This window comes from Lepidochelys kempii, chromosome 2 (assembly GCF_965140285.1).
Source record: "Lepidochelys kempii isolate rLepKem1 chromosome 2, rLepKem1.hap1, whole genome shotgun sequence".
NCBI classification, from domain to species: domain Eukaryota; kingdom Metazoa; phylum Chordata; order Testudines; family Cheloniidae; genus Lepidochelys; species Lepidochelys kempii.
Window position 1 is genome coordinate 123,757,505 of NC_136381.1, and position 255,850 is coordinate 124,013,354.

General features: G+C 41.1%; 2 protein-coding genes and 1 long non-coding RNA gene across 9 annotated transcripts; 1 reads left to right on the forward strand and 2 right to left on the reverse strand.

The window, feature by feature from the left end:
* Positions 1 to 81,024: 81,024 nt before the first annotated feature.
* Positions 81,025 to 97,939, reverse strand: LOC140905966 (uncharacterized). The gene is made up of 5 exons (XR_012157006.2): positions 97,854 to 97,939; positions 97,678 to 97,768; positions 97,546 to 97,587; positions 83,073 to 83,700; positions 81,025 to 81,382 (listed from the first exon to the last, which is right to left on the reverse strand). It is a non-coding gene; the product is annotated as an uncharacterized LOC140905966 (long non-coding RNA).
* A 17,211-nt stretch (positions 97,940 to 115,150) lies between these two features.
* On the reverse strand, positions 115,151 to 143,533 carry C2H5orf22 (chromosome 2 C5orf22 homolog). 2 transcript variants are annotated; one of them, XM_073332267.2, is made up of 10 exons: positions 142,960 to 143,037; positions 138,072 to 138,129; positions 134,794 to 134,939; positions 133,318 to 133,467; positions 128,137 to 128,587; positions 125,517 to 125,579; positions 121,568 to 121,689; positions 118,179 to 118,245; positions 117,401 to 117,540; positions 115,151 to 116,771 (listed from the first exon to the last, which is right to left on the reverse strand). In XM_073332267.2, the coding sequence occupies exons 3-10, from the start codon at positions 134,832 to 134,834 to the stop codon at positions 116,642 to 116,644; spliced, it is 1,164 nt and encodes a 387-aa protein (XP_073188368.1). In that variant the 5' UTR covers positions 134,835 to 134,939; positions 138,072 to 138,129; positions 142,960 to 143,037; the 3' UTR covers positions 115,151 to 116,641. The 2 variants fall into 2 exon arrangements, with proteins under 2 accessions (XP_073188368.1, XP_073188366.1); XM_073332265.2 differs by lacking the exon at positions 138,072 to 138,129 and having other exon boundaries at positions 142,960 to 143,533.
* DROSHA (drosha ribonuclease III) lies at positions 143,159 to 242,353 on the forward strand. Of its 6 annotated transcripts, XM_073332259.2 has the most exons (32): positions 143,162 to 143,434; positions 149,084 to 149,929; positions 152,991 to 153,083; positions 154,097 to 154,328; positions 156,099 to 156,240; positions 159,617 to 159,771; positions 162,756 to 162,836; positions 166,276 to 166,362; positions 166,477 to 166,563; positions 171,991 to 172,062; positions 173,817 to 173,898; positions 175,222 to 175,293; positions 179,324 to 179,493; positions 185,221 to 185,345; positions 187,199 to 187,298; positions 190,573 to 190,680; positions 194,920 to 195,027; positions 197,384 to 197,522; positions 198,678 to 198,738; positions 202,039 to 202,098; positions 206,184 to 206,283; positions 211,639 to 211,741; positions 216,800 to 216,870; positions 218,569 to 218,613; positions 221,310 to 221,467; positions 222,442 to 222,547; positions 226,846 to 226,987; positions 235,808 to 235,890; positions 235,981 to 236,084; positions 238,040 to 238,132; positions 238,990 to 239,036; positions 241,929 to 242,353. In XM_073332259.2, exons 2-32 carry the CDS (start codon positions 149,091 to 149,093, stop codon positions 242,057 to 242,059), a joined length of 3,996 nt encoding a protein of 1,331 aa, XP_073188360.1. In that variant the 5' UTR covers positions 143,162 to 143,434; positions 149,084 to 149,090; the 3' UTR covers positions 242,060 to 242,353. The 6 variants fall into 6 exon arrangements, with proteins under 6 accessions (XP_073188363.1, XP_073188365.1, XP_073188360.1 ...); XM_073332260.2 differs by lacking the exon at positions 202,039 to 202,098; XM_073332261.2 differs by lacking the exon at positions 175,222 to 175,293.
* The last annotated feature ends 13,497 nt before the right edge of the window (positions 242,354 to 255,850 follow it).

The following is a 255,850-nucleotide window of genomic DNA, read 5'->3' on the forward strand; positions in this document are numbered from 1 at the left end:
GGGACACAAGGTCTCATCCTCTCACATGAGCCCAGGGCCCATCACCAAAATCCCAGGTCTTTTATCTCTGTTGGAATGGAGCCGAAAGAGGTTCCACATGGCCCTTGCATTGAGCTAAATCCTGGGAGTTGGGGAATTCTGGTCAATGAGCACTCCTCTCCCCCAGCTGGCCAATGGGAGCCAGAAACTCCCAGGGAGAGGAGCTACCTATTGCCCCTTAGACAAAGTCTCCCTCCCTTGCTACTGGGACTGGCCCCCTTTTACCACCAGCCCCATCAATTTCCCCCCACCTGTTGATGTGGGTGGCATTTCCCCCAAGTATGTGCTAAGATGCTGTTATGTCACTCTGAAGAAGCACTTGCAGACTATTTTCATTATGAGAATTATATTCATGCATGAGCAAATCACTATTTATCACAGCACTGTAATAAAGTGATGCCAATTCTCCATTTTGTGACATTGGTGTTATACCAGTGTAACTCCATTGGCATCAAGGAGGTGAGATATAGGGCCTTTATTTTTAAGCTTGACCTTTAGGTCTTCATCTGTAATAGATAATCCTCAATTTCAGTCATACAGCTGGCAAAGGAGCAGTTTCATACATACACCTAGTTAAAAAAATATTGCAAACAATTTTTCATGTTGTTTGAAGTTTTCCCCTTGAAATGACAAACTTTAATTTTGAATCAATTGACAAGAAATTGAAAAGAAACATTGGCATTTTTTGTTTGCTTCTCCAAGCTTTCTCTCTTGTTTTCTTCTCTTTTTAAGGGGGTGGGGGAGGAATCTGAATGATTTTTTTTCTTTTCATTAAAAAAAAATCAGCAATATTTTGAATGAAACTCTTTTTTCCCTTTTGTCTGAATTTTTTTATAGAAAAGAATTCCCATTTTTCAGATTAGTCCCCATATGAGCAACTGATTAGCATTGATAATTTACTTATCGTTCATCACAGAGCAAAAACTAATGATCTGCTAATCAAGTCCCTCAATTCTATATTTTCTAAGGCTAATTCTGCCTAGTTTATTAAACTCCTTGATTTAACTCAAAATATGCATAAGTTATTATATAGTAGTATGATCACTTAATTCTATGGAACGCTTCATGCAAGCCAGGGGTAGGTAAAACTTTATAATTTATAAAATGTCACAGTTCAACTCCTCCGCACCCTATCCACCCCACACATACCACCTATTTTTGCTCAGCATTGTGCAGCATTTTTTAAAAAAACTCTAATTTATCAGAAAATCTTATGATGAAATCAGATATTCGCAAAAGATGAAAACAAATAACCAGGCTTCTCTAATATAAAGGTAAGAGCTGCAAACATTTTTAAATAGATATGAATTTTAAAGATGATCCCTTCTTTCTGTAAAGTTCACTTTATGATAGATGAAGCAAGAAGATAAATAACTAATTGATTCTGGAAGGGTAGATTTTCTGATGTTGTGTGTTGCTGGATGACATTAGTATTTTCAAGTAGATTATTCCCAATCCAGTTTTATACTCAAGAGCTGCTAAAAGGTAATAGTATCAAAGAAGTGTTTCAGAGTAACAGCCGTGTTAGTCTGTATTCGCAAAAAGAAAAGGAGTACTTGTGGCACCTTAGAGACTAACCAATTTATTTGAGCATAAGCTCCGATGAAGTGAGCTGTAGCTCACGAAAGCTTATGCTCAAATAAATTGGTTAGTCTCTAAAGTATCAAAGAAGTGTGGCAAGGTTTTGTTTCATCTCATCTTCCCCTTAAAATGCAGTTCTACTTTGAAAAGCGACTATGTAAAAATGCCCCCTTCTTATTAGACAGACCTTTCCCTTGTCTAAAAGGTAAAGAGCAAATTATGCTCCCATTTCCCTTGTACATCATCAAGATAAAAAAAATCTAAATCTCAAATCCCCTGTTGAGATTGTAGAAATGTCAGCAGGAATGAAAGGAGGAAAAACGCAGTAGTATGTATAAATGGAACATTTCTAAACTGAAAGGTAAACATGACAGTCCACAGTGCCATTCTTCTGAAGTTGCTTTTCAGAGCAGTACAGTACATGAAGCTGCAATATTCAGATTTTCCCCTTTTACACTGGCTGTCTAATGCAGCCTTGTGAATGACAACTGAGCCTTGTCAGGTTTGTATTTTAAGCTCTGCCACTGACCTGCTTTGTGACCTTGTGTGATGCTTCCCCGGGGGGAGCCAGGGCTGTGAGCCCTGGGCAACACAGGCACTACTCCCCGCCCACTCCCCAGGCCTTGCGCACCGTGCTATTACTGTGCAGGTTAACAGTAGGCACACTCCAGCCCCTGAGCTCTCCAAGCATCTCCTTGGAGCATCTAGCCTGGTCCACTGGAAACTTGTAGTATTAACCAATTTGCTGCTTCCAAAGAAACAATATACACCACAGTTTACCAGAGCGTCGCTCTGCCTAACACACAGCACTTAGATTTCTTCACAGTAAAATCAAATATAAATCTAACAAGGCATAGAGAATCAATAGCAAGTGGGGAACAAATGATTACATCAAATCAAATCATAAAATGCAATCCAAAGCCTAGACCTAGTTACATATCTTGTGGAGATTTGCTCACTCAAGAATCTTGCAGTGCTTTACAGCTAGGCTGGATGTGATTTTCTTTTCATGAGACAGACACAATGCCAATTTGCCTCCTAGGTGAATGATTTTGCGCGTATCTCTTCGCACTCCAAGATATACCAAAACAATCTTTTGTTTTTATTTATAGGCAGGACTCTCCCTGTTTGTTTCTTTCTGTAAATTTCATAATCGCACAGTGAAATTACAAAGAACCTTCCATTCAGGTTAGTAGTGGAGTTTTAGCACAATGCTTACCAAGAGCCCACTTCAGCACAAACTGTATGTGTAACTTTATGGTGGCTTAAGGGGAAAACAGCAATGAAGGATTTGTTTCAAAAAAAAATAACAGCACTTACTCTATTTCTTGTGATCCACTTCGTCTGACAATTTATTGTGGCCTAATCAAAACTGCAAGATATGGATCAGAAGAATCTGTTTAAGCATTCTCATTATTTAAGCATTCTCAAAAGTGCATAATTAAACAGATATTAGAAGGTGGATAGAAAAACAAGAACTTTTTAATCCCCTTTTTTTATATTGTCCTTGGAAATAATCACAGAATTGCACTAAGAGACTATTATCAGAAGGGTAGCCGTGTTAGCCTGGATCTGTAAAAGCGGCAAAGAGTCCTGTGGCACCTTATAGACTAACAGACGTATTGGAGCATAAGCTTTTGTGGGTGAATACCCCCTTCATTGGATGCATGTAGTGGAAATTTCCAGAGGCAGGTATAAATATGCAAGCAAGAATCAGGCTTGGGATAACGAGGTTAGTTCAATCAGGGGCTGTGAGGCCCTCTTCTAGCAGTTGAAGTATGAATACCAAGGGAGGAGAAACTTCTTTTGTAGTTCACTAGCCATTCACAGTCTTTGTTTAATCCTGAGCTGATGGTGTCAAATTTGCAAATGAACTGAAACTCAGCAGTTTCTCTTTGAAGTCTGGTCCTGAAGTTTTTTTGCTGCAGGATGGCTACCTTTAAATCTGCTATTGTGTGTCCAGGGAGGTTGAAGTGTTCTCCTACAGGTTTTTGTATATTACCATTCCTAATATCTGATTTGTGTCCATTTATCCTTTTACGTAGGGACGGTGCAATTTGGCCGATGTACACAGCCGAGGGGCATTGCTGGCACATGATGGCATAGATTACATTGATGGATGTGCAGGTGAATGAACCGGTGATGGTGTGGCTGATCTGGTTAGGTCCTGTGATGGTGTCCCTGGTGTAGATATGTGGGCAGAGTTGGCATCGAGGTTTGTTGCATGGATTGGTTCCTGAGTTAGAGTTACTATGGTACGGTGCGTAGTTGCTGGTGAGAATATGTTTCAGGTTGGTGGGCTGTCTGTGGGCGAGGACTGGCCTGCCTCCCAAGGCCTGTGAAAGTAAGGGATTGTTGTCCAGGATAGGTTGTAGATCACTGATGATGCGTTGGAGAGGTTTTAGCTGAGGACTGTATGTGATGGCCAATGGAGTTCTGTTGGTTTCTTTCTTGGGCATGTCTTGCAGCAGGAGGCTTCTGGCTCTGTTGATCTGTTTCCTTATTTCCTTGTGTGAGTATCGTAGTTTTGAGAATGCTTGGTGAAGATCTTGTAGGTGTTGGTCTCTGTCTAAGAGACTATGTTTCAGTTTGGGTGCAATTCACAGCCCACTGAAATCAACAGAACAATTCCCATTGACTTCAGTGGTTTTAGATCAAGGCCCATATAAGTTAAACATGTGTAGTACCGTGTTTAATATCATACCAGATGGAACATCTGACAAACAGTTCAGATGGCATTATTCCTGTTAAATAGGCTTGGGGCTCTTTTTTCCCCCTTTTTTCTTTTTTTAAAGACAATGCTACTGTGTTCAGCAGGAGAGTTCTTTAAAAAGCTGACTTTCGAAAGCTCTATTTTATTTTAAAATCACAGTCTTGATCCTTTAAGCACTTGTTCACAAGTAAATTAGGGACATTAATACCTATTATTGTTTTCTTAACAGTGACACACTGGTTTTGAAAATGGGACTTAGGTTTCTAAGTCCTTTAGGTCTAGATCCTCAATAGTATTTAGATGTCTATCTCCCAACACATAAATTGCTTTGAGGATCTGGGCCTTAGGGATGTTTGAAAATGTCACCCGTGGTTGGTACAAACCTGAAGATGTCTCTGATTAAGCCTCTAAATCCAGAAGCACCCAAATTAGCATCTACTTTTGAAAATTCAGATGACTCCTTAAGCCTGCAAGGTGGTGATCAACTCCCAGTTGGCCTAACCTGGATCCCCTTGAAATCAACAGCGACACTCCAGTAGACAGCAGCAACCAATTGATTTCAATAGGCATTGAGGATCCTCATGAGGAAAATTTTTGTCAAAATCTTACAGCTCTATTACCTAGTTTAAAAAAAAAAAGGAAAATTTTTCATCAAAATCTTTTTTTCATCAAAAGTTATCAGAATAACTTACTGAAGGGATTGATGGGGAGGGCAAAACATATGAGGGAAGGCTACCACATCCTAATTTCTACAATGTACTTTGAACACAACATAAGCAATGTGACCTGGAACAAAGGGAGTGGAGACTACGGCAAAATCAGAACAAAGGAATTTGAGGAAGATCAGTGCTTTGGTCTCCATGCACTGATTTCTCAGTTCCTCTGAGGAAAATCATGTCTTACTTGTTGTTCTAATTCTTCCAAATGATTTATGAAACTTGCCAAACAATTTCTGCCCATATAATGTATTCTCAGCTTGCAGTGAATGGAGAAAGAGAAAGCCATGCTTCCCAATACTGATTTTAATCCACAGTCATCCCTTTCAGAACCCCCTGGGTTACAAACCCATATTGATTTAACGGGGTCAAGATTTCACCGCTGGTAATGATTGACATAATGCTTACAGTAAATTATATAGGTAAATACAGGACAGCAAATATAGACAATTTAAGATTTCTGAAAAAACAGATGCACCATTTTACTCTGACTGCTTACCTGTATGGTACTCTTAAGATTTGACATCTTTGTGGTACTTCCACTGAATAGAGATAAGTTAGCTAAATGACCAGAAATGTTACTGTATGTTCCCTGTCTCTTTAAAGCATATCAGAAAACTGGCATTTTAAATTGCAGTTGATGTCAAGGACAGGTTTAAACTGAATAGTAGGTTCACACAGGATGTCAGAAGGCTGTTGTGATTAAACAAAACTATGCAGTACATCTGATTTTCAAAAAATAAATGACTGGTGGGTGTAATGCACCAGAATCAGGTTTACATTTAGAAATAAAGCATCAGCTGGCTAACTTTCCACCACCCATGCCATCTATAATTTATTTTAAATGGTTAAAGAGGTAAAGGTTATACTTCTACTGAGTTAATCTGTGGTAGAATAATATTAATAGCTAAAAATCTGACTGCAACCCTGAGAAAACAGAAAAGAGAATGAAACTGAGGAAGAAATTGTGTTGGTGGTTATGTAAAGAGAAGGCTTTCATGCTTTGCCAATGACAATGAAGACAGTGGAGGAAGAATGGACGAAGATCACAGAATATTTAATCAAGGCAGTAAAGGCAATCTGTGGCAGAACGCATGTGTGACACTGTCTACTTAAAATATAATCATGCAAACCATTGCTACCACTGCTATATAATTGCAGCAAATCTTATACAAAATAAAAAGAAAAGGAGCCACAAGTCCTCCTTTTCTTTTTGCGGATACAGACTAACATGGCTGCTACTCTGAAACCTGCCCCTATACAAAATATAACTCATGGCCAGAAAGGGTTAAACGGCTTGCAGGCTGAATGACCCAAAGCCCAACTTTAAAGTCATGTTAGAAAGGTATGCAAATGATAAATAGGCTAGAACTTTGAAATGCAAATCTATATTGTTAGAAGTAATACTAGTTGTGTATATCTTACATGCTACCCCTAAACAGACTGTTCCTGTCTGTCACTATAACTATTAATTCTGAGATCAAAAGGGTACATTAACATTTAGATGAATCTTGGGTGAAATTATGTCAGTGTCTATATGTCTCTCGGATAGACTGCCTAATGGATAAATTGCCCTATGTTAATTTGTGTAACTAATTACTGGTGGTGTTTAGGAAGTAGAAGGTTACATCAAAGGCTTATTATTTACCAAGGACTGTGTGGTAAAGTGAATGCTAGAACACTGTATAAAAATACCTTTGGGTCTTGATTCTGTCATCTCAGATCTGCCTGAGGGTTTGTGCAGGGGAAGCCTAAGCCACAAGGACTGAGATCCCAGCTTTGACTGGATCACCCTGAAATGTAAACATTGGACTATAACCTATGGACTATTTCTGAAACAAACTCTTTGCAACTACAAAGCTCACCATCTCTGCTATGAATCTGAATCTTAAGAATTGAACTCATGTCTGTATGTATATTGATCTTTTATCCATACTCTCTCTCCTTCTTTTTTAATAAATTTTAGTTTAGTTAATAAGAATTGGCTGTAGTGTGTATTTGGGTAAGATCTGAAACATTCATTATCCTGGGAGGTAATGTGTCCGATCCTTTGGGATTGGTAGAACCTTTTCTTTTATATGATGAAATAAGATATTCAGAAATCATCATCTGTGACTTAGGTACCTGGATGGAGGCCTGAGGCTGGATCACTTTGAGGGAACTGTGTTGTTTGGACTTCTGAGTAACCAGTAAGGTTATAAAGAAGCTGTTTTATGCTGGCTTGGTAAATCTAAGTATTGGAATATCCACCAGCTTTTGTGGGATTGTCTGCCCCATTCTTTGCAGTTCCCCCTAACTGAGTGACCACAGCTGGCCCCACTGGGACCCCGGTCACAGCATGGTAAGAGAATAAGCTGGTGGTGGCAGTCTGATGCAGAAGAGAAGTTAAAAATGAATGAATTATTCAAAGAGTTTGAGGAAGCAGGTTGTGATAATGAAAATCAAAAACGCATACAAGCAGGCAAAAACGAAGGCTAAAAAGGCAGTTGCTAGGGCAAGAATGGAAGCTGTAAAGGAATTATACAGAAAGCTGAAGGAAAACGTCAGAAAGTTGGTTTTTAGTCTGGCAGAAAAGAGAAATGAAATGAAACATAAAATATGAAAAAATCTGTGTGTGAAGGACGGGCACTGCTGGGTGACTAAGGAGGTGGCAGAGGTTTGGGGAACAAAATTCCAGATGCTGTTAAGTGAGAAAACAGAGTTGCAAACGCAAGCACCACTGACAGTTCTGGAGAAGCCTCAGAAGGTATCTGTACAGGAAGTAGAAGCAGTGCATACGATGAAGCTTCTGAAAAAGATGAGATCATAGTTGCTATGATCAAGTCAGTTGGAAATACTAAAGCAAATGGCTTCATAGATTACTATTAGGTTTCAGAGTAGAAGCGGTGTTAGTCTGTATCCGCAAAAAGAAAAGGAGGACTTCTGGCACCTTAGAGACTAACACATTTATTTGAGCTGTAGCTCACGAAAGCTTATGCTCAAATAAATTTGTTAGTCTCTAAGGTGCCACAAGTCCTCCTTTTCTTTTTATAGATTACTATGTGCTTGCAGGGATCAAGCTAGGATACCGGATGATTGAAGAATGGGTTGATTGTGCCTTTTTGAAGGGGTAACAGTGATGCAAACAATCCAAACACCTATTGGTGCATCACCCTGTTAAGTCAGCCTCTCAAAATCCTTGAGAGAGTTTTGGAGGCAAGGCTGAGATGCCAGATGGAAGAAAATATAGGAAAAGAGCAAACGTGGTTTTAGGAAGGGAAGGAGTACTATAAACATAATATTTGCAATGGTACAGAAGTTTGAAAGAATGATAAATTGAGGGTATAACCGCTATGTGACATTCACTGATCTTGAGAAAGCATACAACTTGGTTCTATGAGAGCTGGTGTTTGAAATACTGAAATGGATTGGGGGGGGGGGGGGTGGGGGGGGGCTGAAGTGAAGACAACAGAGGAACTGTATCAAGGGTCAAGAGCTCAACAGTACATGGAATTTCAAAGAGTTTTCAGGTGATGACCTCCTTGTCTACTGCATGTTACATGGGGGTTGGCATATTTGTTACAAACATACAATCTAACTTACCATTGCAGATAAGAGTTTGAAACCAAAACTACAAAACTAAAAACCAATAAATACACCAAACCAATTCCCATCATCTCCAGCAGAGAGAGATGTTCAGATTAAATTAAACTATAGGTCTTTCAAAGAAAGCTGAATCTTTAAAGCTATAGGTATGTTTTCTCAAGCAATTTGAAATTTACTACCTCCCTCCCCCCCACCCAATGCACAGCAGAGATGAATATTTTAAAAGAAAAATGTCCCTTCCAATCAATGAAAAAAGCAAGTGATGAGAAAAAACAATAGATTACAAAGGAAGGTAAAATAATTTCCACAGCAGGTAGATGAAAGTTAAATCATAGAAGGAAAAACTGGATGAGATAATAGGCCTTATTCTAAAAGGATGACTGACATTTGGAGATTATGTGGCATTTACAAAACCAACAACAGGTCAAACAGAAGATTTCACAAAGCATGAAACGTTGCCTTAATTACCCAACTGTGTGTGTTGAAATGTGTCATCATTACTCAAAGATGATTAGAAGCATCATTTTGCTTTGTAACATGCATACCTTTTCATATTCTACAATAAGCTTCTATCTATTGTGTTCTTACAATCACATTTAATTAGGCATAGACTTTTGAAAGCTTCATTGCACACGTTTAATAGTCAGTGTATGAATTATTCCATTTTAATGTATAACTGCCTATTCAATATAAGTAATGAATCTCTCAGCAATGAACTCACTGATTAAACTACAGGGAAAAACTTCTTAGTGTGTGTATGTGTTTTTTTGAAATGTGAATCATCAATTATTTATACCAATATAGCTTCAGAACATAGTCTCTGGGGTTTATTTTATGTAACCTTAATTGACATAATTAAGCACAAAAGAATATCTGATAGTTTAATGAGTTGAAAATGTGGGAATACATAGTACTAATAATTGTTTTGAATTCTAATGGGTTTGAACCATCTTGGGACCTGCAACTTCAGGGTTTGATTCAAAGTCTGTGAAAGTCAAAAGTTTGGGATCATGCCCAGCGACTGTAGTCTATTAAGCTAGCTCATGCTGGTGTTAGGTTTTTGGCTTTGCAGTGATGTAGCAGAATGCTAGAGAGCCAAGTTTAGACCATTATATCAGCCTCATGTTTCTGAGGCTGGCTTGAAGAACTGGTGTGCTCAGCCTACAGCCTGATATAAGTACTGTAGGCAGTTCTTAGGGAATTCTGAAAGCAGCTCCAAGCATGCTTATTAGTTTGTGATAATACTCCTGGAGGGAAATGGTGGAAGCCCCATCAAATAAATCAGTTAAAAATTGGCAGGACAAAATACCCAGGAATGAACTCAGGAATTTATAGGAAACAACACTGAACTAATAGTGGTATGCACACGACAACTAAATTGTTTCACATCTCCATAGAAAATCTGTAATTAGCTCAAGGGTCTCTTCTAGCCATACTAAGATGCTAATTTCAGTTTAACTGGTGCACAATAAGTCTGCATAAATGCAGGTATGTAAGGGTAAGTCTACACTGTCGTTAAAAACCCATGGTTGACCCATGCCCACTGACTTGGACTCATAGGGCTCAGGATAAGGAACTGCTTAATTGCAGTGTAGACATTTTGGCTTGGGCCGGAGCCTGGGCTTCTAGGACTCTGCAAGGTGGGAGACTGAGCCCAAACGTCTACATTGCAATTAAACAGCCCTTTGTCTTCGCCCAAGCACCTTAGCCCAAGTCAGCTGGCATGGGCCAGCCGTGGGTGTCCAATTACAGTGTAGACATAGCCTAAAGCAGTGGCTCTCAACCTTTACAAACTACTGTAATCCTTTCAGGAGTCTGATTTGTCTTGCATGCCCTTAGTTTCACCTCACTTTAAAAATACTTGCTTACAAAATCAGACATAAAAATGCAAAATTGTCACAAGCACATTATTACTGAAAAATTGCTTCCTTTCTCATTTTTACCATACAATTATAAAATAACTCAACTGGAATATGAATATCGTCTCCACTTACGTCACATACTTACATTTCAGTGTATAGTATATAGAGATGTATAAACAAGTCATTCTCTGTATGAAATTTTAGTTTGTACTGACTTCGCTAGTGCTTTTATGTAGCCTGTTGTAAAACTAGGCAAATATCTAGGTGAGTTGATGTACCCAGTGGAAGATCTCTACATACCCCCAATAAGAACCACTGCCCTAAAGGATAAGAAGAAGATTTGGGACAAGTGGATAACCCGTATGTTGTCAAATGTTCATCCGTAATACTAAGGGACTCTACTGATTATATTCAGCACCATTACCAACGGCGGTACATCCTTCAGTCTTGTGTGCAGTTATCCTCTTCCCTAATGCTCTTGGCTATTCTTGTCCTATTATTTGTCTGCTTGCTTCTTAAACATCAGAGCAGGTGTTTGTTTTAATTTTTAATTTTTGTTTTTGTTTTTAATAGTGTAGTGTAGATAACCAGGATGTGAAAATCATTTGAATTGTTAAACAAATGTGGTTGGGTAGTGTCTGTGTCCAATTTATATTCACTTTCTTCTTCCATATTTGTGGAATTGAGTGTTGGAAGCATGAATGCAAACTCACAGAAAGCAAAGTTTAAATGGATTTCCCATGAATATTTGCAGCAGAAACCTCATTGTAAGAGTTACATTTATCCAATTGGGAAACAGAACCATGTGGCCTGTGATCACAGATGGAGTGATTTCAAATAGTAAGATGCAGAATATAAGTAAAATTTATCCTGTATGGCAAATCCTGTAGTCAAGTATTACTGACAGGAAGGTGGAAAAAATAACCTAATAGCAAAGATTGGAGAGGAAGTGTTCATGATTTTGCCACTAGACTGGGTCTCAGTTCAGTGGGTTCAGTTTCTAGCTATGATAAGCTTCATCTGTGACCTTAGACAAGTCATTTACTCTCTCCATGCCTTAGTTTCCCTTTCCTAAATTAGGAGATTAATATGTTCTTTTCCTACCTTTAGTCTGTTTAGATTATAAATGTTCTGGGGCAGAAACTCTCTCTTAATAGATGTATGTACAGTGCCTGTAACAATGAGACCCCAATCTCAGTTAGAATGACATATGCTACAGTAATACAAATAATTAATAACACTGACAATGTGTCCTTTGTGCTGAAAGTTGAGGTAATTCCACATGCAGGGAACTAAGCCTTTAGGTGTCTTTGCTGGAATGTTCCTGTACACCATTTCAGAGACTGCTCTAGTGGTCCAGCTTCCAGTAACATTAACAGGAATTGGGCAAGTCAAATACTGAGTTCTGAATCATAGAAATGTAGGACTGGAAGGGACTTTGAGAGCTCACCTAGTCCAGCCCCTTGTGCTGAGGCAGGACCAAATAAACATAGACCATCCCTGACAGGTATTTGTTTAACCTGTCCTTAAAAACTTCCAGTGATGGGGATTCTACAACCGCCCTTGGAAGCTAATTCAAGTGCTTAACTACCGTTATAGTTAGAAAGTTTTTCCTAGTATCTAACCTAACCCTCACTTGCTGCAGATTAAGATGGATTACTTCTTGTCCTACTTTCAGGGGTCATTGAAAACAATTGATCACCATCCTCTTTATAACAGATATAATATACCCTTTTAACATATCAGTCTTTTCTCAAATCTAAACATGCCCACTTTTTTTAACCTTTCCTCATAGATCAGGTTTTCTAAAACTTTTGTTCCTATCTTCTGACTGTCTCCAATTTGTCCACATCTTTCCTAAACTGTGGTGCACAGAATTGGACACAATACTCCAGCTGAAGCCTCACTAATGCTAAGCAGAATGGGACAGTTACCTCTTCTATCTGACATATAACACTCCTGTTAATACCCCAGAATGAAATGTACCTTTTGCTCAACTGAAACACATTGTTGATTAATATTCAATGTGTTATCGACTATTCTTACCCTGAAAATGGATTTTGGGGCACCCCTAGAAAAACCTGCCCCTTAACCTGTTCTTCGCAAGGTAAGGGTTTCTAGGGGAAACACTTACAGGACACGGATATAACCATCTGATAAAATGATTGACACAGGTAGTATTCTTTTCCTTAATATTTTATTAATTAATATTCCTAATCCTTTTCCTTTTTTATTAATGTAATTTATAATCCCTACTACAATCTAGTCTAAAATTTAAAGTCAGACACTAATCCCTTATTTCAGAGTAACAGCCGTGTTAGTCTGTATTAGCAAAAAGAAAAGGAGTACTTGTGGCACCTTAGAGACTAACCAATTTATTTGAGCATAAGCTTTCGTGAGCTACAGCTCAGCTTATGCTCAAATAAATTGGTTAGCCTCTAAGGTGCCACAAGTACTCCTTTTCTTAATCCCTTATTGCAAGTTAGAGAATATCCAAACTGCAATAGCATACAGTTTAAATGATTCTAAGCGATGCATTATACTGGAGATGGCCAGTCTACAATAAATTGCTGAGAGCAGTTCTTAACTTACACTTTAAATTTTACATAGGTAAAATACAATTCACACACACGCTTCAAGCACACACATACTTACACTAATCCTATACTAAACTATCATTAAAACCTAGAAAGCTTATTCTATCTGTGGACTCCGCTGCATTGTTTGTGGCTGCCACTGCCTGCTGCTGCTTTCTCCACCACGGTCAGTTTCAGTCAGCTGTCCATCTCTGCTCCTCTGTCTTCTCCTTCTTTGGCAGCTTCTGACTTCCTTGTCAGCTCCTCTCCTGACTGACTTTCTCTGCTACAAGCATGTACTTTTATACTGTTCTGTGAGCTATCATCACCTACTTGTTTACCACAGAGTTGTGATGCACCTGTTTGGCTTTTTGCCTATACATTTTTTTCTCTAGCTAAACTTTTGACTTGCTGAACTTTAGTCTGGGGAATTTCTATGATATCACAATGACCCTCCAGATCCTTTTCCTCACTGGTACTGCTAGCCAGGTATTGCACAGCTATAAAATGTGGATTTGATTTTTTTCTTCTCAAGTGTAGTACTTTGCACTTATCTATACTGAATTTCATCTTATTGATCTCAGACTAATTCTCCAATTTGTCATGGTCATTTTGAATGCTAATCCTGTACTCCAAAATTCTAGCAACCTCTCCCAGCTTGGTGTCATCCACAGATTTTATAAGCATGCTCTCCAGTATACAAGTCTTTAATTAAAATATTGACTAGTACTGGACCCAGGACAGACTGCTATGGGACCCCAATACATATATCCTCCCAGATTGACAGAGAACCGTTGATTTGCCCCATCCATTAGGCCAGGCAAAGAAGGAAATTAGGTTGGTTTAGCATGATTTGTTCTTGACAAATCCATGTTGGCTATTACTTGTATCCTCTACTAGGTGCTCACAAATTGATTGTTTAATAATTTGCTACAGTATCTTTCCAGGTATCGAAGTTAGTCTGACTGATTTATTTGTCCCTGGGCGGTCTTTGTTCCCCTTTTTAAAGTTAGGTGCTGTGTTTACCCTTCTCCAATCCACTGGGACCTCATCATTTCTCCAGGAGTTTTCAAAGATAACCTCTTAATGTTTCAAACTTCCTTCAAGTAGTCCCTTAAGTACCCTAGAATGACTTTATCAGGTCCTTGTCAACTTGAATACATCTATCTTATCTAAATATTCTTTAACCTAGCCTTCCCCTATTTTTGCTTGCATTCCTTCCCTTTTTTGTTGTTAATATTAATTGTGTTGATTACCTGATCACTAAAGCAAAATAGGCATTAAACACCTCAGCCTTCTATATGTCATCTGCTATTAGTTTTCCCTCCCTGCTAAGTAGAGGGCCTACACTTACTTGCCCATATCTTTCTCCTGCTCCTAATGTATTTATAGAACCTCCTCTTTTTGCCTTGTAAGTTCCTTGCTAGGTGTAATTTATTTTGTTCCTTAGCTTTCTGATTTTTTCCTCAACGTGCTTGTGCTATTTTGTATTCATCTAAGCCATTTGTCCATGTTTCCACTTTTTTCCTAGGATTCTTTTTGCATTTTGAGGTCATTAAAGAGCTCCTGATGGAGCCATATTGGGCTCTTACTATTCTTCTTATCTTTCCTGCACACAGGTAGTTTGCTGTTGCAGCTTTAATATTGTTGCTGTAAGAAACTGCCAGCTCTCAAATTCTTTTTTCCCTTATATTTTCTTTCCATGAGACTTTACCTACTAGTTCTGAGTTTATTAAAGTCTGCTTTTCTGAAGACAAATTGTTCTTACTCTGCTGCTCTCACTCTTTCCTTTCCTTAGAATCATGACGCCTATCATTTCATGATCACTTTCACCCAAGTTGCCTTCCACCTTCAAATTTACAACAAACTCCTTCCTGTTAGTTAGAATCAAGTCTATAATGACTGTTCCCCTGCTAACTTTCTCTCCATGTTTGTAGTTTCTTGAAATGACATTTAATATTTTCATCTCTTCCATTTTAAAAGGTCAATCAAAATTTCCAAAGTTAGACTTATTAGAATAGGTCAAAAAATTATCATAAAACTTATTAATATTGACAGTTTGCCAGGCAATTGCCAGTTTGTAGGACACAATCCTGTTTCCATTTGTAGTCAATGGAACCTGAAACAGGACCCTATAAAACAAATATTGCCACATTTTTATAAAAAATGAATGCATCCATTTCCGAGTTCTGCTTTTTATGACATGTTTCCTAAGAGAGATTTAGAATTGCTTGGAGAAGAAATTCACCAGCAATGAAAGCAAAACAAAACACTCAAGGCATTCCCAGGATCAACCCAGACATAGGGAAGGTCTGGCCTGTTAGTAATTGGGATCACTAATAAGTTAGTATAATTGCATACCCAAGATATAGATAACTGTCCAGAGGGCAATGGTCAGTCATGATTTAGGACACTCTGGGTCACATCTGGGTACAAATAGGTTAGATAAACTATGAGTAAGGTTAAGATTTTTCACGGTTATTTTTAGTAAAAGTCATTGACAGGTCACGGGCTGTCAAGGTTCCTTCCCCACTCTGAACTCTAGGGTACAGATGTGGGGACTTGCATGAAAACCTCCTAAGCTTACTTTTACCAGCTTAGGTTAAAACTTCCCCAAGGTACAAACTATTTTACCCTTTGCCCTTGGACTTCCACTGCCACCACCAAACGTTTATCTGGGTTTATTTATTAGGAAAGATTGTTTGGAAACGTCTTTCCCCCAAAATCCTCCTAACCCTTGCACCCCAGTTCCTGGGGAAGGTTTGGTAAAAATCCTCACCAATTTGCATAGGTGACCACAGACCCAAACCCTTGGATCTTAAGAACAATGAAAAAGCATTCAATTTCTGAAAAGAAGGATTTTAATAGAAGTAAAAAGTAAAAAAGAATCACCTGTGTAAAATCAGATGGTAAATACCTTACAGGGTAATTAGATTCAAAACATAGAGAATCCCTCTCGGCAAAACCTTAAGTTACAAAAAGACACACAGACAGGAATATCCATTCTATTCAGCACAGCTTAATTTCTCAGCCATTTAAAGAAATCATAATCTAACGCATATCTAGCTAGATTACTTACTACATTCTAAGACTTCATTCCTGTTCTGTCCCTGGCAAAAGCATCACACAGACAGACTCTTTGTTTTTCCCTCCCCCTAGCTTTTGAAAGTATCTTGTCTCCTCAAGCTAACACTGCTATAGAACAGAAGATCCAGGATATGTTACAGATGGGTGTAATCCGCCCCTCTGGAAGTGCATGGGCATCTCCAGTGGTTCCAGTTCCCAAACCAGATGGGGAGATACGTTTTTGCGTGGACTACCATAAGCTAAATGCTGTAACTTGCCCAGACAACTATCCAATGCCACACACAGATGAACTGTTAGAGAAACTGGGATGGGCCCAGTTCATCTCTACCTTGGACTTAACCAAGGGATACTGGCAGGTACCGCTAGATGAATCTGCCAAGGAAAGGTCAGCCTTCACCACACATGTTACCAAGAGTTAAAGAATACTTATAGATGATTTCATTGGCCTTGGTGGAGTTGAATAGCTCCTAACTGAACTACTGAAGATTCAGACCATGTGTCTGCATTTATCTCACTAAGTACAGTAACTACTGAGGAAAAAGTCAGAACACTATAAAAACTCCGGCAACATGTTATAATAGGTATCACATAATCACTGAAGCTTTGTTTATACATTGGTGTGCACTGTGACCAAATAAACATGGGTCATTTGGAGGGAAACAGACTTCATACAAAATTATATTTAAGACAAATCCCTATTTGGTTCACTAATAATCCTGAGATTATTCAAGAAGAAAGGATTTTTAAAGTCTGATTTTCCTTTTAACATCAATTTTGTTTGTCTTTTAGAATTTAACTCATCTAGGATGATGTAGCTATGTGTATCGGGTTCACTCTCTGCATTCTCAAGCACTAATACAATGGTGTGTTAGAGGTTCCAAACTCTGTTCTGTGAACCTAGAGCGGGATGAAAAAAGGAAATTCAATACCATGGAGAATTTTTATATTTTGAAATTTGGTTTTGTTCCAATTAGATGCTCTGGAATCCCAGACTCTGAGGAAGTCTGCCTGGTAGGCTGTGAATCATAGAAGACCTGGCATTCCCAGCCCTGGCTCAGTCTGTAGGGCATCTTCTTGAAAGGGTTTTCTAGCTACTCCAGTGTCTACACAGTTTCTATTTTATGTAAACACCAGCATGTAAGAACATCCCATTTAGAAATCTAGTGGAATTTGAGCATCTTCTGCTCTTCTTCCAAAATAGGCTTCGCTTGGGATATATATTTTTTCTTATTTCATTCTTTCCTTCTCCTCCCACACTTATCTGCTCAGTGTGGGACATCTTTATTTTTAAAAAGTGTATATTATATGAATGAAGTATTCCTAATGATAATTTTGGCGTAAACTTGAATGGTTTTACACTGCTATATTTTTGTCTGTGATTCAACCTGGGGCCTGATCTACACTAAAAATTTAGACACATACAGCTATGTCATCCAGGGGATCTGAAAAATTCACCCTCCTGAGTGCCATAGTTAAGGTGACTTAATCCCTGTTGTTAGGTCAATGGAAGAACACTTCCATTAAGCTGGTTACCGCCACATGGGTACATGGAGTTCATACAGGGATGGAAAAAAAACCTTCCAAAACTATAATCTGCCTCTGCACTATGGGGTTACAGAAGCATAACTGCAGCACCATATCTACCCTGCTGTAGTTCCTGTATTGTAGACAAGCCGTTAAGAAATCATTGGTCCTGATAAAAAGCAAACTGCTTCCCTTCACCTCTGATGAAGCTGAGACACAGAAATTGCCCAGGGATTGACTGAGCCCATGCTGAGACAGCATGAACTGGAAGTGTTGATTTTCCTTGAATTACCATTCCACCTAGTGAGATATAAATCCACACTTATATTTGACACTACACACCAAATTCACCTCATTTACCAACTATATTCTTGCCCTAAGAGGCAGAGGTTGTCATTTGACTATTTGAGCAGTGAGGTACTGGAGTCTGATCCCTCAGAGCAGGAAGATTGGGACTCTGATCTGTTAAAGGAAACTCATTCAAATTGTTCAGCAGAACATGAAGTTCCCTAACTTGGAAGAGGGATCTCATTGTGCCTTGCATGTGGCACCAGGGGTGGTGTAAAGATAGGTCTGATATGTATGCTCTACTGAAATTCAAGTCAAGCCTTAGATGTGACATGCGAGAGACTGGGTAGGGAAGACAGGAAGTGTAAGGAGGCAGAGGATCAATTATGTGAATTAAAGGCAGGAGAAAGAATTTCAGGTGCTTGTAAGAAACGAATTGTGTTATACCAGGATTTTGGGATACCTGAGAGATCTTTGTAATGAATGTGACTGATTGAGGGGGGATTGAGGTTGAGAACCCAGACATGAGTGGGTTCTTAGAGGAGGCTGAGCAATTAGAGCAATTTGACTCCCATTCATGAGTTAATTAACATATGACTGCAGTTAAAATTATCTAACATTTGTAAGAAATATATCAGAACCAGCTATAGTGAAGTTTTTGAAGTCTGCAATGACATACAATCCTAGAAGATGCTTGACTTGCTTCCCTCTGAAATGAGCAATGATTTGAAGAGGCTCTGTTGTGAATTGGTTACGCATTATTCAGAAATGTTTAGCCCTGCAGCTAACATTCACAAAGTTATATTTCATAAGGATGACATGCCCAAGACACCATATGAAAGGATGTGGTGGATTTGCATTCCCTCCTGGAAGTGACAAGTAACCAGACCAAAGGCCTTACTGGAAGCAACTAAATCTGGAAAAATTACCCCTCTATGTGTGATCCAGATGTAACCCCTGTGAGGAAGTTTATCACCTTACTTCAGAAAGCATGGTTGACCAGAGATTCTGCCATGAAAGGCTGAAAGAAAGGCTCTAATAAGCTGCCAGGTAGCCTTTGTGCCCTGGGATCTGGGAATACTCAGCAAATATGGGAAGGCAGGCTTGTCTCCAGGAATTGGGGAGGGGTAGTGGTAAAAGACTGAGCAAGTAAGACCCTCACACCCAAGAGACGGAAAGTGAGAGTGAATGTTATACAAGCTGCATGACTTGGAAAAGAGGTCAGAGAAGCAAACCTAAGGATGTGAAATCTGAAACAAAGCAGCTAGTCTAACTGCTGAATCACAAGCTGGAAATTGTATGTCCTTATTTGTTCACCAGACCACCAGAAGTGTGACTGCAGTAGAACAAAAAGGTATCAGGCAGAGTTGGCTAGTGCCTCTTCAATTAAGGAAGAGTGTTATTTGGAAAGGTTATAACGTTAGCAGTAAGAATTGTTCAATAACTACTTCTGTTCTGAAATCACCAGGTAAACCTTTTATCCTCAGTGTGAAGGGGAAGAAGAAGAGGAGAATATTAGCTACCACAACAACAGTGAGGAGGAAGTGTGGAGTAGCACTGAGGTTGTGAGTTAAAAAAACCCATTTGGTCTCTGTTTTTCCTTAAGACTAGCTAAGTGGAGTTCACCACTCCAGGTGATCTCTGTCAGGGACTAAAAATAAAATGGACATGTCAGATAAACTGTTTTCACTGTTGAAACGTATGAATGGTTTTTGATTAAAGCGAAAACAAGCACCTTCTTCAGTATCTTGTTGCAGGATAAATGAAAAGCAATTCTTTTTTGCGGTCTACCTCATGACTTGATTCTCTCCTGTATTAATTGGATGATTTGATACATTGACAATCAAAGGCAACATTGTCGTCAACCCACTAATCTACTACCTTCATTAAATTAAGATCTGATGGTCACAACTGAAACTGAGTTGTAATTTTAGCCCTTGCAACATGTTCATTTAACCTGAATATTGGTTTGCTTATTCTTTTTAATGAAACCTATACAAGTACATAGACTTGGTTGATTCTTTCAAATTGTAACACAAGTCCAGACCTGGGAAGTACAAAGTAATTTAGCTGAGTTACCTGAGAGCTGCTTTGCCCTCTTCTTAAATTAAAAGCTTTATCCATCACAACTCTAAACTTAAGCTACAGAATCAATCGCTTTATCTTTTGTCCATCTTTCCCTGTTCAAAGAGGAAGGAATGTACCCATCTCACTCGAGAAGTGTGAGTGTCCAGCCTAAATCACTTTTTATAATCCCATCTTTGAAATAAGATGTTCATAGTAGCAGTTGATTATATCATCCCTTTGTTGCTTTCTTTCTGTTGGATATGAAGGTGTTTATTACCCAATCACACAAAGGATGTCAGCTTCTCTGGTGTCATTTCTAAACACATTTCTTATTTCTGTCTCTTGCTTGTTTTGTAAAAATGGCCAGGAGCATTTACCAACTGGTCTACAGAACACACAAATTGTCAAAAAGTTTGATCCACACTGTTAATTGGTCTAGGTCAACCTGGTGTATCACGTTATTCATTTGCTCAGGTCACCCAAGAAGCATATAAATACACTGTCAGGCAGAGTATAAATGAAGTTACAAGGCCAAATTCACTCCAGGAGCTGCACTAGTAGAATTTGTCACAGATCCTAGTGGGAGGGCCCCTCTTGGGAGAAAGCCTGACAAGGATAGTAGGAAAGTCAGGCTTCAGTGGAGCTAAGTTCCCACAATCTCTTTTCCATCAAGGGGGCCTGCAGGGTGCCCACATCCACCCTAAAATAAATTATATTAGCAGCGAAATCCAAGGAGGAGGAGTGGCTAAAGAGATACGCTGATTCAGCATGTCCCCTCACCAGCCTCAATTAGCAGGTCTTTTATGGCTATTGGGCAGAGATTACAGCTGCTCTCCCAAGGGCAAGCAGACACCAGTAGTACCCTGGGTGAATGCCTCCCTAAAATACAGTGGACTAGGGTAGTCCACAGAGACTAAATGTGCAGTAAAAATGCCCCAGAAAAAAAATGAATTGGCCACAAGTTAATAGGAAATACAGACATTGTAAAGAGCCATCGCACTAATGCTAAAACCAGTCAGTCATATTTATCATAGTGACAAGCCGTCAAAGAGGTGAGCAGTGGCAGATGGTTTAAAGACTGCTGGCTTTTCAGATAAGGACATTTTTGGAGAGCAAATAGTAATTAATCTTTAGTAAAAAGGTGGCTGGAAAAACCCCCCTGATAATGAGTTACTGGGCTTTTCACCTCCAAACTGCTGCTTCTAATCCAATGCACAACTATATTGAAAGAACCTGTCAGCTCCCAAAAGTTGTTTGTTAGTCCCTCTAATATACTTCGGTGGTCTCAGTCCAAATTCTGTGGACAGTGGTCTGTCACACAGACCAAAGCACACCATAGAAATAAAAAGCTGAGACCACTTCAGATCTATGGAATGAGATATCTTACTGAGGGAAATACGCGATCTCCTAAAAGAGCTAGTAAACACATGTTTATTGAGCATTTTTCTTAGTCACTGAGAATAATCGATTCTTCATATTTTCTAAACTATTCTCAGCTTTTTATTTTCATTTATTACATTTATGTTTTATGACGTGGACACTTTTCCATTAGGTGTTGGACTGAGATGACCAGTTTGTGTCACCAAGACCCCAAAGAGCTGTCAGAGGGTAATTACTTGCAATCAATATTGCAGTGATCCAGATTAAAATCAGTCACAGAGCTGAAAGGCCCAGCAGGTCATCTCCTGAGTCATCTGCGACTCACTTTTTTTCCTTTTAATAATTTAATTTTCCTTTTCTCTTCTAAAATTCTCTTGACTTCCAAAATGGTGAGGTATCTGCCTGGTGCATCCTCTGTTTCTCACCAATGCTTCCTGTCTCACATGGTCACTTGCCCAATTTTTATGGTTCCAATCTCTCCCCTCAATAAATTATTCTAAGATGTGACATAGGGACAGCCTGCAGGCATAAAATTTATATTTCAACATGCTAACTAATGAAGTTACATCTCCAAGGAAAAGAGGTGCACACACAAAAAATCAGTAAAGCTTATTATTTGGCAATTTGTCCAAAACAGACTGGCTGTTCCCAGCTTGAGGGCTTGTTTCTTCTTTACGTGACTGTGCTACTAATTTGTGTCTCTGGAGGAACTTGGTGTTCTTTTAAGGGTCTGTGGCACTAACACCTGCAAGCAATAAATGACATATCCAGCACATTGAATTACTATGCTTCTTACGCATTAAAAATTCTACTGCGGCAACAATTCCCTTTGCTCCCCTCCAAAGCCCGGTGTCTTTTATTTTTAATATTGCACTTTCCTCAGGCACCTTTCCAGAAAACCTAGCCATTTATGGAAACTGACAAAACGCACAACATTCTTTTGTTGAGTGTGTTTAGTGCTTGAGAGAGGAGACAGTCTGACAGCCCTGAAGCAGGCAGTGTTGTGGTTATCCACAGCTACAGCACTGGTAGTCGCTGTACAAGTTTCCTCTCAATACTCTCATCCCTGACTCTTGGGAACCACTTCCTGCCCACCCCTCTTCATTTTTGTGAGCACAGGCCCTGCATAGCCTTTGCACTTCTGATTGGCCTCTACATGGAGGTGCCAAGGTCCACAGAGTAAGGCTCCTTGAGCTTTCCCTACCCTTGTTCACCCACACTGTGGCCAGCTGCAATCCAACTCTAGCACTAGGCAAAGTTGTTCTAACTTGATCTCAAACATTTTAGGGTTCAAACCAGAAACACTTTCATCACTTATTCTTCAGTCTATCTTCAGTTGCTTCAAAACAACCCCACAAAAAACACCTAGCATCACTAAAATAAAATAAAATCAAAGCACAAGCAACCCTCTTAATCAAAAGTGACATAACGGAACAGCAAGAAAGAGAAAATAATCTCCATCAGTGACTAAATAAAGCGAAAAGTGGTAATGCCTTTGCCATCCACTGGAAAACAGCAGGCAGCAAAGAACAGCTGAATAACACAAACTATAGATAGTAATTTGATAGAGTTGTGATTTTTCCACCACTTACATTCTTTGTCAAACTTGAAATAAATTTACGTTCTCAGACCAGCTCCTAGTTCACAGTTGTGCTCCTCATTAAACAAAACTTCAGAATCGCAATTGGCATCATGATTGGCAGAATCAGGAAAGCTGCCAAGGATTGAATGTACATGGAGGCAAGACCCATCGGTAAAGTCTGATGCCTCCTTTAGCTTCCTCTGGGGCAGGATGCCTCCACATCACTCCCTTACCCCAGGATCCTGCACAATAGGTTAATAGATTCTAAGGTCAGAAGGGACCATTGTGGTCATCTAGTCTGACCTCCTTTGTAACACAGGCCATAGAACTTCCAAAGAACAACAATGAATTCTTGTTGAACTAGAGCATATCATCTAGGAAAAAATCCAATCTTGATTTTAAAATAACCAGTGATGGAGAATCCACCACAATCCTTGGTAAATTGTTTAAATGGTTAATTACCCTCACCATTACAAATTTGCTCCGTATTTCCAATCTAAATTATTCTAGATTAAATTTACAGCCATTGGGTCTTGTTCTTCCTTTGTCAGGTAATCAGGCTCCAAGTATCCAAGTAATTCACACAATTCTGTTAATTTTTACAAAACATTATGGGAATTTCTGCATTATAATAGCTCTTGGAGTCCCCAATCAGTATCCACGATGCATTAGGTGGCATACACACACACACACACCCCATCATCAGGGACTCCTTGCTCTGAAAGCCTTATAATCTAATGCAGATAAGAAAGTATAAACAGCCACTTGCAATATATGTATTATCTTGACCTGTGTGATAGCCTGTTCTGGCTCTCAAAGAAAACAATTTGTGTATATTTGTATACATACATACACACAGTTACCCCCTTGTATCAGAGAGGAACTGCTGTAGAATTTATTACATGGGGGTGATGTTTCAAGCATATCAGTGCTGAACTCCAACATTTAATATTCAGAAGGGACTATGTACCAGCTTTTCCCCAAGAATTTAGAGTGTAATATTGTACTGTTTCAGCAATCTGAAATACGTACATACACTCATTGGCTGATTACTTCTCAGAAGTTGCTTTCCAACCACCATCCTTCCTATGCAGCTCCTGCTATGAAATATTGAAAACCGAGGAAGCACCCCTAGATAAGACCAAATTGTGTATGTCCCATGTGGAAGGCAAAAGTGAGCCTTCCTCTTCATGCATTCACAGATCTCGCACACTGCAGTAAATAAGGCAATAACTATTAAAGTCTTAAGGGACTGAACTAAAGCCTTCAACAAGTAGTTTTAACATGTGAACACTAGATGCAGTGCCAAAAAAAAAAAAAGATAGTTGGCTGAAAATTTAAAGAAGGCATAAAGGACTTGATAGATAACTACAGGTCTATTAAACTGAATCCAGTTGTGGTGAAGAGATTGGCAATCATGAGATGTGACAAGATTTCCAAATATTGACAATGTAAAAATTAGCGGGCAAACATTCAGCTTGGATAGCAATCCAAAGGAAAGTGGTGCCTTACAATTTTGCTTGAGTTCTACTAAATCATCACAGTAGAGTTGTAGACATATACTATATCTGGATTTTCAAGGATGAATTTATATTTGTGCTACAAAAGCTGATTGAGAAAGTCAAAGCATATAAAAGGATTTTTACTTTAAAACATTTTCTCTATATTTCTTTCTTGCTTTCATGGCTATTAAGCTATTTAAATGTGGTATTTTGGATATTCTCTTATGTACTTTTAAAACTTGTTCGTGAATTTGCTGTAATCTCAACTCTATTTTTTCTTGAAACTTATCCATTTCAGTAAAAAAAATCTTTATTTTTAGAGGGCAGCTTAGTAGTTTATTTTCATTTTTCTAAGGATATCTATAAATCAGTACACAGGTAAATATATATGTATGCTTTATGTGCGGTACTCTATGTAGGTTAGATTTTTGGGTCTGATCTAAATCCTACTGAAGTCAATAGGAGATTTTGGATAGCTGATACAAGCATTGTTATTATATACTAGAAAATACTTTCTGTAATACTGGTCTGCAAGAAATGGTAGAATATTTATATGTAGGTGTATATATATGGTGTGACAAAGTTCCTCCTCTGCCTTGGTGGGTCCTGCGCTTATTGGCGGATTTGCCTCAGAGATTCACGGCAGCCCTCAGTTTGGCTACTTTTGCTAGTGGCTCAAACCTACCATGCACTCAGCTAACCTCATCACTGGCCAGCATGGGGAAAGGGAGGAAAACAATCCCCACTGTCTCTGCTGGTCCACCCAGTGGGTTGGAGGACAGAACAGGGACCTTCCCCTCTGCTGGGACCCACAGTCCAGGTCAACTCCTCCTGTATCCAATAGGGAGTTGGGGGGATAGGGGGAACCCGGGTCCGCCCTCTACTCCGGGTTCCAGCCCAGGGCCCTGTGCATCACAGCTGTCTACAATGTTTCGTGTAACATCTGTGTGACAGCTACAACTCCCTAAGCTACTTCCCCATGGCCTCCTCCCAACACCTTCTGTATCCTCACCACAGGACCTTCCTCCTGATGCTAGATAGCATTTGTACTCCTCAGTCCTTCAGCAATACGTCCTCTCACTCTCAGCTCCTTGCACACCCCTCACTGACTGAAGTGAGGTCCTTTTTAAACCAGGTGCCCTGATTAGCCTGCCTTAATTGATTCTAGCAGCTTCTTAATTGGCTCCAGGTGTCCTAATTAGCCTGTCTGCCTTAATTGGTTCCAGCAAATTCCTGATTGTTCTGGAACTGCCCCTGTTACCTTACCCAAGGAAAGGGACCTGCTTAACCTGGGGCTAATATATCTGCCTTCTATCACTCTCCTGTAGCCATCTGGCCCGACCCGGTCACAGTGGGTATTTGATGTAGGATTATTATGCATTCATTATTGATTCAATTTAGATGGGAGAGTGACATTTTTCATATGTATACAAATGATTTTAGGAGTATCTAATCAGTTATTCTGGTCTCTAGCTGGTGGGGGATGGTGAGTGGGCTAAAATCCACAGTTTGTTCTCTTTTCTTTTGAGCAATAGTAAAATGATGTATTTCCTTGTGGCTATAGTTATTGTATTGAATAAAAATATTGTTCCTTCTTGTTTTGTAGATCTGAGGGTGTTTCTTTGAAAATATATTGGTTTTTCATCAGTTTATTGTTGAAAATTTTCACACATTAATTATCTGTGACCAATATGTTAATCTGGGGTCAGATTGAGAAAATGCGTGTGTGTGTGTGTGTGTAGTAACCTACCTGCCTAACTCTGCTCCTGGAAAGGTTGGGGGTGATGGAGTACAGAAGCAACATATAATTTACTTTGTATTAGGATTCTGTTCATGGCAGTGAAGTAGTGTTACTGGAGACATTCTGGAGGAACTCTCTCCAGAAACCATAGTTTTATGGTAATCTGAGTTTCCACTCTCTACTTTTGAATTTGAACATTGTAACAGAATCAGTCCTCCCTAACCTGCTCAAATTGTATTCCATTTTCCACCACCCCCTCCCTCCACCCAGCATTTTGACTCCTTTATAGTTCTAATGTTGATTCTGTGGCCATGTTTCAGAGAGAATTTCAAGCCAGAGTAAAATACTTCTTCAATAAATAGCCAGAGTTGAAAACAAAAATAAATGTCCACCATACTAAATAGTAGACATCTTTGACTGAATTTGTAATTGCACTTTAGCTACCAATATACTAGAACTACAGTCATTCTCTTTCCTCAGCTGGGGGAAACAAAACTAATGTTTTCATCACTAGTAGTCTTCAGTATACCTTCAAGTTGCTTCACCAAAAAACTAGGATCACTGAAAAAATAAAATCACCAATACACAAGCAACTCATAGAGCTAGCCCCAGGGTCATAAAGCACCATATAAATGAAAATATTTTAAAATGGCCAAAAATCGGTCTTTTTTGTGCAAAATTCATGTGACCGTGGATGCAAATTTTTACAATATTATCTCCTGGCATTTTTCAATCTCATTCTTTCTCTGAAATCTGATTCAGATAGCTAACAAAGCAAAAGGATAGCTTATCCTTTTAAACCACATCCTAATTTTCATCTCTCTGAGTAGTACATGACACTTGTTTTGAGTTACCCTATATCAAGATAGAATTTGTTTTGCTTTCTTTAGCTTCTCCAAAACAATCTTAACTCCTGGAACAATAAACATGAAGTAGGCTATTTTTCTCAACAGGCTACAAAAAAGATATTGCTTTATGATGGGTTTCAGAGTAACAGCCGTGTTAGTCTGTATTCGCAAAAAGAAAAGGAGTACTTGTGGCACCTTAGAGACTAACCAATTTATTAGAGCATGAGCTTTCGTGAGCTACAGCTCACTTCCTCAGATGCAGATCGTGGAAACTGCAGCAGGCTTTATATATACACAGAGAATATGAAACAATACCTATTCCCCCCCCACTGTCCTGCGAGAGTCTAACGGTGTGTGCGGGGGGACAACTTATTAGCCCTCTCTTTCAATGCAGTATTGACTATGTTGCTATAGCAGCATCCAAATTAAAAGTTACCTGCTTCTTTCGTCGGCCTCCAGTAAGCATTCAGTGATTTTTATCATCTCTGGTTTTCTCCTGTTTACAAGTAGGTTCAGAGCTATGAGCTCTTAAAGATTCTCAATTAGTGTCAATCAGGATAGTTCCACTAACTAGAGCTACAATAGTTCATACCAACTGGGGATCTGACCTTAATACATAATGTTTGAGGAAAAGCTGAAGTAATAAAACCTAAAATTAGAGTTACCCAAAAGGTTTAAGATGCTAAAACTAACTCAAAAATGATCCTTTGGTCACTGGAGCGATGGAGGCTACAAAACTGTGTGCAAAGGCATACTTCAAAATATGACAAATAGACTTGCTTCTTAAAAGCAGATTCCATTTGTCTATGCTATTGCTACCACCCTTTGCCACTACTGGTGCTCAACACCTGGTAGAAGTGGTGGGAAGTTTCTAGTGAAAAGCCTCCAAGACCAGGCCTTAGAAAGCCAACAGATTTCAACCAGTAGCTGCTCATTAATCTAGCATTTGATAGCATGCAGAGGTAATAATTCCCTCTTATGTATTGTACAGGGCAGCTATAATTATGCAAGGACCAAAGGTCATCCTCCATTTTGGAAGGCAGGGCCTTGGGCTGCAGGCTCTGCTTGCTGCTGGGTTAGACTTATATACTATTTAATAAAATAAATAAAACAAAAAATAAAATGTTAAATATAAGCTCTCCATGCTTTAATACCACCACCCATTTCTGTAAATAATTATTTGAGAAGTAAGTGCTGCACTAGCTGAGATGCTGCTATTGAGTTAACTTCTGTAAGAACCCTTTGATTGGCAGAGATATTAGAAATTATCCTGAGTGCTCCTGCTGTGATAAAGATAGCATTGCCCCAGCTGAATTAATATGTCAGAAACACATTTGGCATGAAGTGTGCTCCAGCAAGCAGAGGATAGCAGTGTTTTGTTAGCAGTGGCTCATCGGGGCTCTTCAAAAGCCCTACCACCCTCCCTGTCCTAGGGTCTACAGGGAAGTAATTAGCATTAAGCCCCAGCAAACGCGGTTTTTAAATATATTTTATTTCTTTTAAACACACACACTCAGCTTCCCTGGGCTTAAAATAGTACCAATCCCTTCCCAACGCAGCTTTGGTTCATGGGAAGAACACCTTGTCCCTTGCTAGAACATTCTCTGTTGTGTAACAGGGTCCCCGCAGGCTGACTTTCTCTCCAATAGTTTCCCTCCGAAACCCCGCTCTCAGTCGTGAAGAGACGGAATGAGAAACCAGAATGTTCTCTAAAATTAAAACTGCAGAGTTTTTGTTGTTGTTGTTTTTTTAAAATTGGCAGAGAGTTTATAAACAAGTTTTTCAGGGGAAAAAGTTGTCCTCCTGGTCAGAGCAACAATTTAAAAGATTATTGAATGCTAATTTCTGCAAACTGCTTGCTCCTAATGGAACAGGCAAGAAATGCCTTCTCTTAAATGGCAGAATAATAAATTATTGGTTGTATCTCAAAGTCCATTCTCACATCATAAATTCTCACCACTAGTACAAAGAGGAATGTGTTCCCTGTTGAGGTTTTTAATTTAAAAATTACCCTAATAGACTTTGTTGCTTTCTTAAATATATATGACTAGTGAACTATGCAAGGCTGATGGAGTCCCCCATTCAGACTAATCCTATTAGCACAATGATACTCATAGAAATGTAATTTTAATCAGCCAAATTGATTCCGGTATTTAAGTTATCTCCAAGTTTAATGAGTGGTACACAAATTATATTCATGCAAAATTCATGTAACCGTGGATGCAAAGGGTTTTTCACAGGGTTTTTCATATTCCAGCAGTAACTGGTTTTTTTAGCAGACGGGTGTTAGAGAGATAGATTTGCCATTGGGACCCTAGCCCACTCAGGAAAAAAAGAGAAAATTTAACAAAAGAGGAACTTATAGTCCATCTCACTCCCAGCCACTTAGAGTGAGTGGGAGGGGGCAGGCAGAAATGATGGAGGACAGGTAATGGAAAGAGCTCAATGTAATTTAGCTTGTACAAAGTATCTGGCAGATAAGCCCATTTAAACTATATGCACTGAAAAGTGACCTTCATATCCTCAGGTTTCAGAGTAGCAGCCGTGTTAGTCTGTATCCGCAAAAAGAAAAGGAGTACTTGTAGCACCTTAGAGACTGTCATAAATATAAAGGGAAGGGTAAACACCTTTAAATCCCTCCTGGCCAGAGGAAAAACCCTTTCACCTGTAAAGGGTTAAGAAGCTAGGATAACCTCGCTGGCACCTGACCAAAATGACCAATGAGGAGACAAGATAAAAAAGCTGGAGGGCAGGGAGAAACAAAGGTTCTCTCTGTCTGTGTGCTGCTTTTGCCCGGAACAGAAAAGGAATGGAGTCTTTTTAGAATTTAGTAAGTAATCCAGCTAGATATGTGTTAGATTCTGTTTTGTTTAAATGGTTGATAAAATAAGCTGTGCTGAATGGAATGTATATTCCTGGTTTTGTGTCTTTTTATAACTTAAGGTTTTGCCAAGAGGGATTCTCTATGTTTTTAATCTGATTACCCTGTAAGGTATTTACTGTCCTGATTTTACAGAGGTGATTCTTTTACTTTTTCTTCAATTAAAATTCTTCTTTTAAGAACCTGATTGCTTTTCATTGTTCTTAAGATCCAAGGGTTTGGGTCTGTGTTCACCTATGCAAATTGGTGAGGATCTTTATCAAGCCTTCCCCAGGAAAGGGGGTATAGGGTTTGGGAGGATTTTGCGGGGGAAAGATGTTTCCAAGCGGGCTCTTTCCCTCTTATATAGTTGTTAGACGCTTGGTGGTGGCAGCAATAAAGTCCAAGGGCAAAAGGTAATAGTTTGTACCTTGAGGAAGTTTTAACCTAAGCTGGTAAAAATAAGCTTAGGGGGTTTCTCATGCAGGTCCCCATCTGTACCCTAGAGTTCAGAGTGGTGATGGAACCTTGACAGAGACTAACACATTTATTTGAGCATAAGCTTTCGTGAGCTACAGTGGTCATCTCCGTATATTTTCACTCCCTCTTTCCCAATCCTCTCACTCCTTTGCTGTATTATCCATCTTTGTATTCTCTCTATTGAAGACAGAATGTAAGAAGATTTGGTTTAGACAGGCAGCCACAAGTTTATCCACATAGTCTAAAGGTTATTGGACTATCCATCCTCTCCCACATTATATATAAAGAACAAAAACTTAGATTTATGTTAGGATAAATGGCACAAGAAACAGAAGCTGAAGTGGGATATCCTCAGCTTTCCCAATGATGTCGAGCCTTCATGGTGCAGTTGTTACTTTTCCAAACAATCACTTTTGTGCTTTCTCCCAGGCTGCCCCTCGAACAGAGGAGGAGCTCTCTATAAATGTCGCCAAAACCCCCGTCTTTGTCCTCCTTCAAATCCCTCCTTAAAATTCTCCTTTAACACAATGACTACAAAACACTCAACAGCTTCTGTCCTGACCAGTTTTTTTCCATTTGTTACCATATGCTCCCCTTGTCTGTTTGTAGTATCCATCTGTTGTCTCATCTTAGACTACAAGTTCCTTGAAGTAGGGACTATTCTTTTGTTTTGTTTTATAGTGCCTAGCACAATGGGCACCATGTCTATGATTGGTGGTCCAAGGCACTACCACAATACCCTCCCCCACCCAACCAATCGCCCGATCAGCAAAATAAAGTGTATATGCTTGAATAACTCAGTCCGCCATCACTTTCCAACTCCAAAACTTTGGCATTGGGCTCTGACAAATCAGTCCAATTCCAATACTAGCAAACACTAACAAATAAATCATTACAGTCATCAATGTCACCACCACTATCACTGCAAATTCTGTCAATTCCCTGACAATGACTAAACCCAAGTGACTCAAAGATTAAGTTCTCAAGTACAAGCAGCTGATTAACACACAGGAGGGTTCACAGGAGTTAGTGGAAAACACTAAACCAAATAAAACAAAAATTAAAAAACAGTATCTCTCTCTTCGGTACTATTGTCTCCTACGGATGCTAGCATGTAACAACAGTAGCCAGTCTACTGACCTGGCACCTGGAAGTTACCAGAACAGATGGCTGATAGGATAATTTTTCCTGTAAATCTGTTTACATCAAAAGCCTGCACCAGAATGAAGGCTTTAGGATTGACTGGGATTATACTCAAAGGACGTTTTCCCCATCATGGTTCCCTCTTAAAGAATCATTATACTTTAATCAAGGGGAAAGTAACAAAAAATTAAATTCCAATTTCAAGTCCTGCTCTAGCAATTATAAATGTTGGCAAACGTAAAGAAAGAGGTAGTGTAGTTGTACCAGTATTCAACATGAGCCCGCAATCCCTCTATTCTTATCCTGGTTCTGCTACTGACTCACTTTGTTCCCTAGGGCAAGCTATCTAACCTCTGTCATTTCTACATCTGTAAGAGGAGGATAACAGAAACAGAAAAATATGGTATCAATGTTTTGAGCTGTTCTAATTGTAATACTTACCTCTCAGTGATGCGTTGTTAACTTTGGCCACTTTTTTGAAAAATTTGGATTGTGATTGTGGGTGATTCAGTTTTTAGGTCCCCAGCTTGAGACCCTTTTGACCAGACTTTCAGACGTGTTGAGCACCTGCAACTCCCAGCAACATGAGTGGAGTTGTGGCTGCTACACACACTCCCCAACCATACAGAAGTCTGAGCAGGCAAAATGAATGGCAAAAGCCCTTCCTGCAAATGTGGTAAATCCCACATCCAAATCCCAAAGTTTAGGACTCATGTACTCCCCTTTGTACAGGGTGGGGGGGAGAAGTAGAGAAAGGAGAAAAATTTACCATTAGGAGAAACCCACACTGCCATCCTTAACAGTTTCATTTCATGTTTTATAAGCTCTCTCTTGTCTTGTGAGAGGCAGAGATTTCTGTAAGAAATGGACTTAATCTGCAGCTAGGGGGATTTAAGTTAAATATAAGGGGAAAAACTTTAAGCTCTAGAATAGGTAACATAGGGAGGTTGTGGAATCTCTGTCACTGGAGGTTTTTAAGAACAGATTAGGCAAACACCTTTCACGGCTGGTCTAGGTATACTTAAACCTGCCTCAGGCCACATCTACACTACCTGCCGGATCGGCGGGTAGTGATCGATTTATCGGGGATTGATTTATCGTGTCTAGTGTAGACGCGATAAATTGATCCCCGATCACTCTGCCGTCGACTCCGGAACTCCACCATGGCGAAAGGCAGAAGTAGAGTCGATGGGGGAGCGGCAGCCGTCGATCCCGCGCTGCGAGGGTGTGAAGTAAGTGATTCTAAGTCTATTTAAGATACGTCAACTTCAGCCATGCTATTCTCATAGCTGAAGTTGCGTAACTTAGATCGATCCCCCCCGCAGTGTAGACCAGGCCTCAGTGTGGTGTGGATGAACTAGATGACCTCTTGAGGTCTCTTCCACCCCTACATTGCTATTATTTCTATTTCTATGTACTGAGTGCCCTCAACTCCCATTGTGCTAGTAGATATTGAGGACACTCAGCATCTTGCAAGACCAGGCCAGGTTTCTTCAACAATAAAAGCTCCTGACTTAAACACGACAAGCATGTGAACTTGGACTGAAGATTTTTCTGCTCAACTATTAAAAGCCACAAATGCTATACAAAGCTCACTTTAGAAAAGCCACACATGGCTTCAGACAGACCAAGAGCTACCATGCTGCAGTGGATAGATGCAGTTGTTTACGATGATGAGCTATTCAGTTGTGGGACTGACAGGAACATTAGCAGTCTGTCCTTGACCTGCCTTCCTGGATTGCTCTACTGTGTTTCAGTACTACTGTTCCCAGTAGCATCCCCCCAAATAGTTTATAATTGGAAAATGCCCCAGTAGAGACCTTGCTTATGGTCAGGTCTACCCTAGAAACTTTTGCTAGTGTAGCAATGTCAGTTTAGGTGGTGATTTTGTTTGTTTGCCATGTTTGTGTATGGGCAGAAGCTCCCTGGCGTAAATGCAGTTATACCCTGCATAAAAGTGCTCTTGCCAGTACAGCTTATTGTGCTCTCCAACTGGTATAAACTATGCTGTCAAACACTTTCTAGTGTATACCTGGTCTAAATTGTAGCTTCATATTAATTTCTGCCTGATGCTAGCAGCAGCTTTGAATGGAGGCTGAAAATGTTTTAGGGCAGTCAAAAGGTGCATGAACTTTTCCAGCTCCAGTTAACTCAACATTCTTAATTGCTTTGTTAAATGGTTAAATGAAATACCTTAGTCCAGTACAACTGCTGAACAAGTCTGTTCTTAAAGAAAAGGTTTAATATTTGCTAAAAGTCATGAGTCACTGGGCTCTAACATGACGTTAATGAAGGATTCAGAACAGGTTGAATTAAACAGCAGGATAGAAAGGAGAGCTATGCAAAGAATGAGATATGCTTAATTAGAGTTGCAGAGCGTCTCATAACTCACTGCCTGATATTTATTGTTATTGTTCTTTCCACAACATTAGCTGTGGGAAGAGAGAGAGAGATTAATCTTTAGAATTTTACCATCTTACAGTTCCAGGAGTTTTTTTTTTTTTAATTCACGCTTGCTCCATGACTGATTTATCTCTACCAGTCCCTCTGCTTAGCTCCTCTCTTGCTGGTAAATATATTAGGATGATTAATTGTTTCTTTGTTGTGGTCCAAGCTTCAGTTTACATTTGTAAAACAAGCAAGCAACACTCTGAATGGCTAATCAGATTTGTAAATGAATTGTGGTTTTTATGATGAAAGCATAAAATTTCCCAGAGTCTCAAGGCAAGACCTTAATATTCAGCTATTGGGGCCATTGCCAACTCATACCGTTTTGTCAGGGGCAGCCATTTATATTCTAAAATAAATTTTTTCTAGTGACATTTTCCTGATACTAATTGTTTATGGTATTAAACCATCCCGGGAAGAGGGGGATATTTTTGTACATTGTATTCCTATTGTCATAGATGTCCTAAAAACTAAAGCAATGGACTCTGATGGCTCAAAATTATACAAAAATATTAGGAATTAACATTTTCTGTCATGTTTCACCAGGGAATATTTACTAAAATATTTGTTATATAGAAGACCACCACAATATGTTTACAGGTTTCTGTTCATGAACGTTTCTTTTTGCTAATCACAATATTTCAGGTTGATCTATGTGTAACAGGATATTGCTGTGTCTGAAAAAGATTGAAAAGGCGGCTTTCATAAACATACAGCCTAAAACAAATTAAGAAGCAAAGAAGTCTTTCACAGTCAATATATTGAAACATCACATTCCCTACCCCAATGGTATTGAGCAGTACAACTCAGTGCTGCATTAACACAATTGTGCTTTCCCGTCCCCTTGATCCGCAGCCACATCTTAAAAAGAAAAGGAGTACTTGTGGCACCTTAGAGACTAACCAATTTATTTGAGCATAAGCTTTCCTGAGCTACAGCTCACTTCATCGGATGCATACTGCATACTGTAGCTCACGAAAGCTTATGCTCAAATAAATTGGTTAGTCTCTAAGGTGCCACAAGTACTCCTTTTCTTTTTGCGAATACAGATTAACACGGCTGTTACTCTGAAACCAGCCACATCTTAGCAATTCACAAAAATCACTTCCTATCTGGAAGGTTGTCCACTATCCATTGGTGCCCTCAACGCATCTCCAGTCCTTGGGTCAGGGATGCTGAGAAGCAGGTATCAAGGCCTGACACCTGCAGTGTCCTGGTTGGTATGCAGCTCGCCTGTGTTGAACCAGATCAACTTTGGTCAGTGGAGGGTGTTTAGTCCCCACATGGACAAAGAAGGGGCCAGCGAGGCCCAGGTGGCATGGCTAGCCCCACCTCTGCAGCCCTGTCAATCATATATGATAGGCAGGAGGCTACAGTCAGAATGGGGGGAGTGGGGGTGGAGAAGGATTGCCCTAAGCAGCAGATTGCAGGAGTGACTCTCAAAGATGTGGAGGGAACTCCTAGGCATGAAACCTTCACCTGTCCCTGATGAGAGTACAGCAGACTCCCAGGGTAAGACACCCAGGCTAAGCCTGTCTCAGAGACCCAGCCAGAGGAATTTCTCCAAACACATTGCACTGGGGCTGTTGTTGACTCACCCCCCCCCACACACATACACTTTTGCTGGGCCCATCTTAGAAAATGTGGGGGTCTGACTTTCATTTTGATCCCCCAGCCAAAGAAACTTAAGGAGGCCCACAAAGGTCATATTCCATCCTCCTCACCCTCACCCCTGCAAAGAGTGGGAAAGCTGGGTCTGGGTTGTGACCACCCAGTGTAGATAACTGGGTGTGGTCAGGTTCCCCCACCCCCCGAGTGAGGTGGGGGAACCTGACCTGTGAGAAGAACCACCAAGCACTCTGTTAGAGGAATTCCATAGCTCTGCCCTTCTGTGTGAAGAGCTGCTTGCAGGGCTCATCAGCACTGTTTATGCTACTTTTCCTGCCATACTGTACCACCACAAAGCATTGCAACAGAGAATAGATGACTGAACCATGGATTGTGGTGCAGCAGACAAATCCACAAAAGCAGGAGTCACTTCTGCAAAATGCCTTCCACGTCTTCCATGAGGACTTCTTTCCTCTTCTAGCAAAGGCAGACAGTGCAGCGACCAGTAAGAGGCATGAAACACTGGTGAAGCCTTTGATTTGTTTAGGCCAAGTGAAGAAGCTATTTCATGAGAAGGTATATATCAAGTTAGGGTGACCAGGTGTCTGGTTTTCTACTGGAACACCTGATTAAAAAAGGATCATGAAGGCTCCGGTCGGCGGCACTGTGCAGCAGGGATGGCAGACTCCCTGCTGGCTTCTGCACTATGTGGCTCCTGGGAAGCAGCTGGCATGTCCCCCCTCTGGCTCCTACATGTTGGGGCAGCCAGGGGGCTCCGCACGCTGCCCCACGCCAAGGGCCACCCTCAAAGCTCCCATTGGCCAGGAACCTTGGCCAATAGGAGCTGTGGGGGAGGTGCCTGCAGACAGGGCTGTACACAGAGCCACCTGGTCATGCCTCTGTGTAGGAGCCGGAGGGGAAACATGCCCGCTGCTTCTGGGAGCCGCCTAAGGTAAGTACCGACCAGGATCTGCACTCCCTCCCCGTGCCCCAGTTTAGTGATAGAGGGATATAAGCCTTGGAACTCCTCTTGACTCCCTGTCTTCTGTTGCTTCTGGTCTGGGCCTTGAAACTCTGGGCAATGTAAACATCCCAACTACAACACTGCAGCTATGTCTTGAGCTATAAAATGTAAAAGCTTTCAATGGCATAGTCAAATGCATTGCTAGCAACTGGTTTCAACATGTTTATGAGAACTGTCCCATCAAAAATTATTGCATCAATTGCTGGAGCACTGTCTTTCAGTTGAACATAGCCATAAGGCCAGATTTCTTGGCAAGGTGTAGTTTTCCAATCTGCAACAATGAAGGAGGACATGCCAGATTCTCATGTTGAAAGAAAAAGTTGCCATCCCATGTTTAGCAAGCTTTGAGAAGAGGGAGCTGCAAGTTGGTCTTGGAGATCTCTCTTTTAGGTGGTCTGCTGAACAATGGGAGTTTACTATGCTTGATAGGCTCTGTTAATGGCTTAGTTTTGTTTTGCAATCTGTTACAAATGTGGTGTATTGCTGCTGCTCAATCTTCTCAATCTCCTTAAGACCAACAATTGCAGCAGGGTTTACAATGTCTTGAAGTCCCTTTTAACTAAGTCAACATTCTCTTCCAAGGGAAGGTTGTCCACATCCGACCTCAACAAATGCCTTGACATGTTGTGCAAAAGCAGCAGGGACCCTTTTCACCATGAGTAGAAGCCTACTCATGGTGCTTTGTGTTAGTCCCTTTTTGGGTGGTTCCTTTGTCTGCTGTGGCTTCAAATTCTCCTATCAACCGGGACACTTCTGGTCCCACTATCACCCAACACCGAAGAGCCTCTGGACTTTGAGTTAGACTAACAGCTCCACCATCCCATTGATTATGGCATTATTTTGCTCATGATCTTGGTCAAGTGCGATTACAGAGAAAACACAGTGTCTTGCCAACTGTGAAGTTTCCCTTTAGGGGCTTTCTAGCTGTGTCTGGATGCACTATCAGAAGACTTACTATATCCCAGAAGTGAACAGGCACCCAAAAAGCATAATTAGTATGACCTAATGCAAAGAACCAGGGTAACAGCTTTCCAAGGCATGTGATGTAGAGAGCAAAGTACATGCCTAGTACATGTGACATAGGACACTTGGAGGGAATCAGCTGTGCCTTGGGAAGCTATTTGGGCCTCAAAAAGGGCTTCTGTCCATTCACTATCAGCTAGTCAATCTCCATCAGCTTTAGAATTGCCATTTCCAGATGAAGACCACCCAGCATTCTGACATATTTGTCCTCTCCATACCCACCAAGCCAACTCCACTGTATCTGTTTGGTTATGGTGAAAAGGGGCTGATCCACAGTGATCACTGGCACTTTGGAAGGATTTAGGTGTTGTACAACATTCCTTATCAGATCCATGGTGTGACAAATCATTGCCACAGACTTGAATCTGGAGAGAGGGCAAGAAGTGCAGTGATGGCTGGGGCAAAGTCTAGCCCTGGATGTTTGCTACCATGGTAAGCTGCCCAGGAAACATCAATCTCCAGTGAAGGTATCCAGACTTGCTGCTTGCCGTACTTTTAAAGCCACCTGCATTCTTCTTGCAGGCCTTGGGTAATCAGTTGGCAGTCAGCCTTGATTTCACCAGTTGTGGCAGGGATGGGAGCATTAAGGATCAACGGAGGGACAAGTGTGTAAGACTCAGGAAATGATGATATAGTCCTGTTCATTGATGCTGCAGTCTCACAGTCCGGGGTGGCAATACCATTGAGAACTTCCTCCACTTCAGTACTTGGATGCTGATATCCCAGTTCTTGAGTCTGTTGCTGTGGACAACATTGCTTATAGCTTCAGTAGTGAACAGACCACCATGATGTTTCAAAAGGAAAAAGTACATTCTCATCCTCGAAAGCATTGGCATGCACTGTTTGCCATGATGGTAGAGATGGACAACCCAAGTTTAAAGAAGGTACAGTAATTCCTCACTTAATGTGAGCCCGGTTAACGTTGTTATGTTGCTGATCTATTGGAGAACATGCTCGTTTAAAGTTGCGCAGTGCTCCCTTATAAAGTTGTTTAGCAGCCACCTGCTTTGTCCACTGCTTGCAGGAAGAGCAGCCCATTGCAGCTAGCTGATGGGGGCTTGGAACCAGGGTGGACCGGCAGCCCCCATCAGCTCCCCTAAGTTCCCTGTGCAGCAGCCACTCAGCAGGCTATCAATTGCCAGGCAGTTCAGGTGTCTCTCCCCTCACTGCCATGCGCTGCTCCTGCCCTCTGTTTTGGAGCTGTTCCCGGGAGCCTCCTGCTTGCTGTGCTTGATGCCAGGGTGTCCCCCTCCTTCCCGATCCTGTATTCCATCTACAGAGTGGCGGTGGGGTGGGAAGACACAACAGGGCTCAGGATGGAAGGAGCTTGCTGGCAGCAGCTGCTGTCTCAACTTGCTGATCTACTTAAAATGGCAGTGTATTTAGAGTGGGGTCAGCATGCTTAAAGGGGCAATGCACATCTCTCTCTCTCTCTCTCTCTCTCACACACACACACGGTGTGTGTCTGTCGCTCACACACTTACATCCCCGGCACTTTGGAAAGTGGAGGGAGTTGTGTGCTTCAGTGGGATAGCGTGGGTTCATCAGCATGTTCAGTTTCCTCAGGGAATGTTTGCAGCCACTGCCATCCGTCTGTTGTGCCTCCTCCCTCCATTCGTGCTTCCTTGTAGAATGTGAGGCTACATTAACAATGTGTTAACCCTTGAGGGCTCAACCGAGTGCTAGTTCATCATTTAGCAGTAAGGCATTCCCTGGGAAATATCCCACCCACCCTCTGACTCCACCACCTCAACCAAGCTTCACAATCATAACTTGTTTAAAACTTATACTGTACATACAATGCCTTTTGTTTGGTGAAAAAAATTCCTGGAACCTAACCCCGCTCTTTATATTAATTCTTATGGGGAAATTGGATTCACTTAACATCATTTTGCTTAAGTAGCATTTTTTAGGAACATAACTACAACATTAAACGAGGAGTTACTGTACATACTGGCTCATTTTTTCATGTCTGTGCATGAAGTGCCAAACCAACATAGATTGGTAAAGGCACTTCTCTAGCATTGTTGTGGTACAAACTTTCTGTTCCTTCATGATGAGTGATGTTGCTGATGTATTGCAATAGTTATGACCAAAAGTAAGGGTAGCTGGATTAATGGAAACTGGGTTTTAATGTTTGGATCATCCAATATCATGGACATCAGTGCCAACAGTGATTCAAACACAGATTCTTTAAGCTGTTCTCATTTGAAACACGTCCCATTTTTGCTGGTTGGAACAGATAAAGTGCTTCTTCATCACAGTCTTCCTCACATGCTTCTTGGAGGTCATGTTCAATATCCTGATTGAAGGCAAGCAGCAATTTGTGTCATTCTTTATGTGCTTGGAGATCTGAAATGTATGAAAAGGGATCCTAGTTCAAGGTTGGGAAAGCATCTAGCCCGTATCAACCCCAGCTGTATAGACATGTTCTAATTTAAAGACTGGAGCCATGTCTTCAGTCTTGTCTCTTCAGTGCATGCTACCAGTTCAGCTAAGGCAATCCCATGTTAACATCATCTCTGCATTGTTTTTCTCTGTTTTCTTATCCCTGACTTTGTTGCAAAGAGACAAACATCTTGCATGATACATGGCCTCTTTGGCTACTAAATCCCCTGCACTTAGTTTTTTGAGCAAATGTGGGCCTTGTGGCTGAAGTGCACATTTGCAGACTTGACTATCAGTACTGAGGGTTGAAGCTTCATGGAGGTCTTCTACAGTGAAAATTGATATACCATCAGAAGTATGTTTCTTTTTTCACTTTTTACTGAACACAGAAAAACTTTCATATTTAATTCATTTTAGGCTGTATGTTTATGTAAGCTGCCTTTTCATTCTTTGAGACATAACATTTCAGACTTATCTATGCATAACAGGATATTGCTAGGAAATAAAAATGTAACTTGATGTCCTTATGGTGTTGTTTTTCTATCATTAATATTTTAAGTAAATATTCCCTGGTGACACTACAGAGCATGTCAATTCTTAATATTTTTGTATGATGTCAAGCCATCACAATTCACAGCTTTAGTTTTTAGGACACCTAAGACAATAGGAATAAATGTACAAAAAATACACTAGAATGGTTTAATAAATACCATAATCATTCAGAATTTACAATAGCTGCCATAGCAAATATGCCATAAGTTGGCAATGGCCCCATATCTGAAAATCTTTGTTAGATCATGCCTTATGTCTCTGGCAAATTTCATACTTTTATAAATCCCACAAACCACTTCCTCTCCCCCCCCCCCCCCGCCTCAAATCTGATCAGCTGGTAGATTCCTTTTTTTCCTATGGAAGTTAACACCCTGTAGTATATGTAGTAATGGGAGTTTACCATTGATTTCAATGGATTCAGAATTTGGTGACAAAGCAAAAGACAATGCAAAGATAATATATTAACATTTAGGCCTTAAATAGAACATTACTCTACAAGATGTGTTGTGAAAATTAGTTAATATGTTATCAAGGCTAAATCCCCACTCTGGCACTTTGAGTGAAGAAGGTGGGGGGCCCCGCGAGGACTCTGAAAATGAATACTGGCCACTCCAGGCTTGTATTAAACTCCCAAGGTTACAGCTTTTCTCTGACCTTGAATGGGTAGATGCTGCCACCACCCAAATGAAAAACCCCTTTGAGAATCCAGGAAGGTGCACTTGGGAATTCCTTCCTGTGGGGTACCCTCAGGCCCTTTCACCCACCCCATCTGGGGAAGAGCTGAGAGAGAAAAAACAAAGGAAATCAGCTGTTGCCACCAGCTTATAAAAAAAATGTGCACAAACCTCTTAAGACCCAGAACTCCAATCCTGTTCTTAAAAAAAGGTAAATTTTATTAAAAAAGGAAGAAAATACATCTGAAATCTCAGGCTATTGCTAGATTTAGAAAGAGCAAATACAAGAATAGCTTTCTTGAGGTCCAGCTTAAAGGTTACAAGCAAAACAAAAGCACCTGGGTTTAGCACAGAGAAATCCACAAGCCACAAAGAAATAAAAGAGATAAACCTAATCGTGTCTTCCTCGAGATTTCCTGATCTACTTATATATCTGGGGTTTCAAATGAGTAGTTTGATACAGATCATTTTTCATACCTGGCTCAAAGCTTCTTACAACATCATTGCTCTGTCCCCCTCTCCCCGAGAGACCAACCAGACAGACAGACAAAGGGGAAGTTTTTTCTCAATTTTAAAAAGTTCTAGCCTTCCATCGGCTCTTTTGATCAGGTGCCCACTCATTTCCTTTTACCTATGCATAGCAGTGAGACTTTTTAATCCTTTACACGTAAAGCAAGTAGAGAACAGCTACTAAGAGGGATTTTATAGCTAACTGGATGGCTGGGTGTCCATAACAGAGAGCTACCCCTTCCCCTTTATTTATCACATATGTGCAATACTCTTAGGTATGTAATTAACCTATAATTTAAGGGTGGTGCAGGGATATTCTAGAGCAATGGGATCTTGTGCTTTGTATAGTTTGATTAGAAGTGTTGTGAGTTAAAACTGGTTGTAAGGCAGGAAGACCGAGAATTTTGAATGTATGGGCATTACAGATTTGATGGTGAACTGTGGAGGGATCTGCCATACTAACATGCACACACAAGTAACAGATGCAACATGCTTCCAAATGGCTGAATCTGGGACTAGATTTTTCCAAAGGGTACCTGGGAAATGTGCTGATTCAACAGCACACAAAGCCATCATAGAAGGACTTTTATGGATCAATAGGGTAAATTTTTTTAAAAATCACAGTCTGCTAAGGGCCATATTTTTAAAGATATTAGACACCTAAAGATGCAGATGGGTACCTAGATGCCTAACTTCCATTGATTTCAGTGGGACTTAGGCACTGTTGTAAACACCTAATAACCTTTTAAATAGGTTTGGAAGGATTAGATTTTTCTATCCACACACAAATATTTCCATCAATAATAATTGAAATGTACAGAGAGGCAAAGAAAGATGCTGCTGGAGAACTTAAGAGTTTAATTAAAGGATGTTTATATTGTATGTTTTGATGCAACGTTGACAATGTGTCTCTGAATGGTGATAACATTTTAATGACAGTAGGTGTTGTGGTTAAATAAATAAATTGTCAGACCTCACAAAAATTTCCCACAACTCTACAGAATAGAAAATAAATGCTTAAAACTTCTATTTTTGTGCAATTGTGTAAAAACAGACCTGCAAATTTAAAAAACTGAATTCTGCCATGCCCACTTTTAAGGTATGGCCCCTAGGATTCTAATTCCCATTTGACTTTCAATGGGACCTAGACTCTTAGATCACTGAACAGCTTTTGAAAAGCTTACCCCTGTGTTCAAAGTTTGACTCCCTTATACGGAAATCCCTGGAGAAGTCAAGCAGTGATGGTACCATAACTTGCCCTTCCCTAATTTATGAAATTGGCCCTATGTTAAATGTCCTGAGCTTCCAATTACACTTTTTTGTGCAAACATTGGAATTAAGCCTTGACTTTTGTTTTTTTCATTATGTTCTCCATATGCTTCTGGGTTGGAGGCTGGCATTAATCCTTTCCTACCAGAGTTGTTTGTTCACACTTGACCTTTATTTGTGCTCTGGCTGGTAGTCTATTTTATAAGGAGTTTGATTTTGTATATAGCTAGTAGCTAACTACTTTCTCTTATGTTTGGAGCTAACCATTTACCACTGATTGAAATGAATTGGTATCCCTGCTGAGCCCTTACCTCAATAAAGAGATCGGTTAACCACTAATTCTCACTGCAGAATCAGAAGATAAATATTCCTCTGTAGTGCAGTTACATTTTCTTTATCAAAGTAGTACATTTCCATGTTGTAGCTCTAGTCCACCGAATATAATTAAAAATGCAATTTGGCCTTCTTCACAGATTGAGTGGGAGTAGAGTTGTCAGTCAGTGTGCACTTTTGTGCTATAAACTTGAAGAATTGTACTGTACCCTATAATTAAAGGTACATCAAAAAGGAGAAGCAGCAGATTTTAAACTGCATGGAATTTAGCATGCTTTCAGTTGACAGTCAGAAACAGCCTATCCCCAGAACGAAAAGGGCAAAGTAATATTTAGAGAGGAAAAGAATGCCTGCAGGAGGGTTGATGGTGTTATGAATCCAGAAAGCTAAAAATGCAAAGCTATATGTTATGGGGAGAATTTTGTTTTCAGACATTTAACAGCTCCAGAGAATATGAAGAGCAGAACTGCTGAATCATTTTGTCACCTTCACGTATGTGGTATTTCATATTTACAGTTTTTCAGGGAGCTGATTATATTTGTTGTGAATCGAAACAAAAAAAATCCATGGCCAAATTCCTCACTAAAGGCAGAATTATATACAAACGTCCCAGGGGGAGATAGCTTCAGAATCCTGGGACGTTGGCTTGGTAGATTCCTGTGGAAGTTGGGACAAACTGGCTGTGGCATAGATGCTGTGCTTCCTATTTCATGGAAAGAGATGGAATAAATTTCTCCCCTCATTTTCTTACTATTTCCACTATTGTGGAAGCATGGATATAGTTCACACTCCATTTCTCTTATCTGGAGGCATGCTAGAGAATACAGTAATTGTGGCACTCTGCAGGCCTCCCTACCTGCCAGGATTCAGGTAGTATGATAGTTGAGCTAGATGCCCCAATTGAGACCAGTGCCCTATGGTGTTAGATGTTGTGCATACAGTCACTGCTCCAAAGAGCTTACCATCTAAATAGCCAAGACTGATAAAGGGTGGGAGAAAGGAAGTATTAGACTTCCTGAAAATACTTGAGTCATGGATGATTGACTTATCCAAGGTCACACAGGAAGTCTGTGGCAGAGTTGGGAATTAAAGCTGAGTTTCTGCACTCTAGTCAAATGGATTAACCATAGCATACTCTGCCATGGTAGGGAAGTTTAGGTCGTTGTGTGAGTTGTAATACAATCCACCCAAAAACATGAGAGATCAACACATTTCCTTTGTTAATAGCAAAAGAATGGGAAGCTTGTGACAAATGAACCATTTAAGGTAAAGAGCTCTAGAATAAGTAAACTCTTGAAGAAATTTAATAATGGCTTCTTGATTACCGTTAGACATTTGGTTTGTGGAGAAAGTAAGGTAGGCTGATGAATTGCTGGGATTGGGCAGCTCATTTAAAGTCAATTACCTAGCGGTGAGAAAGAAAAGCATTATTTAAGGAGGTAAATGAGATCACTTTTTCTACGGAATTGCCCAAGCTTTTGCCTTTCAGAATTTGTTTAAAGCTAAATTCACTGTAACCAATTAAAGCTAGACAAAACATAACCTTATTGCTGAAACAACTGTGTTAGAAATGTATGTGATAAGAAATCTTCTGTGCTAAGTTTTGCCCTATTAGTTTTACTGTGCAATAGTCTATACCAGTGGTTCCCAAACTTGTTCCGCCGCTTGTGCAGGAAAAGCCACTGGTGGGCCAGGCCGGTTTGTTTACCTGCTGCGTCTGCAGGTTCGGCCGATCGCGGCTCCCAGTGGCCTGGAGCAGCGAACCGCGGCCACTGGGAACCGCGATCGGCCAAACCTGTGGACGCGGCAGGTAAACAAACCGGCGCGGCCCACTAGGGGCTTTCCCTGCACAAGTGGTGGAACAAGTCTGGGAACCACTGCTCTATATAATAGTAAGATTCCAGGATTGTCAGTGTGTATGTTACTCTGAAGAGAGTCAGTGCGAAATGATGGGAACAGCTACAAGCATGGCTGAGATCTCTTTTTGTTCATAATCTCTTATCAGATTGAATCGTCACTAGGATTCATGATCTATTGCTATCCAATTTTTAAGCAGTCAGTCATTTATGAATTACACCTGTGTGACAGCATGGGCTTTTAGCCACAGTAAGGCACATATCTATGCCAAGAGTCCTAGACCACGGTTGGTCTCAGAGGGAACTCAACCAACTACCAATGAATTCACATGCAACAGCTTCATTGTTGTAAAGGGAGATTGCAAAGACTGAGGCAGTTGGGCCAAGTAGTTCTGACAGCATGGCCTTTCAGCTAATAGCAAAAATAATCTCAAGGTTCTGAGAAGGTAGGCAGCAAAATTCACTGAAAGACAAAAAAGGATAAGGCTGGTTTTCTATCGGAGAATGATTCATACTGAAAACTAAAGGTCTGCAGTCAGACCACCACAAGCTGTGCTCTAACATATCACTGGTTGGACTGCTTCAGGAAAAAAATAATGTTTTTTTCCTATTGTGACAAAGTTCCTCCTCTACCTTGGTGGGTCTTGCGCTTATTGGCGGATTTGCTCACCTTGGAACTTCACGGCCGCCCTCAGTTTGGCCATTTTCATGAACCCACAGTCCAGGTCAACTCCTCCTGTGTCTGACTAGGAGTTGAGAGGTTTGGGAGGAACCCGGGCCCGCCCTCTACTCCAGGTTCCAGCCCAAGGCCCTGTGGAATGCAGCTGTCTAGAGAGCCTCCTGGAACAGCTGTGCAACAGCTACAACTCCCTGGGTTACTTCCCCATGGCCTCCTCCCAACACCTTCTTTATCCTCACCATAGGACCTTCCTCCTGGTGTCTGATAATGCTTGTACTCCTCAGTCCTCCAACAGTCCGCATTTTCACTATCAGCTCCTAGCACCTCTTGCTCCCAGCTCCTTGCATGCGCACCACAAACTGAAGTGAGCGCCTTTTTAAACCCAGGTGCCCTGATTAGCCTGCCGTAATTGATTCTAGCAGCTTCTTGATTAGAATACTTGCAGTCAATCAGCCTGTCTGTCTTGTCTCCAGAAGGTTCCTGATTGTTCTGGAAACTTCCCTGTTACCTTACCCAGGGAAAAGGGACCTACTTAACCTGGGGCTAATATATCTGCCTTCTATTACTCTCCTGTAGCCATCTGGCCCGATCCTGTCACATTATCTAGTATCAGGTGCTATAGCAGGAGTTTCTGATGATTAAATAAGTGACACATATCTGAATCAGCACTGAATCAACATGATGTGAGACAGAAAAAACTGCTGGGGCCCTCCTACCTCCTTACCAGAGAGTAGCTGTGTAGGTCTGACACTTCCCAGAGTTACCATGGGTTGTGAGGCAATTCACCACCACCTACCATTAGTGGGAGGAATTTGTGTCTGTGCCTGCTGTGGATCAAACTGCTAGGATTAAGCTGGGAGGAGGGTGGTTATGCCTAATGGTCAGAGGCATGGGAGTGACCTACCTAGAGATTAGAGCAGAGGCAAACCAGAGACAGGAATCAGGGCCAGTAGACACCTGGTCATGAGCAGAAATGAGGGTCAGAACCAAGGATCAGAAGCTGAATGTCAGAGCCAGGGTGTGAACCAGAAACATGGTCAGGAAGCAGAGTTGGAGGTCAGAGCCGGAGCATCAAGGATGGAGAAGGGCAGAAACTGGAGTGGACACAAGAGAAGGCTGGGCAGGAGTAGGAGAAGACATGGGCTGGATGGGACCAGGAAGTAGGCTCAAGTGCAGCCATGGGGTGGAACACGTTGAATAGCCAATAAGCTCTGGCTACTGCTTGTTTCAAATAGTAGCTTAGTTCTGCCTCTCCACCTATCAGGAAGTAGAATCAATAAGGCAGTTCTTGTCTGGATCAGCAATGCGCCATGTGGTGTTAGGAGACTGACTTGCTGCAGCTGGCTCCCTAGCCTCTGGCAGCACAAACACTAACTTCCAGGCCTCCACAGGTAGTGATAGGCACACACCACGCCCTGAACACACCAAGCATTCCCTGTAGCGTCCAGGCCTTTATCCACTGAACACTCAGAATTATGAGACCTGTGATTCCCAAAGCAAACAGTATACACCAGCTTGTGAGATTCACCTCAATCTTTGCTTAGCACCACAGCACTCAGATATACTTATAGTGAAAACAAGAATAAGGTTGTCAAAGCAGAGTTCCCAGTGATAGTGAATAAGAATACGGAAACAAAAAGATCAAATACAACACAGTCATAACGTGCTTTCTAGAGACTAAACTTAACTAACCATTTATCCTCCTGTCTAAAGAAGTTTATTTCATCCAAACTTCTCTCCAGCATGTTCAGTCAAGCCTAGCTGAGATCCATTTTTCATTAAACTTGCTGTCCATTTATTTCCTAGGTGAAGGATGCTAGGGTGTCCTCTTTGACCCCCAAATATATTCCAGTAAACCTCTCCTATTACTTTTCTCTCTCACTCGCTCTCAAGTTGTCACATAGCATCCAGTTCAGACTGGTGAGAGGTAGGGTGACCAGATGTCCTGATTTGATAGGGACAGTCCCAATTTTGGGGTCTTTTTCTTATATAGGCTCCTATTACCTCCCACCCCCGTCCCGATTTTTCACACTTGCTCTTTGGTCACCCTAGTGAGAGAAGACCCACTGAACTATAGAAAACTCAATTTACATGTAAATAACCAACTATATAAAAACATTTGTCTCACAGGAAACCTGTTTTTCCACCCTTGACAACGATCAGTTCCTAGACACAGATGGGAGTGAAAGTAAGCCGGTACGGCGTACTGGTAAGAAAGTGGCCCAAGCATTCAGTACTGGCTTACTTTCACCTCTTTTGGCTGCATAACAGCTTAAACTCAGAGCTAATAAAAGCCTGGACAGTGAAAACTCAGTTACATTTTTCTCTCTCCTTCCTCCTCCCGGTACGGCCAGGCTGCATAAGGCAGCTAGGCTCCACACTTTACCCCTGCCTCGCACTCAACACTGGCAGCGGCTCCTCTCCAGCTTGTGGTGGGGAAGAGGGGGACTGGCTGAGGGAGAAGCCTGCCCACAGCACCTGCATAACAGCTTAAACTCAGCTGCTCCCTCCGCGGTTCAACCCACAGGATTACGGGCCATTTCCAGTATCCTTGTTTGTTTCACAGTTGTTGGTGTGACAAAGGGGCAGTTCTTTTTTGCCCTGGATGAGGGGATCCAATAGTATAATATACAAATTGGAATCAGAACCCCAGAGAACATGGTGGGAAGATGTGTTGTGAGGATTGGGGCTTATTTTTGGCAAACAAATTTTGCTAAAGCAACTAAAGAATCACAGAGAAAGCAAATAGCCCGATAGACAAAACCACAAAGGGATCGGAGGGGAAAACTGGATATTCAGGGAAATTATTGTGCCGCCTTTGAAAGAAAAAATTAGTTTCCACTCCACCTAGTTCTCTATTGAATTAAGCATCTGAAATGTCTTTAGGACATAGGGGCACGATCTCAGATCTCTACTTGTTTTGTTTCAGTGTCCTGCAAATTGCAAGTCTGAAATTGACAAAATTTTCTCTAAGTATCTTGTATATTTCATGAAGGCTATTCTAGTTGTCCTTCATTCACTTCTCCTTCACCCTACTATAGCCACCCATTGGTGTGCCCGCTGCGCCCTTGATCTGTTAACTTGCTAGGAAATAGGGAGGGTCTAGGGCAAGCAGGGCACTGGTGGGCATGGCGAAGCACAACTCCTTGCCCCTCTCCCCCGGCTGGCTGGCTGGCTGTGGTTTTTGCCTCAGTCACTTACTCCTTGGTGGACTCAGCCCAGCACCAGGCACAGCAACACCTGCTGGCTGTCTGCAGGCAGTAGCCCGTGAGAGCCGGTTGCTGGGGTCGCTGCTGGTCAACGGCAGGCTGCAGATGCATTGTTTGTGACACATTCATACACATACATACAGTATTACTGACATTTACTGTCCTTGTGCAAGCAAACGGCCACCCATTCCAACAGCCAGCAGCATTCTCCCGGCACACAACCTGGGACTCCGGAGTAGAGAGGGTGCTGACACCCTTTTGAAGGGGGGGGGGGATGGGGAAGACAGTGTTTCCACAGCTAACACCTTGGAAACTTCTGCAAGAGGCAAGGCCTGGCTGGGTGTGTCTGTGGACGCCCAGTTTTTGGGTTGTTGGGTGCTGCTTAATGGTGTCCTGCCCGAGGGGGCTCTTGGTCCTACAGTGAAAAAGCTATCTTCTTTGAGAGATCCATCCATACTGTACATATACATTTAGAACATACATGGATCACCGAGATAGATCTAGACTGTCAAGCAAGACAAGATTTTGTTTTCACAGGAAGATGTTCACATGGTTGTTCCAAACATTAGCTTTTGAGTGCCATACCGTCACATGGTAACCGTGCTTGCTTGCTTGCTTCTTATTGGTCAAGTCTTGTCAGGCACGCAATTAACAGTAGGAGGACAGTAAGTGGTAGGGGGAATGCCGCCTAAGAAGATACACATTCAACAGACCCTAACGGGTCTGTTTAATGTAAAAGTGAGGAAATGTCAATCAAAAAACAGCAACAAATGAAGAAGCTGAAATCTGTTGTCCACAGGGAAAAGTACTGGCACTTTTATACCTTTGTCATGTGGTGAGCGGCAGGCGCCACAAAGAGAAGAGACAAATGAAACTGCTGAATTGCCGGATAAGAAAACTGATACTCTACCACCATACCCTGCTGCGTGGTCAAAAATGCAGTTTGAGGAGTTCAAAGAGAAAAACTACTGGCTTTTTGCTTCAGGCGGTAAACTTGGATCCACAGTATGTCATGATGTTTCAGAATTGAAGCTGCATTCTGCAATAGGGGTTAACATCTCTCCAAACTGGGCCTCTTGTGAAATATCCTCATATACAAAGAATAAAGAGACAGAGCTGTCCTCCCTTTGCAAAAAATAAATGAACATAAGAAATCTGCAGCTCACATGGAGGCTGAAAAAATTCAAGCGATGGCTAAAAAAGAATCTCCTTAATCTGAATGCTAAAAGTGAAGCAGCAGCATTTGAAACTACTGCTCATGTATTCCAAACAACTTATTAATTGCCGAAACAAATTGACCACTCAGTGACCATGAGAGCCTCATTGATCTATAGCAAATCAATGGAATTGAAATGTGGCATTTGATGCCTAGTAGAACAGTTTGAGGAGACAATCATATAGCCACCGAAATGAAAAAATTCTCGACAGTAAGTCAAAAATTACAGTACTTGTCGACGAATCGACTACTCTCGCTGGAAACTCCACTCATCATTTTTTTTGAAAGCCAGTACAGATGGAATTATGAGGCCATTTACATTTCTTCTGGACTTGATTGAGCTGCAAAGCGCAACAGCAGCAGCCATTAAAGGGGAAACTTTAAAATGCTTGCTGCATTGTGGGTTCACTAAAGAACACTATTATTGGAAGTAGAAAGAAAAGGAGTACTTGTGGCACTTTAGAGACTAACCAATAACTAAGGTGCCACAAGTACTCCTTTTCTTTTTGCGAATACAGACTAACACGGCTGTTACTCTGAAACCTGTTGTTATTGGAAGTGTTGATCAGCTTTTGTAGTGACAGCTAAAATGTGATGTTAGGAGTCAAAGCTGGTGTCAGGAAAGTCCATTTGTAGTAGCTTTCCAATGTGATATTATGGTATTGCCTCAACTATAGACTGGAATTGCTGTTGATGAAGATTTAGAAGTCACCAGAGGTACAAATGACTTTAAGGCTTTTTTGGATTAATTATATTCCTTGTATAGTCAATCACCAAAAAACCCATGAACTAAATGCTCATGCCAAGGAATTACACATTGCACTTCCAAAAAATTGGCAAAGTGTTCAATTTAAGGTGGGTGGCATCAAAATGGAGAGCAGTCAGTGCAGTGTGGCAAACATACCCTGCTTCGGCAAAACACTTCAAGGTGGCCTCACAAGACTGGTCAAGAGTCGGAAGCAAATGTATTAAATTTCAAGGACTACACTCAAAGCTGTGTTCTGTAAATTTAATCGGAAATCTTTATTTAATGCTGGATGTGCTGACAGAACTGAAGAACTTGTCTGAGATGTTATAAGAATGAGACATGACCATTCCAAAAGCAGACAACCTAATGAAAATATACATCAAGAGAATCAAAAGTCTAAAAACAGACACAGGAGTTCACTCTGAAGAAGCTCAGAAGGCTGAACAATCCAAGATGTTCAAAAAACACAAATTAAATGGTGCTGGACAAAGCCCCAGTAACCAACTAGTCTCAATTAATTCAAGCAGTTGTTGACCACATGAGGACAAAACTATTCACAACTGCCTCAGACAAAGCCGATCAAAGCACATGCGAAGAAAGAGCTTCCAATTATAAGAACTTAATTAGCAATTTGTCAGTTTTGAAGCCTGAAAAATAGCAAGAGAATCCCCACATTGGGGAAAAGGAAATAAGAGCATTGGCTGATCAACTGAGAATCAATCAACAGGAAACACAATTGGGTTTTGTGGAACTCAAGACTTCTGAAGGAAAAAACATTCTTGGAAAACTAACTTGTCCTTGCAGTGGACACCCTTGCTGCAAGCAATGCTGACTGCGAAAGGGGATTCAGTGCGATGAACATCACCCTTACCGTGAAACGGACTGCACTTACCACTTGTCATGTGGCTGACTTGCTATTCATTTCATGTGTGGATCTCCTTATACTCAGTGGAATCCCATGCCATATGTGAAATGATGGCTTGGAAAGGGCCAACGTGCAGAACATTCATCTCAAGGCATGGCACAGCAACAAGGAGAGCAGCAAGATAAGCTGTACGGCCCAATATGGAAGTTTCTATAAGGATGCTTTGCTCCATCCAGTCCCTCCCATGGATGCCCCTCGTGATCTGAGATCGCGCCCCTATGTCCTAAGGACATTTCAGGTGTTTAATTCAATATAGAACTAGGGTGGAGTGGAAACTATTTTTTCTTTCAAAGGCGGCAAAATAATTTCCCTGAATATCCAGTTTTCCCCTCCGATCCCTTTGTGGTTTTGTCTATTGGGCTATTTGCTTTCTCTGTGATTCTTTAGTTGCTTTAGCAAAATTTGTTTGCCAAAAATAAGCCCCGATCCTCACAACACATCTTCCCACCATGTTCTCCGGGGTGTTTTTTTTTGTTTGTTTGTTTTTTAAAGTAACATTTCAACTAGGATCTCCAAGCAGTTTGGCATCACAGCTATCCTCTGGGGTCAACAGTCATCATTTTGGTCCCCTGAATTTATATTCTTGATGAGACAATGGGAGCAAATCTTTAGCATGATGGACTCCATTAACTTCCATAATGGAACTCTAAGTCAGGTTAATATCAGTGTTGGATTTCAGGGCCTCTTTAAAAATGTCCTTCCTGGTTGATCCCTGATGTCAGTTCCCTGATGAATCTATTTGCCATACATGGCAACTGAGCTGGGCAAAGCCCATGACTCCACCATTGGGAAGTGGGGCAAGCTAAAAAATAATATTCCATAGCACTTTCAAGCTCCTATCAAAGCAGCCTGTGACCTTTGTGGCTTCCTACATTTGAAGGCTTGTAGAGGCTGACTGAGAATGGGTACAGCCCAAGTTCTCAATGGAAAAAAAAAACAGGACAAAAAAAAAGGATCAGAGGAAAGATCCAATCTCTTGTATTGAAAAGCAAGGCTGAAAGTGCTACAGACTTTGTAATCCCTTTGAACTAAAGCTAATCTTTTTTTGGAGATTACAAACCGTGCTATGTGATTCTGTGTAGTTCCTACTCCAATTACTTTGAACCAAAGCTATTTGGTTTCTATGGTTTAGAGACTGGGTACTCTGTGTTGGTAGTATGGTAGAAAACTCTATTATTTATTTGTATTGCTGTAGCATCTAGGATTCCACTGCACTAGGTGCTGTACCAGCTTATGCATTCGAGAAATTCAGGTATTCATAGTGAGCAATTCCAAAATTGATCAGCCACACTAAAAAGGTCTTGTGCCCAAGCTCCAACTGAGAACAAGGGACACTTTTACATATGTACTAAGGAAGACAAAGACCTTGAAAAAGGGGGGAAAGAACCATTATCTAAAATTGTTTGTCTAACTGGTCAAATAGGTTATTGACTAATATTGTCATTATTTGTCAGTAGATTTGTCTGTAGTATTAAACTCCAATTTGTCAGATAAATGTGAACGATGGCAGCTTCCATCAATAAATTTATATGGGGCAGGTCTACACATAAAACGCTGCAGTGGTGCAGCGGCACTGCTGGAGTGCTTCAGTGAAGACACTATTAAAATAGGAGTTCTCCTGTCAGTGTAGTTAATTCATCTCCACAAGAGGCGGTAGCTATGTCAACAGGAGAAGCCATCCTGTCACCATAGCGCTGTCAACACCAGGAGTTATACCAACCTAACTGCTGCGCTCAGGGGAGTGGGAGTGGATTTTTCATACCCCTGAGCAACACAGTTGTACCAGTGTAAGTTCATAGTGTAGATCTTGCTTCAGAAAATATTTCATTATGGCATTTGACCACAATTAACTATGCAATTGCTGCTTTCATTCTGTCAAGCTCTATGAAAGTTGATGAATGAGTCAAGATGCTAATAATAGATTGAATTAACCCGATCCTTGACAGAGATACGAATATTCACCAGAACATATTCCATTAGGATAATTCAGCTTTTAAAAATCAATAGTAAATAAGCTTATTGTTGTTCTCATTAAAGAAAACTTAGCATCCAAAAGACTCAGAAGTAAAAATAACTAAGATCTAAATATTCAAGTATCACTATAGGTGAAGATTCTTAAAGGAGCCTTAGGGAAATTAGATGCCCATTGACAACTAACTCTCCTAACCTTCCCAGAATTTCAGTCACACGTCCTAGTGACTACAGACCTTGAAAAATATGAATGGAAGGCAGGATGAATGGAAATAAATGTGGTGTTAAATTTATGCACAGCTGATCTCCAGCCACCATCACTGGGAAGTTTGCACAAAATTCAAGAGTAAAGTAAAACCCTTACCTAGTATTTAAACTTAAACTGCTTATTACAGATAATGTTTCATCCAGTGTCACTCCCTGGGGGGAAAATTATGTCAAGAAAGTTGTTGATAAATTGGAGAGGGTGAAGAGGAGACCCATAAGAATGATTAAAGGATTAGAAAACATGCCTTCTAGTGATAGATTGTTAAGCTAAATAGACTTGGGAAGCTCATGCATGGCTTACTGCTGGCTTTTTGCACAAGGATGACTGACTTTCTCCCATGAAAAATAGAAATTCCCCAATTAATGTAAAGGAAAAATGCACTTGTGCAAATGTTGATGAAGAAATAAAGAGGGGCAAGAACATGGTAGAACTGAACAGCTCTTTGGAATCATGCTAATGTTTGTGAGCACTATATTTCTGCAGTGTTTTGATTAGCTGTACACAATACTTCATCCTAATTTTCCTTACAGTATATTTAATTTTAATCTTATTCCCTTTAGCAATTTAAAATAACCAGTCATTTCTTTTGAAGAGTGATATTTTGTACAACTATTGCTTCGATTATCAAACAGACTAACAATGAAAGACACAGAAAGGAAACAAAATAGGGTTTAAAATAGAGAGCAAAGATTATAAAATCTAACCTGTTTTGGTCCCCTTTACGTTATTGTGAGAAGAAAGAGCAGGTTGACCCAGAGGCAGATATGAGTACGGGCTTCTTTATTGTGATACTTGTTCCCCTGGACCCAATTGTCCAGTAAGCCCTGAATTAGTTACGGCACGTTCTTTTTATTTGTTAGTATATACATGCCTACATCTGTTACAACACCCCCAAAACCCTTATTAAGTAATAAAAACACCCATTTTGTTAGTAAACCCACCCTATCTATTGTGCACAGCATTACACATATTAAACAGGCGTTTTACCTTGAAAATATATTTCTTTGCCACAAATCTCCCTGGTCAGCAATTCTCAGCAGAGGGAGGAAGGGGCCATGAGCAATTCTCAGGGGAGGTAGGAAAGGGCCATAAGTCAGGGCTTGTTTATGTAGCTGGGAAACGAAGGGAGGAGGAGATAACACTGCTTTACCCAAAAGGTATCCTTTAGATCCCCACATTTCTTATGCAGCTGCAACACTTATCAGTTCTTACAAGCAACAGGGAAGGGCAAAATATGGCAACTTATTTATTAAACAAAGAACTACAGCCTTCTTATGCCTTTGTCCCCTAATGCCATGTCAGCACATTAGCAGCTTCCCAGGTCACTTCTTAACTCATACATATCCCAACAGTTATCAATTAATTCTGTACCATCAATATTCCAAAATTTTATAAAAATCACTTATTTAGTAGTGATTTATGGGATAAATGTCCCCAGAGTTGTGTTAAATTGTAATATGGTATCTTAAAATTCATATGTCAGAGGTTCACTCACAGATGTTTGACTGTGACAAAACACACCACTGTGTTCACACTGTACATATTGTAATAAACTTTGTTCGCGGTATGCCTTGTAAGTGATCATTTGAAAACTCAGTTTGCTGGTTAGTATTGTCTTGATAAAATGTGTGGGGCAACACTGTATGGAAAGTTAAGATTTCCCTGTATGATGTTAAGAGTGCATGTTCAAAGCTCACATAGCACCAAGCTTTTCAAGGCAGGTCTATTTGACCAGAGGAGTGTATGTTTGCCTTAATTTGCATTTAAGCAGTAAACAGTCATTGAGCAGGGAAGGTAAACAGAGATCTCAAACAGAAAAAAAAAGCCAGCAGGGATCATGCTTCCATATAGATTCCTAGGGGGTACTGAACCTATAAAAAGCAAGGGCAACACCCCAAGACACCCCCCTGTCTGTCTCTGGCATCAGAGCTAAGAAAACAAAGGGAAAACAGCCACTGGACTAAGGGGTCCTGACCTGGCGAATTTGGACAATAATCTTGTACATGGTGAAAAAACGTGCTTGTATGTAATACAATTTGTTAAGTTAAACACTAGAAATAATTTTCTCTTTATTTTTCTTGTAACCAATTCTGACTTTTATGCCTTATTACTTGTACTTACTTAAAATTTCTCTTTGTAGTAAATAAACTTTCTTTATTGTTTCATCTAATCCAGGGTGTTTACATTGAAGTGGCTGAGTAACTTCACTATGATAAACTGGTGTGTATTCCTTAAAGGAACAACAAATTTAATATTTCTGGAGTGTCTGGAAGAGAGCTGGACAGTGCAAGACATACATTTTTGGGGGTAAGTCAGGGTCACCCTGTAGTATAACCAAGGCTGGTGAAAGCCTGAGTGTGTCTGCCAGGCTGCAGTTAGACAAACGCATCTAGGATGGTCTGCATGCTGGTGGCTAGTTGCAAGCAGTTCAGGTGGGAAGCTACAACAGAAAGGCATTGAAGGCACCTAGGTTACAGACAACGGATGACACAGAACACACACACACACACAAGCCCCCGGGTCTGGATTATACCCCAGTATGTCAGACTGGCATAGCAATACACCAGTCACATTTTTAGGTTCCAATGAAAAGTGATGCACAATGCTGAGTACCCTTTCACTTCCACTGAAGCACCTAGCAGGATCTGCTGAGCAATTTCCTGAATGAGGCCCTTAAAGATTGCACCTTCCCTCAACAGTAAATATTTAACACAATGGAAAGTCCTTTTCAATTTCTAATTGGTTGGTATGTTGAGGAAGATAAATATTATCTAGCAAATACAAATATAATATATTTTACACTACCTTCAGAAGTCTGTGCATTGTTCTGTTTATGTGTGGTATAAGTGCAATTATAGGTGGAGAAAAAAAGGTTGATAGTTTCTTCAGAGGAAAAATACCAGCGTGTAATTACAAAACAATAATTACAATCAGAAATAAATGTTTAGCTAATGAATTTAATATAAGTGTTTTCTTGGAACTATTAATTAGTGATAGGTGAAACAAATTAGAAACACTTCACCGCACCTGTTGAGAGGTTATTACTAGAGCTGTGCAGGAAACAGAATTTCCAGTTTAGGGAAAGTTCTGGAATTTAGAAATTAGTCTTTGTTTCAAATTGGAAAGAAATCAAAATTGATATTTCCTGTGAAACAAAATGAGAAAAATTTGGGATCAATCAATATGTTATGTTTCAATAAAAAGTTTCATTTCAATTTTTACTTTTAAAAGTTGTATATTATAAGAATAAGGTTATTTCAAAGTGAAAAGTCATTTTGAAATGCAAAATCAAAAATGTCCCATTCCAAAAATATCAAAATGAAACACTGACATCAAAACACCTCATTTTGACTCCTTCTGCCCCTCCCCCCAGTGTAGTGATCAAAAGCCAGAGACCCACGCCCCCACCTTTAAACTTCAGCCATCTTAAAACCTGGAACCAGTTCCTCAGCCCTTTGTGAGTCCCCAGTTACTTATACATGCTCCCTCAGAATTCTACCGCAGTGTAGGCACTCTGAGCTTCTGAATTAACCCGTTCAGAGACATGACGACAAGAAAGCAAGGAACACAGGCTTAGCAAAGTACTTTCTTAATGATGATGCTCTTACTCTTAAAAGCACTAAAGAAATCCAGGTCTTTGAAAAACTGACAAATAGCTCTGGAAGACATACCTCCTCTGAATCCAGGCTCAACCATTTGTGATTCTGAGGTTTGGTCAGTGTTTCAGGCAAAGTAGAGACCTCTTGCCTTCTCTCTCTCCAGCTTGGTCTTCTGGCGTGTCCTGGTTGATGCACACACCTGAAGAGTATCAGAGGGGTAGCTGTGTTAGTCTGGATCAGTAAAAGCAGCAAAGAGAGTCCTGTGGCACCTTATAAACTAACAGACGTATTGAAGCATAAGCTTTTGCGGGTGAATGCCCACTTTGTCATACGTATTCACCCACGAAAGCTTATGCTCCAATACGTCTGTTAGTCTATAAGGTACCACAGGACTCTTTGCCGCTTACACCTGAAGAGCACATTCCCCCTTAAATATAGTCTCAGACCTGCTTTGGTCAGGTTCCTCACCTGAGAAACGCCCAGCACCTTATCCCAGCCAGGCTCTGTGTAGAGTTCATTGTTCTTACGAATGGGATGGTAGTGAAAAGAGGTCATGGCCCTTGATGACTCTCACATTGAAAAATCTTCTCTGAGGTCTTCTCTTTCTGAAAAGGGCCATGTTTGGAACAGACTGGCCTTATCAGTGCCAGGGTGGTTTTACAACATAAAACGCAATCTGGCAGTTGGTACACAAAATGGAAGACAAAAAACATTGAGTACACAAAACAAAATGGCTCTCAGAATTTGATAGACATACCCAAAACTGTCACAATTATTTGTGGTCTTGAACACTGCGTGCTAAAGAAGTAATCTTACAGTTGGAAGAAGCTGAAACAATATGGGATGAAGACTGAATCCAAAAGTAGAGTAAGGGGAGATGTAGCTTATAGGTGTCCATTCACAGTATCAGCTTCCAGGTTTCAGAGTAACAGCCGTGTTAGTCTGTATTCGCAAAAAGAAAAGGAGTACTTGTGGCACCTTAGAGACTAACCAATTTATTTGAGCATGAGCTTTCATGAGCTACAGCTCACTTCATCGGATGCATGCCGTGGAAACTGCAGCAGACTTTATATATACACAGAGAATATGAAAAAATACCTCCTCCCACCCCACTGTCCTGCTGGTAATAGTTTATCTAAAGTGATCATCAGGTGGGCCATTTCCAGCACAAATCCAGGTTTTCTCACCCTCCACCCCCCCACACAAATTCACTCTCCTGCTGGTGATAGCCCATCCAAAGTGACAACTCTTTACACAATGTGCATGATAATAAAGTTGGGCCATTTCCTGCACAAATCCAGGTTTTCTCACCCTCCACCCCCCCCCCCCCCCCCCACAAATTCACTCTCCTGCTGGTGATAGCCCATCCAAAGTGACAACTCTTTACACAATGTGCATGATAATAAAGTTGGGCCATTTCCTGCACAAATCCAGGTTCTCTCACCCCCTCACCCCCCTCCCAAAAACCACACACACAAACTCACTCTCCTGCTGGTAATAGCTCATCCAAAGTGACCATTCTCCCTACAATGTGCATAATTAAGGTGGGCCATTTCCAGCACAAATCCAGGTTTTCTCACATCCCCCCCACCCCCATACACACACAAACTCACTCTCCTGCTGGTAATAGCTCATCCAAACTGACCACTCTCCAAGTTTAAATCCAAGTTAAACCAGAACATCTGGGGGGGGGGTAGGAAAAAACAAGAGGAAATAGGCTACCTTGCATAATGACTTAGCCACTCCCAGTCTCTATTTAAGCCTAAATTAATAGTATCCAATTTGCAAATGAATTCCAATTCAGCAGTTTCTCGCTGGAGTCTGGATTTGAAGTTTTTTTGTTTTAAGATAGCGACCTTCATGTCTGTGATTGCGTGACCAGAGAGATTGAAGTGTTCTCCGACTGGTTTATGAATGTTATAATTCTTGACATCTGATTTGTGTCCATTTATTCTTTTACGTAGAGACTGTCCAGTTTGACCAATGTACATGGCAGAGGGGCATTGCTGGCACATGATGGCATATATCACATTGGTGGATGTGCTTGATTAATTTTTGTTTCTTCACTGTTCTTGGTTTTTCTGATCCAACTGAAGTTATTCCAAAATTATTAAAAATCATACAGTCAAAATGGTTTCTTGGAGACATAACAATGGTGACAAGAAAATCTTTTCCACCCCAACTGAGGGGAGGAAGGAGAATAAAGAGGAATCTATCAGACATCTTCAGAGTAGCAGAATCACAAATGAGTGATTTTCCCTTCACTGCAGTTTCCTGGGTTCCTGTCTCCTTGGAAAACCCGCAAAAACCCACCAACCACTACTCCAAAAAGTAGTCTCCAAAGTTATTTCTTCAGTCACCAGCCATAAAACTATTTGAGGTAGTTTTTAATTCCCACAGAGATTTTCCAGATCCTCCCTCTTCATATGAGAGTTGAAAGAGTTGCTACAGAAAGGGAACCTGAATTAGTGTTCAGTCATAATCAAGGCCATATGTCTTCAAGCGCAGCTGCTTTGGTGACTCCAGCCCGAGGTTGTCTGATCACATGCGCTGGTGTCAGCAATGACCTTCTCATGTCTACCATGGTGACCATGGATAACAGGAAATCATGATTTGATTCCCAAAGAGGAACCTGAAAAATGGCTGCTACATCCAACAAAGGCAGCAGGTGTGCAAGTTACCCATTCCCTATCAGGGGAGGTAGGGACAAAAAAATAATTTACAGCACTCTTTTAAGGCCCTGTAACTGGAATGAGTACACTTTAAATCCTTTTCTTTTAAAAGAAAGTGGTCTTAAAGTGAAGGCAAATGGAAACACAAGATGCACCTTTCCTCTGGATTAGCAGCAAGTTCAAAGTTGTATCACTAACAAGTGATTCGGTAGTTCTAGTTATTCCAGCAATCAAAAGCTAATTCTGGGGGGAAAGACATCTAAAAAAAAAAGTATACAGAGTGAATACTAATTTGGAAAAGAAAGATCATCCCAACTGTTCTGCAGAGTCTTATAAATAGAATGTAAGTCCCAATGTGAAAACAATCCTAAAGTCTATCCAAAGGGCTCAGCCTTGGGTGGAAGGGCTGTAAGTCATTTATTATAGGCATCAAGTTCAAGAAGGTCATGCTCTGATGATCAGATCTGATTCCTTTCCATAAATAAATGGTTAGTAGAAATGAGTATACACCCAGCCAGCACCTGTAATCTTTCTGCTTTGGAGAGAATAAGGAAATAAGTTCCCCCTCTGAAGAATTGCAGAATGTTATTAAGGCTTTTGTGAGCTCTGATCTTCAGTGGGCTCTGGGGAATTGCTCATGGAAGGCATTTATTGAAGTTCCTTAAATGATAAATCTACAGCACTATCTGTGTAATCAGGGTCTGAACGAGCTCTCCCAACATCTAGTCATGAACTAGGGAAAAAGACTTCAGTAACCGACCATATTTGCATAAACACACCTACTCTGCCTCAGTATTTAGCAAAAGGTGCTGCTTTGTCAAAGAGATCAGTTTTGGTTGGTGTTGGGTTACAAATCACTTTAGCATTGAGTGCAGGGGTAATAAAATGTTGTTATCCTTATTGTACGAGTAAAAGGCAGCAGAACTGTACTTAACCTGTCCTGATTGAAGGGGTTCCCCCTACACTAAACCTCACTCACTAAGCAGAGGGTAGGGATGACAAATCCCAGTGAGGAGAGTCTTAGACTCCATTTGACCCTCCCCTCTCTACTGTTTAAAGACAGAGGATTAGATGCAATTGAGAGTCCCTGTTTTGTTCAGTCTAGAGCTGAAGTCACTATTAACCATATGCTGGGCCTTAGATCTGGCGTGGGACCGTGTGGTAGTGAGACGCTCTGCTACCTTCTGAACTCATGGAGAGCTGGGTTAAGCGGTGGAACCTCAGCACATGAGGTAGCAGCAGCAATAGGGCAGTAGCAGAAGGGCAGTGGCAGCAGCATGATGGCAGCAGCAGCCCATGCTGGTAGAGTTAACGGTGGTGGCTGCGAGCCAGTTGCAGCAGCGGGCGCAGCCGCTAGGGCATCGAGCAATACCCCTTCTCTCCCCCTCCCCCGCATGGGGTGGGAGATGAACTCACATGAATGCACCTCCGAACACGGACCATGGACAGTAACTGTGACTGGGGTTCAGTGCAGGGAGCGAGGTGTAAAGTGTTAAAGGAACACTTGTCTGGGTGACCCTTCATCCTGTTTTTGCCAGGACAGTCGGCTTTTTAACCCTTGTCCCGGACATCCTGACTTTTTTTTAATATATATACAAATTCGCATTTGTCCCATTTGCTCTTGCCAACTGATCATTTGGCAAAAGCAAATGCACAAATGCCCAGTTTACCAGAAATGCCAGGTGTGCTGCCCAGGGGGCACAGAGGAACACTGGAGGGCCCTGAGCAGCATGGGTCTCAGGGGGTTGCTCTGGTGAGCCCTATGTGGGGGGGTGGGGAAGGGTGTGACTCGAGGGAGCCTCAGCCTTCCCATTTTTAATTAGGAAATATGGTCACCCTACACTTGTCAGACTTTCACACTGCCAGGTGAGAAATTGAGGCAAAAAGGACACCACACAATGTACTCTGGGTGGGTGTTTGTTCATGGTCATATGCTTTCAAATCATGGTTGTGGCATTTTCCCAAACTAATGCTGGGTTCCTTTTCCCTTTTTATTCAAGGTTTTCTTTGCTATACACAGACTCTGTGCTTGAGAGTGGGGAATTATTGCCTCTTAGAGGTGTCCAGGGCTGGTGTTTAATTTTCCATTTTACTGGGTGAGGGATCGAGTCAATTTTGTAAGTGTTAAGAGGAACCCCTAGATATTGAACCTGACCCCTGGCGCTGCTGGCAGAAGAATTACATCTGTTATTGTAAGATAAGCAAGAGAGTCAATGCTCACCTGCATAGATTGTCTAAATTATTCCTCATTTTCTCTTCACATAAATGAAAACTAGGGGGGAAAGTCATCAATGATTAAACTGACATTTTCAGGATTTACCTATCCTGGCTGACTGGTCTAGTCAACTGAAGTGCACAGGCTGTGCACAAGCAGACTCTTTAGTAGCATTTCACAGCATATGTAATAAGGAACAGAACTACTGAAACAGATTGGCAAAATATCAATAAATAATCATTATACTGCACTGTCTTCAGAGAAGCGTCTGTCTTCCTAACGGTTTATAAAGTAGTCAGCATAGTGGGGTGCCAATCCCAACTGGATCTTTGAGTTACATAGCAACAATTAATCCTATTACTCCCTTTTAGTTTAGCTATATGTTACATTCAGACCAGGTTATTTAAACAGAAATACTTGAATAAAGTCTTTGTAAATCCAAAACACAGCTCACAGAACTCCCTGCACAGGTGTTTGCAAGGAGCTCAAACCCATACCACCCACCCTGCTCACCAGAGCTATCTATCAAGTATCATAGAATATCAGGGTTGGAAGGGACCTCAGGAGGTCATCTAGTCCAACCCCTTGCTCAAAGCAGGACCAATCCCCAATTTTTGCCCCAGATCCCTAAATGGCCCCCTCAAGGATTGAACTCACAACCCTGGGTTTAGCAGGCCAATGCTCAAACCCCTGAGCTAGCCCTCCCCCTGAAAAAAAATTAAGCTTTTACTTTGTGTAGCTCACTATTTATCCAAGCGCACTTCAATGTGTAATTTACCCATCCTAAATGTACATCTGCCAGAATATCAACATTTAGGCTATGTCTACACTACAGCTTATGTCAGCATAACTTGTCATTCAAGGATGTGAATAAAGCACACACACACACACACCTCCGAGCGACATAAGTTACTGAACTTCCTGCAGAATTCTAGCTTTAAATGAGACAGAGGGGTGGGAAAATAGCTTGGTTTCAATCTATTCCTGTCTAAACTTCTTTCCAAAATACGGGCTGAAGTTCACACTAGGTTATGTCTACACTGCAGCTGGGAGCAGGCTTCCCAGCGTGGTTAGACAGACACATGCTAACTTTGTTTGAGATAGTGCCCTAAAAATAGCAGCATAGCCAGGGGTAGCAAGTGACAGGCCTGAGCCACCCCCCATGTGTCCATACTCAGAGCAACCAGGTGGGTTTGTACACAGGTGGTGAGGCCAAGCTGTCATCCCAGCTACTCCTGGCTAACTGCTATTTTTAGCCCATCAGCTCAAGCAGAGCTAGTGAGTGTGTCTGTCTATCCAAGCTGGGACTCACTCCCAGCTGCAATGTCTATGTACTTCTGACACATGACTGGAAAGGGTTAAGCATCCTGCAAGATAAATGACTCAAATTTAACCCTTAAAGATGGATGGGGAGAGAATGTTTGTGTTTGTGTGTATTTACATATATTTTGGTAGTGGTCAACAATGTAATCAAACAGTCCCTGTCTATGCTGTATTCTCTTCATTCAGAGACCAAAAGGACATCTTAACTTTTGAATGAACTGTAAAAGTAGGATATCACTGTATTCATCTCTTTGAAATGTATAGCAAATCATCGGTGAATGGTGGAAAAAACAGGCAATTGCCTTATGTGGATCTGTGTGAATAATTACCAGTGATGCTTAGGAAATGAATGTCTATTGTTTGCCGAGGGACTCCAAGCTGTCACAAGAAGGCCTGAAACGGTATTAAAAATGGCTTGGTTCCTGATCCTGTCATCTCAGATCTGCTTGAGGCTTCATGTAAGGGAAGCCTAAGCCACAAGACTGAGATCCCAGTTCTGACTGGACCGCCCTGAATACAAACATTGGACTATAACCTATGAACTATTTTTGAAAAAACTCTTTGCATCTACAAAGCTCACCATCTCTGGTGTGAATCTGAACCTCAAGATTTGTACTCATTTCTGTATGTATACTGATCTTTTAACCAATTCTCTCTCCTTTTTTAATAAATTTTAGTTTAGTTAATAAGAATTGGTTGTAAGTGTGTATTTGGGTAAGAGCCAGAATATTCATTAACCTGGGAGGTAATGTGTCCGATCCTTTGGGATTGGTAGAACCCTTTTTATATGATGAATAAGATTTTCAGTAATCCTCGTTGTGATGGGTTTGGTCACAGAGACCCCCCTGAGGCTCTCACCTGACGTGCTGGAATTACCTCTGAGCCCATTTTCCCTGCCAGCTTGGGACTCCAGAACCCTGTCTTGTTGAGCCAGACACACTAGCCTGCTGCAACACAGACCGAGGTCTGGTCCACACCCCCAAAGCTGCAGACTTTAACCAAAAGCTGCTCAGCAAGTCTCCAGCATCCAGACCCCAATGGGATCCAAACCCCAAATAAATCTCCTTTAAACTGTATAAAGCTTATACAGGGTAAACTCAAATTTTCTGCCCTCTAAAACATTGAGAGAGAGAGATGTACAGCTCTCCCAGGTATTAATCACTTACTTTGGGTTAATAAACAAAAGTATAAAAAGTAGGATTGAAGTGGTTTCAAGTAATAACAGACAGAACAAAGTAAGTTACCATGCAAAATAAAACAAAACACGCGAGTCTAAGCCTAATACATTAAGAAACTGAATACAGGCAAATCTCACCCTCAGAGATGTTCCTATAAGATTCTTTCACAGACTAGACTTCTTAGTCTAGGCTCAATACTTTCCCCTGGTACAGTTCTTGTTAGTTCCAGCTCAGGTGGTAACTAGGGGATTTCTCACAACTGGCAGCTCCCTTTGTTCTGTTCCACCCCTTTATAGCTTTGGCACAAGGTGGGAATCTTTTGTCTCTCTGGGTCCCCACCCGCCCTTCTAAATGGAAAAGCACCAGGTTTAAGATGGATTCCAGTACCAAGAGACTGGGACACATATCCTGTGAGACCCCAAGCCTCCATTCTTTCTGGCCTGACTCACACAAACACAGGAAGACTTACAAGTAAACAAAGCCATTTACAACCAATTGTTCTAGTTAATGGGAGCCATCAAGATCCTAAGCCACCATTAATAGCCCACACTTTGCATAATTAGAATAGGACCTCAGAGTAGTACTTCATATTTCTAGTTTTAGATACAAGAATGATACATTTATACAAATAGGAGGACCACACTCAGTAGATTATAAGCTTTGCAATATACCTTACAAGAGATCTTTTGCATGAAGCATATTCCAGTTACATCATATTCACACTTATAAACATATTTCCATAAAAACATGGATTGCAACGATACACTCATCATATTTGACTTGGGTGTCTAGGCAGAGGCCTGAGGCTGGAATACTTTAATGGAACTGTGTTGACGACTTCTGGGTAACCAGTGAGGTATTATAGAAGCTGTTTTTGTGCTGGTTTGGTAAATCTAAAGTATTGGGATATCTACCAGCTTTGGTAACTGCCTCCCACATTTTTTGCAGTTCACCCTAATTAAGTGACCTCAGTTGGCTCCCCTGGGACTCCAGACACAGTACCCTAAACACTTACAGAGTATGTCTACACTGCATACTCCTTATGGCAGCATGTAGAGTACATTTAGTGCACACCCTCCTAGCATGGGTATAAATAGCCTTGTAGATAGTTAGGTACTGCTTAGGTGAGTAAAGACACACCTGAACCCTTACAGTATGTACCCTACACAGGTCTCTACTCACCCAAGCTATACCTCCCCCATCAACACTGATAGTTTTAAGCAGTGGCGGATTAATGGTTTTGCCACCCCTAGGCCCAGAAATAATTGCCGCCCCCACCCCCCAGCTCACCTCTGCTCCGGCTCTGCCTCCTCCCCTGAGCGAGCAGCCAGGTCCTGCTTCTCCCCGCTCCCTGCCAGTGCTTGTGTGCAAAACAGCTTCACAAAGAGGAGGGGGGGTAGGGGGGAACACGGCGTGCTCAGGAGACAATGTGGGGCTGGGTGGGGAACGGATGGAGTTGAGGGTGGGGAAGGGGTGGAGTTGGGGAGGGGCCAGAGGGCGCGAACTAGCTCAGGGGTGTTGGGAACACTGGGGCATGGCCACTAGGTAACTCGAGGGGATGGAAGACCACGAGTGTCGATGAAGCCCCCTCGCACTAGGCCCCGGTGTCCTTGCCCCCCCCCTCCCGCCTGGAGGCACTCGCAGCAGCTCTGTGTACTAGGCCCAAGTGTCCTTGCCCCCCCCCCCCCCCCCGCCTGGAGGCACACACAGCAGTTATGCTGAGAATCTGCAACAGTATGTTGCAGAGTCAGACTGCCTGAAACTAAGCAAGGCCAAACAGGGGAGATATGGAAGAACAATGCTGAATAAAGCAGCTTTATGTATAGTTTAACAAATGATACAGAGAATCAGGGAACTAGCTGGGAACTGGATTGGCTGGCTATATGGATACTTGGAGCAGCTTGCTATTGGATAAGTATGCTGGGAAAAAGGATGTATAAAAGCCTGTGTAACTTCCTGCTCTGTTGTACAGGATTTGAGATTCAAATCTCCCTGTACCTTTTTGAAGCTTCAAATAAACTTTTCTGCTTCTCCACCCCGTTGTGATTATTGGGTGTAGCACACCGGGTAACGAACCAACTCAAGCTGTTGTTCAGCCTCTCGGCACTGGGTGCTGGAAACAGGGGGAAGCAGACTCTGGCTGCTATTATAAATTTGCTGCCCCTGCAAATTTGTCGGCCTAGTGTTAATACGCCGCTGGTTTTAGCAGTGTAGTGTCCCAATGCCTCCCTGCTGTTGGATCCTTTCCCCACTTCCCATAGTCTTCCCCCCTATGGTAGGGGAAGTCTCTGGCAGGGAGAGGCAGTAGGTTAAACTGGCAGCTCCCCACTGCCAGAGCCTCTCTCCTGGCAGAGCCTTTCAGTACTCCAAATAGCTATACACTGCAGTGTGGACGCAGCCTGCCATTCACTATGGCATGTAGCTACACATACCCTACATGCAGTCACCAGTGGTGTGCAGCGTACATATCGCACAGTGAGCAATATCACTTTTGGGTGCTCCATATATACAAAGTACAAATAGCAAAATAATTTGGGCTGAGGTGCTCTTGCTGGGAAACCTTTGGGTAGGTGGTTAATGGATTGACGGTTCTGAGCTGCTGTCAGACCATCACAGTTCTTAAAAAGGGGGGGGGGGGGGAAGCCACCAATGCCCACATTTTGCAGATTTAAGGTTCAAGATAAAAAAGATGATGAAAAATCAACAGTTCTGTAAATAAGGCATATAAATCTTGTGCCTTTTTCCTTACTCTGAAAAAGATGTGATAGTAAAAACAAACAACAATCTACAATGGAAACAGTGTGAAAAAATACAAAATGAAAACAACTCCTTGGTGATTCATACCATCCATCTCATCTTGAGATTGGATGTGTCCAAGGTGCAATTTATATTATAGTAGGAGCTTCCTGACAGCTCTAGTATTTCATATGTGTGCATGGTAAAAACAAGCTAACATTGCTTATTTTTGTGTTATTTTTAAGAGGTTGGGAGAGTGTATTTTAAATACTGTTTAAAATCTCACCTATTTAATTTGCCTTTTGATTAAAAACAAATCAAGTCCACACAGCAGAGCAGAATAGACATAGCCTAAGAGTTTCATTTTGTCATGGACGGGTAATTACCATTTATCTGCTCTGCAGTGACTTCTGATGCAGTTCCAGGCACATTCAAATTTACAGTCAGATTTTCTGTGCAAGGAAGGAGTGGCCTAACTGTATGCCTACAGTGCACTCAGGAGGTATGATTGCAGCATGCATAGACATACCTGAGCTAGGCTTTATCTAGTTAGCTCAAAGCTAGCTAATGTAACAATAGCCGTGAAGCTATAGTGGTATGGGTAGTGGCCACTCAAGTTTGTGCTCAGTCCAACAGTTATTTGGATTTTTAGGACACAACAATAAAGCAATTGCTCATCAGTGCTCTGGGTGCCCTTGCCAATCTCTTAAAAATATACACATGCAAAAAAAGGTATATCTATCAATTCTCCCAAGATCAAATCAAATACTCCAGCAACAACAAAAGTTAGTTAACTTCTCTATGCAATCTCTTTAGAAGTCTCACACCACAGCAACCTAATTCTACTCATCACACCCTTCCTTATGAAAAAGGTAGAAGAAGCAGACCTTGTCAGACATGTTAAAAGTTAATACATTCGCACTGTTATGCACCAAAAGGAGTAGAGGGAAGAAGAGGGAAAATTAGGCTATATCCACAAACTTCCAGAAAAAAATCCAGATGAAACATTAAGAGGAATGATAGGGTTGGGAAAGCTTTAGATGCATTTAAGTTCCCTAGTGTGGTCCTCTTGAGAATCCCGGTAGAGGGGTTCAAAAGAAAAAAACAATTCTAAAAATGGGAAGAAGGTATTGTTTTCATTTGGCATTCGAGACAATGTAATTAAACGTGTCTTTCATTTGAAAAAATAGTTTAAAAGTCTTCAAATGCTCTCTCACTTTCTGGGCCCACTACTTCCCCTCTGAGGCCACCATTTCATTCGTCATCTCCTTTCAGAGTACCTATCCAAGTTTCTTAGATGCACTCGTCAGCTCCCAGAGCCTCAATCCCTCTTTAGGGCAGTGTACTGGAAGTAGCAATACTCTTCCCTTAGCTCACATCATTACCTGTTTTACAGGTCTTAGCTAAGATTGAGACCATTGCATGAAGCATTGTACAAATCCATGGAAAGAAAGAATCCCAGCCTCACAAAGATTTTACATTCTAAAAACCTAAATAGACAAGGCAGATGCTACCCACACCCACTCAGTGTGTTGCGCTGTCCCCCTCTAATGGTGGCTAGGCCAGATAAGAAAGATAAGCATGAAACAGCCTTGGCTTAACAGTCTTTTAGCTCATACAGTACAGGCATTTGCTATAAAACAGTGGCTCTCAACCTGTCCAGACTACTGTATCCCTTTCAGGAGTTTGATTTATCTTGAGTACTCCAAGTTCCACTTCACTTAAAAACTATTGCTTGCAAAAATCAGACCTAAACTGCAAAAGTGTAACAGCACACTGTTACTGAAAAATTGCTTCCTTTCTCATTTTTACCATACAATTATAAATCAATTGGAATATAAATATTTACTATATACTGAAATGTAAGTACTAGAGAGAAATATGAACAAGTCATTGTCTGTATGAAATTTTAGTTTGTACTGACTTTGCTAGTGCTTTTTACGTACCCTGTTGTAAAATTAGGCAAATATCTAATTGAGTTGATGTACCCCCTGGAAGACCTCTGTGTACCCCCAGGGGTATGTGTACCCCTAGCTGAGAATCACTGCTGTACAATATCAAAGTCCCAGGGCTGGTTTCTGCTGCCAACAACCAAGCCATAGACATAATAGGTGAAACAGATGAAGAAGTTAAATGACTTGCCCATGGTCAATGGCACAGCTCGGAATAGAACCCACTTTTCTCTAGTCCTAGTACCCCACATCCACCAGACCACACATCTCTCTCTAAAAAGCTCTGGTGTCAGTTTCTTCATTTTCAAGAAGAGTGAGTTTCGGTGGGGCGGAGGAAGAGTCAAGCTAGTAATGTACATTTCCATTTTTCTTGTGCTTCTATTCATTAACAGTAATTAATAATGCATTGCACTTATATAGTACCTGCCATTCCAGGACTTCCAAGCACCATAGAAAGGTGAATATTACTATCTCCATTTTACAGGTGGGGAAAGCAAGGTAGAGAAAGGCAAAGTGATTTGCCTAAGGTCACATAGTAAGTCAGTGGCAGAGCCAGGCCCAGAACAGAGGTCTGCAAATTCCCAGTCCCCTGCTCTAACCACAGTTTCTCCCCTATGACTGAATGAATTTAAACTATTTAAAAAATAAATGCAAAGAAGGAGAAAAAAGATGGAAGGAAACAGGATATAAAAAGGAGGAAAAGTATAGACATGGGGGAAGAGAACAAAACAGAAGGGGTAATTGAAAGGCAAGTGTAAAAGGGATCATGAGGATGAGATAGAGCTATGGATAAGGAAAACCAGGACTTTTCTACTGTCCCTCCTGCCCAGAAACACATTAGTAGGATCCATGCCACCTAAATCCTAGCCCCACTTTTAATTACTAGACAAAGCTGACACAAAACATAAGTATCAGAGTGTTTGAACAATCTTTACTTAATATACCACACAAAGATTTTTGTGGTCTTGGTTTGTTCAACTGGGTTTTCCTCCTTTGAAGTATTATACGGACGTCACCCCCATGGCATACTAGATATCGCAAAAGAAATCTGTGAAGAGGTACCCAATGAGGGGAGAAATATAATTGAGCATGTGTTGCAGATGCGAGAACGGATAGCCCGGGTCACCCCTATTGTACAGGAACATTTGGAAAAGGCCCAGGAGGCTCAGCAAACCCATTACAATCGCCAGGCAAAAGTCCGACACTTCCAACCAGGGGATTGGGTGATGGTGTTGGTACCCACGGCAGAAAGCAAGCTTTTGGCCCAATGGCAGGGGCCCTATGAGGTGGTTGAATCTGTGGGGGAAGTAACCTACAAGGTGTGGCAGCCAGGATGCCGGAAACAAGAACAAGTTTATCACATTAACCTCTTAAAGCCTTGGCACCAACGAGAGGTGTGTGTAGTGACCCAAGAGACCCCGATCCAGGGAAATAACATGCAGGAGCAGATAAGGATATCCACTGATTTGACACCAAAATGAGGAGGAGGAGGTAACTGAGATGATCAACCGATACCAGGACGTGTTTTCAACCAAACCAGGTCAGACCACAGAAGCCTATCACCAAATTATCACAGACCCTGGGGCAAAGGTAACTTTAAGGCCCTATCGGGTCCCAGCAGCAAAAAGGGAGGAGATCAAGGCAGAGGTAAAAAGGATGTTGGAGCTGGGAGTCATCGAAGAGTCTCACAGTCAGTGGTCAAGCCCGATTGTGTTGGTGCCCAAACCCGATGGCACACTAGGTTTTGTAATGACATTCACCAGCTGAATGAGAGATCCAAATTTGATGCATACCCCATATTGATGAGTTAGTTGACCACCTGGGCAATGCCCGATTTTTGGACCACCCTCAATTTAACAAAGGGATACTGGCAGATTCCCCTTGCCAAAGATGCAAAAGAAAAGACGGCATTCTCTACCCCAGAGGGTCTGTTTCAATATACCGTTCTTCCTCTTGGACTGCATGGGGCACCTGCCACCTTCCAGTGTCTTATGGACAAGCTTCTATGGCCCCATACCAGTTATGCAGTGGCAAACCTGGATGATGTGATTATTCACACCCCCAACTGGGAAACCTATTTAGGAAAGGTGGAAGCGGTTCTAGACACGCTAAGACGGGCTGGCCCCACAGCCAACCCGGCCAAGTATGCTACAGGGCTAGCCGAGGCTAAATACCTTGGCTATATTGTAGAAAGGGGCATGGTCAAGCCCCACCTAAACAAACTAGAGGCTATCCAAAATTGGCCCCAGCTGAATCGGAAAAAGCAAGTCTGGGCATTTCTGGGTCTGGTGGGGTACTACCAACGATTTATTCCACATTTTGCTACCAGAGCGACTCCCCTGACAGACCTGATAAAAGCCCAGGGTCCAGACATGGTGAAGTGGACAGATGCCACAGAGAAAGCATTCACGGATCTACGGACAGCCCTCTGCAGTAACCCCATTCTTATAGCCTCAGACTTCAACAAAGAATTCATTTTACAAACAGATGCATCTGAAGTAGGATTGGGAGCTGTCCTATCGCAGACGGTCGGAGATAAAGAACACCCAATCCTCTACCTCAGCATGAAACTCCTCCCGAGAGAGCAGAAGTATGCGTGGTTGAAAGAGAGTGCCTAGCTGTGAAACGGGTCATAGAAACACTATGTTTTGGGACGACGGTTTACCCTTGTGACCGACCATGCACCCCTCCAGTGGATACAGCGAAATAAAGAGAAGAATGCAAGGGTGACCAGATGGTTCCTGTCCCTACAACCTTTCCACTTCACCATACAACTCCGGCTGGAAGCCACCATGGCAATGCAGATAGCTTGTCACGAGTACACTGCCTGACGTCCCAAGTTGCCCAACTCCATACTGTTGAGCCGGCGGGGGGAAGATATGTGACAGGGTCGAGCCAGATGGCTACAGGAGAGTAATGGAAGGCAGATATTTTAGCCCCAGGTTAAGTAGGTCCCTTTTCCCTGGGTAAGGTAACAGAGAAGGTTCCAGAACAATCAGGAACCTTCTGGAGACAATTAAGACTGACAGGCTGATTAGAACATCTGCAGCCAATCAAGAAGCTGCTAGAATCAATTAAGGCAGGCTAATCAGGGCACCTGGGTTTTAAAAAGGCACTCACTTCTGTTTGTGGTGCGCATGCAAGGAGCTGAGAGCAAGAGGTGCTAGGAGCTGAGAGTGAGAATGCATACTGTTGGAGGACTGAGGAGTACAAGCATTATCAGACACCAGGAGGAAGGTCCTATGGTGAGGATAAAGAAGGTGTTGGGAGGAGGCCATGGGGAAGTAGCCCAGGGAGTTGTAGCTGTTGCACAGCTGTTCCAGGAGGCACTCTAGACAGCTGCATTCCACAGGGCCGTGGGCTGGAACCAGGAGTAGAGGGCGGGCCCGGGTTCCCCCCAAATCCTCTCAACTCCTGGTCAGACACAGGAGGAGTCGACCTGGACTGTGGGTTCATGAAAATGGCCAAACTGAGGGCGGCCGTGAAGTTCCAAGGTGAGCAAATCCGCCAATAAGCGCAAGACCCACCAAGGTAGAGGAGGAACTTTGTCACAACAGCCACTGGAAATCTTGTTAAAAAGTGTGCTCTTTGAACTATTTTTTGTGTTATCTCTCTTCCCCAAATGCATCACTCCTGAGAAGAACAGAAAATTGTAGAGATTTACATGTTACTGATTGTGTCTCAAAATACATTGCAAACAGCAGGCATCCATCTATATACTGATCAAAAGGGTTCCATTCTGTACTGTCTTCTATTTATGTATTGAAGCTCTTCTTAAGTATTGTCTGTTGTAGGTGTTTGCAAAGCCTAATCCGGTCATTGGGAATTTATGGAAAGGCTTTCTGAAAATTCCAGCAAAGAGACCAATCCTGCAATCCCTACTCTGGCAAAACTCCACTTGACCTAACTGAAGTTTTGGCTAGGCCAGGGATTTGGGCCCCAATTTGTACTGATTCACCACTAACATGAACCTTCAGATTTGATCCAGCAACTCATATCATGCTGACAGTTATAATCAGACAGTATCACAAATGGCTAGCACAGTGTGGAGCCATATGAAAATGCATCAAGGAAAAGGAAGTTTTAAATTACTAGGAGAAACATCCTACATTTTAAGAAATTAAGATATTTCTGGACAAAAGTTAGTGCCAAAAAAGTAAGAGACTACCCAGTATTGATCTGGAAATCTGTGCTAGGCTCACTTGACTGTGCAACAGAGACTGTTAAATTACAGGTGGTTAGCAAGCAAGACATCCATGCACAGCCCCAAGTGCTCTACTATTTCTCATCAGATAATCTAGTTTTCAGAGAGTCTCAGCCCAACCTCCTTCTGTACAATTTTTAATGTAAACATCTTCACACCCCCATTTTGGACATTAGCAAATGTACAGGCAGTTGATTAAAAAAAATTCTCAACTGACTGCACATGTGCTATAGTGGTTGTAAGTTTCTTGCAGTTACAAGGCAGATTTGCACAGGTTGGGCAAGATCCTTTGGTCCATGGGAGGAGGAAGGGCAGAGGTTGTTTTAAATGCAACCACACCCCTTTCCCATAGGAACACCTCCTGTGTAGGGTATGTGAGAGGGGTGATATAGGAGCCACCATATCATCTCTCCACCACCAAATTTTCCTGCATCGTCAGGAAATCATATCTGCTGGGTTTAAGGCTGCTTTGCACAGTTGGAGAGGTGCTGAGGAGGGGGCCAGGATCTGGCCTACAGTTTCAAAAAACAACCCACTAATCAGGAGCACAGTACCTCAAAAAATACTCAAAGAACCAGCATCAATATTAAGAAACACCATTAATAAGAAAATAATCAAGCCCCTACCTTGACACTGAATTCTGACAATCATGGGAATTCTACTGGCATAGGGATCACAGGATTTGTCCCCAAGGATGCAGGAAACTTTCCTCTAACTATATTAAGGTTCATGAGTTTGCATAAGTCATTTAAGCCACTTTTTTTTTGGGGGGGGGGGGTGATTTTGTATGTTAGCCTGTCAGATTGGGGTGTTCTGCTTTAAAAAAATATTTGTACAAGAAAGAAAAAAGCATCCTTGTGTTTGTGGATGGGACATTCTTGGCTCTGGATGAGTCAGACGCTCTTGTTTGATTGATGGTACCATGCTTTCTAAAGTGGTTTTTCCCTAGGATCTGATTTACTATTGACTGCCCCAGTATTTTCCCCTCTTAAGACTCTGAAAAATGTCTCATCCAATCTTATAGTTGTGTTAGTTTTTAAAGTCCCTCAGGATACTGAAAAGCTGGAGACATGCTGTATTTTAAAAGTGTCCTTTGTAGTCTATGTATTCACTAACATTTTACTTGTTAATACCAATTCATTTCTGCTTCTTCTAGCAATGTTTTGAGCCTCTATCAGTATCACTCTCTCTCATAGTTTTAGTTACTGCATCCCCTGTGTATCTGTTCTGCTTTATAAGGATGTGTTGGGGTCCCAGGGCATGGCCACTAGGTAAGCCGAGGGGATAGAAGACCATGAGTGTCGAGGAAGTCTCTTTGCTCAACCCCCCTTCACAGAATTCAGTCCTGGCTGGCCTGAGAAAGCCCTTGTACTCCCAAAATAATGCTGCAGCTGCAGATAGAGCGGTTTTGTGTAGGTTTTGCTGGCGCCAAGTTAGGATAACGGCAGGAATCAGCTACAAGGCCATAACTGCTTATTTGCCTCATTAATCGCAAGGCTAAGCAGGCTGTGCTGTTGTTTTGAATTGCTAAAATGCTTTAGCAACCTTTTAGCATGTTAAAGGTTGTCTGAAAAAGTATTGTTGTAACCCATATAAGGCAAAGCAGTTTTACTTGGCTGATGTGTAATGCAATAGAGATAAAGACTATAAAGTTATGTGACTCTGCCTGATCAGTGTGCAGGATTTGAGATTCTTTTCTCCCTGTACCTTCTTTGGAGCTCCAAATAAACTTTTTCTGCTTCTCCACCCCGTTGTGTTTATCGGGTGACGCACACCAGGCAACAAACCCCTACTGTTGCTTGCCTCTGGCACTGGATGCCAGCAACAGATGTTATCTTCCCCCATTTTGAACATACTTACTTTGGTACATGTCATTACGTCCTTATTTATTTACTGTGTGAGTACATGGGGCGGGGGCTGTTATTTTATTTTAGTTCAACAAAATGTATCCACAGCAAAGATACTCTGTTCTTAAAATCCTGCTGTTCCTCCTATTTTTCTGAAAAATTACCTTTGGAACTAGGAACATTCAAGCTTCTATTAATATTATTTAGTTGTCCTATTATGTTCTGCCATTTTGAATGGGAAAAAAGCCACATAGTATTCTATTCTGCCTCCAAACATATATTTAATGTGAATAACTGGAGTGGTTAGACTTTGAACATTCAAATTTGGACCCAGATCATCACATTGGATCAGTAACTTCTATGGGATTCTAGATGGGCACAGAGTCCAACGTTGTGGATCCATTTGCAAGATTCTGGCCAATGCCAAGAACAATGCCTTCCTAATGTTTGAAAAACATTTGTGTTCACGGTGGTCCTGTTCCAAAGCCCATGAAGTGAACTGAAACATTCCCATGACTTAACTTTGGTTAAGGACCATTTGACATGACTTTTAAAAAAAAAAAAAAAAAGTTGCTAGTAAGCTGTTTTCTTCCCTTCTCTCCTCAATGCAATGAAATACTTCTTGCAGGTGTGGATTGCATCAACAAGGGCCAGGTTCACTATATCTAAGGGAAAATGGCTAGAATAATGGCTTGAGCCCTCCCCCCCAACCCACAGTCTTACTCAAATTTCAGCTCTGGGATGGGGGGGGCGCGTGGGGGAAGTCTCCCTGGCCACCCTTAACAAGTGTTTCTCTCCCCCCGTCCCCCTGCATGCACTCCTGAGTTTATTTTGGAACATGAAACAAAGGAATCTTACTGCGAAAAAGCAAACAGACAAAAGAACAGAGTCTAAGTATATTATACATACCCACAAAGATTAAGAAAACCCACATCAATATACCAGGAATTTGGAAGGTCAACAGCCTGACCACCCCCGCAACTCCACCTACTTGAAACCCCAGTCACAAGATGTTAGCTGACACCAGGAGTAGGTCATGCATACACACTCAGCCTCCCATCATCAGCAAATTGAAGGAAAGGAATCATGGCATGGACGCCATTAACATGCTGCACTGTCTCTCAGTCTCAACAGTGAAGCTGATGGAAACCAAAGGAACTATGGCCAAGGACATCCAACTGCAGGCAGTCAATACAGTGATACTAGCAGGGTAACTAGAAGATAAAAGCCACGTACTGGAAGAAGAACCCTATTTTCAAATTAAAGATGAATTGAGTTATATTTTGAGAACAGAAAGGTGTTTTCACTGTCTCATTATATAAACAACATACAAAAAACCATATGCCTCACACCTAGTCATTGACAACACAATCTTAGATGTACTTGAAACTGCATTCACTGGCTTGGAATGAATACATAACTCTTGTACTTGATAGAAGAGTACAACTGCCATGTGGGTGCTCCATGGGGGAGGGTGGGAAGATTACAAATGGGCCCCCCCCAAAAAACCACACAACTCGGGATTTAGGGAACGTTTGAGGGTTGGATCCTGATAACCGTGCAATCTCCAGGAGTCATTACAGTGATGCAGCAGTTTGGTGTTGATCTACAGTACTAGTGTTCAGTCAGAACAATGCACTTTTTAAGTGTTCTTGATGTTTTCAGCCCCAGAAGATACAAAGGAATACTTTTTAGTACATTCTGGACACAAGGCAGCATGCATAATACTCCAAAAACCGGTAACAATGAACAATCACACAGACAAGTGACAACCTTGGTGCTTTCTCTCCCCATTCAATTGTATTAGAACACGAGTCCTTGAACGATGAACCACTGTTCTAAAGATTTGCTACAAAAGAAAGCTTCTTAATATGCAAGTGCATTTGAAACATAGTTCCCTGATGTGAGGGAATGAATTTAAAAAGCTATAACAAAAAAAGCCATTTTTAGTACCACAAGCGAAGCATTGCAAAATGAGTAATTTGCAATTCAATTACTCTCCAAATTCATTTGAGCATTAGGACTAAATCCTTCACAAAATAGCAAGACAAAGATAGGCCAGAGCTTCACTGTTGCCACCAACTGACCTGAATAATAAGTCAGACGCATTCGGAAACATTATGAAACACGTATATGGGTACAAAAAGGAGAAGTCTGCTGGTCACAGAGCCCAATTTTAGACCAATCATGGTGTCCCTCGGCCCGGTTCTCTAACGTGATCATACCAGACCTCTTTGTGCTGCTCAGGTAGATTCTAAAATGGTTCAAAGTACATATTTTCCTTTATAGAAATTGTGCTATTTGTCCCCCTAGCATCATGTTCATTACCCACTATAAGCAATATCCTGTTTTAGGTGGCTACTGACAGCAGTTTTGTTTAGCCCTTAAAAGATGACCCATACAAGATGTGATGATTTGGGAAATCCATTTGTATGATGAATTGTGGTTGATAGATTACATTTTTGCTCTGAAAACTGTGGTATCACTAAAGCCCTAGGTAAACATGGAATCGGTGGGCGCTGTGCCACATATTCCCAAGAGCATGGACAATGGAAGTTATTCAACCTTAACAATTGCATTATGACCACACAATAATTCACAAATGGGTTTGGAACAATGAAAAGTTACAAAAGGCTGAATGAAGAACCCAGTTCTTGGGCTGTGGGTATATAAACCAGGAAAACCCACAGAGAAATGCAAAAGGAGTCTGGACAGGAGAGGGGTAGGGGTGGGACCAGCCAAGATCCCACAAATCCAACTGGGAGATTAGGCTCCATGTTTTAGAATCCAATCCATACACTATAACAGAAGGATAATGGATGGCCCCAGATAACCCTGATCCTAGCCCAAAAAAATGCTCTGGAGTGGTGAGAAAACTGAGGTGGGACAGGCTTGTAAAGTTTTTTATTTTTGTACAGATCGGTATAATTCTCGTGCTATTAAAGCAGTAGCAATACTGTGTTTTAGTCCTGTGCAACGTCTGTATGTGCCACAACTTATCATGTGCCCCTGAAAGAGTTAAACTAACCCAGAAGGCTCTCACATTCACTGTGCTTCTGAGAGAGTGTGTTTGAACTACAGAGGACACTGAGGAGTTAGCAGTGGTTCTAGGATCCTGGGGAGTGGGCTATGTGGTCTAAATTCTCAGAAGAGGACGTTTGAAACAGCACGTGCACCCCAAGAGTTTGCATAGGGACCCCAAGATAAGGACAGTGCCTGCACTCTGTTCAGACTCTGGAGAGACTTAAAATACATTGATGCAACAACTGACTGGACCCTCTCACAGGAGTCTGGTGAGTGGCCAACAGGGGGCACTTGACTGGATCTGCACTACTAGGCAATTCATTTCCCCCCAATTCCATGCGTGATGTCTTAAAACAGGTTTCACTGAACTTTAAATGGGTAAGTAACACCACAATTACCCAAGGACTCCTCCAGTTTAATTTGTTAATAGCAGTAACACTATAGCAAACATTTTTCCAAATTACACTTTCTCAGTGCTCTAGCTCATTAGAGGTGAGGGAAGTTCGCTTTTATTTTAGGTTTTCAAGTGCAACAGGCTGCTGAACAGACAACCAGCTGGCTGAGGTTTATCTACCTTGTCCTCTAACAAGATTAATAAAGCATGAGTGAGCTAACACTATAACTGAAGGAGAGCAAACGATCCATTTCATAGCCAGTAATTAAACAAACCCCAACTGTGGGAGATTTTGATAAGAGCAGTACATACTACACTTATAAATGAGTAACAGATGTTGGCCCTATGATGACTTTCACCTAGATTAAGTGTTATGAAATAATTAAAACCTAGAGAATGGTGAAAATATCTAAAAGCATGGTCAAGGGTGCATTTCATTTCAGCTTTATATAAACTGATACTCCTGCCCATCACCCACTTACTTGTTCTTATTTCCACAAAATATGTAGTTCACATTTATATATTTTGCATCCAGAGTTTATCATTAAGAGCTTCTTAAGAGAACAGCTTATTAAAAGGTATGTGTAAGACTGCTGGAGTCTGCATCAAATAAAAGCACCTACAGGAAAAAGCCAGATATATTGACCCACAGATATTACTGCAATAAACTAAATGACAGATGTTCCAACACAGGGAATAGAATACACAAACTTTTGACTCTGAACGAGAGACCTCTAGAGGAAAAATTAGCACTGGTGCTTTATCTTTTTTGTACATCATTACTAAGGGCTAGTCTATACAGACATTAATCCTGAATAGCTCCAGGTTGGGATGCTCTTATTTCAGAATGCCTTAATCAGAATTAGTTTAATCCGCTTTGGAGGTGAAATTCAGATGAGGTAGTCTTAGGGCATGGCTACACTTGCAAGTTACAGTACATTAAAGCAGCCCTTTAAATTCTCTGGGAATTTTGAAAATCACCTTCCTGTTTGCTCAGCCAGGCATGGAGTGCTCTCAGCACATCTTTCCAGGTGACCATGCCTCCACATGCCAGGCGATCCCCAGTATAGAGCAATGGCAAGGTGCTGGACCTCATCTATGTTTGGGGTGGTGGGAGGGGAGAAGTTGTCTAGTTCGAGCTGTGCTCCAGCCATAGGAATTAAGGTACCTTTGGGCAGATATCAAGGGCCACGCTGGAAACAGGCCATGACCGGGACACACTGCAGTGCAGGGTTAAAGTGAAGGAGCTGTGGAATGCCTTCCGCAAAGCCTGCGAGGCAAACAGCCACTCTGGTGCTGCCCCCGCAACCTTCCATTTCTACAAAGAGCTGGGACACGATACTTGGGGGCGACCCCACCTCCACTCCGAGGAGCACGATGGACACTTCAGAGCTCAGTTCAACAAGGCAGGAGGAGGAGGAGGAGGAGGAGGAAAGTGGGAGCGAGAGTGCTGAGGAGGAGGAAGACACCCCAGCATCCCTAAACGCATGCAGCCAGGAGCTGTTCTCAAGCCAGGAGGAAGGTAGCCAGTCGCAGCGGCCAGTACTTGGGAAAGGACAAAACACCAGAGGATGTGCCTGGTAAGCGGCTTTTATTTTGGGAAGGAAGTTATTTGGTGCGGGCTCTTGGGGCGAGGAGGGTTAGGGCTGCATGCATGCCTAGATGTGGAATAGGGCATTGATGTGCTCTCTCACATCACGGTAATCGGCCTCAGTGATCTCTTCAAAGGTCTCATACAGAAACGGGGCAATCCGCTTGTGCAGGTTCCTTGGGAACGCGACTGTACTCCTTGTCCCAGTCAGGCTAACCTGTCCACACCACTGTGCTGTGAGGGGTGGTGGGGGACCATTGCTGCACACAAGTAAGCTTCATATGGTCCAGGACGGAAGCCACATTGTAGTAGAAGATCGTCCCTTTCTTCCCAGGTCACCCTCAGCAGCGAGATATCTTCCAGGACGAACTCCTGTGGAAAATGTGGGAACAGTGTTCACTATAGGGGGCCCCTGCAGCTGTTGGCTCTCTCCAAGGCACAGAACCCCAGAGGACAGTACGGCAGTGAAACAATTAGTCCCCCTCGACCCTGTGCTTACTCACTGTTTTGGGGCTCCTGCGGGTTATGTGCACTCACTTTGGGATGGGCAAATTCTGCTATTGTTTAGACCGTGCTTGTCTTTAAATACAGGCAAACCATTGCTCTGTCTGGTGTGAACAATGCTGCCTCTGTTAAGTGTTGCATTTTGCCTTTACGGATACAACCTTGAGATCTCAGCCGTCCATGTTATCACTGGCCGAAAGACTCCAAAGAATTAGGAATAGGCCATGTAGCAGCAAAGAAGACATGCTGCATGAAGTAATGCAGCAGTCCCTTCATGAAAAATCAAAAAATGCAGGACTGGAGGGAGAGTGAAAGGAGGTTCCGCCAGCAGAATGCGAAGCACCAGCACCAAAGCACGGAGCGGCTGATATGCATTATGGAGCGCCAAGCGGATTTGATCCAGGCGCTCGTAGCTATGCAGGCGGAGCGCTACCATGCCTGCCCCCCTGCAGCCCTTGTCCCAAAACTCTTTCCCTTGTTCCCCCATGTCACCTCCAACCCACTGTCCCCAACATCCAGGTTCTTATCGCCACCAGCTGCCTCCAACACCTGTAGCTTCACCACCCAGCCCTGCAAACTGCGACCCTTACCCACTGCACTCAACCCCCATCACCAAGCATTTTAGCCAGGCTGAAGTGCAGCACTCATTGCACAGCACTCCAGACAGGAAGGCTGAGTATGAAAACAGGACATACGCAAATCTGTGATTGAACCGTTCCCCTCCCATCCCACCCCCTTGCCCTTTCTGTTTCCCAAGCAGTTGTTTCTTTTCAATAAATTAATTTTCTTTTAAATAAATGGCTTTTTGGCTTTGAAAACATTCTTTATTATTGCATTAAATAAAAGATACCTTAACCCAGGAAAGCACCAGGCACTGCAAGTCAATGCAGCGAACAGATTCCTAATAACATTGGAACCACTGCACTTTACTCCCGTGTAGGGCACCAGACATTACTGGAGGCTTTCAGTCTCAAATTGCTCCCTCAAGGCATCCCTAATCCTTGTAGCCCCACGCTGGGCCCCTTTAATAGCCCTGCTCTCTGGATATTCAAATTCAGCCTCCAGGTGTTGGACCTCCAAGTTCCATGCCTGAGTGAATCTTTCACCCTTCCCTTCACAAGTGTTATGGAGGGTACAGCATGCGGATATAACCGCGGGGATGTTGTCATGGGCCAGGTCCAGCTTCCCATACAGAAAGTGCCAGTGGCCCTTTAAATGGCCAAAAGCACACTCCACAGTCATTCTGCACCAACTCAAACTGTTGTGGAACTGCTCCTTGCTGCTGTCAAGGCTCCCTGTTTAGGGTTTAACGAGCCACTGCATTAAAGGGTGAGCGGAGTCTCCAAGGATCACAATGGGCATTTCAACTTCCCCTCTGGTGATCTTCTGGTCTGGAAAAAAAAGTCCTGGCTTGCAGCTTCCTGACAGGTCAGTGTTCCAAAAGATGCATGCATCATGCACCTTTCCGGGCCAGCCTGTGTTAATGTCAATGAAATGCCCAGAGTGATCCACAAGCTCCTGGAGAACCATAGAGAAATACCCCTTCTGATTAACTTACTTGGAGGCTAGGTGGGCTGGTACCAGAATTGGAATATGCGTCCCATCTATCGCCCCTCTGCAGTTAGGGAAACCCATTTGTGCAAAGCCAGCCACAATGTCATGCATGTTACCCAGAGTCATGGTTCTTCGGAGCAGGATGTGATTAATGGCCCTGCAAACTTGCATCAACATGATTCCAACCGTCGACTTTCCCACTCCAAACTGGTTAGCGACTGATCGGTAGCTGTCTGGAGTTGCCAGCTTCCAGATTGCAATAGCCACCCACTCCTCCACCGTCAGGGCAGCTTTCAATCTCGTGTCCTTGTGCCGCAGGGTGGGGGCGAGCTCATCACACAGTCCCATGAAAGTGGTTTTTCTCATCCAAAAGTTCTGCAGCCACTGCTTGTCATCCCAGTCTTGCATGACGATGTGATCCCACCACTCAGTGCTTGTTTCCCAAAAGTGGCATTCCACAGTGGACAGCATGTCTGTGAATCCCACAAGCAATCTCGTATCATATGCGTTACGCAAGTCGACATCATCGGACTCCTCACTGTCAGTTTGTAGCTTAAGGAGTAACTCAACTGCCAAACTTGACATGCTGGTGAGACCCATCAGCATATTCCTCAGCACTTCGGGATCCATTCCTGCAGACCAATAGGGAAGACATAGCGCACAGTACAAAAAACGTTGAAAGATGGCAGCAAATGTGGACGGAAGCCCAGGGATTGCTGGGATGTGAAGCGATGCATCACGGGGCATTGAGACAGAACCCAGAATGCCCCCGCACCCCCTTCCCACAATCCACAGCGCGAGAACGGGAAGAGGTGCTCTGTGGGATAGCTGCCCCCAATGCGCCACTGCAATTGCTGCAAATATGACCACACCAGCGCGCTTGCAACTGACAGTGTGGACAGACTGCAGCACTTTGCCTACTGCACTCTCCGAGGGCTGGTTTAACTCACAGCGCTCTACATCTGCAAGTGTAGCCATGCCCTTATTCTGAAATAAGAGCTTCCACACGTCACTAGTCACAAATAGTTATTATGCCTAAAATTCACACCCTACCTTAAAGTTAATTTAGACAAGTCCTAAAAGGTGACTAAAGTGGCAGAGTCACATGCTCAAGGCAGGATTGACCTTACCATGAGGCGAACTGAAGCAGCCGCCTCAGGTGCAGCACTGTGGGGATAAAGGGGGGGCACTACTAGGACCCAGAGTGTAGAAAATTGGGTCTGCTGCTGGTGCATATGTATTCTCTCTGCTCCAGATGCACAGAGATGGTGGAGTGCTGTGCTGGAGGAAGGAGGGCACAAGAGACATAACAGGCAGGCAGGAGAAAAGATGAGAGGGAATAACAAAAAGCAGCAGGAGCCGCAGGGAGAGAGAAGAGGAGGAGCCTCTTGGGTACCTCTCTAGCACTCCCAGAAGCCTGCACTGATTAACACCAGCTTCTCAGGCAGCTTTCTGTTTCCTGCTGCTTCCCTGAACCCACTTGAGGAGAACAGGCAGTCAACTGAAGTAGTAAGAACCAGTTAGGCCCTTAAGATGCTGATATCTTCCCTCACTCAGGGCCCGCTACCAGCCTGCATATTTGTCCCCTTCAATTGAGTATTGAGCTGGCACAGAAGAGTAGTCATGAGTGAAAGAAGAACACACCCCTCTGGGGCAGCATTCAGAAAAGGAAAGAAAGAAAAGGAAACTTTTCTATCTAAGCAGGAAGGAGCTCTCCTGAGATACATAGGCACAAATGTTCACGGGAAGCCTTCTGGCCCCAGTGAGGACGTGGGTGCTGAGGAGATGCCTGATCTTCCAGTTAGTCAGAGTGCAGGTGACCTGGCAGCTACTGCAGCATCCATCTGAAATGGAGGTAACCATGCACATTCCTGAAGAAAAGTGTAGATCAGGGAAGAGAGTGTGGTGGAGGCGCAAGAAACAGCTGCTGCTGAGTTTAGTTCCTTAAGTTTAGATGATCCAGGACTGTGGACCTATTTGAGCAGTAGCCTGAGGGACTTCCTTGTACTGCATGGGCCACAGCAAGTGAAAAACTTCATGTTCCCCAAAGACAGTGAAAATCAAAGTTTCCATCCAACACATGGCTGGTGTGAAATCCAACAGTGACAAAGTAGAGGCGCCATGGCTTATGTACTCAAAAACCCAGATCGCTGCACGCTGTTTTTGTTGCAAAAAACTCTTCCAGTCTAATGGTCCAGCCACACTGGGTTCTACAGGAACAAAGGACTAGAAAAATCTGACTAGAAATTTGGCCTGCCACGAGAAGGCGTCAAGTCACCAGAGAGCATCCCATAGGTGGAAAGAGCTTGAGATAAGACAAAGGTTAAAGGCCACAATAGATGATCAGCATCAAAAGAAAATTGCTTCAGAGTCTCTTTACTGACAAAATGTTCTGAAAAGGCTCACTGCCATTGTGAGAATGCTTGCCACCCAAAACCGAACACTACATGGCACTTCAGATCAGTTGTATGTGCCAAACAATGGAAACTTCCTTAAAACTGTGGAGCTGATGGCAGAGTTTGATGCTGTACTCCAGGAGCATCTAAGCGTCGTCACCACCCAAGAAATGTACATACACCACTACCTTGGAAAAACAACTCAATATGACATCATACTGGCAACAAAAGTCGAACAGAAGATAGTGGCAGATCTGAAGTCAGCAAGATATTACTATGTTATTCTGGACTGCACATCTGACATCAGCCATACGGAACAAATGACTTTAATGGTGCCTTTTGTAACAACAACAGAACCTAGTGAAAATGTCCCTGCAGTGGTGACTGTCAGAGAGCATTTTCTAGAATTTATTGACATTGTCATACCAGCTCCTGTAGTATCATCAAATGTGCTTCTTAAAAAGTTGGAAGATACGGGAATTGCGATAGCTGACATGAGAGCTCAGGACTATGATAATGATGCCAGCATGAGAGGAAAGAACAAAGGAGTACAGACACTGATCCGAGAGTTAAACCCTCAAGCTTTTTTTGTCCAATGCAGTTCTCATTCATTGAACTTGGTGGTCAGTGATGCAGTATCAGCTTCTAGTGAGGCTGCTGAATTTTTTAATGTAATTCAAAGCATCTATGTATTTTTCTCTGCATCAACTCATCAATGGCAAATTTTGAAGCAACATCTGGGAACATCCTCTCTGACACTGAAACCACTGAGTGCCACATGATGGGAAAGTCGAATGGAGGCGATCAAGCCTATCAAACACCAAATTGGGAAGATAGATGATGCCATAGTTGCCATTATGGAGGATAATGCTATGACAGGAACTGTTGGTGGGAGAACAGTGGCAGAGGGAAATGGAATCACCAGAAACATACATAACTTCAAATTTCTGTGTTGTTTACTGTTGTGCCATGACATACTGTTTGAAATAAATGTTGTAAGCAAGAGACTCCAAGGTGTTGACCTTTATATATCTGGAGCAATGGAACAACTGGACAAAACAGAGTCATACGTACAGTTCTACCAGTCAGATGAGGGATTTCAAAACGTTCTGAAGAGTGCACAGAAGTTGGCAGAGGAACTTCACACTGAAGCTAATTTCCCACCCATTCAAGAATACAAGAGTCACCAAAAAAGACGACATTTTGATTATGGGGCACGAGATAATCCCATCAGAGACCCCAAACAACAATTCAAAGTTGAATTCTTTAACCAGGTGTTAGAATGTGCAATACAGTCAGTTGAAGAACATTTCATGCAACTCAAGGAACACAGCAGTATATTTGGGATGTTGTATGATATTCCAAAAAGTCCTCACTATACCTGAAGATGACCTACACCTGCAATGCAGGGCACTAGAGACAGTGTTCACACATGATGACATGCGCGATATTGATGCAAGTGATTTAGGTGATGAACTGAAAGCCCTTTCAAGACACATTTGAGCAGGATCAACTCCAAAGGCTGTTCTGGAATATATGTGCACAGATATGATGACCATCCTCTTTCCAAATGCTTTTGTTGCTCTGTGCATATTTCTAACACTTCCTGTAACAGTTGCCAATGGAGAATGTAGCTTCTCCAAGCTGAAGTTAATAAAAACACATCTACACTCCACAATGACACAGGAGAGGCTGGTCGGCCTTGCAACCATCTCAATAGAGTATGAGCTGGCCCAGACTGTGGACCTTCAGGAAGCTGTTCAAATCTTTGCAATCAAGAAGGCACGGAAAGCACCACTTTGGTTATTCAAACAGATAAAAATGCTAGTGTTTACTATGCAGACAAGAAGTTAAATTTCAAATGCCTGAACAGCAAATGTAAGTGTTACTTAAAATTTTTGAACAAGGCATTTGAAGTTGTTAGTTCTCCTTTATTGGGGTAGGTAGCAGAGCAGTACCATGAGAGGAGTAGAACAGAGAGAAGGCGGAATTGAGACCTTTCAAAGTTTTGGCCCAAGTGAGGGGGCTTCATTTGAGCTCCCCGCCAAAATGTTGTGGGCCTGCCCTGGCTCAAGGAGTCAATGTCAGAGAGTCTAAGGCCAGAAGAGATCACTGTGATTATCCAGTTTGACCTCCTGCATAACACAGGCCATAGAATATCCCTGATTTAATTCCTGTTTGAACTAAAACATCTTTTAGAAGAACATCCTCTCTTATTTTAAAAATTGCCAGTGATGGAGAAGCCAGCACAACTCTTGGTAAATTGTTCTGGTGGTTAGTTACCATCACTGTTAAAATGTTCTGGGACATTTCACTCCATGTTCTTCATAGAAAAATGGTTAGGATATTAATGTGGTATAACTAAGATATACTTTACACAAGATGGGTCTTGTAAGATATCACTGGAAGGGTTATATAGTTTACTCAATGTATTTATCCAATTTGTATGCATGTATTATTTTTGTATCTGAAGCTGGGAATATGGACCATATCCCTGTATTTCAAATGTGCTACATTGGATGAGGCCAAACCATGTTAGTGGCTTATTGAAGAAATGCACACAAGTATAAGGATTACCCCAAGAACTGTGTACAAGAGAAACCTCTCACAGATAGCTCTACACTATGGGAACTGTTTGACCCAGGTCACAGCAAAAAAGCATTCCAGCTTATCTCCCAAAAGGGGTGTGCACATGAGTACTGGGAAAATCCCCTCATCCAGAGCGGACATCAGCCTGTGACTGCAGCTGGGTGTGGCCCTGTGTGTGCTGCTGCAAGAGGCCGGAGAGCCTAATTCAGCAAAGCAGAGAGAGAGTTGAGCAAGAGAGGCTCAGTGAAATCCAGGTACATCAGGTGGCATCCCAGAAGAGGGTTGCGGGGGGGGGGAGGGCGGGGGCAACCCATCACATGTTCCACCTTATTTCCAGTAAATTTCTTTTGCTTCAACTTCCACTTCATCTTATCTTTTCTCTGCTAGATTGAGGAGCCTAGTATGAAAGTTTTGTTCCCCATGTATGTACTTATGAACTGTGATCAAGTCACTTCTTAACCTTCTTTTTGATTAGCTAAATAGATTGAACTCCTTGAGTCTAACACGATAAAGTATATTTTCCAATCCTTTAATCACTATCAAGGTTCTTCTGCGAACCCTTTCCAAGTTTTCAGCATCCTTCTTGAACTGTGATCCCAGCATTACAGTAGGAGTCACATCAGTGTCAAATATAAAGGTAATACACCCTTCCTATTCTATATTCCCCTGTTTATAAATCAAAGCCATCCCTTTAGGATCTGATTTAATCAACAAAAAGGTAATTCAAAAACAAAAACTAGATACACACCATCATTGGCTAACCTTGGCTTCTCCTGGGGTTCCTTCCATCAGCACCAGACTATCCAAGGCTTTGCAACAGGGCTATTCCTACCTCCTAGGTATTCCAGAATGAAGTCTAATGAGCCACATCTACTCCATGTGATAATCTACCATTCCTAAGATGAACCAGAGGTGAAAGTAAGCCGGTACACCCCGGTACAGCATACCAGCAACAGCCGGGGCACCATACTGGGGCAGCCCGGCTTCCCCAGGGGGCAATTTAAAGAGCCTGGGGCTCCCTGCAGTGGCTGGAGTCCCAGGCCCTGTAAATTGCCTCCAGAGGCCCGCTGCTGGAGCCCTGGAGTAGTGGCTGTGGGGCTCCGGCGGCTATTTAAAGGGCCCTGGGCTCCCCTGCTTCTACTGTCCCAGCCCTTTAAATAGCCCCCAGAGCCCTGGAGTAGTGGGGGCTCCAGGGGCTATTTAAAGGACTGGGGCTTCAGCTGCCTCTGCTGCCCCAGTCCTTTAAATAGCCGCTGGAGCCCTGCCACTTCCCCAGGGCTCCGGAGGCTAATTAAAGGACCGGGGCAGTAGAAGCAGGGGAGCCCTGGGCGGCGGCTGCTGCTGCTACCCCGGTGGGGGAGGGGGGAGGAGAAGGATGAGAAGAAGGAGGGGGGCACTTACCTTACAGGGTGGGCTGGGGCTGCTCTGACCCCCTCAGCCCCGCCCCTTCCACCCTAGGCCCCGCCCCTTCTCGGGGCCAGCGCTAGACCCAGCGTACCGGTAAGTCGCCCGACTTACTTTCACCCATGACATGAACCAACATTTGCTAATGGGGTGAAGTATCAGGGGGTAGCCGTGTTAGTCTGGATCTGTAAAAGCGGCAAAGAGTCCTGTGACACCTTATGTCTGTTAGTCTATAGTTTAATGGGGTGGACAGTCTTGTTACTCTTTTCCCCATATCAAAGCCCTGGGCATGCTTTCTATAATCCAGTGAAGGAATCATGTCCTACACCTGAGGTGCATACACATCACCTTTCCTATCCCCCAATTTCCTATAGTTGTTATGGCAGCAGCTAAGAGTGTCCTCTTCTGGGACTCTGCTCACTAATAAAGTATACCTAGTGTAAGCATGGGACTCCCTCCATCTGCAGTTCTCAAAGAAGTTAGAGATATGGCCCATGCTACACAGCTCAGGTTCAAATCTCGATTTAAACTTTTAAATTTGTGGGATGTTGAGATCAAGAATTTTCATTGGCCCAATCTCCACTGGGAATCACGGATTAGTGATTTTTTTCCCCTGAGTTAACTGTAAAAATCAGTTATAGTTTGTCTAGATTAATAGAATCCAGTTATTTAATTGCATAAATAAAACATTTGAAGTATAATTTCCAGGGAGAAGGCAGAGACATGTCTTGGATAACAGTTTTTTGTTCTACTTCTCTGATCTTGTCTCAAAGTTGTTTCCTATCGAGCATATTTAATCTAGTGTTGCCCCTTTTTAACCTGAGAGGTTCATCAATATTCAGAACCTCACCAGGCTATTACTATTGGGAGGAGCAACCAGTGATAGAGTCAGGTATTTCTTTGGTGCAATCCTGTTTATTTACAAAGAATGTACACTAAGTCCTATTTCCCTGAACCCACTAGAAACAAACAGCAGGCAGTTTCCGTGCTCACAATTCCCCAATCTGCCTTTCTATTGAATCATCTGCTCCAAGGAGCACTATCCCTCTGCTTCCTTTCAGGGCCATTCTCTCAACTGCTAGTCATGCTGACTGCTCACTTTTTCCTCTAACGTACATAGCTTGCCAAACAATCCCTTAACCCTTATGTCTGCAATTAGCTCCAGGGAAATTAGACCACATGGCAAAGTCAAACCACTTGGCTGATTGTCTTGGGGAGTAGCTTCTATTATCTGCAGCTATCTTTCCCCATAAAGGGGCTTCGTTGATCTTCTGTTTAGCCTGAAAAGGGTTCTTACTTATTAGCACACCCATCAGTTGTAATAAGGTCTATGTTGTCTGTACACAAAACCCCACTTAATGGTAGTCATTGACAACTTCCAGCATAACACCCCATCTCAGCTCTGCCTGTGTTTCTCAGAAACGTTCAACAAGTGAACAAAAATCCATTTTGCTTCCGACTTTAATTGCCATGCAGACATACCCTTAGATGCTAGACATCTGTGGCTGGCCTGTGCCAGCTGACTTGGGTCCACAGGCTTGAGATGTGGACTGTTTAATTGAGGCATAGACCTTCTGGTTCAGACTGCAAACTGAGCTTTGGGACCCTTCCACCTCACAGACTCCTAGAGCCCAGGCCCCAGCTCAAGCCTGAAAGTCTACACTGCAATTAAACATCCCCAGATCTTGAACCTGTGAGCCCGAGTCAGCTGGCACACGCCAGCCAGGGGGCTTTAATTGCACCATGTAGACATACCCTAAAATTTCCCCAAACAGGACTCTGTGTACATTCCCTGTCTCAAAGCAGGTCTTAACCACTCCCCATCTTTCCCTTGCTGGAAAGCTGCCACAGCATAAGCGGTTACAATTTCTGCCCCTGGAGAAGGACACTGCAAACCAACTGTCCACAAATCATAGGCTTCACTAGGGCTACATTTTTAACAGGAACTTCCACAGAGTGAATTTGTAGGACACCTTTCCTGGCATTTATTAGCCACAATGAAATCCAAAATGATTAGTTCATCCACTGTCTTAGCTATCCAGACTTCCAGCTCAAATTCCAGCGATCCAGTTTTCCCACATTTCCCCCCACTCACTGGCTCCATTTGAGACCAGTTAAGCAGTTCATAAGGTTGTATCCCCTATTCCCTAGCCTTTTTGCATCTCTGGTCTAATAACTTACATTTGAGTCACCATTCCTGTGCATTTCCTGATCAGATTACATATTCAATAACCAAACTGCCCAGATCCAAACAAAAATTGGGGGTGGGAGGGGACTAATCTTTGTACCTCTCAGGTGAAGGGGCAAAAGTTTAGTGCCCCTTGTCCCTGAGTTCTAAACTGAGTAAAGGGCCTTTACTAGGCACTTGTGAAGCTCTGGCCTGGCCTGCTTAAATTTATAACCGTCATTTTTGTTTTTTCCACAGTACCAGCATTTAACTGATCCGCTTTCCTTAATTTTTTGCTTTACCACCAATTTCCCTTGTTTTCCAAACAGAATTTAACAATTTTTCTAATTATTCAAAAATGTCATGAACCAGATTAGAATCCCCTTTTCCATCCTGCATGTTAGACACAGATCTGCACTTACATGGCTCATGGCAAACAGCTTCCATCCTCCTTACTAACAACTGCTTCCTTGTCTGCTGGGCTGCTGCAAGGAATGAGTCAAGTTCTATGGCAAATTCCATAGCCTCTCAGCATATCCTTGTCCTTCTTTCACTCATCATGATGTGCCAGAGCAAGTTCAGCTGAGCATCTATAAATTGGACCATTGTTTATTTATCCTGGAAGACCTCATTGATATTTGGATACGACAGTGTCACAGGGTTCACACACCACTAGCAGCACCACCTGTTGGTTGTCCTGGGAATTAGCTCCAACAGGCTTGTGCTCTCCCTCTGGTGGTGTCTTCATAGAATCATAGAATATCAGGGTTGGAAGGGACCTCAGGAGATCATCTAGTCCAACCCCCTGCTCAAAGCAGGACCAATCCCCAATTTTCTTCCCCCACCCTGTCTCACTCTACAGCCCCCTCAATCCCAGTTCTTCGGTCTCCTCTTGCTGCACTGGGGTGAATTTCATCCCTAGTGAAACCTTCCCGAAAAGCTTTCACAAGTGACCTTCTGTGCTCTCCAAAATGGGACTTCAAGTATGTCAAAGCAGAGCTTGTTGCCTCCTGTCATATGCAAGTCTCCTGAGATCTGTGGGGTGATCATCTGAAGATCGTTTGGGGTGTGGTTACATATCCAGTTGTCTAAAGCACTCAAAGCGACTTAACTGAGGCCTTATTTAAAAGTAGAGCATTGCATAGGTTTGTAAACTGTAAAGGTTTTATTACTACTGTAATACTACTACTGTACTGTATTACTAAGTTGACTGTAAAACTAGAAGTCTTTGTGATAAGTGTGGCTTCTACCATGTTAAATATCAGTGTAAAAACAAGTGCCCCCTGTGTTATCAGATGACAGACAGCATAGATAGCCATGAGTGCTATAGGTGTAATATCTGCTCTCCAAAAAGAGTGAAAGGATGTGTTATGATTTTGAATGCATGGAAGAAACAGGGGTACATGTGCCAAATTATCTTTGTGTCTTGCATTTAGGTAAAGAAACCAGCTGGGAATTTAAAGGGGAAGAATACGTCAGCGAGTTTGTTTGAATGTTTTTAGATGAGCATTTTAAGGGATATGCTTTTATTGCTCATAATGCTGAAGGTTACATCAGTTATTTTATCCTTAGATGATTGATTAAAGAAGATAGCTGTCAGGCCTGAAATGCAAGGTGGGAAAATAATGTGTGTCATGGTAGTGGAGGCTTTAGATAAAGGGTAGAGGATCACAGATTTAGGAAGTCTAGCACTTGGACCACCCTTCTGAAACACCATTTTCAGACTACATTAAAATGCATCTCAGGCAGAAACAAGAGGCCTTGGGGTTCCCTCACTAGCATACAGATGAGTTGGGGGAGTATGTTAAACAGAATAGTACCATGAAAGAAAAGGTATGTGTTTTGCATCCAAGTAAGATAAAGGAAAACCCTGCAAAAAGATAAGTCTCAAAGCTATTTTTAAATTCCTTGTGGGGAAAATGTGGTCAGTGAACAAATCTGACTTACAGCAGTACAGTGACAGACCCCAACGAGCTCTTCAAGTATGTCTTTGTACCTTATTACGAGGTGTCCTCGTGTGAGTTTAGCACGGCCATAATGTGTTGCAAATATGCAAAAGCACGCTGCACCCATTCCAGCAACACTAATGTGTTTATAGTGTGCTTTACAACCGCTTACCCCAGGCTAAAGCTCTACTGGCTGTTAGATCATTTACAGGGGTAGGGTCTTTACGGATACTGATTCTGTGATTTTTGTGAGTAAAGAAGGGTTGTGGAACATGCCCCTTGGGGATTATTTAGGGGATGTGACCAGCAAAATACTGTCAGATGAACCCATTGCGGAGTTTGTGTCTGCAGGTGCTAAAACATATGGGTACAAACTAGCCCGGGGTAAAGGCCTGTATGAAAGTAAAAAGGGTCACAACTCAAGGATTAGCTAAAAAATTAATTTTGAAAGTTTAAAAGACCTCATCCAGGACTACAGTTTGAACCCTGCAGGAGAGAACGCAGAAGAGATTATGGTAAAGCAGCCCAGGGATCACGAGAATGAAAAAAGCAGTGGTTGGTAGAGACAAGAACTATTTAAAAACAACACAAAACCTGCAACTTTTACAACAAAAGCAATTGTTATAAAACAGTAATAGGCCGTTACCGTGCATACCTGAAAATACTGTATGGCGTTATAGCTGTTGGCAGCCACGGTATAAAGAGTTGTTACATAATTTCCATGTATTACTTTTAACAATGAACACTTCTATCCTAGTAATAAAGGGAATTTGGTAATAGATGACCTGATGGAGTCTGCTTCTGAAAGTGGTGAAATAGAGAGAGCCTTTACAAAATATGTACACCACAGGAACCTGAATATTGTATACATCATGCAAAGCAGGTTTTGTCAGGGGAAGAAAAGCCAAATGAATTTAAATACAAAAATATATGGTTATTGAAAGCCTCCGAGAAACTGCAAATCATCATACTGGAGTGTCAAATATACTCTGGTAAAACAATTCTTTTTGGAGGCTTTTGAGGACTCTACCATAAAACCCTATGGGTACCTGTTGGTGGATTTAAACTCTTCATCAGAAGCCTACAGGTTAAGGACAGACCAACCCCTGCCCCCAGCCAAAACTAACCCTATGTATACATTTTGAAAAAAGACCATGACAAGTATTAATTTTTACCAGTCCTGCACCATTTTTAAAAAGTGTATCCCCCTCACAAGCATGTCTAGCATATGCAGAGAAACCTGGCTCTTTTCAAACTCCTCAATATCAGACCACAGAAAAGGAAAGATATTCTGTGCTCTTCCTCTGATGCCCTGGTAGCAGCCATCTCAGATATAGCACTTAGCCCTTTAAAAGGAAACTTCTCAATGTAACCCTGATATCTAAGCATACTAAAAAGAAAACTAGGGGTTATAAAAATCTGAGCAATAAAAGACTGTCCCTCAAAATTAAAAAGCTGGTTGTAAGACAGGCCAGGGGCTTTATTGGTCCTATGTTAAGCTTCGCACTCCCCCTACTATCAGGGCTTTTAAATAACTGATAATGGAACATGCTGAAAAATTGTACCTCTTTCCTAGCCATCAGCTAGAACAAATGAACAGCGCCTCTAGTGGTGAAGAAAATATCAGACCCACAACAACTCACCAATTTGATTCTGAGATGAAAAGAAAAGGAGTACTTGTGGCACCTTAGAGACTAACCAATTTATTTGAGCATAAGCTTTCGTGAGCTACAGCTCACTTCATCGGACACATTCAGTGGAAAACACAGTGAGGAGATTTATATACACACGGAACATGAAAAAATGGGTGTTTATCTTGTACACTGTAAGGAGAGTGATCTCTTAAGATGAGCTATTACCGCTATTCCTACCTACATGCCTCCAGCTTTCACCCTGACCACACCACACAATCCATTGTCTACAGCCAAGCTCTACGATACAACCGCATTGTCTCTGTCTGAGGGGTTGGAGCAAAACATCTACAAGATCTCTATCAAGCATTCTTACAACTACAATACCCACCTGCTGAAGTGAAGAAACAGATTGACAGAGCCAGAAGAGTACCCAGAAGTCACCTACTACAGGACAGGCCCAACAAAGAAAATAACAGAACGCCACTAGCTGTCACCTTCAGCCCCCAACTAAAACCTCTCCATCTCCAACGCATCATCAAGGATCTACAACCTATCCTGAAGGGCAACCCATCACTCTCACATATCTTGGGAGACAGGCCAGTCCTTGCTTACAGACAGCCCCCCAACCTGAAGCAAATACTCACCAGCAACCACACACCACACAACAGAACCACTAACCCCGGAACCTATCCTTGCAACAAAGCCCGTTTCCAACTGTGTCCACATATCTATTCAGGGGACACCATCACAGGGCCTAATCACATCAGCCACACTATCAGAGGCTCATTCACCTGCACATCTACCCATGTGATATATGCCATCATGTGCCAGCAATGCCCCTCTGCCATGTACACTGGCCAAACTGGACAGTCTCTATGCAAAAAACTAAATGGACACAAATCAGATGTCAAGAATTATAACATTCATAAACCAGTCCGAGAACACTTCAATCTCTCTGGTCAGTTGATTTCTGACCTAAAAGTGGCAATTCAACAAAAAGACTTCAGAAACAGACTCCAACGAGAGACTGCCGAATTGGAATTAATTTGCAAATTGGATACAATTAACTTAGGCTTGAATAGAGACTGGGAGTGGGTGAGTCATTACACAAAGTAAAACTATTTCCCCTTGAAGAAAGAAAAGGAGTACTTGTGGCACCTTAGAGACTAACCAATTTATTTGAGCATGAGCTTTCGTGAGCTACAGGTCACTTCTTCGGATGCAAATATTTCCCCTTGTTTATTCCCCCCCCCCCCAACACACACATTCCTCAGATGTTCTTGTTAACTGCTGGAAATGGCCCATCTTGATCATCACTACAAAGGGTTTTGTCCCCCCGCCCCCCACTCTCCTGCTGGTAATAGCTCATCTTAAGTGATCACTCTCCTTACAGTGTGCATGATAAACACCCATTTTTTCATATTCTGTGTGTATATAAATCTCCTCACTGTATTTTTCACTGAATGCATCCGATGAAGTGAGCTGTAGCACACGAAAGCTTATGCTCAAATAAATTGGTTAGGCTCTAAGGTGCCACAAGTACTCCTTTTCTTTTTGAGAATACAGACTAACACAGCTGCTACTGTGAAACCTGTCATTCTGAGATGAGATGTTCAAAGATCTAGTTTATCCAACTATGACAAGGCTAAACATTGACAGGGTCCTGCAAAGATACCTGGTATTTGCCAAGCAGAGTGAAGTGGAAAAGACTAATATAAGTCTCTCCCTGAGCAAAAGCAAAATTTGATCTCCTGAAGTTGGGGCGGGGGGGAGGGGTTCATCAGACTGTCTCAGGAGGGGTTTTTTTTGTTGTTGTTTATTTTAACCCTTTAGGAAGAGGTTGTGTCACGTAAAATGTTTTATAATCTATTTTACAAACCCTCCTATACACCAACTGGTCAATTTTTGCTGACACGTTATTTCCAGTGCCTGTCAGCAGCAACATCAGGTCTGCTGACTGTTCGACCTCACTTATTGTTTTCACAACTTTGGTTACAGTTTCACTGGTCAAGTTAAGCCCTTTCATTCTGTAGCCTTCGTACATAATTATATTTTGGATCCATGCCACATTCAGTGTAGATTAAATAAGTCTAATCTGATGAAATATTTCTGTGGGTCCCCAAAACATACAATTGGGGAAGGTTTTGACTGGGTGTGTCCATCACACAGGCTTCACAGTTATCAAAAAGTGATCATTTCAAACAGTGGTAAATTGTTTTTACTACAACAGCCCTAATAACAGCAGTCATATCTTTACAGCTTTGCTGGTCAACCTCCTGATATAAACTTAAAAAAATTGCTTTATGCAAAAGCAGCATTTGCATATCATGTTTATCCTTACTGAAGGCCCGTTCTCTTTATTCTTTTCATCCTCTGAAGAGGTCTGTCAAAAGTAAAGAAAAAAGTAGGTTTTAAATTCTTTGTTGCAGTAATTTAAAAGGCAAAAAATTTACTCATGGTACCTCATTCATACCCTTGCTTGCTTCTGAATCACCACAGCCAGCACCCCCAGCAGTTGTACCGCTGGCAACCATCTATCTCTCCATATCAGCTGTCTCTGCTCCCTGTTATTAAAAAACGAAACATAGATGTGTTTAATCCCTTATAATTTTAAGCTTTTTTCTTTCAGAATGCTCTAAACTGTTTTACCTCATCATGTGCTCCTGGCTCAGATTGCTTTGCTTTGACACCAATTGCTACACACGTGGACTGGGATCCTGTATGGTCCTGGCTTGATTATCTGTCAAAAAAACATTTTAAGGACATAGTTGTAATAAATTTTTTCACATCTGTAAAAACTTTCAGCTGCTTTTACTGTAACAATATTGCCATGTGCCCATTAAACTTTGTTTACTGCCTGGCTGGAGATCAGATAAAGTGTGAAAAATCGGGACGGGGTGTGGGGGAGTAATAGGCACCAGTATAAGAAAAAGCCCCAAATCATCAAGATTGTCCCTATAAAGTCAGATTATCTGGTCACTCTACTCTTGGGCCCATCACCTGACAATCCCTCAGCTGCCATGTCCACATACAAAAAAACAAAATATATTTAACCTCTTATAATTTTTCAAGAATTTTTATAAATTAATACAGGCCATCTTACGTCAGCCCTCCTCCATAACTGGCAACAAATCTCTCCACGCCCTGTCCTTTACATCTTTGTCCTCATTTAGAACCAGCGACAACCTCAGAAGAACTGGTTCTTCAGTTCAATTTCAGATTGGAACATGGGGTTCAGTATTGGTTATGCCTCTTTAGCAAAATAAGTGTACATAGGTGGTATCTCTTCTGAGCATGTGCAGGTGCACCCAAAGGCAATTTGGGCTTCTTGGTGTCTGGTAAAAAGACGGGAACCTATAGATTGTGAGCCTAATTTGAAACCCCACTTGCAAAAAAAGCATGGTTTAATGCATGCTGGTCAAATGATCATTAGCTAGTATTTTTCAAATAATCCATTCCGTGAAAGCCCATTTCTAATCAGCTCAACAAATGAGTGGAATTTTTTTGAATGGACCAATGGTTGATAGTTGTGCCATGATTGGTTGAGGAAAATGCATTCTATGATGTAGCTATAGAACAGCTTCTGATTGGCCCGACCAGGAGGCATGGTTTGTCCCCAAGGCTCATTGTCATTATTTCCCTAGAGGTAGCCGCTGTGTTAAGCTGCTCTTCAGTCCTCTCCGTGCCATGTGCTCAGTAACGCAGGTTTTCTTGCTGCTTTAAACAAAACTCTTGTTCTGTAACAGTCTTTTGCCTCTCATCTGTTCTTACTCACTAGTTTATTTTCTCTAAAAAAAGAGATGCTTTATTCTTTATTTTTCAGACTCCATTTCAAACTCATCATTTTCTAAAAAAAAAAAAAAAAACTCCCCCCACCCCCCAAGCACTTTTAAAACCCCTTCCTGTCATAATCTACCTTATTTTCTAAATCAGGGATTGGCAACCTTTGGCACGCAGCCCGCCAGGGTAAGCCTCGTGGCAGGCCAGGCCAATTTGTTTACCTGCCGCTTCCGCAGGTTCGGCTGATTGCAGCTGCCACTGGCTGCGGTTCACCGTCCCAGGCCAATGGGGGCTACGGGAAGCAGCATGGGCCGAGGGATGTACTGGCCACCGCTTCCCATGGTGGCAAACTGCGGCCAGCGGGAGCCGCAATCAGCCGAACCTGCAGAAGTGGCAAGTAAACAAATGAGCCCGGCCTACCAGGGGGCTTACCCTGGCAGGCCGCGTGCCAAAGGTTGCCGATCCCTGTTCTAAATTATCTAAAAATACCCATAAACCTATTTTTCTTCTAACCTTCACATGTTAGAAAACCCACACACAATCACCCCTAACAGTTTCCATTCAAATTTTTTTAAAAAAAAAAATTCAGAAGAGTGGCTGTGCCAAAAGCATACATAGCCAGGCATGAGACCTGAGAACAGGACACATCAAAAAAGGGGCTTGAAAAACCTTTCAAAGTTGTATGGTGATGAATGCTATAGAGCGATTAGTGTCATATAATAGCAGTGTAGCCACAGTAGCATGGGTAGGGGCAACTGAGGCACAACTAAACCATACCGAGAACAACCTTCCTGAAACCAGTAGGAATACACTCAGCACTGCTCAGCCAAGCCTCTGCAGCCGCTACTCATTCTACCCTGACTATGCTGCTGTTTATACTAACTCTAGCTTGATGAGAAGTAGAATGAATATGCATACGTGAGCAGCGAAATCACACCCCTACCTTGTAGCGTAGAGGCATACACACTGAATGATTCAGGTGAAACCGGATTCTCTGTTCAAGCAAATGTATGTAAATGCAAGAGCTTGATCTTTCTCCTTCTCCTCACTTCTTTTTGAAACTCATTTCCTGGTGTTCTCAGTTATGTACTGCATATTTATTCACTCCTATTCTATTTGTTACTATATTCGATTCAACTACCTTGACCTCATCAACATATATGTTACCATATGATCTGCCATTGCATAATCACAACACTGAGAAATGTGGTATTCTGTTCAATTGCAATAATAAAAAGAAACCATGCTAATTTTGATACTGCTTCTTGGATAAATTGATAAGATTGATTTCTGCTACACCCCGTCCTATAGCCTTAGCTGCATATAAATAACATTTGTGACTACCATTGTGTTGCATAATCAATTTATGAATGCAAATAAAATTGGGACATTAGAATAATGTCCTACCAAGGAAACTGGTCTCACCTCATATCAGAAAAAATAGCAATTTAATTGAAAGAGTAGAAGGGAAGGGAGAAGAGCACAGAAAGAAGGAAACAGAATAAGAAAAAAAAATCAGAGGTTTATTGCCTGAATTTATTGTCAGAGTAATACTTCAAAGAAAGTAGAAAACAAAACTCTACTCTTATTGCATTATTGCTTTATAGGGACACATGATGTACCTTGAGGTGGAATCTAAGTTATTTCCCCCACCCTCCAATCAAAGGAACTTAGTCTTTTGGAAGTCCTTACTCATGCAAAACTCCCATTAAAATATTGCCTGAGTAGGGACTGGAAGACTTATTGATCTCTTTGTTCCCGCCCGTCAGACAGAAGAGGGAAAAAATACTGAGATACATTATAACAGGTCGAGCATCAGAAAACTCTATTTTATAATAGAGAAAGCAAAACACAGACCCAGTAGTCAATTGTACCTAATTTATATGATGTTGTGCCTGCATGTAAACTTTATTACCTGGGGAATAGACTATTTGAGCTCTCTAGTCATTTATCCATGTTATTGTTTTTACTTGCAGTTCTTAATAGGCAGCAAATGTCAGACACGACCAAGTTGGTTACTTAATGTACCCAAACACACCCACACACCATTTGAAAGTTTATTATGTCTACTTTAAGATGAGGCATAATGTGGAGCTATTAGGTGTTGCCATTCCATAGAAACAGGGATAAACAATGACACCACAAGTGCATTAATAACGACCACCCTGAAATGTTTAAATTTGTTTGTTAGTTTAATGACTAGTATTTCAAGACATGAAATTTGATTTTCTTAGCCATGTCAGAAAAGGTTGATGACAGATTTCTTGAGTGGGCTGAAGAAGTTGTGTCTTGTCAGAATTAAGTGCACCTTTCAAATCTCTCCATTTGTTCTTCACCAACATCTGCTATTTTCAGTAGAGATTCATGAGCATGTAATATTACATGCAATCCAGTAGATATGTTGATATGTATTTCTGGATGTGATTCAGGGTCAAATGGATGTGTCATATTGTTGAATTAGGGGACTGGAACACATGACTTACGAGGAGAGGCTGAGGGAACTGGGATTGTTTAGTCTGCGGAAGAGAAGAATGAGGGGGGATCTGATAGCTGCTTTCAACTACCTGAAAGGAGGTTCCAAAAAGGATGGATCTAGACTGTTCTCAGTGGTAGCCGAGGACAGAACAAGGAGTAATGGTCTCAAGTTACAGTGGGGAAGGTTTAGGTTGGATATTAGGAAAAACTTTTTCACTAGGAGGGTGGTGAAACACTGGAACGCATTACCTAGGGAGGTGGTGGAATCTCCTTCCTTAGGAATTTTTAAGGTCAGGCTTGACAAAGCCCTGGCTGGGATGATTTAGTTGGGGATTGGTCCTGCTTTGAGCAGGGGGTTGGACTAGATGACCTCCTGAGGTCCCTTCCAACCCTGATATTCTATGAAGTCATAACTGGCAAAAGCTGTGTTCTTCATCCCTCTTGAATGGAGAAGCAAGGACTTCTTTGAGGACTGCCTGCCCTACTACTTGGTAGGCCTCTTCTTTCCCTCATAGCTTTTACATATTCATAATATGAAGCTGTTTATTGTCATCACTAACACTGACCTGTACATAAGTGTCACTGAATTAGACTAGTTTCTAGAATATTTCAAAGGCTAATACTGCATTCATAGGCATATTAAAAACCTTCTACCAAGTGTACTGGATGCTACAAAAGCTTACAAATGGAGAAGCATTATATTAGGAATTCACATACACTTATATCTACCCAGTACAAAGTATGGGCACGCAATCTACTGCTACTGGTGCACAACCTTCAGTGAGAGACTGATCTGGTCAGCAAATTTCAGCTGAAATTATAGAAAATTATGACGACATGTGAGATACTCTGACAATTAAGAATATGCAATATGAAAATATTTCATGTTAAAAAATTTCAAAATGTTGATACTCACCATTTTTGCCATGTGCTAAACAGTTTAATCATTAGTGGCTGTGGGGGGGGGGGGGGAGCACAGAGAGAAGAGAGTACTTGTCCATGCAAAAGTCAATATAAATCTTTGAATATGTTGGTATTTGGTAGCTTTTATCAACAAACATCACATTAGCATGTTGACATTAACGGAGTAAAAAACCATAGTTAGTCATGTTTCAGTGTTTCTGGAACTATGCAAAAAAGAAGATACTCATGTTGGGTACATTGTTTTACCTAATCTACAGGCTTCTAGCATCATACCTCATCTAAACATACATAAAATAAGCTTTCAAATGAGGTGTGTGTATGTATATAAAAGGTGGGTACATTAAAGTCCAAAATATTGCCCTTTTTGAAAAGCTGCTGCATGCCTATAGATTTCTACTGCCTTCAGGAAACAAAAGAGGAGCTCTTACGTTCCTACTAAAAATAAAATAGAACATCCAAGCATGGATACAATCAGGGCTGACCTTACCATGAGGTGAACTGAGGCAGCCACCTCAGGTGTCAGACTGTGCAGGGGGGTACCACTAGGACCCAGAGTGTAGAAAATTGGGTCTGCTGCTGGTGCATATGTATTCTCTCTGCTCCAGATGCACAGAGATGTGGAGTGCTGTGCTGGAGGAAGGAGGGCACAAGAGACATAACAGGCAGGCAGGAGAACAGTTGAGAGGGAACAACAGAAACTAGCAGGAGCTGCAGGGAGAGAGAATAGGAGGAGCCTCTTGGGTATCTCTCTAGCACCCCCAGAAGCCTGCACTGAACACCACCAGATTCTCAGGGAGCTTCCTGTTTCCTGCTGCTTCCCTGAACCCACTTGACGAGAACACGCTGAAGTACTAGGAGCCAGTTAGGCCCTTAAGATGCTGATATCTTCCCTCAGCTACCACTCAGGCCCTGCTACCAGCCTGCATATTTGTCCCCTTCAATTGAGTATTGAGAGCCATGATAGCTGGCACAGAAGAGCAGTCATGAGTGAAAGAAGAACACACCCCCTCTGGGGCAGCATTCAGAAAAGAAAAGAAAGCGAAGGAAGCTTTTCTATCTAAGCAGGAAGGAGCTCTTCTGAGATACATAGACACAAATGTTTGCGGGGAGCCTTCTGGCCCCAGTGAGGATGAGTGCTGAAGAGATGCCTGATCTTCCAGTTAGTCAGAGTGCAGGTGACCTGGCAGCTACTGCAGCATCCATCTCAAATGGAGGTAACCATGCACATTCCTGAAGAAAGAGTGTGGTGGAGGCACAAGAAACAGCTGCTGCTGAGTTTAGTTCCTTAAGTCTAAATGATCCAGGACTGGGGACCTACTTGAGCAGTAGCCTGAGGGACTTCCTTGTACTGCATGGGCCACAGCAAGTGAAAAACTTCATGTTCCCCAAAGACAGTGAAAATCAAAGTTTCCATCCAACACATGACTGGTGTGAAATCCCCAATGGTGACAAAGTGGAGAGGCCATGGCTTATGTACTCAAAAACCTAGACTGCTGCCCGCTGTGTTTGTTGCAAAAAACTCTTCCAGTCTAATGGTCCAGCCACATTGGGTTCTACAGGAACAAAGGACTGGAAAAATCTAGGCTAGAAATCTGGCATGCCATGAGAAGGCAGCAAGTCAACAGAGAGCATTCCATAGGTGGAAAGAGCTTAAGATGAGACTAAGGTTAAAGGCCACCATAGATGATCAGCATCAAGAGAAGATTGCATCAGAGTCTCTTTACTGGCAAAGTGTTCTGAAAAGGCTCACTGCCATTGTAAGAATGCTTGCCATCCAAAACCTAGCACTGCGTGGCACTTCAGATCAGCTGTATGTGCCAAACAATGGAAGCTTCCTTAAAATTGTGGAGCTGATGGCGGAGTTTGATGCTGTACTCCAGAAGCATCTAAGAGTCGTCACCACCCAAGAAATGTACATATACCACTACCTTGGAAAAACAATTCAAAATGACATCATACAGTTACTGGCAACAAAAGTCAAACAGAAGATTGTGGCAGATCTGAAGTCAGCAAGATATTACTATGTTATTCTGGACTGCACATCTGACATCAGCCATACGGAACAAAAGATTTTAAAGGTGCATTTTGTAACAGTACCTAGTGAAAGTGTCCCGCAATGGTGACTGTCAGAGAGCATTTTCTAGAATTTATTGACTTTGATGATACTACAGGAGCTGGTATGACAAATGTGTTTCTTAAAAAGTTGGAAGATACGGGAATTGCGATAGCTGACATAAGAGGTCAGGGCTATGATAATGGTGCCAACATGAGAGGAAAGAACAGAAGTGTGCAGACACGGATCCGAGAGTTAAACCCTCAAGCTTTTTTTGTCCCATGCAATTCTCATTCATTGAGCTTGGTGGTCAGTGATGCAGCATCAGCTTCTAGTGAGGCTGCTGAATTTTTTTAATGTATTTTTCTCTGCATCAGTGGCAAATTTTGAAGCAACATCTGGGAACATCCTCTGACACTGAAACCACCGAGTGCCACTTGATGGGAAAGCCTAACACCCACCAAATTGGGAAGATAGATGATGCCATAGTTGCCATTATGGAGGATAATGCTATGACAGGAACTGTTCGTGGGAGAACAGTGGCAGAGGGAAATGGAATCACCAGAAACATACATAATTTCAAATTTCTCTGTGGCTTAGTGTTGTGGCATGACATACTGTTTGAAATAAATGTTGTAAGCAAGAAAATCCAAGATGTTGACCTTGATATATCTGGAGCAATGAAACAACTGGACAAAGCAAAGTCATACCTACAGTCTTACCGGTCAGATGAGGGATTTCAAAATGTTCTGAAGAGTGCACAGAAGCTGGCAGAGGAACTTCACACTGAAGCTAATTTCCCACCCATTCAAGAATACAAGAGTCACCGAAAAAGACGACATTTTGATTATGAGGCACGAGATAATCCCATCAGAGACCCCAAACAACAATTCAAAGTTGAATTCTTTAACCAGGTGTTAGAATGTGCAATACAGTCAGTTGAAGAATGTTTCATGCAGCTCAAGGAACACAGCAGTATATTTGGGATGTTGTATGATCTCCCAGCCACCTCACAGCTGCCCAGTCCCTTCCCATTTTTTCCATGAATATTTGTAGTAAAAGTCAGGGACAGGTCATGGGCTTCTGTGAATTTTCTTTATTGTCCATGCATGACCTGTCTGACTTTTACTACAAATATTCATGACAAAATCTTAGCCATGGTAATGAGTAAAAAGAATATAGTTTTTCCTCTTCCAACTTTTCCCAGGGCTGTATTAAGTCAATGTTCAGCTGTAAACTTTCAGAGTTATTAACAAACTCCATTCCTGAGGTGCTCTTAACTCAGAGAGTCTGCTGCATAGCTGGGCAAGAGGCTGTGTTGGAATAAATTAAATAAAATGGAAGGTGTCACATAAGAAAAAAAATTAATAAAACTTGATTAGACAGAGGTTGGGGCAGGGTGCATGTATTATCAAACAAGCTAAAGACATACCTAAGTTCAACCTGATCACTGTATTTATACATTTTATCCACTCCCACCCTACTTATGTCTCATCTGTTTTAGGTCATTTAAATAGTATCACTCATGCTTCAGGCTAAGCACATGTGTAAGTCTTTGCATAATTAGGCTCAGACTGTAAACTCTTTGGGAAAGGCAACATGTCTTGTATATATTGGTATATCACTGAGTAGGCTCTGAAAGGCTACACTATTGTGGTCACTAGTTTTACAAAGTTATGATAAATCTTGTACAAAATATGCCTTGTGAGGTATCATTTGAAAATTCATAATCTGCTGAATACTATTGTCCAGTTGAAATGTGTAGCTACACTATGCATGAACTTAAGATTCTACAATGTTTGTTACTGAAATAGGTTGTAATTCTGGCTAATGCAGACAAACTAGCTCTTCAGAGACAAAGGGGTGGCCATCACCCAGCCACGTGCTAAGAGACTACTGTCTGCTTAACCGGCCATTCACCAGCAGGGTAGTTGTAATCAAGAAATGTACAATTTATCCGAAGGATAGTTGGCAGCTTATGTATGCCATGGAACTGCCTGACCCTATGACCCAGCGAAGACTTTTCCAGTACAAAGGGGTAGAATATAAAAAGGAGAGATTGTGATCTACACATCACCTCTCCTCCCCCATCCCTGTACATGGCAGCAAGATTGCCTGGAAGATAATAGAAGCAACATTGGACTGGCACAAGTGGTCCTTCCACTAATGCTTTCCAGTTAGTTGGGATTGCTGAAAGTTTTTGGGGAGACACATTTTTGCTTTCCAATCGTATTTAGCTTGGTACAGTTTAGGAAATAGCTTGCATATTTATCTTTTATTTCTTTCTAAAAGAATTCTGATTTTTAGGTCTTCACTTAAAATCTATCATTCTCTAGCTAATGAACTTGTTTTAATTTTATCTAAACCAGTGTGTTTGGGAAATTTCACTCCACAACTGGCACATACTCATTACCCTTTGATGGAATGATGAACAAATTAGTGAGCTTTTATGATGCAGTAGTGTGCTAGACAGTACAGGACATACATTTCTGGGGTGGAAGGCTGGGGCTGGAGAATTTGCAGGTGTTGCACTAGATGTAGTTCATGGGTGGCTGGGAGAGCATTCCTGTTAACTCAGCTGGGTGTGACTTTGCTCACAGCTACTAGCATACAAACAGAGCCCGTAGAGGTCTGCTGTCTGCTGGCAAAGCATTGTAAAAGGCATCCTGTATTGGAGAATTAAGGAGGCACAACACTTCAACAGTCCAGATTGTACCCTGGGGCATGTCAGACCCGTTGATGCAACTTCAACATAAAATAAATACTAATCTTGGCTATGCCATTTCCTGTTTCCCCTCTAACATGTAAAAACAATATTTCCATCTACAATAAAATAAAAGATAGTGATTTTATTACAGCAGAAGAAACCCGTGAGCTTTCACTAGAGGTGCCTTTATCTTGTATCAGTTACTCCCATTCAGATTTTCTCTACTGACTATACCTCAAGGGGCAGGGGGAGGGAACCTTTGGAAGATGAAGAAAAAACAACCTTTCCTTGAGGAATGCTATCTAGATATAAAAGGTGGGGTTGGCGGAAATACACTGGGGTGTGATGGTCACAGGGAAGTGTCAGATTGACTCAAGGGAGCCACAGAATATTTGAAAGATTTCCTGTGCTGCTGGTCAGCATTGGGGCTCATGAACGATCAGTCAGTTTAATGGGCAACTAACTGCAGCATCACTACAGGCATATTTACAAGTGCAAATTTTGTATGCAATGTTTGTTAGCACCCCAAAGCCCTCTGCATCTAAAATAAATTATGCATGAATTAGAAAACATGATGCTGGAAGGTGTTAGAAGCTAGTCTGTATCTATCTGACTCATCGGCATGCACCAGCACAGAGTTCAGGACCTGTAAAAATATCCTTATACCACTTGTTTTGCTAGAGGATGATAAAGACTTTGGATGCAGTACTAGCTGCACTAACATCCCAAGTGAAAACTGTCATTCTGACAACAAACATTCTATTATTTGCTTTCTGGCTTTACCTGGCCTAATTTATAAAAGAAATAGCATCTGATGTGCTTGAAGATTTCTTCTGTCCACTTGCTAATGCTCTGGATGAGGCTGAAAACAACAAGCAGCCTCAAAAACATGGAGGTCTTGTACATATGAATTATGAAATGGTCCTTAATTACATGATCACATACTATTTTTTCCACAGGATCCCTACTTCAGTACACATAATATTCATATGGAAGACTGACTCCTGATAAATTAACAGGGGAGTAGAAGGTTTATTGCTTGGATTAGTTCTCTCTGGAATGCTTCTGTCCTAAATGAATGTATTGTGTTTTGTGAAAGCTGGTCACTGGTTGTGATGATTTGAGGAATCTAATTTTTACAATTTATTAAATTTTGTGTGAAATGATGAAGTTCTCTGTAGGTACCTTAATCAGACTGCAGTCTTCCTTTTTAACGTGCAGCACTTTGCCTTCTCTACTGCCCGCTTGTCTCCATGTTGACCTGGAATTCTAAACTGGGTGTCAAAAGGCTAACAAAAGAAGGTTATTGACTTAAGTGTCCGGCCATTGAAATGTGATTACTCTAGATAAAAGACTGGCTCCCAACCAGGAGAAGTGATTTATCAGGGGAGTGGTTACTTAGCAATAGTCTCACCTGTTAGGAGTCTGGGAGCAACTGTGGAGGCTGATCAAGGAGTCACCTGGCAGAGGTATTAGAAGTTTATAAAGGGTATAAGATGCTCTTATAGTGAGCTGTAGCTCACATAAATTGGTTAGTCTCTAAGGTGCCACAAGTACTCCTTTTCTTTTTGCGAATACAGACTAACACGGCTGTTACTCTGAAACCTGTTTATTTGCTTGGGTCATTTTTCAAAAGTTTATGATGAGGGAAGCTGCTGCAGGAGCTAGATGAACCAGGAGAACCTTCCTACCTGAACACACTTCATCCCTTAAGGGTTCCCAAAGGTGGAGTGAGGGAAACCTGTATAGGGTTATTTTTGTATGGATCTGTGCATTTTTCATGTGATTAAATAAAGAGGAATAATGTTAGGTGCCTGTATGTTATCTACCATATGGGCTACAGAAGGCTCATACCTTTCGGGTGAAATTCTAGGAGAAGATGTGTTTAAGCTTTGGGGGTCAGAGCTGAATCTGGAGGCCTAAGAGCAGCTGGTCTCCATTTCCATAAAAGGAGTAGCAACCTGAACCAGTACCCAGGAACTGGGCTAGAGAGGACAAGGGAGGATACTGTGCTGCAGCCTACTGGGATCCAGGGAAGTGTAAAACAGAGGACTCAGAGGCAGGGATTTCCCTCACAGTAATCTGGTGAGCTGCCAGTAGGGGGAGCCTAAGTGGGTCTGTGACACTGGTAAATGTTGTCTTAGCCACTGGGAGATAGCTGAACTAAAGTGAGATCAGCTGGGATAAGCAATGCAGGGGGACTGCATGCCTAAAACTCTAGTGTGGAAAGTGAGGAATGTGGTTTCCTGCCCAAACAGGGATGACAGCTGGAGGCTAGAAACCTGGAGAGGTGCTCCCGAGGAGACTGCATAAGCAACAGAGGTGCTGTTTAACCTGAAACTGTGACAATTGCCTTCCCCTTCTCTTGGGTAACTTCATATTTAGTTAGGTTGCAAGAAGAAAAAAAAAAAAAGTCACAAGTACATGTATAAAACTGGAAGAGTTTTGAATAATATTTGTTAAGACAATAATAGTGCATTTCACATAAGTCTATAGCAAATGAAACTGAGTCTGTGACTGAGCATCATGAATATTGAGTTTGCCAGAAGCAATGAACAAAAACTACAGAAAAGAAAATCAATAGAGACTAAGGTCTATTCAGAGTGTTTGTACATGAATCAGAGATTAGGGTCCTGGGAGAACAACTATAAAGGAAGTAAGGCTCAATCTGGTTTACATTAGAATGGATGATGTACAGTAATCAAAGATAAAGTTAGTGGAAAGCCAATTAAAAAAATCAATGCTGATAGTGAGTGTGGTAAAATACCTTGTTTGCCTCAGTCCTTTTTAAGCCTTAGAGACTCAGGATTAGGCAAATCCTTACAGGTAGCACAGGGTCCTGCTACTCCTCTCCTCTGTCAGTCCCTTGTGCTTGTTTTCCTTCCCTTCTGCAGAACAAGTGTAGCCCCCCTACTAGGAAGGTTTGGTGTCTTGCTACAAACAGCCTATTAGCAGCTTCCCTACTCCTCTCACTCTCCTCCTTCCACCCAGCAGAGGGTTTAAGAAGGTCCCAAGTAGTTGGAGTCAGCTGAACCTAATTGGTTCCCTAGCAACCCCTTTTCCAGCTGAACCTTATTGCCCCATGGTTATCTCTCCTCAGTGGATAGGGAGGGGTCTTTTAATCCCCTGGGACTAATTACTAACTAATCACCAGCAGGAGAGTGAATTTGTGTGGGGGGGTGGAGGGTGAGAAAACCTGGATTTGTGCTGGAAATCACTTTAGATAAGCTATTACCAGCAGGACAGTGGGGCGGGAATAGGTATTGTTTCATATTCTCTGTGTATATATAAAGCCTGCTGCAGTTTCCACGATATGCATCTGAAGAAGTGAGCTGTAGCTCACGAAAGCTTATGCTCTAATAAATTGGTTAGTCTCTAAGGTGCCACAAGTCCTCCTTTTCTTTTAACCCCCTTTTGTAGCTGTTTGTCCTGGGTTTACCACATGAGCCATTATTCAAAGAGGTAAAAGATGTGGATACACTTCAAACAGGACAGTTTTCTGAGCGTATAACTCAGCAAGAATTTTGAGCCTGTATTTCTTTTAGCAATTATCAGTATCCTTTCTGTCCGAAATGACGGGCAATATTCTATGGTTCTATGCAGGCAGTCAGAATAGATGGTCATAATAGAGAGTCCATTCTGGCCTTCAAATCTGAGGTAAACAGTAGAGTTTCTTGCTCAGACAAAAGTCACAACCTTACCTTTCTGCTTCTTATACTGTCTGTCTCTCAATGGGACATTGATAACAGGACTGTCATCTAAAGGAGCATTGAGCCAGAATTGGGTTAAAAACCAAAACAAAAAGTCCCTCAAATGATGCCGTTTCTTTCAGATAAGTGGAACAGTAGTGGATGGGTAGCTTAAAGTGGCACTGCCAACCTGAATGATTCATCCTTTGCTGCAGTACTCTGCCCAGAATCTGCTTCCCATAAATATAATTGTCCTAGCCCTCCTAGTTGCAAAGAAAAGCTTGAAAGCCTAAACTGATTGTAATTGACACACAAATGTCTGATGACCGTGAAAAACAGTGCAAAGTTCCCCTCTCGTGTGAATGGATTATTAACACTGAACCCAGGAGATGACAATCTGCAGCATGCTGAAAACTGAAAATGCGGGGCAAGCGTACTGAATTTCATATAACTATAAACAGGACACTAACGACTGTATTATTCTTGTTTGCATTTAATGGAATGAAATCCTTAATTTGTAATTTATCTAAAGCTGTTGAAGGATTCTCCCTAATGTGCCACAGAATCCAGGGACCTTGCACCAGGACTTAAGGCTGGGTTGCTGTGGAGTTCAAAGTGTGTGTGTGTGTGGCAGGAGAAGGGGTTGGTCAAAAGTAGCTTTTGGCACCACATCCAGCTTTACAAAAAGTGGCTACTGCAAAGCCTTTCTTTTTGAATAGGCATTTAGGAGGACTGAGGGGTTGAGGGAGTGGAGCTTCTCTGGGAACCAGAGGGTGGGAGGAGACCTTGTACTACAATTATTTTGTTGTTGTTAATTTTATGTAGATGGGACTGGATGCTGTTGTGTTTATTGCTACTGTCTGTATTTTTAAATGGCAGCCGGGCATACAAAATAAATTAAGCAGCTGATGTCTTTCAAGATACATAAATATTCACATTTTCATAGTTTTTGAAATGTTTTTTTCTCTCTCCTCCTGTTGTGAAAAATCACATAATCAAAAAGGAACTGGTGAAACTATGACTAAAAAAAATAAAGACAAATGGGGTTTCTGTAATGTTTCAGTTTTAGTAATCTTAGATATTGCTAGTAACAGGGACAGGAAGAAAAAGAGCTTTTTCTTGTAAGTTGCCAGACTCATTTTTATTGGCTATGACTGGAAGCAATTAACTTTAGCTGATCTGTAACTAGAGATGGATGATCTTCCAAGTGTTTGCAAGCCCTCAAATATCAGTTTATGACTTTTAAAACTTAAAGGCCTTGTTCAGAGGATATGAAGAACAATCAATGCATGCTTTACTGCTCTTCAGTGCATTTTGTAGATGGTAACCCTTGTGTCTCTAGTGAAGCATGTGGTTTAAAATGACTTTCGCACAGTTGTGTAGCTTCTGGTTCTCATCAGATTACATAGTGGTATGCTTTATCAAGCAACTTTGTATGTGTAATTACAAAATTGTCTATGCCTCAAATCAGTAAGGCTCCCCGCAGAGATTCTGCAGATACACATACAGTATTAACAAAGGCCTAGATTGACAAGGTGGGTGAGGTAATATCTTCTATTGGACTAACGTCTGTTGGTGAAAGAGAGAAACTTTCGAGTTCTTCCTCAGGCCTAGGAAAGGTACTCAGAGTGCCACAACTACATACAAGGATCCCTTAGAAAATGTGCAAAATACTTATGCTAAACTATCTATTCAACTTTTGTATTTAGCTGTGACACTCTGAATACCTGCCCCAGGCCTGAGAAAGAGCTCAGTGTAGCTTGAAAGCTTGTCTCTTTTACCAACAGACATTGGTCCAATAAAAGATATTACCTCACCCACCTTGTCTCTCTAATAGCTGGGACTGACATAGCTACAGCTACATTGCATAAAGGACTAGATTGTCACTTTGCATTTTCCCTGAGTACACGTTCCTACATGGAGGCAATTGGCAACCAGTACAAACCAGATTACATCCTCATTTGTGCCAGCCCTGGTCCGTTAGCTGGTGTGCTGAGTTGGCAAAGTCAAGGTTTTGCCCATTTCCTGGCCTGGCCTGCCCACTTGCATGAGGGCAAGTAGTGGCCCTGTGGAGGTTGTCTCCTATAATGTATAGGGCAAGCCACAATCTTACCTACAGGTTGTGCCAAGCTTTTCTATTAGCCATTTCAAAACTAAAATAATAGGTGTTTTTCTCTTTCTCTCCAAGGCTCTCATAATCTTTATAAACGTATTCAAAACCTTCTGAAGCAGCTGTCCTTTTCCCAAGAAGTATTTCTTGCACAGCTAATATTTCACTAGTGTTCCATGTCCTACACTGTCTTCCAGTTCATGTCTATGTGCAATTTAAGGGGCTAGTTTTAACTGACCAAGGGCTAAGTCACTTTGACAAAGGGGACCAAAGTTGTTCTCTCTCTCTCTCTCTCTCTCTCTCTCTCTGATATTGCTGCATTGAGTGAGCAGAGCCTTATGCCATGTCTATACTCCACCAGCACAGGTACGGCAACGCAGTTGTGCTACTATAGCATTGGGTAGATGCTTCCCACACAAACAGAAGGGTTTTTTCCGTCAATGTAGGTAATCCACCTCTCTAAGAGGTGGTAGCTAGGGCATTGGGCAAATTCTTCTGTTGAGCTAGCCACATCTGTGGAGGGTAGGGTGGGGGTGGGTTAGGTTGTCCTAACTATAGTTCTCAAGGTGCAGAATTTTTCATATCCCTAAGCAACGTAGCTAGGTAAATCTGATTCTGAAGTATAGACTAAGCCTTTGTTTAAATGGAAAGGGGAGGGGTGGGTATGTGGGTGGAGAAGGGGACATTAGTCCTGAAACTTTTCAGATTCATAGATTCTAAGGGCGGAAGGGATCATTATGGTCATCTAGTCTGACTTCACGTTTAACACAGGTCACAGAACTTTCCCAAAACTTTCCTAGAGCTGATCTTCTAGAAAACATCCAATCTTGATTTAAAAATCATCAGAGACTGAGTATCTATCACAACCCTTGACAATTATTTTAATAATTATTCACTGTTAAAAAATGGACACCTTATTTCTAGTCTGAATTTGTCTAGCTTTAATTTCTAGCCATTGGATCATTTTATACCTTTCTCTGCTAGATTGAAGTATTTGTTCCCCAGGTAGTTACCTATAGACTGTATTCAAATTGCCCCTAAACTTCTCTTTGTTAAGCTAAATAGATTGAGCTCCCTGAGTCTCCCTATTAGGCACATTTTCTAATCCTTTAATGATGCTCTTGGCTATTCTCTGAATCCTCTTGAATTCATCAATATCCTTGTTAAATGGTGGGCACCAGAACTGGACGGAGTATTCCAGCACCAGTGCCAAATACAGGGGTAAAATACCGCTCCGCTCCTACTCAAAATTCAAGTTTTTATATATCCAAGGATCTCATTAGCTCTTTTGGCCACAACGTCACACTGGGATCTCATGTTCAGCTGATTAGCCACCATAACCCCCAAATCTTTTTCAGAGTCACTGCTTCCCAGGTTACAATTCCCCATCCTGTCCGTATGGCCTATATTCTTTGTTCCCAGATGCATACACTTACAGTTAGCTGTATTAAAACACACATTATTTGCTTGCATCCAGTTTACCAAGCTATCTAGATCCTGCTGAATCAGTGACCTGTCCTAACGCCATGAAATTTCAGATTTAAATATTTGAAATGTACAGTTTTTAATATCCTATGAGCATGAAATTGACCAAAATGGACTGTGAATTTGGTAGGGCCCTATAGATAAGTATGTAAGGAGGCAGTTATCCTGTTCCCTAGTGTGATTTGGTGGACTGTAGCAGGCATTAACTAGTACTCCCATCTTGTTCTTTATCTGCTGGGACACTGATCCATAAACATTCAAGATCATTTTCTTCCAAGTTATCAGTGATTCCAATATAGGAAATGACATTTTTAACAGAGTGCCATCCACTCCCACTCTCTTTTTGCCCACTCGATCCTTTCTAAACTGGTTATAACCATTGATGTTAACATTCCAATTGTGCAAATCATCCCCCCAGGTTTCTGTAACACCAACTAGATTGAATTTATGTTCATAAATGAGCAATTGAAATTCTTCTTGTTTGTTAGACAGGTCCAAGCATTAGTGTATTGACCATTCAAGAATCTCCTCTTTATGTCCTTTGGTATCTTGATTTTGTTCTCAATTATATTTTCTCTTTAGTTCACTACATCCAAAATTTGTAAATATCTTAAAAAACTGATTTATATTCAATTATTTAACAGCAGAAGTAGTAAAACAATCTAATGAATAAGCAGAAGAGAAAGTACCACCAAACATAAAGAACTCAAATCACACTTTGAAAAGAATACAACAAAAATATTTATTCAGAACAAATTTAATATATTCTAGTCAATGTTTTCACCCTCTCTCCCTTTGCCCTTTCCCAGTTCAGTCCCAATTGACTGTTGGTCTCCTTTTTACTCTGGAGATGACCATTTGCTCTCAACTCCTAACTCTTAACTTCTAAATGTCTATGACACTGACATACTTTCTCTGGCTAGTAATGCAAATGAATGCATGTATGGCCAGACAAGATCGATTTATGTTCTAAGCATGAAGACTGGTATCTCTAGAATCTCTGGGTGAAATCTTGGCTCCATAGAAGTCAATATGAATTTTGCCACTGACTTCAATGAGGCCAAACTATCACACTCTGAACCCACTGATTCAAATCCTGACATAATTCAACAGCTACCAAGGACACGTACTTTAGAGGACAAAGTAGTATGTACAACACATGTCATGCAACTATTGTATATGTGTCTTTCAGCTGAGATCTTAAAAAAAAAAAAATCAAGATTTTTGTGGACATTAAGAGATTTCATGACCTTTTGTAGCAGTGTTGGCCAGTCCTTGGCCAAAGTTTTCCCTTCCCCCTCAGTGTACTGATGAGCTGTTACCCTCTTCCTTGGAGATAACTGTATTTCTGTGATGTTGCATAGGTACCTTGTGAAAATAAAGGGACTATAATAATGTAAAATAACATGAATATCAATTGGACTCCATGGATCAAGTAGTAGAAGATAAGCTGCACCAATGGAATGGGAGAGGGATGACTGAGGGCTCATCTCTAGTACTACCAGTACTGGGAATGAGCAAAGGTCACCGTGTGAAACCGAAATCTTAATGGTACCCTGAATGATTTGTAACATTCAAGAAATCAATCTACTTACAAAAAGCTAGATTTGTTTTACAGATATTTTAAGTGTGTGTGTGTGTGTCTAATTCTGTCACATAGTGTCTTCATGGTCTAAAAATAAATAAATAGTTTTTCTTCACAGTACTAGTCTTTAAAAGTACTATAGTTAAAACACAGTATATTTAATCTGGAGTCAACAATCTAAGTCTGATCGAAAACCACAATTAAAATGGGTAATGTTTCAGACATGAAACCAGTGCAACAAAGACAGAGTGCAATTAGAAATTACTATTCAGATTACTGGATAGCTTGGTTTCTAGTGCCACCTGCTGAAATAGAACAATAGCTTTTTTTATCCACACTTTTTCTAATTTGATCTAATAAAAAAAACTTACAAGCATATTAAAAAACCCCAACCATTTGGTTTTGGTGAATTATATAGCCCAAATAAAAATTAACAAGTGACATACATCAATACAATGGACTCTCCTTGTAATGTACTCAGGTATAGTAATCTCTGCTTATATGGGAGTTGTTCTTTGTGGGAGGATGTAGAACTGCTTTCAGCACAAGACATTTTGACTCTAAATATTCCCTTGAGGTTGACATCAACTATATAATTCCCCTGGGTTAAGAGAATAGTGGGAGTTTATTCACACAGATGAACCTGCTGAGTACTCTAAATGAACATCCAGAGTGCCGAACGCTGAGCGTAGTACATTCAGAACCTTTTCCTGAATGAGGTCTACTTGCTCTGCAGGACAATAGTCATCCAAACTTGATCTGTAACAATTATTTAAACAAAAAAATCAAACGCCCATTATGAGAAATAGTTTTCTAATACTTTGCACTTAGATAGTAGCCCCTTATATCCAGGGATTTCAAAGTGTTTTAAAACACAGAGCTCTGCCAATCCCTCTCCAGCCCCCTGGCCTCTCTGGAGAGTCTTTTCTCTAGGTCTCCTCCTTGCCCTGGTCTTAGAAACATCTTACTTGGTTCAGGGACTCCACAGCTGTAATTCTCTTTGGCTTTCCCAGTTTACCATCACCAGGCTTAGGGTTCTGCTTCAGGGAACCTTCCTCTAAGTGTCTCAACTCTAGGCTCTCACAACTGAGCTCAGCACAGTCCTTCACTTGCTAAGCATTACCATCAGGTGGCCCCCATTCCTAGCCCATGGGATCTGTCGATCCTCCCCCAGAACACCTATCCTTAAAGTCCCCAGTACAGGACAGAATGGCCCCAGCACTTAATGGACCGTAAAGGGGACAGATCACCCTGTTACATACAAGAAACTCCACAGTACAGTGAAAATCCCGCAGTCCAGTAAATGCTGACTTTTAAAAGCACATTTACTGCAGCAAAAGGTTTTTAATTCACCTTTGGGTTTAGGATAAAAACAAATATGTTCTTACCGAGCGATTGTCACAAGCGTGGGCTTTGGTATTTTTTTCAGTATATGCTTTACGGATTGCATGAGGCCCTCTATCTCCTGCTCAGTGCTAACATGATGGGGAAGTTCAGAATAATCACAGGTAAGACCAGCCTGATGGACCTAAACATAAATTAGACAAAGATTTCACTACTGCATAAAGTGGATGATTAAAATTAACAAGAAATGTTACTATTCACAAAGCTGATTCATACAGCACATGTCTTTAAGGGTTTAGTAGCTACTGTACTTCTTTAAAGTAACTATTTAATGGAACTACAGAAATGTATTTAAAAGCACAAATATTATTTGTATTTTCACTTTTAAATGCTGTTAACTAGTTTCACTGCTTGTTATAATGTACCTCCCTTTTCCCACTACAGCATTCAGAAAGGCTATCAGAGGTGAAGGCCAAGATCTTAAAAAGGGGCCTGGGGTGGGAGAGACTGCTTCAATTTATATTCTGAAGTCTTATCTATAGACCCACTTGAGTAGTCTGATTGTAACAGCAGCAGCTCGACACTCTGCACTCCTGACAATCAGGCCATTTTTTAAGGCGCCTTAATACAGACGTGAAGGCCTAACTTCAGGCAGCCATTTTTGAAAATTCTGGCTGAAGTACTAAGATTTTAAACCCTTCTTCCAGCAAATATTTAAGATTTCAAAAGGCAAAGCCAAAAATTTCCCCAGTCTTCTCCTGTCCTTTTGTATATACGATTTTGTAACCAGTCTGCTTCCAGTTCCTCCTACCAATGACATACCATTTCATAGTCTGGGGTTTCCATCCGATTTTTCAAACTATGCACAAGTTGAACCAGTGGTTTCATTCTGGGGTAAAAAGAAAATGTGAGTTATATTAACAGCTAGACGCACACGTACTTAACACAGCCAAAAACACTAAGGAAATAATACCATGGCGGGCCTCGTGTCCTAGGAGCAAAGCACAGGGTCTCCCGAACTTCCCCTGCTTCTGTGAAAGAGGAAAAGTGCCAGTTCCATAGCACTGCTGTTTTCTCATCTCACCCTGCCCCTGCATTTAGTCTTCATGAGATTTTGTGGGGGAGGCCATTCTCTCTGACACTGCCTCCTTGTAACTCCTCTAGATGTCCATGAAGAAGTTACTTTTTCAAGGTCATATTAACTCCATCTGAGTCTCATCTGCAGTTGTTACTCAGAAGCCACAGGAGGACTTTCCTAACGGCATTGCTACAGGTGGTGGGAATACTGGGCTTGAGAGTTTCCCCATGGAAAAATCTGGCTTTTGTCAAAACTTTGGTTTAAGAGAAAATTTTGAGTAGAAGTTGACACAGTGCTTAATGGGAGTTGTAGATCAGGTGTCTCGTGCTCCTATTCTCGTCTATGGACTAGGCTTATTGGGTGGCCTACATCTCCCATGATGCACCGCTGACTCACCTCTTGCTGAACCGCCACAGCACAGAATGGGAGATGGTAGTCTGGCTGTGGAACCCAGTTTGTAGAGGAGAATGGGGGCATGAGACAGCTGAACTACAACTCCCAAGAGGCACTATGGCAGCATTACTAAACTGAAAAAAAAAAAAAAAGTCAGTCTTGACCAAAAAAAAAAAAAATATTCACAGAAAATGGACACTTTTTGAGTAGGGAACCTTCCTCTAAGTGTCTCAACTCTAGGCTCTCACAACTGAGCTCAGCACAGTCCTTCACTTGCTAAGCATTACCATCAGGTGGCCCCCATTCCTAGCCCATGGGATCTGTCCTTTAGGAGTCATTCTGGAAATGGTGAAGAGGGACCAGGGGAGCAGCATGGAGAGACAGGATCCCTTGTGTAAGCTGATTCACAGGGGCTTGCTGCAGGAAATCCTAGGGGAAGTTCTACAGCCTGCGTTGTGCAGGAGGTCAGATGAGATGATTATAATGGTCCTTTCTTGCCTCGAAAATCTACAAAAACAAGTTATCACCACAACAAACCAAACCGAACATTTTCTCTTACTTTGGATTTCAACTCCACAAAAGAGAAGGTTACTTATCTGTAACCGGAGGCTCTTCGAGATATGTGGTCCCTATCTGTATTCCACTGAAGGTTTATGTATGCGCACCCCGTGTCCGGAGCCAGAGAATTTGAAAGTAGTAGTGTGTGTCGGTCCGCACATGTGCGCTTCCTCGCCTCATGGTTTCATCTGAGGCAATAAAGGGTGGGGCAGACTAACCGGGTCTCCAGTTCTTTCTCCACCACGAATCTAACAGATCCACAGCACAGGGGAAGGAGGGTGGAAAGTATGACCTGACTACAGCAAGTATCGGATAGGAGATCAGACCTCCCCCAGTGTGGGTGGCAGAGGAAGGCCTGGAGAACCTGGTTCCCTTAGAGTGAACTGCTCATGTGGCCCTGCTGCTTACTCTGAGTGCTCCGGTGTTAACAGTACCCGCTTGATAGCAGGAGCCAGGGCTGAAGCGGAGGACTGTCTTGGAACCAACAGATCCCTTGTCTTGTCAATGTCCTGGCTGACACTGAGGGTGAGCAGGGCTTGGTGCCTCGTACCAGCAGACCCGGTGGTCTGTGTGATTTTGTCATTCTTGTGCGCCTCGGAATGTGCTGCCTCTCTGTGGCTGGAACTTAAGGAAGATGCATGAGCCTTTGGTTTGGAGTAAGACTTACTACCATACTTATGTGCATGCTTCCTTGTCCCATGACTAGGTCCCGGCACGGGGTCTGTGGTGGTGGTACACCAGAACCAGATTTGATCTCTGTAACTGGAGGCGCATTCCTGGCTTTCTCAGGCCAATGTACAGGGGGGCTCCCTGACCTGGATCCAACTGAGGCCTCAGGCCACTTCCATGAGGTGCTTCTTGAGGCGGAAAATCAGGCCTGCTCAGGTACAGATTGGGAAGGACTGGCAGACGCTGCACCTGGATGAAATGTGGGCTTCTCCAAAGCGGTAGAGGCAGTGTTGGTGCTCCTCACTGACTGAGAACTAACACAGGCAGGAGTGCAGATCTTGAATTCTGGTGTCTTTGGCATAATCCAGTACCCACATGTGGGGGGTGCGTGTGTGTTTGTGTGTGTGTTGGGGAGACTGGTAAACTGATTCTCCTAAAGTCCAAGTCCTACTAAAACTACTGCTAAAAACTTAACTACATAAAAAAAACCAGTAAAAACAGAAGAAGAAAAACTAACTATATAAAATTTCTAAAACTTTTTTTCTTTTAAAAGGGCGTCAGAGATGAGAGGACACTAGCAGCTCTGACTTGGAGCATGTGGCAGTGAGAAAGAACTGGAGATGCAATCAGTCCACCCCACTCTTTATCACCTCGAACGTAACCATAAGGGGAAGCAAGAGAGCATGCCCGGACCAACAGACACTACTACTTTCAAATTCTCCAGCTCCAGACGCATGGACACATGCATAAACCCTCAGTGGAATACAATAGGGACCATCACCAAAAAAGAAGCAGCTCAGGATTTTCCAGGTTGTATATTTTAGACAAGTTAAATGATCATCGTATCCCTCTACCTCAGTCCTGCAGCTTGAATGTTCAAAAACACGCCAGGAGCTGTTGAATTACAATTGGCATTTTTCAGTCTTCTGCTGATGGTGGCAGTATCTTTTAGAAATGCAACAATATTTGTGATGCTGACAGCATGGGAGGATAAAAGACCAGACACAAGGTCTGGAGGTTTTTTGTGTCCCTGCTCTGGATTTGACTAGGAACGATGCTTATTGGTCCAAGAGAAATCCTCCACATGAAGGGAGGAGGTAGAAGAGAGATCTAACAGGATGGTATTATTGACTGTGTTTGGCGAAGTTAGCTAGCTCCTAGACAGAGTGGGAGGAAGAACACTGTTCAGTGGGTTTCTGGAGAAAATCAAAAGTAGTGACCGGGAGTCAGAAGTTACAGGCAAAGATACGAAGAGATGGCAGTTAGCAGACCAGCAACCAGCGCAAAGGGCGGCAAGAACAACCTATACATTAGGTTTCCAAACTGCTACTTCATAAGTGATGTAAGTTTGTAGGAAGCTGGCCAGTACCACCTGGAGGCTCAAAAATAACAAATATAATGAAAAACACTTTACTATTAAAAATATAAAAGTTTTTTCATGCTGATTCTTATCCACAAGCTACTAGTTGACCAAAGGGAGGAGAGTTTTCTTTTAACCTCTGAAATCCCTTACCTCGGATACGAGGCAAATCTTTTTAGAGTCTCTTCATCATCATTGTCACATAAATCCGCAAAAGCTGCTTCCAGATCTTCTAGCTGACGGACACGATTTTCAACACAGTCCAGCAATCCCTCCTTTGAATGAACACATACATAAATGTGTTAGGAACAATACAAGCATAAGACCTTATTTCCTTAGATGAAGGACATGATTAACTCTATGGGTCAAATCCTGAAGTAATTAGCCTGATAGGAGTAAGGGAACAGGGATTTCTGGGCAGCTGGTTTGTGGAACATCTTCCAAAAGATCAGAATGAATGACCAGAGAGTACCACCTTCAGAGCAATGCAGAGTAAAACCCATCTTTTCCCACTAACAACAAAATGTTCTGTATCTATATTTTGAGGGAAAAGACTGGGAAGAACTAAAAGTATGTTGGATTAATTGCTGGATTTGTTTGTAAAGCTCTCAAATGCAATGGTGATGAATGCAATATGAATACTTAGCGAGAGATAAGCAGTTTTTCCTCAATTAAAAAAAAATCAAGAACTTCAGGATATGTATAGGTTTTTAAAACAAAACTTAAATACTTTTGGATTTATCAATATTTCAAAGGAGCTATGTATGTTGGAGATTTTTCATCCACCTTCTTCCTGGATTGCATGAGAAAAGAAGGGATGAATTCTAAGTTAAATGCCTATTTTACTTTACTCATGGGAAAAATCTCACTGGAGTTCATGAGACTACTGGTATGAGTAAAGATGCAAGTATTTGCAGGATCAGGGTCTGAATAACAACATCAAATGATACAAGTTTCACAGCATGAGTATGAAGGATGATCAGCACATTAAATGTAGACAGGAAAATCACTAAGAAGGATGGATATTTGACAGACATAAAAATTAGGGATATGGTAATTCCTTCTGGTTGGGAAGTGTTCTGATATCACATACCAGCTGCTGTATCCTTTGGAGAATGTCAGCAACTTAATTACATACGTTTAAATAGTAATATAGGATCTGACTCTGAGAGGTACCACTGAAGTGACCACAGAGCATGGGGTTGTAAAAATGTAGGCGGATATTTTGAAAGCAGCATGGGGGATCAAGATTAATGGAGGATGAATGTCTAAATCTACTGCACTTCTTGTTGATTAATCGCCGTTAACTCATGCGATTAGCTCAAAAAAAAATTAATCGCGATTAATCGCACTGTTAAACAATAGAATAACAATTGAAATGTATTATGTATTTTTTGATGTTTTCTACATTTTTAAACATATCAATTTCAATTACAACATAGAATACAAAGTGTACAGTGCTCACTTTATATTATTTTTGATTAAAAATATTTGCACTGTAAAAATGATAAACAAAAGAAATATTTTTCAATTCACCTCATACAAGTACTGTAATGCAATCTCTTGATCATGAAAGTGCAACTTACAAATGCATTTTTTGTTACATAACTGCACTCAAACGAAACAGTGTAAAACTTTAGCGCCTACAAGTCCACTCAGTCCTACTTCTTGTTCAGCCAATCGTGAAGACAAACACGTTTGTTTACATTTATGGGAGATAATGCTGCCTGCTCCTTATTTATAATGCCACCTGAAAGTAAGAACAGGCATTCGCATGGCACTGTTGTAGCTGGTGTCTCCAGATATTTACATGCCAGATGTGCTGAAGATTCATATGCCTCTTCATGCTTCGGTCATCGTTCCAAAGGACATGCTTCCATGCTGATGACATTCGTTAAAAAAAATGCGTTAATTACATTTGTGACTGAACTCCTTGCGTGGGAGAATTGTATGTCTCCTGCTGTGTTTTACCCACATTCTGCCATATGTTTCATATTATAGCCATCTCAGATGATGACCCAGCACGTTTGTTTTAAGAACACTTTCACTGCAAATTTTGACAAAATGCAAAGAAGACACCAATGTGAAATTTCTAAAGGTTTTTAGCACTCTACCCAAGATTTAAGCACTCGACCCAAGGTTTAAGAATCTGAAGTGCTTTCCAAAATCTCATAGGAATGAGGTGCGGAGCATGCTTTCAGAAGTCTTACAAGAGCAACACTGATGCGGAAACTACAGAACCCAAACCACCAAAAAAGAAAATCAACCTTCTGCTGGTGGCATATGACTGAGATGATGAAAATGACCATGCGTCGGTCTGCACTACTTTGGATCGTTATCGAGCAGAACCCATCATCAGCATGGATGTATGTCCTCTGGAATGGTGGTTGAAGCATCAAGGGACATATGAATCTGTAGTGCATCTGGCATGTAAATATCTTGCAACGCCAGCTACAACAGTGCCATACAAATGCCTGTTCTTGCTTACAGGTGACACTGCAAACAAGAGGCGGGCAACATTATCTTCTGCAAATATAAACAAACTTGTTTGTCTGAGCAATTGGCTGAACAAGAAGTAGGACTGATTGGACTCGTAGACTCTTTATTTTTGAATGCAGGGGGGTTTTTTGTACAAAATTCTACATTTTTAAGTTCAACTTTCATGATCGAGATTGCACTACAGTACTTGTATTAGGTGAATTGAAAAATATTATTTTCTACAGTGTAAATATTTGTAATAAAAAAAATATAAAGTGAGCACTGTACACTTTGTATTCTGTGTTGTAATTGAAATCAATATATTTGAAAATATAGAAACATCAAAAATATTGAAATAATGGTATTCTATTATTGTTTAACAGCGTGATTAATCACGTGCTTAATTTTTTGAATCGCGCACTTAATCACAATTTTTTGAATCGCTTGAGAGCCCTATTTACAATATAGTATGTTAAAAATGTACATCTAAATGCATCTGACTATCAGACACAATTGAGGAGGGTGATTCTCCAAGAGATTCAGATATCTGCGAAGAGCCCAGATCTGTGCACATACGTCGCTGCTGGCTTTCCCACCTCAGTCAAATTTAAGTTAAACTTCTCATTACTAATTTTAAAGCTTTGTGTGATGCTGCCTATGCCTTGTTCAGCATTGCCCCCCTCCCCATCCATTCTGCCAAGGATGCTAGCCTTGTCTCTCGCAATTCTCAGCTTCTCACACAAACATCTCCATATCATCTTTCTTAACACCTACTATGGCTACAGCACCCACCCTTGATCGGAAAGCCTCTACTGACCACTTCTGCCCTGATACCTACGAGAAATTTGCTGACTGACAGAAAAACATGGGAAGTAATTTAGGAATAAGTTTACACATTGATATTTACAATATTGTTAGCACAACTATATATTTTGTATCTACTCCGAGTCTGTTTTTAGACTGTGAGATACCCCAGGCAGAGATCATCTCACCTTTTCCCTTTGGAAAGTGCCTAGCATAACAGCCAGCATCTTTGTTGTCATTGGGGATTGCACAGAGAGCTAAGAACATGAGTCTCTAAGGTGAGCTGAAACAGTCACCTAGCTGGCAGCTGGAACAGGCCGATATATACTGTGAACCAGGAACGGGTGGAGAACAAATAATGAAAAGTAGGCTACACTAGCATGATACAGGCACTTCTGGATATACATAAATTGATAATAATACACAGAATGCAGATCAGATATTTGTCACATCCCTACTACAAAGACAAAATAAACTAAGGAGAAAAAGTAGCAAATGGAAACAAAAATACCATGGATGATTTGTTTTTGTTTCACTCTTGTAAATTAGCATTTTGTTTACAAACATTAAATTTTATACTCTCACTAAATCTCCATGCAGTTAACAGAACTGCATAAAAAATGTTTGTTAGAAAAGCTTTCCTAAGGCCCTGTAGAATAGCATTAAGCATGATACATGGCTTAACTAGCAACCCGTTCATTAAACATCTTTCACAGCTTTCCCTCATGTCTCTCTGCTTCTTGTCACAGCGCAGGGTCTTTGCAGTATAAACAAAAATCATTTTCACATTCCTCACCCATCCCAAAAAGAAATATTGTACCTCTGTTGGATTTCTATCCGGCTTCTTAAAACTGTATAGCTCTTTCAAAATCTTGTATTCCTCCTTTAAGAGAGAAAGAGGAAAAAAAAGGAAAAGTATTTTAGTGGCTTCAAAGGAACCATACTGAAATGGAAATACAGTGAAGCAAAATGTTCAGATTCCTATGCCTCCAAAGGGAAGCTACTTTTATGACTGATTTTAACAAGATAGCCTCATCCCTGCAACACAGCAGAAGCCGCTCTATATGTGCTCATGGCAAAAAGGCTCTGTAGCTTGAGAAGGCCACTCTCCAAGACTTCATCCCTCTACGAAAACGTTTTGACCCAAATCAACAAAACCACATGCTAAATGTTAAACTTGACTTCAGTGTACTTAGTCACATCCTTAAAATCAAGCCTTTAAGTGCTTTGGTGAACAAGGTTCAGATTATTCATGTGCTTAAAATTAAATGTGCTTTGCTGAATTGAGGCCCCAGTGAATTGCTGCTTATGACAAGGGCTGTAGCTACATGGCAGCCAGGACCGTGTGATTCTGAAGGGAAGCTGGCTTGACAGCTTTGTGTGGGTGGCCTGCATCCCTCCTCAGCTGTTGGGGGAATCAGCGGATTTAATTTTGGCAAACCTCTCCTCTGGACAGGACAATTTAGTGAAGGCTGTGATCTGAGAATTGGAGAGTTCCCTGTGGGGGATATTGTCATGCACGGGACAATTGGTCTCTTGGTTTCAAGCACACAGTGATTGACAAATTTAATGGCCAAACTGTTTTCTAAAGAACCTACAAGAAACAGGATTTTTATTTATTTTTTAATATATGGGTACACAATTACTCTAAATTGCTAATAAAGTTTTACTCACAACTGATTAACCCCCTTGCCACACACACACACACTTTTTTTTTTAAATCCATCAAAGAAACTGCTGACGAGTGAGACCTCATATCCCAAGTGTGGACACAGTTCTATGTCTGTGTTAGGAACCCTATAAATAGAGACAGTAATGAAGAACCTGCCCCGAACTGTAATTGTTACTGGATCACAGAAGGGGGTCTGTGTGGGCCCAGGGATCTGCTCACCTTGCAGGACTGGGGTGGGACTATAATTGTAAAGAGCAACAGAAGGAAAAGCTTACATTTTCGCTTTAATTTAGGGCACTATAACTGTATTCAAAATGTATTAATCTTTTTTGGGGATGGGATTTTATTCCTGGAATGTACTATTATAACAACACCCTCCCTCTTTTTCTTTTCATTCTGAAGTTGAACAGCTTCCTTTGCAGGTTGTCACAATGATTTCACACAAATGCTAAAATGGAAGGGCATGAGCGAGTCTGAGCATGGGATGCTACACATTTTTATACAGAGGGTGGGAAAGGATTTCTCCAGTAAATAGTAAAAGAAAGGTAAAATAAATTGCACAAGTTGGACTAGGACCAGCACACACTCTATTCATGGGGAAAAGGGAGCTTCAAGTACCATTAGCTGTTAGCATCTTGGGCCAAAATTTTCATACCTGGGTGCCTAGCTGGACTCCTAAATCCATCTTTAGGCACCTCAATATAAGTGGCTTGATTTTCACAAATGATGAGAACCTAAAAATCCCATTTAAGACATAGGACTGGATGGGGCCAGGTGGGTCATCGAGTCCAATCCCCTACTATCATAGGCAACCCTGTGATAGTAATAATAATCCATTAAGATCCATCTGAAAACTAATTAGGCTTCTTGTCCCCACTACTATAGAAGTAGTAGTCCAAAACTTTATTCCCCTGATGGTCAGAAACCATCTAGTTTCCAGCCTGAATTTATTCATGGCCAGTTTATACCCATTTGTTCTTGTGCCAACACTGTCCAGTTAGGTTAAATAGCTCTTCACCCTCCCTGGTATTTACCTTCCTCATGTATTTACAGAGTGCAAACATAATCCCCTCTCACCCTTCATTTTGCTAGATTAAACAAACCAAGCTCAAATCAATCCTGGTTAGTTTTTTTTTCTCCGCTAATATGCTAATAGTCTCTCCACGTAAGCCAGGCCTTCCATTCCCCTCATTATCCTAGTAGCCTCTCTCTGTACCTGTTTCAGTTTGAATTAATCTTTCTTGAACATAGGTGACCAGAATTATACACAGTATTTCTGATGGGGGCTTATTGGTACCTTCTACATTGACATTAACACTTCCGTACCTCTACTGGAAAAAAAGACAATGGGCATTGCTGAGTGCTCAGCACTACTGAAAATAAGACCACTTTATTTCAGAAAACATCAGAGTAACTTTGGAAGCCTAACTTTGGGGACCCACATTTGAAAATGTCGGCCTGGGTTTTACACCTCAGGTGAAAGGCAGAACAGTGTCTGGAACACCACACTGGGGCATTTGCTCAGCAATGATTCGAAAGGAAGAGTTCTACCTGCCGAATCAGCACATCAATCCCTGCAGCACCTGGGGTTTCCTCCCCATCCAAATATATACCGCGCCTGATTAGCTTAGCTAAGATAAGTTTGGGTATATTTTACAGAAATCTGATAATGTCCCGAAGTGGTATGGCTGCAGATTATTAACAGGCACATTCCCTCTGGGGTTCACTTTTGTCCGAAGGATAATAGGATAGTATATGTTATATTCACCTGGGTGTACATTTCTTTGAATGGATTCTTAACTGAAAAAAAATCTAAGTCAATATCTAAAACATATGCCTCTCCCTTTTGTAGTACTTGAAGAACATCTTCAGCTATCTCCAGCAGTTGACAGGCATGGTTTCCAAGAGAACATGAAGCCAAGGACTCCAATTTGTCTTGTGCAAATGTTTTTTCTCCTCCTCCTTCCGCCTTTGAATCTGTGAGGTCACCGCTGGGAACTTCAGCCTTTGATGAAGAGGCAGTAGCAGTGTTTGCTGTATCATCTGTATTTAACCTCAGTCTCTTTGCAGAAGATATTTCATCATTTTCTTCCTGATTGCTGGATGCTTCCGTAGAATTAACAAGAATGACACTCAGATGTAAAGGCTTCTGGTTCTCTAGCTGATCAGCAGGGACATAAAGACCATCACTTAGATAGTAATGATCTGTACTTGTAACTCTGGAATAGAGAATTGGACATACTTAATGTATGATTTAACTAGATGAGAAACAACCTTGTGTTACCACCTAACATTATTTACAATTAAGTAACCTTGAGAAAGTAAAATGAGAGTGTGTCTGTGATGGATTGTGGGCAATGTAACATAAACACACACAAGATTATTTTTAAAGACTTCTCACATGTTAAATTTAAAACGGATTTTTTTTCCTTTTGTAACATCTTAGTGCTGTTGAGGGAATGTACCAAAATATATTTTATATTATTTCTTAAAGCCCCATAAACATGTCAAATGGTAATAGAATGATTCTTCCTTATGTGCTCTGAAAAGATTAATTTTGCCATCAGAATAGAATTTAAAGAAAAGTATCCCCCTAATCCTGCCAAGATGATGACATACTATGTACGTGTGAAGCAGTGCATGTTCTACATTTTGGTATTCTGGAGTTTACTGGGCTATTTTAGATCATATTTTAAGTCATGTTTGTATGCACTCAGAAGTGCTCAAACAACCTTTACACAAAATATTATGAATAAATACACAAACCATTAAGCTTTTCTATAGCATTTTTCATCCATAGATTTCAAAGTGCTTTATTGGGGAAGAGATGTATCAATATACTCTTCCCCATTTTACAGATGGGGGATGCTGACACAGCAAAGTGACAGCCAAAGGTCACACAGGAGGTCAGTGGCAGCGATAGGAGTAAATGCCAGGTCTCCTGACTCCTAGTCCATTTCACAATCCAAATTACAAATTACAAACAGTGTGGGGAAAAATAGTTGTTTGTTTTTTTAAAGATTTATAAATACAATTTCTTTTTTAAAATAATCCTATTTAAAGTTAAATGTGAAAATATGGTCTCTCCTGGTAAGGCCTACACTAACTATAATCTAGTAAAATCATTTAAATTAAAAAAAATGCTGTATCAGTAAGCCCTCCACGAATGTTGATGAGCAAAGGGTGCTGCTTTTTTAAAATTTTTATACAGACTCAGGATGGGGAGTGGGTGGGAGAGACAAGGATGGGGACAATATCTTTATCTTTTGAGGTCAGCTCAAGCTTTATAAATATGTCACATCATGTACTGCATAAAGTAGGTATCTGTATTATTTTCAGTCTTTACGGTGGAGCCAATGCTGGTATTGAAGTTTTTTCAAATGTAAGCACTGTACTTCCAGTTTTCGTTATGCAGAATTTTGCATAATTACATTGTTTCTGTTTAGCGAGCAGGTGCAGAGAGAATATTTTATTCATTTGAACTAGTTCAATCAAAGATGAAAAACCAATGGGGAGTTGAAGAAGCGGGGAAGCTTGCTTTTCTCTTCCAATCCATGAATAAAAACCAGGTGGGAGACAATGCGATCTATTAAACTTTAAAAACTTGAAGAACATGGAGCCAGAATTTCGGAGATAATCAGGCACCTAAAAATGCATGTAAGTGCCTAGTGAGGTTTTCAAGAGAGCCTAAGCAGGTTGGGAGTTTTTAGGCACCTAAATACCCCGAGACTGCCAAATCAAATCCAACCAAGGTCAGTAGTGACTGAAACTTTGGGGACTAGCTTTAGCTGCAAAAAAATCTTGATAAAATTACATAAGAAAAAACAATCTAGCACATTTAAGGTCCTCTTATTTAACTAATAATTTTAAATGCTTTTTTGTGCATTTTGAATTGAATTCCAATGTCCATCTTACGCAAAAGAGTGAACATATTATCATCTAGTCAATAAGAAATGCATCGTTCACTGTTTTCTAACATAATATAAAACTTAAGAAACTGAATTAATGTATGTAGAGGTACATAATTAGTTAAATAAATGTGTGCAGATACAGTATCTGAACAAGAACCACCACTTTAGTGTAAAAGCTACATTTAGTTGCAAAGGAACATGTTTTTATGGTTGTACCCACCAGTGAGAATGAATTTTCTTAGGAAAAGAACTAAAGTACAAATGCAAAACAAGATTAAAATTGATTATCTGAATCAATCCATCCTGACTGGAACATTTTGAAGTGTTACATAGCAAACAAATCAGCGCTCTTTCCTGCAGTTAAAGTGTGGCACCTGCAGCACACACATCTTTAAACACTCCCTAGACTAGCAGGATCAACACCTGTGAATAATTCCAATGGCTGCAAACAACAGCTCAGTGATTGTACCACCCAAAGAGTAGTACAACATAGAAATGAATCATTTCTGTTCACTGTGATCACAGCCACCTCTTTTCCCCTCTAGTAGGAAGACCCCCACTGACCAAGCGGTAGGGGGGTGCTCTTCAATTCATTTTCAAAGGCACAGGAAGGAACAAAAGTACAACTCTTAATCTGCGTTACAAACTAGACCTAACCTATGTTATGCAAGCACATACTTTCAATAACACTGAAGGTTCTACTCTCCCACAAATTTGCTAGTTTTCTTGATGGCTGAATAACTCCACCATAAAGTGGAAAATCCTGAAAACAACACAGGCAACCACTTTTATAAAAAAGGGATATTTAGCTTTTCCTCAAAGGAATATCTCAAGATGCAATCAATCCCCAGCCAGTTTATATTAATCACACGTTAAGACAGTGCAATTTGAATCTGCATACTCAGACTAATAAAAGTGCAAGACCACTTCAGGAGAGCTCTTATTGTCTTTGGCATGTCTTTTGGATTCACAAATACTATTCTCTATAATTGTACCAATGCTCAATTAAAGAACTTAAAAACATGCAAGAGACCGTAGTTTGAAGAATGTGATATAAAAAATATGTCTATAAAGAAAGGGGAGAAAGACACTGGATGGCTCAGGGGATTGTTAATAGGAGCCTTTTACTCTTAGACTACCCAATCAAATCCAACTACAGTCAGTAGTGTCTGCAAACTTGGAGGCTATTTGGTACCCTATGTGAAATTAATGTGATGGTCTCAATCCAGTTCTCAGGTGTCCAAATGAGAGCAACTCAGTCATAGTTGGTACTAACTGGAAGTCTCAGTGGAGAAGCCAAAGACTGAATGGACATGAGGCTTGAACTACTGCTCTTTCATCCAGGGAGGTGGGCCAGGCCAGCATCATTTCAAGTAGACAATACACAGAGAAGCTTGCACCGGTGCGGTCAGTGGTACTCTTGGTTTGAAGACGAATGCTGTGCATAGAACTACATTCATACAAACATACCACAGACTCAAATAAACTAAGATTTAACGTGTTTTAAATGGGGGCAGAGGATAAAGGGATGTTATCAAAGTTGATGGGCAGGCTAGTGTAGTCCAGTAGCCCATGACTATTGGTCCAAACAAATAACATTTATTTATGGCTGTTTGGATAAGCAGCTGAATTCCTCTTAAAACTCCTGGGCAAATTGTGCCAGTGAAGTCAATGGGAGTTTTACCCTGACTGACCAGCATGTTGAAACTCAAGCTGAAGATGAAAAACTGAACTTCCATGTCAGTTTCTCTTTATACTCCCTTGAACTGGAGACAAACAGAGAAAACTGGCTTATGAAGCTTTCTGCTTTGCTAAACTCCTACTCTTAGCCAGCTGCACTCAACACTACACTTCAAGATTAGTACACATGGTTAATTACAGATGGCTACAACATCTGGAGCCACCATATCTTCCTGGTAGACTACCAAAAACAAGATCCAGGCTACCTGTGCACAACACATTGCTAAAGGATTATTTTTTTTTAAACTTGTTCCATATATTATGTTCTTTTTTGCTGCAAAGTACATTCACTGTTTTGTGCAGTTTCACCAAAACACAATATTTTGATGTTGTGAAAATGAACACCAGGTACCCAACACTCAGGAGTCAAGAACCACAAATTACAAAACAAAGTGGTGTGACAAATGAAATCCAGTAAGAAAAGATTTCAGTTTTAAAATGATGAAAGGTTATGATGAACAATACTGTGAAAAAAATAATTTTAAAAGTTGTGAAAAATAGTAATGAAATTATTACTTAAGAAGACAGCTGCACTCCGTGGGCCCAATTCTGTTTTCACACCTATTTTATGCAGTGTAGCTCCACTGACTCAAATGGAGATATGCCTGATTTATACCATTGTTAGCAAGATCAGGATTTGGTGCTGTGTGACTAAAGGGCAAGTGATGAAAGAAGCAGCCGGATAATAATTCGCAAAAAGAAAAGGAGTACTTGTGGCACCTTAGAGACTAACAAATTTATTTGAGCATAAGTTTTCGTGAGCTACAGCTCACTTCATCAGATGCAATAACAATTGTATTTTCACCTGGCTGGGAAAACAATGGAAATGTTACTGAGTTACGAAGACAGCTTAATTATCCAACAAACAAAAAACTTTGCTGGCTTACAGTTAAAATGACTACACTTCACATCACTGACAAAAACTATATATCAAGAACGTTATAGTTAAAAAAAAATGTAATTCCTAAAATACTGCTTCCCATGATTTCAACCTTTATGAGCAGAGAACTTGATTTAAGCTTTGACTAACTGAAATGTGACAAGTGTAGTATAATTCTCTACAAAATGGTATCCATAAAAAGGAAATGAAAGGTCCAATCTGTCAATGTAACTATTCATGAAACTTTTCTCATGTCGGGCCCTAAAGGAGTCGTATATACACAACTAAATTATCATTCAGAAACATAGATTTATCACCAGTTTTATCTAAGTATCCAAGAAAATGTATACGGGAAACAGTGGCAGAGAAAAATGAGATCTATAGTTATCTTACGAGCAAAAGATAGCACATACATTACCTGATTGTAGTGGTAGATGTATCTTTACCAACTAAAAAATCATGTTTTCCTTCTTTGATTTGCTGAGCCCAGCTTGGATGAAGCCATATCACTTGAGAAAAATGACCAGCATAAACAATAGGCATAATCCAGTTCTCAATACTTAGCTCACTGTAAATGAATGGATAGGAAAAATGAAATCACATTAACTTTCCCTATATGTAAAGTGTGTCAGCAACACAAAAAAGATGACTCATATACTGGAATTACATCGAAATGTGTAATTACCAGCAAGTATCAGTATTTTGTCTGAGTACGGTTTATATTACAAAACAAAAACTCTGCTAGTAAAACTATTATCAGGAAAATCTTTGATCACAAGACCTAAAAATCTTAGAAATTATTTATTTAAAATTTCTATAACAATATTACAGAGTTAGGATTTTGGTTTGGTAACATCTTTATAGTGCACTAATGCCATCAATAGTCTTCCTCATCAATAAAACACTTGATTATAAACTAGCCAGGTTTATTGCTTTCTTTTGTGTGTCAGACATAGAAAGAATGAAATGAGTATGTTCAACACCATCATCACAAATCAAAACTAGATCTAAGAGTCTGTCAACGTCAATGTAACCTACCCTAAAATTGACAGAAATGTTTTCTTAAACGTAAGGACTTATTGATTAGCCCCTACAAAATCACATTTGAATCACTATTAATATCTCAGTTCCTTAGTGGAATGACACATGCCACCAAACTGCCTATTCCTCCACAAACAAACAAAACCAAAATACAGAGTAAATATGGAATGATATAACCATTGTGTTGCCATTCCGTTCTTGTGACTCACTAGCACATTGAAATTTTCAAGCTTTTCAATACCCTTCTCATTTACAAGAACGAAGCAGAAAGAGGGCACAGTGTGTACACACATCTCCACAACTGCACTGGTCTTTTATCTATCTAAGCAGCTGCTGTGAAATCCTGGCCCACTGAACTCACTGGCAAAATACCCCTTTGATTTAATATGGTCAGGATTTCAACCCTGCAGTTTAAACACTTAGGAAAAAGGCTGATAGATTTTACAGCATTGAGAGGGGAAGGCATTTTTTTAAAATATGGTTTTTCAGATTAAATGATCCGTTTTGACACTGACCCATTATAATGCTGTTCAGCGAAACAACATAGTCTAAACTTTCAAACAAGTGGCATATTGCTGAACCATTAAAAATGTAACAAAGTCACAAGAACATAGTCATCCAATGTCTGGAGGGTAACATCAGCATTTGACTATATTCCTAAACCACAAAACATCCTTTGAACATAAACAAGCCAGTTTCGAACATGAGTGAAAAAGTTGAAAATACCTTCAGGGCCAACTTCTGCCCATCTTGCTCACGTTTACTCTGAGGACAGTTCTACTGATTTTCAATGTAAATGAGAGTGGCAAGAGTTGGCCCTTAGAGATTCTTGATGAGGAACATATGACATTACCTAAACAGAGCTTCTTTGTCGAAGACTGTGTCTGCTGGCATATTCACAGGAATAAGAAGGTCTGGATGGGAATCAAAATGAACAAAGCTGATGTTACTGGTAGGGAGATGCTTTGACCCAATGGCACGATAGATAAAAGGCACAACCTAAAATGATATGAACAAAATGTGTTAACTGTTACCAATGGGTTAAAAAATGCAATGTTGTTAATAGCAAAAATACCATCCGTTGTCTTCTCAGGCCTCAGAATTATTCCTTAAGCAGAAGACAATTCATCAGTGGAGCACAACCTTGCTGCTACCATGGACTAAGACTGGCAATTTGCCATAAGCCCCAGGGCTATGTGTACAGTAGTTTGCATGAATATTTACATTTTTTTTTTTTTACCTCCCCTTCATTCTTTCAGGGCAGCCCTGTTTACAGCAATGCTTTTCACCAATCCTTTAATCCCGCTCCCATTTCTTTCACTGAAATTCATCCCCCTAAAAATGCACCCCATTTCCTGTGCAACGCAGTCCCCACCCGGCTGTTCTCCCCCACTTCTTGGCTTCCACACACTAAAGTTCCTCCTTCTCTATGTTTAGACTTGGATGGATTATATTTTGATCTATAAATGTTGGTAATCACTGATTGCACTGTACATACAAACTGATGAAAAATATTTCCATCAGTAATAAATGAAATTTACTGATAGGCAAGGGAAGAAAAATGCTTCTGGAGAACTTAGATTTTGATTTAAGGTTATTTATTTTGTATATTTTGACATTGGATGTTGACAATTTGTGTTTTAACAATGACACAGATTTAACTTTTTCAATCTCAACTGTCATTAAATAATTATTGTCTGATCCCAATATTTTACCCTCACCCATAATTACCCACAACTGTGAAAAAAATCAATAAAAATAAAAGAGGTTAAAAATAACCATTGACATTATCCATCAAAATTATAAAACTCAAATTCAGTGAGGCCTGCATATGAGTCAGGCTCTAGGACACACTCACAGGCCCTATGCTGACACAAATAGTCAGCCTGGGAGACTGCAGACATACAGCCCCCGTGCCCACAAGAGATGGGGGGCAAGGCTAACTTGTGCTCAGTTTACGTGCAGAGCAGTGGGAGCCTTTCTGTGCTCCCTAGGCAACTGAACCTGCACAAAAGGACTACGAATTTAGTAGCCTGACCCCCTCCTCACTGCCAACAGCACCATCCATGGTGCCCATGGAAAGCAGAAACCTCTGCATGAAATTGTTCTCCTATGGAAGGTGCTGAGAGGTGTGCAAAGCTTTTAATGGGCCCTCTGCTCTTGGGTGAATTACACCTGGTATATACAGCACAGACCAAAAAGTGCATTTACAATGTTTAGACTAGTTAATTTTTTGTATTTAAAAATCCATAGCTATTTTTTGTACTTTCTTGGAAGTTATTTTACTTTGCCAAAATCTCATTGATTGTATTATGTTATATTTATGGCAAAATAACATGAAAAATGAAATAGCCACATACATGACTGGGCTCAGTTTTCAGCCTCTCCGGTTGCTTACCCATCATAAACACAAAACTGTGATATTGACAATTTGTGTTTCAATGCTTATAGATCTTCAACTTTTTGAATCTCAATGTATACTCTCATTAAATAATTATTGTCTGACCCTCCCATAATTTCCCAGAACTGTGAAAATTTAAATACAGAGAATATATCAATGTGTATTTTTTTTGGTCAAAAATTTGCCTATGATCCACGTTCCCCACCCTATGCCAGAAGACACCGCACCAGATTTTGGGCTTCAAAAGTTTCAGACTTCATCCAATGCAAGGTAAAACCAGTTGAAACATCACTCACACTCAGGCACCAGCTACAGTTTAAACCTAATTGAGTTTCTAAGCTCCCGTCACCCTTGGACTGTTAAATTCCTATCCACAAGCTGCTCCAACCCCTAGCTGAGTTCTCTAGTCAGAATTCCTCCGAACAGAGCACTCAGCCTCCTGTCCTTCCCCAGCTCTCCATGATACTGCACCGACGAGTTAGTGAAGTGGGTTGCATATCCTGTGCATCACAGGCAATACAGTTTGCACATGTTTTATATGCTAAATATGAACTGAACTGCTTTCAAAAAACTAATACAACTGATTAAGTCCCTAATCTTGAACACTACATATATGTGTAAGATTAACCCCCTACAAATACACAATTTTAAAAGAAAAAGCTTGAAATCTGAACCTCCTTTATTGCCTGCCAAGACCTGAGTTCTTAGTTCCATGCCTTCACATTATTAGGGTTGTTAACTTTTGACCTGTAAAGAAGGATCAGAAACTGCAGTTCTCTGAACTGTTTGAGTTTTAGGGCACGGCTACACTAGAGAGTTTATAGCTGCGCAGCTGCACTGATGCAGCTGAGCTGCTGTAAGCTCTCTAACGTACAAGCTCTAAGCTGACGGGAGAGAGCGCTCTCCCATCGGCTTAACTACTCCAGCCCTCACAAGTAGCTGTTGCTATGTCCCGCTGACATAGTGCTATCTATACCAGTGCAGCTTATGTCAGTGTAGCTTATGTTGTTCCGGGGGGTGCTTTATTCACTCCCCTCGGCAACACAGGTTATGCCAAGATAAGCTGTAGTGTACACATAGCCTTCATGCTGCAGGGGAGGCAGAGAATTCTAAGTTTACTAAACTTGGGTGCTAGCCTTTCAATTCAAATTTAGCACATATTTATTTGTGACTTTAAGTTTAAACACACATTCTGTTAATCAGAAGGAAAAAAAAAAAAAAAAGGAGGGCGGAATGCTGTTGGAGAGCCCAAACACTGAATTGCAAGTCCTACCTAAAGCCTGAGGATGAAACTACTCCGGTGCCATAGGTATCTCCATAAATTAGAGACAGGAAGTTGAAGGACTCATACATTTTGTTTTTCAAATGCGTGATTTGATTGTACTTCATGCAACTGAACTGCCTCAGAAAGAAAAATAAATAAATGGGAGGTTCATAACCAACCGAAGGCAACCTTCAGAAGAGTGGAGCTTTGCCTGGCACACAGGACCACAATTTCCTCTCCCAGAGCCTACTATAAACTAATCAGACTGCCGTGTGTAATGCCTTCCACCCCAGAGCTGGCTACACGTTAGAAAGGCATATGTATTGTGTATAGCTCTAAGGTTTTTGCACACTGATAGGTTTTATACACTGCTAATATAAATACTCTTTATTACACTAATTTAATGTTCAAAATTTACATCGATTGCCTTTTGAGTGGTGTTGGCAGAACTCCATGAACACTTAACTGTTTTCTATTTCTATTCTCTTTTCATATCTGCAGGGTTGTTGTAGCCATGTTGGTCCCTGGAAATTAAAGAGACAAGCTGGGTGAGGTAATATCTTTTATTGGACCAACCTGAAGTTACCCTCCCCTATCTTGTCTGCCTAATTCTTTTTCCAGAACTTTTACCAAAGTTTCAACTTTACAGGGATAACTATACTTGGGTCTCATTCAAAATAATTTCAAGGGAGGCTATTTTTTTTTAAAATATCTATTTCAATTAAGGTCATTTTTTTCAAACAGTAATAGGATCATAAATTGTCCCTGGTTTAGTTATGCAGGGTCCCTAGTTCAGCAAACACTTTAGTAGGAATCTCATAGCATTTTGGTAAAGTAAACCGTTTAGTATGAGGTTGCTTTTGTAAATATCAATGACTACTGTGGCTAAAACATCTCACATCTCTAAAACAGCCCCATTAAATCATAAATTGCTCATTCTGAAGGGCAGCTGGTGCACTGTCAGCAGCCAATCATAGTGCACCAAGTATTCCAGAAGCCAACAGAAATATCCAGCTGGTGCAAGGACTTTGACCAACTACTGAAATGTAAGCCTCTGCTCAATCTCTAGCCTAGTGTTTCCCAAACTTGGGACGCCGCTTGTTCAAAGAAAGCCCCTGGCGGGCTGGGCCGGTTTGTTTACCTGCTGCGTCCGCAGGTTCGGCCAATCACTGGCTCCCACCGTTTGCGGGCTGCGGTGTGGGCCAAGGGACGTACCGGCTGCTGCTTCCCGCAGCCCCCATTGGCCAGGCACAGTGAACTGCGGCCAGTGGAAGCCGCGATCGGCCGAACCTGCGGACGGGCCAGGTAAACAAACTGGCCCGGCCCGGCAGGGACTTTCCCTGAACAAGCGGCATCCCAAGTTTGGGAAACACTGCTCTAGCCTTACCTGTTCTTTTGAGGCTGGTTTTCCAGCTCTGGTTAGAATCTGTTTAGCCACTGATTGATCTAGCAATACTCTGCCAGGTAATAAGAGGAAACTACTGTATAATCCTTGTCTCAGTTTTCCACTGCATAAGGGTACTGATGTTTTTAAAAAGCAAATGGAAAAAAAAAAAAGCCTTTTCAGAGAAGTTACATGATGACAACTCATTTCCACAAATTCCAGGGAGGGCCCTGCCTGCTGAGATTAAGACACAAATATGAATCTTAAATGAGTTTTGCCAACATTTTCAAAAATACTGTAAGGATTTATTTTTAATTTTCTCTCCTAACGTTTTAATAAAAAACTTTTCCTACATCAACCTACAGGTATGCTATATACTTTTTGTCATTTGTAAATACTGCATAACTTCTGCTATTTAGTATCATTTATTCTACCAAACGTTTTGGGGGTTTGTTGATGGGGTTTAATATTTTTCAGTTTTCTACACGATACTTTTTTTACCCGCACAACATCCCATTGAAATCAGTGGGGTTTTCTGCACATGAATAAGGATCTATTTGAACAGATCCAACGACAACATTGTAGCCTTAAATTGCACTTCATGAGCAAGCAATTTGAGAAACTTTTACCAGGGAATAGACGAGGGGTTCAAAATCCCCTTTAAGGAAGCAAGTGTTTTAGAATAACTTTTTTTTTTTTTTTTTTTTTTTAAGAGTTTGTCTACATTTCACCCTCCCCCCCATTCTTATGTAACAGAAAAACTGCTCAAGCTTCCTTGTGTTTATTAATATGGTAGTGAGTACTTTGCACTTTATATAGTACTTAATTTCAAAGCACTGTACAAACATCTATTTATCATCTCAGCAACCACGTGACGTAGGTGAGTATTTTCCAGAAATTAAACCAGCAATTTGCAGTTAAACAATAGATTTTTTTTTCAGCCCTGGGATAACAGCCCAGAGTACACTCATCATAGAGTAGTGAACATCTTGGATTCCATTATGAGAAAGCAGAACCTGCCACTGTCCTCTGCATACTGCAATCCCACAGAAGTCAACGGCAGGTTGAGCGCAGATCAGTGTCAGGATTGGCTACAGAAGGGCTTATGATTTGCAGTGCCCTTTGCTTCCATATGTCAGATTGTGCATTTTCTACACTGCCAGTGGAGGAGAAAAAGATGAGAAGAGAAAAAGATCACAAGGATTACAGAAGCAACCACCAAACCTGTTCGTTGGTACATAAGGAAAATTCTGGAGATTTTGGGAAGCCAATCCCATTTTGGCAACCTGTCATGCCACTGCCAATTAGCCCAGAGCATCATAAACATACTGTGGGGGTGGTCACCCCTTAAACAATGGCCAAAATGGAAAAATGGCATATTATTTGGGGTGATTACCTAAGCTGCAAGGCAATAATTGATAACTGCATGAAAAACACAGTTTGTAAAGATACATAGTTTTATTTGTGGTGCAAAAATCTTATTCTGTATCATGAGGACTTGTATGATGGCTGCTGAAATATGGGACAAAGCACATCCGATACTGATTAGCTAAGGGTGTGATGCACTAGGCAAAAAGTAAGGAACATAATTTAAAATAAGGGGCAGGGGCTCTGTCGTGGTCTATGCTACAGACTTATGATGGTGTAACTACATCGCCCGGAGCGTGGAAAATCTACACCCCTGGGCGAGTTATATCATAGAATCATAGAATATCAGGGTTGGAAGGGACCTCAGGAGGTCATCTAGTCCAACCCCCTGCTCAAAGCAGGACCAATCCCCAATTTTTGCCCCAGTTCCCTAAATGGCCCTGTCATAAATATAAAGGGAAGGGTAAACCCCTTTGAAATCCCTCCTGGCCAGGGGAAAGCTCCTCTCACCTGTAAAGGGTTATGAAGCTAAAGGTAACCTCGCTGGCACCTGACCAAAATGACCAATGAGGAGACAAGATACTTTCAAAAGCTTGGAGGAGGGAGAGAAACAAAGGGTCTGTGTCTGTCTGTAGTCGTCTTGGCCAGGGACAGAACAGGAATGGAGTCTTAGAACTTTTAGTAAGTAATCTAGCTAGGTATGTGTTAGATTATGATTTCTTTAAATGGCTGAGAAAAGAATTGTGCTGAATAGAATAACTATTTCTGTCTGTGTATCTTTTTTGTAACTTAAGGTTTTGCCTAGAGGGGTTCTCTATGTTTTTGAATCTAATTACCCTGTAAGATATCTACCATCCTGATTTTACAGGGGGGATTTCTTTATTTCTATTTACTTCTATTTTTTATTAAAAGTCTTCTTGTAAAACACTGAATGCTTTTTCATTGTTCTCAGATCCAAGGGTCTGGGTCTGTAGTCACCTAGGCAAATTGGTGAGGCTTTTTACCAAACCTTGTCCAGGAAGTGGGGTGCAAGGTTTTGGGAAGTATTTTGGGGGGAAGGACGCGTCCAAACAGCTCTTCCCCAGTAACCAGTATTAGTTTGGTGGTGGTAGCGGCCAGTCCAAGGATAACGGGTGTAATATTTTGTACCTTGGGGAAGTTTTGACCTAAGCTGGTAAAGATAAGCTTAGGAGGTTTTTCATGCAGGTCCCCACATCTGTACCCTAGAGTTCAGAGTGGGGGAGGAACCTTGACAGGCCCCCTCAAGGATTGAACTTACAACCCTGGGTTTAGCAGGCCAATGCTCAAACCATTGAGCTATCCCTCCCCCCCAAAAGAAGTTTTGTTCTGTATTTCATAGAATCATAGAATATCAGGATTGGAAGGGACCTCAGGAGATCATCTAGTCCAACCCCCTGCTCAAAGCAGGACCAATCCCCAATTTATGCCACAAATCCCTAAATGGCCCCCTTAGGGATTGAACTCACAACCCTGGGTTTAGCAGGCCAATACTCAAACCACTGAGCTATCCCTCCCCCCATAAATATCATATCGACTGAATTCATGGTGTAGGCAGGACTATGTGGAGAAGAGGGCTTCTTGCATCAGCGCAGGTACCACCTCTTGGGGGAAGCGGACTACCTGTGCCAATGAGAGAAGTTCTCGTCAGTGTAGGGAGCGCCTTCACTAAGTCGCACAGGAGCACAGCAGCACCAGTGCAGCTGCACCACTGCAGTGCTGTATGCGTACACAAGCCCTTTATCTCACACGTCCCACTCCTGCATAAAAATTTGTACAGGTGCTTCAGTGTAGTAAAGTTAAACACATGCCTAAGGGTATATCTACACTCCATTGTAAACCTGGGCTCAGCCGTGTCCACAAGGAAATTTGTCTAATTCAGGTCAACAAGCAATCAGGACCCAGGTCCCTATGAGCCCAAGGCTCGGTCTACAATATAGAGTTAGGTCGACGTAAGGCAGCTTACATCAACCTAACTGTGTAAGCATCTACACGAAAATGTAGCTCCCAGCAATGTAACTCGCCCGCTACACTGAGCGCTTAGGTCGACGTAGTTAGGTTGATACAATGCCAGCGTAGACACTGTGTTGCTTACATTGACTGTTGCTGCCTTTCAGAAGCCGTCCCACAATGCCCCGCACTGACAGTTCAATCATCGTGCAAGCCTTCCTGGCACTAAGAGAAGGCGCATAACGTGGTCATGCAAAAGCGACTTAATTACTACAAGCCCTGTTATCTTGAGGGGTGGACGCAGCACCAGCCACAGGCTCCAGTCAGAGGGTCTGTTTGGCGGCGCAGTATGGATGTGTTAACCTGGCTGTGAGCCCGGGGCCCCGTAATCGTTTACAACCAGGTTTACAACGTGGTGCAGATGCTCAAGTGGAAACCCAGAGGGTGCCCCCCAGGTCCCACAGCCCGGGGTTTAGTGCAGCATAGACACAGTCTGCTTGCAGAATCAGGGTGGGAACTGGCTCCCAGAAACCAAGGACAGGGGGTGCGGGCTGGACTGTGTCTCTCCAGCGGCTCCAGCCCCAGCAGAAGTCCCGCTGCGGGTCCCAGCCAGGATCTTCCCCCAGGCACTTACATCTTGGTGGTCCTCCACCACGCAGACGGGCAGCGCCGGGTAACTCCGCAGGCGGCCCGGCTGCCCCGCGCTGCTCATGGCGGCCGCGCTGGGACGAGCGTTCGGAGCCACGAACCCCCGGGCCCGGCAACGTTCTAGGACCCGAACGCCGGGGGCCGCGACGTTCCGCGGAGCGCTAGCGCGGGACACCCGCGCCGCGCGGGGCGGAGCAAGGGCGAGCCCAGCGCCGCGGGCCCGGCTGGGGCTCCCCCGCGGGGCAGAGGGGCCGCCAGGGGGCTCGGCGCTCGCCGGTCCCTTCCCCGGCCCATTGCCCGCCCCTCTCAGCGAGCCGGCGCGGATGGTTGCGGCGGGGCGCCCGCGCGGTGTGGATGCTCCTCCCTCCCTTTTCCTGTTCCGGAGCCGGTGTCTGCCTGGCTGGTGCCCGGCCTGCGCCGCAGGTGTCCGGCTCCACGGGCTGCGAGGGGGGCTCGTGCAGGTAGGATGGATGCTCCCGCCCCCTTGCTAGGAGAGCGGGTCAGATTGAGGGAGGGAGAGCGATCCTCCCCCTCCCCCCTTACAGCTAGGTGGGGGCTCCCTCTTCCCCAAGTCAGTCCCCCTCCCGCTCCTTTCCCAGTCCCCCCTCTGTTTCCTTTTCCTTCCCGGCTGGGTGCTTTGCTCAGGATTCTGGGTAGCGTTGGAGCTGGCTAGGCTCGATTCACGTAGTCCTTTCTCCTTTTCACTGGGCCTTTTAGGGTTGAATGGAGGGGGCCCAGAAACCCGGCCAGACCCATGAGCTTCGCCTGGGCCTGGGATTTATGTCAGGATGCCCCCCCTCCCACACCCTTTCCTCCTGTAGAGCTCTGGCTACAGACCTGTGTATTTTCCCCTGCCTTTTGTTTGGTGTGTGCAGCAGTTGAGTTGAGTTACAGGGTGGTGGCAGGTTTCAGAGTAGCAGCCCTGTTAGTCTGTATTCGTAAAAAGAAAAGGAGTATTTGTGGCACCTTAGAGACTAACAGATGTATTAGATTGTAAGCTTTCATGAGCTACAGCTACTTGCATCCGATGAAGTGAGCTGTAGCTCACGAAAGCTTATGCTCTAGTAAATTTGTTAGTCTCTAAGGTGCCACAAGTCCTCCTTTTCTTTTTTGGTTGATGGCAAAATCCCAAGTCATCAGAGTTTTGCCTGGCTTCAAGGTTTTTCCTGTGCATCTGGTGCATGGCTAAGGGCTTGTCCGCACTAGAAAGTTGTGATGCTTTAACAGTACTGGTATAGTCAAAACTGTATAACTCTAGTGTGGATGCAGTTATATCAGTAAAAAGATACTTATGGTGGTACAGCTGTTGTTGTATGGGAAAGGAAATAACTATACTGGTAGACTTAAAGTGGTATAGCCCCATTACTCTGGATGCAGTTATATCAGTATAAAGGTGCTTTAGTTATTCCTGTAGAGGAAAAGGAATATCTGTAGTCACTTTTTATGCAATTAAAAATATCACCCCCCTAACTGAAATAGCCCCTACCTGGTAAAACAACTTTTAAGTCTAAACAAGGTCTAAACGTGATGCTCTGCTTATACAACCCTGTCATATCTCTCAGACTGACTGTCTGATAGCCTCTTGCCACTACCCTTTCTGGTTTCAAGGTCAGATATATGGCTCTGTAGGTAGGATGGAGCAAAAATAGAGCGAGTACTTTCAGAGGACTTTGCTCAAACAACACGCTTCTAGATTGCTAGTATGGGGAGTTTGGGTATATCTGTGTCTAGATAGTTAAATAGCTGTCATCACTGTAGTATCTGTGGGAAGAAAAGAGTTTATTAGAGCTTGTCCACACTACAAAATTAGGTTAACTTAATTTAGGAGTGTGGGGCACTGACAGCCGTGAGCTCTGGCTCTGAAGTGACAGCCTGAGCTGTGAGCCCACTGCCCCTAAGTTGCACAGCATGGAGCCTGCCAGTGGTGAAATTGACATTCTTGTCAATTTTAGGGCTGCCTCAGGCTCAGAGTGGCAGAGCAGGGCTCAAAGCTGAAGTCATGAAACTGACAAGAATGTCAATTTCACTGGCAGTAGGTTCCCTGCACTGAAATTGAGCACCATGCTGGCTCACAGTTGGGTTGTCACCCCAGGGTGGGGGCTCCAGCTGTGAGAGTGAGAAGAATGACAGCCAACAGGCAATGTAAGTAACTACACTGACATAAGCGCTATGCCTTTTGTGGAGGGGGAGTTATTATGTTGGTATAGGAGTCCACTTACTTCGATGGAAGCAGCATTCTAGTGTAGACACTGACATAATTAGGTTGACCTAAGCTGCCTTAAGTTGACCTAACTCTAAAGTGTAGACCAAGCTTGGAGTTTAAATGTGGACCCAAAATGAAGCTAAATGAAAACTGCAGCAGAGGGAACTTTGAAATGACTTGTGCATTCTATATTATTCCATAACTTTTCATTTTCAAATCCATTCTTTTTTATCTGCAAGGTGACTAAATTATGATCGTGAATCTGAGAACATTATTTCCATGAGAGATGTGAGTAGATTGAGGATTGTAATCAGAGACAGTTGACAAATATAGTCCTTCCTTAGAATGTTTCTTTCTTTTTATGTGATGGTCCCTCAGCAGAAATATATTCAGTGTACTGCTCTAAGGAACTGTTGTGCCCTAAGGAATTTGTCCTCTAAATTGTCTAAGGTAAAAGTCCAGCTAGTCCATTATATAAAATTGTTGATGAAAGTCAACAGAAAATTAAAGACAGGCTGGATTAGTCCAAACAGAAAGATCTATTGCAGAGATCCCTAAACTGTGGGGTGTGCCCCCCAGGGGGGTGCGGAGGAACATTCAGGGATATATTGCAGGGCCCAAGCCAACCTCCATTGGGGGTAGGGAGGGAGTGAGCGCCACCCAGCCCTGCTCTGCTCCGCTCCCAGCTCTGTTCTGGCCCCGCCTTCAGACACTGCTCCGCACCCAGCAATGGCCCCTGGCCGCGGCTCCATTCGCAGCCCCAGCCTCACTTTTGGCCCCAGAACTGCACCAGGGTGTGGCCCTGCACCAGGCCTCAGCTCGGGGGGCGGACAGTGGCAGACAGGGGTACGGGGGGATGCAATGCTGGAAAGTTTGGGGACCACTGGTTTATTGATATCACCCAAGTATTGTGTTAAGATCATGATTGGTAAACAGGAAAAGTGTGAGACTGGAAAGTAGGCCTAACTGGTAAACAAAATAATGAGGGAATGAACTATTCTGCACATAACCCCTTTTGGGGGTCCTTTAAAAATGCGATTTTTCCTGGGGAGGTCATGACATGAGGTGGAAGCACATGGACTGGAAGGAATAAAAATACCATCCTGGCTACCAGGCTCACTGTCTCCAGAGACCCTGGGATCCACCACAACACCACTGGACCTTTGTTGTCCTGCTCCTGAAAGATGCTAGGATCAAATTGGGCCAGAGAGAGGGACCCAGTGACTTCATCACCTCTGCCATCTAAGTTCTGAACGGTACCTGGAATGTCAGACTTGGCTTCCTGCTGACATCATCTCCCTTGCGTCCTTTTCCTTCCCAACCTTCTTGTATTTCTCCTCTTTCCTATCTTTCTCCTTTTGCCGCTGCCTAATAATAATCCTACTTAACTGGCCAAGACTGCATCTTTTACAACGCTGCTGTGAGCCAGGACCAGAGAGGCAGCTAAAAACAGTATACTAAACAGCCCAACACTGGTACAAATTTGCCAGGTCTCAGAGTGGCAGCTAAGATCATGTGTTGTGCCTGTTTCACCAAGTAAGAGCCAGAAACAGAAGCTTCATTTTTAATCTTTGCTATTCTTGTGTGTGTGTTTTTAAAGATAGCAGTGTCAGACTTTTAACAACAGCAGCTCCAGCTCATCTCAACTAACCTTTTCTCTTTTCCCCAAAAAGGACAGTTATTACCATCATTTATACAATCAGACAGTCTGTCAAACAGGGAGGGGGAAGGGAGGGAGGTTTCCTTATAAAAACTCCCTACCATTAAAGGGAATATAGAATACTGTTAAAATGAAAGCAGTACTTAATGTTTCATATGTCTCATGCTTTACATGTTTTTTCCTTCTTTTTCTGCATCTTTAATAAAAACTTATAAAGTTCTTTTTGATGGTGGTTGTTGCCACAGAACTAGGCTTGCTGGGGGCTGTGTGCTCTAAACCCCAAACCATGTTTAATTGTTGTGCAGTAATAGGGTCTCATTAATACCATTGGCTCTCTGGGCCTATTTATTCCATTGAAATTAACAGGGAATGTGATTATGCCTTGGTTATCTCTGAATTTGGCTGCAAACATGCATCCAATTTGTAGAGCATCTGGCTAGGTAAATGGCAAGTGGGGGAGTTAATGCTTACTTTTAAAATCATTGCATGTTTTATTTGTTTCTTCATCCTTCATGGGTTGCTTGTTTTCTTAGATTGTGAGTTCTTTGGATGAAAGGATTGTGTATGTTTGGAAATTGCCAGGTGTATTGTGGACACCGACATAGCCCCAATAATAATAATAATTAATAAATGAAGTATTGCATCTCAATCATGTTAAATAACAGGGCTGAAGCTCTGGACAAATCAAGGCTTCAGCCTGGTTTCTCAGTTAGGTCTGATCAAGCCTTCACCTGATTGTGAAATGTCAATACGGTCCAGAGTACCTTGCAGACTGGCACCACCAATTAGATTAGAAAACAAGAAGGTTGGAAGCAGGTTCCCAAATATGGTTATATTTGTAGGGTAGACAAAGCCTTTATGATTCAAGGAAGACTTTATATCTTTGACACAAGTTGTTTAGTTTTTATATGCTCCGTTATATGAAATTACCCCAATTATATTATAAGATGCTGGTGGGTGGTGCTCGATGTTTTGTCTGCGTTTTAGAGGAATACTGTCAAGTTGAACATCACGTTTAACCCCGCCCCCCATAAACCCCCTTATGTTACCCCTTAGAATATCAAGATTGAAATAATTTTAAATATTGAATTTATTTGTACGATTTATGTTTTTCACTTTTTCCTTTTTTCTCACATTGAACAATGGTGTTTGACTAGTCACTTTCACTGTCTGGTTCTCATATATTAATACAATTCTGCAAATTTTGCTTGCAACCACCGCAAGGGGGAAAATCTTTATGATCTAAGGCACTCACTGATTCTGCAAAAGACTTATACACGTGCTTAACTTCATACACTGTGAGTAGTCCCATTGACTTGAATGGGATTGCCTACAGTGTATAAAGTTTAGTATATTACAGTATAAACCTTTTCAGGATTGGGGCCAAAATAGGGAGCATAAACTGCCATTGTCTCTGCGTTTGACTGATAATAGGGTAGATAGGATTTGATATAATAGGAAAAGTTGGTGAAACCCTTATGCTCAAGGTTTAAAATTGTGTGAGAGGCCACCTCTTGTGCACCTTTATAGGATGGCTGTTGAAGAAGTCGAAATTCATGGATTCTGTGATTTTTTTTTGTTTTAATAACAGTTAATTAATTTTGGTGTTTGAAGGCTCTGCATCATAGTGGCTGGTAAACAGATATATGAACAGGTGTATGAATGATCTGGTAAACATTTGTCAAACTTTGGCCCTGCTCAGGCAGTGTACTAGCAGACCATATTACTGGATTAGGGATTTAGGAGCGTTTTTTATGGAAATAATAACCAATATGCAGCTATTGGAATGCAGAGGATCAGTGAGAGCCAGCGACAGATTGCTCCTGTCTCCATTGAGAGGAATGACAAAACTGTTGATTTCAGTGGTTCAGGATTGGGCCCATACCACCTGATACAAATTTGTTCTTAGATCCACCATTGGGTATTGTTTGATTTACTGATGTACAGTTTTCTGATTGATACCCGAGGACGCCAGGCTGTATATAAAGAGAGCAGACTCTTGTAGACAATATCTGCTGTCCAGCTCTTGGAAGAGATTGTTTTGCCCTTGAGTTGAACAGAACTGGATACAAGCAGCAAGGGGTGCCTTGACATTTCAGTTGGGGCTGGAACTTGATATTCAAGAAGTTATCTTTGTTACAGAATGAGACTTAAAAAGGGTGGCAAACAATTAGCTCTCAACCACCCCCCACCACCCCCAAGACTCATGTGGCATTATATATTTTATCTCTTCTTTTCCTTTGAAAGGTGAAAGATGTCTTTCCATTCTGGACGAGGATGCCCACGGGGTCGAGGAGGACCTGGAGTAAGAACGTCAACACAAACCTTCAGACCTCAGAACCTGAGACAGCTTCACCCTCAGCAGCCTTCAGTGCAGTACCAATATGACCAACAAGTAGCTCCTCCGACTACCTACTCAAGCCCTCCAGCCACAGGCTATGTGCCTCCTAGACCAGATTTTATACCGTATCCGTCCCTGGTACCTCCTTCAACTCAGAGTCCAATCAGCCAGTGTCCGCTGAGGCCACCTTTTCCAAACCATCAAGTAAGGCAGAGTTTTCCAGTCCCTCCTTGTTTCCCTCCTGCTCCTCCACCAGTCCCAAATCCCAGTAATTCCCCAGTACCAGGGGCCCCTACTGGACAAAACACTTTTCCCTATATGATGCCACCTCCTGCAATGCCTCATCCTCCACCACCACCGGTGATGCCGCAGCAAGTTAATTATCAACCTGTCTACTCTACGGGCTATTCTCAGCAGTCTTTCCCACCTCCTAATTTTAATAGTTATCAACAGAACTCAAACTCCTTTCAGAGCAGCAGCAGTAGCAGTCATTTTCGGCACGCAAGCCAATATCAGGTAGAAAAGGCCCAAAGTGAACGAAGGTCTCCAGAGAGGAGTAAGCACTACGATGAGCACCGGCACCGCGAACATAGTCACGTGCACGGGGACAGACACCGGCCCAGTAACCATGGGGATCGGCGGGGGGATCGAGGCAGGAGTCCTGACAGGAGAAGGCAAGAAAGCAGTCGGCACAGGTCAGATTATGACAGAGGAAGGACTCCACCTCGCCACAGAAGTTATGAACGAAGCAGGTAAATCAATGATCTGTGAATTTAAGGGGGGCTCAAACTGTTGCCTGGAGTGGGAGAATGTTTTGGTTTGGGAATAGCACTTTATTGCCGACGCAGGCAGAGACTACTTCTTAGAGTCACCAACAGCTCTGCTCCAGCACCCGGCTGTTGTGGTGTGCTGGGCTCGCACACACAAGCTCTGATCCACTTGGATTTTCTTTAGCTGCTCCAGGTCCTCGTGCAGTTTGTTGTCCTGCCCGTTGACCAGCACCTGGCTATATTTGCTGTCCTTAATGTCCTTCTGCCTGTTGAAGAATCGTTCAGGGCTCTTGAACTGTTGAGGTTCTGCATGATGGTGATGACGTGCACTTCATCCTCCGTCAGTTCTCCAGATCTCTTGGTCAGGTCAATATCTGCTTTTCTCTGCACCATGTGAGCACAGCACTGGCCCACACCCTTGGTGGTGGTGATGGTGGTTTTCTACTCCCCGTTGTTGGTGTTGGGCACTCAGTGGATGTGATGGAATTTCTCGGTGATCACGAGAGACATGGTGGCTGGCTACTTCACACTCAGGGAGAGTTTCTGCCTGGAGTAAGGGGTACTCTGTGTTGATTATTATGAACTTGTGTATAGAGCCAGCATAGGGCTACGTGCTTTACAGGCTCTTAGGAAGGCAAGGTCCATGCCCCAAGAACTTGGAATCTAAGGCTGTGATCCTGGAAAGAGAACTGTGTATGCCAATCCTTGCTCTCACTTAGAACCTCACTAATATCAATGGGGACAGAATCATTGACTTCATTGGGACTCCTGATGGGCCTAAAGATCTGCCTGTGTGGTTCTGTGCAGGTTCAAGACCCAATTATCCAATATGTAAACTCAGGAAGGGGTGGGGCAGGATTTAACTTAAGGAGTGTGAATGAACAGAGGAGTTACAACTTGTGTTGTCATTTTAGTTCGACTTTCACTGAGTGTCTTTGTGTCTGAAGTATGGATTAGATGTCTAACTTCAGGCATTTATTTTTAAAAATTTGAGATTTTATCTTAAGTTTAACCCTTCTCTGCAATAGCATAGGCTTCTTGAGAGAAGTGTGTTTTATTGAGGAACTTGGCGAAGGAAAGGAGTTTTAAAAATTGGAACAATCATTTAAAAATCTCATGTATCGGTCAAAGAGAACAAAATGTGATCAACATTCAAGCATCGTGAAAAGAAAGGGTTATGGAATATTGTGCATGTTGTAGGTGACTTAAGTATTCACTACATAATTCCACAAACTAGATTTCAAATTTAAAAGTTCAGTGTTACTCAAAAAGGAGCTATGTTAAAATGGCAGCTTTTTGCCCATAGATTCACAGATTTTTAAGGCCACTGAAATCTGGTTTCCCTGTATTTTTGGTGTCATATTTGTTCACTTTTTAATGATAAAAAAGATTTTTCTGCTTTTGATTTGTTTTGATCCACTGTTCACCAACAAATCAGATGGCATTTGCTTTGCTCTGGAGACTATACACTCTAAATTTAGACAAAACACAACAAGGAAAGATGAAGAAAGGGGGTCAGTGTGCAAAAGGGGTAGATAGTATGTGTTAAATTTCTTTGGCTATGCATACTTCATAAGGTTACAAGACTTTTTTGTGTGCATGTGTATAAAAATATATGTGTGTGTGTGTATGTTAATAACTTTGATTCAGATTCCTATTATCCCTGCAGAGCCAACCCAGCTATGATAGCAGACATCTATCTATTCCTTCTTGTGCATCAACATGATTATTTACTAACTTTCAGTCAGTTATGTCTGTACAATCTGACTGACAGCAGTGAGTTAACATCTGTGTCACTGATGGCCAAATGGGGCCTGCAAGAACTTTTTTCCTGATGGTGATGTGTGAGGAGGAAGGAGCCCAGGCTGAGCTTACAGGAGTAGCAGTTGAGGGGAAATATATTTTTATTCATAAATGGAGTACATTTGATGTGTGGAAATCATTGAGAAACAATAACCATGGAATCCCATGATTTAAATTTTACAGCTATTTAGCTAAACTTCAGCCTTTTGACACCCTGAACCTTGAAATATAATCTCCAAACTTGCCCTGGGAAGCCTTAAGATCTCTGGTTTCTTCTAAGAATTGCCCCCAAGAAATTGTTTTTAAATGTTGTAACAACTGTGGCTTAGGTATAGGTTGTATAATGGCAACCACAATGTTGGAATTGTGACAATAACTGGTTCATGGTTGGGGATGGTCTGAGAAGTATCCATGTAAACCGCATTGCTCAGTACAACAGAAAACAACTGCAGGAGCTTCTTCTGGATCTGATTTTTTTTTTTACTTCAACTGAACATTTCTTTAAAAAAACATCTTGGAGAAACAAAATAATATTTTAGAATTCTAAGCTGTCATGCAGATACAGTGCTTGTAAAAAAGTACCAGTTTATGCTAGTGAGTGAAGGCCACTAGCTACAGAACATCGGGAGTGGTGGTGTTTAGGACTGCTTGTGCCTGTAGATTTACTCATGTATAAGTGTTCACAGGATGGGGGTCATCGTCATTAGGCTGTGGAGACATCTCTTTTTTTTTTTGGTTGGCTATCTTAGTTTATTTTTATGCACTTCTGAGGTGGCTATGAAGGTCAGAGGGCTTGTATGTGAAATGTATTTGAATTATTGCTGTGATTCTGAAGTTATTGTGTGTTGAATAGTTTCTTGCTCAGTCTCTAAATGAAAGAGAATGGTAGCAGAGGGAGTAAGCAAGCCTTCCATTTATAACGGAAGAATGACAGGCAGAATGGGAGTGGCTCTGATGGTATACTATATCGGCTGTCTATACTGAGTATAAATTAATAGGATATTAAGATAGCTGTCCTTATGATGAAAGCAGGAAAGGTGGAGGGGACTGTCTGTCATAAATTTCTTGAGGAATAGATTGTCACCACAAAGCTTCCAGGTTTTGTGGAATCTAACTGTTGGAACCCACAACTTACAACAGTGCTGACAATTGACTTAAAACTGGTTCCATGCTGTTTCAGGAACAGTGTTTACAAAATTCAGGATTTCCTGTTTAACCTGTTTGTTTTAAATTCTTAAAGGGAACGGGAGAGGGAAAGACATAGGCATCGTGATAGCCGAAGATCGCCATCTTCAGAGAGGTCCTACAGAAAAGATTACAAAAGAACAGGGAGGTAAGATGGGATATTTGATCTTGAAACTCTTATCAGGCTGTGCATGTGTATGTGTACATATATCTGCCTCAGGACGGGCAAGATTAAGTCCTGGCCTGGTAACAGCTTTCCTTTATATGAAAATGTCATGACTTTAAAGTTTGATATCTTGAGGCCCTACAAAGCTAGAAACAGGAAAATTATACCAATGGACTGTGGACTTCCCTGCTGCACAGTGGAAGCGCCTTAGCACCAAGTGCTAGCCTATCAGGTACGCAGATCACCGAATTTAAAATCATGACATTGTTCTGTGTAGGATAACTGTTTTAGGTCATTTTAGAGGTCTTTATGGCTTTGTCTGAGCTCTATATCACTGGCCTCATGATAGCTTTATTGGTTTTATGGGTGGAGGGATACAAAAAATAGTCCCAATAATTTTTTGAAAACTTCCTAAAACACTACCAATAAAGTTTTCACGTATTACACAGAGTGAATAGGGAATATATGATAATCTGATGTGGTGGAAAAGGGTTCTGTCTATGTGAATAATATGACCATTCCATACTCATGCTGATAAATTTTGATGCCAGTCTTCCCTTCTTTTAAAAAAACAAAAATGTTTACTTTTTCAGAGTATGGCTGATTTGCTTCAAACCTTTAAAACAAAACTAAAACAAAAAAAATCCCTCCAAATCTCAGTCAGTGTGAAAATAAACATTTTAGGCTAAAATGAGGTTTTTTTGAGAGTTACAATGTGGTCAAAAATAGGCCTTAAAATTTTAAAGGGCTTTCAGTCTTAATTCCAGAGTTGCTGCTAAGTGACTCCATATATTAGATTTGTACCAAAAACTAATATTTACTGTTGAAAGTTAATCCCTTAAAATAAGGAAATACCAACTGAACTCTGCTACAAGTCATATGGCAAAATGATCCATTGATTTGAAGTAAACTATTCATTTTGTATTATAATTATATCAATATTAAAAAAAAAAAAACAACTTGTGATTGCTTTTCTTTCCTTGCTCCCCTTGAAGCCGATCCCCCAGCCGGGAGAGAAAGAGACCTCGATGGGAGGAGGAGAGAGAGAGGTGGTCAGAGAATCAGAGTGCCAGTAAAGAGAAGAATTACACTGCTATTAAAGACAAAGAGCCAGAGGAGATCATTTCTGAAAAAAATGAAGAGGAAGAGGAAGAATTGCTCAAGCCTGTATGGGTTCGTTGTACCCATTCAGAAAGTTACTATTCAAATGACCCTATGGATCAAGTGGTATGTCTATGAAGATCCCCCAGTTACTATGTACTGTCCTTCTATACAACGATTACTACAAGCATTTTAACAGCTTTACATTTTTGTTTTATCCAGTGCTTAATGCTCCCCAGTTTTCTTTTCCCTCCAGTTTTCTTTTTATCACCCGTCCGATATTTGTATTTCGGTAATGTAGTCCGCAGATGCAGATATCTGCATACCATGTTTGCAGATAGCGGATGGATGCAGATCCAGATTTTATATCGAGAGGCCTGCAAAACTGCGGATATCTGTGGACCATGTTTGCAGATCACGGATCAGATGCAGATTTTGTATCTGCACAGGGCTCTACCAATAACGACAGTGTACAATTGAATGCAGTTCTCTATCATCAGGGTCAGCTGGTGAAAGGATGCCTTTACATATGTCCTAGTGATTTTATACAAAGTTCCCATGCTACACTGGACCATTTCTAGGAAATGTTTTTTGTCTTGTTGATTTTGTCATTTGTTCATTCTGGAATGATGAAACCACACCATATTTTAAGATATTAATATTGCAAAGCCTCTGTTGCAGGGCAAGTGTACCCTGTCAGGTGAACTGTTCTGGATGCAGGGCAGGATGGCCTAATAGTCAAAGTCGATGGGGCTGCCCTTTCGTGCAGGCCAGGGCGGTATGTCCTCGGAGCTGAAGTCAATAGGACTGCTTATCTAAGTGGGGCAGTATGGCCTGGTGGCCAGGCAGGGGGTGGCTTACCACCCAGGGGTGGGTTGGTGCTGGGTTAGGGAGACCCAGGCCCTCCCTATTCCACCAGCCTAGGGCCCTATCAGCAGCGAGTGTATTCACCACTGAGTCAGTGGGGATCCGTTCAAAGCACATTGGCTCTGTTCCCGGTTCCACAACCGGATCAATGTCTAGTTCCCCTGGGCTACTTCCTACCCTGTCTTCCTATGCTGTAGTCCACAGGTCCTCTGGATCTCTAGGGTCATTGGCCGGCAAAATTCCTGTGACTTCTTTCCCTAGTGGGCTTCTGTGGATAGCCAGGTCTTTGCCTGGGTCTCAGCGCGTCTGGCCCCTGTGGTCTGGGCTCTGGTAGATCGTGAGCAGGAGCCTGCAACACACATTCTTTACTCCTGGGGGAATTCTGCACCACTGTGCATACACAGAATTTATGTCCCCTGCAGATTTCTTTGCTTCCTCACAGAAAAATGACGTTCTGATGGGGAAGCAAAGGGAAGCCACAACAGTGGTCATGCGACTCTCCCCAGCGGTATGCTTTGGGGGCCCAGGGCAGCTGGCAAAGAGGTAAATCACTGTGGGGCAGGAGGTGGGACTGGGGAAGACCCAGGTGGTGGCTCCTACCCTGCACCAGGCTCAGCTGCTAGTCCTGGCTGCAGGAAGCTCTGCAAACTCCCACCTCTGTGCAGCCAGTGGCCTGTGCTCCCCAGTGCTATGCTGGAGCCTCCACATTTATTTGACAAATAAAATTTTCAGAATTTTGTAGAATTTTAAAATATTGTATGCAGAATTTTTATTTTTTTGGAGCATAATTTTTAATTTTTTTGGTGCAGAATGCCCTCAGGAGTAGTCCTCAGTGGTCAGCCCAGACTGAGCTGGGCTGCTTCCTATTATACTGTGGTCCCAGTTGGGGCATGCCCAGCAGGGGCGAGGGGGCATGGCTTCCACAGCATGGGGTTAACCCCTTCCTGTTCAGTGCGGGGCAGGTACACCCCACTCACAGCCTCCTTTAATTTTCTGTTTGTTTTGTTTTTGGTTTGTTGTCATTATCAGGGGGACTCCACGGTGGTTGGAACAAGTCGGCTCCGAGATTTGTATGAAAGGTTCGAGGAGGAGTTAGGAAAGCGACAAGCAAAAGCCAAAGCAGCCCGGCCACCATGGGAGCCACCAAAGACCAAACTCGATGAGGATTTAGGTAAATGCCACATTGGCGAAGACCTGAAACCGAGTAATGAACAGTGACTACATTCTTTATATCAGTTTGTGTGGTCTTTTGTATGAATATATGCTGGGTGGTGTTTTCAAAAGCACTTAGCATCAGCCTAACTGTCCTCCCATTGAAATCAGCGTGAGTCTTACCATTGCCTTCGGTGGGAGTGGAATTAGGTCAACACTGAGTGCTTTTGAAAATCTCACCCTTTGTGTATTAGGCATTATCTTTAAAGTGTCAAAATGCACGCTGTTGTGGCAGCTGAAAATAAGATTATTGCTGAAGTACAATTGAAAGATGATTGAAGAAGTGGCCATATGCATTTTAAACATATACTGTTTTACTGTAAAAAGAGAAGGAGTACTTGTGGCACCTTAGAGACTAACCAATTTATTTGAGCATGAGCTTTCGTGAGCTACAGCTCACTTCATCGGATGCATATGTAGCTCACGAAAGCTCATGCTCAAATAAATTGGTTAGTCTCTAAGGTGCCACAAGTATTCCTTCTCTTTTTGCAAAGGCAGACTAACACAGCTGTTACTCTGAAAACTGTTTTACTGTGGCTCTCTATTGAACATGAAGTAAAAAACTTGCTAATTAGCACGTCGTTAATCTGCATTAAATATTGTTGGTCACTCCCCAGCTCCGGGCAAAGATTTAGTAGCAGAATACTATAATTAGTCTCCTAATGCTCAGAAGTCAATTCTTTCTGTAAAAAAATATATTTGTTCTTTGTCTTTCTCGCACCCAATAACATGTTAGGCAAATCACAAATCAAATGCGACCTGGTCTCTGCTCTGAAGAGCTCACAGTCTATTTTAAGAATGATACAATGTGATTCTCTCTCAAACATCACATTGTAGAAAGGGAAGACAAGGGGAACAATCATAAATTCGCATGGTGGCTAAGGCTGGTTATGGTCGTGATCCTATGTGATGGTGAGAGTTGCTGCACTCCCATTGTGGATCAGGGTCTCGCTGCACATCTTGATGGTTTCATTATGTTCAGAAGTACTGGGTTTCGAAATACATTTTTACTTGCATAGTGATGGTTTATAGGCTGAGAATTTTGTATATTTGCTAAAATATTAAATGTCATAACTAGAACTTAAATGATAAAGGTAAAGATAAATGAGCCCAAGTACATACTTGTGGTGTTATCATTTTTGCATTTATTTACTTGGGACCCTGTCCTCCTCCCCTTGCAGTTTTTGCATTTACTTCAGTGGGAGCACTGTTGGGCCCTTGCTTATTATTTATCAAACTTCGGTGAGTCACATGTCTCTCAGTTCTTGGTGTTAATTTGTGACGTTCACTAATATCAAGGTAATTTGAGGTTAAGTTTTTTATTCAAGTTTTACATCTATGATCTAACACCTGAGATGCTCAAAACTAAGCCTAGTCATGTATGTATCTTTATTTTTTCATCTTATTTTGCCATAAATGTAGCATAATATAATCAATGAGATATTAGCAAAGTAAAATGACACCCCAGAAGGAGACAGAAATAGATAATACATTTTTTAAATTAAAAATACGTAAGTATTCTAAACATAGTAAATGTACTTTTTGGTCTGTGTTGTATATACAGGGTGAAATTCACCCAAGAGTGGAGGGCCCATTGAAAAGCCTGCACACCTTTAGCCCCTGTGGGAGAACAGTTTCATGCAGAGGAGTCTGCCTTCCCTGGGCACCATGGATGGTGCTGTTGCCAGTGAGGAGTGGGACAGGCTACTAAATTCATCCTTCTTGTATGCAGTCAGTTGCCTAGCGGGCACAGAAAGGCTCTCACCACTTTTTCAGTCTGCAGCCTGAATAAATTAGCCTTGCAGCCATGGGGGTTAAATGTTTGCACTCTCTCGTGGTGTCAGCATGAACCTTACCCACAGCCTGATTCATACGTAGGCTTGGCAGAATTAAGTTTTTATTCTTTTACTATTTTGATGGCTCATATTGATGTTTGTTTTTAAGCATTTTTTGACATTTGTATCCATTTAATTTTTTCACACTTGGGCAAAACTATGCGTCTTAAGCATTAATTTTTATTTTTAGTGATTTAAATTTTTACAGTTTCGGAAAATAATGGGAGAGGACAGATAATTATTTATTGACTGTAGATGTTGAGCTTCAAAATGTTAAAGCTTTGTAGTCATCAAAGCACAAATTGTCAATGTCACATGTCAAAATATACAAAGTAAATTACCTTAAATCAAACTCTGATAAGTCTTCATGCAACATTTTTCTTCCCTTGCCTATTGGTAAATTTTGATTATTATAAATAGAAATATTTTTGTCGATTTGTATGTGCATGGTGAAATCAATATTTACCAACATTTACAGATAAAAGTCTAATCCTTTAAAGCCTACTTATATGGGGTTTGGCAGGAGGTGTTAAATTTCCACTACAGAAAACGGCTCCCCTCTGCTTTGGTTACTGCATATAATGTCATTTTTGGGGGGAAACATCTCCTTCAGAGAACTAGAGCAAAAAGAAGGAAAAAGTAAGAGTCCTGTAATAGTCCTAGAAATTTCAGAGGAATTAAGTTTAGCTTTCCCTTCAGGCAAGGTTTATTTATTTTTATTTTTTTTAAGTGACTAAGGTACTTTCTGATAAACTCCTAAACAATCTCCAGCTTGTGAAAAGCTAATTCCGTTCCATGAAATGCTAGAGCTCTTCATGGACAGCTTGAATTCTGAACTATTCTGTAGTCTCCAGTTTGCCAATTTAACCGTACAGGTCCTGGAACATTGCTTTTTTGCATACACCCTTTTCAGAGTGTGAAAAAAAAAGAAATTGGTTAATGGTTATCTACAAAAATAATTAAATAATCTTGGTTACAAACACAAATATGTGCAATGCTATTACCATAACTCATGTCAACCTGAAACAACTTTAAATAAAACAAGCTCTCTTTCGTTGATCCTCTCGGTATGCATGGTCATGAATGTAGATGCAATGTACATGTTTTTTTGTTTTGGTTTTTTTAGATTTTACTTGTGTGGATTATAAATTCATAGTCCTCTTCCTTGCAGTCTTTTAGCTTCAAACAATTGTGTTTGGGAGCATAGAAATTGCTCTTCTGAAATTGAATAATGGTCAACTGGTCAGATCATTCCACTTGTGTGTGCAAACAAATTCAGTTAATGCAACTTTCAATAACCTCAGTATTTGCTGTCACTCTTTAAATTAAAACTCAATTGCTCTCCTAGGATTCATAAGAGCCACTCTGAATTTTATATAAGTCTTTGATAATTTCAAGATCTATATGATATTTGCTTGGATATTAGAAAATTCCTTGCTGTTTTGGAAAAGAATGAATGGAGGTTCTTTTCAACTAACCTTATTTTTACTTTTGAACCAGAGAGCTCCAGTGAGTCCGACTGTGACTCGGATGACAATAGCACCTGTTCTAGCAGTTCAGATTCTGAAGTGTTTGACGTTATTGCGGAAATTAAGCGTAAAAAAGCTCACCCTGATCGTCTTCATGAGGAGCTCTGGTACAATGACCCCGGACAGGTATTGTGTGCAAAACATTCACTGTGTATCTAAAAGGTTTGTTCTGGGAGCCATACAAATCTACAGCTCAGATTTGTTACAGAATATACTAGATGACAGCTGTTGTCTCCTGTCCAAATTGAATTTTTTTTCATCCTTTCTAGATTATATTTTATTGTTGTTCAGTGCACGTCGCTTTCAATCTCAGGAGTTCAGTTAAAACCCTTGAGCCCTGGAGATTCTTCACCCTGAATCATATTTGACTGTATTTGTAAACTCTGCATTGCCAGTAATGTAATGGTTCAATCTATTCTGTTAGCCTAGCAGCAGAGGCACAAAGATAAATGCTGGGATGAGGGAGAGAGATCTTGTAGATCTGCTTTACAAATGATTCACCTAAAAGGTCTTACTGTATAATGATAAATAATTTCTTAAATATGCTGTTAATGCTCCTAATTTCTTGTCTAATGGTTCTGCTGTAATTGCATGCAGATTATAGTCCTCGTTAAATGTTATTGGTGAGCTCATGAAATGTTGTTTGAATATATATGTTACACAGAGATCAGGCAGTGCTTTGCAAATTTGCCATCTCCATCTTTCTTTTTTAACTCTTTTATAGTCCCTTTTAACTCTTTGTCAAATGGCACCCCCAGTAAACCTGTTTTTCTGGCATTTTATTTGAGGCATGAAACTAGAAGGCCACAAATTATAATGGCACAAGATATTGCAATGCACATTGCTGCTGTGATAATTCAAAGGTCTGTCGACGCTTCCATTACGAGCTCTTATTTATGCTCCTAGGGTTTAAAAAAAAAAAAAAACTCCCCACAACCCAAAATTATAAAACTATTGAGATATTTAACTTTGAAAATTGTGTTGTATGAGTTGTGTTTGAAAAGCCAAGTTTTTCAAACAAGTATAATAGACTCCTCAGTATAAAATGTTTGCGAAATAGAGAGAGGTGAAGGGCCATGAAGTGAACAGTATCAGAAATGCCTGGTTATTTCCACGAATTTACCTTGAGTTGCTTCTTCTTCCTAAGGGACATCTGAAAAAAGTTCCAAAAAAGTCATTATGGCCTTGCCAATGGCATACTTTTTATATCTGATTTTTATTCAGTACAGAACAATTTTATTTTGAGTAATGTGCTTTCCCATAATTTTGTTTAGTATTCTGATGCAAAAGTGTTAGGCTTATAAATGCCGTAGGTAGATATCCCAAAATATTTACAGACCTTCACTCCCACAAAACAGGAATGAACGTTCAGCATGTCTTGCAAAAAAACCCCAAACCAAGCCAACCAAAAAACCCGACAGCCTAATTTTTGTGTAAACCACTCTCCCTTCTTGCCTGTCATCTATCCCTAATTCATGCCGTGTTGTATCTAACATACATTGCAAATGCCTTTGGGCCCTACTGGTGACCTAGCTTCTGTGTAAATCCCCATGCACACACCTAAGGTGTTATATTCAAATACTATTTAACAATAAGAGTAAGTGCCAAGATTTTCAAAAGCGGCTCGTGATTTTGAGACACCTTGGAGGGCCCTGATTTTCATGAAGTGTTGAACTAATTGAGTATTTATTGTATTATTGATCTCTCTCATCTCTGATACGTAAGATATACAGGCAAGTGAGAAAATGTGCTTTCAGCTTAGACTTGACATGAGAATATTTTGCTAATGTTTATTTAGCACATTTGTTCTTGAGGTTCCAAAGTATGTGACAAACTGTATAAGAGCAAAATACCACACCACTCTGATATTAAGGATGCACAGTTAAACACCCAAAGGTGAGGAAATGCGCACTACATCTTAAGCCCCCTTGCATGTATGTGTTATGATAGAATCTTTGAGGAAAACACTGTCAGCCAAAAAGTCAATAGATTAACCTTCAAACTGGGCTGCCTTTTTTCCCCCTCCAGGCCATATGGAGTCCATTCCCACTGTGCATTTTTGGTTCCCTGTCACTGAGACACCCTAGCCTTCTCTCTGTTGGCTGAGGATGTCCCCCCCACCACGGAGCTCTGTTGGGACCTGCAGACTGCTTCTAAAGGTAAGGGGAGTCCCATGGTGGGTTTTTATACACAACTGCAGTTTTTTGAAGTTTTAAAAATATATTTATACCTTACAAGGTATAAGATGTAATCATTAAAACTTTACAAAACTGTAAAGGGGTGGAAAAAAGAGGGGACTTAATTTACTTCTGTAGGTTGGCTCCGGTCTCTACCGGGGGTTCTGTGGTGGGTGTGACGTCGCAGCCAGAAAGCATGCTAGGGTGTTGCACTAACTGGAACTGCCAGTCTGCAGTGGGCCCAGACTTCACAGGGCTTGGAGGTAAAAAGAAGGTAAGATTCAATTTTATATTGTATGTAATGCCCCTTGTGACAGAGCTATTTGGTATATTCATCCCATAATTGAGAAATGGTCATATTTTTAAAAAAAATCTATGTTCAGGTGACTTTTGAAGTACTCCAGTTATGTCTCTAAAGTATCAAATAAGACCCCCAAACCTACAAACTTTTACACTTGCTTAATTTTGCATACATGGGGTGAAATCCTGGCCCCATTGTAGTCAAATTCCATAGGACCAGGAGTTCACCAACTAAATTCAGTAGAACTACTTGTGTGTATCGAATGAAGCCCAAGAATATATAAAGTGCAGAATTATGGCCTAATATTGGCTGCAAGTAGCAGGTTGTTCTAATAAATAAGAAATGGAAAGCCTATACCTTACATGTGATACTGCAGTGTTGTCATTCTGCTAAAGTTGTTGTCCCTGCTTATGCTGCACAAAAAACAATGACAGTCTAATGCTGTTGTGCAGTTTCCTTGGTTTCCTATACAGTTTGCCGCTTAAGTGGATGTCCTAAAACCAATAAATCGTGCAAGTATGACAGGCTCTTTGAAGCATCAGCATTCATGATGTTAAAACCAAAAAAACTTTTCCAGACATCGTCTTTTGTCTTTTTTCAATAAAAACAGAATCCTATTTTGTTTTTGACAGATGAATGATGGGCCACTGTGCAAATGCAGTGCTAAAGCCAGACGAACAGGAATAAGACACAGCATTTATCCTGGTGAAGAGGTAACTAGTTTTGAATATTGCACTTATAAATGCCATATTGTCAGCAGTAGGCAGGTACTTGTTTTGCTCTGACATAAATTGGAGGAAGTTATTGTTTTAGAGTAAACTATGGTGTCATATTAAATCAGTCCGATTTCTTACTGGTTGTGTAATTTCACATTTAGGATGTGCTAGCTGTAATAAAACTCCATATGAAAACTAGGGAAAATAGTTGCTGAACCTATGCACTCGCCAGTTTCTTTTCAAAGTTTTTGAAACATGCAACTAAATTAATAACAAAAAAGCATGAACTACCACTGAGTCACAGATATCCAGGAGATGCACAAGTTATGTTTCTGCTGAGTCTTCCCTACAGAGGAGGTGTAAAGGGAAAGTGAATAAATTAGTAACTTTCTTGCTGATATTAGCAAGACATGCAATTGCCTCAACATGGAAACATGTCTCCACTAGAAACTGCTAGACAATGTGTTAAGTTTTGACACTTTTTTGATCGGAAAAAAATTACACACAAATGCTACTTTTCTTATGATATAGCAACCTCCCTGTGGAAAAAAATGTTGCTGAAGTCTCGCTATTTTTATGTGTAGAGGTAACCGACGCATTGTGGTTGTATTTTTTTGTTTTCCCTCAAAATACAAAGAGCTTTAGAGCACATCAGTTTTAATAGAAAGTTTTTTGTGTTATGAGAACGTTAAGAACAGCCATACCGGGTCAGACAAAAGGTCCACCTAGCCCAGTGTCCTGTCTTCCAACAGTGGCCAATGCCAGGTGCCCGAGAGGGAATGAACAGAACAGGTAATCATCAAGTGATCCATTCCCCGCTTCAAGCAAACAGGGGCTAGGGACACCATATCTGCCCATTCTGGCTAATAGCTGTGAACTTAACTAGATATTTTTTGAATCCTATTATAGTCTTGGCCTTCACAATATCCTCTGGCAAAGAGTTCCACCGACTGACTATGCATTGTATGAAAAAATACTTCCTTTTGTTTGTTTTAAACCTGCTGCTTGTTAATTTCATTTGGTGACCCCTAGTTCTTGTTTATGAAAAGGAGTAAATAACACCTCCTTATTTACTTTCCCCACACTAGTCATGATTTTATAGACCTCTGTCATATCCTCCCCCCTTAGTCGTCTCTTTTCCAAGCTGAAAAGTCCCAGTCTTATTAATCTCTCCTCATACAGAAGCCATTCCATACCCCTAATCATTTTGTTGCCCTTTTCTGAACCATCTTCAATTCCAGTATATCTTTTTTGAGATGCAGTGACCACATCTGCAGGCAGTATTCAAGATGTGGGCATATCATGGATTTATATAGCGGCAATATGATATTTTCTGTCTTCCTATCCATCCCTTTTTCTTAATGATTCCCAACATTCTGTTTGCCTTTTTTTACTGCCGCTGCACATTGCATAGATGTTTTCAGAGAACTATCCACAATGACTCCAAGATCTCTCTTTTGAGTGGTAACAGCTAATTTATACCTTGTCATTTTATATTTATAGTTGGGATTAGGTTTTCCAATATGTATTACTTTGCATTTATCAACATTGAATTTAATCTGCCATTTTGTTGCCCAGTCACCCAGTTTCGAGAGATCCTTTCAGAGCTCTTTGCAGTCTGTCTGGGACTTAACTATCTTGAGCAGTTGTGTATCATCTGCAAATTTTGCCACCTCATGGTTTACCCCTATTTCCAGATAATTTATGAATATGTTGAATAGGACGGATCCAAGTACAGTCCCCTGGGGGACACCACTATTTACCTCTCTCCATTCTGAAAACTGACCATTTATTCCTACCCTTTGTTTCCTATCTTTTAACCAGTTACCAATCCATGAGAGGAGCTTCCCTCTTATCCCATGACAGCTTACTTTGCTTAAGAGCCTTTGGTGAGGGCCCTTGTGACAATCTTTCTGAACATCTAAGTGCACTTTATCCACTGGATCCCCCTTGTCTACATACTTGCTGACCCCCTCAAAGAATTCTAGTAGATTGGTGAGGCACGATTTCCCTTTACAAAAATCATGTTGACTTTTCCCCAACAAATTACATTCAAGAATTTGGTTATTTATTTAACCCTACATTCTTGATTTAAACTGTATCTGTATTGTTAAGCCCCTATTTAAAAAACTAATTGGTGATTGAGAAATTCATAAAATTGACCATCTTAAAATTATAGTATAGGTACAGTGCTAGTTCTCAGTATGGTGGTCTTATCCTACAATGGTATGTATAACTGATCAATCATGACATTGGTCATTCATAAGGTTCTACTGTTTTATCATCATTTTCTCTGTGTGTGACTTTCCAAATAAAAATTGAACAAAATATTTTATGTGGATTTCCCCCCCCCCTTTTATTTTTTTTTAAACTGCAGCTGCTCCCTCTGCTCTGTTGCATTTCAGTATTCATGAACATATCTGTTTCATGGGCTTATTACCCTATTTCAGAAGATTACTTCAGGCTGAACCTTGTAATAAACTATTGCAGATCTAGATTAATTTCCCTCATCCCCTCACGCCCCAGTAAATTTTGTTGAAGGAGAAACATTTTTAGTAGGTGAAAATCTTGAAATCTGACTGACTCACGGTGAGGAGATAGCTTCCCCTAAAGATGAGGATGCTAGGAATTGTGGGCTCATAAAAGCCCACTATAGACTCTCTTAATCTGGTGTGAGCCTCAGAGCAGTGAGAACCTCTCAGAAAACAGATCCTGCATGGGGTTCCTTTTTGTCTAGTTGCTGGTGAGTATTTTTACGCATTATACCTGAGAGCTTTAGAAGAACCTGAAAATATGAGTCTTGGGAACCTTATAGTCCATTGAACCACATGCAGACCTTCCTACATTTAGGCATAGCCATTCGTGTGCTTTTCATAGGAAGACATTGCGGTCTGCTAGTTAAAGCAGGACACTGGCAGACTTGGGTTCTTTGTCCGTTTCTGATGCTGATTTACTGTGTGATGCTGCGCTAGTTTGACTGATGCCTCAATTTGTCCACTTGTCAAGTGAAGATACCTGCACGCCTTTGTAGTGAATTGAGATTGTCCAATGAAAAAATCTAAGCATAATCTTTATGATTTTTTTATTAATAGCCTAAAATGAAATTATATAAAAAAAACAACAAACAAGAAAAGAAAAGCATCTCAACACTTAGATGACTGGCTTCTGTGTGCAAGAGACGTACACAACAATATGGAGAATGTATGAACTGCACTTACATTTTGCCCAGAATAATATCCCTGTAGATGTTTCTGAAGTTCAATAAAAAATGTATTATGCTACGACTCCTCCTCCTCCAAGAATACTTAATTATGATTACCTGTTTTGTTTAATTTTTTTCTACTGAACATTTCATGGATGTTAAGTGTTGTATTCCCTCTTTTTATTTAAATTAACCTTGACTCTGCACATAATTCTATGAATATTTCTCTTCAAGCCTATTAAGCCATGCCGCCCCATGACCAACAATGCTGGAAGACTGTACCACTATCGAATTACAGTGTCACCTCCCACAAACTTCTTAGTAAGTACTTTATAAACAATTCCAGCCAATAGTCCAGTTCAATTTATTTTAACATTGATCTGTGTCATGCCACAGCTATTTTAACTTTAACATTTTTTGTTTTTGTTTTTTTAGACAGACAGGCCAACTGTTATAGAATATGATGACCACGAGTATATTTTTGAAGGGTTTTCCATGTTTGCACATGCTCCACTGACAAATGTAAGTATATTCATTTTATGCATGGTACTTTTCTAGAAGGCAGGCTATTTCTGTCCTTTTAAATAGCACTTGTATCAATCAGTGGTACATGTGCTTTGAAAGGCTTCTTGTCAATTTCACTTGAAAATGGGAGGGTGACATTTGTGCTAAGGATACTCAGGTTTTGTCCTGACTAATTGGGGTACGTTTTCCTTTCATACTGTGATTGAGGCTGTAGTGTGCAGCAGAATAACATTTTTGCATGTGTCAAAGTTTGAGAATGAAATAAACTGTGGATCACTTGTTAAAACTGTTAATTGGATTTAAATTAGATTAACTTTTTGAGTTGACAAAGTTAATAGAAAAGAAAAAACAATAATTTTAACTGATAAAATGGGAATGGATTAGTTCAGATCACCTAGTTTTAGAAACCTTGACTACAGCAGAAGTTTACTAAAAATGTCCTATAGTTTCCGACACCGGTTCAGCTTCCCATCAGATTGTTAGTAAAATGATGCATTTATGGTTTGGTGGGGCTATTTAGAATCAGGTATTTTGCAGCTTCAATGGAATCCTACTCTACCTCAAAAATGGGTGCCCCTGGTATCCCATCATCCTTTTGTTTCTCAAATATTGAGTACTTTCATCTGATAGTTATAGAGTTTAAGACCAGAAGGGGCCACCAGAACATCTAGTCTGACCTCCTGCATATCACAGGTCACCACTTACACACTAAACCCAACAACCCAAATTATGCCCAAGTATTACAGCCCTCAGGAGACTAGACTGTTATGTGCCACAGACAGAAAATAGGAGGGACCAAAATGCACCAGTGCCCAAGCCCCCACAATTGCTGAGAAGTGATTAAATGAGATATGTCCAGATGATCCCAGCAAGTGACCCAGCCCCCACAACAGAGGAAAAGAGGAAATAAACCCAAAGTCACTGCCATTCTGATCCGAGTGAAAGTATAGAAACACTTACCAGGAACTGTATGTTTACAAGAATTAATCAAAGGAATACTGTCAACTTAAAAAATCACTCCTCTGCTTACAAATTTTATACCTACTATTGTTACAAGAAACATCTATTCTCTCCCCCCAGAACTTGCATGGTTCTCAGTGAGAGATTGGGCCCCAAAATTATTCTAATTGAAAGGGATTGAGAAGAATATGTCTTCCTTTTTTCAGTTTGCTCACTTGATGCTTTTGACAGCTCTCTGTGTATGATCAGTTTCACTGTTTTCTCTCTCTAGTCAGCTGGTTGGTTGTTTTTCCCTGTTGTTTCACACAGGAACATGAACAAGAGAACCATTTTAAACAGTAGGAAAACGTGATTGTAAAACAAGTATCATGGAGACTAGAACACAGCTATAGTGTAGTAGTAGGAAACACATTTTAACTATTTTTTTTTTTATGTGACTAGATTTCAAGTTGCCAATTTAGTCACAACTTGAATTTGTTTGGTCTCATTACACAAATAAGGAACATGTCTGCATTGCAGAATCACACATGAAATAACAGGATTCGCCAAACCTGATTAAGAAACAGTGTCTAGCTGACTAGACAAGTGATGGTGCCTGTGAAAGGAGACTCCACTGTTCCTTGACAAAAGTAAATGTGATTGGGGTTTCAGAATTCTCTAAAACCTTTTGCTGTGATCTTTCTCTTAGCTCTGGTTTACATTACAAATTTATGTCGGTGTAACTACGTCCATACCTGTGAGCGTTTCACATCTACACTACAAAATTAAGTCGACCTAATTTACATCGCTTGTGCATGTCTGCACTTTGCTCCTTGTGTCAGCAGTGCGCATTCTCATCAGGAAGGCTTGCACCAATTGAACTGTCAGTGTGGGGCATTGTGGGATGTCTTCTGAAAGCCTGCAACAGTTGATGTAAGTAATGTAGTGTCTATGCTGACACTGCATCGGCCTAACTACATTGACCTAAACTCTATACCTCTCGTGGAGGTGGAGTTAATAAGTCAGTGTAGCGGGTGAATTACATCAGTGGGAGCGAAGTTTTAGTGTAGACATTTACAGAGTTAGGTTGACATAAGCTGCCTTGCATCAACCTATCTCTGTAATGTAGACCAGGGCGTAGTGTACATCTAATCCCTGGTGTACACAATGCTGTGTGTCAGCAAGAGGGCTTCTCCTGTTGACATTGCTACTGCCCTCAGAGAAGTGGAGTACCCCTGCGCCGATGGGAGAAGCTCTCCTGTTGATGTAGTGTAAGTGTTCAAGGCAATTTGTCAGATAGGTTTTCTCACCAGTCCCTCCATTTTCACTTTGGGGGACATGGAGCAGAAAAAAACACTTAAGCATTTTTATTTGGGAAGGTATTATTACTAAGGATAAAGGAACCACCTTTTCTTTAGAATACAAGTCCACTCTAAGTCAAGCATGGCATGGAGAATTACAGACAACATGTGTTACAGAAAATTCTTCCTCCAGAGGCAAAGAGAATCACACTGCCCTGTATGAGCTGATACCTGAAGATGTTCAACCTACTTCGATTGTGGAGCTTGTGTGTTTTGGGCACAAAACTACTGGAGCCTCACTTGCAGTTCTCTTCCTGTACGCTTTTTGCTAACTGCATGAAAACGGTCAGCAGCAAGTGATAATTCTGACAGATTGCTACTGTTCATTGCAGACATATGGTCATAGAGCAACACCACACAGTCTTTTCTGATATCAGCAGGAGAGTAGATAGGAAAGGTCTTCACAAGGAGAATGCTCTTGCTGCACTGTAAGGCTTTTGACAGCAATTATGGGGGAATTGCCATTTCAGAGGCATTTCAGGATATGCTTGATAAATAGCAGATGGCTAAGTGTAGCATCCACATGGTTCTTTGCAAGGTTGGAGATAATATAACAAAATATTTTAATGAGACAAATTTGTATAGCTGAGGAGGCTTCACTTGCACCCTGCAGCTCTGTAACAAAGCTGCTTTATTAGTCGAGCTGGACAAATATTAGATAAAATGATATGTCAAATCATAGATGTTCAATGAATAATGCATCATTTGTGTGAAGTTATTCAACCAGCTTTATTACAGCGTTATTCTTTGAATCCATTATTCAACAAATAGCATTCTTCCAGCTTTTTTAAGTGCAGCTGTGCCTGGGAAACTTGTTCCTAGTTATTTGGAAGTTGGTCACCTGTTTAAAGAATCCCTTTTCTGCTCTCTTTATTCTGCACAGAAGACAAATGGAAATAGTCCTGGCTGTTAAGCAGCTGATCCAGAAAGTCCTGACTTGGTCATCCTTAGACAGCTGTTGGAAAATAAATAGGCTCTCAAGATATTTTAAAGCATTGTTGAAATAAATGTGACTGTTATTTTTTCCCCAAACATTGAGTAACATGTCTTAATATCCAAATTCTTAATTTCTATTGAAAGGTATCCAGTATCAAATACATTTGAAGAAAGAGGATTTGTCATATTTTTAATTTGATATTGGTAATCTGTAGGGGTTTTTGTTTCTGAATAAATAAGTTCGTAACGGGGGGAATGTCTACAAAGATGGTTACATCTGGAATCTTCCTAGCAACAACTATACTTAATAGATATAGCCTAAAGATTAACATTAGTGAGAGCTGTGTATTTTTGGGGGGAGGAAGGGAGCGTAAGCCCAGGGCCACGGTGCTGCAAGCAGATGTATGCAGACAGGAACTTGTACTGTACCTGTGAATTGAATTCAGCTTTCCTCTTTGCAGGTACAGAGATCCCTTGCAGGATCGGGGCCTTAAATTGCTTCAGTTTCATGAATCATTGATCATTATGAGGTGGTCTCTTATATTTGCAGGGACAGTGAAAGCTTCAGCCATGTTGGCTTAAAAATGGCAAGAATTTAAGTTCTATCATGGCTCACTAGCAAGACATGCAATTGTGTGTGTAGTGGATTGCCTGCTTGCTTTTTGCATCAAAACCTTCAGAATCCAAACTGTAAAGCTGTATGGTATAGGTGCTAAATTTTAAGATCAGTGGAAATGGCACTACTAATGATTGAAAGTGTAATTTAAATATTCTTTTAATATTTCAGTACTACACATGAGTAGAGTCTTAGTAGTGAGTTTTACAAACCTAAAAAGAAATTGACAAAGTATTTTTCACAATTGAAGTTAAAACTGGCTGTTCAAAAATCCCTTGAAAGCACAAAACTGCAATCCTGTCCATCCCCTCCATCATACCCCCCCCCATTTTGTATTATACAGGAGTCCTGGTTTGTTATACAATTCTTGTGATTACTGGGATGTGATAAGGTTCTTTTTTAATGAGGGGAAGAAAGAAAAAAACCTTTAAAAGCATGCCATCATCTTGAAGACTATGTTTCCATATGAAAATTCATCCCAGCACTCTCCTCTCTCCTCCCAAAAAGTCTCTACCTATAACTGATGGAGATTACAGGAAAAACATTTTTTTTTCTCTCTTTTCGGTGTGTTTACTTCATGTGTTTGACAGCATTTTGTATACAGTCAGTTGCATTTCCTGTCTTATGTGCTAGCGTTATGACATATGTCTCATGCCCTGATCTGAGAGAGGTGGTATATTTACTAGTAACAGCTGCAGTAAAGCTGAAACTGAAGGGGCTGCAGACAAAAATGAAGGTGAAGGAGAAATGGAGAGTTTGGCCCAAGCATGTGTGGTAGATATCTCGAGCCTGCCCACTCTCTTTTCCTGTAAAGACCCTCATAATAATAAGCAGTAGCAGCAGAATAGAAAAAGTTCTGTAATATTTTGACAGGGAGATTGGAAAAATATTTTCCAAGGGTATTGTAGCAATTTTTTTTTAATTGGTCAATTTAAAAAAAAACCAGGTTGACATTGTCCCTCTAAAAGAAGCAGGGTGGTGGGGGGGGGCAGTCTGTGGACTTCGCAAGCTTATGTACTAAAAATTCATTAAATATTTGGCTTACCAGTTGGTCTAGTTCCCCCTTACATGGTTTTTAGCTCTATTTTGTGTAAACCTATAAATCTGTACTGCAAGTCCCTGTGTCATGCTCCCATTACATAAAGATGTTTTAAGACTAATAGAATTAATAGTGGGCTAAAAACACTTTGCCTCTGGGTCACTGGACCAGTCTGGCACCCTCTACGATGCACAATAAATTAATCTACAGATACAACATTTTCAAAATGGGAGAAGAGAGATCTGTTGGTTACTGAATTTTGCTTTTGCTGAACAAAACGTAGTCTCCAGTAGATGGCATTGTTTGACCAATGATTCCTGTCAGTCCTGTGTTATTTCACAAGCAGAGTTATTATAGTCATCTATTTCTCTCTGTCCCTCCTGCCCCAAACTTTGTGTGAACTCACCAAGGCAACAGTTTTACTGAATGCCCTTTTCATCAGATGGAAATTCTTAGGAATCAAAATTGTAGGAGTGATGCAGTCAGCACCATATGTCCTTTCAAACTGAACTTCTGTTCTGTTTTCCTTCCAGATTCCTCTATGTAAAGTAATCAGATTTAACATTGACTATACTATTCATTTCATTGAAGAGATGATGCCTGAGGTAAGGGGGATAATTAGTCAAGAGATCAGTTTAGGTTATGAATTGTTGATGTGTTTAAAGGATTAACTGTGTCGCATCTAGCCTCATGCACCCTCTGAATGTATAGCTGAATGGAAACCTATGATTTCTACATAAAGCTTTAAGCATATATCTAGAACACTATGTATTGAAAAATGAAATTGAGAATACTCAGCTTTAGCCATACCTCTTTGAACTTTTCAAAGATCTGTACGAATATATTTCAGACAATGTGCCTGTGAAATAAGGTAAGTATCTGTCGACTTTACAAATGGGGAAACTGAGGCATAATAAGGTGGTGGTTTGCCATTTAAATGAGTGGTAGAACTAAGGGCTTGTCTACACTGGTACTTTACAGCGCTGCAACTTTCTCATTCAAGGGTGTGAAAAAAGACACCGCTGAGCGCAGCAAGTTTCAGCGCTGTAAAGCACCAGTGTAGACAGTGCACCAGCGCTGGGAGCTACGCCCCTCGTGGAGGTGGGTTTTTTTTAGAGCGCTGGGAGAGCTCTCTTGCAGTGTTCTGCCACGACCACACAAGCTACAATGGCAGCGCTTTAGTGTTGCCAGTGTAGACTAGCCCTAAGACTAGTATTTGACTTTTTTTGACTCCCAGCCTTGAGATCTGGTCACTAGAGCAGGGCTGTCTTTTAATCTAAACTGATGCAAAAAAAAATCCCTACAAATACAAAAAAAAATTCTAGTTTATAATGTGGTTTGTATTAAGATGGTTTTTGATTAAGCTAAATTTGTGGAGTAAATTGCTGCAGTGGAACGTCATGTCTAGGTGTAGATTCACCCTGCATATTAACTACTAAGATAGGATCAATGTTTAGTTTAGTCCCATATATTTACATATTTTTTCTTTTTCTTTTTTCTGTCGCTCAGCAGTAGATTTATCTAAATATATGCAAGAGGCCAAAAATTCCAAAACAAGATTAAATATGGATCTCAGTGTGATTAACTTCCTGATACTGAATCTACTGTGCTGTCTCCAAATCTTGATTTAAAGTAATAAAAGGACAGCAACCAAAATAAGGAACTTGTCTTTGTGGAGTCCTAGTCAATTGTCTGTGCTTGTGGCACTGCTTGCAAACCTTATTTAACAAGGCACCCTTGCCAAAGAGATTTTGTTGGGTTTGGAATTTTTGGTTGGCTTCATATGCATACAATTCATATTGACTTGAGCTGTTATTTTATATAATTTGTATTGACCTGAAATAGTGTTTTTAAGACACAGTCTCCTTGTTCGTGGCTGAAAACTAGCGTGGCTTCTTTCCCAGTTGAGCTGAGGAATTTCTCTGCTCTTAAGATCATAATCCTCAATTTGTGTTGTACTATTTGTTGCTTAGGGAGTGGTGGTGATATCACCATTGATGATTTATAAGCTTTTTAGCAAGAAAATGCAGGAGTGGGGAATTACGAGAGAGGTGTTTGTAATAAATATATCATCTCTTTAACTTATTCAGGTGAAAGGCTTTTGGTGCATAGTAAATTATCTTGCAATCCTGAACTCATAATATCTGTCTCCAGTGTGGATTTGGGCCTTTAATAAAGAACACTTAATATGCATTAACATGCTTTCAGAAGAGCCCTCAAATGCTACGTGATGCTTAAATGAATAACAGACAGTCATATGCCTAAAGATTTACTAATCATTGAGCAGTATCGTCTCCAAATTGTATTATTTATTTGTTGAACATTTGAATAATGATATTCTGGCCTTTTTCTTTTCCAGAATTTTTGTGTGAGAGGACTTGAATTATTCTCTTTGTATCTATTCAGAGATATTTTGGAACTCTATGACTGGAATCTTATAGGTAACTGTACAGTTAAAAATATACACACAAAGAAATATTAAATGTTCTTTATGAATTCAGTAATTATGCCTAGGTTTTAAAGCATGCTTTGGTTTAAAAGGAGGACTTGAAGTAGCAAAATTGTATGTTTGCAATTTTAAATGGTATGGATAAGTTTCCAGTTTGCTTTTACCAAGAGCAAACCATTTATCAGGGTTCGTTATAGTGGGTGTATAGAAACTAACAGTACTCAGAGTTGTCATCCAGGTCTCTTGGGTAAGACATTTAACACTTCCTTAATTACTCCTACATGATTTTTGTTTTTAATGAGCTGTTAATTATATTATGTATATTGCACAATAATGTGTTCGTGAGGCTTTGTTGTCTGGTGTCAAACAGGATGCTGTCTTTGCCCTGACAAGCTCACAGACTAAAGACATTTGTCCTATAGTACAATGAAACTACAAAATAGTGTCATATAGGCAGCCACATAGTATTCCTATGCTTACTGAGCTGTCATTAGAGCTGAAAATTTTACCAGGATATGTGGAAATATACATACATTTTAAGACTGTGATACAACAAAATTTCAGAGTTAAAACTTTTGCTCAGTCTAAAACAAGAGAAGTTTCAGAAGAACTTCACTTTAAAATATGTAAATATATTTTGGTACTTGGCTTTTCCTATGAAGATTTATTTAATGCTTGCTGTAACACAGAGATGCATATACGTTTAATATTTTGCGTGTGCTTCCTTTGGTTAGTTGTTGAATATCTTTCATAGTCTGGGTTTTGGATTAAGTATTACTGGCTTTGATTGTACTGTCCTTTACTTTTTAAAATTGTAAGTCACATACCATTTTGGGCTTTCCTTTTCACATGAAGCTTTAACTGATATCATTGGAAAGGAGGAAGTCACAATAACATAGAACATTTTTTTTCTCCTTAGTCTGTATAAAGATAAGTACTATTATTGGAACAAACTAATTGGAATGAAGACAAAAGCAAAACAAAAGCAAATTCTTTATTCCTGTGTTTTTATAGAATTTTTTTGTAATGCATTGATTATACAAGCAGAATTTCTTCTTGCTGCCCACATGGACATTTCTGTTATATAGTGGACCAAAGAGTACATTATTTCTACTTCCCCTTTTTCCGTGCTGTGTTTTAATTTCACCAAGCACTTAGATATTCTGGGTGAAACTGTGGCCCTCTTGAAGTCAAACTTCCACTGATTTCAGTAGAACCAGGACTTTACCCTCTGTTTATACAAATACTCTGCAAATATGTTTTCAGAGGCTTAATTCTTTTTCTTATTTTCTTATTATTAATTTTCTTATTTAAGGTCCTTCATTTGAAAACAATTCTTGTTGTCCAAGATTTCATTTCATGCCACGGTTTGTGAGGTTTCTTCCAGGTAAGTTTATATCGTGTGGTTGGTTGAAAATTAGGCTTCCAAACTCCTATGCATCTCTTCAAACAAGAAAGAACCATTTATATGGGCCTCAGAGCAATGTCTTCACATGGACTGAAGGTTCAGGCAGAATCACTTCATTGGTTTGTACTTGGTCCTCAATGTGAAAGTTTTATTTGCAGTCAAAAGAGCTAGAGACTTGATTTTTTTTTTTTTTTAAATGGAAGCTGGGATTCTGGAGCATTAACATGTGAATCACCAGAGGAGAAAAAACATCAGTCTGACCTGCTTTAATCCAACCCTCAAGCCAAGGAACAGTCTTTGGTGGAGAAAGGACTGTGTCTGCTCTTGTATGCAAAGCCTACTTAGGGGTTTCCCCCACCCACAATATCTGGGGGAAGATCCTCCGTTGGTATACTTTTTCATAACTTCAGTGGAGCTATGAAAATACATCCCAGTTGAAGATCTACCTCTGGTTCTTCCAGGAGAATCATTTCCACAGAAATATTCTTGGTATGAGATTAGTCCTCTATTTATTTTGGCTATTCAGAGACCTAATGTCACATAAAGTTTGCTTTACCTCCTAAATAAGGGTTACTGGTAGCTGTGTGGAGGAGAGGAGTATAGACCACAGGGACAGTACTTCTCCATCCTTTAGGAAAAGGTGTTCACATACATTTAACCACTGATCCTTCAAATGACAAAAGTTTAATTGCTCCTTAGCGGTACAAAGACACCAGGTTTCTTCTCCTCCTGGAGATAATAGTTACCTGATCCCATAAAGTTATAGCCTAGTCATGGCTGGTCACTCAGAACCAAGACACCTCTTTCCATCCCAGCCTAGCACTTATTTCAGCACGGCTCATGAGATGGAAGAGGTACTTAAGTGTCTCAAGCTCTCCAACGTCTCAGGAGGAGTCTGCAAGAACATATACCATTCAAGTGTAAAAGCTTTTCAGTCTAGTGTGAATAGACCCTGGCGGATCCTTTTGCTTGCCTCACTCAAAAACTTCTGCTTTCCTTTCTATTTTTTGCCTCATTCTTGTATACAGACATCAGCACTCAGTTTATTTGCCATTTTGGTTTTCTGTGACCTTGTAGAAAGTAAACTCCTCTCCTGCTCTTCCCTCCAAGTACAGGACTAAGGGCCATCTTGCATTTAGTATGTCCCTCTAGACTGCTTCTGGTGGCACATGATTATTAATATTGTCCCCCAAAAAATCTCAATTTGAAGTACTTCTCACAGACACTTCTAGCAGAAGGGTTTATTTTACATAGCAATGATTTCAGCTTGCTGAACAAGTGAGCTTCAGGCGTTAGTGACTGATCCACCTTATTGTAAGTACCAAGGGATAAAGTAGAATGGCTTTTGGTCTTAATCTATTCCAAATAATAGCCTTTAAGAATGTACCTCCAGCTTTTTGACTAAGAGTGCAGATGTGGCATGAAACAATCTGACTTAAGGAGAATCATGCCTAAGACCCTGTCTACATTGAGATTTGAACCATATTTGAAATTTTAAACGTAGTTGTAACTAAACCAGCTTCAAACATGGTTTCGCTTACCTCTGCAGTCAGGATATTAAAAGCTGTCAGACTGCATCTATCACTGTTGTTCCTTAGCAGGCCTGCATCTTAAAATTGTATTCAGTCAAAAGCAAATGTATGATGTTTGGTGGCAAACATCAGTTCAGTTCTTTTCAGGCGATTTGCAAAATTGGCCACATGTGGCTCTGGGTCATCATTTGATCTTAGTACAAAATGAAAATAGATTTGACCTATGTGAAGTGTGTAACCTATTTCTAGATTAGAAGTTTTCTAGTTCTATCTTGCTAGGTTTGGTTGGTTGTTTTTGGGGTGTATCTCTTAAACTGGTGTTTCTACATTGTGAGGCATCTTATCCCTTTCTGATTGTGAGTGTATATTATCATTCCTGGGGCGTCTTAATCTCTACAGAGTGGGAATCCATCGTCCTCAGTATATTTGCAGAATATTATTTATCTATAGTTCTTCTTTGAAGATATTGGTGCAATAGATCCCCATACATTCATCCACTGCCTTCTTAGAGATATAGGGATGAGTTGTTCGATTCCTCCCGCCCCCCCCCCCCCACCCATTTTCTTGTCTTATGTCTTTCAAACAGAGTTAAAGAGATACAGTCACAATGTCTGCATGGGCTGGCTGAGATGGCAGGCATTGTGTGGCTCAGAGCATTGAGCTAATCAAGTCATATTTGCGCAGTGCCATGGGCCTCAGAGGTGAAGAGCGGTAATCTACTGTACCTAATTGTTCAGAATATCAGGGAAACATACATTATGGAGTATTTGATTTTCTTTGGGATCATGGTCAGCAGAGAGGGAGTCCACAAACATGAATGATTTTGACCATGAACACTGGAAAAGCCTAAAAGAGGCCAGATTTCAGAACTGGGTCCAGTACCATCGTCTTTGGCTTAGACCACATCATAGACTCTTGTAACTTCATTAGCCCCATGTTTGTTAAAGTAAGCAATTTGGTGTACATACCTAGCTGCTGTTGCTCAGGGGCTACCTCTTGCCAAGTTAAATAAATTAGTTGTTGCCAGGTGAGGTCAAATGGGTCCTTTATAAAGGGAATATTTTCAAATTAAGAAGTTGTTTTTGCATTTTAGGCTGCCACTGTAGCTCATTCAGTCTGCTGTAGCTCTTAAGAGTAGTCTGTCATTACAAAGGGAGTTTGGATATGTTTCCCAGTTGTGAGTTTTGTATTGGAATTTAGAACAAGGTAATTCTACTGAAGAAAGTCTTCTAGAAGATTACTAGGGTAGGTCATGTTCCTGACCGTCCACAATCCTAGTATTTTCTTTACTCCAACGATCTAACCCTGTTGGAATTGGAGAATCACTTGCCTACTTGTTTATATTGGTTGGAGGTTTAAACTGTACCCCCCTGACGTGGTGATTCAGGAAGACTTTCCATAGGATTCTCAGAATATTATTGCAGTCTTTGTCCTATAGCATTTTCACCAGAATATTTTTAGCCCTTAGTTTCTGCTCATCTCCTTGCACAAGACCCTATTAATGTTTCAGATAGCATACTGTGACATACAGAACAGGCCAGCTTCTGGAAGGGAAATGGACTGAAATTTTCTGCTTCTTTGTAATGATGAATCCTTTCACTTAATGATGTCACCATATTTACAGATTAAACTCTTTTCGTTTAAGGAAAGGATTTGAGAGTCTCGTATCTGAAGGAATCTTAGTAGCATGCCTCATCTTCTATCCAAACGTTTCCTACACAAACAAGTTTACATGTAGAATTTGAGTGGTGCATAGCTCCTCAATAAAATGCTTGACAGGACCATTATGAATTAATCTCTACTTTTGTGGTCCTCACAGTCACGATTGACTGCCTAGTCCAAGTCAGGGTGCTTTTTATACTTGTCACAAAACGCAATCTTGGCAGTGTGCATTTCTTCACGTTTCAGAAGTAGTTAGTGTTCACATATACTTGGTTCATCCAGAGACAATAACTCAGCATGAGCCCAGGCTACTCGTTAGTCTTCATTACTGCAGGTGCAGCACATAAACACTGAATATTAGTCCATAATGCCAGGATAACTAATTGCATGCATCCATAAACGTCTCATAAAATTCTTGAATGTTCCTCCAGAAAGCCACATAATGTCTAAATGGTTTAAAACTATTGTTGTAAAAGGAAATGATAAAATGTAAACAGGCAGAAAGTAACTGGACTATATAACTTAGGGTTCTACATGCAGATTTTAAAGCTCTTCGGCCAACTAAGTTAACTTGAGGCTTTGAGAAAGATTAAGCTATTATTCTTTCTACCATTAATGTTGTTGTTTCTAGTTGAGGTGCTTATGCATGTGCATTATTCATCAATAAAATGTTTGTGTTCCTATTAGTTAATTATTTGGGCAGTTTGCACTTTATTTAACCCGTCTGAACATTTTACTACTTATGCATTATTTTCCTTTAATAACGCTTTGAAGAGAGGGATATTTTTAATAAATGTTTTTAATCTGTTTTTAAGATGGAGGGAAAGAAGTGCTGTCAATGCATCAGATCCTACTCTATTTGTTACGATGCAACAAACCTTTAGTCCCAGAGGAGGAGATTGCCAATATGCTTCAGTGGGAAGAGCTGGAATGGCAGAAATATGCAGAAGAATGCAAAGGAATGATCGTTACCAGTCCTGGCATGGTACTGCAAACATTTTTAATTTATAAACAAACCAGGCATGCACTATGATCGTGGTTCAATGAGTTCGGTGCAGGCTAAATTGGAAAGGGAGAAGGAATCCAGAGGGATGAACAAGAATCCTTTAATCTCAGTGCTCTTGGAGTAACTGTATTGAAAGTATGCCAAATGTAAAAAAATTTGGGGATGCAAAATATGATAGATATCTGGGAGTGAATTCACTTGATCCAGCACCTGTACGAAGTTCACACTTGGTGCCCTATTCTTTGGCAGACTGGGTGATGTGCAAGAGCAGGTTTACAGACTAACAACATATCAATGTGTACATGGGGTTGCACCTGTTTAAAACATTGCAATTTCAAATTTGTTCCCTTTGTGCATATGTATTATGATGATCTTTAATTACACGATCACATACTATTTATCCAGAGCACCCCTGCTTCATTCTGAGGGTGGGTAGTTATTCAATAATTCCTTTTATCTTCCTTCATTAATGTGTGGCCCCAGGCCTTATTTAATGTACACCAACCAACTCTGCACTGAATACAGAATTGTTAATTTTCTTATTGAGTGCTTCACTGACAGTAATTACTTTATTTTCGGAACATCTTTGTGATATTAGGTGGTGGTATCATCCCTAGTTCACACGTGGAGATCTGAGGTCAGGAGATAGTAATGCCAAAATTATCAACTGTCTACTAATGTTGAGTACCCAACTTGAAACACATATGGCCTGGTATTTTCAGAGTACTAGGGTTTTTTATATCACTTTATACATTGAAAACACAGTTTTAATCAACTTCAATTGCTGCTGTGAATGCTCAGCGCTTCTGCAAATTTGACCCCACATGTGTCAGTTGGGCACCCAGAAAATGAAGAACACACAGTTAATGGCGCCTTTGAAACGTTGGTTTAAATGACCGGCTCAACATCACTCAGTGGCGGAGACAGGATTAGAGTCTGATTGTCTAGGGTGGCATTCAACTTCCTCAATCACAAGACCACTCTTTTTCTTATGGAAATGCTCTGCCTTGTTCTCCTATCAATGTCTGCAATAAATGAGGCAGGGTTTTACAGACAACAGCCTCCTTTACTACAAAACCCTGAATCAGTTCCAGACACAGTCCATTCTGTGTACTGAAAAAGCATATCTCTGATGTAGCCAGCATAACTTTCTTGCCAAATTTCAAGTTCCTGTTTCAAAGTAGGGCGGTACTAGAGTTTCTCAGTAAAATAATTGTAAGGATATTTTTAATGTGGGCAGAACAATGTATTTTCCTTAACCTCGCTCTAGGAGAACTGTTCTTGCTGAAACTTTTTAAAAAATCAAAAATAAATAAAAAAATCAGTCTGTGGCAGATTCTCAGCATGGAAAATTTCAGCCCAAATGGTTAAATTTTGGCAAAGTTATAAGCAATTGAAAACAGGATCTTATAACCGAAAGTATTAGGCAGCCTTAACACTAGTGCTGCCTATAGTAAATGTCATGGACTCTGACACACAAGAGTAATATACAATAATGGAGGTCACTATAGCCCAGATTCCCAACTGGTGTGAATTGGAATAGCTTCATTGACTCAGTAGAGCTATACTGATTTGAACTAGCTGAAAATCTATTCCTTCTTGTTGCATGCAGGGCTTTTGATTTCCATTGTTAATCAAGAAACACGGATAAAACACCCCCCCCAAAATGAAAAAGAGTCTGACGTTTATCCAGTACAAACTGGAAAAACACCAGAAATGATTCCTGGTATCTAAGGTCTTGTCTACACAGAGCAGTAATGCAGACGATGGGGGTATGGTTTCTGAAGCACACAAATGTGTTGCGCATTAATCGATCCATGCAGACCGTGTTGGTATGCACTAAAGGTTCTCTAGTGTGCAGAATCTAGTGCTGTTTGAAACAGTGCTATGTTAAAACGCACGTGGGAACATTACAAAACAATTACAGATTAGAGTACACACTACTGAAGTGAGTAATGTATATTATATACATATTTTTAAATACAAAGAGAAAGCCCTGGAAGCACCTGTTTTGTGGATATCTATGTAAAACTCAAAAATTTCTAAAATAATCAGCAGAAAATGAAATTAATAAACACAAAAAACAGAAGCTGTAGTTATATGTAAACTTGTAGAAAAAATATATGGTACTAATGTATCATTTAAGAAATAGTATGTACTCATGTACTTAAAGCATATGCACAAGGGCATTGAGTTTGCATGTGTAACATTAACTTCGAGTACTTAACTATCCAGTCTTGACATTCTGGAAGGAAACTTTATGGGATGAATGGTGTTGGTATGGGTATACAAATACATAAAGGCAATTCCCTATGCCTTAAAATGTTATTGTTGTATTTTAATACCATGAAGGGAAGAGATCATTAGTGCCCATTTTTTCTTTCAAAAAGGTTGTGACAATTTGTTTTTTCTTAGTATGTGGCTTTTTTTAAGTGATTACTACATGCCCTGAGTGTAAAAGTAAGTGAGAAATGGAGTATGAGAGTATCTTCCATGCATTTTATCCCCTATTTGATCAGAAGATTCAACTTTATTGTGAAGACAATATGAAACAATGCTTTAGAAAATGACGTCTCTTAAATTCAGTTTTTGTCAACTTAATACAGCAAAGTAAAAACACTGTAAAGATAAAAAAGTAAACATTTATTTTGCTGTTTTTCTTCACAATATCGTTTGTGAAATAAGAATTCCTGCTGGGAGGAAATAAAAAGATAGAGAAAAACTGGATTATTTTAAAATTTGAAGAATAAATATGCTACATGGAGAAGAGAAATATTATGATAGGCGTAAATCTTTTTACATTTAGATTTAGACTTTAAAGAAGTAACAGTAGACAAGCATTATTTTACAATTTAATATATTCATGTCGTTTTCTTAGTTTCTCAAATTTGGTTTGGAAAAGCTAATCCATAAATTTTAATCCAATACGTAATACTTTAATCTTTCTTTTACAAATCCTGCTTCTCTTCAAGCGAACATAAATGCATATTCTATACAGTTATACCACCCCCACCTGCAATGTCATCAGATTTTTTAAGATAGGCAAATGTCTGGCTTGATCAATATTTGGATGGGAAAAACAGCACCTCTTTCCTGTCTATCAGTACTGAATCAACATGTCTGTATGCTTCAAAGTAGTGCTGTGTTGCTGGAGATTCCATGTTTTGGATGAGATGTTCAAACCAAGTTCATGACCATTTGTGGTCATTCAGTGATCTCATAGTATTGGGGTTTGTCTACACGTAAAACACCGTGGTGGCGCAGCTATACTGGTGCAGTTATGCTGCTGTAGTGCTTCAGTGCAGACACCAGCTACACCAAAGGGAGGACTTCTGCATAGGATGAGGTAATCCATCTCTCTGTGAGGTGGTAGCTAGGTCGACAAGAGAATTCTCCTGTTGACTTAATGCTGGGGGTTAGGTCGCTTTAACTCTATTTCTCAGGGGTATGGATTTTTCACACCCCTGCGCGACGTAGTTATACAGATCTAATTTCCTAGTATAGACCAGGCCCTCTTCCTAAGAAATATAACTGTGAAAGGAGAAGACTAATTTGGTTGTGTCCTCTTTGCTTCTTAATGATGTACTGTATGAATAAGGTCTCAAATGTTTTTTGTCTTTAGAAATATTATAAATATCAAGTGCGGTCATCCATATTTTTTGCTGGAGGTCTACTTGAGAAACCAGACAGTTGGATGTGGATCTTTCTCAGCCTGAAATTGAAGGAGAAGGGGTTTGAGTCTTTCACAAAGAGTTCTGTTGTGAGAATTATTTATCAGGCATTTGTTAACGTCTGTTTAATTCAGAAACAAATCACAAACCAATGTACTTTCAAAGTTAGGTGCCTCAAGTTAGGCCTCAGTATCTATATTTAAGTATCTAAATAAAAGTGGTGTGATTTTTAGAAGGTGCTGATTTCCCATTGACTTCAGTGGAAGCACCTGCAAGCTACTGTAACTTAGGTGTCTAAACTGTAGGCATCCAAATTCAAAAAGGTTGGCCAAAATGTTTTTGATCGTTTGAGATTTTTATTCTGTTAATCAGGTATAGTTTCCTTAGTACCCATGATATCCTTATTCTACCAGTTTCTCAGATGTCTTCCAGCAAAAGCAGGGTAGAAAAGACCTGAGTTTCTAATGCTTGGGGGGAATCAGAAAAAAAACAACTTACTTTAATAAATAAAAACCTTTCAAAGTTGCCTTCATGGATCATAAAAAAGCAAAAAGATCATAAACTTATTCCATTTCTTTTTGAAAGTGACTTGTCCTTGTTAACTTCCAGTTCCAGAAACAGCATTTAGTCTCCTAAAAATCCTCCCTGTGTTTTCATTTTTAAATCGCTTTCTTCTTCTTCATATCCTCATCTAAATGATTATGTATATAAGCCTTAAAAAAATGTCTTCACCTGTTTGCATGGGTGGAGTAATTTTAAAGATTACATTTTTTGATGGGCAAGTGAAATGTTTCATTTTCCATTATCATGTAAAAAGGATAGTTGATAAACATTTATTTTCACTTGGACTGGTAAAACCTACATGTCAGTATTATAATTCTGTCCACTGACAAGCATTTTCACCATTTAGTTCCAGAAGTGGCTGCACTTCACCAGTGGGGGAAATGATCCCTCTATATAGTTGGTATCTGTTTGTAAAACACTTTTTTGGGGAATGATTTGTTATAAACACTTTAAAAAGAATATAATTATGTAATAGTAATAGCCATTCAGTAACTAATAATGTCATAAGAAATAAGGTAACTTTTCTATGTGGAAGCTCTTTGCTAAATTGGCAGTTTTAATATAAAGACGACTCTAAGTAATGTATCTTTTCAGACACTTCAGAGAACTGGATAGCTTTAGCATCATCCAAACAGCTAATTGCCAGGTGGGAAATCGTTTGCATACATAACAGAAGAGCTTGCAAGATAACAGAGAAAATATTTGTGCAGAGAGATTCAACTGTGGAACTTAAGCTAAGGTTTTTGCATATGCTACAAAGAGCAGTACAAACGGCACGTTAACTGCAATGATCTGGAGTTACTCATTTTCTCCATTTTTAGAGGTCCAGGGAAAATCACTTCCTTCTACAGTTTTCCTTTAAAATGATCTGTTTTCAAGTGCAAAAGGGACAAAGTATTCCTCATTATTCAAAACTGTGTTCCTCATTATACACATTGACTTTGGAGCATTTTGTAAGAGTGAGGCTACAATTTTTAATGCCACTTAGTCTGTGATTGGATGGGTCTAATCATGTCTTTACTTACATTAGGTAATCAAGATTAGAGAGGTGACATGGGTCTAGTGAACCAAATACAGGAATAGTAGTCAGAAGTATCAGGATTCGATCCTGGCTCTGGTACCAACTTAATGTTTGGCCTTCAGCAATTCATGTGAAATTCTCAGAAACTCTCAAAATCTCAGTTCCGCCTCCCCTGTAAATCAGGATAATACCTGTACTGCAGGGTTGTTGTGATAACCAATTAGTTTACATTGCTCAGCCTTGTAAGTGCCACATATTATTATATATTAATGGTTTTCTACCTATATAGCTAAAATATCGCTCTCATTGATTTCAATATGTTGAAAGTCTTCTCTGCTTCTCAGAATGATGTCATTCATTTGTCAGTTCCTGGTCAACATCATAATGTATCCAATAAAATATCACTAGCGCTCTTGTTAATTAGATAAACTGTATTGATTTTTTTCCTAGAAACCCAGTTCAGTTCGTATTGATCAACTGGACCGTGAGCAGTTCAACCCTGATGTAATTACTTTCCCCATTATTGTTCACTTCGGGATACGGCCTGCTCAACTCAGTTATGCTGGAGACCCTCAGTAAGAAATTTTCCTCAAAGCTTATGTTTAAAAAAAAAGTTACTGTTTTTCGTTTGTTGTTCAGGAAGGGCCTAGTCACATGACTATTGAAGTTGATGGCAAGCTTACCATTTTCTGCAATGGGAATGGGAGCAGGAGTTGGCTTTTATAAACTAGAGAATCTGAAATGTAGCTGCTTTTTCCTCTTCTGAATTGTAATTCTGTTCTGCACTTCCTTTATCAATTTTAGATTTTCAAAGCGAGCACGTCAAATTCATGTAATAATAAAATTATGTACTTGGTAGAAATGTTATGAAACCGGTGGCTGTGTCCTTGTCCCGGATCAGCCGTGCCTTTACTGCAGCTACCCGGTCTACCTCAGCTCCACTGCTCTTTATACTTGAGCTATTGCTCGATGAAACCTAGTGTGAGTATGTGTGTGTGAACAGGGCAATCACACCCCTAGCTCAGAGTATAGACAGAGCCTAAGTTGACTTCATAAATCTAGGCCCTCATGTTTTGTGTGAAATACGTATTACTAAGGTATTCAGAAAAGTTCCATTTGGTGTGTTTTTTCTTGTCCAAGTTTTTGATGTAGCTAAGTGAAACCAGTTATAAATCAATCTTTTTTATTATTATTATTTTCTTATTCCCTTGTTCATCCCTGTAGTATCTGAGTGCCTTCAATGCAAAACTGGTAGCAATAGCAAAGTCCCTAGTGGATTTCATGGAGTCTCTGCCTCTCCTTTTTTGGGGTAAAAAAAAATCTGGTGGATTTTCGGTTTGTTTGTTTGTTTGTTTGTTTACTTGGCAGGATGATTTGTTTATTTGTCATTTAATTTTTCTTTTTGGACAGATAAATGTATTATCTGTTTTGAAAATGTTCTGGTGCTGGAATCCTGTATTGAAATGAAAAGAAAATAGCGTAGAAGTAGCCTGTAGATTTCCAGTTTCCAATTTGTTTTATAGACCAAGCAGACACTGGAGTCTCCAGGGCTGAGGAAATGCACTGGAGAATGATGGAGTGATATAGCTAGGAACAGATTCCAGTAAACAAGAAACGGGATGGGGTGTGTGCTGGAGCGATGAGAATTCTGAAACTGTAAAATAGCTGGTTTCAGAGTAACAGCCGTGTTAGTCTGTATTCGCAAAAAGAAAAGGAGTACTTGTGGCACCTTAGAGACTAACCAATTTATTTGAGCATGAGCTTTCGTGAGCTACAGCTCACTTCATCGGATGAAAGCTTATGCTCAAATAAATTGGTTAGTCTCTAAGGTGCCACAAGTACTCCTGTTCTTTTTGTAAAATAGCTGCTCTCCATTTCATGGAGCATCAGGAATATGGGATCTTCACACTAAACCACCACTCTAAACTGGTGCTATTTGCGCAGACGAAACATAGAAGAAAATAGATCATTAAGCAAATACTTTGATTGCTCCTTTGCTTCATTTTAAAAGTATTTGCTTTTGTGTTTTGTGTTGAGAGTCTGCTTCTGCTATGATTTTTTTTTTAAATACTGTGCATAAATTGAGAAGTTTTATCCTCTGCTTTGACTGAAACGTTTTTTTGGGGAGGTGGAGGGGACAATATAAGGGCTGCATTTAGTCTTGCTATAAGTTACATATGGGCCTCATATCAAGAAAAGGAGTCTTTCATATGAATCAGAAAAAGGCTTTGATTCAAAGCCACATAATGCCTCCCATCTGAAGTGTGACCCATCAGAGATATCTTTTTAGAGTGAAGTAGTAGGGATCGTTTACCACTTTGTTAGTGAGAGCTAATCCGTTCATAAGGTCAAACAAGGAGGCACTCATGTTGTATACTTCTAGTATGTGACAAAGATGTGGGGGTGGGGTTTCTGTTCTTTCCTGCAGGTACCAAAAGCTATGGAAGAGCTATGTGAAGCTGCGCCATCTGCTGGCTAACAGTCCCAAAGTCAAACAGGCTGATAAACAGAAGTTATCCCAGAGAGAGGTATGTTGGCCCTTCACCCATAGCCAGTGACTGAGCACCGAAAGGGATGGGGCTGTGTTACTGCATTTCTACGGAAAAAAGGGAAATAATATCTATTATTGTCATCCTCACAAATGATTTTCTTTTCCCCGTGTTGAGTTGATGTTACCTTTTGTTCTTTGCCTCCTAATGGAGAGACATTTTCCAGCACTACGTTTTACCCAGTTACAGATTCTGCCATAAAGTGTTGAGCTTCTTACAGCATTAGTCATTAGCGAATGCTTAATGTTGAGAAAGGCTTTCCATTCTAGGCTACTCTTTTCAGCTGCTCATAATCTTAAATTTCCATGATTTACACTTGGTCCAAAGTTGTATTTCATTGGAAAATTCAAGTGAGTTCCCTTTATGGGTGAGGCAGTGATGGGAAGGTGGAGGGATTTTTTAAAAAACAAAAACAAACTTTAGTTGTGGGGGTTTTTCTGGCAAAATAACTCCAAAACAGTTGAAGATAAAAACTTTATTTTTTGCACAGTCAGAGTCTTCAATGAGAAATATGGTGCTTGCAAAGAGGGAGGAGACGGAGGGGGAACCTGCACGCCATGTCCTCGCTCCTCCCTCCTGCCTCCTGAACGGCACAAGCCAGCTGATTGCCGCGGGCAGGAGGCAGGGGACGGAGGGGGGGAGGAGCGAGGACTTGGAGTGCGGAGTAAAGGGGGGAAGGGGTGCTTGGGGGAAGGGGTGGAGTGGGCGGGCCGAGGGTTGAGCCCCCCACCCCTGGTGCTTGCAGAGTAGGGGAAGCTGCTGCTACTGTGGCACGTGCTTCTCCTAGCCTATAGCACCTTCAGCCTCCTTGCCTGCCTCATTGTCTCCAGCGCCAGTGGGCTGTGCCTCTGTGGGGTAAGGTGCGCGGGCACCTCCCAACTATAGTACTGTCCTGTATGGCAAAAAAAAAATTTCCCTGGAACCTAACCCCCACATTCACATTCATTCTTATGGGGAAATTGGATTCGCTTACTATCGTTTCACTGAAAGTCGCATTTTTCAGGAACATAACTACAACGTTAAGTGAGGAGTTACTGTACTTAGAGGTCCAGTGTATATTCTAGGTAGCAGCTGGAAGGGGATGTCTGTGCTTGTGTGTAGGCATGCAGATGTATGTGTTTCTGTGTGACTGTCTATAATCATGTAGTTTACATGTGTGTATAAAGTGGAGTGTGATTGGATGAATCAAGGAGTCTTAGACCGACAGCATCACCAGTTTGCTTTTTCTGTAATGACTGAAGCTGCTGCTGCAATAGATGGTCTTCAGTATATCTGACAATGCACCAGATTTTATCATTAGTGCAAAGCATAGCATATTGTCGCGTGAACACAGGGCTGAATTAACATTTTATTTATAGTAGTGTTAAATAAGCCCCCAAACCTCAACTTCTTTCCTTGTAAATGGGAAGTACCACAGTGTTAAAAGTTATCTATGTCATAAGTTTAAGGAGGAATGCTCTTCCCACTGAAATAGATGATTTTTATCTTTACTGCAGCTTTCATCACTGCAGGGGAGAACAAATGGAAGGCTAGAACTTTTTATTAAAAATGTCTCTCATTAGGGAATAATGGATGAGTTATTCTTAAAACAGTAGCAAAGAGGGCGTGGGGGTGATTGCATTTTGCTGCAAAAATGAAGTACTCCTTTGACATTTATCACTTCTTGTAGTGTGTAGACCTTTGTTTCTAGATTGTATCATCCAGGATGATGGTTTCCTAAAGTAATTGTCTGTCATAAGGAAGATGTATTGAAAACCGTTCTTAGGCAGAAACTTTGCAGTACTGTGCTCCCACTTTGTGACACTGAGGACCTCATCAGTAATTTAGTGGGAGCTGGCAGGCTGCTGTAATTGGCATGTGAATTTAAAAAAAAAAGAAGAAAATTATTCAGAATTGGGCACTGATGATACACGGATATGCATGGTACTGTATAAAAGCCTAGAAGACCTTATAGAGCCTACCCCTAAAAGGTGTACAATTTATGGCCTCTGTCCATAGCCCGTTGACATTTGGATTTGGGCCTAAGGGAACAGTGCTTCATGCACACCTGCTTATTATTGCCATTGATTTCAATGAGATTACGGGATGCGAGGTCATTATTTGTATTGAGGTGGTGCCTAGGAGCTTCAGTTATGGACCAGGAGAAACCCTTTGTGCTAGACACTGTACAAACTCAAAACAAAGAGACTGTCTGTGCCCCAAAGAGCTATGTATAGTTTCTTTAAAACTGAAGCAGGCAGCAGGGAGGGAGAAGTTCTCAGCAGGGGCCCTGCAGTGAAGTGTAGCGAGAGGAGAGATGTAACTTTTATATTTAGTCCTTTATTCTAATAAAGTTCCTTGTTCTCAATTAGAAGAAAATATGCAGTGACTGCTTCCCATTGTCACATATGTATCAGAGTTGACATACTCTTGGGGGCATTTGCAGTATCAGGACCTAAATTCAGACTAAGAGACCCTAACATACTGGATTATTTATTCTATTTATTGCTTCAGATTTATACAAAAAATAAAAGGGACTCCTATCCAAGGCTGTACATGCCCTTGCCGTATTTCAGAAACAGAAATAAACTGCCAACTTCTCAAGGTCAAGGCAGTGCAGTTTTTAAACACATTTTTTTTTCTTGGTTGGAATAAAGTGGGTAGGTTTCATAGTAGGAGCCTCTGGTGTCAGTGGATACTGACCCCCTGTTCCATAAGAGGGGTATTGACGTTTAACCAAGATCCGTTATAAGGTGACTGGGGCTAGATAATAAAGGTCTATCTCTTACCCGCATGAATGAAGGGTTGGTTGTTTCTCACGCAAGCCTTGGGATGGAGTATCAGATGTCAGGAATTCCAGAGAGAAATGGTATTTGCTTGTACTTGCATCTCGCTCAATAGATGCATCGGAATGGCTTTGTTCATTTCATCTTCAGCAAAAACCTGTGATTAGTCAGCTTTGTCCTCACCCTGCAGCTTATCAGGATAAATAGACTGAGCCACATGCAGCCCTCTGTCACACTTGTGGGCATCCAGGCCACCCCTGGCTTACAGCATTACCAAGGGGTGGGTGGAGATAATTACAAGATTTAGGTTGAAAAATTGCTCTCTGAAAGTGTGCTTTACAAATAGATAAAAAAATAAATCAATTAAAACCCCATTCTCAAATCCAAAGTCTGAACACCCTAATGTCTGTTTTTCGTGCCCACGTGTGGTTTCATATGACTTTGCTGTAGAAAGTGTCTCACCGTTGCACCATTTCCTCCCTTTCTAGGAAGCGCTACAGAAAATCAGGCAGAAAAACACAATGAGACGAGAAGTGACCGTGGAGTTAAGCAGCCAAGGATTCTGGAAAACCGGCATTCGTTCTGATGTCTGCCAGGTGACTGTTAGACCTAGAGATCCCTCCTGAAATCAGTTTCTTTTGTTAGTTAATAGACATCAGATTAATGTCTCGTAATTTTGCAATGTTAAGGCCTTAGGTACACGGGGGGGTTGCCCCTGTTACATTGTAGCGAACCATCGCTATTGCTGCGCGGGGTATAGACAGTGCTATTTGCACTGGTGGCACTTACCCCCGATTGAAACAGGGGTAATCTGTGCTGGTGCAAATTGTGGCTTATAGCAGTTGTACAGCTACGCTGGTGCCTGACAACCAATGACTGTAACCAGGATAAAACCCCAGTGTAAAAAAGACTGAAGAGGCTAGCATTGAGTTTTCAGGGCTTGTTGGTCAGTAAATTGGCCTTTTTTACAAAACCTTTTTTTGTAATCATGTCTTCAAGGAGAATTTAAACTCTGTTGTATATTAAAGGGGAAAGAACAATGAGTATAAAACATAATTTTCCATATTCTTTTGTATATCTAAAACAATAAATTAGACTAGTCAATTGTTTGAATTTCTTTGAGAGGTCACAAGGAGACTACACTTTAAAATGAAAGATTGCCATTGCTGTTTTTCAGATATGCGTTTTGCCAGATTAGAGTAAAAACTAAATGAATGTAAATCAATTCTGCGAGCAGACTTAATGCAGAGCAATTTAAAATTATTGGTTTGCTTTAATTCTTAAAAGCACTGTAGTTTAGAAGATCAAAATTCTTTTAATAAACATTGAAGTACTCTAATAATTTTAAATCACTCTGTTGCATAAAGTATAATACCAGTCTTGGCATTTTCCAAAATTAAGCACTTGCAAACAGGGAGAGAAGGAGTGAAGTGCTCTGATTTAAATGGCTCTGTTTTGTGTGAAGTAATTCAAAATTATTGGGCAGGTGGAGGGCACATCTTTGCCGCTATTAAATTATTACTTACAAAGAATTATTCTTATACTCAAAGTAGCCTTAATCAGATGGTATATTGGCTCTCCTGCCTATAATGCTACAGTTCCAGAAGAGACCATATTTCTTCAGTATCCATTAATTTGCCTAGTGCAGTTTATAAAATGTTTTTTGTGAGCAGGGAAGGGTTGGGGAGTGTTCCCCTAAAAAGAATTGGGAATGTCAAATTGCCATAATCCTATCTGACAGAAATTAATCAAATTAATCACATATTTGGTGTCAGGAAAATAACACTTTGTCAATATTATCACAAGAGTCTAAATTAAGACCTTCTGTGTACCTCATGTTTATCGTCAGAAAGATACCAATTCTTTACGAGTTGAACTTATAAATAAAATCTAAAATGTTGATATATCAGTATACAAACTGGGGCCAAACATACTGCTTGCTGTCTACAAATAGTATTGAAACTGTGGTCTGTGCACTAATTCCCCGTGGAATTATTCTGGTTGCCCAGAAGGCTACTACAGTGGACAGCAAATGCAGAGAAACTGTGAACTGGTGAGCATGCGTCACGGGTCCTTGAGATGATGTACTGTTGATAAAGTGGTCAAGAATGAAGATGCACAAGAAGCACAGTTATAGAACATATAGTTGGGGGTCATCCCCCTTCCCCCCGAGATTGTTATGAGAGAAACTACTAACAGTATTGGATTTTAGTTTAAATAGTAGAAATTCACTTAAATCTAATTCTATTCAGCAACAATTTTTTCACTTCCCAGTAATATAGTTCTTACCAGTCATCATATCTGCAATGTGAAACCACATTTCATTCTAAAAAACCCCCCAAACTCTCAGATGCAATCTTACACTCTTTTCAACGAAAGGTAATCCTTATAATCTCACAGCACTATGTTCACCAGTTCTTACTCTATGACTGTGCTTAGTTTCACCAACATACCAAAATCCACAAAGACACTTAAGCCCATAATTACAGGATCTGTTATACATGCTAAACTGATTTTCTCCTATACATCCACTCTGTTCATTCATCCCCTTTAATCATACACTTTGCATTCATTGTGAAGTGATACATGAATAATTTTCAGATTTCATCTTCAAATAAGTCTTGTTTCTATGAATCCTTAAACTTGATTTTGATAATTACAACAGGAAATATAATGTTAGATTGCCTATTGTAAAAGCATTCATTATTTTACATGCATATATAAAGTATTGTTTTAAATTCCGTATTATGATTTAGCCACTATAAATCTTATATTTCTTATTCTTCCATAAGAACTTTGCTGTTGGCATAACAGAATAGTGTAAACTTGTTCAGTTATCAATTATTTCCCCCAGATCACTGGTTTAGAACCAGTGCTTAGAAAAGTGCATAAAGGGGGGAGATATTCAAAGTCACAAAGTGCACTTAGGAAACCAACTCTTATTGAAAGCCACTAGGGGACACCTAACTCCCATTTCAGTTCTGAAAAACTTACCCAGAGCGTTTTTGCTATAGGGCCAAATAGCTACTTTGTAACTGCCTTTCCAACTCTTCCTAACATTCAGTCTCTCAGGAACTGCTAGAGTTCAGTCCTTCATAATGTTTGAAAACATTGGCCACTGAATTCTCGTGAGGAAGTTAGTGAAATCAAGATGGCAGTGAGAATGTAACTTTATACTGCACAATTTTCCTGCCTGCCATCTTGAAATAAGTGCTTAGTATGGAATAAAAAGCTGGTTATTCCACAGTATTGCCAACCGTCTTATCGCACAAAACCAAATACCCTTGCCCCTTCCCCGAGGCCCTGCCCCTGCTCACGCCATCCCACATCCTTCCGTCGTTTGCTCTCTCCCACCCTCACTTACTGTCACCAGGCTAGGGCAGAGGGTTGCAGTGCGGGAGGTCTGGGGTGGGGCCAGAAATGAGGGGTTCAGAGTGCAGGGGGCTCCAGGCAGGGGGTTGGGGAGCAGGAGGGCTCCAGCTGGGGGTGCGGGCTGTGGGGTGGGGCGGGGATGAGGGGTTTGGGATGCAGGAGGTGGTTCTGAGCTGTGGCCAAGGGAGTCAAAGTGCAGGAAGGCGATCAGGACTGGGGCAGGGGGTTGGGGTCTGAGAGGGGGTATGAGCTCTGGCTGGGGGGGGTGCAGGCTCTGGGGTGGGGCTGTGGATGAGAGGTTTGGGGTGCAGGAGAAGGTTCCGGGCTGGGGCTGAGGGGTTTGGAGCCCAGGAGGGGGCTCAGGGCTGGGGCAGGGGTTTGGGGGCAGGAGGGGTTGTGGGCTCTGGCTGGGGGTGCAGGCTCTGAGATGGGGCTGGGGTTTAGGATTTGGTGTGCAGGAGGGGGCTCAGGCCTGGGGCAGAGGTGTGGGGTGCGGGAGGGGGTGTGGGTATGGGCTGTGGGAGGGAGGAAATTTTGATGAGGGAGGGAACTCGGGGCTGAGGCAGGGAGTTAAGATGCAGGCTCGGGGAGAGAGTTTGGGTGCAGGAGGGGGTTCCGACCTGGATCAGGGGGTTGGGGCGACGCTTACTTCGGGCAGCTCCCTGGAAGTGGCAACATGTCCCTGTGGCCCCTAGGTGGAGGTGCAGCCAGGTGGGTCCACACACTGCCCTTGCCTGCAGGTGCCGCCCCTGCAGCTCCCATTGGCTGCCGTTCCTGGCACTGGGAGATGCAGAGCTGTCGCTCGGGGCAGCGGCAGTGTTCGGAGCCTGGCTGCCCCTGCAACTAGGGGCAGCAGGGACATGCCGACTGCTTCCAGGAGCTGCACGGAGCCAGGGCAGGCAGGGAGCCTGCCTTAGCTCCTCTGAGCCACTGACTGGAGCTTCCAGGGTTCCTTTTCGACCAGGAGTGTCAAGTGGTATAAAATGACCTTTCCTCATCTCGGTAGTTTATGAAATATTATACTTTAAAATTATGTCAGAGGCCTAACCTGGCCTTCAGTCTTTTTTTTCTTCTTTCTTTTGTACTAATCAAAGTCTACATATTGTAGCAAGTGCCAGATGGCCATGCAATGTTCTGTCACTACTTGACTTTACCGTGATATGTCTTGATATGTTCAGCAATATGCAACAGGAGAATCTTTGTTGCACCCAACAAAGTACTTCAATAGAAGACTGTTTTGTTTTTCTTGGTAATTAATACACATGGATAGGTTCTAATTTAGTTATATTCATTGAAGGGCATAGGTCCATTATTACTTTTAGTTTGTTTTGATTTACTGAGAAATAAAGTAAAATGCATAGTGTCATAACAAGCTAAACTTCTTTGTGTGTTTGATTGTTACTCAGTTGGGTTCTCTGTGTTTTGTAAATGAATAGTTTTCCGCATTGCAATTCTTTTCCTAGCATGCAATGATGCTTCCTGTTCTCACCCACCATATTCGCTACCATCAATGTCTGATGCATTTGGACAAGTTGATAGGCTACACTTTTCAAGATCGGTGCTTGCTACAGGTAAGAAATGCCAAAATACAACTTACATACTAATTTGCCATTTGAGTTCTGCAGGACTGAAGCTCTGCTCCTGTGGAGCAAGGTGAGGCATGACGACCATCGTCCCCAAGATAGTTAGGCTTATGTGTGTAAATCTTGCTGAACCCACTAACTGGAGAAATGATTTGTATTGCTGATATTGGGAAGCACCTGATTATTTGCACCTCTGATCTTAAAAAGGTTCCAGGTGTCCTGTGAGAATCTATAAAATCAGGTTTCCCCTGCTTGTGGTTTGTAAATCATGGAATCCGGCAGGATGAAAAGCATTATATACGAATGCAAGATTATATTTTTGTTACTTAGTGCGTTCCTTTATTGCCATACTGCAGATGTGTCTGTAAATTTTGCCTTGTACTGTTTTGTAGTTTATTATTTCATAAAGAATTCATTGTGTTCAAAGCTATGAACAGACGGATGTCTCTTCAGACCTACAGGTGTTTGTTGAAATGTTCACAGTTACAAAGTCAGAGAGAGAAGTTATGTTTCTTTTGGGGTTTTAATACGTCTGTGTTGCATGATCAATCAGTTGTGCAAGTGCATTTTTGCACACTGGGACTCTCAGCAAAAACCGTCTATTGCAGATCTAAATGAAAGGGCAAAAATAAGTAAGTGGATCTGTGTTATCAACCTAAAAAGTGTATTTTATATATAATTTCCGATTTAATTGCTAGAATATAGGTGTTCACTTTGTTTTTGTTTTTACATATAATGAATCAAGAATTATTTATAAAAACGCTCTCAAATGCTTTGTACTCCTTGTACAAACCGGATTAGTTCAATAATAGAGAGGATGGGTCCTATGCTTAATTATGAGCAGGTTTTTTTTTTCACATTGCCTGGGTTTTAGAGTTAAAGATTATTTAAAAAAAAAGAAATGCAGCCAGAAAAGCCTACTAACTGCCATGACAGAACGCTTGAAGCAAAAAGCAAATAAGTTATCAATAATGAGGGAAAGCATAAGACAAGGTGCACCAACATAAATCACACTGAATGCACAGAGGCACTTTATCTAGGCTTGATCCTTTTGCATGCTTATTGAATAGCTAAGAATTTGTTCCAGGCGAGAGAGTCCCTAGTGAGATTTATATTTCACCATTTAAATAACTGCAAGGATGCCAAATATACAAATATGTAATCTCCCAGTGATGATGTATGTTTCATCATACAGTATGCATTTAAAGACCTGATAGAGAAGAGAGGCTGAGGGGTGTTTCATGTTTTTTTGTTTCACTATTCTGATAAGTGTTAGTGTGTTCTATTTTAGAGGAGTAAAGTGTTTTAGATGGATGGGTTTGACAAACTGTAGTTAGTATTAATTAGGTATTTAACAAGGATTTGGGAGTAAATGCTGTAAGCTGAATAACAATTCGGTCTGACAATAGTTAAAATAAGCTTTGTTTGAACGAAGAGGGCAAAGGAGCTGTTTAGAAGCTTTTCGTTTGGCATCAAAGGCCCCAATCCTACACAAATTTCATTTATAACTTTCTGCGTGTAAGTAGTCCCATTTAACGCAATGGGGCTGCTAACAATTCTCATATGTGTGTTTGCAGGATTGGGGCCTAAGTCTTTGTCTTTGCTGTATTAATTGCTACTGACACCTCCCATTTCTGCTGCCATTTATAAGGTGATAGCAGCAAAGATGCAAGTTCCTGGTAGTGCTTACAATATAAACTAAATATAGAGCTCAGGTCTGCCACTCCTATTCACCTTCACTAGTACGTTGCTCTGAGAGGGGTCCCAGCAAAGGCAATGAGAGTAGAGGGCTATTCATTGTGAGCAAGAGTAGCAGAGTCTGGCCTTTGGTGAGCAAATATTAGATCATCTGTCTTTTACCAAAAAAAGACGAGGCTCTCCTTATTGATACTTTACATATTTGTATTGAGTTACAAATGCTTGAGGTGGTATTGCAGTATATAGATACATCCAGGTAGTAATAGTATTAGATTTCATGTTTTTTCTACTAAGCAAATCTTCATATTGTTTCACATCGTTCAGGCAAGTTAGCAAGCAAAGCATTTTAGGGCAAATTGACAATTCCGCTTTTTTTTCTTTCAAAAACTAATTTATTTCTTTAAAAAGCTTCTAAAAGTTAATTAGTTTGAGTGGTGATCAGGCATAAATGATGTGTTTTGTGACATATCTGAAGTCGTACACGCTACATTTTAATTGCTTGAACCAGAGTTACTAATTGCTAACAGCACATCATAGCATGTCTTCAGACTGAGAAATAGCTGTTGTTAGCAGCTACCAAGCTAACCTTGCTCTTAGCGTTTTCAAAAATAAACCCAGTTTTTGACTTGCACGTGTTTCTTTCTAGCTTGCCATGACTCATCCAAGCCATCACCTAAACTTCGGAATGAATCCGGACCACGCAAGAAATTCCTTGTCCAATTGTGGGATTCGACAGCCCAAGTATGGAGACCGAAAAGTCCATCACATGCACATGAGAAAAAAGGGTATGCAATTACACCATTATTGTTTTCTCTCTCACCATCCTTAGCCTCCAAGAAGAACTGCCACCTAACTGATGCCTGTTCAGCCTATATTCTCCTGAGGGCTTGTCTTCACTGCTGCGTTAACTCAAGTTAACTCTGTGAAGTTAGCATAGCTGGAGTGACAGTGGTCACAATGAGTGGTTGTGTTAGCAGTACAAAGTAGCTACATCCATACTTCACTACTAGCTGGAGCTTCAATAACACTTGCGCTTTAACACACACTCACCGGCCTCGCTTCCCTTGAGGGCCAGCTATCTTGAGTTTAAAGCACCATTTACCTGGAGCTAGAGAGTTTTATGGGAGCCAGATTAGGGGCAACACTCAAGGATTATACCTTGAGCTAACACTGTAGTGAAGCTTATCTCTAGGAGAGAATTTTAGTGGAAGTTTCTAATGCTTGAGCACATGGTAATACAAACAATTTAAAAAAAATAATAATAAATGACTGGCAGATCTATTCTGAATGATTGTATTTTACAGATTAGCAAACAAGTAGCTGACAAAATAAGCAAGGATAATACATCACAGAATATACTTTGTTATATTTTTGATAAGTGTATCTATTGATATTTTCATAATGCAATAAATATATTGAAGTATATTTTATAAAAATGATGAAGTCTCATTAATGAGACCCCTTTGTAACACTGCTATGAAATACTTGCTGAAACATGGAGGCAGTGCAGCTGTCAAATATGTGGGCTCTGCTGCACAACTTCATTCTCCCTTAAATACAGGCAACTGCAGTAATACAAATTGTCTGTTGTTCATACAACGTTGGGGACAAGGGGAGGGTCCATCTCTTTTGGAGCCTGGCCTTTCTGTGACTTTAGATCGGGCTCCATGAATGTAAAAGCAGTTTCCTATGGGCAGCCATTAGCTAGCCATTAGTCCCTAAAAGGATTATACCTGAATAAAAATGCCCTGCTGTAATTTAACTCTGGATCTGTGGTGTTTCTGCTTTCTGACTGACCCAATGGCATTTTTTGTTTGTATGTTTTTTTAAATGCAGAATGAGAGTTTTGCATGGTAAATACAAAGTAACATTTGAAGAAATTACTTCAGTGAAGTTGGTGGTGATTTTTAATAACTGTTTAGTATTGTTTATTTTTACAGGAATAAACACCTTGATAAACATTATGTCCCGCCTTGGGCAAGATGATCCTACTCCTTCCAGGTAAAGAAAGCAGCTAATACTTTGCTTTCAGTATTCTAGTTATGTGCTAATGTGTGTAGTTCAGCCTTTTTCTTGGACCTAGAAGATTAACTAAAAATGAAAATTCAACTCTAGTTTCTTAAAAGCCTTTGTAACAAAACAGCCAGCTGAGTTTTAACTATTGGGAAGTAAGTGCGTAAGTGCATATACTTATTTATATGCATGTGCAAGCAAAGAAAAATTGCTCCAAAAATATTGTTTTGGGTTTTTTAATAAAATCAAGTGGCTTTTTTGAAAAAGATGACCAGTCAGAGTGGTGAATAGAAAAAGTCTTTTAAAAAGGGTGTTACTCTGAACTTGCAAAGCCACCATTTGCCAAAAAACATCCTTTTGTAAAGGCACAGAAAACCAAGCACCAGTTCTTTAATGCATCCAGTGAACAAGACATTTAAGAGAACCCCTAAAGAAAATCTGCTTCAGTCAACAAAACTTAAAAGAATCATTAATACTTCTGTTTGGACAGCTCAAATGGTGGACAGCGAAATGCTACATTTATTTTACTGCATGTGCATAGCACAAACTTTCCACTGTACTTAAAAAATGATCAGAAACTAGATTCTGTGCCACCCTTACTCACAGTGAGTAGTATCTTACTCCATGAATAGTCCTATTGAAATCAACAAGGATACTGATGAAGTAAAGTATCACTCAAAATGAGCATGGGTGACACAGAATTTGGCCCAATATAAATGAATATATATATAATAACATGGAACAATATGTTTACTACAAAAGTAATTGTTTAGCTTAATAACCAATTATAATAATTATAATTACAAGTACAATAGTTAACTAAGTCACTACGAATTCTGTGCAAATGAATTACATTTGTATTGCTTAAAATTTGCATTTAGGACATGCTTTGTAATCACTTCTAGGTGCCCTGGTCCTGCGGGGCTAACCAAAGCGAGTAAGAGAGACTTGGGTCATCCTACCTATTAGAGAATTAGAAAATTGGTCGGAAATCAACAATATTCAATAAAGACAAGTGCAAAGTACTGCATTTGGGAAGGAAAACTTAAAAATTAAGTGCACAACTACAAAATGGAGAATAAATGTCTACGTGGTGGTACTGCTGAAATAGATCTGGGGGTTATAGTGGATCACAAATTGAATATAAATCAACAATGTGATGCAGTTGCTAAAAAAGCTAATATCACTCTGAGGTGTGTTAACAGGAGTGTCATAAGTAAGACATGGGAGGTAATTGTCCCACTTTACTCAGTGCTGTCCAATTCTGGGCACCACATGTTAGGAAAGCTGTGGACAAATTAGAGAGAGTCCAGAGGAGAGCAACAAAAACGATAAAAGGTTTAGAAAACCTGACCTATGAGAAAAAGTAAAACAAACTGGGCATGTTTAGTCGTGAGAAATGAAGACTGAGGAGGGACCTGATAACAGTCTGCAAATATGTTCAGGGCTGTTAAAAAAGAGAATGATATTCAATTGTTCTCCTTGTCCACTAAAGGTAGGCCAAGGAGTAATGGGCATAATCTGCAGCAAGGGAGATTAAGGTTAGATATTAGGAAAAAAAATTCTAACTATAAGAGTAGGGTAGGATCTGGAATAGGGAGATTGTGGGATCCCCATCATTGAAGGTTTTTAAGAACAGATGGGACAAGCACCCATCAAGGATGGTCTAGGTATACTTGGTCCTGCCTCAGTGTAGGGGCTGGACTTGATGACCTCTCGAGTTCCCTGCCAGCCCTCTGTTCCTGTGATTCTACCTCCATGCACAGCCATGTAAGACTCTCCCAGAGTACAGCTCTGGGTGTGGGCTGAGGAAGCAGGAACACTTGTGAACAAATGGATGAGGTGAATGCTGGGTGTGTGACGCTATACAACCCTAAAAGGTTGTTGTAAATTATTCCAATCCCCATCCCGCTTTGGGGCAAGGTCAGAGCAGCAGAGGAGGAATTGTGATTCTGAGTGACACTCCCCATGGAATGGTGCCGCTACACAGGGCTGAGCTTAAAGATTCATTCTAGTCCCTTTAGATTGTTCTTTGAGTTCTGGTGTATTTACAGTATTGTACTCCCAATTATAAAATAATATTTGCAAGTATAAGGCTAATATCCATCAAAAATTCACTCCTCCCAAAGGGAAAGAAAAACAAGGAGAAAGCACTCAGTAATTATCCTATCTCCGCTGAATGGACTGGAAAATCCATACTTCTCACATCTGTTTGCCATTATGCCTCTACAGAGAGAAGTTATACTATAACTAACACTTTGCTTTTAAATAGCACTTGGTGCTTGAACCCCTACTGAAGTTCTGCTTTTCAAAAAGTTAGATAAGTGATTTAATAATTTGAGCAAGAGCAAATGGCAATAAATGCTGTCAGACACTTGAAAAGGGAGCTCTGAAAAGAAACCACCAGTGTCTTAGGCCTCGATTCTGCAAACATGACCTATGAAATCAATAGGGCTACTCCACGTGCTTAAAGTTAAGCATGCATAAATGCTTGCTGCAGCTTGAGATATTCTGTACTGAGACTAGTTCCCTATCTTACTCAATTGGTAGTGCCTAGCTTTCTGTCCCTTACCTATTAATAAACCTGTTAATGCGGGAGGGCTTGAAAAAAAAATTAAACAAAAAGAAAAGTAAGATAGAGTACTCATAGAAGCAATAAAAAAAATGAGAGCAAGAGAGATAGGAGGACCCCAAGAGAGGAAAAGAGAGGGAACATAGCTCTTATTAGTTTGAGAGAGTCTTTGAAGATATCTTCTTCTGTTCTAGTAAGTCCTCCTACGAGCCTGAAAGAAATCTCAGAAAAGGGGCAGAGGACACTTGTCTTTGACATTAAAGGGATTGTGAAAAACAAAAGCACATACAGACTACCATGGAGTTGGAGATGCATCAACAAATCCATTGTAGAGGCATCAGGTCCAGGAGGTGTTTGTTTATTGTAGACATCTCCCCAGCAGTGCACAGAGCTAAGGTTGGTGATTTATTTTAAATCACCTGGTCTTTAAAAAGCCTGATCTCAGCATGCCATTACACACTGCTATTCAGAAAGTCTGCTTCCTTTCTCCCTGTTAAATGCTGATAAATAATCTATGAAGATTCAAAGACCTGTGGTATCAGTTCTGAGTTTGATAACCCACATGTTCTTTGCTACAATATCAGAGATGAAAGTATCAAAATAGAAAAGTAGCAGGATCATTTCTCTTCCTGATCATCAAAAGAATTAAACTTTACTGTACAAATAACCAAAATTCATTGGGGTTACTGACAATAAATCTCAAAACACTTTTTCAGGATTAACCACAATGAACGTTTAGAATTTTTGGGAGATGCTGTGGTGGAATTTTTAACTAGGTAAGTGTGGAATGTTTCTACACAGTTCTATATTGTGTCTCATTCGTCAGCTATCATATATTTTTTCCTTAACATTCAACTGTATTACACTTTCAAATGTGTAGGTTTGGATAGTCGGTGTATTTGCTGGCCTATATCCTTGCAATGATTTTAAGAGCCGCACATCTGCGTATACTTCTTTTCAAGCCTCTTACAATGCTGGCGCTGTGAAGAGTAAGATTACAAAATGAAAGGCTAATGTCTCTGTCCTGTCAATTGCTATTTGAAGTTGCTCATGACTGTAGGAGATCAACTTGTCTTGGGCCAAATACTTTAGAGCTTATAACCAATTTATAAAAAGGAGAGAGATTATTTTTAAATGTGTCATTTTGTTTCCATGCCTTCCCTTGATCTCTTCCCCTCTAATCTCAAGAGTGGTGTTTACAAGCAATATTGAATGTGTAGAATTTTTTAGGGGGATTATTCTCTAAACCTCAGTCCTTAGGGGCACAGCTTGCATCTTGTCTTTCAAGAATATATTTATATTCATGTACAAACCATTTGAAAATAATAACACAAAACAAAATTCACAGTTCATTAAAAATCACACCCCATTTTGCTAAACCGAGTCTTCTGAAAGTAGTAAATACTGGAAAATTACAAAAGTACTGGCCTTTCTCAGCCTAGTGCAAGTGGCAGCCAGCTTGGTGAAAAGTGCCATTTGTGACAAACAGCAATATCAGCATTCAATGTGAAAGATTTTATATCCTTTTCCAGAGCCCTTGTCAGTCCATTTTTAAGAGGGAAGTAGTGTGCTTAAGGGGAGGCTTTTAAAAAAGCTCTTGGTATTATGGATAAGAAAATTGCACTTTTGTAACTATCCTCTGATACCCAAAAGCTACTCTGGATTATGTGCCACGTGTCTGTCAATATCTATTTCTTTACTTTACTTTAAAAATCTGTGGCCTTTTCTAGAAGTGGAGTGGAGGTAAATTTTTTGGTGATAGAACACAAATTCCTAGTATTACTGCTTAAAAACTACTGTTTAGTAGTACACAATCCTCTGAGACTTACAAACCTGTATATTTGGATTTATATATAAATTTTAGTGTACATTTTGGGCTTGTGTATGCAATGGGGTATCATGCTTTATGGGCTTTAACGTAGTGCTGTTCAAAATAGTACTGTGTTAAAGTGCACTAGAGACCCTTTAGTGTGCATCAGCAGGGTCTATAGACCAATTAACGTCAAACATGTGAGCATGCATTGGAAATCACACCCTCATAAAGCACATTACCCCACATTGGAGACAAATCCTTCGTTTTCAGTGTTAACCTCTGAAACGACAATGAGATTTCTGAGAGATCCACACCACACTCATAAACGTTATTACTGTAGTGCATTAAAATATGCAACTTCTAGATGTATAGTTTGTTACCATTCTCTAATAAAGAAATGTTTTAGAAGGAGATCTGAAATAATCCCTCTTCCTCTCTAGAGATATATTGCATACTTGTATACAAACAAGTGTGTGTGTCTGTGATCCAGTGGGCCAGAATACCTGATCTAAAGTAATTGAAAGTTTTTGTTATCTATATAAACCTTTATCCTTTTTTACATTTTTACATTTTTTTTAATTTGACATAATTACAAGAACTCAGCAACAAGTAGTTCAGATTATTCCTCCCAATATGTGATACCTTGCATTTGTCAGTATCTCAACAATCGTATAGCCCATTCACCTAACTTTTGCCCCAGTTGAGGAAAACAATTGAGCAGTTTTTATTGTTGTCTGATTTAAATAATTTCTTGTCATCTGCAATTTTTTCCATCTTGCTCTTTGCACGCTTTTCGAGATCATTGATGAATATGTGAAACATCACTGTATGGACCCTTATGATACCTCACTATTAACCTTTTGTTAAATTGAGGCCCAGATTTTTAAAACTGACTAATGATTTTAGGTACCTTATGTGATACCCTCTGGCGTACAACCTGGACTGTGAGACTGCTGTGACCCCTTTTAGTCTCTGTATCAGGGTACCTCTCATACTGCTCTGCTAGTGACAAGCAGCCCCTTCAGGCTTTGCTCTCACATAGCCATTAGCCTTTGAAGGCACACCCAAAGTTACTTGCAGGCTCTCACAGTCACTCATGAACTATACACAGGGAGACACCAGCAAATCCCCCCAGCTCCAGCTTTGTACCCCAGAATGTACACCACTCAAGACCTTCTTGATCAGTGTAAGCTCATTAATTAGTTTGCCACTCCTTCAAAGTGTAGTGAACATGCCCCAGCCTTTGTAGTCTGAGTAGAATCCTTAAGTACCTTAGACAAACTGGTAAAAATAAAACATTAAAATAAGTTTAACTACAGAAAGATAGATTTTAAGGGATTATAAGTGTTTGGCATAAAGGTCAGAGTTGGTTACATAAGAAATAAAAGATAAAACCACAATCTAAATCCTAAACTTTATCAGACTAAGCAAGATTTGAATCAAGTAGTTCTACCTCACTGTACTGGGCGTTGCAGGCAGAATTCAATTCATAATTCATACTAACTAGAAAGCCTAGTTAGGACCATCCCTTCTCCCCAGTTCAAGGATGTTTCCCTTTGTCTTGCAAACGTTCTTGGTTCCAGGTGTTGAGATGGGGGAGGAGAGAGGCGAAGTGGCAATGTCATTCCCCCATATTTTATACTCTCTTCCAGGTGCTGGAAAGATCCTCGCTGTGTCACAGGGGTTAGACAGCCTCCATCTTGTATGTGCTCTCTCAGGAGTCTTTGGGAGGGGTCCACTGGGAGAGTAGACTCTCCTTGATAGGCCATCAACACATGGCTGACTAGTTCTGATGTTAATCTGTCTTGGAGGTGTTAGTTGCTCCTTTGTTGCCACGGAAAGGCTAACTGTGGGCATCTCCCAAACTCACAACATATTTCAGTAACACACATGCAAAACTTCATGGCGTTAATTACAATGGTAATATATACAATTCAACAGGATAGTAATGTTCAACAATCCTGGCTTTTCAAATGATACCTCACAGGTAACATATTATAGTTATATAACTGTGGTGAATATATAGGTACAGGTGTTATTTTGAGGTACAGTGTGTCACACTTTAATTTTTGCATGACCATCTTGAGATAGCTCAAGGGGGGTTAATTTTACAGAGCATGCTGAGCACACTGTCTCTAAAGATCCTGTCTCCTCATTGTCTTTGAGATTGGGCTCCCGTAAACTAAGGCACCCAAAATCACTGGTCACTTTTGCAGATCTTGGATGGACGATTTAATTCCTGCTTTCTTCTACAGACTGTTAGCCAATTTATAATCCATGATTGTACTTAATTTCCTTAAATTAATTCCTTAATTACCTCATGAACTACTTTAATAAAGGCCTTTTAGAAGTCCATTATGTTTGTTCCTGATTAATTTTTCACTATATATACTGTTAACTATATTTTTCCAGATGTGTCACCTTGGATAAAAATAGGGTAGTTGATTTCACTTTTGCGTAGCCAGTTACTATGCAGTTTCACTATCATCAGGCTCTTGTGCACACTGTTGCAATGTTCGGTTTGCAGTAGCTTCAGGGAGAGGTTTGCCTTTAAAAACAAACAAACAAAAACCCAAACTTTTCAGTGGAATTAAAAAAAATAGTATTGTAAAAGCATTTTTAGAAACCCCCTACACCTTGGGCCAGATTTGACTGAATGGTGTCTCCTTACTGTGTTCGCCTGTCTGGAATCAAGCTGTTTTCCCTCACCCTGAAGACTGCTTGCTCTGAGTGTTTTGCCCCAGCATTCTTTTGTTGTAGAGGTCCAAGCTACCATTGAACTCTGCAGAGAAGATGACAATATGTGTGATTTCAGATGGTTAAAAATTGTATGCTAAATAGTAAAAAGATGATCTACACAATACTGTTTAAAAACAAACAAACAAGTTTTTACCATAGCTCTGGTGAAGTTCTGTTGTGGAGAGGGAACTTTGTCACCCATTAGAGAACATGTTGAGGTGTCAGCATCCCACAGAACAGCAGCTAATTGGTATAGACACTAATAGCAAATGTATCAGTGTTGAGACCATTTGAACTTTTTCACTGCAGCGTCCATTTGTACTACCTGTTTCCAAGCCTAGAGGAAGGGGGGTTAGCTACATATCGCACTGCCATTGTTCAGAACCAGCATCTTGCTATGCTGGCCAAGGTATGTACAGGCATTTTTATCTCTTTATTGGAATCCTGTAGCTATGATGTCTGGCAGTGGGTGGGTTAGTTACTGGTCTGTCTGTCCACCTATCAGTGTCTTTACTATATGTTTTGGATTTGAGTTTGGTCACTAGCTCTGTCATTAGTTTTTCAGGTAAACTTTGAGGAAGCCAAATTTGGAATCTGATAAGGGGAGGGAGGGATATGGAGGGGGCATTCAGGAGGAGTGACTCCTTCAGCTAATATACGAACTTCTAGGGCTCCTGTCATTAAGGCCTCCGTATATTTAACCGTTTGTTGCACTGGAGCTAGTGAATGGATAATTGAAGAGCAAATTTGATAGTTGTAGAAGAACCTATAGTACAGCTTATGTAGCAAGAAAGCGTAGGGGGAGAAAGGTGAGAAAACTCCGTTTGATTATTTCCCAGCCTGGATATTCACTTTTCAGGTTTACTGCCTTCTGGCAAAGAATAATATTATAAGATTAAAGTATGGAAAAATACAAGAAGTTCTATGAACTTCAGCTTGTTGTCAGATTCTGTGAGTGATACGTTTTTGGTGGATTTTTAAAAATGTTCTCTGTGATACTAAGATTGGAATATGCTACAGAAACCCAATTAAAACCATTTTCACGATGGTTTGGTATTCTGTTGTTCAAATTTGGGTTTGTTATCAGTGAAAATCTTACTACATTTGATTTAAAAGAAACACCCTCCCTCCAGTAACAACAACAATATTGCAGGCCAAAGAGTTACTAAGATTACACCACCCAAAATTGATACTCTAAATATATTACCTATGGTTTCAAAATGCCCTTTTTAGTCTTCTTTCTCCATAGCCAATAATTTAAAAATGTATGATCAAGTCCAGAATTATTGTGAAAGATTTTGCATTTAACTTCCTGTCCTTGTGCTCTTCATTTCCTGTCAGGAATGGAGAGGCAAGGAATGAATCCAGTAATTTTCTTCCAAAGGGCTTCTTTAAGTACATACTGACCAAGACAGTACAGATTACAGAAAAGCTTTTCAATCAAAGCTCCATTCATAAATATATTGTTGTTAAACTACCTGACACTTTAACATGCTTTATCATTTAAAATCCTGTGTGAAAATGGTGCATATGTTCTTAAAAATATCCATGTTCTAAATATGTTACCACATTTATGGCATCTTTTGAGAAAGTTGCTTCTGTATCTTATAGCATGTTTTATAATGTAAATATATTTTATTTATTAAATATAAAAGTACCTGATTTTTGGAGGGATGCTTTGTTTCCATCATCTCTTCCCTCCCCTTCTCCCTGAGCCCAGTTTAAATATCCCTCTACAACATCACACTGCTTCAAACTTTCTTCAGTTCAAAGAAGATAAGTAAGATCTCCGGTATATGTTGGTCTGTAATTGTCTGGAAAGGTCATGGTTGAATAATACGAGGTAGATTCTTCTGTATTGTGGCTTGCCCTAGTCCTCTGTGGATTTCTCTGAGGATCCAATATGTGGGAATATTTCTTCTGGCTGAGCTGGCCCATCTTCTCTAAGGGCTTGTCTACATTACCCGCAGGATCGTGGGCAGTGATCGATCCACCGGGGGGTCAATTTATCGCTTCTAGTCTAGACGCGATAAATCGACTGCCAAGCACTCTCCCGTTGACTCCAGTACTCCACCACCGGAGCGAGAGGCACAGGCGGAGTCAACGGGGGAGCTTCAGCTGTCAACTCACCGCAGTGAAGACACCGTGGTGAGTAGATCTAAGTATGTCGACTTCAGCTACGTTATTCACATAGCTGAAGTTGCGTAACTTAGGTCGACCTCTCCTCTCCCCCCTCACCCCCCCAGTGTAGACCAGACCTTATAGTCTGTATCTACATATGGAGACACAGAACACCTGGGTTTTCCTTTTAGGAGTCTCCTTCAACCATTGCTGTAGCTCAGAGTGGGACACGTTTGATTTGGCAAAGATAGGTTTGGGTTGGTTGGTTGGTTGGTTTGTTTGTTTGTTTTTGGCAGACTGTTTTAGATGCACCTGTAGGCCACCTACCTTTCTCAAAGTCCCTATTTTATTCTAGGTTTTGGTGCACCCAAATTGTTTGCATAATTTTGGGATTCAAACTACCAATTTCTGTTGCTCTCAAACTACTTTATAATCCAGTTTTAGAAAAGATATTGGCAACCTACCTTGATCAAATCTGAAATTAATAATTTATTCAAAAATGTATTAAGCTGGAAAAAGTTCTTCAAAAATTTCTTTAATGGCTTTGTGTCAAAAAGATGAATCATACAATCATAGAATATCAGGGTTGGAAGGGACCTCAGGAGGTCATCTAGTCCAACCCCCTGCTCAAAGCAGGACCAATCCCCAATTAAATCATCCCAGCCAGGGCTTTGTCAAGCCTGACCTTAAAAACTTCTAAGGAAGGAGATTCCGCCACCTCCCTAGGTAACGCATTCCAGTGTTTCACCACCCTCCTAGTGAAAAAGGTTTTCCTAATATCCAACCTAAACCTCCCCCACTGCAACTTGAGACCATTACTACTTGTTCTGTCATCTGCTACCACTGAGAACAGTCTAGATTCATCCTCTTTGGAACCCCCTTTCAGGTAGTTGAAAGCAGCTATCAAATCCCCCCTCATTCTTCTCTTCCACAGACTAAACAATTCCAGTTCCCTCAGCCTCTCCTCATAAGTCATGTGTTCCAGTCCCCTAATCATTTTTGTTGCCCTCCGCTGGACTCTCTCCAATTTTTCCATATCCTTCTTGTAGTGTGGGACCCAAAACTGGACACAGTACTCCAGATGAGGCCTCACCAATGTTGAATAGAGGGGAACGATCATGTCCCTCGATCTGCTGGCAATGCCCGTACTTATACATCCCAAAATGCCATTGGCCTTCTCGGCAACAAGGGTCACTGTTGACTCATATCCAGCTTCTCGTCCACTGTCGCCTCTAGGTCCTTTTCTGCAGAACTGCTGCCTAGCCATTCGGTCCCTAGTCTGTAGCGGTGCATTGGATTCTTCCGTCCTAAGTGCAGGACCCTGCACTTATCCTTGTTGAACCTCATCAGATTTCTTTTGGCCCAATCCTCCAATTTGTCTAGGTCCCTCTGTATCTTATCCCTCCCTGCCACCGTATCTACCACTCCTCCTAGTTTAGTATCATCCGCAAATTTGCTGAAAGTGCAATCCACACCATCCTCCAGATCATTTATGAAGATATTGAACAAAACCGGCCCCAGGACCGACCCTTGGGGCACTCCACTTGATACCGGCTGCCATCTAGACATGGAGCCATTGATCACTACCCGTTGAGCCCAACAATCTAGCCAACTTTCTACCCACCTTATAGTGCATTCATCCAGCCCATACTTCTTTAACTTGCTGACAAGAATACTGTGGGAGACGGTGTCAAAAGCTTTGCTAAAGTCAAGAAACAATACATCCACTGCTTTCCCTTCATCCACAGAACCAGTAATCTCATCATAGAAGGCGATTAGATTAGTCAGGCATGACCTTCCCTTGGTGAATCCCTGCTGACTGTTGCTGATCACTTTCCTCTCATGTAAGTGCTTCAGGATTGATTCCTTGAGGACCTGTTCCATGATTTTTCCGGGGACTGAGGTGAGGCTGACTGGCCTGTAGTTCCCATGATCCTCCTCCTTCCCTTTTTTAAAGATGGGCACTACATTAGCCTTTTTCCAGTCGGCCGGGACTTCCCCCGATCGCCATGAGTTTTCAAAGATAATGGCCAATGGCTCTGCAATCACAGCCGCCAACTCCTTTAGCACTCTCGGATGCAACGCATCCGGCCCCATGGACTTGTGCACGTCCAGCTTTTCTAAATAGTCCCTAACCACTTCTTTCTCCACAGAGGGCTGGCCACCTACTCCCCATGCTGTGTTGCCCAGCGCAGCAGTCTTGGAGCTGACCTTGTTCGTGAAGACAGAGGCAAAAGAAGTATTAGCTTTTTCCACATCCTCTGTCACTAGGTTGCCTCCGTCATTCAGTAAGGGGTCCACACTTTCCTTGGCTTTCTTCTTGTTGACAACATACCTGAAGAAACCCTTCTTGTTACTCTTAACATCTCATGACTATGTAAAAGGAAACCTAGTAACTCTTATGGGCATTTCCATATCAAAATGATCACATATCACAAGATACATGTGACTCAGTATCTGTATATATAGGCAAGCAGTCCTGTAGATCATTGGTTCTTAAACTAGTGGCGCCCTTGTTCAGGGAAAGCCCCTGGTGGGCCAGGCCAGTTTGTTTATCTGCCGCATCCGCAGGTTCGGCCGATCATGGCTCCCACTGGCCGTGGTTCACTGCTCCAGGCCAATGGGGGCTGTGGGAAGGGCGGCCAGCATGTCCCTCGGCCCGCGCCACTTTCTGCAGCCCCCATTGGCCTGGAACGGCGAACCACGGCCAGTGGGAGCTGCGATCAGCCAAACCTGCAGACGTGGCAGGTAAACAGCCCGGCCCACCAGGGGTTTTCCCTGAACAAGCGGCGCCCCTAGTTTGAGAACCACTGCTATAGATTATAAAACAGACTGATGTGAATATTGCACATTTGGGGAAAAAAGAAAGCCATGTGGCCCTGTGGGGGCAGAGATAGCTCAGTGGTTTGAGCATTGGCCTGCTAAACCCAGGGTTGTGAGTTCAATACTTGAGGGGGCCATTTAGGGATCTGGGCCAAAAATTGGGGATTGGTCCTACTTTGAGCAGGGGGTGGACTACATGACCTCCTGAGGTCCTTTCCAGCCCTCATATTCTATGATTAACTGTTCCACAGACTAGAGGCATTTGCTACTGCCACGTGTTGCTGCGGTAGGCCTGCTTCAGGAAGGAGATGGATTTTTATTGGATTCTGGCCACCGAGGTTACTTCCCTCTAACTTTATTCCTCTTCTCTTAAGTGAAATCTTTCTCCCCATCTTTAATTCCCCCACTTCTTTAGGGAAAAACATCATGAAATTATACTACTGTGGCATCATTCAAACATGAGACAGGATTAGGTTCATTCTTACCTCTTTTCCCCCATCAAACTCATCCACAGAGGTCAGTACTGCCATCGCTCCCTATGGCTTTCCTTCCACCCTTGGTTTTACTGTTTTTCTTTATCCTGGATAGTTGTGTCAAGAATTCAATATCAAACTTTAATTGTTTACATAGTAAGCTACAACAGAGTAGTCTAGTTTTATATTTGAGGACTAATTATGCACCATTGTTAGCTGGAAGACTGCTTTTCAATTTCCTCAAAGTGAGTTGTTCCACAATAACGTATATAACCTGAATGCTTGTATTTTTATAGTGCAAATGGTCAACTGTTTCCACTTTTCACATATTGTGTTGGTATTTGTAGAAACTGGAACTGGATCGGTTTATGCTTTATGCTCATGGACCTGACCTTTGTAGGGAATCGGATCTACGTCATGCGATGGCCAACTGTTTTGAAGCCTTAATAGGTAAAGTATGTGCCTACTCTGTATGTATGTATGTGTGCATGTTACATATATTATCCATAATATTATTTTGTATGCAGTAGGACTATGAAAAACATTGGTTTCTAACCTTCTTAATGAAATATTGACCTTTTTTTACTTACATATATAGTCCTGAAGCTTTACAACTCCACCACTTCTTAGAAGAGACCAGGGCGCAGGCAGTCTAGCCTAGTGGCCACAGTGGGTGGAGGTCTGCACACCAGGGACAGTAGTCACTGATCTGGAGTTGGAAGAAACACAAGAGGTGGACTGTAAGGAAGAGTGAGGCTGGGGTTGGAGACTGGAGATCAGAGGGAGTAGCAGGCTGGACTCAGGAGGCAAGAGTCAGGGTCAGAGACAGGCTGGAGTCAGAGACTGGAGATCAAGGAAAGTCTGGCATTGCAGCAGGCTGATGTCTGTGTGATTGCCCGGGCAACCTCTGGAGTTAAATAGGGCAGTTGGCCAATCAGAGGGTCGTCACTCTGTCTCTTGAGCAGTACTTCTTGTGGTGCCTACTCTCCACAGTGCTCCCTCGCTATGCCTTAGTGTGGCCTCCCAGTGGTACAGTAGGAATAGCAATTGTCTCAGGCTCTGCAGACCTGGGTTCTAGTCCCCAGATCCTTTAACTTATGCATGATACACACTTTGGTACTGAATGCCATGTGAACTCCACTGATTAACATTGGGCTTCTGTAAAGAAACAGGCAGGTGGAAGTTCAGGGCTTCAAAGTGAAGTTGCATGTACCTGCAAATCTGTGGAATCTCTCACAATGAAGTAGAAATGTTCATAGAATAATTTAACTGTGAAAGGAAGTTTACTATAACTGCACTTTTGCTTCCTCCTCTACTCTCCAGTGAGCATGTCTCTCTAGACTGTTCCTAATCCTGAGTATTTGCCTGTTCTGACTGCTATCCAGATTTTGCAGACAGTTTGAACCAAGTCATACACATTTTCCATTGCCCGCTAATTTGCGAGACTTGGATAAACCAGCCAAGACGATTTTAGGGTTTTTTTGGTTGGTTGGTTGGTTTTTTGTTTGTTTGTTTTTTTCTTCAAAGACAAACCTTGAGAATTCAGCCAAGGCAGTATAGGAAAGTATAGCATGCTACCAAAGCTCTTCCAGCTGAAAGAAGAACCAGCATCAAGTCAGCTGGAGGGCCCTAAAATCTTGATTGATGACTGACTGCACTGGGTAGCAAGTATCAGTGAAGAGAGAAAACCCCAGTGTCATCTGCTGTTATCAACCAAAGCACAGAAAACAAGTTGGCAGGCAAATGAAAATTGGTGTGCAGTGTATTCCGAGTTATAGGCAAGTTTTACTGTACATAATGTTTTTTTTTAAATAATTCATCTTTATATCTGGACAGAACAAACAAAATATTAATATAAATACATTTTTGTATATAAATGTGTGTGTATGTTGTGACGGGGCAAGGCCAGATGGCTATGGAAAAATAGTGGGAGATAGAATCATAGAATATCAGGGTTGGAAGGGAGCTCAGGAGGTCATCTAGTCCAACCCCCTGCTCAAAGCAGGACCAATCCCCAACTAAATCACCCCAGCCAGGGCTTTGATATATTAGCTCTAGGCTAAACAAGTCCCTGGTACCCGGATAAGTTAAATGGCAACTGCTCTAGGTCAATTAAGACACCTGGGGCCAATTAAGAACTTTCCAGAAGTTACCTGCCCTGGCCCCGCACCGCTCGCGGAAGTGTCCAGCATGACCCTGGGAGGATATGCGGGGGGGCTCTGCACGCTGCCCCTGCCCCAAGCACCAACTCCACAGCTCTCATTGGCCAGGAACTGCAGCCAATGGGAGCTGCAGGGGCAGTGCCTGCGGGCAGGGGCAGCATGCAGATACCCCTTGCCCCCCCCGCTCCCCCACCTAGGAACCGCTGCCACAGGGATTTGCAGGTCGCTTTCAGGGGCTGCCCAAGGTAAGCACTGCCCGGCCAGAGCCAGCATCCCTCCCGCACCCCAGCCTCCTGCTCCGGTCCAGAGCCCACATCCAAACTCCCTCCAAGAGCCTGCACCCCCCCACACACACCCAAACTCTCTCCCTGCCCCCCAACCCTCTGCCTGCCCCAGCCTGGTAAAACTTAGTGAGGGTGGGGGAGAGCCAGCGACAGAGGGAGGGGGTATGGAATGAGCGGAGGCGGGGTCTCGGAGAAGGGGCGGGGCAGAGGCAGGGCCTTGGTGAAGGGGGCAGGGCAAGGGCTGAGGTGGCTTAAGCTTCCCCAGCATTGAAGCATGATCCTAGTGCTGACTGGTCTGCCCTGAATATGATATTGGATATTGGACTATGACCTATGAACTACATTCTAAAAGAACTCTTTGCAAAGCTTTACAAAGCTCACCATATCTATGTATCTGAACCTCAAGAATTGAACTCATGTCTGTATGTATATTGATCTTTTAACCATACTCTCTCTCTTTCTTTTTTAATAAATTTTAGTTTAGTTAATAAAAATTGTCTATAAGCATGTATTTGTGTAAGATCTGGAATATTCAATAACCTGGGAGATAATGTGTCCGATCCTTTGGGATTGGTAGAACCTTTTCTTTTATATGATGAAATGAGATTCAGAGATCTTCATATTTGACTTGGGTACCTGGATGGAGGCCTGAGGCTGGGTTACTTTAAAGGAACGGTGTTGTTGGGACTTCTGAGTAACCGGTGAGGTAATAAAGAAGCTCTTTTGTGCTGGCTTGGTAAATCTAAGTTTTAAAATATCCACCAGCTTTGGGGATCAACTTCCCCATTTGTTGCAGTTCACCCTAATTGGGTAACCTCAGCTGGCCCCCACTGGGACACTGTTCGCAATGTGTTATTAATTTTGGTAAAAATGTATAAGGAAAAGTTTTTCTGTGTAAGTTTGGATGTGTGCTATACCCTATGCCCATCCCCTATATTTGAGTCTGATCAACTCAGCTTAGCTTTGCTGTATAAAGGAACCTACGTGGTGAAACTAGAGACAAACTGAGTTCTTGGGGCACCAAGTAGAAGAGGTCTCAGAGGAACCTCAGCACCAACTACCTGGCTTCACCATGCTAGTTAAGATACGGACCACAGCAAACCACATCAGAACCCACTCGCTATTGAAGCTACCTACTAAACAGATGGAAAGTGAAGGACAGCCCCAATATGTGAATATGGAGAAGGCATCCAAACCATGGAACGTCTAGTGAACCACTGCCCTCTAAGATCATTCTCCGGGGGCACAGCCTTGATTAATTCCATGTTGTCGGAAGCCATAAAATGAATGACAATCCTGGACGTCCATTTTTAATGCTGTTTTTTAGGTTGCCATATGTGATGAGGCACTCACCTCTGGTCAATGCCTCCTGTAAGCTGGGTGCAATCCTGCACTTTTTCTCCGCTCCTGGCACCCTGTTGACCGCTGACCTCACTAGACAGGACTTCAGTGGCTCAGTCCTCCAGCCAAGCCACACATGATGCACGAATGAAACCCTGCTGGGGTAACAAAGGTCCAACAAGGACTATTGCTGTGCCTTTATTAGTGTTTACAGCCCTGTCTCTGGTTTCAGTTTGAGCCCCTTCTTGTCTAACTTTAAGTCCTTCCCTGGCCTGTTATAGGACTTTTCCCCTGGAGACTCTTTGTCTTCACTAGTTCTCACTGCCCCACCTCTCCAGCCAGGTCATCACTCAAGTTCAGTCCCCTTCCAGAGGGGTAACCATGAGACAGTCTGGCCATATCAGGGTCTTCAGCCCCATTCCAGCTCTTTGCTTCAGCTTCTAAACATACCTTATCCTCTTCTTGGGGCTTAGGTCACTTCTCCAGTGGTTGGTGCAGGGACCTGGTCTTACCTACTACTCCGGTCCCAGCCAGGGACCCTATGAACTGCAGTCTCACACTCCTCTCTTTAACTCCTTCAGTTAGCTGCTACTGTTTTTCTTGGGCATTTTCCCACTGGATTTCTTTCCTTTCACCCATTACTTTAAGATTACAGTTCTCCGGTCTACTCTCTCCTTGCAGAAAGCAAAATGCAGCCAGAACTCAACTTCTGGTAAACTCTTAGGCCCTGTAGCCAAAGCAGAGCACCCTTCCTTGCTACGCAAGTCACAGCTAGGAACTGACTTGCTAAGCCCCTGCAGCTCCTTTTAACTAAGCCAGCTGGCCTTTGATTGACTGCGTCTTGTGAAGCCTCTCTAAGAAGGCCTGGAGGACCCACCTTTTGCTGTTTTTCTCCTGGGGCAGTGTGTAGCAGGGCCATGAGTCTCAAACAGGGGACCTTGAAGAGCCAGGTACACCTGTTACACTGTACAATATAAGAAAGATTTCCCCCATGATCCCAAATCAAAAGGTTTGTTTCCATCTAAATCCACTAAAGGACCCAAAATATCAGTTAAACGTCATTCCTATATAAAATTGCGACAAGGTCCTAACAGTACCGGTGCTCAGAACTATGATATAAGTAATTTAAAAAACCAGCAATATTCAACACCCCATTAAACCTAACTTGAAATAAAACCCCCCTACACTGATGTCAATTTGGGAAATAATATATTATTGGGTGGGGGGGGGCGGGGAGTACTGATGGGTTTCGAATGTTCAGAGTAGTTCTGGCAAAGATTTACGCAAGATATGGGACAAAATAAATTCCCTGGCTGCTGTAAGTTATTTCTTGGTTATAAATGTTCACATATCAAGTGTTTGAGAGAATTTTAAGTAGCTGGTTACTTGAAAACACCTATAAACACAGGATTACTTCTAGCCTAATGCTATTAAAGTTCATTGTTCTGGCATACCACTTTGTATCATTGATGTAACTTGTTAGGATTCTAAGAATTTTTTTCTCGTTTTATACTGTTTTGATTGTCTTTACATTTCGCAGAAAATTTCATTTTGCACTTTAATTTCAAAGAGAGAGAAACTTGTGGTTTCCACAATTGCTGTTACCACAATTGCTGTTTCCTTTTTGCGGGTGGGGGACGGGGTGATTCGTAGTCTCTGTTTTGTACTTTTCTGAATACTAGTGCATTTTTACCCTATTGTATATTGTTCCTTCCATATAGGAGCTGTTTACCTGGAGGGAAGCCTAGAAGAAGCCAAACACTTATTTGGACGTTTACTCTTTAATGACACGGTATTTGTTTTCCTGTTGGCTGAGTTACTTTTAAAAAACTTTTTATTCATTTACATGTTAATTTTGTCAGTTTAATTAAAACCACAATTTTTTATATTTGACGGTTGGGGTAGAATATACTACATCTGTTTTTTTTTTAGTTTAAAGGTCATGAAAACAGCATTTTATGATACTGAGTTGTAAACAGAGTAACATTAATTTGATTCTGTTAGCTCATTGGCTTACATGAAGAAGAGCAGATACAGTAGTGCATGAATCTTGTAGAACTCCATTTCAACAGTTATTACAAATAGTAGAAGTCTGTGCGATGGATTTAAATGTTGCAATTTAGCTGCTGATCTTTGTGGGGGTCAATACAGTTCTAAATGATAGAATTTCTAGGGGAGGGTGTTAATTAGGAAATTACATTTTTTAAAAGTATATTAAAAGTACATTGTTTGTAATTCAGAGGGAACCCTTAATTCTGGCATTTCCTAACTTTTGAGTGCTTGACCTGGCAACTTCAACATTCATTTAATCTAGGGTTGGTTTTTGTTTTTGTTTTTATGTAAAGAGTAAATAAAATAGGGAATATATGAGTATGTAAAATAAAGATTTTAACAGCGTAAGTATGAGATGGTCTTTTTATCCATGAGTTGTGCAGACCTAAATGAGTTATGCAACTCATGGGAAATGAATTCCGATAAAACTTTTAAACCACATCATGTATGCAGTATATGCCATGTATGTAAAACAAACATTGTTTTAGAGGCGTTAAAAATGTATTGGGTCTATTTTCTGTAGCCCTCCAAGTGTTAAAGCTAGGTGTTTCAACCACCATCAGTCCAACTACACAGTTAAAGTCTGTTCCATATTGGCTATGTAGAAGGCCAGTGAGGATTGATATTTGCTGATTTTTTGTTGTTGTTCCTTTATATGTTTTTAAGATGTTTAATTGAGCACCATGGATGTGTGCACATCACTAGCCTATGTAACCATACATTCTCTTTACCCTTATCCTCTTCCTCCTTCTCATTGTTTGGCGCAGACTTGTGCTTTTTGCACAACTGGCTTGTAAGCCTTTTGGAGTAGGGACTGGGTCATCTTACACATTCAAAAAGTACTTAGCATTTGGATGATGGGGCATGTAAGGCACTAGTGCATATAAATTATAGTTATACTACTGAAGAGACCACTAACGCGATGGCCAGGGAATTAATTAAATGATATTTTTCTTCTTTAAAGTCTCAAAGTCTGCGGAACAACAAATAATGTTTATGAGACATATAAGTATTTTGTGGCATATTGTATCTCAGTATTTACATGCTTCTGAATGTTGTAATGAATGAAGCCTACATGACCTAGAGTTTTAGTCTTGGCTTTTGGTCAGTTTTAAACCTGCTGCGGAGCAGGTGGTGGGAAATAAAATTCAACCATTAGCTTCAACAAATATTTTTTTTACTTTTGTTTTTTAAACCGTTTTTATTTGGTTCAAGGATTTTTCTGCCTCTTCGACACAAGCTCATTGGGAGAACTACCGGCAGCTTGAGTAGTGAATACCCTATTTTAAAAATGAGATTGCTAGCACTATTGAATTTGCAATAAGCAGCGGCAGCATCTGAAACAGTTCAGTATTTCAAGTAATGCCATCTTATTTAGAACTGTGGAATTTGTTAAATGACTCCCTTAAGCACTAAAGGCATCTCTCAATGTTTGCAGGACCTACAGGAAGTATGGCTTAATTACCCACTACACCCACTCCAAGTAAGTGTGCCTCTGTCTATCATAAATTTCATAGTTCTATTTTATTTCTAAGGATGCTTTTCAGTGGCATTCAGCTGTCGTGATATCTTTAGTATTTAGGAATATTTAGTATCAAGTAGCCATATTGGCTGTTGTGAATTTTTGTAAATAACAAGCTTCCGCCTCATGGTCTGTGTTTAATATACGTGTGGATTTGTAGCAAGATAAATCTAGTGAGAAGTAACTTTGTCTTCCTCCTGTTTATCTATTATACCTAGAAAACTGGATACAAAAAACAATCTGTATACATATTTTATTGACCTCAGCATTTAGATCCTAACTTAATCATGGGAGGTCAAGGGGTTTGAATCAAATTGCTTAAAAACATATTGCTAATTTTTTTGCTCTCATATAGCATGGTTATTTTTAACAGTGATTCCAATAAGATTAATATTACATAGACACTTAAAGTGTTGGCAAGTCTGAAATTTAATCAGTCTCTTTTCTCATCTATTTAGAAAGTCAATGCGTGGTTAAAGTACTAGTTGAGAATGTGGGAGCCTTAGGTTCAAGTCCCTGCTCTGCCACAGACTTCCTGTGTGACTGTGGGCAAGTCACTTAAGCTCCCTGTGCCTCAGTTCTCCATCTGTAAAATGGGGATAATAGAACTGTTCTATCTCAAAGAGGTGTTGTGATGGTATATATATTAAAGATTGTCAGGTGCTCAGATACTATGGTGAAGGGAGCCATACAAGTACCATAGATAAACATTGCTGTGGTTCAGGGCAACTGTATCTGTGGTCCACCAAGGGCATCCATCCTAGGCTCCCAGCTCCTCAGCCATCACCTCTCTTGCTAGAGACCTGTGTCTCTTTCCCTCCTGAGCAGAGTTTTTCCAGGCTGCACAATTCGCTGCCTGCAGTAAGATGTTCCCGGCAAGTCACACAGCTTTGCTTTCTCACCAGAGGCTATGAACAGCATAATGGTCTGCAGTTCTAAGTTACCACACAACTCTTTATAAGCAAGCATTTTCATTCTTAAGATGAAAGGGTTACAGAGAAAACATTAAAAACAACAAAAGAACCTACCCACATGTTAAAAAGCTTGCCAGAGATCACTTCAGCTCCAACCTTGGGCTCTGGTAGGTGTCATTCCTTCAACTCCCACAACTGAGTTTTCCCCATTGTTAATAGAAATAGATTGCAGTTCCAGCCTTCCAAGGTGGCGGTGCGAGCTCCTGAGAGAAGCTCTCCTCATTCTGTGTTTTGTTTTGGGTTTGTTTGTTTGTTTTAACCTCTCTCTCTCTCTCTCTCTCCTGATCTGTGCTTTTGCATGGATACAACTTACATTGGAGCTAGCCAATTTATTCACCCAAGGATTTCACTGGTTATTTCTTTTTTCTGCCTCCACTCGTTTGGGATGAAGATTTCATTTCCCCTTTGGCCCAGACACTTCCTACATCCCCATTTGGCATTGATTCTCTCTGCTCTTGGGCAGAGTCGGCCTGAAGAATACCATTGTAAATATTATTAGAAATGACCTTAACGTTGTCCTTGTTCCAAGAGTCCATTCTTGTCTGGCACATTGTTCAACAGAGTCCTTTGAACCTGCAGGTCTCACATCTGTCACATTTCTCCTCTCCCCCTGAGAGGTTACATACAATCATGGCCCACAATAATACATAAACCATTCATTTAATACAGTGGATCCCAAAGATTCCTAAACTTAATTCATAAAGTCTCCCAAGGGTATGGCAGAAAATTGTCATATCTGTCTCAGACATTTTATGCTTTCTACCTCTTTTGTCTCAGACATATTACTCTTTCTACCTGTTTTGTCCAAACCAAGTCCCTGATCTTTTGTGCAGAGTTCATTTGACTTCACTGAGGTTCTTCTTGGGTGCAGGGTGTCCTCACACACAGATCTAAGGACAAGGACCCAAATGCTTCATATATACTCTGAGGAGCTCTGAAATGGGATTATAGACTAAGTATTGCCAGTAGTTCAATGCTCATGAGTTATTTGTACAACAGCCCAGACTGGTGTGTACACAAGAGAGAAGTAAATAAACAGAAGTCTTAATGGAAAGAGATTTCAGTTCCAGCTTTCCAAGGCGGCAGTGCAAGCTCCTGAGAGCTCTCTCCCTTCTGAGGTGTTCTTTGTTTTTATTTTTTAAACTCTCCCTGTAGTGATCTGTGCTTCTGCATTGGTAGAACTTACATTGGAGCTAGCGCCATCCATTTATTTCCCATAGGTTATCACTAGTTATTTCTCTTTCCTACTCCCACTTGTTTGGACTGAAGATTTAATTTCCTCTTTGGCCCAGAAATCACTTACTTCCCCACTTGGGCATTGATTCTCTCTGCTTTGAGGCAGTGTTGGCCTGAAGAATATCATTGTAAATATTAGTAGAAATTACTTTAACATTGTCCTTTTAGATTTTGTATTTTAAAGCTTTGCCATTTCTTTCTGTTTTTAAAGAAAGTAGTAGGGTGGGCTTGTTTGGTTTTGTTTGCTTTTTGGTCTGCTTCTTGATTATCCAAGTGTCAGTCCAAGTGTGAGGTGGATGTTTGTGTATGTACACAATACACATTTCTGCTTTTCCCTCGCAAATGGTCAATGGTTTTCAAAGGATTTGCTGTTCTCAAGAAGGATCTTTTTTCTTTGAAATGTATACTGGCCTTCTATCATTAATTTGCATTTGTTATTATTTACAGCTGCAAGAATCTAACACTGATCGGCAACTTATCGAGACTTCCCCAGTTCTCCAGAAACTTACCGAGTTTGAGGAAGCAATTGGAGTCATTTTTACTCATGTTCGACTTTTGGCGCGGGCCTTCACTTTGAGAACTGTGGGATTTAACCACCTGACTCTGTGAGTATAAAGCAGAATCCCACGCTGAACTATGCTAATCTTACTGTTGTTTTCCTTAATGGTCCATAATTATAATAAGAAACAACTATGTATGTTTAATGAAGGTCATGATCTAATAGTGCAACCTGAGATCATCAGAGAGCTTGGAATTGCTGCAACAGAGCATGACATTTTGCAGCATGTTAGCTGCCCCATTTTAACAGCACCATGTAACAGCATGGATTGGATTACAAGAGGAAGCATTCGTGAGAGATATGTTCATGTGAGGGGTTCATAAATGGCAAGAGGAAACTCACAGCTCAAAGTGCTATAAGTTCTTTATCCCTGATGCAGTAATGCTACATGTTCACATGGACGTGATGTGGGAAAAATAAACCCAGGCTTTTGGGAGCGAGGACTGTCTTTTGTTCTGTGTTTGTACAGGCACTAGCAGAGTGGGGTACTGGTCCATGTCTGAGGTTCCTAGGTGCATCCACAATATAAATAATAGAGTAATACCTGGTGACACCCAATCCTGAACCTAAAGTGGATTTAGGCCCTGATCCTTTAACTAGCCGTATATGGGGGAAACTGCTGATCCATTGAAATCAACACGCACAGCAGTTTATTTGCATGCAAAAATTGTAGTAATGGGACCTTATTCCTGATAAATTTAGCACCAACCTGTACCCCCCAGTTAGTCCCACATCTGTGGTCTAGTAATTTTGTTTAACGGTAACTACCTCATTTGCTTTCTCCAGAAAGTCAACGTACAGCAATAAAGACTTGCTTTCATCACATCTAGTTAATACCAGAAAATTGTGTTAAATGTGTTTTAAAATGAATTCATTTAATACAGCGGACCCCAATTCATTAAAAATGAATTCATTTAATACAGTGGACACTTGCTTTTAAATTACTGTATTTTTAAATTTACATGTTTTTTTCCCCCTGATTGCTTATTGAGCTTGCCACATTGATGTTTCCTTTTTCAGAGGCCACAATCAGAGGATGGAATTCCTGGGTGACTCCATAATGCAATTGGTAGCCACTGAGTACTTATTCATTCATTTCCCTGATCATCACGAAGGGCACTTAACGGTGAGAATGCCTTTGGTCATGCTGTCCGGGAGAGCAAATGTGGGACAGAAACAAAAATTATAAGAGAAGCTACTTAGTGACTTATTCTGGATTTGATTAATAACAGAAACCTCAGGCCCCCTGTTCTGAATAAATCTTTAATTCAAATATGTGAATCCTGCAATGGACAGGAAATGTCGATTTGTGAAGCCAGTGCAATAATATTTCTTCCCTATGTAAAATGGCTCTATAGTGGTCGTAATCACACTGATGATCTCGGTGTATCTGAGACCTAGGTAGTGCTTGTTTAACACAGTGTTTGAAAGGGTGTGTGTTAGACAGACATCTCACATGAGTTTTTATTCATGTCCACTGGGCTACTGAGTCAACTATTTTTCCATTTTCTGTGGTTGTCACTTTGAGGTGTTTTGATTTCCTCCCAGACATTACAATTTATTTTACCCTGGTCTGTCCATTATTCTCAGCCTAGAGCTGCCTTAACAGTTTTTGGATTTAATTTTAAAAATAGTTGTAACAATTTATTTTTGATTCCCATAATTTACCAGCATATCCTGCATAGGAACCATTTTGGGCCTTTGAGCACCTTACAGCATTCTAAGTGCAGTTTTTGGTAGTTGGTGTTTCAATAGATAGCCTTGCAGATTGGTAGAGTACTTGAATGTAGATGGTTATTTGTGGGCTGATTATTTGTGGAGAAGAGAATTATATTGCAGAATTTTCTCAAATATTAATTGTAATACAAAATAAAAAAAGAACACTGAAAATTATCAGGACTGTCAAGTGTAAAATTTCCTGTTTAGCCAGAGGATTGCTGAGAAGTTTCAGAGATGTTAAGATGAGTTTTCTCAGGCTTTAATGTAAGGAATGGAGATGCTGAATCTTTAACAAAGACATTTTTTAAATATGTTTCTCAGGCATTTGAGTTACAGATGTTTACAGAAAGAACCCCCCTCCCAAAAGTAAACAGTCTAAATAAAAATCATTTTTATTCCTTCATCAAGTTTCATGTAAAATATATGTCATCCATACATTCATCCAAGAAATTCAGATTTAATAAAGCCTGAATTTCTAATGTAAAAAAATAGCTTTTCAGGCCAGTTTTAGTCATCAAAAATAATTTTAACAAAAGGTGGGGGGAAGGGCACAAACACAATTTTTTTTTCCTTTGCAGGTCACCTTTAAAAACATAGGCATCAGTGCAAATATAATATGATCAGTCTCTCAAGAACTGGTTGGCAGGAAGGATATAGAGCGGTGGTTCTCAACCTGTTGACCATTGTGGGCTGCTTATGCAGCTCTATGTGTTATGTGGGCCACATCCACATAATATACATACTGCCTGTATGGCCCTGAGGCTGTCACCCGGGCTGCAGCTGTGTGCAGATTGGGCTGCAAGCGGTCCACAGGCTGCGGGTTGAGAACCGCTGGTATGGAGCGTTACTGTATAATTAATGGCTTTAAATCCTCAGGACAATGAGCAGCATAGTTTAGTGTTGTTTAATTTAGTCATAAGTGATCTGGAAAGTGGAACTAGTTACATGTTGTCCAAGTTTGTAGATGAAGATACAAAGCTAGGACCTGAACAATTGAGATAATTGTCTTTTCATCAATTTAAATTTGAATGAGATTTGAGAGGTAGTTGGAGTGGTGGTAAGTAACTTGGAGAGAACCAGCTATATCTGTCTGTCTGTCTATTGATCCTCATTTAGGAACACATTTCCATTTAAAGTAATTATGGTGTATGAACATACTACTATATCTGGAGTTTGTGCACATCATTGGTCACGGAAGTCAAGGTAATGGTAAATGTTCAGATGAGGGCAGCAAAACTGATGCTCAGTGTAAAGTGGTTATTTATGAAGAAGTTAGTTATATATATCTTGAGAAAAGGGAAACAGAGAAGAAATTTTTATGAATGCTTTCAGATACCTTGTCCCGTTAGCTATGTTCTACCAACGGTATAAACGTGTAGCTGAAGTTTCAGAAAGAATGGTTTAAGTTAGGAAAGGCTTCTTGTCCACAACAGTCCTACCTGCCAGTAATTCTGGGTGAACACAGAAGTGTCAGACAAAATTAACTATATGTCTGGAATTAACTCCAGCTGAGTGTAGTTGCTGAAGTGTAGGTGACACCTTCCATAATGGAGTAGATTGGGTTCTCAGCCTGGAAGTCGCGATGGGTGGGGTTTGGGGGTATTGCATTGACTCTGTTGTTCCCATATTACTAAAGTGTATGAGGGTCCCCATTAGATTCTGGCTACATGGGAGGCAGGTCCTTGAATGGAAAAGTGGACTAGATGGACCACTTGTTCTTTCCATCTTCAAGATACATGTATTGTATATATTATTAGTATTTATTATTTGCATTACCATAGCTCCTAGGATCCCCATTCATGGACTAGGACTCCATTGTGCTAGGTGCTGTACAAACACAGAATAAGAAGATGATCCCTGCCCTAAAAAACTTACAGTATTATAGCAGGCAGCAATTTACATGTCATGGCTGCTCAGCACTCTGGTCTCCTAGGTTTTATGTTGTAGTTAGGTAAGATTTTGTTTTGTTTTGTTTTGGGACTTGGGTGTCTATTGGAAGTGGATGAGTTGGTGGACAGACATGGAGAGGACAGGCATGGAGAGGAATTAGGAAGGGAGGGAGCGATACGCTGATTTTGCAGTCAGCCTAGTTTATTAAGATCAAGTTGTGAGTGTCTGCTTCATACATCATTGCCAAAAAAATCATGACCATACTGTTCTTTATTTATCTATTGTCAGAGATGAAATATCAAGTACTGAGAATAAATCTTGATTTTCATAAGCTCAGTTGGCACACTGGACCCAGGTAGCATAAAATTTTTGTCTAATAAGCTGAGCAAATGTGACATGGAACTCAAAAAGGGAACAATGTGTTTTTATGCAATCTCTCTGCCCTGGGTGGCTTGGATTGTTTGTTTTGTTTTTCTTTAAGAAAGTGACTCTCTTTACTCATAGACTTTAAGGTCAGAAGAGATCATTTTGATCCTCTAGTCTGACCTCCTGCACATTGCAGGCCACAGAACCTCACCCACCCACTCCTGTAATAGACCCCTAACCTTTGGCTGAGTTACTGAAGTCCTCCAAGAAAAAGGCTTACACTCTTTTTAGTCACGCTTTTCCATTTTGAAACTCCTTAACTTCAATAATTAGGAAATACTCAAGCTGAATGAAAACCCCAAACCACATTTAAGATGTCTGTAAAGCTTTTATGTCTTCTGAAGAGCTCCATACTTACCATGTCTACATTACCACTGTAACCAAACCAGGAGACTCCGTTAAAATACAGTTGTCTCCTCACTTAGTTACAAACCAGTGGCCATGTACTGTAGCAGTCAGAGCCAGATCACTCAGCTGACATAAATCGGCTTGGCTCCGCTGACTTCAAAGCTATGTTTTATACCAACTGGATATCTGGCCAGGAATGTCCATCTCTTATCCTTCCTTTCCCTCCCAGCCCCAAACTAATGGAATTATGAACCAGGTTTGCTAGTTGTGTAGTAGTCTTCCTTGCATTAACATAGAGAGCATCTTTGTTTTTAATCATGGGTACAAATATTCTTACACTTTGGATGTACTCTGTGTGTATGGATTTCAGGATATGGTGCTTGTTTGTCTATATTTTCTATGGTAAAACACGTTTAGATTTTGTTAGGCTATATACCTCCAGCAAAATAAATACAAGAAGTGGAGTGATGGGGAGAGGGCATTTGTTTTTAAAGAGGACCACCTCCAAAATTTTTAAATGTAATGCAAGATTATGGGAACTGCACCTTCTTTCTAAGCAGGAGGATCTCTCAGAATCCTCCATCAGCATGATTGTGCACTTCCTCCTGCACTGCTATATCACCTGGACACCAACAGCACAATAAAACTGGCTAATGCACACAGTCCTAGTCAGTTTCATGCTGCTCTCCTACCAGTGGTACTGGAGCACCGTACTTAACCATTTTTAGTAGTTTCTGGTAACACCCATGAAGCCATCCCTATAATATCTGAGCTTCCAAATCACCCTCTTCCTTACCATCAGATGGAATGGAACAAGGGAAACAGACAGTAGAAAGAAGGGACAATGAAACAAAAGTTGGATCAGAAACAAAAGGAGACTCTCCAGTGATAGGCTGGGTGTACAAACACCAGCAGAAATCAGAATGTGCTGAGAAGAAAAATGCAGTAAACTCACGGGGCCAGAGACCTAACAAGCTGCTTTACTCTTATAGTTTAACATTATCTAATGTTAAAACTGGGTGGAACTCTTTGTGGTTTCAGTTGTTGCGAAGCTCATTGGTGAACAACAGGACACAGGCCAAAGTAGCAGAAGAGCTGGGTATGCAGGAATTTGCCATCACTAACGACAAGACGAAGAGACCTGTGGCTCTTCGGACTAAGACTTTGGCTGATCTCTTGGAGTGTGAGTGCCAATATGGGATCTTATTCAGACTGTTAACAGAATACTTAATTACTTAATTAAATATTTAATACTTAAAAAGTAAAAGCATGTGAAAAAATAGGGAAAGCTTCTTTGTGACTACATTGAATAAGCATATTGAGACAGTATGGAGATAAAGGCCCTCATTCTACAAGGTATTTAAACAGCCTGTTTTTCCCCAGGACTTGTTTAATAATTCCATTTAAAAAGAAGTATTATTTTAAAATACATGTTTTAACTCAGGTTTTTGGTTGGATTTTGCTATTTTCAGATTGATACTTCTTCAAGTGATGGTCCGTACGTGTATCCCACACTTCGGTACACATGCATGCTATGCACCCAACTCAAGAAATTCTTCAAAGCAGTGTCTGTTGGCCCACACATGCACAGTAGCTCTCCTTGTGCTCCCAACCAAGGGTATAATAGGCAGTGTGAGTTGACACATCTCCAGTTGCTTCTTACCACTACATGGCCGGAGTCAGTATTATGTCCTCCTTCCACATCATTTCATTACCTATCAAGAAAACATTTGTATATAGTTATATTTTTAGATTAATAGTGAAGAAGTTTATAGTATAGTGTATTTCTCCCTGTCAAGGTTCTTCCCCACTCTGAACTTTAGGGTACAGATGTGGGGACCCGCATGAAAGATCCCCTAAGCTTATTTCTATCAGCTTAGGTTAAAAACTTCCCCAAGGCACAAAGACTTTGTCCTTGGATTAGGTAAAACACTGCCACCACCAAGTGTTTTAGACAAAGAACAGGGAAAGGACCACTTGGAGTTCCTATTTCTCCAAAATATCCCCCCAAGCCCTTACACCCCCTTTCCTGGGGAGGCTTGAGAATAAACAAGATGAGAACAAACCCCTTGGATTTTTAAGACCAAAAAAAACCAATCAGATTCTTAAAAATCAGAACTTTATTAGAAGAACAAAAAAAGATAAGAGAACAATTCTGTAAGATCAGAATGGAAGATAATCTTACAAGCAGTCAGATTCAAAACATAGAGAATCCCTCTAGGCAAAACCTTAAGTTACAAAAAGACACAAAAATAGGAATACACATTTCCTTGAGCACAGTGAATTTACAAGCCAAAAAATGAAGAGAACCTAATGCATTTTCTAGCTAAATTACTTACTAACTCTATAGGAGTTGGAGAGCTCCTTGATCTGTTCCCGGCAAAGGTATCACACAGAAAGACAGAAGCCTTTCCCCGCCCCCCGCCCTCCAGATTTGAAAGTATCTTATCCCCTCATTGGTCATTTTGGGTCAGGTGTCAGCAAGGTTACCTTAGCTTCTTAACCTTTTAGAGGTGAAAGGATGTTGCCTCTGGCCAGGAGGGATTTTATAGCACTGTATACAGAAAGTTGGTTACCCTTCCCTTTATATTTATGACACTCCCCGGTTGGGGAACCCCTCCCTGGCTCCAGAACTATGCCCAGCGTCCCAGTATTCAAGATTTGTGTGTCCTGTCCTTGATCCTTCTCCATCAGTGAAGAATATCAACACTGCCTGTGCTGTCTGGGGGAGGTGCATCTCTCTGCAAAGTGCAGTATCTGTTGCTCCTTCCCACCCAGAACTCAACAAGCGCAGGAGCTTCACCTGATAGAGAAGACTATGAGGCACCTTTCCAATCTGGGCCAGGGAGACCCCCTGAACATTGGCCTCAACTACCTAGCAGCACCTGTCCAAGCACGTGCCTTGGTGCACAGCCTTCAACATGTAAATCCAAGGATTCTTCTTCCAGGGTTCCCCATGACAGTAAAGGGCACTATCATCGATGCAAAAACATATCCCCATTGAGGACTGTCTATAAGAAACGAGCTTCCTCCCCAGCCAGTCCAGGTCAGGTGAGACCTCACAAATGAAACCTAATGAACTTGCTCTATGAAGACCCCCAGATCAGAGGGCAAAATGCATAAAAAGTTCTGTTGATCACTTCAGTACCAAAATGCAAAGATAGACATTCACCGGTTCCATCTACGAGTGCTGGTCCAGCCCCATTGTTGGTAACGCTTCATCCATCTAAAGACCGTCCAGTTGCTGCATATGCACTGGATCTACGGGAGCTCCTCGGACACCAGGGCATACAAAGACTTGTATAACACCAGAGGATACATGCCCTTACTTTGTGGGAGGAGTCTACATCAGTATCCCAGGAATCATTTCACCTCCAACCATCCAGCAGGACTACCCTGGTACCGATGGCACCGCCACTACCTATGGAGCAGTTCTCTGATTCAGAGGAATCAGAGAAGATGGCCCCATTGGTATCTCTGTAGAGACAGTTGAGCCCCAATAGGCAGTCGAGAAGTTACACCCACCATTCCACTCGATACAACCCCCCTCGCCCTGGGACTGCTGTTACCAATTTCCTTAGGGTCCCTGACAACCGATTGACCCCTCTTTCTGGCCTTCTTGGTGTTTGTGGGATACACATGGCAGGCTTCCAGGCCCCTCTCAAGAGTCATATCGCTCCTCTCCCTCTTGCCAGCTGGTTCGTCCATGTACGAGGAGGAAGAGGTGGAACAAGAGTGGCAGGTACCAACATTCCGTTGGTTGTCTCTTCATCAACTCCAGATGAAGTGGTTGCTCTTTCTTCGCCTTCTCTGCTGAATGACCCTTGCCAATAGCAGGAGCTGTTACAAAGAATGTCCAGTGATCTACAGATTCTATCAGAGGAGGCCCAGAACTTTCAACATTGGCTCCTGGACATCATACAGTCGCAGGGACTGAGTAAGGTGGCCATACCCATCAGCTAGAGTGGTATGGAACGGAACACTACATCATCCTGTTCCTTTTACACTGAAAAGGGCCGAGAGATGGTATTTTGTTCCTGCTAACTACCAAGTGTTATTACAAAATACTATGTTAAAACCTATTCCAGGCATCCAAACTTCACAAACTAGCTTCCCACAGAAGATAGGGCCCAATTTCAGTCTCTATTCAATGAGGGGAAGCTGGTGGCAAAGGTAGCCCTCCAGTCTGCAGTGCATGCGGCTGACACAGCTTCCAGAAGTTTGGCCACTCTTCTAGTTATAAGGAGGGATTCCTGGCTGCAATCATGAGGATTTCTTAGGGAGGTCCAGGACGTCCCTTCTGACAAATTGAATCTCTTCAGTGAGAAAATGGATGAGTCCCTGAACTCACTAAAAGATTTGAGATCAATTCTGCATTCCCTGCGGATTTATACCCCAACCTCCAGAAGGAAACATCAGAGGCAACCCTATAGAATGAGGCCTCCGCCACCTCATGCACATTGTTACCAGCGCACAGCTGAACCACCATGACGACACCAGAAGATTTAGAGACCTCGCTTCTCAGCCCCTTCTACTGCCACAGCCTCTAATCACTCTCAGCCAGGGGCCACTTTTGATGTATTGGTCAAGACCCACGTACCACCACTGATGCCAATCACCATGTCCCCTGTCATCTTTGGGGGCCGTCTCACGCTCTTCGCCCACAACTGGAACAAGATCACTGTGGACAGTTGAGTTCTGGAGATTATCCATAGAGTCTGCAGAAATGCCATAGAGTTTCTTTCCTTCCCACCTCTCACATCCCCTTCCTGGTCCCCCTTCGGGGATCATTCTCACAAGGTGATTCTTCAGTGGGAAGCAGCTTCCCTCACTGAGGAGCAATAGAGCACATTCCGTCTCATTACCATTAGAGAAGGTTTTATTCTCCGTTTTTCTTAATTCCCAAAAAAGACAGCGGGTGGAGACCCATCCTGGACCTTCAACAACTCAACATCTTTATTTGAAAGTGGAAGTTCCGGACAATGAGGTTGGCATCTATAATCCCCTCCCTTCAGGAAGGGTTATGGTTCATGGCTCTCGATGTGAAGTTTCCATATGGATATTCAGCCATCACACAGGAGGTTCCTGCATTTTATGGTAGGCCAGGAGCACTTCCATTTTTTGAGTCCTCCCCTTTGGGCTGGCTATGGCACCAAGAGTATTTACAAAGGTTTTCCTTGTAGTGGTAACCCAGATGAGATGCCAAGAATATACAGTATTTCCATACCTGAACGATTGGCTCCTGGTCTGATCTTGTCATGACGTCAAGTCATCATCAAGGTGTTTCATACAACTCTGAATCATAGAATCTCAGGGCTGGAAGGGACCTCAGGAGGTCATCTAGTCTAACCCCCCGCTCAAAGCAGGACCAATCCCCAGTTTTTACCCCAGATCCCTAACTGGCCCCCTCAAGGATTGAATTCACAACCCTGGGTTTAGCAGGCCAATGTTCAAACCACTGAGCTATCTTCCCCTCCCCCCAAAAGTTTATAATGTAGCTAGACAAAGGTGGGGAGAAATATATGATACATAGAATCTCAGGGTTGGAAGGGACCTCAGGAGGTCATCTAGTCAACCCCCTGTTTAAAGCAGGACCAATCCCCAATTTTTGCCCCCGATCCCTAAATGGCCCCCTCAAGGATTGAACTCACAACCCTGGGTTTAGCAGGCCAATGGTCAAACCACTGCGCTATCCCTCCCACTTAAGTGTGTGCATAAATGAAGAAAAGTATGTTCTGTTGCCCACAAGTTCAATAAACTTTATAGGGGCAAGATTGGACTTGGATTTCGCAAGATTGTTCCTCCTCTCAGAAAGGTTTCATGCACTGAGCACCCTGATTTCACATAACCTGCAATCCGTGCACAAGTGCCTCTCACTGTTGGGCCTCGTGGCTGCATGTACCTACATGACTCCTTTCACCAGACTCCATGTACAGTGCCTTCCGGCTCAGCTCTACTCAATTTGTCAACCAAGCAAGAAACACATCAACTCCTGGTCGTTCTTACCAGAGTTGTCATCTGACTTGGTGGTTGAACACGGAAAAGGTCATGGTGGGAGTTCCCTTCAGCCCTCCAACTCCCAGGGCCACCATTGTAATGGTTGCCTCTTTTCTGGGGTGGGCTGCTCATCTGAATAACCACACTGTTCAGGGTACTGGGATGCCACTAGAGGCCAGACTACGTACAAACTTACTGAAACTGAGGACGTGCAAGGCCTTTCTTCTGCATATACACTCACTCCATATTCAGATAATGTTGGACAATATCACCACTATATAAACAAACAGGGAGGAGTAAGATCTCATCCCCTCGGCCAGTAAGCCATCAGACTTTGGAAATGATGTGTCAGGAACTGTATCACAAAACAGGCCATGTGCCTTCCTGGAATTCACAACTCCCTTGGCAGACAAATGAAGCAGAAGTTTCTTGATAGACCATGAGTAGGAGATTCAGAACACAGTTCTGAGCAAGATATTTACACAGTGGGTAACTCTGCTATTCAACCTCTTCGCATCCCAAACAAACAGAAAGCTCCCCCTATATTGCTCCAGGGGAGCCATGGGTTGAGATTCCCAAAGCAATGCTCTGCTGATGTCTTGGAGAAACGGCCTCTGATATGCCTTTCCTCCCAGTTCCCTGCTTCCACAGGTCATAGGGAAGATAAGTCTCGACAGAGCCAACATCATTCTCCTATCACCTCATTGGCCCAGACAGTTCTGGTTCATGGAAGTTCTAACAATCTGTCTGTTCTCAGATCTCCTAACCCACAACAGGTGGAAGACCAAGGATCCCAATCCGGGCACACTGCATTTCATGGCCTTGTTTTTGGATGGGCATCAGAAATAGAATGCTCATGTTCAGCTCCCATTGAGGTGCTCCTTTCAGCCTGTGCACAACTGCACTAACATTCTCCAGATATTTTAACCATTCCAGTTGTTCTAGACTATCTCCTATCCCTGAAGACTTCAGGTCTTTCTGTTAGTTTGCTACAAGTACACCTAGCAGCGATATTAGTCCCTTCCTCCCTCTGGTGGAAGGATGATCTCTCTTTACTAACCCAGCTACAGTACAAATCATGAAAGCCCTGATCAGGATCTTCAGATTAGTGGTTAGACCTACCCCTCAATCTGATTCTAACTTTGCCCTGTCCAAGCTCACTAGTACGCCTTTCAAACCCAAGGTTATTTTTACCAGCTTAGGTTAAAACTTCCCCAAGGTACAAACTATTTTACCTTTTCCCCTTGGACTTTATTGCTGCCACCACCAAGCGTCTAACAAATATATAACAGGGAAAGAGCCCGCTTGGAAATGTCTTCCCCCCCAAAAAATCCTCCCAAACCCTACACCCCCTTTCCTGGGGAAGGCTTGATAAAAATCCTCACCAATTGACATAGGTGAACACAGACCCAAACCCTTGGATCTTAAGAACAAGGAAAAAGCAATCAGGTTCTTAAAAGAAGAATTTTAATTGAAGAAAAAGTAAAAGAATCATCTCTGTAAAATCAGGATGGTAAATACCTTACAGGGTAATCAGATTCAAATCATAGAGAATCCCTCGAGGCAAAACCTTAAGTTACAAAAAGACACAAAAACAGGAATATACATTCCATTCAGCACAACTTATTTTATCAGCCATTTAAACAAAACAGAATCTGTAACGCCTATCTAGCTAGATTACTTACTAAGTTCTGAGACTCCATTCCTTTTCTGTTCCTGGCAAAAGCATCACACAGACAGAGAGAACCTTTGTTTCTCCCTCCCCCCATCCAGCTTTGAAAGTATCTTGTCTCCTCATTGGTCATTTTGGTGAGGTGCCAGCAAGGTTATCCTAGCTTCTTCACCCTTTACAGGTGAAAGGGTTTTTTCCTCTGGCCAGGAGGGATTTAAAGGTGTTTACCCTTCCCTTTATATTTATGACAGCCCATCTGTCCATGAAGGTGGCATACTTAGTAGCTATCACGTCAGCTAGGTGGGTTGGCGAGCTTGGACACTTCATGGTGGAACTTCCTTATACAGTGTTTCACAAAGAAAAGGTTTCTCTTAGACTGCACCCAAAGTTTCTCCCCAAGATTGTTTCTGAGTTCCACATTAATCAAACGATACTTACCTGTATTTTTCCCAAAACCCCATGCTTCCTCTGAAGACAGGAAGCTTCAGTCTTTCAATGTACAGTGTGCCCTGGTGTTCTGCCTGCAAAGAACCAAACCTATTAGGAAATCACCTCAACTCTTTTATCACCATAGCACAGCAGTCCCATGGGCAAGCCAGTTTCCTCCCAGAGAATTTGTAAGTGGGTCTCGGGATGCATCTTAGGGTGCTACAAGATAGTAAATATTCCTCCCCCTGGAGGGGGGAGCACAGGATACCTCCGTGGTATCCCTATCAGACATTCTGCTGCAGGACATCTGCAGAACAGCCACCTGGATTTCAATCCACATGTTTGCCGACACACTATGATCTACTCCATGCCTTGGCTACAGATGCAGTGGCGGGATTGGCAGTATTGCAAGCATCTTTGCTACAAGCCTCCTCACACCCATCTCCAGTCTAAACACTGCTTGCCAATCATCTGTGTGTGGAATACACATAGGGACCATCACTCGAAGAAGTAGTGGAAGTTACTTACTGTAACTAGAAGTTCTTTGAGATGTGTGGTCCCTATCTGTGTTCTACACCCACCCTCCATCCACTCTGCTGAGGGTCCTGTTGGATCTGTGCTAAGAAGAGGAATTGGAGAAGTGTTGACCTGCACTACCTATTATACCCTTGCTAGGGTGCACGAGAGAAGAGCTACTGCGCATGTGCGGGCCAACGGACACTGCTTTGAAGAATTTCCAGACTCAGGCGTATGGCATGAAGCATACACGTGTGGAATACAGATAGGGACCAAGCATCTTGAAGAACTTCCAGCTACAGTAAGTAATCTCCACTTTCAAGGGCTTGATAGTCAAATACTAGTCTCCCTTTTTGCATCCCCTACAAGCAGACGCAAAGAAGGTGATTTAGATGCCTAAGTACCTGATTTGCAGGTGCAATCAAGTACTTATTTGTTTACATGACCCGAGTTGTATCCCGCAAAGAACTGCAGGTGCAAAATTGTGGGCTCAGAAATGGAGGGTCAGTATAGGTGACGTCAATAATTTGTCCCTAAGAGTGAGGATTTATTGGCATCTGAGTCAGCAGGACAGGAGTTCTGACAAATCAGAGGTTGTGGCTCTGACATGCTCACATTATTAGAGAAAGAGAGAAAAAGGTGATCCCAGAATGTAGGGGTACTCTGTGCTTCACTGAATTTCAGTAGGAGGTTTCAAAATAGTATTTCCACAAAGAGTACAGAGACACATAGAGCAGGCCCCTCAATCCATTTATGAAAGTGTTTGCCGTTCTTCTTCCAAGGCAGGTTAAATGGTAATAAATATTTTGCCAAGAAAGTTAATCTGTATCCAGTGCATTTTAATACATTGTGTGAGAAATTTAGATCTGTTGTCTCTTGCCAAATCCTTTTAGTAAATGGAAACTATTCACAAACAATAGTGATTTATACCTAAGCATTTATAGGTTTCAGAGTAGCAGCCGTGTTAGTCTGTATTTGCAAAAAGAAAAGGAGTACTTGTGGCACCTTAGAGACTAACCAATTTATTTGAGCATAAGCTTTCGTGAGCTACAGCTCACTTCATCGGATGCATGTAGTGTACCCAGTAGTGATTTATTTCTAAGAAGTCCTGGTCTGCTAGTTAAATTACAGGATTAGGAGCCAGGCTCTGTTCCTGGCTCTATAAATGACAGTGTGTGTGAACGTGGGCAAGTTGCTTAACCTCTTGTTGACTCAGTTTCCTTCCCTGTGAAGCAATGATGACAATAATACCCACATCACAGCAATGCTGTGAAGCTTAGTTCGTTGATGATTTTAAAGTGCTCTAAATTACTCTAATAGTGCTTTAAGAGTGCAAAGCACTACACTCCTCTTGTGTGGGTGGTAATATCTAAATATTTTGTTTCTCAGCTTTTATTGCTGCACTTTACATTGATAAGGATTTGGAGTATGTTCACACTTTCATGAACGTGTGCTTTTTTCCACGATTAAAGGTAAGGTCAGTTTGCTTCATGTTTTCATATATCATTGCAATTTGACCTGTTACTGCAAACTCTCAATCTATCTTTGTGGATTTATTATAGGAATTCATTTTAAATCAGGATTGGAATGACCCTAAATCCCAGCTTCAGCAATGCTGCCTGACTCTCAGGACGGAAGGAAAAGAGCCAGACATTCCTCTGTACAAGTAAGGACCCCTGTATCACTTATACAAACTAATCATCAGTCTTTGTTTTACCCAGTACAAGATGTGATCAGACTCTGAACATCTTTCTTATATCTTGCCTTTATTTTAACACTCCATTTGATCATGACTAGGTTTAAAATTGTTCTGTCTGTTTAAAGAAATAATTCAGTATGCTTCCAAACCAAAGATATTAAAAACAGTCTTGTTTTGTTTGAGAGTAAGAAATTGTTGAGCCAACGTTTTGAGCTCTGTATGTTCTAATCACTGCAGAGCTGAATTAATTAGAACTTTGCCTTTTCATTACATAAAGCCCTAGTGAATTTTTTTTTCTGGGCTTACAGGGAGTTTTTAAATGAGTTCTTCCTTAAAAGATGAAAATTTTAAAAATGAAAGGAATATTCAGAATGCTCAAGTACAATGAGTGAGGTGAGGAAGATTGTTATTTGGATGTTCCCGTTGACTGTAAGTCAAGAACCTGAGCTCTGTTCCCAGCAGTACCATGAACTTTGTATGATCCTTGTGCCTCAGTTTCCCCAGCTGTAAAATAGGGATTATACCTACCTCATAGAGATGATATTTAATGTTATGTATTTGTAAAGCACTTTCACATCCACACAAGTACTACACTGATGGTGCAATGTAAGTAGCTGAAAAAAGGAGGAAAGAAAATGCTATCAAAGTGCCAGCCTTTTATTACCAGTATTTATTATATCCAAAATGTGTATAGAATTAAAACCCAGGCATATTTCTCACATTTACTGAAGTAAAGTTTCATATGAAGTGCAGTGAGTTGCAGTGAAAGTTGGCGTACTTCAGAAATATGATTGCAAAGTGATACTTTGCAGATCTGATTTCCCAAGTCTTTATCTGTGAGCTTACTCCTTATCTTAAGGGAGATAGATAAAAAATAAATGAATTTCTGTTTCTTGTGAAACCCACTGAGTATAAGTACATTATGTTTGTGCTGGGTTTTTTTATGATGATAAACTGATTTTGATAGTACAGCTCAGAGTCAGTGTACATATGCTGTTATCTTCCTATTACCTTGTTTAATTTTCTTGCCATGGAGTTATTTGTTTCACTGCATTTGCAGCCAGTAGTTTTGCTTTTAAAATCTAGGGTGTATTTTGTTTGTATGTATGTTTGGTGTTACACAGTTCATTAGATGCAGAATAGTTTAGTTAGATATTTCAAAAATTGATATGAAGTTTTGCTGCTCCTTCTGTTGAGAAACAAGGTAGCGGACAGAACTTATTCTGGCAGTGGGGAGAGCTGGGGCAGAGGAAAGAGATAAAAGGAAAAGCAAATTCATTGTGTGTCTAGGGAATTATGTCTTTCTCCTTGAGACGGTTGCTAATGCATAGCACAGATTCTCACTCCAATGGAAAGGTGGTCTGATAAGTGACAGAAACTGTAACTTTTCTGATGGAACAATGTGTTTATTCTGTGAATTTTTCATGTAGAGGAGCAGCATATCAAATATCAACACTCCTTTAAACCTTGGTAACTCTTTACAGTTTATGGGCCAAAATTTCAGTGCACATGGGCTGACTTGTCTGATTAAAAGTGGGTGTCCAATTGTATAGCTATATTTGTGCATGCAATTAAAAATGGATCCACAGAGTTGCAGCAATTGGATGAGCATGTAAGCATTTTTGACTACAGGTCATGCATTTACATTTTTAATTGGGCTTATGTGTAAGCCAGGATTGTTAAATAAAGCTAGTTTTACACAAAGACAAATTTTACGTACATACTTCGCGTATGTACGTAAAATTCACAGTTTTGACATCTTTTGGTTGAAGTAACATATACATCCAGCAGTCTAGCCTCTGACTTTGTGCCTTGTGCTAATCTTGCTAAATGGTTTGAAAACTTGGTGATTATATATGCCACTGATAGGTTATTGTTTCATACTTTATGTTTGAACAAAAATTATGTCTGTCTTATCTCAGGACCCTGCAGACAGTGGGACCTTCTCATGCCAGAACATATACAGTCGCTGTTTATTTCAAAGGGGAAAGAATAGGATGTGGTAAAGGTCCAAGGTACAGTGGAAATGTATGAAATGGTTTTAAAAAGCAAATTTGATTGTGAAAGTCTCTGAAATGACAGCACAGGAGACTAATATTTGCTGATTAGTCACAGAAAAGATAAAGCAACATGAGCAACAGCTGTGCAGCCTTCCCCACAGTACTTTGCGTCTGTGCTTCAACCTTACTTTAATGGGACCATATCCTAGTGGCTGGAGGTAGTCCAGTCTCAATGTCCATTTGGTCCTTAGCCTCTCTGCTGAGGCTCCCAACAAGCAGATGTGTTTAGTGACATTTATACACTGAAACCACCAAATAGCTTCCAGATGGCAGTGACTTTTGGTCACTGCTGACCATGGACAAATTTAAATTGGCAATTTAGGATCAGAGTCTTTCCCCATTTTTACAGATCACTGCCAGCAATCCAGCTCTCATTATTTTTTTGCATAGAAAAAAAAAGTTACACATTTTTATAATGGTCTTAAACCTCTAAGATTATTAGAACAGGACCGTAAGTACATAATTTTCACTTTGTAGTATAGAGTCGAAATGTCATTTGATTTTTGCTGCTCACTCTTCTATCTTTATTCATTTTTCTTAATTAAAACAATTGCTTCAATAATTAATTACAAAACAATGTTCGAACAACCTTATTGATCTAATTTTTTTTTTAATATTCCATAGGAATTATGGCACTATTATGTGTACATTTGCGGAAAACTTGATTTATCCATTATGTTATGGGACTGACTGACCAAATGATTATTTGAAGAGTGGATCACTACAGAGTAATCTGAACCCCAGATTCTGGGAAACTGTAGTTTACCCAGTAAAGCATAAACTTTTACCATGTTTTTGTTTGGTTTTCACAGTATTCAACAAGCAGAAATGGGAGCTGCTATGGATGCGCTTGAAAAATGTAAGAGGTTTTCTTGGGAAATGGGAAAACTATTGTAATTTACTCAACTGGGTTTTCATGGGGGGCAAGGTGCATGTTTTATGGGGGAGAAAAATGGGCCAGAGAATGTACACAAAGTGCTATCCGCTTCTGAACTTTAGGTTTGCTTATTAATAGTTTCCATAAAACTTTGTTAAAAGTCAAGTAGTACATATGACACACACAGGCGTTTTCAAAGGGAAGTTTTCAGTACGTCACAGATACAGCAGTTGTCCCTTATTGTACTTAGTTTCTTAACCACTCGCAGGTTCCCCTGCTTTAATGTGGAACAGAAGCTTGCTCTGTGGTACAGGGTGAATGTACCCTACATATTTTACAATCATTTGCTAATAAGGTTGTCTACTGTGGTTAGTGGCATCCGTCTTCTAAAATGTTTTTTGATAATGTGGACAAGATAGGTCAATTCTAGGACAATGCTATGGAACAGTGTTAAAAGCCTAGATCCTCAGCTGTAGTGTAAGTTTTTGCAGCTCCACTGAAGTCAATGGAGCTAAAACAATTTATAGCAACTAAGGATCTTCCCCTGTGGTCTTGAACCAGGGGTCACCCAATGAAATTAATAGGCACCAGGTTTAAAATAAACATAAGGAAGTACTTCTTCACACAATGTACAGTTAACCTGTGGAACTCTTTGTCAGTAGATGGTGTGAAGGCCAAAAGTATAAGTGGGTTCAAAAAAGAATTAGATACGTTAATCAAGGATAGATCCATCTATGACTATTAGCCACGATGGTCAGGGATGCAGCCCCATGTTCTGTCTGCCAGAAGCTGGCACTGGATGAGGTGGGATGAATCACAGGGCAATTATCGAGTTCCATTTATTCCCTCTGAAACATCTGATATTGGCCACTGTCAGAAGACAGATACTGGGCTGGATGGACCTTTGGTCTGATCTACTATGGCCATTAAGTTTTTATGTTTTTCTGTCTGTCATCTCCAGGTGTTGCCCACAACCCACCATCATCACCTCAGACTAGTCTGGATTGAGCTTAAACCAGATACCACTCAAACATGCACTGATATATTTCTAAATAAATATTTATATTTAATCTAGAAAGATTACATTTTTAATCAATAAAAGTCCGTAAACGTTGATTTCACCATACATACACTAACCAACGCAAAAATATTTTCATTAATGATCATCAATATTTATAGATAGGCAAAAGTAAGAAAAATGGTGCCTGAGAATCTTAGAGTCAAAATCCAGTGATTTAGACTTTTGAATTAGGCTTGTCACAAATGGACCGACAAATGAATAGGAAAAACAGGTCTGATTGTGTATTTTGACGTGATGTTGACAGTTTGCATTTTAATGATTTTGCTGTAACGTTTTAAATCTCAGCATCTACTGTCATTAACTAATTGTCTGACCCCCTCATAATTTCCCGCACATGTGAAAATTTAAATGTATAAAAAAATTTTAAAATGCTTGAATATAACATTGATATGAACCATTGATACTATAAGAAAATTAAAATTGAATTCTGCTATTTATATTTGTAGAATTGTAGAAAGCTAAATTGTTGCTTTTTGAGAATGGCTTTTAATGCAATTAGAAATGGTTAGAAATGGAGAAATAGTCTGAAATAAATAGGATGAAATTCAGTAAAGGACAAATGCAAACACATACAAAATAGGAAATGACTGCCTGGAAAGCAGTACTGTGGAAAGGGATCTGGAGGTCATAGTGGATCACAATTTAAATATGAGTAAACAGTGTAACACTTGCAAAAAAGCAAACATCATATTAGCAGGAGTGTTGTAAGCGAGACATGAGAAGTAATTCTTCTGTTGCACTCTGTGCTGATAAGGCCTCAACAGGAGTAATGGGTGCATATTTCAGGAAAGATGTGAACAAATTGGAGAAAGTCCAGAGAAGAGCAACAAAAATGATTAAAGATCTAGAAAACATGACCTCTGAGGAAAGACTGATGAAACTGGGTTTGTCTGGAGAAGAGAAGACTGAGAGGGGACATGATAACAGTTTTCAAGTACATAAAGGGTTGTTACAAGGAGGAGGGAGAAAAGTATTTCTCCTTAACCTCTGAAGATAGAACAAGAACCAATGGGCTTAAATTGCAGCAAGTGCAGTTTAAATTGGACATTAGGAAAAACTTCCTAACTGTCAGGATGGTTAAACACTGGAATAAATTGCCTAGGGAGATTGTGGAATCTCCATCATTGGAGATTTTTTAAAAGCAGGTTAGACAAATACCTGTCAGAGATGGTCTAGATAATACTTAGTCCTGTCTCGAGTACAGGGGACTGGACTAGGAAACCTCTTGAGGTCCCTTCCAGTTCTATGATTCTAGGTTTGTTATCTTAGAACTTGGCTATCATTTTCCTACTCAGAATGCTGCCTGGCTATCAAGCATGCTTTTGCATTTTCTAAAATAAAAACAGTAATAATGTGAACATCTGTACAACACTCAGAACAGTTGCTCTTACTTTCTCAGATATTTTAGTTGCTCTCATTCCACAGAGTGTTGATGTATTATTCTCACTTCACTTTTTCAATATTAGCTACCTGTTGCCAGGGGAACAAAATGTAAAACCCAAGTATTACTTGGACATGTTACTATGTCAGCATTTTATAATCTCTATTTCTGAGAATAGGCCAGGCTCCGTAGCAAGGGAAACAAATGTTGAAATTATCTTTGAAAGTAAGGTGGTCTGATCATGCTGGACTTCCAGTTTTGTACTGAGCGTTACAAATGAAGGAGGCAAAATGTTAACAGCATGACTTTTTCTCCTCCATCTTATAAAAGAAAAATAAATAAATAAAAATTGAAGCATTCTCTGTGCTATCAGCTGCCCTCTATTAATGTAAAATATTTTTCCCTGTGTCAGATAACTTTCCCCAGATGGCCCATCAGAAACGGTTCATTGAACGGAAATACAGACAAGAGTTGAAAGAAATGAGGTGGGAAAGAGAGCATCAAGAGAGAGAGCCAGAGGAGACCGAAGAAGTAAGGAAATAAAAGGAGGGCACGGAAACAGTGGCATATTTACTTACTTAATAACTCAGTGGCCTATGGTGACATAACCTAGTTTCATGCAGATGACAAATGAAGCATGCCTGCTGACAGCAAATACATCTGTTAAAAAAAATAGTTTCTTTTATTCTGTTTTAGCTGCAAAGTCTTGGGGACTTTTCCTAAGATTTTTTTTTACAAAAAGCCCTTTTAGCTTTTATGAAAAGTTGTGGAGGTGTGCTTTTGTTTGTTTGTTTTTAATTTTGTCTTGTATGAAACAATAAAGTGTTAATTTCAGAATCTCTCCTTTCCCTTGCAAGAAAAAAAAATAATGGTTTAATTAGCATCTCCTGTATTTGAATGTTTCTGTGCCAAAAGACCTGCAGACACTGTCATACTGACCTAGTGCTGAAGAGGAAAAAGAAGTTATTGTGGCCCTGGTTCAGTAGAAGACTTAAACTGGTGCTTAACTTTAAGTGTGTACATACAGTTAAACTCATAGATACTAAGGTCAGAAGGGACCATTGTGATCATCTAGTCCGACCTCCTGCACAACACAGGCCACAGAATCTCACCTACCCACTCCTGCTGAATTGGGACCTTAATAAGTTTTTGGTCCATCTTAAGTACAGTAAATTTATAGCAACTTTATCACAGGAATATTCCTTATTTACTCCTCAGAGAATTCTGTGCCAAAAAATTAAAAATTCTACGCACAATATTTTAAGATTCTGCATATTTTATTTGTCAAAATAACACAATATAATCATACCAGTTTCAATTATTTTGGTAATTTATTTCAAAATACCTGTTGGCAACTATGTCTGTAACAATACAGATGACAAAAAAGATTCAGGAAATATTTTTTGACAAATAGATTCCTTAGTAGGCATATTAATGCAGAAATCTGAGTAATAATTCATTTAAACTACAATACAGAACCATATTTTCCACACCCCTAAGAAGCCGTGCAAAGGCTTCCGGGAGTCAGGGGTAATGGAGTAACTGAGGGAGAGGGAAGTAATTACTGGGAAGTCGCCTTTATGCGAACTTGGAGGATTCTTGAGTATGGGTTGAAAAAGTGTGGAACAGGCTTTTTGGGGCAGGGAGGGATTGTTAGAGATCTTCCCCCATGCAGACCCTGGCTGACCCCTAGCCTCTCCCATTCAGTCAGGCACATCTGCCCCTGTCCCCATATGTCCCTCCACCCCCACTCAGACACCCACTTTCCCCCATCACCATTTGGCCCTAGACCCCCTCCCTCCATCCCCGTATGTCTCTGTACCCCCACTCAGCTACCCCCCTTTTTCCCTGTGGCCCTGTGCCTCCATTCCCATTCAGCCTCTGCCCCAGTCTGTCCTTATGAACCCCTGTCTGTGACCTCCCAGCAGCCCCATGTGCGCCACGCTGTCTAACCATATCTTCTGTCTCCTGACCTGGCCTGACAGGCGCTGTGAAGAAGGCACTGCAGGCTCTTTCTCTTCCCTGTCGTAGCTTGGGCTGGCCGGGAGTGGCTGCTCTGATCTAGTGCCACAGAGCCCTGGTGGACAAAAGGTGGAACAGCGGCAACTTTTAGACAAGTTATTTTCTGCGGGAAAAAATATGTGTGGCACATGAATTATGCGCATGCGCAGTGGTGCAGAATTCCCCTAGGAGCAATTATTCAGATTGTTGTTTGAAATAATGGACCCAGGAATCTTCAAACATTTAGCGGGTATTATACCTGCATGTGAAAGGTTGTGGGGGTTGCTTTTTTTAAAGGCAGCGTTTTAAAGATTCTATAAGAACAATATGATGATTCTGAAGCAAAGAAATACCTGTTTTTTGTCAGGATGTGGCTAGTTATATATCAGTTTTGTAGATTAATTGTAACTTTATTCCTATCTTCCTATTCTAGCAAAATGGTTTGTCCAGTAAACTTTGAGTCTTAAATTCTGCCTTCAGCTGCTGTACACGTGCAACTCCAGATGGAAATACAAATGGAAATTGTGTGCATGTACCTGAGGACAGAATTTGGCCCTTAGGATGTAATTCAAACACTTGCAGAGTTTAAGGCCAGAAGGGACCTCTGACTCATCTCATCTAATATCCTGTCTGTCCTAGGCCATTAAATTTCACCCAGTTACTCCTGTACTGAGCCCAATAACTTGTATTTGGCTAAAGCACACCTTCTTGAAAGGCAACCAGTCTTGATCTGAAGACATCAAGAGATGGGGATTCCACCACTTCTCTTGGTAGTATTTTTCAGTCGTTAATCACCTTCACTGCTAAAAATGTATGCCTATTTTCATTTCTCTAGTTTTATATTATAGCCATTGAATATTGTTATGCCTTTCTTTGCTAGACTGAAGAGCCATTTAGTACCCAGTATTTTCTCCTGTAGAAAGTGCTTATATACAGTAATCAGATCACCTCTCAATCTTCTTTTTGATAAGCTAAACAGACTGTTCTTTAAGTTTGCTGCTGTAAGGCATTTTCTCCAGCCTTTGAATAATTTTTGTGGCTCCTTTCTGCACCCTCTCCAAATTTGATAATGCATACCTGGTCGATGATACATCAAATAGTTCCATAATCAGAGCCATATTCAGCCTCACATAGAGAACCTTGAGAGTTTTTAAAACGATGCTTCTTTCACATAATCCATCCCAGTATGACAAATATTTTATGGTGCTGATTCAGCAAGGTACTTCTGGCATCTGCTGAATGTATATGACAAGAGTTCCCAAGAGCACTTTGTCATACAAATGGGATAAAAATAGACACCAGTATAGCTGAAAAGTTCAAACTATACAAGTTCACCCCATAGTTGCACTTGTGAGCTAATCAAAGTCTATATTTTCAGATGCATGGTTTTTGTATGTACACTACCTGTGATGCATGCACAAGCAGAAATGTGTTTCTGAAAATCTGACCCCAAATTGTTGCCTCCCGTCTCCCTATTTGATAATGTCTGTTGTTTGTGGACCAATGTTAAATATATTTCAGATCAGGAGAAAGAAAACATTCTATAATTCCCAAGAGTGATAAACCAATAAAGCTAAGAAATTGGCATATGAAGGAAAGTTGGTGACCTCTGTCAGATTCTGCTGCATTTTGGCTTCTGAGAAGTGAATGAAGCTCCTTAGCACCTTCAGTTAGTAAACAAAATGCTAAAAAGTCTTTGAACAGGATCACACACACAAAAATCAAACACGCTTCATATCCAGTGCTGGAATTAGAGATATACATGGTGAGTATTCCATATCTCCACTTATGGCTGCAGGCTGAAACAAGGGCAGAGGGTGTTGGTGGCTGAGTGGTTTATACCATTACTTTGGTTATTCCATTTCAAGAAGTGATCAGATCCATGCATTTAAAAAAAAATACTAAGCAGTGACTTCCTCTAAAGGAGTTCTGGTGACTGCACAAGCCACTTGGGCTTCACTCATGGTTTGTGATGTCACCAGAACCGCCCAATGGAACTGTTGGCCCCTAATTCAAATTTGCATCTTATTTTCCATATATAAAGTGCGTGGTTGTTAGGGATTGGGACATGGGCAGTTGTGTCTAGGGGTCAGACCAAGAGTCAGTAGCCAGGTGAGAGCCGGAGTCAGGCACCAAGAATTGGAGCCCAGAGTCAGAGGCCAGAGTCAGTCAGATTGAATGGTCAACACCTGGTTACCTTGTGTGAGGCAGACAGGGCTGGGAACAAGCAGGCAAACAGGAGCTGTCACAGCCTTGGGCGAATGCTTTGAGTAGCCAGTGCTGTGCTGTTGCTGCTGATTTTAAGAGCAGGTTTGCTAATCCTCTCGGCCAATCAGGTGGCTCAAGTGGGGCCCAGCTGTGCTTGTTAGAGTGCTTGGGTGTAATGCTAGCAGGCTGACTGTGGGTCTTCATTCCTGACCATAGTACATGTAATGACAGTGTGACACGGGGAGTCACGGTTACCTTATTTCCTGGCCCCAATGACATGGCACTGGGTCCGTTTCCACTGACTCCAGTAGCCACTGGGACAGTAATGTATGATGATATTTTCCACTTCCATTGTGTGTATCGTCTGAGGATCCCAAAACACTTTATAAGCATTAGTTTAGTTACATATTTATATGATATTTCTGTTAACCCTATCAAGCAACTCTGATTCCACTGCAATTCTTAACACGCACATTCCCATTAAATATCATGAGCTTGACTCAGATCTGAAAGATTCCCATTTTTCCAGGGGTCCATCAACAAAGAGCGAGCCTGCCTGGCAAGGTCACTTATAATCCCTCCTCTGCCAGAGTTCCTGGAGCTGGCCTACCTGCCCTAGCAATTGGCACTGCAGTTTGCGAAGGTGTACATGAGGTTTGTTTGGATTCAGCCCTAGTAGCACTTTAAAGTTGCCACCAACAAGTGGAACCCTTCAGGTAGGTCAGTGCTGCAAATGCTTCCTGTGCTTCCCTGAGTAAGAATCTCCCCTCCCTCCACAGGGCACAGTAACCTTTTTGGAAGGGGAGGGAGGAGAAGTTGCACACCCCCTTGCTAGCAGGATTGAATGGAGCGACCCACTATCTGTGATGTTGTGACCAACCCCACCCCAACTTTCATCTTGGTCTCTTCTTGTTTGCCTGCCACCACTCAATGGTAACATGACTCTCTCAGAGCAGGCTCCTTTTAAGCCCCTTGAATGAGACCGAGAGCCGTATGTAGGTTCCAGACTGTTTACCCTTGTGATGAAGTGGGCTATTATTCACCTTGTTATGTGAGTCTTACTGTCCTATCCTAATACTGTGTGGTACCTCAGTTTCCCTGTATATTGCACCAATTGCACCAATACCTACGTGGTGGGAATTGGGTGTGTGACTCTTGCTGAGGCCCTCAGGGCAGGTAAGGCTGTTTAGCTGTCTGGATGTAGGTGATGGCCGATACTCTTTGTAACCTGAGAACCAGGAGGGGGATGCGACCAGGTGACACTTTGCCCAGGAAGCAGCACAAAGACCAGAGGAGGAGCTACAGGCAGGTCGGAGGCCAGGCAGGGAGATCCGGGGCAGTCTGCTGTGGGGGACTGGAAGGGTAAGGAGACCAGGCTGTCTGGCCCAGGTCCCCCCAAGATGGACTTCGCTGAAAGTCACTGACTTCTGTGCTAACAAGTTCTGTTCTATGCTGTGTACCTGTTGACCAATAAACCCTTCTGCTTTACAACGCTGGCTGAGAGTCATGTCTGACTGCGGAGTTGAGGTGCAGGGCCCTCTGGCTTCTCCCACCAAGGGGAAGTGTGCAGTGTGAACAGGGATACTGAATGCTCCACTGTCAGGCCAGGAAGGTCGAAGCCAAGGAGGTTTGCCCTGGACAGCATGCCCTGAGGGGAGTCACCCAGAGTCCTGGCTGGCTTCCTACAGAGCAGTTCCAGATCATCGGACCTGTGACACCGTCACAACCCTTCAGCACCTCTCCTTAGAACCTACCGGATTGTCTTCTCTTTGAGGAGGTCTGCCTGAAATTACCTACCCAACAGTAATCTGAGCAAAAACAAGATTTCTTAAAAACAGAGAACATGGAATGAAAACAAAAAACAAAAAAAAACCCAATTTGCTTCTCCCACCTGAATTTACAGTTCTCATAACTTTCATTCTTTGAGAATATTCCATATCTCTCTCTCTCTCTCTCACCTCCAGAACTTTGGTGAGCTTGTCAGTATTGTGCAGTCTAAATAGCAACTCTCCTGTTCCCATATCTGGTTGTCAACTGACCTGTCCGTTGGTGTACATATCTAAACATCCCACTTCTTGCTGTCTGTGTGTCTTTCAGCTGTTAGCGTCCATTTAACCCATCAAGGTGAGGTTTCATTAACATTTACACAAAAGACTCTTTGATCAGGAGTCCTGCTTTGGAGGAAGGCCACAGGGCTGTTTCCTAATCACCTCTGGAAGTCCCCCACCCCCAGAAATAGCTTGGAATAAAAATAATTGTTTAATTTGTTATCTTAAAATAACGAATTATTGACAGACGCTTGATCCTCTATCACAAGTATATAATATACATTTTAGAAAATAGATATGAGAAGTGGTTAGTTTGCATATTCAGCTCCAAAATATATATAAAAAACATTGAGCTACAGGGCATCTGAAAAAGTACTATCAAAGAACTCACTTATTGCAAAATATGTACATTTTATTTGCATGTATGCAAAAACTCTGGGGAGAGTGGAAAGAAACGTAGGAGAAGGAAATATGTCTAAATCTAAACTAAAGTGTATTTCTGTACACCGATTATCGAAAGTCATGTTCTGATTGGCTGGGTGGGTCTTTCTGGTGCTGTCACATCAGTACACCCACATCCAACTGTGAAGGGCTCTAACCTTTCAAAATGATTATTATGTGATGTATAGAATTCCAGAAGTGGACACAGGGCTTTACAAAACACTTAAAAAGGCAACATAATTGCTCTAAGATGCCTTAAATTTTCATATGCGGTGTTGTTGAAGCCATGTTGATACCAGGATATTAGAGAGGCAAGATGGGTGAGGTAATATCTTTTATTGGGCCAACTTCTGTTGGTGAGAGAGAAAAGCCATTGTGCTACACAGAGCTCTTCTTCAGCTCTGGAAAACATAATCGGAGTGTCACCGCTAAATATAATATGGAACAGATTGTTTAGCATAAGTAGTTAACACGTATTTCAAGGGACCATTCAAGGTGAAGTGGCCCGTTAACACTGTTAAATTCATAACTTTGCTAGACACTAACAATCATGGATCGAATAGAGACACTGGATTTATGGCTTATTATAACGATCTATAACCCACTATCCACCCCACTATGCCTGCTCCCAGCTGCTTTTCCCTCTTCTTTTTCCCCCACTATGACTAAAGGAGTGTTAATGGACCACCTCATCTTGGATGGTCCCTTGAAATATGTGTTAACCAACTGGAAGCCTCTATAGCTTACTAATAGGCAACCTTTGATTGACTTATGAAGGGGATCTGCTGGCAAGGTGCTTTCACTGAAAGCTCCTCAATGATGGACTGAGATTCTTGCATCAGTGTTCCAAAGACTAAATGTTCTGACCTTGAAATTATGATGCAAGGTCCATGTTTTCTTAGGCTTGTTCTCAGGCTGGTGAATGAAGCAGGAGAGCTTTGGATTAAACTGTAAGCATTTTTCTTTTTTAATAAATGTCCATGTGTTAGAGGATTTGATGGGCACATTTTTAAAAACTGAAATGAATAATGTCTTGTTGCTTTATTTGTTGGCCCTTAAATGGGATTTTTGTTTGCATACATTCATCATTTCTATTTGTTATGCCCAGCTTTGGCCTCTTGAAATTTAAAACTCTGATAAAATCATATAATGACAATACTGAGAATAACCTTAACTGTAGCACTGTTTGTTGATGTTGTTGTTGTTATTACTATTAACACTCTGTAATAGAGATCTTAAGCATAGCTGTTAGGAAAGCTGTTGAGGCTATCAGTTACTATAATTCATTCAGAAAGCTCAAAAGGAGAGTCCTTACTCTCTTTCTTCCTAGATGAGGTAATATACTTAATTTTACAGACTGTGTTTAAACAGATGTATGTAGAGGTTTAGGGGTTGACTTTTAGAGGTGCTGATAAACTCCCATTGATTTTAACTGGGATTGTGTGGGTGGTTAGAATTTCTGAAAATCAGATCCTTTAAAACATTTTCTACAGATTGTATATTTGTACCCTGTTCATGATTTGACATTTTGCCTAAAAAAGGAATACCTAGCCAAGGGGTAGTTTTTGTTCTGTTTCCCTAAGCACTGCTGAAGTCTTGGGTGTATTTAAAGGTTTAGCATAGATCTGAGAACACCGTTGATATCCCACCTACACTACAAGAATGAAACATGTTGTAACCAGGTCCTTCAACATAATTGAAATTTGATTGTAGGCAGGTCATAGATCAGGAAATGGGGGGTTGTCCATGGCTGATTATCTGTTTTCCTCAAGAAGGAGGGGGCCAGAGTGAGCACAGGAATTGGAACACTAGGTTCTGTTAGCTGTGTTATTTCGTCCACTCGATTAGGGTGCTGTGCTGAACATTTAGAAAGTAGCTGGCTCCAAAATGAGCTCACAATTTCTTGTTAGAATAAAAGAGAAAATTATCATAACAATATAGTAGGCGGGTCAGGGAACCAGAGCTCTCATCTGTCACTGACTCATCCCTGTATCCTTTATCCTTGCTGCTGAACGGCTCATTAAACCGTCTATCATTGAAATCTAAAGCTAAAATAAAATTGAAAGCTAAAATAAGTTCACATATTTTGGGGATATAGGTTCCCTTTATTTACATATCAAAACTCCCATTAAAGTTGCTAGAAGTTGGTTGCATACATCAAGAGATATACATTGCTCACTTTGAATTATATGGTGTGGTGGAGACTTGAAGTTTTTTGGAGTGGCTTTTAGGATTATTGTCCTGCCTCTCTCTCCCTCATCTTCTGGTCTATTTTGTATTTCAGATGGTGCATTACTTACATACTTTTCCATGTTTACTAAACTACCCCGACTACCACAATAAAAAGCTATGTAAGATAATCAGTTACAGTGTCATAGCATCACTTTATCTGGTGTCTCTCGGGCACTCCTATTTGAAAACCTTGGTTCTCCATAGAAAGGCATGTGTGTTGATTCTCTGCATGCTCTCTTCATTCTGTCGTACCTCTTCTTCCTTCTGATGGTCTCCTCCCGCCTTATTGTGCATTGTTCTTCCTCTCTAGGACAACTCTCAGGTGGGTACAAAGAGCCACTCTTCCTGGCCATATCTGTACCTTCTCTCATAGGCACCTAATTGAACAGTGCAGTAAAACACTAGCTTAAAACACTGGGAGTTTGGGGCTAGAGTCATAAAATAATGCACCAGAGAGAGGAAGGCCCAGCAGCAGCAGTAACCCGGATCAACAGCTCAGAGTACTGGGGAAGGTTCAGCAGAACAATCAGATTGATCTACCTCCCAGGAAGCACCACAAGGGAGAAGGACTGAACAGCTTTAAAAGGAGGTCAAAACTAGAAAGTCCTTCTATGCCAGAGAACAGAGGTAAATGTTGTCCTCATGTATTACTGTCTCATGCCTGGCTCTTCAGACTTACACTTCTCAAAGGCTGTACCCTAGGTGCTGAGATGAATGTTGATAACCATGGGCCATTCCCTTCATGCAGACGTTTCAAAAGTAATCAATTTGGAATGGGAGCATCATAAAAAAGCGGTCCCTTAACCAGGCAACCTCATGAACTTCCAGAAGCTCCAAACTCATAGTGAAAATGCCCCAAATTGATATGGCAGTGACAAGTGAGAAGAACAAAACAGAAATCCTCATTTGAGGGGATTTTTAACCTTAAAGACCTAGAGTGAAATCCTGGCCTAATGGATGTCAGTGACCCCAGGAAAACAGGAAGGCTGAAGAAACACTTCAAACAAGCTATGATGCCTCTGCAGGCTGTATCCTGTTATTACCTCTTACAACTGCTTTGCTAGAACAGCTCTGACATTGTGACTAGCTTAAAATATTTATTTAATGCCAGCCACAATTATAATTCAACTGTCATAACTCAATTTTCAGAGGGATAATTAAGTTGGCAAACCAAAAACAGCCATCCTAAAAAACAGCAGCAGTTAAAAGTGCTAAGGTTATCCAATATCCAAAGTACCCAGAAAAAACAATTAAAATTCTGGAGGATAAGAATTCATGATGACCTATTGGACAGGTCAGCCAAAATTGCTTCATTGGCCTTTTGTTCCTAGGATCATAAAGATTGTCAAATGTATCATGAAAACATTTTAACTTTGTCATAATTACGAAAAATAAACTCAGTTTCATCTAAAGTACTATTAAAAACAACCTCTGCTCTAGATTAAGACTTGAGAAACTTAAAACTTGAGGCTCCAAAAAACCAAGGCAAAGATCTGACATTCATTTTCCATTTGAAAAGGCCTGTCAAATTTTGGAACTAAGGTCCTACTCCTGAAAATCAGTCAATGGGACTACACATTTTTTTCAGTCGAATATAAATATTATGATGTGCTGTTTGCTTGAGATAATTGACTAGTTTTAAAAATGACGTTAGGATTTGAATGGTTTGCAAAACCAGAAAATGAATCTAAAAAATAAGATACAGTGAAATCAATACTGGCTGTTACAAGTAAAAGTGAGGTAATATTTTCTTTTAACATCCCAAGGCACAAGAGAGGGAAATACTCTAGCAAAAGCATAATAGGTATCCAGAATTTAATGTTTTAATATTCCCTTGACATAGGCATTCAAGAGAGGTTGTGGAATCCCCATCACTGAAGATTTTTAAGAACAGTTTGGACAAACACCGCTCAGCAGGATGGTCTAGTTGACTTTGTCCTGCCTCAGTGCAGGGAACTGGACTGGATAACCTCTTGAGGTGTCTTCCAGCGCTACGTTTCTCTAATTTGCCAACTCATTACAGCAACATCTGTTGTACCAAACTAAAAATACTGGGACATTCCTGGTTTCACCTGTGCTGATCGCCTGTGGAATTGGCATTAGAATATTATTTATTTGTATTACAATAGAATCTATAGGCCCCAGCTGAATTTGGGCCTCATTTTTCTAGGCACTGGCACATGGTGACAGACAGTCTGATGACGTATTTGTGTGTCTGTGTTTGCCTTCCAGCTTGCTGTTCCTGTTTTGTTTCCTGTTCGCTGATCTCAGTAGTCCTGTTCCTGTTTAAGGCTGCATGTGTGTGTGCATAGCATTGGGTGTGTGAAACTACTCAGGGCCCACTCTTACTTATCTGCTCTTCAGACTGTTGTCACGTTTAATTCAGATTATCGCTGACCTAACTGGTCCATGGTTATTACATGTTTTGATTGACAACTTACCTGTGTGCCTTGTTTTATTTCTCTTGCATTTTGGTTTGCTATTCTGGTGTTGTCAGGGTTCCCTCCCCACTCTGAACTCTAGGGTACAGATGTGGGGACCCACATGAAAGACCCCCTAAGCTTATTTCTACCAGCTTAGGTTAAAAACTCCCCAAGACACAAATTCTCCCTTGTACCTTGGATTAGGTAACACTGCCACCACCAACTGATTTAGAAAAATTCAGGGAAAGGACCGCTTGGAGTTCCTACTCCCCCGAAATGTCCTCCCAAATCCCCACACCCCCTTTCCTGGGGAGGCTTGAGAATAAACAAGAGGAACACAGACGAGGAACAAACAAGAGGAACAAAAACCTTGGGTTTTTTTAGGACACTAAAAAAAAAAACCCCAATCAGATTCTAAAAGAAACAGAACTTTATAATAAAGAAAAAAGGTAAAAGAAGCACCTCTGTAAAATTAGAATGGAAGATAATCTTACAGGGCAATCAGATTCAAAAACACAGAGGATTTCCCTCTGGGCCAAACTTTAAAGTTAGAAAAAGAAAACCAGGAATACACCTTCCTCTCAGCACAGAGAAAATCACAAGCCAAAACAAAAATAAACTAAGTCATTTCCTTGTTAGTACTTACTAATTGTAATGGAGTTGCATTGCTTGCTTCCTTGATCTGTGTCTGGCAAGTACACAGAACAGACAGAGCAAAACCTTCTTTTTCTCCTCCCCCTCATCCCCCAATTTGAAAGTATCTTGTCCCTTTATTGGTCCTTTTGGTCAGGTGCCAGCCAGGTTACCTGAGCTTCTTAACCTTTTACAGGTAAAAGAATTTTGTGCCTCTGGCCAGGAGGGATTTTATAGTATGGTATACAGGAAGGTTGTTACCCCTCCCCTTTATATTTATGACAGGAGTGCTTCAGAGCGTAACAGAGTCCTTGCCCCCTAAATAATTTACAGCCAAAATAGATGAAGGGAAGGAGAAAGAGAAGCACATAAAGGGGCAGTGACTTACCCAAAGTTGTAGAACAGTTCAGTGCTCAAACTGGGAACAGAGCCGAGGTCTGTCCAGTCCCAACTAAGTATCCGAGTCATTACACCATGCTGCTGTTTACAACATCTGACTTTGTAATGAATCATTAATTCTTTTCAGCACAGTTGTATCTATTTTAAATGTCATTGACTGTCTGCTAGAATATGGTTTTATACAATCCCTTCTATGTTAATGCCTACCCAAAAGTAATTAAAAATGCAATGAGGGAATAAGCAAATGTAACCCACTGGTGTGTGTGCCCACTCCCACTCTGTACCCAAGCTGGTACAACCCCAGTTAGAGAACCTTGGCTCTTTAACACATATAGAAGCTCATGCTCTGGAGATTCCCTGGTTCAGTCCCAAGTGTGATGGCCAAAATGGTGGCTGTGAGACACAACTAGTAAAAATTCTTATTATATATTAAAGTATTACAGCAGCACATGGAGGCCCCTATTGTGCTAGATATTGTACGTACATACACATGACGAGACAGTCTGTGCCCTGAAGAGCTTACAGTCTGAGGCTCTGATCTGTGTCACACAGACTAGTCTCCTGAGGACTGAAATACTTTAGTCTGACTGAAGTCTTTGAGCTTAATATAGCTGTAGCTGGGTGAAAATTAATGGCCTGTGATAAACTGGTCAGACTTGATAATCTAAAGGGCACTTCTGGCCTCTATGAAATACAGAGCCCCATTGAAGTAATGTTGCTTCGTGCACATGCAGCAATTCTCCAGCACAGGTTACAATGCAGAGTTAGAGCCAAAATAACTATTTGCTTAATGCTAGCTCACACACAGCCAAGGGATGCACCTCAGTAAACTTGAAGGCAGGAAGTGTTGCCTAGGGCTCTGGAGCTATTATTTCTTTGAAAGGAAGCTGGCTGGGACATGTTTTCCTTCCTCCTGGGCAGCCATCATAGTTGGGCAGAAGGGGGGTCTTATATTAACATGTAATCTAAAGAGAAAATACCATCTCCTCTTCTTAGGGGAGCATGGGCTCATTCCTGTGAGATGGTGTGTGCCCTTTGCACCCACTGATTTTAATGAGAGTTGAATGTCCTTAGTTCCTTGTAAAACTGAGCCCTATAAGCACTGGATGTTTGAACCCAGCTCCTGGTGAGGAACTTGAATCCCTAACCTTCTTGCTTCCAAGAACAGGAAGACAGGTTGTTTGCTGAAATGATTTATGATCAGCCCACCAACAGAGAGGGTAAGGGAGACCAGCAACTACTGATGTCTGCCCTTGACTGACAGGAACTGATGAGACCACAAGGAAAGGGCAAGAAAGGAGCCCAAAGCCTCAATCCCTTCAAATAATAGCAATCAGGGAGGAGGGGGAAGGGAGAATGCCCCTTCCCACACATGTACACACTGACTTTTTAACTCTAGGCAGCATGTGGTGGGAATGCACATACTATTGTTACTGTATTTTATTTAGATTATGGTAGTGCCCAAAGGCCACAATCAGGATCCCCATGGTTCCAAGCACTGTATAAGAACATCCATACTGGGTCAGACCAATGGTCCATCTAGCCCAGATGCTTCCAAGGGGATGAACAGAACAGGGCAATTACTGAGTGCTCACAGTTTAAGGGCTCCGTCCTGTGAGGTGCTGAGCACCCTTAATTCCAGCACCTGTCAGGATGAAAAATAGACAAAAGAGGGGTGGGGAATACAACCTACAAGCAAAAAGAACAGCTCAATGGCTGCCACACATCTTGTTGGTTCCATGTTGATTTGTAGATTCATAACCTCATGCCTGACTGCCATGTTTTTTCTTACCCGCCTGTTTTTGTTTGTTTGTGTTTGTTGATGTATATAGAAAGGTTTAGGAGGGACGGGAGTGAAAAGGCCCAGAGAGACATCTACATGAATTCTTCACCTCCTGGGCAGCTGCGCCGTTTGTGGCAGCAGTACTGGTTTGTTTGTTTCATTTAAT

Coding starts and splice junctions, on each gene's coding strand:
- C2H5orf22 (XM_073332265.2), bottom strand. CDS start 143,037: ATGAGCAGCGCGGGGCAGCCGGGCCGCCTGCGGAGTTACCCGGCGCTG. Junction 121,690..125,516: donor CGGATAGAAATCCAACAGAG/GTACAATATTTC, acceptor GTTCATTCAAAG/GAGGGATTGCTGGACTGTGT. Junction 116,772..117,400: donor ACGCTTGTGACAATCGCTCG/GTAAGAACATAT, acceptor TAATTGTTACAG/ATCAAGTTTGGATGACTATT.
- DROSHA (XM_073332259.2), top strand. CDS start 149,091: ATGTCTTTCCATTCTGGACGAGGATGCCCACGGGGTCGAGGAGGACCT. Junction 172,063..173,816: donor TTGAAGAGATGATGCCTGAG/GTAAGGGGGATA, acceptor TTTCTTTTCCAG/AATTTTTGTGTGAGAGGACT. Junction 206,284..211,638: donor ATCTTGCTATGCTGGCCAAG/GTATGTACAGGC, acceptor TGGTATTTGTAG/AAACTGGAACTGGATCGGTT.